Raw genomic sequence first — 288,358 nt, 5'->3', positions numbered from 1 at the left:
CTGAGATCCAAGACAGGCTCGAAGTTAGAGGAAGAACCTGCCTTCCATTTGTGTCTCAGACCAAATTTTCTTCTGGAAGATGGGAGAGGCGCCTGGCCAGGGGAGGAGATGAGCCTCCTCGACACTGCTGTTGGAAACATTTTCAGAGTGAAGATGAATTAGCCAAAAAAGGCTTTGGTCATCCTCCAACCCCCCTTTTAATTTTAGCAGAAATCTGCACTTCCCGTGGCCTTTGATTCCAGAACATCTCCATCCTGGTGACTACAGCACAGAATGGTTTTGCCTCTGGAACATAAGTCTAATCTTTTTTGTCTCTGCTTCAAACAGGGACCCATAGTTTTTTTTTTTTTTTCACCTATAGAAAAATGCCCAACTATCACTAAAAAATAAGAGCCGAAAGTCAGACCAATGTGTTTTAAAGATGGGGAAACTGAGGCACAGAGAGAGAAAGTGATCACTGGGGAGTGACAGGGACAGGTCCGGAACATGGGTGTTGGGTCACCTGCCTCCCATGCAAGCCTGCTTCTCTGGACCTCTGACTCTCAGAACCTGTACTTTGCTTTTGCCCGGGGAGGTCATGGACACTGTGGAAAATCCTGCTTCATTAGTAATGGGGTGAAGCCTCTCAAGGTGCACTGCCACCGGGAAACTGTGGCCATCTCTGACCCAGACTGCCTAGGTCAAGGCCCCCAAATGGAAATGTTTTCCTACCCCTCTACCATTTGCCAAGTTTCTGCTAAAAAACCGTCGATCTATTTTATGACCAAATGAAGTTTCTGGTGCTCTGCTGACTATCTCCTCCACAGGTGTTTTCTCCAACCCTTTGCTTCAGGTGGTTGACTCCTCCTCCATCTTCTCCTTCTCACAAGTGCATGCTAGACAGATGAGCGATGGGGAGATCAGTCACTCACTCCTTAGTGTGCAGATGTGTGTCTGAGTCCTGCTTCCCCTCTGGGGTATATGGGTATTCTGGGGGTGCCCTCTATGTTAGTAGGGTTTTCTGGAGAAACAGAGCCAAGGGGATGAACATATAGGTAGTTTACATGTATACATCATAAGGAATTGGCTCGCATGATTAGGGAGGCTGAGAATGCTAAGATCTGCAGGGTGTCTCGTGAAGCTGGAGACACAGGAGAGCCCATGGTGTAGTTTGAAGGCAGGGAAAAAGAGACCATATCCCAGCTTGAAGGCAGTGAGGCAGGAAGAATTCCCTCACTCAGGGGAGGGTCAGCCTTTTGTTTTGTTCAGGCCTTTAACTTATTGGATGAGGCCCACCTACATTGGGGTGTGCGGTGGGGACAACCTGCTTTACTTGGTCTACCAATTCAAATGATACTTGCATCCAAAAACACTCCCATAGAAACACCCAGAATAATGTTTGACCAAATATCTGGGCACCCGATGGCCTGGTCAAGACACATAAAATTAACCATTACACCTTCCTAAAGAAATTCAAGCTATTGGTGAGCCAGAAGAGTGGAACTTCTTTGGATGTGTGGGTCTTCCCTTGAGCCTGCCAAAATTATACTATACAGATATTAGTAAGAAAGGTCCTTCTTACCCTAATGGTTGGACAGCCCATTCCCTGAGACATTTTGCTAATTGAGACTTAACAGATTATTATTCTCATTTTCCCTATTTTACTGTGTTTGAACTTTTAAAGAATAGCCAGTTGCTCTGTAAGATGAATTATAGACACAAGTTCTATCTGATATTAATCCAAGAATGAGCCTTCCTTGAGTTTTTCAAATAGCCATTTATAATTCCTTTAATCAAGAAAACCACACAAAATGATTAATATTTCTCTATGATTCCAAGTCACCTCCCTCCAAAAAGAAAAGAAAAATGCCTGGTTGTAAGAATATAGAACCAAGCTGTGATTATACTAAGGAATATGATCATCTAAGAATCATTTCAAGGAAATAAATAGAAGACATATGCCTTCACTTGGCCCTGATACAAAGGAGGAGAATAAAAGTTCTACCCTAACATATACATCAATGACAGAAAGCTCCAAATGATTTTCTCATGGTTACATTAATACAACATGGATCATGATTATGCTGGTTCTTCCTCCATATGACTCCATCTGAATCACACTGGGCAGTGACCATGGTCTTTCCAGGCAAATAGCAGTAGGAAGTGAGCAGGTATTAAACTCCATATTATAAAATGAGGGGCCAGAAGCTTAGATGAGAGTCCTCAGGCTCTGTTTCCACTACTAAAGGGAAGAAAAGAAGTAAAGCATATATAGGGAGAAGCAAAATCAACCCATCTTGCTCCCCTGAACTTAACTGTCATGCCCCCTGGGGTGTGTGGACATGATGTAATAGTCAGGGATCACTTACAGAAAGAATTCCCCCTACACCTGGCTGTCATAGTACTAAATTTACAGAATCAATGGCAGAACTGAAGAAACTGACTCCATGTTGAGCTTCCAGGAATGACACCCAAAGCCACACTGTAGATCTGGGTCTCAAGCGGCCTTTGGCTCCCACCACTATCAGGTGGGAGTCATTTCTGCTAAAGTGGGAATCTTCATCTGCTGTCTCCAGGGCTATCACGCTCTTTCCAAGAGCTGCACCAGCAAAATGGATGCTTTGCACCTGCCAATCACCCCATGGAATTAATTCAGTTCAGTATAACCCAGCATCAGATAGAGGCCTACATCACACCCAGGACCCTAGCTATGAAAGAATGTGGCAAGCATGGTGTCGAGTTTTTCAGTCTCAGTAGGGCAGAATGGCACTCGGAAGGAGGGAGCCCACCACACGGTCCTGGCTTCAGTGGTGTGGTGATGAGCTCAGGCTCAAGGGCACACACTTCACCTCTTTCCCCATCAATTCCCTAATCTATAAAAATAGAGATAGGGCTTACCTGAGAGAATTAAATAAAAGTACACATTCAATGTTTCCATCATCATCATCTATCCCATTAAATGTTGAGCTCCCTTTAAACTTGAAAAACTAGAAATCCAGGTCTTGATTAATGCAAATCAATCAAATTGATTTCTTTTAGGTAAGTCTGATTAATAGTTGCCTTAAGGCATAAACATTCAGTGCAGCCAATACGGTGTGCACAGTGCTGCACAGAACTCCACCATGCTACACAGATGGGTAAGGCGTGCTTTGTCTGTGTGTCCCACTTACAGGAGGATGATGGCTCAAGGTGGGGGCAGGTGTCAGAAAAGACTTCAAAAACAGGGAAGGGTTGAGATGAGCCGGAAATAAGTAACTATATGGTTGACCATCTAAGCCAGGCCCTTATGAGCTGAAAGGGAGCACGGCTAATAATTCCTCCGGGGCAGCAAGCATAAACCAGGGCTGTCCGGAGCAAGCCAGGGTACATTCTAGCCTCAGAGGACGCCGCAATCCCGTAGTCCCAGCTGAAATCAAAACTGTTCATTTCAGAGTCACGTGCTGTCTTTGTCTTTGGCTGAGAACAAGAATGAGAAAAGATGGGATGTATGACACCAGACTTGGTTGCCAGTAACAGAAACATGACTCAGACTAGCTCGGGCAATAAGGGTACTTTTTTGGGTCACATAACCATGGGGTGATCCAAATTAGAGAACCAGGACATGGACTTCATTAATACTCCATTGCTCACTCAAGTGCTCTCAGTTTCTCTCTACGTGTTAGCCTCAGCCTCTCAAACAGGCTCTCTCTCCAAAGGTGGACCTATGGTCCCCAGAATTGCAGTCTCACATCTTCTCTGCCTTGCCATCTGAGGAAAATTTTCTCAGCTTCAATCAAAAAAAATTGCAGGGGACTGCTCTGATTGGTCTGGTTTGGGTCATGTGCCCATCCCCGGGACCAACTTCCATGGCCAAGGGGAGGATGGCAGTCTCCTCCAAAACCCTGTTGGCCTGATGGGCTTGAAGGTCTCCAAATGAAGGAGGGCTATTTCTAGAAGAAGGGAGGAAGGCTGGATGGACAGAGTAATACACACTCACAACAGGGGACTTTGGACATAACCTGTATTTCATAAGCATAAACCATCTATCCGGGTATCCTCAATTTGAAAGCAGACTCTGCAGCCTAAGTTTTCTTGTTTGGTTGTCTACACCGACCAAGGACTCAAATGATAACCATGGAGCCACTATGCTGTGGCCTGTGGAGGAAGCGTTCAGCAAGGATGATCAATCGTTCATGTCCAGAGCAGAGAATAACCTCCCTCAGTTTGCAGACAAGCAGTTACAGCACTCAAACAACCACCCAGGCATATATTGATAAATTCCACGAGAGTTTCAAGAATGTCACAGAGAGGGAGGCACGGGTGAAGAATAACCCACACAGACTCTAGATCAGAGAAAATAGAATTATTTACAGGCTGAAATTTGGGGAAAGTTTAAGTTCTCTGATATTCATCAGCCCCATCTCTCTCTCTTTTTTTTTTATTTGTCAGGAAGAGAGAGAGAGAGAGAGAAAGAGAGAGACAGCACAAGCAGGGAGAGTGGCCGGCAGAGGGAGAAGCAGCTCCCCACTAAGCAAGGATGTGGGACTCGATCCCAGGACCCTGGGATCATGACCTGAGCCGAAGCAGACACTCACCCGACTGAGCCACCCAGGCATCACCATCAGCCCCATTTCTTAAATAAAAAGATGAATACCTTCCTCACTGGTATCAAGAGGGTTGAATAACACAACACAGATAAAAGGACTGAAAGAATTTGCTTCCTCCTCCCCTGCCTCAAGCCAGTTGAGGAGTTTATATGAATAATTAAAGAAAGTTTCTGGAAGATATAGGTCTAGAGAAATGCTTTGAGAGAAGTAATGCCCTATTTCCCAATAACCTGGCATTAAGGGGCGACACTTGAGGATGACTGATACTTTTTCATTTATTACAAAGCTGGTTTGGCACCTCTGCCTCTTCTGTTTACACCCCTGTGGCAATTATCATTTGCACCACTCCCCTGGCCCAGACCGCAGAGGGCATTGTTCAATTAGCTATTGTTTGATGTGTGTGAATTCCGCCCGAACCAATGACCTAGGGCACTTTTGATTTAACCTCTCTGAGCCTCATTCTCTGAGTCTGAAAAATGAGGCTAATAATGCTTTCTTCAGAGTTGTTGGGAAGGTGAAAGATTATGTATGAAAAGTGCCTCGTACTGTGCCCAGCGCGTATGAGTCCCAACACATAGCCCCCTGCCTGTTTTCTGCTCCCCGGGTCCAATCCTTACTAGAGCAGAGCCTAGCTGAAATCTCTGCTCCGCCAACGTGAGCAGCTTGAATTTTTGCTTTGCTCACAAGTCCAGCATGGGGGACCTCTGTGGAGAGTTAGGCACCTCTGGGTCCCTGAAGTCGCAAGATGCCCCTGGTCCTGGCCTTTATGTCTAGCTAGCACTAGACTTTATGTCTAGTTTTTGCCTTGGATGATGGCAACCAGCCACATGCTGGGATCCAGATCTAAACTCAATGAACCTTGATGCTATTTCCGAAGGACTCAGTATTTCCCTGGGAGGTAAATGACGGAGTCTGCATTTGACACCTGATTTGGATCCTCTAATTTGGACCGTTGATTACGTCCTCTTGGAGGGTCATCCCCACATTGCCGTTTTCTTGCCCCAGCTTCTTTTCCTTCTCCACAGGCAGATCCATCCACCTCTGAGGTCCCAGCATTGCCTAGTGACTCAGCCCCTCCAGGTTTTAACAGTGAACCCCGACTTGAGGTGGTCAGGACTGTGCATCATCTAGGTTTTTGATACTACACTTGATCTTAGCCAAAAGGCCAAGAAACAAATAATCATCTACGTTTTTGAAAGACAGCTACAGTGGAATTGCTTAATCAGTCTATTTCCATACTATTTGGACTGAATTGTCCTCCATCAGAATTGATCAGATCAATTCCTTCATCACCAAATGTCTTAGGTTAGGTTCTTTAGAAACAGACCCTGAGACAAGGATTCATGTCCAGGTGATATATTCAGGAAGCACTCCCGAGAGAGAGCAGTAAGAGAATGAATAGGAGGAGCAAGGAAGGGAAGGGAAAGAGGACAACCCAGGGCAAGACCTGAGACCAAGTCACAGCCTCAGCCTGATGCCACAGCGGTGGTGGGGGGGGGAGCGCCTGGGAGACAAATGACACCTCCGGGGTTATCTGAATGCGAACCAAGGGAACTGGGCTCCCAATAATGGTACTGCTGGCCCTTAGAAACAAAAGAACACAGAAGCTGGGAGCGAGACATAAGAAATGACAAAGGGGACCCAGGGAGATCCGGGCAGAGCCCCTACAGTGTCCCGCACTCCAAGTCCCCTGGTGGGGGAGCCTATGTCCTGCTTTTACACCTTCAAAAAAATGGGAACTTACTGTTTCTGATTCATCACTTTCCAGGTTTCAACAGGGCTAGTATTAAGAAAATTCTTCTTGGGGTGCCTGGGTGGCTCAGTTGGTTAAGCGTCTGCCTTTGGCTCAGGTCATGATCCCGGGGTCCTGGGATCGAGTGCCGCTTCTCCCTCCTCCCTGCTCCTGTTCTCTCTCACTATCTCTGTCTCTCTCTCTCCAATAAATAAATAAATAAAATATTTTCTTTAAAAAAAGAGAAACAAAATTATTCTTTATAGGGAATAAAATGTGTATCTCAGTAACTTCTAGTCATTGGCTCTAAACAATTAATCAAGAATCTATCAAACTCATCAGATGTTTGTTGAGCACCTATTAGGTGCCAGGAAATACACTAGCTGCTGGTTCCTGCGTGTGGAACCAGGATAGGTCAAATTTTTTAGCACAGCACATAAGTATTTTGCTATAAATATCAAATATACTTAAACTAAATTATAAATATTTATAAGGAGTTGTAAATTATAAAATACAAAATAAAGTAAATTATAAATATTTATAACAAGTTAATATAGCTTAAAAGAGGGCACATCTAAATAGCCCAAAACTGTAAGCCACTCAAATGTCAATCGACTATGGACTGAATAAATTATAGTATATTTATACAAACAAAGTACTATGCAGAAATGACAAATCACGAACTACCACTTCCCCCAATGATATGGATGAAGCTTTCAGAATAATGTGGGTCACAAAAGCCTAGACAAAAAGAATATATCTTATATGATTCCATTATAAATAAACTAATCTATAGTCAGAGGTCAGCTTAGTGGTTATTTCTGGAGCACAAGGGAACCTGTTCTAAAACTTGAGCTGGGCCGGGGTTACATAGGTTTACACATATGTCAAAACCCATCAAGCTGTGCTCATAATGTATGCACTTGACTGCAGGTATGTATCTCAGTAAAAGTGTTTAAAAAGAGGATACAAAGAAAAAGAGAAAAAGACGAGGCTGAGAAAGTGGATCCAGAAACGAGAGCAGTAATGCAGGCCACACTGACCCGCACACGGTGTGTGTGATCCCCGAGGGGCTCTAACCCTGCCAGCAGCCATGTGAGCAGAACTACCCTCCTCCCCCTCCCCAAATCTTTTTCTTTTCTTTTTTTTTTTTTTTTAAGATTTTATTTATTTATTTGACAGAGAGAGAGCACAAGTAGGCAGAGTGACAGGCAGATGGAGAGGGAGAAACAGGCTCTCCGCTGAGCAGGGAGCCGGATGTGGGGCTCGATCCCAAGACCCCAGGATCATGACCTGAGCCGAAAGCAGCCGCTTAACGGACTGAGCCACCCAGGCGCCCCTCCCCAAATCTTTTTCATCTCCACACTGAATAGTCCCAGGTCCTACAGCAGTTCCCAGTGTTCATGTCTCTAAAATTTTCACTTTCCATTTTCTGTATATTACAATATGTCACTATCCCTCTGGAAACACAGCAGTCAAAACCTCCAGATATAGCAGGGCTGTGTTGAAAATTCTCAACTATGTTTCTTCCGTTGATTCATCAGCACGGCCCAAGATGACTTATGTGAACCATATGATAAGGTGTATTGTCTCGAGCCCTGTAACTACTTACCTTCTTAACTCACTGAAAGGAACTTAAAAAAAAAACACTGACTGTAGCTATGATTAACTAAAATGCCCAAGTCATTATCTGAGCTAGAGACAAACCAGTTCTCTATTTTGTCTTTATGATACCGTGTGTAGATATTGCTTGTTGATCCATGTCTCTAATGTGATAAGCAGGTCATTAACCTCTGACAAAGCACTAATGAAACCCTTAGGAAGAACAGGATCAAGAGTGGAATCTTAAAACATGTTACTGGATCTGTATTTTCTTTTCTTTTCTTTTTTTTTTTTAAGATTTTATTGATTTATTTGGCAGGGAGAGACACAGTGAGAGAGGGAACACAAGCAGGGGGAGTGGGAGAGGGAAAAGCAGGCTTCCCGCTGAGCAGGGAGCCCAATGCGGGGCTCGATCCCAGGACCCTGGGACCATGACCTGAGCTGAAGGCAGACGCTGAACGACTGAGCCACCCAGGGACCCCTGGATCTGTATTTTCTTGGGCATAATTTTCAACCAGCTGTTTGAGGCCCCCTGTGTCCAGCGACTTTTTCTCCACCTACCTCCAATTTCTTGTGGAAATTAAGAGATACGACATTTATGGCACTTTTCTAATTTACACAACTGATAATTCTTCCCCCACACACTTTGGTTCTTAGTTAACCCACGCTGCCTCCTAGTGACCACCGCACTTTTTAGATGTCCTAAAATGTTAGCAAATGGTCAGCATTGGGAAATTCTGCTGCCAATATGGTCTATAATAAAGGAAAAAGTCAGCAATAACAGACTGAATAGAAATCTGACCTTCTCCTAGAGAAAGTCATTCCTACCATGCTCCCTGCTGAGAAGAAAGGATTTGGAAATCCTCAGATGACTGCTTTACATCTGACTCCAGCAAGCCTGTCTGGTCTGATGGGAGGGTAGGCCCGGTCATCACCAACAGATGCATCAGTGCAATATTAAAAAGTTTCCATTCACAGAACATTTTCTCTGAGCCAGGCCCTGTGCTCAGAGAAAAGACTTGACTTAACAGAGTCAAGTCCCACCTCTCCTACTTACAACAAGGACCTTATGTTTCTTTTCCTCCATTTCTAGATCTAAAACAGAGATACTGATATCACCCTTACAGACTCATTACAGGCATCCACAACAGGGCCCTGCATCTAGTGAGAGTTGGCTTTTTTCCTTGTTTATGTTTTCTAAAATTCTTTTCCAGCAGCCGATTCTGCCTGGAGAAATATCTGTTGTATAAGAAAAACCAAATGATCATTTCAATAGATGCTTAAAGGGCTTTTAATAAAGTCCAGCATCCTATTAAAAATAGGAGATGATGGGGCACCTGGGTGGCTCAGTCAGTTAAGCGTCTGCCTCTGGCTCAGGTCATGATCTCAGGGTCCTGGGATTGAGTCCTGCATCGGGCTCCCTCCTCAGCGAGGAGGCTGCTTCTCCCACTGCCTGCCACTCTTCTTGCTTGTGCTCACTCACTCTCTCTCTCTCTCTGTCAAATGAATAAATAAAATCTTAAAAAAAAAAAAATAAGAGATGAGAACCAGAGACAACTCAGCAGATCTGGGATGGAGGAGCATGGTACCAGAAATAGGATTTCTTCTGTGCAAGGCATTTAGCAATTGTAAAGGACTTTGCATATTTTATTTCATTTGAATCTCACAATAGCCTCAGAAAGGGGGGGGCAAAAAAACCACAAATTTAAAAATTTCCATTTTACACACAATGAACCGAAGGCACAAGGCTTTTAAGAGACCTGCCTAAGGTTATGTTGGAACTCTGACTTCAGCACAGCTCAGCGCTTGAAGAAACTGAGGTTACATCCTGTGGGTAATTGGTATCATCATCGGAGTACCCTGGGGATCCCTGCTGGAACCAGGGTTTCTAAAACATGTTCTAGGAGACTTAGGAAGCACCATGAATATTGAATCTCTAAGTCTTCAAATGAAACTAAGGTTAATTTTTAGTCTATGAGCCGTAAGTGCAATGGGTACAGTCCTGTCTGTCTGGACTGGTGACTCCCCAGTGCCCTGTGATGGCGCTGTAATAACGCAGCTGATGCATTTTCAGGGAAAACGATTCCATTTTTAATAGGATAGTAGATTGAGGCTCTTCAATTGTACAAACCACTCTGACTTGAAAGGCAGAGGATCTGGGTCCCAGTCCTATCCCTGTGAGTGCACTAGATGTGTGAATTTGGGCACACTGCTTACCTTCTCTCAGTTATAGCTTCCTCATCGTGAAATGATGAGCAACACACAGGGTTGGTTCTATTAAGCAAGAAAAATGTATGTAAAGGCTCCTGCCTAGGGCCTGACACATAGTAGGTATTCAATAATTAATTACTGGTATACTTCCCTGCTCCTCACTTTCTTCCATCTCTGTGAGACTCAACTTTATCATCTACAAAATCAGAATCAAAGGATAGATCAGTGGTTCTCAAAGTATATGTCCTAGATGAGTAGCATCAGCATGACCTGGGAACTTGCTAGAAAAGTCTTGGTTGGGCCCCACTCCAAACCTACTGAATCAAAAACTCTAGGGATGGGGCCCAGAAATCTGTTTCAACAAGCTGTGACATCCAAACTCCAAGATGGTCCCCAACGATCCCCACTTTCTGGAATTCACACCCTTGTGTAGTCTTGTCCTACCTTGAACTAGAATTGGTCTGTCTGATGACTAAAATACATCAGAAGTGATGGTATATCTCTTCCAAGATTATATTACACAATACATTGTGGCTTCCCTCTTGATTACACTCTTGATTTTTCTTGGATCACTGGCTTCAGGATAGCCAGATGCCAGGTTTTTAGGACATTCGGGCAGCTTTAGGAGAGGCTCACATGGTGGAGAAAAGAGACCTCACTGCCAGCCATGGGAGTAGCCCTAGTTAAGACTTCAGATGAATTGCAGTCTCTCCAAAAAAAACCTTGATTGTAGTCTCATCAGGGACCTTGAGCCAGAACTCTGCTGATAAGCCACTCCTGGATGCCTGACCCTCAGATGTTATGTGAGATAATAAATTTTTGTTGTTTTAAGCTGCTCCACAGCAATAGATAGATAATGTGCAATGGCAGCAGGGAATTCTGAGGCACACGTAAGTTTGAGGCCCCCTGGATAGATGCTTCCTAAGCCTCTTTCCAGCTCAGAAATGTTGGAATTTAATGGTCAATGTTGGGATTTAAAAACCAAGCAAGAAACATCTCCATGTCCCTGCACCAAACAAAAGGACATTGGCCTCTGAGGCACTGGTTTTAGGCCTCGCCATTGAAATTCAAGGAACACTTGGCAAAGCTGGAGAAATTCCAGAAAAGGGCAACTGAGAGAAGCTGCAGCCTAGAGCCACTGGCCTCCAGGACACACAGGACTCCGTTATTGGAAAAACTCAGAGATGCCAACCTACAAAAGCACAAGGCACACAATCGGGACTGTGGATTTATGAGCCAAATGCAGGGAAAGCGACATGAATGGCAGCAAGATGCGATGGAGAGGACCCAGACCCCAGGGTCAGGCAGGCCGGGTTCTGCGCCATAGAAGCCTCTCACCTGGGGAAAATGAAATAACCTCTCTGAAGCTCAGCTTCTTCCTCTTCTTCTGGAGAAAAGGGAACAAGACTATTTGCTTGGTAGCCCAAAGATAAGAATCCACGCTGATCTGTTTAAAGAACGTGCCACAAAGCAGAGTTTTAAGAAGCAATACTTATCCTTGGAAATGAAGGCAAGCAAAGGTAGCCTTTCTGTGAGTACCACTGAGTACATGTGGCCTGTGCTTTCTTGTTGTTAGGAGGAGCCTAAGCTGAACTTCCAACCAGAGTAAATGAATTGGGGAGTTGGTTTACCATAGGCTATAAGGCAAGTGACAGGTGTTTGAGCAACGCCACATGTTTTTGACATCACAGAGTCTGAACATTCCAGCCTTGGGCACACAGGTCCCTTGGTAGCCTCTCACCCCCGCTTCCCCCCACCCCCATGGAGCAGAATCCTGAAGGAATGGACCACCAACGTGCCCAAGGGAGCTGCAGGACATCTGATGACCCAGTGGGTGGGTGGCGGGGGGTGGGGAGGATGGAGTGATGATAAAACAAGGATGAATTTGCTACCTCGGGCTTGAATGTGTCCAGCAGTGCTTGTGGATGGTGCTTCCTCCCCACCCCATGCCCCCCCCTCCCCCCTGCGCCCCAAGCTTGGGTTGGAACTGAGAAATGACTCCTCTAACAATCTACACCCATTTTACCGGCAGTGTTGTCCCCGAGTGCATTACAAAGGCACCAGAAATCCTCTGCAGGGAGGTGCAAGCGGCCCCCTTCCCTTCAGAAAGAATTCAAGACTTAAATAGGTAATCATCTCAGAAAGTAGAGCGCTCGTCCATCCCACCTTCCATTTGCTCCCTGCCTCGCTCGCAGCTGTCCCCTGACACGCCCCGGCTGCTCTCTGCTACAATGCTATTGTTTGGGAAAATGGTCTCATCCGGTTCCGCGACTGTTGAAACTTGTCCGTAAACGATGAGCCATTTGCGGCAGTGCCACGGCCGACAGAATTAGTCGCTGTTAAAATCGTGTTCAAACCAGGGTGTTGCCAAGGCACGGACATCTGGGGAAGCCGCCGGGAGGGCGCAGGCTCGCCAACAGCAGCTCGAAGGCGGCAGGATCTCAGCGGGGTGGCCGAATCACGGACAGACCATCTGAGCCCAGAAGTGGCCCGGAGAGCGCTCCAAAACCCTCAGGGAGTGAAACCTCCAGGGTTTTAAAATCGGAATTCACAAGAGCCAGATGTGGTCTCAGGAGTACAGGTCAAGAAGGGAAACTGAGACGGGGACCAAGGCAAAGAAGGAAGGTGAAGCAAAGCATGCTGATGACCCATTTTTCACTTTCTCCATGACATGCAACTGTTCCTAAACTCCTCACTTACCCAAATAGCAATTAGTACACAAACTAGCGTGTTCCTGCTTGTAACTGAGAGTTATAAATGGCTGTAAAATCAGCCGTGTGTAAATGGTGGAGTGACATGTGTGTGACGCATCCCAGCAAGACGTGCCCACACTTTTAATTTTTGTCAAGTCTGGATTAGCCTGCCAGAGGGGACTGTAGGCATGAATAATGCAAACAGCCAAGGACCTGAATCTCTCCTGTTTTCGTCTGGGATGGATCTGAACACTGATCCTCAGCAGCAGGCTGATGCTTCCTTCTCCAGCCAGTGTTATTTTTTAAGATTTTTATTGACTTATTTGACACAGAGAGAGAGCACAAGCAGGGGAAGCGGCAAGCAGAGGGAGAGGGAGAAGCAGACTCCCTGCTGAGCAGAGACTCTGGGATCATGACGTGAGCTGAAGGCAGATGCTTAACCAACTGAGCCACCCAGGCCCTCCAGCCAGTGTTAAAGTTAATTGTGCTGTGATCCCACTCAGGCTCCACACTGCCCCGGGGGCGGGTGAGGTGGCCGGGGTGGAAGGAGGCGGGCGTGGAAGTTACGGAAAAACTCCGTGGACTTCTCCCTGGATAAGTGGCCCTCACACTTAATCTTTTACTGTCATACCCTCTAAAAGAATTTTGAAAAACTATGTACCTATGTGCATATTTTTAAGTTGACATCTGATATATTTCATCCTGAGTTAAATAGCTGGAAATAAAGTAACTTATGATACATCGTAAATACTCATTTTAAAAATCAAGCTGACACATAATTCTTTTTAATGTAGCCAGTGGAACCTAAGTGTCATAAATCTTAATTCCCACAGCCATCCATCTTAAAAAAACACATATGCAAATCTTTTCACTTGTCTAATGTTTAACATCGTGATTTTCTTTTTGAATTTTGACTTCCACTCCATTTCACATTCTGTATTTTATCCTAATACGTTGTTTTAATCTACAATTTTTTTACTAATGACTCAATACTCTTTCTGCAACAAAACTAAGCATGTAAATTGAGGATTTTCGTTTTTATTTCCTGTGACCATAGTGTTAAATGTATTATCCAATAATCTTTTTTGTTTTTTGTAAAAGGAAATAAAAAGGAGTCTAAGTGTTCAGAAAAATATGAAATTCTTACCTCTCACATGCCATTTTTACTTTTAAAGAAAAGTAATTTTGGTTTTTGGGGAGGTAAATGGGAAGCTTATCATTTCCTTTTCCCTGAAATCCAAAATATGCAAATAAGGCATGGATCAAAACTAAGTGAACGAGAGTTCTCACCAAGCTCTGTACCCTTACTGCAATGCAGAGAGGCACACCTCCTGGGGGATTAGTATTTCCCAGCATGCTTTTTAGAAACGTGGAGTCTTCTAATTCTATCGGACAGGGAGAGAAACAGACAAAGAGAGAGAGAGGAGAGCTTTGCCTTGAGTTTATTGGTATGAGAAAATGAGGTCCGGCTGCTTTCAGTACTTCTCACCCACCCACTCGGCTGTACCCTAACAGTCTTGCTGTCAGAAGTAAGCTATTCCTTGGGGCGCCTGGGTGGCTCAGTCTTTGAACGTCTGTCCTCAGTTCAGGTTATGATCCCAGCGTCCCGGGATCAAGCCCCATATCCAGTTCCCTGCTCAGCGGGAAGTCTGTTCTCCCTCTCTGGCTCCCCCTGCTGTGTTCCCTTCTCTCTCTGTCTCTCTCTCTGTCAAATAAATAAAAATAAAAATCTAAAAAAAAAAAAAAAAGTAAGCTATCCCTTGACAATATTTGGGAGATGATTGAGAGACTGCTCCACCACAGTCTACAATATATCTGAACTTACAACACCCCCACGTGTACCAACATCTATTTTTCTAAAGCCAGACTTTTCTCTTAGTGGAAATACGTGTTAGGCAAGGAAAGAGCCCCAAAACAAATCAACGGTGTCTCGATGAAAGGAGGCTTCATAAATACCAATATTTAAATTGTCTGTTTGTTTGCAGCCCAGGAGGATTTTTCACTCCAGGGCTTTGCCCTATAGTAAGATTTGGGAAGGAGGGGGTCCTAAGTGCCCCTTTCTTTTATAAATAAGAGGCAAGCAGTTGTGACCTGTGTTCAAATGCCAGAGAAAACCCCAAAGCCCGAATGCCCACATAAGTGTGCTTCCCAGTGGAACTCGAAGCAGCAAAACCGTGGCTTCCGCCTTACCGCATTTCCCCCTCCTCCACCTGTTGAGTCTCATGAGGAGACTTCAGATTGGCAGAGCCTCAATCTCCTGCAGAACCTGAGCTGTTTTGGAGTCTGGCATATATAGGATTCTTGCCCTTTCCAGCTCTGCATTATCAGAAAGCATCTAGAAGAAGATTGGAATGGATATTGAGCAATCTGATCCTCAGTATCCACCCAACTGGAAAAGCCTATAAAGCGATGGAAAACTTAGACAAGCACCTCAAACTCAGCAAGAGACAAACTGAACTTCCCACATCCACTCCTGCTTCCCAAATGCCTCAGCATGCACCAACCCTGTTTTATCTCCTGGGTTTCCTATCTCAGTGAAGCACCAGCAGTCACCCAGAAAATCAGAATACCCGATTTTGTTCTTTCCCCCTCATCCCACTCCAGCCCACCAATTCTCCCTTCCTGATAGCTTTCAGATCTGTTCCTTTTCCTCTGCCTCATGTTTAAGATCTTCATCCTCTTGGGGCTCCTGAGTAGCTCAGTCAGTTGAGTTTCTGACTCTTGATTTCGGCTCAGGTCATGATCTCAGGGTCCTGGGATCCAGCCCCGCATCAGGCTCCCCGCTCAGTGGGGAGTCTGCTTGTCTCCCTCTCCCTCTGCCCCTCCTCCTCTCCCTGCTCATGTGTGCTCTCGTGCTCTCCTTCTCTAAAATAAAAAAAAAGAACTTCATCCCCTCTTACCTGACGTTTATACGCAGTCTCTAATGTGCCTTTTTGCCACCTGTCTCTGTCCTCTGTATTGATGCCACAGTAATATTATGAAAAATACACTGATTAATTTTTCTAGGACTTTCCACCTCCTTGAGTAATGGTTCTCAAGCCTAGCTGCACATTAGAATCACCTGAGGAGCTTTTAAGGTCTCAATGCTCAAGCCACTCACACGACCAATGAAATCAGAATTTCTGGGTGGGGCTGACATCAATATTTTTTAAACTTCCCAAGCAATGCTCAACCAAGGCTGAGAACTGCTATTGTATGCAGGAGATCATTCCCAGTCTAGCTCCAGAGTCAGAGGCTGTCACTCCTCACACCTAAGCTTCAGCCACAATAACTCTTGGTCCCCCAAACATGCTCTGCTTCTCAGCCCTCCAACTTTGCCTGGCATGTTCCTGCCATCGCCTGAAATTCCCTTCCTACTCCCTTGACCCAGAAACTCCTGTGGGTCCATGAATATGCTATCCCATTAAGGGTGTGCTCTCTGCATTTTGCACATTCTATCATTACAACAGTTCTCACACCGTGTAATAACTGGGCTGTTTACATGGTCACCTTACCCATTAGACCCTGGGCTCATTGAAAAGAGAGAACTGATTCATCTCTGTGTCTCCAATGCCTTGTACATTTCAACTGATTCTCAGCACACACAGAATGAATGAGTCAGTAACTGAATGAATGAATGAATGAATGAGGCATGGATGAAGCCATTGACTCCATGTGTTTCGCCCACTCCTCAACTCACCATGCTGTACTAAGTATGTTAGTTATGGGAAAAGCCTACATCCGATTTTTTCTCTATCAAATATTTCCTTTCACATCTCTGGAGCCCTATAGGAACTTTAAAACAAGTAATGAAAAGCATACAACCCTGATGTGATATGAACATCCAATTCTTTCTTTCTAGGGTAAGGGAATATCTTCATTTTGGTCATATCTGGATGGTCAGAGGCTCATCTCTTTTTAAATTATTATTTGGCAATCCGGACCTTGATCCATTACAGCAGAATGCATACGTCTATCTGGAGGTCTATCAGGCCTTTGAAATAATTAACAGGGAATTCTCAGTCTCTTCATTTGCAATTATTCCAGCACCTCCTACCTGTCATTCAATAACTCTGGTTATTCTGTTCCAGGTGCCCTACTGGCATCTCTCTGCAATGCCAGATGTTAACTATATTTTTCGCCTCCAAACTCTGCTGCCTTCATGCTCTTTCTCTCTTTCTGCACTTTCTCGGTCTTGCTGCTGCTTTTCACCCCACCCACCCACCTTTTCCCCGAGCACTCCCTTCTCTCCCTCTGTCTCTCTTCCCCAGCACAGGTCAGAGGTTAGGTGGGCTGAGCCTCAATGGCAAAATTCTCCCCAACTTGCAGAAATCATTTACCCTAATTCCTGCCTTTAGTCCGTGCTCAGACACTCAGTAGTGGTCCTGAGGCTTTCCTGATGAACCATTTAGTGGCCATTGGGTAAGGGCTCCACTTAGAGACCTGGGTGAAGACCATCTCCTGAATTTATCTCAGGAAGTGCAACCTCACCTTTGAGAAGCCCAATGGCAACCTCCCCCATTGGGGAACACTTTGGCATAGCATTTTAGAATAAAGCTTTTTGCGATTTTTTTCTTCATTATAAAAAAGTAATATATCAACATTCTTTAAAACTGGAAGGTATACAGAACAAAACAGAAATTCCACATAATCCTATGGGTAAGACAGAAACCACTATAACTGCTAAAATGGGTGCATTTTCTTCTATGCTTTTCCTATAAATATATATACACAGAGTAGTAGGGTTTTCCTGATATTTCACTAACATTATAACATAAACATTTCCCCACGCTATTAAGATGGCTTCATAAGCACAAATGTAATTGACACATAATATTCCATTTTAAGCAAGCACCACAATTTCCCACTGTTCTGATACTATTGAAAATTTAGGTTGTTTCCATGATGACCATAAATGGCTTTGTACATTATTCTTTACACACATTTCTCATACATTTCTCATAGTTTCCTTTAGCTAGCTTCCTACCAGTAGAATTACTTGCTCAAAGGGTATGAATATTTTAAAACAACTGATAAATATTACCAACTTGCTTTCCAAAACCTTCCAGAAATTTACAATGTAAACAGTGTGTGAAAGTGTTCATCTCACCAAACTCTTGGCCTGGCTTAACCTTGCATTACCATCAGTAAAATAAATAGTGCATGAGCAAGTAAGTGGTAGAGATTTTTCTAATGGGCGGTATACAGATAATCCTTTCTAAACCCTAGGGCAATGGAAGTTTAGCCATTTCTCCGTGTTCTTTGTAAATGTATTGATCAACATAGGATAAGCTAACATAGCAAAGAAACCTCAAACATTCAGTGGTATGGCATACAAAATGTGTTTCTCTTCACAATTTGATGTGGGTTGGCTGACTCCTAAGGAGCTCCCATCCAAAGGATGATTCAGGAAGCCAGAAGGCTTCTGTCTTGTAACTTTGCCTTCCCAAAGCCCTTTGCTTCCAGCCCTATGGATGGGAAAGAAAGAGCATGGGAAGGCACCCCCACTTTTTGCTGCCCCAGACCAGAGTTTTACATCACCCTTCTCTTTCATATCCCTAAAAGCACTAAGTCAAGCACCCATCTGGCATGATAGCAAGATAAACCTTTCGGTTCCCTTTCCCAACCTTTTCTGAAAATCTGCCAAGAAACACTCACCAGTCCATAAGCCCACATTAGTTGTCAGTTGTTAACTCAGCTCCCTTGCCCCAACCATTACTGTACTCTGTGTGTGTGTGGTGACTGCTTGGGTTGAGCTTCAGGTCCCTCCAGGAGGTAGTCATTCACCCCGCTCGTGGGCACACATCCATGCCTCCCCCCTGGACGAGAGCTTCCAGCATTGCTAGATGTAGGGCTGCAAACTATGACTCCTGCTCAACTCTGCCTTCCTTCGCGTTCGTTATTGCTCTTTCCATAGGGAGACCCCTGTCAGCTAACAAGCTGCTTGAGCAGAGCAGTCCCAGTGGTTAAAGAAAGCCTCTTTTCCAATAGTTTCTGGGCAGGAAACAACTTCAGGAGTCTGCTTCTGTGCCCAGATTAGTGGCAGCTGTCCGAAGGTTCTAGAGTTTGAGCAGGGACAGGATCGAGCGAGGGTGGAATATAGGGGCTGGGAGCCACTGGACCAGAGACGGCAAAGACGGAACGAATGGCGGCCGACTCTCCCCTCGCTATGGCAGACATGCTCAGTAGTCCTGGCTCCCTGGACTGCGAGGCCCTAGAATACTTCCCACACAGGTTCTACCAGCGAGTAGTTGAAACCTCCTTGCCGTCTCTAAACTCCATTAAACTCTACACTCATGAGGGGCACTCAATAAATATTGACTTAACAAAATAAAACCAAAGCTGGAATTTGATCCGAAGAGTAAACTTAACCACGGTGGGTCCAATTTTAAGAAACTGAAGGTCAAAACACTTTCACGGAATTTGAGACAAGTTCAGTGCCAAAAGCCAGGAAATCACGGAGGGTCAAAGCCCAGAAGCTGTGGGGAGTCATTTGAACCACTGCAACATCCAGCTGATCTCCTCGCCTCTGATCTTGACCTTGCCCCGCCCCCTTGGCCCTGCCTTCTCCATGCCGCAGCCCTGAGTCTCCACCTTGTTTAAAACCTTCTTTGATTTCCCATTGTTTTCAGGATAAAGACAAGATACTTCCTATAGCTTCCAAGGCTGCCAGACTCAGTCCCGGCGTCTCTCTCCAGACTCACCTCCCCGCGTCCCTCACTGAGCTAGGGTATTTTACACATGCTATCTCGTCCGGTCTTCACCTTTGGCTAGGAACCTGGCTTGTTAGTCCAATTTTCAGGTGAAGAATTCTCACCTGATCCTCCAAGAGATTATGGGAATTAGCCAAAGTCATGGAGCTGCCAAGTCTCCTGAGTGGAATTTCCAAGCCTGTCTGGTTCTGAGATCTGTATTCAGGAATAGATAGGGATTCGTAATTAATTCAGGTTCATGTATCAGGCATTTTCTTTTCTTTTTACCAAAACAACAAAACAGAACTGGCTATTGGCCCACTGTAATTCGTTCACACACACACACACAGAGAAAGAGAGAGAGAGAGTTGTCTGGTTCACTTTCCGCCCGTTATGTGGGCACAGTGTAGACAGCTTTCTAGTGTGTGTTAACTAGAGCTAACTTCCCAAAAAGGAGGATGGACCAAAGTACTGTGTTTTTTTTATTTTCCTTTTTTTTTGCGTCCTTACTTTTTCTTTTTAGTTCAGAGTCATGCAAATCTTTGTGAGTGAGAAGAGGGAATTCCAGGAAAGTGTCCTATCGATGAGTCAGCCACTTGTGGGGGGGTGGGGGGAGAATGCACACAACGGTGACTTTCTTCTCTTTTCCGACCCTCATCCCAGCCCAGCCTGCCGGATTGGCTCCCAGTGACATTTGCTCCAACTGCAGAGGGAGGCCCTTCCTGTCAGACTAGAGGCGCACTCAGAATCTGAATGCCCCAGGCCTGAAAAGCGCCTTTCACCAGAAACTCCTGAGCGGGAGTCTCTTTGGCCTTGACTGACAAGAGCATCCATAAAGCAGAGGGCAGCGCCTTCCCGGGTGCTGCCACGGAGACTACAGAAGCAGGCCTCAAAGGCCGTACAGTGCTGCCCTGCTGGCCAGAAGCCCGCGCTGACCCCATGGAAAGTAGCATTTCTTTCTGTCCAGCGGCCCACTCTGGCTCTGCAGGCTGGGACCTGACTCGGGGGGAGGGAGGCGGAAGGGAAGGGCGTGGAGCCCTCGGTGAGCACTCACCACCGCGCTGGCTGGCGGGCTCCAAAGATAAACAGCGCACCCTTTCCCAGAAGGGGTTCGGGTCTGTTGCAACACCTCACAGCCATTCATCTCAGGAGAGAGGAGCAGCAGGTCTTCCAGTTTTCCTTGTCCCAGAGGCCAGGCCTGTTTGCTTTTAGAAACTCAAAGTGACTAACATGGAAACTTTTCACTTGTCCCTTGAGATGACTTTTCCTCTGCTCCTGGAGGGAGCTGAGATTTGATCTGTGCGGGGAGGGGTCTGACTGAAAGGGAAGGGCTTCAGCTACCCTTGCAGAAGGCAGTCTGGCTCTGAGAGTCTTTCTTAAAGGTCAATCAAGGCAGGGAGTGAGCAGCGTGGAGAAGGTGTGTCCAGATACCAGGGCTCCGGACCGCAGTGCCAAGGAATTACACCTGGGTTTTTGGGTCCTCCGTGGCTCACCATGCCCTGTGGCTGACAAAATGCCGGCTGTGGGCATCGTGAATGTTGCCAGAGCAAGAGAACTTTCATGGGCTTGAGTCTTGAGATGCTTCTGCAAAGAATGGGTCACCTGAACATCCACGCTCTCGTTCTCTGAAGAGAACCAGATAAGATGGTACCACCTGATCTTCTGGAAGGAACTGCTGAGAATCCACAAGTCCTTCATTCCCTTCGTGTTGAATTTATTTGTTTGCTACATCAAAAAGAGTTTTATTCTTATCCTATATAATCTCATTCGCTGTCATGCAGAATCAAAATCCATTGAGATATTTTTGAATCTTGATTCTTATCTCGATGGCATTTACCTGGCTTCTCAATTTTAAAATAGTTGCAAATTTATTGAGTCTTAATTTTTTTTTAAAGATTTTATTTATTTATTTGAGATAGAAAGAATGAGAGATAGAGAGCATGAGAGGGAGGAAGATCAGAGGGAGAAGCAGACTCCCTGCTGAGCAGGGAGCCTGATGGCGGGACTCGATCCTGGCACTCCAGGATCATGACCTGAGCTGAAGGCAGTCGCTTAACCAACTGAGCCACCCAGGCACCCCTGAGTCTTAATTTTTGACATAACTATCCAAGTCATTTCTAAAAATGTTGGGCAGGATGGGTTAACTCAGAGGTGTATGGAGGTCACTTGATAGCTTCCCATGTGTGATAGTAATTCGGATATCAGTCTCCCTTTTGTACAATAAGTCGACAGTAGTTAACTCTTCTAAGTGGATTATCTTATCATCCAACCCATATTTATTTCCAGATCTTTCCAAAATAATCTCAAAATATAAGGAGAATTCTCTCAAAATGCGTTGTTAAAATCAAGGTACACCATCTCTACAGTAACCACTGATTTGCCAACTTTTTAGCCCTGATGAGAAAAAAAAATGATTACTTCTCTAGCGTCTATGCTTCATTTATTTGACAAAGTTTATTGAATGCCTCCTTATGTGAAGCATTGGGTAGGCCCTGGGGTTGGAGGGGTGAAGCTTGTAGTCCCAAATGCAGAGTGGAGTAGGGTGTCAGCAAGAGATCTAGTTGGCAACTGGCTTCCTGAGAGCAAAGGGAACCAGGATGCGATCCCAGGCCCTGGGATTCTAAGCCTGGAGCTCCCTGACCAAAGGTAGCCATCTTTGTTCCAAAGGCTTTCACTGGCTGAAAACTTCCTATTGACCTGCCAATCCTTCTGGGTCCATAACAGTTCTTCCAGACAGGTGTGCTGAAGGACTCTCCCTTCTCCTCAGAATCCACAACTCTAGACCCCCATCCCCACCATTCACATCTAGATTGGCAGCTCCCTTGGCAGCCTGTCATGCACTTGGCCGCAATTAGCATATAATTAACATTGTTTATCTGAAGGGAGAAAGAAGGCTTAGTCTTCTATGAATGGCTTGAAATCTGCTTTCCCAAAGACCAGGGCATGAATCGCTCCCTTCCCAGCATTTACCTTCATAGGAGGCATAAAAATGAAGCCCTCTCTAAAGCCCACCCCCTTCCTGGTTAATTGGCTATCCATCCAGTTTATCAGGGAAAGAAAAACAACATGGAACCATCCTTGATTTTTCTTTCCCTTACCCGCCACTTCCAATTCTCCAGCAAGTCCTACCCATTCTCCCTTTAAATATCCCAACCCTGATAATTTCTCACCATTTCTACTGCTGCCTCGGGATCTAGGCCAGCATCCTTTTTCTCTTAGTCCCCACTTCCATTCCCTCCTCCCACCCCCCACACACCAAACTGGCCCTTTAGAAACATCAACCAGCTCAGGGCACTCTGCTGCTTGAACCTCCATTGCTTCCCTGGAACAGTTGGAATAAAACAACTCCTCCCAAAAGTATTGTTTCTTTTGGGGCCATTCCAGGAGGAAAGAGTAACACTTTCATTTTGATCAAGCAAATGCTAGTGAACTTAAAAAAGGTAGAAGATAATGTGCTCCATGATGGCTGGTGATAACCAGGAGATAGAGCTGTGTTCTTGTCACCTGAATCTGAGGAGAAGAAGGTGATACATCCCCGCACTTCGGCCCCTCATCTAGGTGGCACAGGCTCCAATCCCCTGCCTGCAAATCCCCATGGCTAAGGTCAAGTGTCTGTCAGATAGATGCTCAGGCTGGTGACGACCAAGATCTCACCGTGAGCTTGTGCGCTGATAGTGGGAACCGGGCCTCACAGCCCGGGACAGTCCCTTGCATCTATAATTAAATATAAATGATTCTTTAAAATAGAACTATAAATAGAAAACTAGAAAGAATTTGTAAATGGCCTGTATTAATATGAACACATATTAAAGGTTTCATTTAACTCACTAATTAATAAAGGTAAGAAGTGGCAAGTGGCTCAAAGGAGAAGTCAAAGAATCACACGTATGTAGGCAATAAGAAATATTACTACTCTATCCACACAATTCACTTGCATTTTAGAGATAAGAATAATTTGCATTTACTTTTCTATGACCTAAAGATTTATAAATTGGCTTAAATATAATGAAATTCGATATGCCCAAAGGACGCACTAGACAGGACAACCAGTAATCTTTTTTTTTTTTCCATTTTAAAGCATTTTGACAACTTTTCTTGAGAGAAGTAAATCTGGGACCAGTAAACCTTCTTGCTTCCTTCTGCTTTTCAAACAGGGAAATGGTCAGCAAAACTGACCTCATAAAGCTCTCATTTATGAAGCTGTTAAAAATAAGTGTTTTTAAAATCGGGCCAGCATCTCAATTTGAAGAAACAAAAATAGTCATTAGAAAGGTGGGGACATATTGGGGAGAAAAAAAACCTCTCTAGATACCTGCTAATGTCAGAGTCCCAGCTGGTAGTCATCCACCCCTAGAATGCGACTCTGAAAAACAGCAAGAGACAGACTTATTTCTCATCACCCTTGCAAACCTCTCCTGCTCTAAGGTTTCCTCTAGCCTAGCTCCTCCCACACTATAACTTGGAGTTTATTAGTTCCAGGAGGGCAGCACCGGTGTCATGTTCATTTTTGTATCCCTTGCACCTGGCACAAAATCTGGCAAATAGCAAATCTCAGTTCATTAAATCAAGTTGAATTAGATTGGGTTGGGTTGGGTTGGGTTGGGTTGGGTTGAGTTGAACTGAGTTGAAGTGAATTGCATCAAACTGAATTGGATTTCTGTTTTAGGTCCCAGCCTGTAAGAATCAGCCGCATTGCCCAAGTGGCCATCTTTTAGTCTCATTGCAAACTCAGCCTTCTTTCAATTGCTATCACTTGCAGGCAATTATATAACACCCTGGGACAAGAAAAAGGTAAATTGTTTCCCCTTCGACTACACTGAAGCATGTAAAGTTTGGAAAGCCACAGAGGTACCATTTAGTACAACAAAGGCTTGCTAAGTAATAATTCCCTTTTCTCCTTGGGTATCAGATCTTTAGTGCCTCTCTAAGTGCCACCCTTCCCACCACAGAGGCTGGAAACTTTGTGGGAAAGGAACTCATGAGAGTCCGTACAGCCTGATAATGCCAATAAGCACCAGCAGTTGCAAAGTACTTTATGGTTTGCAAAGTACCATTCATACACATCATCTTATTTAATTCCTACAATCATCCCATGAAGGGTGGATCATCTTTTTAAACACAAGGATATATAGGTCAATGAGGTGAAGCTAAATGGTGAAGCTAGATCTTCTAACTCTAGGACAAATTCTCTTTCCCCTACCTCATTCCTCTTTGCTAGAGATGAAAGCAGAGGGATGCTCACAGAATCATGGACACTCCAGGTGGCAATGAACTTGGTAAGCTCCTTATTTCTGTTACTGTTGAGGTGACCAGCTAAGTAATGAGCACAAACATTGATAATGGTTCCCCTTTCAGTCTTTTTTTATATATTTTTAAAGATTTTATTTATTTATTTGACAGAGAGAGACACAGCGAGAGAGGGAACACAAGCAGGGGGAGTGAGAGAGGGAGAAGCAGGCTTCCTGCGGAGCAGGGAGCCCAATGCAGGGTTCAATCCCAAGACCCTGGGACCATGACCTGAGTTGAAGGCAGACGTTTAACGACTGAGCCACCCAGGCACCCCTCCCTTTTAGTCTTTGAGCATACACTCATCATGATCTACACTTAACCCTCAGGTGTGCCATGTGAATGGAGTAGAGGGCTGGACGGGAAACAAGAGCTAAAGACCAACATCTTATAAACCTTAATATTTGCCGGACCTTGTTCTGAGCACTTTACAAATATTAACTAATTTAATTCTTATAACCACCTTCTTTTACATAGAAAGGCAGAAAGGGAATAAAATAAAAGCTAGATCAGGGGTCAGCAAGCTTCAATCAGTAGACTAAAAAGGCGCACTGCCTGTTTTATTCAATAAAGTTTTATCAGAACACAGACACACCCATAGCCTTATCTATTGTCTATGGCTGCTTTCACACTACAATGGCAGAAATGAATAGTTGTCACGGAGACCACTTGCCTTACAAAGCCTACAATGCTTACTACCTGTCCCTTTACAGATAAATTTTGCCCATCCTTGGTTTAAATGAATACCTCTATTTAGCATATACATAATAAGGATATTTTGTTTATGTGTCTGACTCTCCCAGGGGACTATATGCTTTCTACATGCAAAGAGTGTGCCCAATGCATCTTTGCCCCTCATTACCTAGCACAGGGGCTGCCATTGAGGGGGGCTAAAAAAAAAAAAAAGATTTGTTAAAATAAACTGTCAGGAAAATCTGTGAAAGACTTTGAAATGACAAAACCAATTATTGAATGTCCTTTCTAGCATACCCATAGGGGTCTGTGGCATTATAAATAAATCTAACATTTATGTTATTGGATAAGAAGAGATGAAGGAGGGTAGGAATGAAAGTTACTCCAAGAAATAATGGCTGAAAACGTCCAAAATTTGGCAAAAGACATAAACCCACAGATGCAAGAAGCTTAGTGAACCCCATTGGGATAAACTTCTGGGGGAAAAAAACAAACCCAAAGCAAGACACATAATAGTCAAACTGCTGAAAGCTAAAGACAAAGAAAAACTTTTGAAAGCAGGGAGAGAAAAACAAAATCATCTATAAGAGAAAAAGAATTCAAATAACAGTGACTTTCTCATCAGAAACTACGAAGGCTAAAATAAAAGAGCACAATATTTTTCAAGTGCTGACAGAAAAGACCTGTCAACCCATAACCTTATACCCAGCAAAAATACCCTTTAGGAATGAAGGGAAAATCAAGACATTCTTTGTTGAAGGAAAACTAACAAATGTGTCACCAGCACACTTAACCCAAAGAATGGCTAAAGGAAATTCTCTAAACAGAAAGGAAACAATAATAGAAGGAATCTTAGAACATCAAGAAGGAAAAAGAGAATGATTTTTCTCTGTATTTTGTGTAAATATGTAAGCAAAATATAGGTAAATACAATAAATTTTGCATTTTCTCTTTAGTTTGCCAAATTACCTTTGATGGTTGAAGCAAAATCATAACACTGTCTGATACAGTCCTATATATACAAGAGGAAATATTTAAAGCAATGATATTATAAACAGGGGAAAATAAAGGAAGGTAAAAGGAGGTAAGTTTTCTACATTTCACTCAAACTGGTAAAATAATGACACAGTAGACTCCCATAGGTTATATATGTAATGTTACACCTAGAACAACCACTAAAAAAGCTATCAAACAGGTGCACCCAAAAACAGTACAGATAAAATGGAATTTAAAGAAATGCCGAAGTAATACACAGGAAGGCAGGGAAAAGAAAACAAAAACTAGAAAAAAAACCCAGAACAAACAGAAAATAAAAAATAAAAAGGCAGACTTAAGCCCTAACATATTAATAATATAAATAGCCTAAACACAACAATTAAAAGATAAAGTTTAGCAGAGTAGATTTAAAAACATGGCTCAACTATACACTTCCTAAAAGTAACTCACTTCAAAGAATGATATAAACAGGTTGAAAGTAAAAAGATGGGAAAATGTTGTATTCATTTTCTTTTGCTGCTGTGACAAACCACTACAAATTGAGTGGCTTAAAACAACACAAATTTCCTATCTTAAAAAATCCAATTTCATTTAAATTAAGAACTTCTGTGCTAGGGGCGCCTGGGTGGCTCAGTCGTTAAGAGACTGCCTTTGGCTCAGGTCATGGTCTCAGGGTCCTGGGATCGAGGCCTGCATTGGGCTCCCTGGTCCGCGGGAAGCCTGCTTCTCCCTCTCCCACTCCCCCTGCTTGTGTTCCCTCTCTCGCTGTCTCTCTACCAAATAAATAAATAAAATCTTTAAAAAAAAAAAAAAAGAACTTCTGTGCTAGAAAAGCTCCTCTGAAGAGGATGAAAAGACAAGTTACAGACTGGGAGGGAATATTTGCAACCCGCATATCTGACAAGGGACTAGTCTAGAATATATAAAGAATCTCAAAACTCAACAGTTTTAAAAAAATCACCTGGGGGCACCTGGGTGGCTCAGTCGTTAAGCGTCTGCCTTCGACTCAGGTCGTGATCCCAGGGTCCTGGGATCGAGCCCCACATCGGGCTCCCTGCTAGGCGGGAAGCCTGCTTCTCCCTCTCCCTCTCCCCCTGCTTGTGTTCCCTCTCTCACTGTGTCTCTCTCTGTCAAATAAATAAATAAAATCTTAAAAAAAAAAAAATCACCTGGAAAATGCACAAAAGACACGAAGGGACATTTCACTGAAGATGAGAGACAGATGGAAAGTAAATACATGAAAAGATATTCAACATTATTAGCCATTAGGAAATTCAGATTAAAATCATGAGATATAGTCCAGAGAATTATGCTGAGTGAAAAAGGGAATCTCAAAAGGCTACGTATTGTAGTATTCCATTTATATAAAATTCTTGACGTGACAAAATTAGAGAAATAGAGAACAGATTCGTAGTTGCCAAGGAGGTGTGGGAGCAGAAGAGAAGTGGATGTGGCTTAAAAGGACAACATGAGGGATACTTGTAGGGATGGAATATTCTCTATCTTGACTGTATCAATGTTAATATCCTGGTGGTGATATCATACTATAGTTTTTGCAAGATGTTACCATTGAGGGAAACCATGGGATGGTTTCTGTTTTGTTTCTTATAATCGCATATGAATCTATAGTGACCGCAAAATAAAAAGTTTAATTATTTCATGAAAAAAATTTCATGCAGGACTTCATAAGCAAGTTAAGAACAAGCCCATACAATATGGTCTACAGTTTTTCAAGGTGTCTTCACATCCATCATTTCATATAATCACTGGCTCGCTCATTCATTCATTGATGTATGTGTGTAATCATTAAAAATATTCTGTTAACTACTGTGGTTGGGCTCAAATTACAGTTATAAATCCTACAACTCCTTCTCTCGAGGAGGCCATAGTCTTTTTTTTTTTTTAAAGATTTTATTTATTTATTTGAGAGAGAGAGAGAATGAGAGACAGAGAGCATGAGGGGGGGAGGATCAGAGGGAGAAGCAGACTCCCTGCTGAGCAGGGAGCCCGATGCGGGACTCGATCCTGGGACTCCAGGATCATGACCTGAGCTGAAAGCAGTCGCTTAACCAACTGAGCCACCCAGGCACCCGAGGCCATAGTCTTTTAATCCTCACCAACCACATGAGTTAAGCAGGGCAGGTATTATCATATGCCTTATCCAAAGTCACACATGAGTTCACCATGGAGCTGGCTGTAGACATGGGTCTTGTCTTATGTTCTTCCCATCTTACCTATAGTAAAGCAAAATGGGGAAGAATCAGACAGTTGGGTAGGCTCAGTAACACCATTTATTAGCGGTGTGCCCGTGGATGGGCCCCTTCATCACCCTCTGCTTTAGTGTTTTCCTCTATAATAGTTCCTATTTTGTAGGATTTTGCAACACTTCAATGAGTTAACTCATGCAGTGCACTTAAAATGGCTAACACATAGTAGCCCACTAAATGTCACTTGATGTTAGAATATTGCCTTATACCAAATAAGTAGCACAATAGAAATTATAATAATACAGTAATAATAGCTCATACAAATATATGATATTTCTTCCATAAATCTCCAAACCATCATCAAACATCAATTAACATGCATATATTGAAAAAAGGCAGGGGAGCTCTACTGGCTCAGTCGGTAGGCCATGTGACTCTTGATCTCAGGGTTGCAAGTTCGAGCCCTACATTGGGTATAGGAGATTACTTAAAAATAAAATATTTAAGAAAAAAAAAGAAAGGGGCGCCTGGGTGGCTCAGTCAGTTAAGCACCTGCTTTCAGCTCAGGTCATGATCCCAGGGTCCTGGGATCAAGCCCCGCATCAGGCTCCCTGCTCAGCGGAAAGCCTGCTTCTCTCTCCTCCTCTGCTGCTCTGCCTACTTGTGCTCGCTCTCTATCTCTCTGTCAAATAAATAAATAAATAAAATCTGAAAAAAGAAAAAAGGCAAATGGGTAGAAATATTTATGATTTTTGCTTGAGGGAATAAAACAGTGGCATGTTTGGCTAGAGCCTCAAATGTCCCAATGACAAAATTGGGACTAAAGGTAAAAGACCCTTTACACCATGAACATTTTTAAGAAAATTTAAAAATTAAGCTCCTCCCATACTGGCCACAAAGGGAAGCTGTGGAGTCCATTTATCATTTGTATCTTGTAATCCTCTTCCTTCTCTCAAGCTAGTAACCATATGTCGGGGCTTGCATGTGTTTTAATACAGCCAGATGGGCGAGGCGTAAGGACTGTAATCAGTTCCCTCCCTCAACAATGCCCCCATTTTTTCACCTGTCCACCAATCATGGATTAATTATGAGTCTTGTCTCCCCAACAGGTGGTACCTGTGACCACATGATCATATCAGATCCACCTGCAAAATAGGCAAATAAACAGTCTCCCCAGCACTTCTAGTATAAATGTGTATCACTTGCATATGCAAAGGGGTAGGACAGGTGTGTGTGGTCTTTACCAGACAGTTCTTTGACTTGGTATTTCTTGTGCCTGTTGACAAAGTTGATGAGGCAGTTCTAAGCAGCCCCTTTATGGAACGTCAGCTTAAATTAGACGATGCTAGATCTGACATTCAAGGAGTTGCATCAGCATTTTCAAATGGGACAGCCACATGGTCCCATCATTGGCCATTACCTTCCTGGAGGCACTTGGCACTGACCTGTGTCATTGGTGGTTTATGTCAGGGATATTTAAGAGTTCCAAGTTCAAATGTGTGGTCAATCACACAAACTATCAAAGCCATAGAAACACCTACTTTTGGCCTGCCTTTTGTACCTCAAATTGGCATAAAAATCCTTTTTCAAGGGGCGCCTGGGTGGCTCAGTCAGTTAAGCTTCTGTCTTCGCCTCAGATCCTGCTCCCAGGGTCCTGGGATGGAGCCCCGCATCAGGCTTCCTGCTCAGCGGGAAGCCTGCTTTTCCCTCTGCCTGCCACTCCCCCTGCTTCTGTTCTCTCTCTCTCTGACAAATAAAAAAATAAAATCTTTAAAATAAATAAAGAATCCTTATTCAAACCATGCATTCTGATTCGAGATTCAGAAAATAAAGTCACCAGAGTTTAAGGCCCAAAGACTAGGAATACTTGAGGCTAAAGGTAAAGACAAAGCAAGTTATTTTCAGCCATGACACTGCTAAAGAAGGCATGTAGGACGCGGCATGCCGGGAAAAGGACACATACAATGGCTTGACTTGACATAAGAGCTACATTAGCCGCTTGTCCCATGGAGAACCACTGAAGGCTTGATAAACTATCGTCACTCAGAGCTAGGTATTTGGCAGATATTTTCTTGAAAATTCATAAATATAGTAAGCCTATCACTTCAAGAAAACCAACTAACTTTTAAAAAATCATTATCAAAATTTGAGCTGTGAAACTTAAAATTAGAATTTTGGAAACCTTGTGTCTGCTGCTATGGGCCTTACATAAATGTGAGGGGTGGGCACTGGGACCTGTGAGTTTGAATGAGCTCCCGGATGGGGGATGGAGAAGAGGAGTGGGGGGAAAATCCCTTGCGAGAAGGTAGAGAGAAAAGAGGCAGAGGGTGAAGGAGATGAAAGATGAGGAGTCAGAAGTGGGAGGAGAACAGAAGGAGGGTCACCGAAGGCAAGAGAGGGCATCAGCGCTGGTCTGTGCGGAAGACTTGGGGTGCTAGAGGGGTGCTTGGGAGGGGGAGACTAGCGCCCAGTGGAGACCCGAAGGGGGCCAGGAGGGCAGGCAGTAAGCGTGGGAGATCGTTCTGGAGAAATGTGGAGACATTTGGCTGTTGCATCAGAAAGGGAATTGCGATGGTGGCCAGTAGAATAAGCAACATCAAGGGAGATGCTTGTTTGTCCTCACTGGTTACAGATCATGTGAGACCCAGAGCTAAGGCCGACTTCAGATCATTCTCTCCTTCAGGACCACATTCTTCCAGGGCTCAGAGCTGTGTCTCTTGCTTCTAATATTTTAAACGAATTTTGTAGCACCTATTATTTCCAACTTTGAAATTAGTTTATGTATTAGCCTTCCACTCTTGGATATATTCTGAGGAATTAATACTAACTGCAGTCTAAGGTGAGAACAGCAATATGTGTGATCCCACTAAACCTGGCTGCTTCAGCTTTACGTGGAAATAAAATATAACTGCCTTCCGGAAACCTTGATGGCTAATGTAGGCTCTCAGTGACACTCTCTACTGAGGTTTCTCATGAGGACCCTCGCGAGTGGTGTCATGGGGGCTTCTCAAGCCATTTGTACTGAAAGACCAGAGTTTTAAAATCTCCAACACATCATGGACTGATACTTTGGTAAAATGCAATAAAAATGGGCAATTAGAAAAATGAAACTTAAAAATCCATGTCCCACAAGTCCAATTTTAATTATTAGATTCAACAAACATTAAATTTCAATAAATATCATAACTAAAATAACACAGGAAATAAGGAAAAACTACAAGAATTAAGCGACATTGAAATTGCGCATGTAGGGATTAACGAAGAAAATCATCATTACACTTGGAAGTTTAGTCATTCCATAACTGTAACTAAATAAACGATTATAAGTAAAATAGCAAAAAATTTACTCATATTAAACTTCTATACTCACAGCTTAAATGAACAACAGTGTAAATACTTGCTTTTTTAATGTAAAAAATGAGCTTGCTTCTTCTTCATTAATTTAATTAATCTAGGTTAGGTTGACAACACATTTCTCAAGGGGATAATGTATACCTAAACTCTTTCTATATTTTGTTTTACTAGCACTCATAATAGAGAAATCATTCTGCCAGAGGTCTGTTGACAATATAGGAGAAGAGATGTAAGGCAATTTCAGGGAACACATGATATTCGTTTTTAACTTCATGTAAAATTAGGCAAGCAAAGATGTATTTTCAAAATTCATCTTCAGTCCTTCAACGGTTGCCAGTTCCAACGAAATATCCCTTAGAGTTGAGGTTAAATTTAAATTACCTTTTGATAAAAGAAGTGGATGATAAATCCGTGAATTGCCTTTGCATAGGCCTTCACTTGATAGAAAGTAACATTTGAAAACATACTTTCAAATTTGACAAATATTCAGTGATAACTTTTCACAGATGTGTGGTAACAGATCAGCACTTGGTGGATGATTGTTATGACATTATGGAACATGCCCTAACAATCTGTGGAAACTCCGTTCTTCCAAGCTTCGAACTTTTATTTAATGCCCCTTGATCTTATCTACCATTGAAAAAAATCTGCTGCATTATCTCCTTGCATGGGAGTATCATGATGACTGAAATTGTCAAAATATCAGATGAATACGCAAGTCTGGTTACCCAATTCACATCTTTTAAAAGTTGGCCCAAATGGCTTCTAGTAGTGCAGAAACACTAAGAGTTCGTTTCTACAATCTTACATTTTCTCCAATTTTTATATACTTTTGAGCTACAGTTGATAAAATAACCTTGGAATATCGCGCGCTGTAACATGGCCCCTCCGTGAGAGACTAGCGTGTGGCTTGCCCTGTTCTCTGCTCAACAAGGCATTGGGTATCACAGCAATTTCAAATTTCCATACAAGTTTCTAAATGCTTGCTCTCGATTTTTGCAATTAGTGTAGCCCAGACAGACAACAAATAGCTCACAACCAGTGTGTGTAGCCCTGGTTTAGACATCAAAACTTGCTTCAAATCCTCTGTCTTTCCAAAACTCAACTCTCTCATTTTCTTCTCTAAAACCCCCTTCCTGATATTTGTGCCCTTGGGGCAACTCCAACCACCTGCTGGGGAAACTGCTCCTGATACCTTCAGGTTCATAGGTCTACTTCCTCCCAGCTCAGCAAAGCAAAACTGCCTTCCTCTGCACCTGCTACTGGTTGGGGGGGGGGCGGGGGGGGCGCGCAGGGGAAGTGGGGAGGAGAGAGATGCGGGGTGTGCGGGGTTGGATTACATGGCTTGGGGGGATAGAACCATACATACAAATACAATTTGGCCTTTCTGTCCTTATAACTATGTTGTTTATCATAGAACAAAAGGAGAAACATTTGATTATATCTTGATCAATCTTTGGTCAATGACCATATCTTTGGCTCAGGCTTCTATTTGAGCACTGATGGTTTGTTTGTGTTTTTTTCCTTAACTTCTGCAAGGGGTTCTTTATAAATCATTGCTATCATCCTTGGAAAACATACGTGACCCAATTCTATCAACCTGTCATTTTCCTAGCATATCACATAGCACATGGTTAGCATTCAAAAATGTTCAAATCCGTGGGGGGGAGGGGAGGGGGGGCGGGGGGAACGTTCATCTTCGGGAACCAAAGAAATGCCAGATTGAGGCAACTCGAGGTGCCATTTTTCCAAATTATTAAAAATGTCAAGCGGCTGTATTGCTTCCGGCTGTGGAGGGTGAGCGAGGCTAGTTCCCCCAGAGACTGGGGGCAGCAGGGTAGACGGGAGCAAACATTCACACTTCAGAACCTCTTCCGATTTCCACAAATATTTTACTACATGCCCATTTATTCTCTTGTCATGGAATGGAGTTCATGCCCACCGCAATCCTAACTGTGAACTAAATGTAACCTGATCTCCAGTCAGCAGCCGAGTGGGCTTTCTGTATCCCATAATGCTTCTAGTCACAAACTTCACGCTATTTTGACATGCTGCAATTTGAAATGAGGTCAAAAGAGTTGGCATCTATTATTTCCTCAATTTATCATTAAATCTGTGGCAGGCAAAAAAGTGGTCGGAGTAACATGTCAAAACTGCTCCACCAGAATCTGGAGACCAGGCGTACATGTCCTGGTGATGAAACTTGTTGGCTAAATATTGCCCAATGTTCTCCTTGGAGATCCTTGCAAAACAAGAAAGCCCCAGTTTCTGTGAAGAAATTAGAAGTAACGATAGAGGCATCTTTCAGCCAAAGCATTTGAGAAAGTCATATCTGGAATTCTGGCTTTTGTCTTGGAAGAGGATTTGAAAGACAGCGTTTCACGAATAACTTTGTAAAGTCTGCCCTCTGCTGTTCTTCATAGTCCATGTGGCCAATAGCCACAGATTCATTTTATGTTTTAGAGGACATCCCGACTATATTGTCTGCCATTGACAAACAGCTTCAACTACGCCAGGCAATGAGTAGACGCTTTACGTGCTTGACCCATTCAATACTTCCTATAGCCTCATGAGGTTAGTAAAGTGTTGTCATTTCTACTTCACATTTGAGGAAACATGCTCAGAGAGGTTAAGTAACCTTGCCAAGGACACACAGCCGACCAGTTAAAGTTCCTAGATTGTGGGGCACCTGGGTGGCTCAGTCGTTGAGTGTCTGCCTTCAGCTCGGGTTATGATCTCGGGGTCCTGGGATCGAGCCCCGCATCAGGCTCCCTGCTCAGCGGGAGACCTGCTTCTCCCTCTCCCACTCCCCCTGCTTGTGTTCCCTCTCTCGCTGTGTCTCTCTCTGTCAAATAAATAAAATATTAAAAAAAAAAAAAAGTTCCTAGATTGTAACCCTGGTTGTCTAATGCGAAAACTAACAGTTTTTCCTCTATGTCACAGTGCCTCTAACTTCTTATAACCTGACAATTCATTAAGCAGATATTCACTGATACCCATTATCATTTCAGAGAGCCATTTCAGACACATTCAAACACAAAATTGATCACAACATAGACTAAAGACAAGACGGTCATTCAAATGCTGACTCAAAGCGGCTTTGGGACTTGGCAAACATGCGTTCTAGTCCTGTCTACCCCTCCCTGGTCCGCTGGGTGGGCAGGCCACAGCATCAGAGCGCTGCTAGTGAATTGCATCACAGGGCTGGGGCCGCTTCCGAGGCACGTCTGACTTCACAGGGCGTGAGTGTTTAAATACCTGGGACTGGTGTTGCTGGAGGAATTCAGCAGAACCGCAGAAGACAGAACAGGCAATGTGCTTCCAGCCGCTGCCAGAGGAGAACCAGTGCGCAGGTAATCATCTGCCCGAAGGAAACCAGTGGGGGCCCGAAATGGCTGTCAAAGAGCAGCTGGGAGGTCTCCTCGGAAGGGAGAGAGGGAGAGAGAGAAGGGTAGATGCAGGTTTATGTGATTTAGGAACATCAAGGATCCCGCTTTATGTCCGTGTAAATTACAGGGGTGTCAGTTCCGTGTGTTCCGCCCTCACCTGGTAAATGAGGACATTTTATTGTCTTTGGAACTTGGTTGGCATGTATTCGAAACACGTCACCCTAGAAACAATGTTAGGTCCCAGCCACCCAAAAATTCATTTACTATTGAATGTTGTTCTTGATTGAATGTATCTAAAATACACACACTGTTGTGACCAAAGTATATGCAAAAAGTTTCTGGAAAAAAAACCCAACCGAGGTTCCAACCCCAGACCTTAGGTCCTCCTGTGTCATCTGTTCCCTTCCCACATCTGCTGGGCAAGAACAGCAGGGACCCCCCCAGCTCTAGGCCAGTGCTAGAAGGGGCCGGGCAGGGGCTGCAGCCGTGTAAGGGCGGGAGGGTGCCCAGCGAGGACCAGGTGGGTGGGGCTCGAGACCCACTGAGTTGCTGGTCAGGCTTTTTGACAGTGTTGCTCCCAGCAGAGCAAATTCTATGCCCTGGTTGGAAATTTGGTTCCTCCCTTTCGTTTCTTCCTCTGGATTTCAATCTGGCCCAATCCCAGGGCTCAGCCAAGTTGAGTGAGCACGGAGGCTGTGGGTTGGATTGTTCAGGTCCCAGGAAAGAGCTGATGTTACCGTCCACCCTAGAGGTTAAATAAAGAGAGTTTAGGGAAGGGAATATTTAGGAGGGTTAAAGGAAACCACAAACATGGTGAAGCACCCTGGAGTAAGAGGGGAAGGGACCACTGCCACCGTAGGCTGAAGGGACAAGGGAAGGGAGAAGGTTGCAGACCCAGAGAGAATACTGTAGGAAAGGGACACTGGAGCCGAGCTGTAGCTGTCGGCCTAGACATACAGCCGATCCATGCCTGGAAGAAGGAGACTCAGGGGAATGAGTAACCCAGCCTCACTCCCCTCCTGCCCTTTGGCTTCTGGCATTGGCCAAACCCAGCTAGAAGCCAGAAAGCAAAGCAGCCCTTTGATGCAATCCACAAAGGTCAGCCTCAAAGAGCACACAGCAGTGTGGAGATGAGCTTAAAGTAGTACTGCACTGGGCCATGTGAAAAATTGAGAGTATAGGGCCCTTCCTCTCCCTATAGCACTAACTCGTCAAGTGGTGTGGTGGATGGCCTAAAGACAAAGGGTTGGTACTCAAAGCAACCGATCCAAATGCTAGCTCCATCACTTTCTAGCCTTGTGATTTTGATCTAATCCCTTAACCATGCTAAACGTCAGTTTTCTCATCTATATAATGGGAATGTGGTCCCCTGCCATCCCATCTCCCCCAAGTATGTGTGCTGGGTTTGGGGGGTTTTTTCAAGCTACACCCAGCCTTCAGCCTGTTAAGAAAACCATCTTTTATTTTAAAGGGCCTACAGGTACCATGGAGGGGTGTCCGCATGGGGCCATTAGGCTGGAGGTCGGCAAGGTTTTGTGTCATAGGCAGACATCCTTCTCTTGGATGCCATTCAAGAAGATCCTTGCTTGCCTGCATGGAGAGCCTGTGCTGTGGCTTCATAGCATGGTTGATGGAACAAGCTTATGTCAGTAGTGAGGGATAAGGGGAATACACCGGCTGCACTTCTACCCAACTGCCTGATGCTGGACGCAGACCCAGGTTTGGCCATTTTTCACTGAAGAAGCCACAGCTCCCTACATGGCTCCAAATCTAGTCTTCAAAGTGCCCCAACCCTACTTCTTCCAAGGATGCCCCCTCTCTCTGCAGATCCCTGGGGACAGGTATGAATGGGGTGGGGGAGGCGTTATTTTTTTTAAATCTATGTTGTTATAGAACAAACTGATTTTCAAGATCTTATCATCGACCTCTGTAAAATGTCCGCCAACTGATGAATGAATACAGTGTTTATATCCTTACCATGGAATATGATTCAGCAATAAAAAGGAAGGAAGTACGGAGGCACACTACAGCGTGGATGAGCCTAAGAATGTTCCGCCAAGTGAAAGAAGCCAGTCACAAAGGACCTAACAATATATAATTCTATTTATACGAAGTGTCCAGAATAGGAACATTTATACATCTATAGAGAAGGAAAGTAGGTTGGTTAGTGGTTGCCTAGGGCAGATATGTGGGTGGGAGGAGGGGCTGATGGGCAGAAATGGAGAGTGACTGCTTTGGAGAATGATAAAAATGTTCTAAAATTGATTGTGGGGATGATTCACAAGTCTGTGAATATACAAAAAAACCCACTGAAGTTTACACTTTAGGTTAATTGTATGGTATGTGAATTAATCTCAATAAAGTTGTTATAAAGAAAGAATGTTCTGGAAGTAGATAGTAGACAGTGAATGTAATTAATGCCACTGAATTATATGCTTAAAATGGTTACACTGGCAATTTTTATGGTATATATATTTTTCCACAATTTAAGCATTTTTTAGAAGTGCTCAAACAGCAATATGAAAAATAACCAACATTGGAAACAACACAGATGTGGACGAAAATATTGAGGAATATCCATACTATACATTCTTGCTATATTCATGCCATACATGAATATAAATGCTACTTCTATCAACATGGCTGAATCTCACAAAAATAATGTTGAAAAAGAGAAGTCCAACAAGAAAGTGTACATACTTTACTATTCCGTTTTTATGAAATTCAAAAGCAGGCAAAACTAAACTGGTGTTAGAGATTGGGATAGTGTCTATCTTGGAGGAGTAGGGTTGTGCCAGGAGGGGACAGGAAGGTGACTTCTGGATACTGGTAATATTTACGTTCTTTGTCTGAGGGATGATTACACAGGTATGCTCACTTTGTGAAAATCCATCAGGCTGTACACAAATATGATTTGTATAATTTTCTGTAAGTATGTTAGATTTCAAGTTTTTTATTTTTTAAAGTCTTAAAAGTCACGGTCCCCCAGGTAATTTTTAAAGCACAGCCAGGACCGAAACATTTATCTCCAGTAACTTCTTGAGGACCCACCAGAAGACAGCTCCAAATTCTCCTTAAACTCTTGTCTTTTCACAGAACACTCCTTTCTCCAAAATCCCCACCCAGTTTTTGTTTGTTGCTAAAGCTCTTCCTGTTTGATTCTGCTATGCGAAGCTTCTGCATTTATAGCCAAACAAATCCATTAAGTTGTGTCCCTAACAAAAAGAGTGTTTACCCCTTAATGGGTTTCTGCCACCTTTCTAGGTTGACAAGCTCAAACTACAGCAATATATTTTTCTTCCCATTACATTTATTAAGTTCTTAACACAATGACCAGCACATAATAAACATCCAATAAATAAGGAAAGAAGGTCTGAGATGAGGACAGTGGAAACATGGGACCAAAGACCTGGAGCCAGAATGAGGTGATGAAATTTAAGGGCTGAAGGAACCAGGCTGTAGAGAGGGAAGGAAAAGGAGTAGGAGGTTAGCGGTAATCTTACCAGTGTCTGCTTCCCCTGAAATCCAGGAAAGAGTAAAAGGTGACTCCTTTGTTCCTCTTCCTGTGTTGACTATGGGGGCAATAAAATCACAGGAACTGTGTGACCCTGTAGCCATGCTTAAAACTGCCAGCATCTGTGAACACAAAAGTCAAGAATATGCAATGGGGAAAAGTCTGTTCAACAAATGGTGCTGGGAAACTGGACAGCTACATGCAGAAGAATGAAACTGGACCACTTTCTTACACCATATGCAAACATAAACTCAAAATGGATTAAAGACCTAAAGGTGAGACCTGAAACCATAAAAACCCTGGAAGAGAACATAGGCAGTAATTTCTCTGACATGGGCTGTAGCAACATTTTCCTAGATATGTCTCCTGAGGCAAGGAAAACAGAAACAAAAATAAACTATTGGGACTTCATCAAAATAAAAGGCTTCTGCACAGTGAAGGAAACAACAAACAAAACTAAAAGACAACCTACTGAATGGGAGAGAATATTTGCAAATGACATATCTGACAAATGGTTAGTATCCAAAATTTATTAAAAAAAAACAAAACTTCTACAACTCAACAGCCAAAAAACAAATAATCCAATTTAAAAATGGGCAGAAGACATGAACAGACATTTCTCCAAAGACATGCAGATGGCCAACAGACACATGAGAAGATGCTCAACATCACTCAGCATCAGGGAAATGCAAATCCAAACTACAGTGAGAGATCACCTCACACCTGTCAGAATGGCTAAAATCAAAATCATAAGAAACAACAAGTGTTGGGGAGGATGTGGAGAAAGGGGAACACTCTTACACTGTTGGTGGGAATGCAAACTGGTGCAGCCACTGTGGAAACAGTATGTATGGTTTTTCCTTTAAAAGTTAAAAATAGGGGCACCTGGGTGGCTCAGTCATTAAGTGTCTGCCTTCGGCTCAGGTCATGATCCCAGGGTCCTGGGATCGAGTCCCGCATCGGGCTCCCTGCTTGGCGGGAAGCCTGCTTCTCCCTCTCCCTCTGCCTGCCACTCCCCCTTCTTGTGTTCCCTCTCTCGCTGTGTCTCTCTCTGTCAAATAAATAAATAAAATCCTTTTAAAAAAAAAGTTAAAAATAGAACTAACCTACAATCCAGTAATCACACTATTGGGTATTCACCCAAAAAACACAAAAACACTAATTCAAAAGGATTATATGCACCCTTATGTTTATCGCAGCATTATTTACAATAGCCAAAATATGGAAGCAACCTAAATGTCTGTCGATAGATGAATGGATAAAGAGGATATGGTATATATATATATATATATATATATATATATACACACACACATATATATGGAATATTACTCCATTATTCTATATATATATATGGAATATATATATAAAATGGAATATTACTCAGCCATAAAAAAGAATGAAATCTTGCCATTTGCAACAACACGGATGGAGCTAGAGAGTATAATGCTAAGTGAAATAAGTCAGAGAAAGACAAATACCATATTTCACTCATATGTGGAAACTAAGAAAACAAACAAGCATAGGAAAAAAAGAGAGAGGAAAAAAACCAAGAAATAGACTCTTAACTGTAGAGAACAAACTGACGGTCACCAGAGGGGAGGTGGGGGGGGGATGGGTGAAACAGGTGATGGGGATTAAAGAGTACACTTATCTTGATGAGCACAGGGTAATGTATAGAACTGTTAAATCATTGTATTGTACCTGAAACTAATATAAGAGGGTATGTTAACTACTCTGGAATTAAAAGACTTAATGAAATAAAATTTTTTTAGAATGAGGATAAAATTATTTTATTCATTAAAGAAAGCCCCACTGTGCCAGCCTCTAGGCCGGCACATTCTATTTGCATTACTCTGCCTGCACAGTGTGTGCAAGCAGCCCGGCCCTTCCTGTTCTCAGGCTTGCTTGGCTAAAGTTTGAAAAAGGCTCTAGCAGAGACTGCTTGCGCACACCGGTATCCACACTCCCCTCTTCCTCCTGGGCATACACCAAAACCACACTTCCCAGCCTGCCTTGCAGTTAAGTGAGGACTTGTGACTTGCACAGTGGAATGTGAGCGGAAGGGAGACCACTCACAGGTCCGACCCCTGAACACTCCCCTATGTGATACTCACTCTCTTGCTCCATCTGCTGGCTGCACGAAGAGGGTGCCAACAGCCCTGGCAGGTGCAGCCTCAGAATGAATATAGCCTGAATCACTCCGGAGGTCCCTCGCCCTGCCTATCGCTTGGTGAGAAATAAACATATTCATTATGTAAAATGTTTGGGGCTGTTTGTCGCTGCGTCTGTGTCTTTCCAGATCCTGGAGTCTCTTCCCAGTCTCCGCTTGGCTTTAGAACTCCAGGCTCCCCAACTCCTCCCATTTTCCTTCTGGCCCACTCAGGTAACTAATGGAGCATAAAATCTAGGGCGATGAGGTGAGATGAGAGTGGAAATCCGTTCCAGACGTGTAAATGAGGCTTCCTGGCCTAGAAATTCTACTCATGGGAATTTTTCCTGAGAAGATTAATCAGCAGAAGCAAAAAGATGTTCATTGAAGCAGTAAGCATACTAACAAAATAATTAGAACCTGCCTAAATATTCAGCCATGGAGGAAAAGGTTAGTAAATTATGATCAATTCACTCAACTAAAGGTAATGAAGTAATTCAACGTGACGATTAGGAAGTCTGTATAACAAGATAGAAATTTTATTAACGCACTGTTACACGCAAAACGCAGATCATAAATTGTGTTTTCACAATAGTTAACACAAGAGTTAGTAATACATAAAATTACCCATATGCCTGTGGATAAGACAAGCAGGAACAAGAAAATCAAAACAACTTGATTTGTCAGGATGCTTCAAATACGGGTGTGCTTTTTCTTTAATTTCTGTAACTGGTAACGCATTTATAATGGTTTTTATGCATAAAATTAAATTAAGCTTTTTCCCAAAAGGATATTAGTAATGGGTCGGATGAGGTGATTATCAAATCATAGTCATTCATGGAGCATTAGTTTCCTAGTAGGTATTTACAGAAAGCCTGAGGATCTATCTTTGGATGGAGCGAACTGTTGGTTTCTGTTTTTGCTTCCTGGAAATGAAGCACCATTTTAGGTCATTGGGGCAGAAATAAGGCTCAAGGATCATTCAATTGCCTGAACTACTCAATAATGCAGGAAAAACAAACAAACAAACAAACAAACCAAAAAACTAAGTCCTGAGTTCTCAGTTCAGCCAATAAGACTTCTCAAGCTAGCCACTTCCTACTAGTCAGGGAACCAGAAATACCTTTCTGGATATTTTAAGCGGAAGGGATTCAGTCCAGAAGTCGAAAGGGGCTGAAGGAGCAGAAGTTGGGGGAAGCCATGGCCGGCTCGGAGACCTCCTTCTGGGTCTCAGAAGCAGGAAATCACTGCAGACAAAGGAAACCAGCAATGATCCAGCTGGCTGCAGCCCCTGGGTCAGGGATCCCCAGAGGCAAGCCCGGACCTCTGAAATGCCTCACATCTGTCAAGCCACACGCCTGCTCGTTACTGCCAGAGGAACAACACAATGGCCTCCACCTACTGTCCACATTCCAAATCTTGCACAACTACCTCTGATGAGTGGAATCTGACACAGAACCCTGGCGAGGGATTCTGGAATATTCTAGTACCTAGGCTTCCAGCCCTCACACTACAGGGTAGAGTGGCTGAAATGGGGAACAGTGGTCGGCTGCCAATAGACAATCGAGCACAACTGTCCTGGCAGTAAGAACTCAACCTCCAACCCCTCCAACCCAAGAATGGTGCAAAGAAAGCTTTCTTAAACCTTCAGGATCTTAAAATAAAAGCCCTTTGCTTAGATCTCAGACAGGAAATAGGGTATACCCTCCCGTTTCCCTTCCCTCCTATTAGTGCAGGGCTAACCTTATGGTCAGAATTTCCATGGCTGTTGGGTCTTCCCATGAAGAAAAGAGTGGATGCAAAGACCGATGTTCTTCTGTGGACCCACCCTGGCTGGCCGGTCACCATGGGTTCACTGACCTCAGCTCAGGACTTGAATGGAAAAGCAAGGTTTGGTCTGACCCATTCTCTCTGAGATGGTTGAGAAATGCTGACCACAATGACTCTATTCCTGGCTTTATTTGAACAAGTGGTTATTCACGGGAATCTGCACTTTTTTTAAATCGGAGATGGGGATGGGGGTGTATCTGGTTAGTCAGCACATAGCCCAGACTGTGCTCAGTGATGATGGTCACTGCCCCAGATTATGCTTATGTTTGATTCCTTCTTAGAAATGCTCAGACAGGGCCGCCTGGGTGGCTCAGTCGTTAAGCGTCTGCTCAGGTCATGATCCTGGGGTCCTGGGATCAAGCCCCGCGTCGGGCTCCCTGCTCTGCAGGAAGCCTGCTTCTCCCTCTCCCACTCCCCCTGCTTGTGTTCCTGCTCTCGCTGTGTCTCTCTCTGTCAAATAAATAAATAAAATCTTTAAAAAAAAAATGCTCAGACACTTTGTCCATAAAAGTAAAGCAATACCATCATAGCTACTATCCCTGAGAGCTGACTTATGCAAGGTAAAGTGCTGAGTATTTTACGTGTGTTTTATCTCATTAATTTTGGAAACAACCTTAAGATAGGCACTATTGTTAGATCCGTTTGAGAATATGGACGCTTTCACCATTTGCCCATGATCCTACAGCAGGTGGAGTTCCACCGATCTCCTTTGAGTTTGTGCAACAGGACTTTTGGGCTTCTTTTCACTTCCCCCCATACATTTGCCTGACAGGGGGCTTTCCAAAGCCAATGGGAACTTAAGGTTCACTAACACTATCCACTGATACATTCAGGAAAACAATAATAGGTTACTAGCAGTAAGATGCATTTCTGTGCACAGTGAGGGAGGGGTAGGGTAGATCCTCAGTTCATCTCATCTTATTCTAGACTAGGAGCTCCAGGAGGGAGACAAGAGCTGAGCCTCGATCCAGCTGAGGTTAAATACAAGGATGATTGTGATAAACTTCATGCCATCCAGACTCAACAGAATTCGAAAGCAATTCCTAGTGGGCTGGAAATGCAGGTGTTAGAACATGAAGTCTGCTCAACCCAGTCCTTGATGTCCCGAAGCCCTCCACTGACCACACAGGCACCATTGGGGGCAGGGTGGGGGGTGCGTATGTGGTCCCGCTGTATTCCTTTGCTCCTTTCCCCACATGCACACGCATATGTACCACCCCAGCCCTGATGGGGGCGGGCCCCAGCCCTTGGGGTGGAGAGGCTGCATTGCACCCTAGTCCATGGGCATGGTGTTCCCGCGAGTCGTGTAGTCCACAGCCTGGGGCCGCCAGGGTGGCTTCATTCAGGGAGGCGTCCAGATTGGCTAGCCAGACCAGCAGCCACACACTGGCATCTGTCCTTCTCGTCTGTCTGGGATAGTTCATCGTGGATGCGTCCAGAATCCTTTCTGGAGCTACACCCACAGAGAAGACAGGCTCATTCCCAGGGAGAGCCTCACGCTAGCTGGCTGATTCGATGTCCCGGGAGAACTGATGAAAGGCAACTTGGGAGTCTCCTCCTAACCAGGGGTGGAAGAACCAAAAATGGCATCCTCGCCCTCAAGTACAGCCGGGACCCCGTGGAAGCCACATGTGCAGATGGCCGATGTCTTTTCCTCCCAGGTCAGCGACCTGATGTGCTATTCATCATGGAGACAACTCCTCCTGGCTGCCCCGCGGTGACATTCATATTCGGAACTGGAATTGGGTTCTGTGCTTATGGAGGGGTGGGCTGCACCAGCAGAGTTAGAACAGGGCGCTCAGGCCTAGAGCCATGAGCACTACAAGAAAGGGCGTGAGTTCTACGGTGCAGGGCCAAGCCTGGCCATGGCAGAGACATGGGGTGCAGACACTTGCCTCTTGCACCTCTGCCCCTAGCACACTCTGCATGCAGCCTGAACCCCAGTCTGAACACGCCACGCTCTCTCTTGCTTCCTCTTCGTGTTCTCCCGCCGAGTGCCTTTGCCTCCTGTCTGCCTGCTCAGCTGCTTCCAGCTCTGTGAAGGCTTTCCTGATACTCCCCCGCCCCACCCCAGCCCGGTAAGGGCTCCCTGCTCTGGGTCCCCACAGCACCAGCCACAGACCCCCTCACCAGCAGCTATCACATTGCTGTAATTATTTTAAATGTCTGTCTCCCCTGCTAATCTGCGAGCTCCCTGGGACAAGGGCCGTGTTCTATTCATCTTTCCACCCTTTGCATGGAGCCTGACATAATAGGCGTTCAAAAAGTCAAGTGAATGAATTCAAGAAAAAATTTCCTTGGATTCAGCTGAAAAGGCAATTGCAGTAATTTGAATTGTGCAATTTCCATTGTGTCGTCTTTGAAAAACAGTTTCACTTTTCCTCCTACTACAGATGACTCATTCCTAGGGCAGATAACGCGTTTCTGAGGCACAGAACTTCACTACATCAAATCTTTTGAAAACCTGTTTATGAGTGTTCCTAAAGACAAGAATATGACGAGCTTTTGTACTCCTTCACCTCAGTGTTGAGTGATGGAATACTAGAGATGTTTTGGAACTCCTTTGACTCCTGCAAAGCATCCAAAGAGGACTGGGTGGGTGGGTAATAAAAATAACAAACTCACATTAGTTACATATACTGAGTGCTGAGTTAATAAACGGTGGTGAATGTTGGACACTTGGCTAAGCGATTGGTGTCCCTGAGCTCATTCAATCCACACATAGAACCTGATGAGGTGGGCACGACGGGTCTCCCTCCAGATGAGGAAACCGAGAATCAGGAAATGTAGGTCACTCACAGGAAAGTGGCAGAGGCAGGATTTGAACTCAGGGCTGACTCCAGCATGGCGCTATTTACCAAGGACACCCCTATTCCTTCCAGACTGAGTAGAGAAGGCACACACTGGACTCGGGCCACATAGCACTCCTGCCCAGGCATTCCTGGTCGACAGAGGTGAAGACAAACATCTGCCCCACATGAAACTCACATGATAACCAGCCAGCTCCACCCAACCGCCCCTCTCTGGCCACACATAGGGATAAAGACCCTTTTCTGCTAGGAGCTAAGAGTCTAGCTCGCTGCTTAATGACAACGTTCTGCTCCTTGTCCCAGCAGCACCATGGCAACAAGTAACATTGGCTCAAGAATCGAATGGGAGAAGTGTTGCCTAGCAACAGAGTAGTAGAGAGAGCTTTAGGATTCTGGAGGCCTGAGTTCTAGTTCTGGTCCTCACTACCTGGGGCACTGTGGGCAAGACCCCAACTCCTCTGAGCTTTGGTTCATCATCATCTATAAAACGGGGGCAATACCAGCAGTGTTAGAGGGTGGTGGCTATGGCCATGTAAAAAACAGATCACTCTATGCCTGTACGATTATTGTCAGGATCATTCTTTTAGGGAACAAAACACGCATGTGGATTAAACCAGACAGGGAAAGATTTGAAAGACTCACTAGCTTACATGACTTACTTTAGCTACTCTAAAAGGAGTATACATTGGTAGAAACATTTTAAAAGGTCATTAAGTAATGTCAGATAAAAGTTTAAGTGTAGTTACCCTTTGACTCAGCAACTTCCCTCCTAGGAAATCCCTGCACATGTCTATAAAGACAGACATACAAGGTGAAAAACTGCAAACCACCTCAAATGTCCACTAAAGAGGGATAGGATGGATCAACACAAATGAACACTGTGCAGAAGATAAAAGATAAAAGGTAGGTCTTGATTCACCAACATGGAGAGATGTCTAAAATATAATGTTTAGAGAAATGAAAGGAAGTCCTAGACACACACGAATATCCATCCACAAATATACACATAAAAAGGCATTTCAAAAAGCCTTAAAGGGGACGCCTGGGTGGCTCAGTTGCTGAAGTGTCTGCCTTCGGCTCAGGTCATGATCCCAGGGTCCTGGGATCGAGCCCTGCATCGGGCTCCCTGCTCAGCGGGGAGCCTGCTTCTCCCTCTGCCTGCCGCTCCCCCTGCTTGCGCTGTCTCTCTCTCTCTCTGACAAATAAATAAAATCTTAAAAAAAAAAAAAAACCTAAAAGGATCTATAACAAGCTGCTAATAGTAGTTATCAACTTCTTGCTGCTCCCAGAACAGGCTACTGTAGATATTTGGCCTCCCCAGTTTTGCAACTTGCCAAGTTTTGTTTTGTTTTGAGATTTATTTATTTTAGAAAGAGAGCGAGAGAGCAGGCGCAGGAGGGGCGGAGGAAGAGAGAGAGAATCGCGATCAGACTCCATGCTGAGCGCAGTGCCCGACATGGGGCTCGGTCTCCAGACCCAAGCCGAAACCAAGAGTCAGGGGCTTCACCAGCTGCGCCACCCAGGGGCCCCTGCCGGTTTGGTCTGCCCCAATTAGTAATCTTTGGCACCTGCGAGCCCCCGCCCCTCGCTCAGAGCGCAGGTCCATCTCATCTCCTCCCTGAAAGCCCTCCGCGTGCCATGGATTCCCTGGGGCACTTTACCTTTCCCTGCGGTTTGTATTGTCTCTACCGTGACATTGGCATTTTAATTATTCGTTTGCCTGCCTGACACTCCCACTAGACTATGACATCCTTGGGAGGAAAATCGCATCTCATTCATCTTCGTAACCGCAGGGCCTGCTCAGAGCCTAACAGCGAGCTGAATTGAAACAATTACCTAAAATATTGTCAGAAATAAGAACAAGGGGTGGAAGCTCTGAGCCCGTTTTCCCAAAGGCAACCTCCCAAGCCATGCCTTTGTTCCATCCATATCTCAGAAGGTGTGCTGTTGGAGGAAAGAAGAAAGTCACGCACAGGGAGGGAACTGGGTAGAAATTGCTTGAAACAAAAATCCTCCGGAGGCAAGGACGTCGGCAAGCCATTCCCAAATCTGGACAGCAGGTGGCGCAAGTGACCAAGATTTCTTCGACCATCTCCAAAGGAAGACGCAAGGTAAGGTTTTGGAGAATCTGGGAAGGTGGGAGCATTATCCTGAGCCTCTCTTTTCCCTGCTCTACTGTGGCACAAGACATAAAGGCAGGTATCAGTGGCCTCCTCTAGGATCTCAGCTCTTAGATAATCTGGCTTTGCCGCCTCTGTGTTCCACCTTCTTCAAACTACCCCTCATTATGGCCACTTCTGTGCTTTGAAAACCCATTCTTTGTCGGGGGGAAATGAGCATTTCCATTTCCACCAGTGGCTGCGAATATTAGTAAAACCCTTTGGAAGGGCAGTTTGGTAGTGCCTATGAAAAGGAGAACACAGCCTGGAGGAGACAAGCAATAACTCAAGAGTTACTTAAAATATTACTCTGCAATTATGGATGGGATGTTTGTCATTATCTGAAGTTCCTTTTCTGGAGGCAATTATTTTAATGGTAGATAAGCAAATAAACAAGTTACTGCTGAATAAAGTACATTTTCAATTAATACCTTAATTAGGATAAGGTAGCTATTTTGGTAAATTTGGTAGTTATCACTATAATTTTATGTAGTGGATTTATTTATGGCAAATATAGGCATGCAAGTACATAATAGCTAGATGAGCTAATTGAACACCATACTGTTTCTGAGGAGGGTGGTTATTTTGTTATTGTGCAGAATACATTTATTCCTTCAACAAACATTTATTAAGCACTTAGTGTTTATGCAAAATACTGGTGGAGTGACTACCACATGCTAGGCACTGTGTCAGGTGCTAGTAATAAAATATGTAACAAATTCTCTGCCCTTGTGGAACTTTCAATCTAGTAAATGAGAAACAAACAAATACATGTGTGGCAAATGGTTATAACAGCTCTGTAAAAGAATAAGGCTATAAAAAATAGTGATTAAAGCTGTTATTTTAAATTGGGTGCTCATGTTCTACATTATGTGCTAGAGATTTAATGTTGATCAAAATCAGACATGATTCCTTCCCCCAATGAAACTTTAATGAGAGTGGGAGAGAGCCACTACTCAAATCATGTCACATATAACTGTCTATTGCTATTAGTGCTATGAAGAAATACATGCATGATGTTATGAACCTTAAAAGGGAAATTTGCCCTTGTTGGGAGGTCAGGGGAGATTTCCCCCCAGGAAGTAATGTCTGCACTAATGTGTGAAGTAGAAGTTAACTAAGCCAAGGGTATGGAGAATATTCCAGGCAAAGGGAACTGCTGTGAAAGGCCCTGGGGCAAAGCAGAACAAGGGAGAATGGTGAAGGGAAAGAAGGCTAGAAGGAGAGAAGGAGTGAGATGAGGGGAAAGATGAAAGGAAACCTGTAGGCCACATTAATGATTTTGTCATTGTCCTAAAAAGATGGAAAGTTATCATGGATTTTAAGCAGAGGATGATGTAGATGACTATTTCACAAAGATGCATATAGGTGCTCTGTGAAGATGATTGGAGAGACTCAGATTAATTTTAGGATAGCCCAAGCTATAGCAATGGGCCTTGCAAATGGTACTGTTGACTTGAACTAGGGTGTTGAGTTGGAAATCAAGAGCAGTAGATGGATTTGAGAAACTTTGACAAGGGAAAAGAAATACTCCTTGGTGATAAATTGCAGATAGGGTGTGTAAGATAAGGAGATACCAAGAATGACTCTTAGGTTTCTGGCTTGTACAACTATGTGGATGGTGTGTTGCCCTCTAAGACAGAGAACACCAAAAGGACCAGGCACTTTGGGGAGACGGGATTTGGCTTGGGGCCTGTTTAAGTTGCCCTGGAGACATCCACATAGAAATATCAGGTCAAGAGTTGGTTCTATGGGCCAGAGAAGAGGCTGGGGGTGGAGATAGAAATGTCCATGTTCTTCCCAGAGGGCTGGAGCTGTGGGCAAGGATGCGATCACCTAGGAAGAGATTGTAGATAGAGAAGGGGAGAGGGACATCAGCACCTGACGGTGAGAATGAGAGGGGTAGACCTGCAGAGGATACGGGGAAACCAGGGAAGAAACCAGGATAGTTCATCTTTAAAGCCAAGGGAAGGGTGTTTCCAGAAGGAGTGAATGGTCAACAGTGTCAGTTGCTGCTGAGAGGGCAAGTAAGATGAGGCTGGGCAGATGTCCCTTGGATTTGATGACATAGGGGTCACCAGTGACCTAAACTGGAGCTGCTTGGGTGGCAGGCAGGGCCAGCATCCTGCATGGAATGGCTGAGGGGAGAGAGAGGAATGAGGATAATGGAGACAGTAAGTAGAGACAACTCTTTGGAGGAGCTTAACTGGGAAGGAAAAGAAAGACACGGATGGGGCCTCAGTGTTGGATGAGCCATCCACCCAGATACTGAAGTCGACCAGGTCGAAAGCAGAGATGGGAGACTAAAAGGAGGCAATAAGGCAGGTGCCCATATCTTCAGTGGATGAAAGGAATGATGGAGGCTGGAAGATGGGGGCAACATGGCGGGGAATCCCGGGAGCAGTGTTGCTCAACGGCATGGCCCTCAAAGGGCAGAGAAACAGTATTGTGGGAACAGCATTTGGGAATAAGGACAGGGACAACACCTTCCAGCCCTAGGACTGGGTGTGGAGGATGAACAACCATGACTGGAGAGGGGTGCAAGGTATATGGTGTCCTCAGGGCAAGTCAGCCTGCGTTATGAGGGACTGGGGAGGAGCACTGGGAGAAAAAGTGGGAGATCTCCTGTGGTTTGGTGGTTGTAAAACCAGCAATTGCAGAGGGCTCAGTCGTAAGAGTCTGGGAGGTCAGGAGCTGAGTCAAAGGCAAGGAGGCTCAGGACATGGTAGAAAGAATGGAGCGTTAGCAAAAGGATGGCTGGATTACTGATACTTGGGTTACTGACTGAGTGAGAGAGGGATGACTAGCATGGAGGATTTTGTATCAACGACCTTTTTGAGGAGAGTGGGCACAAGGTCTACTGACTGCAGGTGGGGTGGTCTCTTACCCCCCGAAACTCTAGGAACATCAAGCCAGATGGGCTAACAACAGCCACAGCATTGCTGACCACACACTGTGGTCAGGAGATGGATCTACAAGATAAAGAGCCTGCTCAAACCGTTACAAGAAAAAACTTCACCTCAAACCTTTTCATCGCACAAATGACAGCTCATTGGTTTCTTAGCTTGCCTTCCTGCCAGATTTGCATTGACTTTTTGTGTGCCTGTAATGTACACATAGTTTGAGATTTTAGGTTTTTTTTTCCTTTTTACATTACATCAAGTATTTTCTGCGTTGTTCCATCTTGATCACAGTTAACCTTCAACCTGGTGGAAATAATTTTTGCTCTCACCTAGGGGTATTTTTTAGCATGAATATATAAAGCACCCTGCCCCCAACACATGCGTGTGCCCACACACATACACATCCATAAACAATAAATTCCATGTGCAGACACGCACCCCTCCCCATGCATCATGGATTAGCCGCAGCCCACTAATGTACCTCGAGATCGGTTGACCCTTTCTCAATTTTTTTTTCTTTAACACTTGGAACAATTATCAGCAAAGCTACGTGCAACCCCACCCCTTTCTCATCTACTCTGGAAAACATGCAAGTGAGTGAAAATGACATTGTTATAAGAATAACCTTGAATCCATTCCAATTTATAACAAAAGCAGCTCATTCGAAAACTTTGGTGCTTTTACTATTAATAGTGCAAATGACTTGCTACCCAGTTCGGCCCCAGTGCAACACACCAGCGAATCCTGCCCTGTGGTTGAGCGCTGCAGGCCTACTGGGGAAGACAGGCACTAATTCAGGGCGACGGGAGCATGGTCAGCACCCCACGGTGGGTTATGGAGAGTGCACGTCTCCTCGTAGGAAGTCGTGTTTGAACTAGCTCTTGAAGGAGGTTGCCATTCAGAGCAGGAGGGAAGGCCTTTCTCAGTAGAAGGAATAACACCAACAAAGGCTTAGAGGCCTGAATACTTGCTGCCTCATTAGGGACCGGGGCACATTCTGCAGTGGTTTTCATCTGGTGCCTGGAGGGAAACGCCATAGAAGGTTTATTGAGATATAATTGACAAAAATTGGATATATTTAATCTGTACAATGTGATGTTATGATACGCATTATGAAATGACCACCACAATCAAACTAGTTAACATACCCATCTCCTCACTTAGTTACCTTCTACTTTCCCTGTAGTGAGAACACTCAAGATCTAGCCTCTTAAGAAATTTCAAGTGTACAATATAGAATCGTTAACCGTGGTCACCACGGTGTACATTAGATCTCTAGGACTCACTCATCTTGTAACTGAAGGTTCGTCCTCTTTGACCCACATGGCCCCACACTGCCTCCACCTTCCTCCTTCCCCCGCTCCCACCAAACCCCTGGCCACAACCACTCTACTCTGTGAGTCCCAGTACTTCAGATTCCAGATACAAGTGAGATCACACAGTATTTGTCTTTCTCTGTCTGGCTTAGTTCACTTAGCATAATGCCCTCCAGGTTCACCCATGGGGTCACAAATACCAGAATTCCCGTCTTTCTTCAGGCCGAATGGTAGTCCGATATATGTACATACTGCATTTCCTTTATCCATTCACCCATTGATGGATATTTGGATTGTTTCCATGTCTCGGCTGTTGTGAATAATGAACATGGGAGTGCAGATATCTCTTCAAGATCCTGATGGCATTTCCTTTAGATGTCTACCCAGACTGAAATTGCTGGATTATATGGCAGTCTTTAAACAGAAGGTGATGCTATATGAGTCCACGTTGGTTTAGAAAGCTCCAGTAGGAAGATGGTGGGGGAGCGAGCACAGAGTGGAGAAGCTGAGGGCCAGGGTAGGAGAGCTAGGTGGGGAGGGTGGGGCAGGGGCTGAAGGAGCAGGTAGCCAGACAAACCTGGTAAGTGACTATTCTCTGCACTCAGAGCACTGAAAGGCAGGCAAGCGCCTGATCTCCAGCTTTCTGTAGGATCTCTGTATCATCCAGGCTGGTCAAGCGGGTGACCGCACCCTGTCTGCAATTTGCAGCACTGTGTCATCATCTTACCAAAAATCACCCCATGACTGGGAACAGGGTCATTCAGTCTCTGAGGTTTCCTAAAGTGAGGGTCTTGGGGAGGAATTCTTTTTTTTTTTTTTTTTTTTTTGAAATAATAAACAAAAACAATATGAGGAATAGAGATTCCTCCAAACAAGCCTCCTGCTTGGCTGGTTAATAGAATCAGACTTCAATTTGAATTTGTGCTCTACCCCTCACCAGCTTTGTGACCTTGAGCAAATTACAAAACTTGCTTGACCCTCAGTTTCTTCTTCTAGAAAGTGGATAATAATTCCTACCTTGGAGTACCATGGGGAAGATGCAGTGGGATAGAACATGAGGAGGCTTCTGCCACCGTGCCTTAGTAAGCCTCCATCATATCCCTCCCTGCCCCCACCTCCTCACCCAGTGTGGCCCTGCACGGGTTAACCGCACAGCCCAGTAGCCACCAACCAGGAGCGGAAAAACAAGAGGCTTGGAGGAAGAAGCCAGTGGGTGTACTTCTAGGCAGAAAGGGAAGTAGGATGAGATGCTACCCATTAAAGCTGACTAATTCCGCTGGAATTATGTGGCGGACAAAGGAGATTGATTCAGTAAAATCTCTGGAGTGCTTCAGAGACACCCTGTGTGTGCAGTGAGGCCCCTTCCAAGGCAGGGGCGGGATGGCTGTGGGTGTGACAAGGGGTTTCTCAACAATGCTCTGAATTCCAGTCAGCGGGAGCTGCTTCCCCAGGCACCGAGGGAAGGGCGGCCTGGGCTGAGCAGGCTTCCTGCCGCACTCCAGCTGCAGGCGGCAGCCCTGGGGGGCTCCCCTTGCCCGTGGCCCCTCTGGATCGAGTGACAGCGCAGGGCTGACTCACGGCCCCCACCGACAGGCTGGCAGCTAGCGAGGAGCAGACCGGCCGGCGGCCCCAGGCTGAGCTCACTGCCGCAGGAATCGTGAGCCATGCCGTGTCACCGAGGCCCGCTGTGTCTGTGGGGCAGGAGAGGCCCCATCCCTGCGGCTGCACCTTGCTCTCCTTAAAGACCATTGGCTCTGGGGGCAGGGGGCAAGGACCACTTGTCCCTGTATCCCTGGGTGGTCCTGGCATCCTGCCATTTTACCTTCCATAAAGACAATTCATAAAATGGCTAATGACAGATGTCATTTTTGTGCCATGGTGAGAAGTTCACATGACTATGTTCATAAAGCAAAACTCAGTGCTCCGTCCGACGCTGTGACCCTGTGTAGGGTTTGGAAAATATGGTTCCTATCAATATGCTAAACTGAGGAAGCTAGTCTGTGGTAGAAAAATCCACCAGGCAAGGCTTGATTAACCTAAGAACAGTACCTCCAGCCAGCCTGCCTACCCTGCAGAAATTCTGTCCCTTCCTTTTTTTTTTTTTTTTCCTTAAGAAAGGCAGACTGCCACACGCAGCGTCTCATTTGGATGTGTCTGCAGTCTTGGAAGCTTGACTATCTTACGTTCTCCTACAAATGAACCTTGAGAGCTTGTTTGGAGGTTCTAGCTGGGGAGCGCAGCTACTCATCTACCCTTGACCGAAGAACAGTCCTCCTCTATCGGGGAAGGCCGTCCTCTTCGACCGAGTGTCCAGCTTCTGGAGGGACTCACATGGAGCAGTGAGAGAGGAAGGGGGCACCCGCCTGGCCAGCCAGATCAGCCGAATCAACCGTGGCGATCGATGGGGTGACAGATGTTGCAGCCAGGTCACCCACACGTCCCCTTCCTGAGGCACACAGCAATAGAGAAACCCAGAACACACACACACACACACACACACACACACACACACACACACGTGCGTGCAATGTCTATAAAACCAAATACCATCCTTCTGCAAAAGAGAAATCTATTTGAGGTCTCATTCATCTTTTTGGTCCATTTGGGTCATGGAATAATAGAGGAGATTTTTGGTGTCCCTTACAAACCACCAAACACCAGGAAATATTTCAAAAGAGGTACCTCTTGGGTGTGGGTGATTTTGAGGAACCCACACTCATCACAGTTTGCTATTCCAAGGAAGTATGTCAGGACTTCGGGGAGGAAAGCCATCACTGGCTTATAAACCTGGGCTCCAGGAAGCCCTTTCTACTCTCAAGGATTTCCCCATCAGTTTGTGCTGTTTGGAGTTTCACATTCGTGAAGCTTCCTTTGATTTAGAGGTTTTACTCTCAGAGTCCTCTTTACATAATGTAATCTTTGCATTACCAGCGCCAGCCAAGCTCACGAGATCGCTGATTGCTACATCTTGTTGGGTTTATTTTCCTCTATTTCCCTCATGCCTTTCTTTCCTTTTTCCTCCCTTCATTTCTTCTTCCATTCCTCCCTCCCTTCTTCCCTCCTTCTTCTACTTCAGCTATTTATTTATTCCATAAATATCTGATGAGCATGCACCATGCGCTGGAAGGGAGTATGGAACCATATCTGAGAGTCTGGGGACATGGGTCCAGGCCCTTTGCTTGCTTCTCCCATGACTTAGACATGGCTTAAAATCCAGTTCCCCGGGAAACCCGGCTGGTTCAGTCAGAAGAGCATGCGACCCTTGATCTCGGGGTTGTGAGTTCAAGCTTCACATTGGATGCAGAGATTACTTAAAAATAAAAATAAAAACAATCTTAAAAAAACAAAAGCAATGGGTGGGGGGATGGGGTAACTGGGTGATGGGCGTTAAGGAGGGCACTTGTTGTAATGAGCACTGGGTGTTATATACAACTGATGAATCACTAAACTCTACCTCTGAAACTAATAATACACTGTATGTTAATTAAATTGAATTTAAATACAAAATTTAAAAAAATAAAAATAAACAAAAACAAAAACGCAGTTTTGTCATCAGCCAAAAGGGAACAGTAATGAGACCTACCTCAATGTTGAGGGATTATATGACCTATTACATATAAAATACTTTGTTCCATGTCTGGTTCTTCGCAAATGTCTCCTATATGTTATCATTGCTATGAAAATAATACAGAGTGTAGGTTGTGTGGTTCAACCACTCAGACTCAAATCTTGGCCCCATAACTACCAGCAACGTGATCCTGGGCAAGTAACGTCCCTGTGCCTTAGTCTCCTCATCTCTAAAACGGGGCTACTAGTAGATATCTACTTCATAGGGCTTTGAAAAGACTTCTTGAGATAACATTTGTAAGATACAAAAGAGAGTGTACTCAATAATATAATAATATATTAATTAATATTATTATTGCTGTTATTGGAGATTCCAGAAATACAAAAATGAGAAATAAGAAAGATACTCTAGCAGGAAAGCCAGGCATACAAATGAATGACAACATGGTGGGATTGGTAAAAAAGCAGAAGTTCATACACAGCACAGGACTAAGGTTTAACTTTTAGAGAGAAGGATGAAAAAACTTCACCAAGAGGTGCCCAAACAAGAAAGGAATAGGACACGTGTAAAACCTCTTTAGAAGCCCCTTCCTTTACTTGCCTCATCTTCTCAAATTTATTCAGCAGTCTCATCTCAAGTCCGAGTACCTTGGGACCATTTTCCAAGTTGTCTGTAATCGGGTCCAACTCTATTATTTTTGCATACTCTGATATGGCAACCCACCCCACAGTTGAACATCCCCCTTATTGTCCCTCAGTGGGACCTTCTGACCTTTGACCCTGCAGTTCCCATTTCTAGAATGCCCTCCCTCTCCTGTCCACCTATGGATAAACCCTACTTGACCTTCAAAACCCAGCAAAACTCCACATTGGTGTGCTCTTCCCTTGCCTCCTCTGCACTTTCCAGAACCCCAACTTCCCTCCACTGTATTTTCAGCCAGTCTTCTCATCTGCTTTCCACAGCTGACTCGCTATTCAGGGGATCCCCATTTCTGACACTTTGCACCCCACTCCTGCTCCTCAGTTCTAATCAACACCCAAGTCCTGCCCATTCTTCCTCCACAGTGACGTCACACCAGCTGCTTCTGTTCCTCCCTAAAAGCCAGCCCTCCCTCCTCACACCCTTCCAGGTGCTTCCACTGGCCTCTGAACTGAGTGCCTGACTCCTGGTTCCTATTCCCAATCTCTCCCGCACACTGTTGCCTCCACAGAGACTAACTGGGGCCCAGGAAAGGGGAGAAAGAGCTAATTTTCACTGTCTACTTTTTAAGGATCTTTCAAAGTTTGCATTATGAGCACAAATTATCTATTCATAAAAGAATGTAAGAAATTTAAAAATAAATGAATACATTGAAATTAAACCTATATTCTTCATCCATTTTGTCCCAGTTGAGTTGGCAACTCTTGGGAATCTCCCCAGCCTAGGATCCAGAGTCTCCTGGCTCTGCCATATAATGTTTTCCTTCTTGTAGGGCACAGACAGGCTCCTTGGCCATCTCAAGCAGGTCTATGTGCTCTCCCCAGAGAAGGGCTGCGGATAGGCTTTGAAAGAAGAGACCCAGTAATGACAGCAAATCCTCTGTTAGAAGTCCCTCTTTGTTTAGAAATCCTGTTTGCTTGACTTTTAAGTTTTTGAGAAACAGGAAGAACCATTTTCATCCCTAGCCAGATAAGGCAAGAGAAAGCTGGGTCACTATGAGTTGGTGATTTCCACTCTTTACCAAGGAAGCTCTGCCAGGGCTGGGGTCCAAGCTGAGGGCGGGAAGCCGTGGGTAAGGCTGGGTAGTTGTTGGCACGGATCTTCAAAGGAAATATAGAGTGAGTGAGACCCTTTGACCATCGGCTTCTTGATATTCACATTCCTGTTCCTTTGTGATCCAAAGGCTCCTGAGAGACAGCCACAGTTATGCAGATCCTAAACACACTGCCTAAAGCAGGGACATAATTGGTAGCCCTTTGTAAAACTGGCACGACATTAAGCTCACAGTGATGGGACAGTAGGGCCCCCCCACCCCGCCCCGGGCGGAGTGCTGAGATGCTTAATGGCACCCCACAGGCGTTGACATGGACGGTAAGGGGCCCCCTTCTGCCCCTAACTGAGGCCCGGCTCTTCCCAGACCCCACGTCCCACCTCCAGCCACAGCAGAGCCCCAGGCTCACCTCTAACCCTGGAGCCATGTTCAAAATCCTGAGGCACGCTCCTGCCACACTACGGGCAAGAGACGGAAGAGTGCAGGCGCGAGTCATTGGTGAGGACAGAAAGGTCAGAGGCGGGCTGCAGGTCCACGAAAAGATCAGAGGGTCCATAAGAGAGTAATCTGAGCTGCAACCAGTGGGGAAAATGTGCCTCTAGCAAGTGCCCCTCTGCCCCCAGTCGTTTGAGCTGGTGGCTTACCTCCATTCTTCTCCCTGGACTTGCCATCTCACATCTGTCAGTCCGATTCCAGGTCAGAGACGTCAGCCAGTTACAAGCCATTATCCCTGCATTGAGGGAAGCTTTGATTCAATTAATGGGTCATTCGAAAGGGCCCTTTGGCTTCTAAACCGGGTTTTCTTTTCCCATTGCTGTATGCTTGAAATAATTTTTTACAAGTCCAAGTAGCAGTTCCCGTGGAAATGGGACTGAGTTGAAGAGGGCGGAGGGAGGGATGCCCTCCATCCCGAGACCTCAGTGCTCACCACATATCCGGGAACGCAGAGGTCAAAAGGCTGGAGCCAGGCTCCTTCAACGTGTCTGCCCACATCTTCTTCCCGAAGGCAAAAAAATTTCAAATTAATGTTTGTTTTCTTTCTCAATCAAGGGCTTTGCTTTTTTAAGTGAAGTGCCTTCTACCAAGAGGAATTTTATAATCCAATTCAAGGGGATTTCAGTTCATGAAAAGAGGATTAGGAGCCATTGGGTAGATGACAAGTGCCAGCATATTTCCTATCAAGAGCCTCTTAAGATTTTTTCCCTGTCTGGGAGCTCTGCTCTCTTTGCTCTAAGAAGCTCAGAAGAGACACATTAGAGACTTAGGTAGTTTTCTCTTCAGAGTACCCCCTCCTCCTTCTCCTGCTCTTTGCCTCACATCATTTAGAAAGTCCATGCTGCCTTTTTACACTGAGAGGAAAAGCAAAAATGTCTGGGAAATGAAGACCAAAATTATAACCAATCTTTGAGCCCTGGGGCACAGGTAGTAAAATGAACAGGATCTGGATTTCTTCTGTTCAGATTGCTATGTCTCCGCTGGGCCAGACCCCTCATCCGAGGAAAGGGCACAGTGAGAGCATTCTTTGTCCCCAGACGGCAGCAGTGAGCTAGGCTGGCTCCTCAAGCAGGAGCTATGGAACAAGGTGAAAAGAGACCTCACCAGCAGGACCCAGGCAGCCAGAGCCAGCTCCCAGGGAGCCTCCCACCCCAGCCTGGCTCTCCCCCAGGGCTGAGGCTTCCATGGCATTCTTCTGTGAGATGTGTCAGCTGGGAGGAAGGGGGAGCAGACAGCCCTTTCCAACCTCCCTCTGACTCACAGGACAAAAGAGGGCTAATTGTTTTTCTCCTGGATGAGCATGCAGGCATTTCAGAAAGCCGCCTTTTGAATGGGAGAATTGGAACTTAGACTTGGCAACATCTGGGTCTTGCTTCTTGCTCCTCCACTTTGTAGTGTTCACACCCCCGCCCCCAAGCTTCCCATCTTCCACCTGTAATGGGGAAGAGGACTAATACCAATTTCACTGGCCATTATCAGAATTAAAGGAAAGATGGTACAGGATAGAGCCAGACCCAACACATGTCTGCTAAACGGGAATCATCAGTTATATTCAAATGGGCAGATTCAGGAATAACAAACCCAATTTGCACCATTCAGAGCCGCTTTTATTTCACTTTATTTTTATGGTTTCTAAATCCTTTGATATAGGATCGCATCAGGCCTTTCACTGTCAGCAACCCCCCCCCCCACCACCACCACCACCAACAGGCTCCGAGCTGAGGATGCTCAGGATAAAGTGCTCCTCCCTCCCGGTGCCCAGCCTGGAGCTCAGCTGCAAGCAGGATCTCTCTCTCCTTGTGCAGAAATTCTGAAGCAAGCCCCTCCCTCTGCCTGCAGCTGAGGTGGGAAATGTCCCAACGTTACCAGTGGAATGATTACATTTTTACTCACATGTTTTCCTCCCTGGTGTATATCCACCAACGCTTTTTGAAAAGAACATTTTTTAAAAAATGCTTTTCTGCTGTAATTCCTTTGCCTCGTCTTTCCTTCTCCCCTTGCCCCAGCTTTTTTGTTTGTTGGTTGGTTTGGTTTGGTTATTATTCTAGTACAATAATAGTCCTAGTTACTAGAAGGGGTGTGAATGGGACATGCTTCCTTATTACCAGGACAAATCGTTAAAGAAGAAACTGTTTTTCATGTGTTTATTCTGGCACATTTACTAAGCTATGACTGTCTTCAGGTTACTCTGCTCAGGAAAGGAAGGTGAATATGGCACGGCCAGCTCCGAGGAGCCCAAAGGTTAGGACAGGGGCTTTGACCCCTGGATTCAGGGGTAGTTGGGGTGGGGAGTGGATTCATAGTGTCTGTGACCGTCTGAAATTATAGACAAAATTGTTTATGTATATGCACATGGTAAATTTTTCAGGGGGAGAATCCATAGCCCTTACCAGATTCTCAAAGGTATCCAGAATTTAAGAGAAGTGGGGGCGGGGAGGGGCAGCTAAGGACCACTGATCTAGAAGGAGGTAGTGAGTGGCATGTGAGTGGATCATTAAGATTCAGTTTTGCAATTTCTTGCAGTCTCCTTTGACTGACTGATTCTCTCTCCCCATATCCAATCTGTCAGGAAATCCTACCGGCTCTACCTTGAAAACATGTCACAAATTCATCCTTTCCTCACCATCACACGGCTACTACCCTGGTCCCTGCCATCAAGTTCATCCACAGTGTTGCCTCAACCCCCATCCCTACAGTCTATTCTCACCCCAGAAGCCAGCCCGATGCTTTTAAAGAACAAAGTAGATTATGTCACTCGTCTGCACAAAATGCACCAAACACTTCTCTGCCCGTGCACAGTAATTCCAAAACCCTTATTCTGTTCCTGAAGAAGCAATATACTATGCCCTTCTCTCTGCTCCTTCTCTGACCTTGACCCTGACATGTTCCTTTTCATTCGGTCCTCGTCAGCCTGCTTCACTTCCTGCTACTCCTCATATATCCCTCATAAATGCCACAGGGCATTTGCATACCGCGTCCTCTGCCTACAACACTCCTCCCCCAGATGTCAGGCTGGCTTACTCCTGCACTTCATTCAAATCTCTGCTCAAAGGTCACTTGACCAAAAATGTCTTTCATGACCAACCTAGCTCAAACAGCAGCCTGCTTTGTCTCAACCTTTATTTTCTCTTTCCTCTGACATTAAATTGTATGTTTATTTATATATTGGGTACACACACACACACACACACTCACACAGAAAAGAATTTGAGCTCCTTGACAGCAGGGACTTTGTCAGGTTCATCACTCTATCCCAGCCCCTAGCACAATGGCTGGTGTATAGAAGCTGCTCAATAAGCATTTGCTGAACGAATAAATGAGTGAATTGTGCATAAGTGTAGAGACAGTGAAGTAGGACATAATGGCTTTATCCACAGAACGCTGCAGAAACACATGGAAGAAGAATCCACTAAATCCGATTTGAGCAGGTGGCTAGAGTCGGGGTGGGGCTCTAGATGGAGACCATCAGCCAGGTGGAAGCCGTGCAGAGGAGAGCTAAGCGGCGCCCGCACACATGTGGAACTCCACCGCCCCGCATCTCCTTCCTTATCTCTGTCGTCCTCCAATCTGAGGACCGACAGCACACTTGTCAGCCTCCAACAGTCCTCCAAGCCTCCAGCCTCCAGCCCACAGGCCACTGTTTGGGCCCCTTCTCTCCTCTCTAGCTTCATCATGTGTTCCTTACCACCTCACGGTTTAGATTCCAGCCCCTCTCTATCACGTTATTCTTCCACTTTGCTCCACTCCTCTAGCTTGGTCCAGTTAATGCTTATTCATCTTTCAACTGCCAGATTAGATGCTGCTTCCTCTGGGAAGCCTTCTCTGATGCCCTTCTATGGCCCTCTTGACTTCCACATCTTAGCATCACTGCAGCCCATGGTGTTGCAGTTGCCTGGTGATCTCTGTCTCCTCCAAAAGTCTCCAATAGCCTGTAAGCTCACAAAGGCAGGGGCCATGCATCTCATGCTTCTGCTTACAGAGTAGTCTTTTCTCCATACCTGTGGTTTCCTCCTCATTTCCCAGGCAAGTGCTAAGCCCAACCTTGAAGCCTAGTGTCACCTCCCACATGCATCTGTAGGCATGTCCCCATCTGCCTGCCTCCCCACCAGGCACCTTTTGTCCCTCGTGTCTCAGTCTGAGTTAAGGTGGAAGAAGATGAGCGTGGGAAGTGGGAGAGGGTTCCAAACCACCTCTGGGTCACCAAACTTAAGAGGGCTGACACTCCCTCTCCACCTCCCAGGGGGAATAAGAGCAGATTGGCAGCTGTTAGATCTCTCCAATTTTATTTCCATGAATTGGAAATTCATCTCTCACTCATTGGGAAAGCAGAATTCATAGGATCTAACGTATGAAGCAGAGTCTGGGTTCTGATTCATTCCTTGGGAGAGATTTGTTTCTTATGGTGGCTTTTCCAGATCTGAGATAACAGCATCTTCCATTTTATTCTTCCCGGGTAAGTCTCTAAGGGGTCCTACTGGGCAAATAGATAACCAAGAACACAGCTTCTGGACCCTGCAGAGAACACCTCTCTCTAATTTTTGCAGGGAGGCATTTCATTACAAGGGCTTGTTGGAGGAAAAGGTATGGGAGACCTAGGGATACGAGTACCTAGTGCATTTGGCACGCTTTACATTTTAGCAGAAAATAGCAGCAAGGAAGATGTTGCTTTGGGCTGGGGAGGATATTTGGGGAAGAATTGGGGGATGTAGGAGGGTACACAGAGACAATGACACAGAGGGCAAAGAAAAAGGAACTGGGTGGAGACTGCTGAGTCACTGAAATTAATGGGGGCCCTAAGAATCTAGCTGATCTTCACCTTTTGTATGCATGTCTTGGGTTAGACATTCATTCAACAAACACTACCCAAACACCTACATGGTGCTGTGGACCGTGCCGGGTGCTGACAAGAGGCAACAATGGCATCTGTGGCTGGAGATGCTTATGGTTCAGACTGAGCACAGCACTTACCACTGGGAGCTCTGCTTAAAGAGCACAGAGGTTGCAATCTGAGAGATCCATGGGTTCAAAACATGGCTCTGCGACGTCGTGGCTACATGGTCCCGAGCCAGCTGGCAATCCCAGGTTCCTAATTTGTAAAAAGGAAATGATAACCCTTATCTCAGCATGTTGCTGTGAAGCATAAACAAGGGGATAGCACTTAGGAGGCCTTCCACAAAAGCTTGCTTCTATTATGCATTCATTTTTCACTTAATAAATATTTGTCAAGGACTTCATAACTTTTTACTGTTACTCTGGTCCATACTCTTGCTTGCTCTCAAAATTCCATCATCATTTGTCTCCATTATCTCAATATCTCCTTGAAGACAGGAAAGGACAGGAGAACATTGGCAATTTGGAATAACAACATATACTGACGCATCTCAATAGGCATTCTACCTGCCAAATAGTTTGATTTTTTTTCCCCCAAAAGGAGAAAATTTATCTCTCACTAAATCACTGGGCAGGATGCCTTCTTCCTCAACCGACAGCTGATGTCGCTCGCAGTGGTTCTCTGTGAATGGCTGGCAGGTGACCACCAAGGGCGGCTGCAGCCCTGACGTGGTGGCCAGGCAGGCTTGGCCAGCACCACCCGGCAGAGGCCACCCAGCCGGGCAAAATCAAATGTCCAGACAAAACTCAGGTTTGTCCCATTGTCACCCAAGGCCCAAAGAGCTACAACACTGATCTGGCTTCACTGAAAAAGGATGCTCAGGGACAACCACACATACACCTCAGCTATGTACATGTGAGCATGGCTGCACACACACACTCACACACACACTCACACACACAATCAGACCCAATATGGTTTTTTCTAAGCACAGACACTCTGCAATGAACCTAGAGTGGATCCTGGTTTTTTTAAAAAAGATGCTAGGGGCACCTGGGTGGCTCAGTTGGTTAGGCGTCTGCCTTTGGCTCAGGTCATGATCCCAGGGTCCTGAGATCAATGGAGCCCCATGTCAGTCTCTCTGCTCAGCGGGGAGTCTGCTTCTCCCTCTCCCTCTGCCTGCCCCTCTCCCTGCTCATACAGTCTCTCTCTCTCTCTCTTTCTGTCAAATAAATAAAATAAAAAATCTTTTTAAAAAAGATGCTATAAAAGCATTCCTAATACAATTGACCATTGGAACATTTGAATATAGGTAATATGTTAGATGATATTAAACATTTAAGGTTAACCTGCTTACGTGTACAAAGGGTATTGTGGAAGGTTGGCCTCATTGGGAAGTGTAGACTGAAGTACGCAGAGATAAAGTGTCATGGAGTCTAGAAATTAATTTCAAAAAGTATAGCAAGATAGAAAAAATAGATGATAGATAGATTATAGATATAGATAGACAGGCAGACAGGTAAACCAACAGATAATGCAAATATGGCACAATGTTTATAATTATTGAATCCAAGTCCAGGGTTTATTGGTCTATTCTTTCAGCTTTTCCTTACATTTGAAAATTTTCATAATAAGAAAGCGGGGTAAACAGAATCATAAAGAATTAGCTGCAAAAATACTGAAAAGCTGGAGTTTCTCATCATCTTGGTTTGTGCACAGGTTATTAGCATGGATATGGATAAGAAGAGCATAGAGAAACATTTGGGGGGCACTTTGCAGACAATAGGGGAAGGAGAGGGGCCACATAAAACAATATGATGAACATCTTTAAGGAACTTTATCCTATTCAGCTTCTCCTCTTATATGTTCTCACTTAGGCTTTACAAATGGCCCAGTGAATGAAGTAGGTGTTATTATGCTCCAGTTTTTACAGTTAAGGGACCTATAACTCAGAGAAATGGAAGTCAGTTACCTAAAGTCATGTGACATGTGACAGAGCCAGGACAAAGCCCAGGACTCCTACTTTTAAATCTTGTGCTCTTTTCTCGACATCATGGATCTTACTGTAGGCTCTCCCAAAGCAGACCTTGAGACAGGGATGCGAGTAGAGTGGGTGTATTTGTGAGGTTCTGGGGCCAGTAGTGGGGGGGTGGGAAAGTGGCATAGCAAGGACAGGGGCAGCCCCTAGGGAGTGCAACTTCCACAGGCAACTGGAGCTTCATTCCACAGGAAAAAAATCCAGGAAACCATAGAAAACACATGCCTCATAAGTATCCCACCAAAGGAGGGAGGGAGCTGGGATATTTATGCCCCAGTTACCAAGAATCCTTGCTTGACAGTTGCTCCCAGGAGGGTTCATTTCCCGGCACTTCCAGCCTGCTGTTGTTCTGGGAAAGAAAAAAAAAAAAAAAGCCCCTCAGACACACAGACACAGAGCAGTTGGCCCATGCACCCTGCCTCGGACAGATTGGACGGATGTAAATCACAGACGGACACTGTCTGCTACTCCATGCTTTAAGGGAGCCCAGCCTCGGCTGATGCCTTCCTCTCCTTGCCAGCCAAGCCCAAGGCGTAGAGATCATCTGAGAGTCCAACACAGCCCTTCCCAGCCCCTGTTCAGGGTGAGGTAAGATTCGACAGCACCATTGGTTCAGATGGAGCCACATTCGGGAATCCCACCCGAGGAACAGTGGCAGCAGCTCCGGGCCCAGGGGGCATGGACATGCAGACACACGGCCCATGTACACAGCAGTGCCGGCTTTTAAGTCACTTCAAGCCATAGAAAACTAAGAATACACTACTCAGAGGGCGAAGTTCAGTGGCTGTTTACTGGAGTGTAAAAGCCAACGAATAGGGCTCATCATACATTCAGACCCCACATCAAGCCCCTCATTATGCTCGCTTAGTGTTTGAGGACAACCCAGAGATGGGTAATGGGCTGGAATGAATATGGGACCCAGTGGCATGAACCAGCATCCCTTTCACATTCATTATTCATGCTGCACGCAGTGCTCTGAGCAACTGAAAACCGCTTACAAATGGGAAAATACTGGGCAACGAGGACTTATTTAAAATCTGTGTTTAAGATTTTTACAGCCATGAGAGCTCCAGTTACAGAACTCAAATATTTCACCCACAGTTCTGCAACCAGGCTGCTGTCATTTTTCCATGTTTCCTTCCAAAGCAATAGAATTCTCTCAGGGAACTAAAGCATAAAGACAATACATGTTACATGAAGGCCAGAGGGAGGCAGGTCACCCAAAGGACACAGGGTGTCTGCCTGTTTTGGGGAGGAACTGGTCAGCCTGGGAAGGGCAGACAAAGGACAGTGGTATAAGAAAGCCCCAGCCGCTCTGACCAGCTGCCCTGTAGGAGACACAGAGCTTTAGTCAATGGATTTTGAGTGTTTCCAGTTCTGCCTGCAAAACAATGTCTGTGGTGAAATCAGAATATCTTAGCTGGATACTAATAGATACATAATTTCTCTGACTCTTTTCTTCTGGTTCTGTGTTTACAAACTAACCTTATGATTGACTGACTCCTTGTAGATCTGCCACACAAAGATAATGCTACAACTCCAGTATTTCTGATCTTCATGGTAACAATCTCTCAAAAGGAAGCAAGAAAGTCACTTTTTTTTTCTTTTTTTTTTTTGCTAGCTATTACGTAGGATTCACTATGTGCCCAGTTTTATTCTAAGGCTAGGAAATTTACCTAGGTCTACTCAATGTAATCTTCATGACAACTCTAGGAAGAAGTATTACCCATTTTGCAGGTGCGTAAGAGAGAGTATCAGTAATTTGCCCCCTGACACATGGCTAGCAGAGGCAGAAGCAGATGTGAGCCCAGACAGCTGAGCATCAGAGCCCCATGTTCTCAACCCCCATGCTATATTTCCTGTCTTGTTAGATTTGGGGGTTTTATTCATTTGTTTTCGGTGATATATTTAATTAAAATGCACCATCTTAGCCCTTTTCAGTGTCCAGCTCAGTGACATTAAGCACATTCACATTGTTGTGCAACCATCCCCACCATCCAGCTCCAGAACTTTCCCGTCCTCCCAAACTGACACTCTGGACCTGTTCAACAATAATGCCCTGTTCCCTCTCCCCCCCAGCCCTTGGTACCCTCTATTCTACTTTGTATTTCTATGAATTTGCCTATTCTAAGTACCTCTTGTAAATGGAATACTATGAGGTTTATCATTTTGGGTCTGCTTTATTTCACTTAGCATGTTTTCAAGGTTCATCCATGCTGTAGCATGAATCAGAATTCTACTCCTTCTTAAGGCTGAACAGTATTCCACTGCATGTATAGACCACATTCTGCTTGTTCATTCCTCTGTCGATGGACATTTGGGTTGTTTCTCTCATTAGGGTTTAAGGCTCCCTGTGATTTTGTCCATATCATGGCTCCTGATTCTGCTGTAGCTCCCTGTGCTCTTCACCTCTAGGAAAAGAAAGCATCACATGCTGGGACAGATATCTCTGTTCCACATGATATTTATATTTCTTTTAGTAAATTAGTACTTTGGCACTCTAGTGCCCACTTCAGGCTTTTGTTAATTTAGAGTAAGGACAGGTCCTCAGGGCCTGACACCCCTGAGCATTGACAGGACTGAGTCTCCAGGTCTTGAAACTGAAGAGCCACCAAGTCCACACCGAGACAAAAAGATATGCAGTTCCAGATCCAGGGGTTCCCCATGACAGACCGGTATCTGTCTGCTTTTGTGGGCACCTTTTTGTTTATATCACATTCATTTCCAAAAGTGCAACATATTCCTTATATATTTCACTGCAATGTATTCAACACCTATCGTGTGTCAAGTACCATTATAGGGGCTTTTGAAATTTATCTGGCTTAATCTTGGCAACAAGCATGCAATAATAAATATTGGTACCACCATTTAATAGATAAGAGAGGTTAAATAATTTGCCTGAGATCACACAGCTAGTACCAGATAACCATATGCTACTCTATCAGGTAGCTGAACAATAATTTAGTTAACTGTTGACTATTTTCATTGAATAAAAGTTTCTGTTTAAGTAACTCTGTACATAAAGATGTTTCTTCATCTTTGTACACATGGCTTTCACTTTCTTTGATGCTCGTTTCTTAGGAAGTATTTCCAGAAGTACGATTACCGAATCAAATAGTATGAATATTTTTGTGGGTCTCAATTGCTGAAATATTTTCCAAAAGACCAACAAAGATGGCTATCCCACAGTTTTATGCCAAGGATCCAGTGTTGGTGAAATTGCAGAGCAGGGAGGCAAATGTTGGAGTCTTTCCATCTCTGCTCTCTGGCAGTTTTGTTTTGTTTTTAATCCAACATCCTCAGTCTGACCTAACAGTTCTCTATTAGTCCCATGGCACCAAGTCCTACTTTCCTCTGGTAATATCTTAGGTCCCCAAGCCATTCTTTCTCCTGTCCCCCTCTTCTCCCTCACACCCCCCCCCACCCTCAACTCTAACAAACCTCCTTTTTTGTCAGGGCTCATAACTGTTATAAAGAAAGGAGCCTTTGGGTGAATTCACACCAAGCAATTAAGGAGTGATTACAACACCCAGCGGTAATGAGTAATTTGTTTTTAAGACACAGTGCCTAGGGAATTTGTTTTAAGGAATAATGGGACAGGTACTCGGGATGGGATGTATGAGGATGTGCCTGGAGGTGTCATCAACAGCAGCTGGCTAGGCAACCTAAACATCCAACAACACTGGATTGTTAAATAAATTATGATAAGCCTTACCAGAGAATACCATTGAACTACTACAAATGATGATGTACGCGTGCACTATTGATTTGAAACGTTGATATTACACGGGGGTGGGGGGCAAATTACAAAACATTGAATATAATCATAGTTTGGTAAAGGAAGTAAACACATACAGGTCAATACATATATGTACATGTGTATAAATGTGTATATACATACATATATTTATGTGTGTGTATATAATACCATACATATTATCAACAACCCCAAAAAACCCTGGAAGCATAGACACCAAAATGTTTTCTTTAGGAAAGTGGGAGTGAGGATAATTTTTTTTCCCTAAGCTTATTTTCTAATTAAGATGTATTATTTATGTCATCTTTAAAAAAAAAATGTTTTTGGGGAGTTTCTTAGAGTTGGCACTGCCTTGGTGAGAATGAGCATGTAAGGGCGTATTTCAAGTGGTGTGGGAGGGAGAGAGGGTGGGGAGTGGGAGGTTGTCACGGTGTGGGGGGGGGGTTGGGCTGAGGGGACCGGAGGCTTGGGACCCTCCAGTGCACAGCACTCGGTTTGGCATCTCTACCTGCTCTTCAGCCTGGCCTCTCCTTAGCGTGCACTGATGGAAGGAATGGCTTGCACTAATTTGCCCCTCTCTGAATGACTATAAAAAGCAAGTTGATTTAGGATTCCATGAATCTCTACCTACTCGAACATATGCTGAACATTTCTGTTGTGTGCTTTTGTTAAAAATGCTTTTTAAATGAGCTTGTGCCCATATGCCCCAGGAACCTAAAATGTGGCTAGGTAGGCTGGTACAAGTCATGTTTCTTTAATTCACTTCCGTGGGTTTCTAATGAGCTCAGTTAACTACACAGCAGAGTTGTGCAGTCCCAACCACTGTGCAAACCAGGGAATGACGATCTTCTTTTATCTCCCCTGGACCCCCACCCCCAGAGAAGGAAAGGGGAATGGTGGAGGAGACTTACGATGCTTATCAGGTTACTAAGCACTTGTTTTAAACATGGTTTCGGTTTTTGCATTTTTTGTTTTGATGGTCTGTTTTTGCATATTCCAGAACATGCCAGGCATTGGTGCCAAGGGCATTTAGTATAGTATTAAGAACATGGGCCCAAACTTAGACAGAGCTGAGTTTGAATCCCTGTCTTGTGACTCACCAGCTGGGTGATCTCGGACAATTTACTGAACTTATTCTGTCCTGTTTTCTCATCTGTAAAATGGGAATAATAACACCTATCTCACAGGGTCACTGTGGGGATTGAATAAGATAATGCCTGAGAGACACCTCGCATAGCCCCAGGCATATAGTAAAAGCTCAATAAATATGACTGGTCTTGCTGTAGTTATTGACATCTCAACAAAGAATTGCACCACAGTGAAATGAGTGTGTGGTGGGGGAAGGTAAGGTTTTGCAGTAAGATATGCCAGGCACCCTGCTACAGACATGGGGGACTCGGGGAACACCTGCAGGAAGAAGGGACATCAAAGCTAGGATCGGAGGAATTGGTGGGCGAAGTCAGGTGAAAAGGAGGCGAACGGGGAGGAGAAAGGGCAAAGGTCACAGAAGTGCAAATGTTCCCACAGCAGCAAGTACACGCTCCTGAACTTATATTCATTTGCATCCACGCAGCAACCCTATGAAGCAGACATTACTGTTATTGCCAGTTTATTGAGGAGAACAGAGGCACAGAGAAGTTAATTCATTTTCCCCTTATCACCCAGCTGGCCAGTGATGGAGCCATTCTGCCTTCGTATGAAGAGACCCTCTAGCGCCTCTTCATACTCAGTATATCCCTGTAGCATCTGTGGGTGTGGCCCTCGTTCACCAATCTCCTTCATTTAAGAAGCATACCCTGGATTAGCCTCTGAGGACACCACTGCCCTTAGGGAGCCCATAACCCAACAAAGGAGGAAAACATCTGGATAAGCCCGAATGCCCGACAGACTCCGACAAGTAATAAGTAGAAACTAAGAAAGTCTTCAAGGACTTGAAGGTTAACCTACTTGAGGGAGAGGGATGATTTTTGAGAGCTGGAGTGTGGGTTGGAAGGATGGTCTGAGTAGAATGATTGGACCGAGGCATTTGGGGGGGAGGGTGTACACACACGGGGTGGGGTCGACCTGGCGGGATAGCGTTCTCGCTGAAAACTGGGAAGAGACAAACGGAGGGAAACGACATGCTAGAAAGGCAGTGTGGGGCCACATCACAGAGGGTCATGGATGCTAGACTAAGGAGGCGGGACTTTCTTCTGAAGCCAATGGGAGCCATTAAAGGTTGTTGAGGAAGCAGGGGCCTGATTTGTTCTGGATGCTAGGAAGCCTACAAACAGAGGGCTGGGGCTCAGGAATGGAATGTGGAGGGCAGGTAGAGAAGATATTCCCAAGGTACAGCGGTTAGGACTTTGGGATCGGATACGGAAGTGAGAGAGAATGAGCTAAGGTGACCTGAGGCCCCTACTTCCTCTGCCTGGGTAGCATGGCGTCTGAACCCCGTTTGTTTTCCAGGGGTAGATGCTCAATAGGCTTTTGGAAATTCTGCTCGGGATGCCAGGCAAGGGGGTGAGGCTAAGGGTGAATGGGAAAATGGAAAGAGAACCTCTCCCTGCCACCCACCCAGTGCCCCATGCCCAGCACCTGTCATCTCGGCTTCTTACACTCATTACTGTGCTTAGTTCTTGTGGAACAGAGAGCAGGTGGAAAGTGATTCATAATTACTATTTTCTGTACCAGGAGCATTATTCCCTTTGTACTCTGAGACACATGGCAACTTCCCAATAAATAGTTTTTAATGGTTTGGTTGATTGGGTTATTGGTTGATGGAAGGGTCTAACAAATAATTTAGTTAACTCCTATGAATTTTTGAGGTCCCAGAATATTAACTCACCTGATATTCCTGCCTTAAAAACAAATTTCCCTAGTCATCATTATAATGGCATGAGAACACCCAGCTATTACTCTGAATACTCCCAGGCCAAGACCAGTAGATAAATAGAGAGGTTTTGATGATTTGCTTAAGATCATAAAGTGAGATAAAAGCTGCACCTTGTCCCATATCCAGGTTAGTGGGCTGCAACCCCCACATACCATTCATCCTCCAAACTGCTGTCTGTATGACCTGAATTCCCACTGGGAAAAAAAAGTTGTTAACGATGAGCATCTCTTCCCTAGAAAGGCTATGGAAACATTCTTGAAACAGAAATTCTCCTTCTAACTTCTTAGATCACTCAGCGGTTCTTCCATTCCAATTTTATTCAAGAGGCACCCAAACAGGTTTTAAAACTGTCACTTCTTGATTAAATTGAGGAGCAGCCATTTCAATTGTAGTAATAATGGTTTGGGGAGCCAGAGAGAAGTATCTCTCCACCACCTTTCGGAGGGTCTATGTCATATCTTTCAGCAAGAGGTCTAAAGGAGTTCTTCTTAAACTTGAATGTGCCCAGGAGTCTCACTAAAAAGCAAATTCAGATTCAGTAAGTCTGCATTGGGGCCTGAGCCTCTGCATTTCTAACAAGCTCCCGGGTGGTGGGCAAGGATAGAAAAGACGCAGAGCGAATCACAGATGAGTCCCACACTCTCCTCACAGCTTTGTGGGGAACCACAGAGGCAGCTGGGTGTCAGGGAACAGGACAAAAGCTTTAGAGCTGGACAAATTCAGCTTCAGATCTCAGTTTCTCCATCCACGAGCTTCTCTGAATCTCAATTTCTTTCCTTCTCTCTCTCTCTCTCTCTCTTTTTTTTTTTATTTTGAATTAAATTTAACAACACCCACAAAGAACGTAGTACGGTGCCTGAAACGGAGGAATTGTCGAATGAATGGTAGCTGACGATACTGCTTTTGAAAAGAAGATCATCAGGAGGAGAAATCATTATTTTCCCATTGATCCCCCCCTGGAATTTTGTGGAAAGGAGTCTGTGTGGTCACAGGGTGCCCACTATTGATTTTTTGAGCACCTGCTTCTCTAGCCTCCCCATCCCAACAACGCCCGCCCCGTGGCCCGCGGCTCAACAGCCCGCGTGAGCTCTGTCTGCTCTAGGGCAGTAACAGGTGCTGTCCAAACCCGAGCCCCAAAAGGGAGCAAGCTAAATATCGCAGGGGAGGGAACAGAGGCCTCTTGGAGCTGACACAGCTTCATGAGCCCCCCCTCCTCAGTCCTTCCCCAAAGGCCTGCCGCCCTGTACATGCGTCCCATGCCCGTGTGATCTGGGGAAGAACAGAAACCACCCCTCAGCCGTGGTTGCTTTCTGCCTTGTTCTTCCACCTCCGAGTCGTCCAATGAAGACGAACCCAAGTCACAGGACTGATCTGTGCTGTTCGCGCACTCGAATGTCAGCTCCCTGAAGGCAAGACTTTGTGCTTATTTTTCCCCACAGCTATCTCACCAGAGCCTCGCAAAGTGCCGCACAGTAGGTGCTCAGGAAATCATTTTTAAATGCCTGGGTGGGTGTTCTTCTGCAGAGGCAGCTGTGATAAAATGGCAGGAGCATGGAATATGGAACCGGACTGGTTGGCGCCCCCACCCCTACCATCCTCAGCGGGCGTGACTCGAGTCTGTGCCACTCTGAGCGAATAGCTCATCTTGTGGAGCCTCAGTTGCTTCCCCTGCAGACTGAAAATAATGCCTACCCACCCCACAGTTAAGTAAATATTGGATATAAAAGTGCCCGACGCGTGGCACATGATCAGTTGCTGGAAGCTGAGTAGCCAGCCCTCCTCTGTATCATTTGATATTACCATGCTTTTAAATCACACAAACATTTAAAAATAGATGAAATGCAAAGATCTTTTGGAAGGTCTCCAAGCTAGAAAAATAGCCTTTGTTCCCTGGAGGTTTAAATTATGCCTATATATGTATAGACACCTAAGAATGCATATGAATGTGACACTGACAAATGCAGAGCATGTGGAAATGCCAAGCACTCTGTAATAAATCTGCTCTGGAGGAGGAGAGCGACGTTGGCTGGAGATTTTTTATCCATTTGAAAATGTTACCATTCACCCAGGGAAAGCCAGCGAACGGCAGGGGGACGGTTGGATCCCAGTGCCCTGGCATTTCGTTGCCGGCTGACACCATCAATGAATTTAGAGGCCAGAAGAGATGACCACATTGATTCAGACGGTGCTGAATTAAGAAAATGGCATATTACAAAGAAGGAGAGAGCTGTCAAAGCCGAGGTTTCCGATATCTTTTCTTTTGTCACAGACTGTTCCAGAATTGAGGTTAAGCATGGAAATACCAGCGGCGTGGAGCTCTGGTTGTGAAGAATCCACTTCACGATAATAGCTTAATATCCACTTAGTGCTTTTCATGTGCCAAGCCCTGGGCTTGGAAAACCTTATCAGATCCCCATAAAATCCCTATGAGATAAAAGACCCTCTGCCTCGCAGATGAGCTAATGGAGTTGTAGAGGGGCGAAGTGACTTACCCAGGTCAGAGTCATCGAGAGGCAGAATGAGGGCTCCAGTCCAGGTCCATGTGACAGCGGAGCCCAACCTGACATCATTGGGAGGTTGAGGGGTGCAGCTGCACCCGGCAGGAGGAGGATGGAAGCCTCTGCTTGAGCTGTGAGCTCTACAGAGTTAAGAGTTTCAGAATCAGACTACAGATGATATCTGTCACTTAGTAGCCCCCTGGTTTGGGGTGTATTACCTACTTAGCCTTCCTCATCTGAAACAGGAGGGTTTTCATCTAATAGTAATAACTCACTTTATATTCTGTGTCAAGAACTCGCTGTTCAAATATGTGATACATAGTATTTCTTAAAGTGCTCACAACCACTCTTGTAAAGGAGGGACTATTATTACTCCCATTTTCTAGAAACAAACTAATAATGATGAGGCACAGGGCTTAGCATACAGTAAGTGCTCAATAAATGATGGTTATTACCAGGGTGCAGCACTGCCTTCCTGCTCACTTTGTGCAAGCTCTTCTTCATCAGGACTACACCTCCAAGCCCATCTGCACCCCTGATCTCCTCCCTCCCTTCCTTCCAAGGGTGCCTCTCCCACTGCAGAGCCGGCCTGCCCCAGAAAATCAGAGATAAAATTTTGCCAATACCCCCTCTAGTGGTGGTCTTCTACCCACCCCCTGCCCCTTCCCCAACCTATTTTATTTTCTAGAAACATCAAAATGTAATTCCTTAGCATTTACTCTGTGGAGGAAAGATTCCACCAACTGAGGAGTAAAATATACATGCTGATGATAAAATAAGGCTGATCATAAGAATCGGTTTGCAAACACTGAAAGCATTCGAAGAAAGTTTCAGGTAACACCGAGAGCTTGCAGCATGCCAGACACCTTACTGAGTTTGACTTTTTTTAATCACTATAATCAATCTTAAATTAGACACAATGATTGTCCTTACTTTACAGGGGTGGTGACTGAGACAGACAGAGTAAATGACTTGCTCAAGGTCATAGCGTCAGAAGCTGGTGGAGCTGACACTGTCATTCAGTGCTCTGATTTCAGAGCCTGGACCCTGGGCTTTGTGTTCAAAGAACCCTGACTCCAGCAAGGCTAACTGGCTGGGTTCCGAGCCTGTTTACACCACACTGCTAAAATAAGAGGTTGCAATTAATGATCTCTGAGAATCACAGATCTTCAGAGAGGTGGGTTCTTTCGTTTACCTCTTTACCTAGAGGGCTGAGATTACGACCTCTGATTTTACAGATTTGGAAACGAACACGCAGTTCTCCAAAGAAGTAGAAGGCAGAGCCAGAGCTCTTTTCTCTGACCCCAAACTCGTCCTCTCCCCGGAAGAGGCTGCCTCTCCAAGTTCAGGATCAGGGCCATCTGTGATTCCAGTCATCCTTCTTTATCCAACCCATCCATTTCTGGAATCTTTTTGAATTCGGGATGAATCTGGATTTCATCCTGGAATCATTTTGGTGATTCTAGTCATCCTTCTTCATCTAACTCACACATTTCTTTCCGGACTCTACTTCTGAGCTAGGCCTGTTCATGAAAACTGAAATCAAAATTTCTATATTTTTCTGCAGGAGCTGGGGTTTTATTTATTGGTTTCTAAGTCTAGAAATCCACAGAAAAATGGCCTGGCTTTGGGTCAGCTTTCAGGATAGCTCATAGGTCAAAGAGAAGAATGTGTTATTAAAAGATATATATTAGATGTGAACAATGGTCCTAGCATCACTTTGTCTCGATAATGTATTATTCAAAGGTTTGTGAATGACCTTTTTTTTTTTAAGTAACTCAGCTCTTTTATGAACATTAACATAAACAAACAAAAGAGACCAGCAATCTCAAAATCCAACTTCTATGTCAAAAAAATACTGGGGTTTATCAAGAATAAACCCATATGATTGCTTGTATGTGGAATTTATGAGGATATCTGGTTTATGAAAATATGAAAAATATCCAAATATTTGTATTTTTATATGAAAGATTCCTTCCCTGTCTTTTTTCTGTTTAGGAAAGTTTCTTACTAGAAATAAATGTTGAATGCCTATTTAAAGGAAAAGAAAATTTGATGAAGAAACCAACCTTAAATCCCAGCATGCTAACACAACTATTTTAATGTTTGCACATTCTCTTTCTTTTTTTTTTTTTTAAGATTTTATTTATTTATTTGACAGAGAGAGACAGAGCGATAGAGGGAACACAGCAGGGGGAGTGGGAGAGGGAGAAGCAGGCTTCCCTCAGAGCAGGGAGCCCGATGCGGGGCTCGATCCCAGGACCCTGGGATCATGACCTGAGCCGAAGGCAGGCGCTTAAGGACTGAGCCACCCAGGCACCACGGCACATTCTCTTTCATCTGTGGTCTGCATTTAGACACATTTTAAATATCTACTAACCTAATATTTTGTATTCTTAGATTTTTTTATACTTAACAAAGCACAAGCATTTTATATATTTCTATGTGGCTTTTATTATTACTGTTGGCAGTGACTTCATACAATTCCAGAGACTGATACACTATACTTTTCTAAACCATTCTCCTAACTAATGGATATTTTCTAAATTCTGCTATTCTAGATCTGTGCTATCCAATAGGTAACCCCTGGCCACATGTAACTATTAAGCACTTGAAATGTGTCTAGTCTGGGTTGAGATGTAATTTGAGTATCAAATATGCACCAGATTTCTAAGACTTAGGATAAGAAAAAGTAATGTAAATGTTTATATTGATTATTGATGCCAAAATTATATTATTGGATATATTGGGTTAAAGAAAGTAAATTATTAAAATTAATTTCGCGTTAAAAAAATATTTAATATGATTTCTAGAAAATCTTATTTTTATTTTTTTAGAGAGAGAGAGAGCAAGAGCATGTGCGAGTGGTGTGGGGGTGGGGGTTGGGGGGAGGGGCAGTGGGAGAGCGAGAGGCAGAAAGAATCCCAAGCAGGCCCCACCCCCAGAGTGCTGTCCGACATCGGGCTTGATCTCACGTCCCTGAGATCACGATTTGAGCTGAAATCAAGAGTCAGACGCTCAACCAACTGAGCCCCCCAGGCGCCCTGTTTCGTAGAAAATTTTAAATTACATATGTGGTTTGTATTACATTTATATTGGACAGCGCTGCGCTGGATTACAATTAGGTGAACAACTGCCTTCCTAGAGATTTCTGCTTCCATTGAATTATTTCCTCCAATCTACATGTCAGTGGGTGAGCTTATTAAACAGAAGTAGACTTTGTTCTGAGTTGAGCAAGTTATTAAACCTCTAGGGGCCTCAATTTCCTCACCTATGAAATGGAAATAGCACTATCTCCTGAGGTGGTTTTCAGGATTAAATGAAGTTATATATATTAAGTACTTAGTAAATATTAAGAACTGTAAAATTGTTACATGTTATTACGATGATAAAGATTATTTTAAACTGTAATTCTTTGATTACTACTCAGGAAAAATGTTTACCAGGGTAAGTGTTTAGTATTTGTTTTTTTGTATGTAAATTTTTTCTTTGTGTCCTTAGGTTACTGATCTATTGAGATCTTGGTCTCTTTCCTTTGAAATTTGACTACTTCTTCATATATATATATATCACATGCTTCAATATTTAATCATCTTTGGTACAAATATTTTTTCAGTTTGTTCTCTACCTTTTAATTTCATGTCACTATTTTTTTGTTTGTTTGTTTTGGGGGTTTTTTAAAAAGATTTTATTTATTTATTTGAGAGAGAGAGACAGAGATAGTGACAGACACAGCAAGAGAGAGCATGAACAGGGAGGAGAGGGAGAAGCAGACTCCGCGCTGAGCAGGGAGCCCGATGCAGGGCTCGATCCCAGGACCCTGAGACCATGATCTGAGCTGAAGGCAGACGCTTAACTGTCTGAGCCACCAAGGTGCCCCTCATGCCACTGTTTTAAATAAGTTTCACATTTAATATAGTCCTTCATTTTTATTATTTTTTTTAATTTTAATTTTTTAAGAGAGATCATTTTTTAAAGATTTAATTAATTAATTTATTTATTTGAGAGAGAAGGAGCGAGAGCACCAGTACAGAGGGAGAGGGAGAAGAAGACTCCCTGTTGAGCAGAGAGCCCAACGCAGGGCATGATCCCAGGACGCTGAGATCATGACGCTTAACCCACGGAGCCGCCCAGGCGCCTAATCCTTAATTTTTAAAACTTTAATTCCTCCTTCACTTCATGACTCGGAAAGTTATCCCTCTGCAAGTGATATACCTTATCTATCTCTATCATCTGTTGGCTCTTTATACATTTTGAGGTTGATTAATTTGTTTAGCTGAGGTTGGATTTTACTAAGGTTTTAGACTTGGACATGGCAGAGGAAGCTCTTCCATTTTGGGAGTGTTCCCAGGATGGTGACTTCATTGGGGGGGGGGTCCTATGAAGACAGAATTGTTTGCTTCTATATTCAAATGGATCTGTGCTAAGCCCTTGCTGTGTGGAAAAGTGCCTACAGGTAAAACCAGGCAGCACTGGGTTCGAATCCTCACTACTTACCAGCTGTGTGTTTGGAGGCCAATCACTTAACCATCTGGGAGCCTCATTCTGTATTACTGGAGATTAAATGCATATGAAAATGCTTAGCATAGAGCAGCCAAAAATCAAATTCAACTTTTAAATTCTTTATTTTAATGCAATATTCAAGATTATCTCATTTTTTTTAGTGAGTCAGAAAAGGGAGTGGTTCTATATTAAACTTTTCCTTGTTAATCACATTTGGCTAGATGTACCAGAAATTAGCAACCCCATAAAAGATGACTAGGATATGCCTGCTGTCTGTTTAGAAGGACAAAGTGGTGCTTTTCCTTCTGTTCCACTCCTTATATTAGGCTTTTACTTGCAGTAGTTCCTTAAAACAAATGAGGAAGACAGAGAAGTTTACTCTTTCCCCTCCCTCCCTTTCCCTCCCTCCCCTCCTCACCCTTCCCCTCCCTCCCCTCCTCACCCTTTCCCTCTCTCCCCTCCCCTCCTTACCCTCTCCTCCCCTCCCCTCCTCCCACCCCTCCTCCCCTCCCCTCCTCCCCTCCCCTCCCCTCCCCTCCCCTCCTATCCCCTCCCCTCCTCTCCTCCCCTCCCCTCCCCTCCCCTCCCCTCCCCTCCCATCCCCTTCCCTCCTCTCCTCCCCTCCCCTCCCCTCCTCCCCTCCCCTCCCTTTCCTTGGAAAAGAAAACTGGGGCCAGGAAGGTTTAGTAACTTGCCCAGTGTGGCACAGCAGTGGTGTCCCTGACAAGGGAAAAGCAGTCTCCTGGTCCCACACACTTCCCAATGCAACTTGCACCCTCTAGGTATACAACCGATTGAACTAGATACTTTCTGGTCCCTTCCCAGCCGATTAACATGGTTATTAAGATCTCAGGTTTTGGATTCCAAGAGACCTGGCTGGGTCCAAATCCCAACTCTGCCACTGATAAGCTGTGTGACCTTGTACTGGTCAATGAACCTCCCTCAACCTCAATTTTCTCATCTGTAGCGCGGAGCTGATCATTTCACTGAACTCACCAGGTTTCAGGGAGGATGAACAGACACGTGCCAGCAGAGCACGGAGCGCGGCACCTGGCGGGTAGTGAGTGCTCAAAGCTAATCAGCCGAAAAAGGGAAAACTGAACAATGTCTAGAAGTCGTTGGGTTTAGAGGTCTGAACTCAAATTGGAGTTAGGGCATCCAAATGCTTGGCCCATGAACTAGTGTATAATATCATGGAGGCTTCTGGACGTTTTCCAGTGCTGTGTTTTTGGCCCTTGCTGGCATTTCAGACACACGGAGACATGCATGCCAACTCGGTGGGCAGGTGCTGTGTTCCTTACCTGACCCCACTCGAAAGAGCATGATTGGATATAACATGGGAGGTGACAGGAACTTCCCAGAGACATGCAGTGTTTCGTGTTAGTTTATCTAGTGTAGGTATGCCTGAGGGGGGCTGCAAGGCACTAGAACTTGACTCTATCCTACTGTTGAACTATGCAGTCAGCAAATTGCAAGTTGCTGATCCTCTCCCGCTGCTCCCTAGGCTGCTTTTGCCTCTTTTGCCTCAGTGTACCCAAAGTGCCTTCCTCATGGAACTTCTCACATTGGGTTGCAGTTATCTGTACCGATGTACTTGGCCTCCTGGGGGCACCACTGCTCTCACCAACGACCTTGAGCCCAGACCCCACATTTTGGGGGGGGGTGGTAAAAGGGAAGCCAACTCCAGTAGCAGTGAGCACGAGGGGGACTCCAGGAGGACCTTGTGGGAAGGCCGAGGAAAGGATTGCATCACACACCACAAAGCTCAGCTTTGAAAACTCACTTGCCTTGCAAAGCTCTTTCCCCCGGCGGGGCTAACAGTCTGACCTCTTCTCTTCACAGACCACCGTTTCCTTGTTGGTGTTCCCAGCAAGGCATTGCCTTGAATAGCCCACAAAAACTCAAGAGCTGGCTAAAAAGCACTTCAACCACCACATCTGTTCTTCTCCAATCATGCGTCCGGCATCAAAGCCCCATCCTTGAGCATCTCATCAAAGCATCTACCAGCAGATCGTGGGCCCTTCTGCAGGCCAGCATGCAGATTCTATTAAGGAAATAGTGTTCGTTTGGTAATGACTCTCTTGATCTTCATGCTACTTCAAGCTTGCTTGACTGTGAGCTCTTTAATAGGAGCTGACATTTTTTTTTTAAAGATTTTATTTATTTATTTGAGAGAGAGAATGAGATAGAGAGAGCATGAGAGGGGGGAGGGTCAGAGGGAGAAGCAGACTCCCCACTGAGCAGGGAGCCTGATGCGGGACTCGATCCCGGGACTCCAGGATCACAACCTGAGCCAAAGGCAGTCGCTTAACCAACTGAGCCACCCAGGCGCCCAATAGGAGCTGACATTTATCCCATGCTCACGATGCTAGACACTGCTCTGAGTGCTAGACAACGAGTTTTCCATTTGTTCTCATGACAAAACTGGGTGATTAAAGTGCGTTGTTACCCTGGTCTTCAGATGAAAACCCAAGATGTGGTAAAGTTCAGTCACTTGTCTAAGGTCACACAGCAAGTGGCAGGCCTGGCTTTACAACCCAGGTGGGCTGGCTCCAAGGCCCACCTTCTTAAGCAATATTCTGTGAGGGACGAGGCTGGATTGTTCTCAGGACCCTGTCCCTAGCCCCTTGGACAAGGAAGCTCCTCACAATGAAGTGGTGTTAACTGTTTGCCCAGGAGACAGATTTGGGGCAACTTGCTTCCCTTCTTCTATTTCAGAATACCTGTTCCCCTCCATTCCATTCCATCACTTAATTTAACTGTAAAAATCACATATGCAATTATCTGTCACGTGCCGGGCACTGTGCACAGCAGGGTCCTGGCCCTTGTGTGTAAAGGTCCCTGCTGGGGAGCAGGACACAGAATCCCATCAAGTATGACACAACACGGAAAACGCATTGAGCGGCATTGGAATACAGAGGTGACCCCGTAGGTGAGGAAGCAGTCGGCTCTCCGGAGGGAGAGGCAAGAAGCAGCCCCTGGCGGGAACGAGAACTGGACTGGATTGTGAAGGAGATGGGGATGCAAAAGAAAACAACTCTAAGCTAGGAAGCTGCAGTGTTAGGGAAAGCCGAGTTCAGCTGCTCGCCAAGTGCTGGTTGGAAAGGAAGGTTGCTTTATTCAGGAGGCCAGCAACCTGGGGAGAGGGTGCACTGACGTGCAAAGACCATCTCTGAGATTTCAGGTTAAGGATGGGGGGAGGGGTTAAAGGGGAAATTCAGGGTAGGAGCCAACATGCATATTGATGAAAAGGGCGGGGGAACTTATGACTATTCATGAGAAAAGGTGGAGCATGCGCATTGAGCAAACATAATGTAACATACATCCCATGTTCACTTTGGGGTGGAGACAGCATCAGAAAGAGGCAAGATTCAGCCCCTGACGTCAGGAGGTTATCTCAGGACAAGGGGAAGGGGCTATGGGCAAGCTCTGAGAGCAGGTATAAACTAGATGTGGTTTTGGGCTCCTTATCTCAGATAAGGAATGCTGGGCTTTGCTTGTTCCTAGGCTGGAACGGTATCAGTTGACCCTGAGTCCAGGCTTCTGCAGAGACAGCCAGTGGGTTTGTTAGTGAGGTCGGAAAAAACACAATAGCTGATTGGAGGAAACAGTTCTCTGAAAAACAAGATTTACACTTTCTGCTTCGGGACATCTGGGTGGCTCAGTGGGTTAAGTGTCTGCCTTGGGCTCAGGTCATGATCTCAGGGTCCTGGGATGGAGTCCAGCGTCGGGCTCCCTGCTTGGATGGGAGTCTGCTTCTCTCTCTGCCTGCCACTCCCCCTGCTTGTGCACACACACTCTCTCTCTCTCTCTGACAAATAAATATATAACATCTAAAAACAAAAACAAAAACTTTCTGCTGGTTTCAACCTCATTAACCCTATTGGGCATGGTTTCAACACCATCAGTCCCCAGTCCTATCCTGATGAATAATAGATGTTGAGTGAAACAAGTAGACCCGCCAGTGGGTGGAACTCAGGAGGGGTTAGCTAAGAGCAGCCTTGATTCCCAGCTAACTGCCTGACACTCCCCCCAAGGGAGTCAGGGAGTCAGAGAGGAGCCGGGGTCCTTCTTTCCTTCTGGAGAGAGCAGACCAAGGACACCATGGAGAATGGATGGCTCAGCAGACCCATAGGTGGCAGACCCTTTGGGAGGCTCTTAGAATGGTCCATAAGAGGAAGAGACAGTGGTCTGGATTCAGGGAGGGGGAAAGCAAGTGTTTGAGGGTGTCTTAATGAGGTGTGGAAGTTTTGGCATCACAGATTCAACTCTTTTTTATTTTGGTGACAGCATTCTTGTTTAACCTTATTGATAGAGATTTTCTTGGTTAATTCTCTCAATTCTCTTGACTTGAGCCAATACTCCCTGATTTATCAAACTGAGGAATCCACTTCACTGTCTGGGTATATCACCTCCAGTCCAACCAGAAGTGAGAAGCCAGCGTGGTCCACTGGTTATTGCTTTTCATCTATCTTTTCCCAACCGCTTTCTCAGAAAGGCAGAATTCAGGAGCTCTGATCTCAGATTCACAATTCTGGGATAAGATCTTAGAAAATGAAGCTTGAGAAAGCGTGGCACAACACGGTGATTATCCGGCAGGGCTGTCTTCACTGGACCATGTTCTCTGACCAGCTAATTACCTTCCACAAACGACAGGGATGCATCCAAACTAACCATTGGGGAGCCCCGGCAACATGTGGGCATTGGGAGGGAATGGCATTGCTGTTTCCTTAAGTTCTGATCATATGTAACCACACAGATGGGAGGGGGGGTTGTATCCCCAACAGCCATGCAGCCCACTTATTGGTGGCCGCTCAATAAATACTTGCCAGATGAACGAATGAATAAATGAAATGAAGAACAGAAGCGGGACAGCTTGTTCATGGCCAAATAAAGTTGAGCTTGCTTGTGTCCCTTCAAACTGGTCTCACCACATTGGGGACATTGGGGCAGCTAAGCCAGTCCATTATCCGGTCTTCTTAAAGAGAGATTCAGGTATTGGAACCACAGGCTGTAGCCCCAGAATCTGGTACCTGATAATGAGGATGTAAACCCTTGAAACTGAAGCTGTTAAAACTCCAAGTTCAAAGCTGAGTCTTCTCTCTGCCTTCCGTTTCCCCCTAGAACAATCCATTGGAGTTACCACTCTAAAGTAGAGATCTGGTTGAAACTGTACCCTGCTGGAAACAACACCCCATCGCCTGTCCAGGGAAGGGGCAACTAACTCTCACCGAGAGCCTGCAGTGCGCTGTGACTGGGTCAGGAGTCTGCCCTTCACCTTGTTTCATCCTAACGACACCCCTGGGTGGTGAGCATTGTGTCCCCGTCTTGCAAACGTGGATGCTGGGACTCAGAGGTAGGGTAACTTGATCTCAGTCACGTAGCCAGTAAGTAATGGAACTTGGATTCAAAACCAGGTTTGACACTCTCCAAACGCCCAGGTTTTTTCTCCAACTACTGCACAGCCAGAAATCTTTTCCACTGCACCAAGCTGTCCAGAAGCCGTTGTAGAGCTGCAGGCCCTTTATGAGCTGACTCCAGCCACATTTCCAGCCTCATCTCCTCCACTGCATGCCCCTCTCTCCCTGAGCTCTTGCCACAATTAGCCACAAAGCATAGGAATGGCTGTGTTCTCCCAGGTCACAGAACTTTCACAGGGCTCTTGGTCTCTCTTGTCGATATACCTTTCCCCTTTCTCCACCTGGCAAACTCCTATTCATCCTTCAAGATCCAGCTTAAATATCCCCTCTCTGTGAAAGTTTCTCTGATCACTCTCCCCCAGCTAGGCAGGTGCTCCCATGGCCCTTTGTGCCCACATCTGTCACTCAAGCAATTCTCCCATCCCTTCCTATCTGACATCCCTGTGGCCAGGATTACATGTTTAAGAATCCACTGCAGGCAGATTCTGTGTGCTTCCAGCCCTCCAGCTAGGCAGATGCCACCCCCTCTCTGTGGAAAATGCTCACACAGCATTCCCTACAATGAAATCAGGCAATTGTTTTAAAATGAAACCCTTCCTGTTTGGAATTAACTGTCAGGTGAGCTGTGGTTCTATTTGCAGTGTGGAATGTGAGTGTGTGGTGGCTTTTCCGGTTTTGCACAAGGCACCACATTCATCTTTTATTATTATTATTATTATTATTATGACTAAGTGGAATCTATGAAATGTATGGGCTATGGAACCTTGACATTAAATTAACCTCACGCTGTCCCTGCCCCTCCCACTCCTGTTCTATGAATAGTAGACTGTGCAGAGAGCAGGACAAATGGATCAAAAGTGACACCACCTTACCAGAGAGACCGAAGCTCAGGCTTATAGAATAGCTGGCTGTGGGCTTGTGAACTGCACACAAACCACTGCATCATTCATATTCTGCTGATCTTGTTCTCTTGGCTAGAATACTCTGCTGCCATCTGCACACCTGAGTGAGCTGGTCACGAAGATCAAAGCTAGGATTGCCATGATAATAACAAATAGCTCTTGTTAATTGCTTTCTACGTTCCAGGAAATGTTCATATGCTTTGTCCTGCTGCCCTCACCCCGAGCTTGCAAGTATACAGCTTTGTGGCTAAAAACAGGTTCTGGAATCGGACAGATGTGGGTTTTAATCCTGACTCTCCACTTCCAAGCTGGGTGACCCTGGGCAAGTCACTCGACCTCTCTAAGCTACATAATCCTCGTGAATGTAAAACAAGGGTACTGAACACATCCCTCCTGGAGCTGTTGTGAGAACTCGCAGTTGGAAGAGCTAGTCGCCATTTATCATCTTACTGTTCCTATGATGCAGGGATAGACACTACGTGGTTCCACAGCTAGTAAGTGGTGACGCTGGGATTGGAGCTCGGATCTGTGTCTTTCAAATGCAGCTCTCTCCAAAGCAGCTACTGCAACACTGCAGAGTGGTTCAGAGCATAGCCGCCGGGGTTCAAATTCTGGCTCTGCTACTCACTAAGGTTTGTGATCTTAGGCTAGTGACTTACCCTCCTCTCTGTGTCTCAGTCTCCCCGCTTGAATACTGGCTGAGACAGGTTTGTTGGGACCATTCAATGCATTGGCATAGGTACAGCTCTTACCTTAGTATCTGAAATGCAGTAAATGCTATGTAAGCATTTGCTATTACAATGACTTTCTTCATCTTCCAAACATTGGGTCTGGTTGGACTCTGATTGCAATAGTCAGGGTGAGTGATGGTAGAAGTTGGGGTGGTTGCTCTGGACAACCTGCTTTTCTAAGATATTAGAAAGGTCCCTAAATCTAGGTTGAATCCAACCTGATAGGTCCCTAAGTCTCTTCCGGGATACACATTCCCAGGGACTTCAACTGCTCCTAAGGACACCGTTGTCAAAACCTCGATCCATGCTTTGGATGCTTCGTCCTTTGGAGCAGGGTTTCTCAAGCTTGGCGCTGTTGACATTTGGTCTGGGTAATTCTTTGTTGCAGAGAATGGGGGGCCATCCCGTGTAGTGTCGGATGTTTAGCAGCATCTCTGGATTCTACACTAGATGTCAGTAGCAGCCCCTCCCAGTGTGACAACCAAAAATGTCTCCAGACATTGCCAAATGTCTCCTGAAGGTCAACATCACCCCTGGCTGTGAATTGCTGCTCTAGCAGGTGGCCCCCAGAACTGACAAAATTCTCAGGCTAGAGTCTGGGAGCTGGTTGTGCAGCCCTGATCATCTTTTAAGGAAGCCACTGATGACATTAGCTCCTTTGACAGGAGAGCGGCCCCATTCTCTCACTGAACTTGCTCTCTGCTAAGACTCTTGAGTCTTTTTCATGGGTGCTGCTGCCCGTGCAGATGGATTTTTGGCCTTAAGTGCATCTCCCCCCTCAGAAATGTATTAGAGACATGTATTATGCCCCAGCCTGTGTACGATTATTGGGGAACCCTCTATAAAAACCGTCCTCCCCTCCTTCCCCTGGCCCAGAAGCAGTCACCATCACTGTTCTCCATCTTCACTTGTCTGCAAGGTCTGGTTCAAATGCCACAACCTTAGGAAGTTCTCCGGCTCCTTCATAAAAACCCTCTCTCCTAGCTCGGTCTCCACTGTGCTTCGTTTGCATCCTACGGGCTGTTTCTCCCAAAAGATGATCAGCTCTTTGAGAGCAAGAGTTTACTCAGTGAAGCGTACTTTTCCATTCATCATCTTAGTGCGAAATCTATCCCAATGAATGTTCTTTGAATGGAGTTCTATCCTGGCCTGCTCATAAACCCTCAACATCTTCTTGTGTCCTAAGTCATTAACATTCAACAATCCTCCTTGGCATTCAACACCTTCCACACATTAGTCTCCGACAAAACTCCAGATACATCCTCCAATGTAGTCAACACACTCTGCTTCCATCCAGGAACGAGTCTGCCTGATAGCCCACAAATAGCTACTTCCCTAACCCGAACCACCTACCTCATCTTCAAATCTTCGTCATCTTCTCTGGCATAGCTCAGCTCATATTTAACTGCTTCAAAGCCATTTGGGAATGAGGCAGGAGATAAAACGCAAACTATTTTCACTACAGAGACTTTCCAAAGGCAGAATACTAGAGGGATTGATACGGGCTAACCAACCAGATAGGCATGGGTTCAGATCCCACATCTGTAGATTTTGTAACAGTGTGACTTTGAGAAAATCACTTCACCTTGCTACCTTGGTCTCCTCATCTGGAGGGGGCTATCATATCAGTGCCTAGGTGTATCAGTAGCATAGGGTAATGGAGAGGAGTGAGATAATGCAGGAAAGTGTTCAGCCTAGAGAGCCCAGCACGTGGAAAGCACCCCAGAAACATCAGCTGTTACCAGCTCTTCCCTGACCAATCCATCTTCTACACATCACCCCTCTGAATCCCTGAGGTGTCCCTCCCATTTTATACAGTCTTATATTATTCATTTGGATGAACTTAGGACTTGGTTGTCTCTCCAAATAGATAGCTTAAATACTCTGGAGCCAGCAGTTCATTCATTTGACAAATGCCTGGCGTGTCTCCCCATGTGTATTGGACTGGGCAGTGTGGATGCAAAGTGCACTTGGACCCTGGCCCCCGGAAATCTATAATTTCGTGAGAAAGATAAGATGTGTATAATAAAGAGTTATAGCCACATAGAGAGTGATTAGTGTCATTGGAAAAGTGTAAAAGTCCAAAGGCAGGAAGAATCCCCTTTGCCTGGGCCATCAGGAAAGATTCAGGAAGGCTGGGTCTTACAGAGATGGGGGATGGTGAGAGAATGCTCTTTGGGAAGATGGAACCAGTTGGGCAAAAGGTTGGAGGTGGGAAGGCAAGAAGCTTCTATGGGGAACTGAGTAGTGCAGTGACTTGAGCTTGGGCTATGTGAAAGGCAACAGTGGGAGATAAGGTGGGAAGGCAGGAGGGTCCTTGAATCCAAGGCTAAAGAAGTTGTACTTCATTTGTATGGGGTGGGGAGCAACTGAAGGCTTGAGCAAAGGAAGGGCTTGCTCAGATGTGTGCAACTGGAAAAGAAATCCAGAAGGATGCAGGAAGATCATTAATGCAACCCCAGTGATCATTCAGGTATGAGAGGGAAGGGGTTAATTTAGGGCAGTAGCTGTGAGGATGGGGGAGGGGGATGGATGTGGGCAAAACCCTGTGAGTGTGGCAAGGACTTGGTTGACTATGTTGTCTTCCCTTTGCCCCCACAGTCTATTCTTCACATAGCACCAGGCGGATCCTCTGATCTTAATGTATAAGATCATGTCACCTCTCTGAACAAAACCCTCTGAAGGCTTCTCACCTCACTTAGAACTAAATTCCAATCCCCTTTTCATACCTTTTCAGCAGTCTGTAGTCTGTAAGTGCCACTTCTCTGGCTTCATCTCTTTACTTTCAACCTGTCACTTGATGCATTCCAGCTACTGATCTTTTTGCTGCATTGCAAGCATGCTCCCACCTCTGGGCCTTTGCATTTGCTATTTCCCCTGCTCAAATCTACCTTCTCAAAAAGACCTTCTCTGATGAAAATAAGCAGCGTTCCCACCCCATCACTTTCTATGTGCTTTACTTTTATTATAGCACTTATCATTTACTGACATTATAATATATATCGATGTGTTTACTGTTGGTCGTTGCCATGGAATGCAGATTTCACCAGTGTTCCCTGCTGTATCCTCAGAATAAATGAATGAGTAAATAAGGGGAGGGGTAGTCAAGGAGACACACATGTTTCCAATCTGGGAAAATGGGGGTCCAGGGGAACTGCTATTGACCAAGATGGGAAACATACGAGAAGGAAGGATTTTGGAAAGGAAAATGAGGTCAGTTTCCAAAATTTACATACGTGGAACCAGCAAGACACCCTAGTAATAACCCTAGGAGGTAGCTGGGAAAAGGACTAGAATTCAGGAGGCTATTAGGATTCAGGAATAAGCCCTAGAGAGCTATAAGACTGAATGAGCCAAGAGAAGGGCAGAGCACCAAAGACCCATCTACAAGGGGCATCCAAAGTGGGGAAACAAGCAGGGGAAGAGCGGTGGTCAATAGCTGCCCATTGCTCTTGGGAGTAAATCTCCAGCCCTCCCCACGTGTCCATAAGACCCTGCATGACCTGCTTCTTTGTCCATGGTTTTGACCTCATCTCCCACCTTGCTGCCTGCCTTCCAGCCTTCTTTTGATTTCTTGAATTTACTAAGCTCTTTCTAACCTCAAAGTCTTCCCAGTTTTCCTTCCTTTTCCTGGAAGCTACCCCTCCAAACTGTCCACTCCTCAGCCAGCTAGCACTTTTTCATCCTGCAGAGCTCAGCTTAAAAATCACTTCCTCAAGTTGTCTTTCCTTGACTTCCCCTCCCCACTCTTCCTCCCTGTTATTTGCTTTTGTAACACTCTGCAAATATGTAAATGCACACACACATGCACAACAGGTGGCTGATACAGAGAATATATATGACTGTCTCATGTCTGCCCTCTTAAACCATACACTTCAGGGGCCAGAGGTCCATGACGATGCCTGTGTTGTTCACCAGTGTGTCCCCAGCACCTAGCACAGTTGTGGTACATAGCAGATGCTCAATAAAAACATGTTGAATGAATAAGCTGAAAGAGTAGCAAAGATGTGGGAGGAAGAGCAAAAACATAGAGTGGCATGAGGTCAAGGTGGCGTTTTCAACCAGAAGCAGGGCATTGGCACCATGCAGGGCTGTGGCTGAGTGTGGTAGGCTGAGACCAAGGAGAGCCGAGAATCAAGGGCCTAGATTACCATGGCTTTAAGAATTCAATTTAAAGACAGCCATGAGGGAGGGTGAGACCTGACAGCAAAGGGTAAAGGAGGCTGTGACGGTGCTAATTTTATTACTACAAGAAATCAGGAAAATACTTGGTTATTTTAGGCTGAGGAGGTTCTGCAGCAGAACAAAACATAAAACTTACAAGCCATAAAGCAAAAGATGATCATATTTACAAACATAAAATGTGAACCTTAAAAAAAAGGAGCACCTTCCACGTGACAAGAGACGTTATAGTTAAAAGGCAAGCTAAAATTTTTGGAAAAAATATGTTGAACCTCTATAACAAACAGAAGTTTACATGCATGCTATTTATTTATTTATTAGAGAGAGAGAGTGAGAGCAGGGGGAGGGGCAGAGGGGAAGGGAAGATCTCAAGCAGACTCCCCGCTGAGCATGGAGCCTGACTCAGGACTTGATCTCATGACCCATGAGATCATGACTTGAGCTGAAACCAAGAATCAGAAGCTTAACCAACTGAGCCACCCAGGCACCCCTATATGCATGCTATTTTAAAAGCCAAGTAGTCATCAAATTCATAGAGACAGAAAAGAGAAGGGTGGTTGCCCGAGGCTGGGGGTTGGGGGAAAGGGAGAATTCAGTTTTGCAAGATGAAAAGAGCCCTGGAGCTAGATGGTGGGGATGGTTGCACAATGAAATGCATGCACTTAATACCATTGAGCTGGACCCTTAAAACTGGTTAAGATGGCAAATTTTACACTGTGTATTTTGCTATAATTAAAAAAAAACCCACTAGAAATGAGTAAAAAATGAAATTGAACAGTCTAATCGGCAAATGAGCAAAGGATATAAACAATAGTGTATAGGTGAACGACGTGGTGATTAAAATCTATTCTACTTCAACAGTTAAGGACAGGAAAAGTTTGACCAATAAGATAAAAAAGATAAAGCACAGAGACAATACCTAAGCATGGCCATGAGATTCAGACATTCTCATGCACCACGCACGGGGCACTGCTTCTTTGGCAGACAATCGGGCTCTAGCTATCAAAAGACAAAATGGGAGGCCATTCGATGTAACAATTCCACTCTTAGGAATATATTCCAAAGAAATAACCACTCAGATATGTAAGGGGATTTATCTCAGGACTGCTTGTAATTCACAAAAATAGGAAGCACCTAAATAGTTGTGAAGAAACTGATTTTTTAAATGATATTACAGGGGCACCTGGGTGGCTCAGTTGGTTGGGTGTCTGCCTTCGGCTCAGGTCATGATCCCGGGGTCCTGGGATCGAACCCCGTGTCAGGCTCCCTGCTCAGCAGGAGTCTGCTTCTCCCTCTCCCTCTGCCCCTTTCCCTGCTTGTGCTCTCTCTCAAATAAAATCTTAAAAAAAATAAAATAAAATAAACGATAGGACAAGCACACATGGGCCAACAATCAGCCAATGAAAAATCCAGGCAGCTCTCTCTATTCTCATGTGGAAAGAAAAATAAGACATGGTCATTGAAAACTCATGACACAGTATTATTATATGATCTGTTTTTTACTTCCTAAAAGTTTACAATGGTCCCTTTATTAAATTTATTTAAAAGAAAAGATTTAATGTATGCTTATAAATGCAGAGAAAAGAACTCCATGGTACCAAAGGTCAACTGGAAACATGAGAAGAGGAAGGGAGGGTTTCACTTTTGACTTTACACACCTCTATGATGTTTGCTCAAGGTTTTCTAAAAGTATCTTCAAGTTTTGGTAATAAAAAAGAAACCATTATGGGCAACTGTGGAAGAAAGTCCAAGTGTTTGGGGGACCCCAGAAGCAAGAGTCACTAACGGCCAAGGGAGAGTGTCACAATGGAGGGGCATATGAAAAGGTGTTGGGAAGTGAGCAGGAGTGTGTGAAGTGGAGAAGGTGATGAGGGAGGTGGGCTGCTGGGAAGCAAGTTGGGGGGAGGGCAGGAGGGGGGCAGGGAGCTGAGCGGGCAGGGAAAGGCACCCATTCAGGAAACCAACCAACTCCCTCTAGCTCCAAGTGGAACCTTGGCTTAGACTACCCTCACTCACCCAGAAGTATTTATTGAACCCCTACTCTGTGTTGTGGATACATTAAGAACGAAAACCACACAATTCCTCTTCCTTTCAGGTTGCTTTCAGTCTAATAGGAGAAGCAGACATAAAGTCATCCTCATCCTCCTCCTCATCATCATCATCGGCAGGGGCTTTGAGGAAAATACCAACAATGGGGAAAGGCAGAGTAGGAAGACATTGAATCTAGGCCCCTCTGAGGCAGTTCTGTTTAGGTTGACACCTGAAGGATGAAGGCACTTACTTAATGAAGGAGCTAGGGGTGAAGGGCAAAGCCTTTCTAGGCAGAGAGAGCATCATGTGCAAACACTGAGGAGAGAAAAAGCTTGTTTCACAATGAAAGACAAGCCAGTGAGACTTTTCCACAATACCGCCGTGCATTCGCCCACTTTGGTACCCCTTTATGGCACCTAGCCTTGCCCAGGGCCTGCTGTGTCTTCCTCTAAGCACCTATTAACTAATCAGCTTTCCATATTAAGTGGCATTGAAAACTTTTATTATACACTGAATTTTGTGCCATCAGCCTCCTTCACATACTGTTAGGAATTTCTATCTCTGTGGGCTGTGTATGTGTGTGTGAGAGGGGGAGACAGAGAGGGGGATTTGGAGTAGGATATAGGTTTGCCATCTGTCCCTATCTTAAACAATTAAACACAGAAATCAGTGCACCCTGAAGCCGTTACCCTCAAAAACTGAATACCGTACGTCTCAGAGTGCAAGCCAAATGTTACTGAAAGTCAAACTGAAATTGCAAAAAGCTATAAGGAAGAAAAGCATGGAGCCTCACCATTGTTGGGCACAACTTTTAAACTTCTGGCCATTCTCTGAAACAGCATAGGGTATAATAACTGATATGTAAAACTCATCTTGCTTCAATGAGACATGGTTGATTTTTCAAGAGCCCAAGATGGAGGGAGCAGGTACAGTGCCCGTCCTCAGGGAGCTCACAGTCTATCAGGGAAGAAGCACAGGGCACAATCCCCCACAGCTAATCCCCCTCAGAAGAGAGCCCGCCCTTAGTGTGATAGAAACACAGACTGGGAGCAATGAACTCGGGGAGGGGTGGGGATGGGAGCCTTCCTGCAAGCAGAGGGGATGCTGGGGGGCTGGGCAGGAAGTAGTCAGCAGGAGGATGGCATTCCAGGTGGAAGGAGAAAACCGAGCTGACAGCACACAGTAGGTTTAGGAACTAACTAATAGGTCAGTGTGGGAAGGCCCGGGAGGGACTGTCAATGAAGCCGGGTTAGGCAGGGAGTCAGGGAGTGAAGGGCCATGAATGGCCGTGAAGATTGTGGAATTTCTCCTGTAGCTGTGTGGGTGGGGAGGGTTATCTCAGAGGTTTCTAGGAAGTGAGGGAAGTGATCTGGGCAGTGTTTGGGAAGATCACTGACTGCTTGTGGAAGATGCATGCCTCCCCCGCCCCACAGCCCAGCCTGGCCTCTGTGGGTTTAACGAGGGATGAAGAAAAACACCTGTTAGTCCTTGCTCTTCCTCCAGCACACCCACCCTGCTGTTCTCTCTGCAGATGCCAGGACTCGGGCCCAGGGGCAGGGTCCTCAGGAGGCCGCACACATACCACTCCACCTCTGCTTTGGAGATGCTTCTAGGCCCTTCGCAGGCTCAGGCAGGGCCGAGACCTGGCTTCAGACCCTGTCCTCGAGGGAGCAGGGAGGGGGCTTATTTTTTCTGTTCCCAGGAGAGAATCCAGCTTGGTACTGGGTTATTTCCTAAGCCGATCTTTCTCAATTAATTTATATTTCGATTGGGGGAAGGCTCTGTTCATTTAGGAGCTATTTTTCTGGCTGCAGATCAACAATGGCAAACATGGACACTGGGAACAGACCCAGGGTCCCAAAATGATTAATATCCTGTGTTGTGAAATGTCAAAACGCATGGCTAGCCAAAGCTTTTAGAGAGCCAGGAGGTGCCGTGAGATAGCAGTCGGCCCTTAGAGTCATTTGAGGGGAAGATGCTATAATTCCATACACTAAGTCAATGAAATCGAATGAAGGATCTGAAGACAAATCTCCCGGTGAACATTCACTTTCAGGAAACGCTCTGAGCTGGTTTGCAGAGCTCCGGTCCTCTAACACGTCTCTGGGGCAGCTCGGCCATCCCAGGTTTGCTGGCTGTCCTCTTGCTCTAGAACCCCTCACTTGCTTCGGCCAATTGCAACCCTGCTTCTCCACACTGTCACATATCAATTGCTTTGTTTATCTTATTGTCGGCCTGTTTTGGAAACACTCTCCTAGACTCCTGTCTGACTCATAGGTTAAGGAGCATGAGTAATTCTTCTGGAACTCATTTGGAACAGGAGGGAACCCTTCCCATTTGATTTCCGGTCCTAAAAAAAAAAAAAAAGAAAGAGAGAGAGAGAGACAAGATAATTCACACAGGATGCTAATTAGTTTTCCTATTCAACAGTTAGCATGGCCTATCCCTGCTTGGAAAACTGCCTTCTGTCCAGTGGGGTTTCGAAATTTGAACACCTCCAGCTTTTATTCAGAATTATAAAAATGACACCAGACTATTATTCTGTGGTGATTAGTTTTCCTGCTGAAGTTGTGGTTTTTATGACAGAGGAAACCCACATGATCTCTGTTAATGAGACGTGAAAATTAGAAATGAAGAACCAGATTTGGCCTCTGAATTCTTCTTGTTTGGTTGTGGGTGTAGGTAAGCTCTCATTGTCCTCTTCCTGCTGTTTTGGGACTGTCCTTCAAAGCAGTGATAGAAACTGGCTAAAGTTCTTTTGACCCCCAGTGGGTGCGGCTCCTTTTGGAGCCAGAAGAGTTTGGCGTCCCGCTTCCTGTAGCAGAGAGGGTAAGAAAGCGTCTCCCGATCGCTTTGTCTCTACAGCAGCTTCCGGGAGGAGCAGCCCCTTCATAGCACGCGGTATTTGAGGGATTTTCAGCACTGCCCATACAAACCATGTCAGCATTTCTGGAGCAAAACCGCAAGGAAAGTTCAAAGTCACACCTTACGGGCAGGATTATGGGGAGCTTTAACTTCCTGCTTTGTACAGCTTTGTACAATTTGAGTTTTCCACAAGGAGTATGGAAAAACAGTAATGAGAAAACAATCAAAGCCTTACCCTGTTTGCTCAAAAGTGGTCTCTTTATTCTTTTTTTGCCGTAACAGCTATGTGACTTTGGGCAAGTTAATGAACCTCTCCGTCCTCACCTGTGAGTTGAAGGTAATGATATACCCCTTCCGGTACTGTTGAGCATTAAAACATATGATATATGTAAGTACTCCAGTTGAGTGCACAGAGTGACCGTCAATAAGCTCTACTAATATTGTTGTTGTTGTTGATGATGTTGCTCATTACCAATGCCCAAGACCCTCTCTCTCTGAAACACAGCGATTGAATGGTGCAGAATGTAACTCTCACCATTTTGATGGGAGGAAGAGTATCGGTCCTAATTAGAAGGACGTTCTATCAGGAAGACACTGGACGGTAGAAGTAAGTCTATAGGCTTCCCCACTCCTCCGGTCCTTTCTCCAGAGAGCAGCTGAAAAGATCCATGTCCACTCCATACCTCCGCTAAGTGTCCGTTAGTCTGGACCGCCCCTCCATGAATCTTCCTGAAGGCTTCCATGGCACTTTGAGTGAAGTCGAATTCCTTACTTGTCCTCCTGGCCCCTCGTGGCTGCTCCCCTCCCCGTCCAGTGCCTTGAGCTCCAGTCCCAACAGTTGCCTCACCCCAACCTCCCGTGCTCACTGCTCCTCACAGGTCTTGGCTTAAATGTTGCCTCCCCAAGAGGCCTTTCCTGGCCTCCCCTTCAACCATGCTCTGCATAGTGCCCTATTTATTTATTTTACTGTCCTTATCACAAGCTACAGTTCGTTTATTTGCTTGCTTGTCAGCCTTCTCTCTCTCCTAGAATGTAGGCACCAGGAAGGTAAAGACAAGGCCTGGGCCTGCACATAGCAAGTGCTCAATACCTACTTGTGGAAGGAGGAAGAGGAGAGAAAGGGAAGGAAGGGACGAAGGGAGTGAGGGAGGAAGAGAGAGGCTACAAAGGAAGGGAGAGGTTAAGTACTCAAGCAGATCGGTTGAAAAGACTGACGAGTGCTAGGATGTGGTACCAATGATAGAAAGAGTAGCAGTTTGGGCGGAAGCACAGAGTTAGAGACTAAATTGATGAGTTCAGTTCAAACACGCTGCATTTAAAATGAACACCCAAGCGAAACTTCCAGCAGATAGATAGATGCAGTAGTGGAGCTCAGGGCCAGGCCAGGGCTGGAGAGTCGTGAAAATGTCATTGAAGCTCTCCGAAAGGAAGAAATCTCTAACTGGTAAAGCAGGAAGGAAAAAGAGAAGCCTCTTGTAGGAACCAGAGTCTCTGGGTTCCGGCGGGGGAGGGGGGGTGGCAACCTGATTGCCAAGTTGCAGCTGAAAGGATTCACATAGGGCAACATCAGGAGTGGAGCCTATGCTGAATGGGACCCAGCCAGGGAGGCGTCCTCCAGCCCAGACACAGACAGGGTCGGGGAAGGTGGCCGAAAAGGCATATTCAGCCCAGAGAAGATGAGAGATGGTATGATGTCGTGGCCAGTGGAGGGGAAGAGGGTTCTGAAGATGACCAAGAATGGTACAGAATGCCTAAGAACCCATCCCTAACAGCTTAAAGCCTCTGCTTAGCTCAGCATCCTGAACAAACGTGTAGAGGTGGTGGTGATAATGCAGGGCAAAGTGGTTCATGGAGTTTGTCTTTCCCACTGGGGCTTTCTGCTTCCATTTGTCTGCTCCTTGGCTGCCGCTGCTGGTCCACAGAGGGGCCATGGAGAGGAGAAAGAGTCATGGCACTTGGTGCATGCCACCCACCACCAGCTCTGTGCCTCTGGGAACATCGCCTCTCTGAACATCAGTTTCTAGTCTTTCAGGTGAAGACAATAACAGACAATAACTCCTTCCTGGGGTCGCCGGGAGTTATTGGAAAGCCTCTGAAAAGCCCCCAGCACATAGGCAGTGCTGAGCAAATGTTAATTCTCTTTCCCCACCAAGACCTCCCACATTCTGCTCCCTCCCATTCTGACTAGACATTTAAAATTCCGTGGAATTACGTGAGCTCTTCTAAGGGTATCAGCACTGGAAGCTTTCTATACGCTTGTGGAATTTATTTTGTAATTATTCATTCATTCTTTCTTTCCACAAACAATTTCTTGAACACCTACTCTGTGTCCAATGCTGGCCTAAGTACTGAGTGTCCAAGGGTGAACAGAAGAGAGGCACCCCACTTCCCAGCTCATTAGGGAACTCAGCTCTACCTTTCTAAAGTAGAGAGAGGACAGTAAGGATACAGCCGTGGTTCCCAAACTCTAGCATGTGTCAGAATGACCTGGAGGGCTTGTGAAACCAGATTGCTGGGCCCACTCACAGAGTTTCTGAAGTGGTAAATCTGGAGTGGCATCTAGGAATGCGCATTTTTTAAGTTTTTATTTAAATTCCAGTTAGTCAACATACAGTGTAATATCAGTTTCAGGTATACAATATAGTGATTCATTACTTACATATAACACCTGGTGCTCATCACAATACTCTTTAATCCCCTTCACCCATTTCATCCACCCACCCACCACCCTCCTCTCTGGTAATCATCAGTTTGTTCCTTATAGTTAAGAATCTGTTTCTTGGTTTGTCTCTCTCTCCCTTTTTTTTTTTTTTTTTTTTTTTGTCCCTTTGCTCATTTTTTTTCTTAGGAATTTGCATTTCTAACAAATTCCCAGGTGCTACTGCTGGTCCAGGAACCCCACATTGAGAATAACTGGAATAGAGTATTAAGGAGGAACGGGGATAGAGCTTTGAAGGACTATTAAGTCAGAAGAATCTGATACCTCTTACCTCTACAACAAGCTGTTCTTGATGAGGACAAGCTGAGAGGTATTCCAGTTAAATGCACTAAGTCCAGAGATTTCAGAGGGACCGAGGAGCCTGAAGGCATAGGAATGTCACCTCCCAGATGCTGGAGCCCAGAGGCCCTTGAGCCTAGTCTGTCTCTTCTCTGCCTGCAAACTGCTCTGTGCCCTTCAGGTCTCTCTTAAAATCAAAGCCATTTTCCGACAACTTTCTTCACTTCCCCAGGCACATTTTGGCAATCCTACTCTTACGGCATTTCATACATCTCCATTACAATGACTCTCCCATTGCACTGTGCCATTGTTATTGCCCCATATTCCCCGCTACACCGTCAGTGTCTTGATAGATGGGACTGTGTCTTTATCTTGGAATCTTAACACTTAAATGTTTATTGAGTGCCAGGCCGACTGATTGGATACACGCGTATGTGCCATGAGTATTTAAATGTATGTGCTGCCAGAAAAAAATGATCACAATTGATAGCGTGTGTGGATATTGAGAACTGGGAGCAAGTACTTTCTTGTCTAACAAAGATGGGTTCAGATCTTTGTTCCACTGTTAGCCATGTAATCTTGGATAAGTTACTTAACCATTCTGGGCCTCTGTTTCATCACGGGTAAAATAAGGATGATAATCTTAGCACGTTTGTGAGGACTAAATGAAATAATATGTACCAAGTGTTTAACATCCTTTACCTTGGTGCCTGGACAATATTAAATAAAATAAAATTCAATAGTTGATCAAATAAAGCCAAAAGAACAACGGAAAATAAAAATGGATTGGGCTGGGAAAGGGTAACACTGTCAGTTAAAGCTCCTTACAGTGTTTGCTTAATATTTCTGTTTAATTACTAAGCAACAGAATATTATGTTGCCTATCACTTAATATATGTCAAATCAACTTTGATAGTTACTTTTCCAACATTAAACTTTGTTCATTTGTGTTGTTCTCAAGTCAAGGAGACTGAAGATAGGAAAAGCCATTTGACTTTAGGATATCATTCAGAAAAATGGGTCTGTGGGAAGATAAGGAAGGATTTTGAAGTGAAGAACAGGAGGCCACAAATATAGACAACTTCTTTTAAGAAGTGTGTCAACAAAATGAGGGAGGGAGAGAGAATAGCAATTTTCTGTTGGATAGTGTATCTATAGAAAGTAAATGTTTCCATTGACATCTGTGTGTGTATGTGTGTATATGTATATATATATGAAATGGTTTTAACACAAAGTACCAAGCATTCTTAAATCTGAAGTCCAACAATTTTTTTCTCTACATTCTGTGAAATAAATGTTCAACTACATGTATAGCTCATTTTAATGTTTCATTATAAGAGCGGTTCCTCTACCAAGAGATTCCCAAGCATCCTCTTTTTTTTTTTTTTTTTTTAAGATTTTATTTATTTGACAGAGAGAGACACAGCGAGAGAGGGAACACAAGCAGGAGCTGTGGGAGAGGGAGACTTCCTGCAGAGCAGGGAGCCCGATGTGGGGCCCGATCCCAGGACCCCGGGATCATGACCTGAGCCGAAGGCAGACACTTAATGACTGAGCCACCCAGGTGCCTCCCCAAGCATCCTCTTTTAACCAGCACTTCAAATGTTTCTATTTTAAAGTTTGTAGCTGTTTTAAAGGGTAGGCCATTTTACTGTGCAGCACCTGTGAGTGGAAGGCCACTGTTCAGTAAATCGGGTTCTAATGACCCGGGCAGGAGAGAGAGCAAACAGGACGGGCTTGTCGTTGGCTGAAATGGTCTCCAAACCAGTAATGCACAGGAAGTGGATGACAGCAAATTTCAAAGCACAGCAAAAGCCTCATTAATGCTGAACATGGAAATTGTACTTCAGCTTAAAATTTGCTGAAACAGAAATAAAAACATATACAAGGCCCTTTGGGTCTTCATGTGTACAAAAAATACCAGTGATGTGTTATTCTATGGGGTTCTATGATAATCAGGTTTGACTGCTTGTTTTTCAAGGAGCTTTTATCTTTAGATTCATTCTCGAGGCAAGCCCGTCTAGTGCAGTCTCCTCAGCATGTTCAAGTGTGCACCAAGGATTTTCCTGCAAACAAAAACTTGGAGAGGGAATCTTAAAAAAAAAAAAAAAAGCTTTCTGCTTTGCAGTTAATGGGCTCTTAGTGCCTGCTTTGCAGAGGAGAAGCACAGTTTAGAAGCATGGTTAGTAACTGATCAAGAAAAAAATTAAAGGATTATTTATGTGTTTTGTTTTTATAGTCTTTGTTTCATTTTCGAGAAAATGGATTTTGCTAGTTCAACCAATGCGGTAGGCCCTTCGCAGAATGAGAAGCCAGGTGGAATATTTACTCACCTCCCAAAAAGACTGTGGTGCCTGACGTTTTAGAGTCGGATCTTATCTTCTAATCTTGATTAATCCCTAACTTGCAGATGTAATGAATGGCAGCTAGACATTTTTAAGATGATCCTTTGGAAGTTTGAAAATATTTCACATGGGGAAAAAAAAATTCTTTGTGATGACTGGATTTTCACACCAGCCCACACAAGTCTAGTTAGGCCATGATATACTTGAAAGGACAATAGGAATAAAAAGTATCAGGGCAGCGTTATTTTGGGGATGGAAAGAACACAGACATTAGAGCCAAAGAGACCGGAAGCCTGGGTTGAAATCTAGGTTAGCTGCTCACCAGTTTTGCAATGTTGGGCAAATAACTTTACCTCTCCAAGCCTCAGTGGCCTCACCCATCAAGTGGGGGTAAGTCTCAGATGACAGGGACGCTGCTGTGAGGACAGCACGTAGACTGAGGTCAGAGACTGGAGCTGGACATCTGGCTCTGCCATTTGCTCGCTAAGAACCTTGGACAAGTTACTTAACCTCCCTATGCATCAATTCCCTCACCCATAAAATGAAGATAAAAAAGGAACTTACCTCTCGAGTTGTGTCAATTGTGTTGGCTTAAGTCAATATGTAGAAACTCTAGAAAGCCCTGCAAAAGTGTTAGTTATTGTTATTATTAGGTATGCTTCCTGTCTATTCTTTAAAAAAATGTATAGTAGAATTACTTTCCTAAGAAATTGATTTGGTTCATGGTAATTTACCACTATATGTGGAAAAGAAATTTCATTCCCCAGAAAGAGCAAATGAATAAATAGAGAAAAAGGAGGATTGTGTCTGGCCAAAACCACAATTTCAGACACACCATTCACTTTGTTTTAGAAAAATGTCAAGAGTTACCTATTCTTCACCAGAAGGAAAACAAGCAACAAGTCTCTGCAACCAGACATAGCAAGTATTGTTTTGAGAAAATGGAAGGGAGATCTCAGACATGCTTGGGCAAGATTATCATACCACTGCCTTTTAATTATAATTACCATGCTAAAAATAGTTTCATTGTACTTCATTCATTCATCATTGTCAAAGAGCCCCATTTGTGGAATATGAAAATATTTAATGCCTTGCAAATGAACACAGCTGGATGCTTAAAACCTGGGTTGAAGTATTAAATAGACTGAGAGTGTTAATGTATTCTTTTCCCCTGGTTACAATGAAATTGTTGTTTATCAGATATATCATTAAGTTCTAGGATTAGGCAGGGGTGGGGAAGGAAATGTGATTTTAACAGGGAGGTTGCCAACTCTTTCAGCTTCAACTACCTGGAAAGGTTAACTCCTAAATATTGTAATAAGCCAGGAGTTATGGCCAATCCTCCAAGATGCCAATATGGCACCCGTGATAGGGGAAGAGAGTGGAGGAGTAAATGAGGTATGGTTTACGTGAGTAGAGCTAGTCGCCTTCCTTTTCTAAAACTTGCTGTCCCTAGGAAGCATGAAGTCTCTGAGACCACAGCCTCTGGGGAAAAAATATAACTTCTTCTTTAGGGCCTAGACTGGGACCCTTGGATAAGGTAATGACTTAGTGTGTGGGATGTGGGGTTGTGGTCTTATAGTGTGGAGGTCCCTTAGCTCTTTAGCAGGTCCCTTAGTTCCTGCACAGCAGAGTGTATTCCCCAGAAGCAGGGCTTCAGGCTGGAGAATAGGTGCAAATAAAAATAATGCTAAGCACCACGAATATGCTGTAAGTTATTTTCAATTTCATCTTGGCACTGGAAATTCAAATGTGACTCTTGGTTTTCCCAGCTCGTCTATTGAGACAAAAGGGGGGCTCCAAGACCTAAGAGCAGATCGTGTTGGAATTTTCCAGGGATCCCAGCTCAGCCAGGGCAAGTTATCTCAAAGGCTGTACAATTTGGATAACTGGTGAGTTTAAGGAGAGAAAACCAGAATAACATGAAATGGTGCCAGAGAACACATGAAGTGTTCTGGAACACTTGGCTCTCCTGGTTTCCTTTTAAAATCATTTTTATTATTATAAACAACTTTGCAGAAAGTTTGTCCCATAAACTCTTCAATAAAATTAGTGACCTATCTCTATGAACATTTGCAAATTTGTCATATGTATACATCTTCCTCACAACATTTTAGTTGCTCTGTATGTGATGGGGGGCATCTTACTTTTCACGTGGCATTATTTATAACATTATTTTCTTGGGCTTTTTCACTGTATTTATTTTCTAACTTTGTACTTCATGTTTTAAAGGAGGGCGTGATAGCTTATCCATGCGATAAAACAACATATTTTCTCAAAGGTGAATCAATTTCTTACCCCTTCTTGCTCGACTGACAAAAAAAATAACACGACACAACACAAAAAACATTCCCCCTATAACTTTCAGAAAAGTTTATTGTTGTTTCTTTTTTTAAAAAAAAAGACTTACTTATCCATTTTAGAGAAAGTGAGAGAGAGAGAGAGTGGGGAGGGTGGGGAAGGCAGAGGGAGAGGGAGAGAGAGAATCCCAAGCAGTCTCCCCACTGAGTGTGGAGCCCGATGCAGGGCTCGATCCCACGACCCTGAGACCATGACCTGAGCTGAAATCAAGTCCGACTCTCAACCTACTGAACCACCCAGGAGTCCCATGCTGTTGTTTCTTTTTATATTCCATGAAATACTTTATTTGAACGTATTGTCAATTCACTATTAGGTGATAGAACAAAAATTTTGGTAGCCACAACTGTAAAAATGGATAATACATGGCAGGAACAGTGAACTGATTAAATGGAAAAAAATGTGTTTATTCTTCTGTCCCTGCATTATAATGTAATGAATTTTACTGAAGTCCATGGCCACTCAGAGGCCACAGTGGCCCAGTAGGGCTACACTGTGGAATCTCACCCACTCATTTATTCATTCCAGCATTCCTCCAACATTTATTAGAGACTCTTCTAGGTGTGGAAGAGAGAGCAGCAAAAATGCCCCTTCACTCACAGACCTCACTGCAGAGAACATACCATAATTAAGTACATAACAAAATGCCAGGTAGTGGTAAGTATTATTTTTTTTTTTAAAAAGGGGGGGTCAAGAAGGTAAGGGGGAAGAGAAGGACAGGGCTGGGGTAAAATGGGACAGCAGCTATTTTTTATGTATTTTTGTATTGAAGGCCAGCTGACACACACAGTTACATTCATTTCAGGTGTACGACAGAGCGATTGGACACGTTTATACCTTATGCTAGGCTCACCACAAGGGCAGGTGCCATCTGTCACCATACAACACTATTCCAATACCATTGAGTCTGTTCCCTGCCCTGTGCCTTTCCTCCCTGTGACTTCTTCATGCCAGAACTGGAAGGAGCCTGCTGTTTCAGAAAGGGTGGTCTGGGAAGTTTTCTTTGACGTGGACGTGGTCACTGGAGGGAGTGATTCCTACGTCTACATTTGTCTGTGAAAGGACGCGTGCATGTGCATGGAAAAAATACGGCTCACTTTTACATCTCTTCATTATTGTTTACTCATTCATCCAAACAGTATTCATTTTTGCGAATGTGCTGTTACTTTGATAGCTGTGGGAGAGATGAGTGAACCATAGAGGCATGGCATCTGGCTCACAGAGTCTATGGGAAGACAAGAAATTATCACAAGTGTGATAGTGCTTTGAGAGAGGAAATACAGGGTGCTTTTTATGGCTGGGAGGTCAGGGAAGGCTTCCTGGAGGAAGTGACCTTTAAGCAGAGAAGCAGGTGTGAGCCAGATTAATGTGGACAAAGGCATTGAGAGTGAGAGAGATTTACAAGCATGGGGTCACTGTATAACTTTGTTTTGCTGATGACTTTCAACTTTGCCACCTATCTGATCTCCCAAGGGCTAAGAAGAAACAGCACTTGATTATATTTCCTTGCCTCTCTCTGGCAGATGTACAAATGCACAGGGAAATTATTTAGCAGTAGAGGATTAAAGGGAAAGACACAGCACAAGGGAAAAAATAATCATACAATCAAAACTCAATGACTCTATTTGTACCCAAGATTTGGATATCTTTATTTACAGTAAGTTTTATTGCAAATCAATCCTTTCGATAGCTGGAATGCCCTGTGAAACACAGAATTGGGGTAATAAATTTCACAAGGCCACTTATCAAGCTATAGTCATTTCCTGTTTTGTTTTTAATTAGACTGCACATAAATTTTCTTGTGTCTTTAACATAAGATTTATGGCAGAGAGAGGAAGAAACAACAGCAGGAGGAGAAAACATGAAAACCATCAAGAAAAAATATGTAAGTTTTTTTCCTTGTCTATACTGTTTGATTCTTTGAAACCTAGTGTGATAATGATGTAGGGTAGGAAATCTGTGGGCCCATCTCATAAGCCTATAACCTACCCAAAACTGTTTATAATGAAGAACAATTAGAAATGAAGGTTTTGCATAATGGTGTATGATACCTCCATTCAATGGAATACACCATAGCCATTAGGACATCATGTCATAGAAGGCTAATCGGCATGGGGGAATGTTCACCATAGATCAATTTTAGAAAGCAGGATGACAACAAAAATTACAGTGTGATAAAAATTAGGACACAATATAATTACAAAGAACACATGGCAAAGAAAATACATCAATATTTTAATAGGAGTTATATCTGCTTAATGAGATTATAGATTATTTTCTTCATGTTTTTTCTTCATGTGTTTTCCAAATTTTTTGTCACAAACATGTATTAGTTTTATAATCTGAAAACAAAAAATGTATGTTTTGTCTTTTTTTTTTAATTGCAAAGAGAGAGGAGGGATTTAAGCAGCAATCATTCTTATAAGGCCCACATATCCTTGTACAAATGGGAGTTTTCCTCAGGTAGGTTTTGAATCAGTAGCTTTTACATGAGTGAAGTAAAGGACCCAGAAACAGGCTTTGTTGCTTGGGATAGTGCTGGGGGGTTATGTCTTTTATTTAAAAAACAACAACCAAAAAACCAAAGAGAGGGCCAAGGAAATAAAACTTCACAAGGAATAATGCTTTAAAAAGAGTAATTCTTGGGGTGCCTGGGTGGCTCAGTCAGTTAAACGACCAACTCTTGATTTTCGGCTCAGGTCATGATCTCAGGGTTGTGAGATTGAGCCCTGAGAAGGGCTCCACACTGGGTGTGGAGTCTGCTTAAGATTCTCTCTCTCCCTCTCTCCCTGCCCCTCCACAACCCCCCCTCCCTCTCAAAAAAAAAAAAAAGAAAAGGGAGAGAGAGTAATTCTTACAAATGACAGGTTTAAATAATGCCCCAAGAAGCATTGCTTACATCTCATTACTCAACTTCTCACCTTTTAACTGGAATATGTATGATGCATTCTTTAATAGTGTGTTGTGGACCTGTTTGCTGGTTGTCCCTTTCTTTTGTTCATGGTGTGTGTGTGTGTGCATTTGTGTAATTCACCTTTATTTTTGTGGTCTCTGGATTTTGTGCTTTGCTTAGAAAGATCTTTCAAGTTTGTAAAAAATTTACCCCTATTTTCTTCCAGTGTTTTTATAGATTTCACTCTTTACATTTAAATCCTAAATAATGGTGGGTTACATTTTAGTGCAAGGATTAGGGTAGAGAGCAAACTTTATGTGTTTCCATATGGCTAGCTGGTTGTTTTAACAGCATTTATTGAAAACTCCACATTTTTTCTCAACAGTTTAAGTCACCTTTATATCATACTCGATTTTCGTGACTTTTGCGTCTGTTTCTAGATGCTATGCTTTTTCATTCACCTCTTGATCTGTTTCTTCTTCTTTTTTTAAGATTTTGTTTATTTATTTGAGAAAGGGAGAGAGAGAGAGAGCACACACCCGTGCGCATAAGCGGGGGCGGGGGGGGGCCCGCGGGAGAGGGAAAGGCAGACTCACCACTGAGCAGGGAGCCCCGACACCCTGGGATTCTGACCTGAGCCTAAGGCAGCCGCTTAACTGACTGAGCCACCCAGGCGCCCCTCTTGATCTGTTTCTAAACCAATACCAGACTATTTTAATTACCACAGTCTTTGATAATATGCTTTGATAATATGTTAGGTCAAATCCCCCAATCCATCTCATTTTCTTTTTCAAAAGCATATTGTAATTTTTTTAGTTAAGGCATTTCTTAAATGACTTAACACTTCACTTTGCTTTACTAATGCAAATGGAGATATATATATACACACACAGATACATTCATATATACACACATATATATACCATAAAATAATAAGAATAATATATATAATATACATGTATATATATTACCAGAGATTGAATTTTAGTGCTGTTCATTCCAGCAAAGTAGGGCAAAAATTATGCCAGTTTTGGGGCACCTGGGTGGCTCAGTTGGTTGAGCGGCGGCCTTCGGCTCAGGTCATGATCCCAGGGTCCTGGGATCGAGCCCGCATCGGGCTCCCTGCTCAGCGGGGGGCCTGCTTCTCCCTCTCCCACTCCCCCTGCTTGTGTTCCCTCTCTAGCTGTCTCTCTCTCTCTCTCTGTCAAATAAATAAAAATCTTTAAATTAAAAAAAAATTATGCCAGTTTTTTGAAGACAGTGTCTATTTATTCTTCAGGGTTTCTGTTGAGAAGTGATGTGGTCACTGGTGTTTTGTCTCCCTCTAGCAAATACCCCTCAGCCAAATGGAAAAGCCCCTTTGACATTTGAGCACCAAGATCTCTGGAATCTTGGCCATGTCTGCAAGCAAGATCTAGCCTAAATTCTAATTACATGGTCTAGGACACATTCCAAATGAGGTATTACTGCTCTCCCGTTCTGGGCTGCTATGACCATCCCATTCAAAAAAAGAGTCAAAGGAGGTCTTTTCAAAAGCAACTGAAAGAGTTATAAACACCGGTCAGCCCACTGATGCCTGATTTTTAGAAGTTCCATTTTTGTTTGCCCAGATAGTCAACCTTGGTTAAAAAAATAAAACCATCCATATACACATATAAACATAAACCACTTTTAGTTGGGTCAGCTGCTAAGAGATAGTTATGATTTTTTTCCCTAACTTCTCCTTAAATAACAAATGTCTTCAAAATGTGATCTGAACTCTCTAGCACCATGTCGTCTTCACTCATTTCTGTCCATGATTTCCCTAATTTCCTATGGCAGATCTTCTGGCTCTAGAAGCAGTTTTAGTAAAACAGCTTTCTTATAGTCAACCTCTTTGGTGTTCTAACCAAAACTTTTGTCTCAAGTGTAAGTTTCCCTGATCTTCTAAACTTGTGTGCTGAGACTTTCTTCTGAAGTCTCCCAAACCCAGCTGTTCACTTCTCACTTCTTTTGCTCTTCTTACTCTATTTTCTCCTGTTCTGATTCTTCGTTCACTGCAGTAGGCACCTTTGGGGAATCTTGCTCAGCCCATGCCCCAGACTTCAAGAATGACCTGTCTGAGCTTCTCTTGTTCTCTCTTTCTCACCCTTGGTTGAAAGCAATCATGAAGGGCCATGTACAAATGGGGTGGAGGGTGAAGAGCTACAGAGAAAAAGAATCATAAAGCACATGGGCAGAGGGATGACAAGTCCAGAGGATACATGACCCTGGAGAGAGGAGATTCATGCCCATGGCACCTCAGTTCTGGTCCTTTCGGAGGGCTAGTTGTGCTTCTTACCACGAAATATTCTTGTTTCCTCCCAATAAACCTCCTCCTTTGGGCTTAAGTTTGTTGAAGAGGCTTCTATTTCTTGCATTCCCTTAATGTGAGGTGACACCCCTGAGCCTAAATCCTTGTCTCTAAAATATGAAGTTTCTTTGTTTTCCAAAGGAATTGCCTAAAGGAAGAGGCAATTTAATGAAGGTAAGAGTGTGAGCACTGGGTTCAGATTGCCTAATTAACTTGAGATCTCAGGACCTCTCTGCCTCAGTTTTCCCATCTGTAAAATAGGAATAATAAAAGTATCTACCTTATAGGGGTTTGTGAGAATTGAAGAGTTGATGCATATAAAGCTCTTAGAATAGCACTTGACACATTGTAAGCCTGTAGTAAATATTGTTGTTATTACTGTTATTTATAGCAACACATTCCTACCTGGCTTTCTGCAAGAACTTTAACATGTCCATTCCAGGACTTCCCAGCTTCCTCCCAAAGAGAACACAACTACCTAACTTCCAGGTCCTGTCATTGGCTCCTCCATTCAGTCCAGCAGTCCTGAAATTTGACTTCATGTCTGTTTGACTTTGGGGCCTGGGTTTATTCCATTAGACTAGCAGTTCCCAAATTGGACTGCCTCGCAGATACCAAAGATTTTGAATCAGAATCTTCCAAATTAGGACTTGGACATCTGTATTAAAACAAAATAAAACAAAAAACTCCTCAGTGAATTCTGATGGACCTGACCATTGGATCAGAGTTTGGGGAACCACTGTGGATTATACTACTTTATCCTCACTGACTGTAAAGTCTGTGTGGTAAATACCTCTTCCATAGAATTGCTAACCTAGAATGTATTGAATCCTTACTGTGTGCAGGTACTATGCCAAGGGCTTTCTATCTCTTGTCTCATTTAACTCTCACCACAATCTTGTGAAGTACATACTAGATTAACCCCGTATTACAGATGAGCAAACTGTAGTTTTGCTTGATAAAAGTCATTCAGCTAGCAAGTGTGGAGAGTGAGCTTATCAACTGCTGGAGTGAATGAGAATAGTATATTAGATAATGTATTTAAAGTATCTGATACACAGTAGGTGCTCAATAAATGTTCCCTTTCCCTTCCTTTTATCTATGTGATTTTATTCATTCTCAGTGAATTTTAGATTGAGGACAATACTTTGACCTTAACAGTGCCCAGAGAATTAAGAACCAGGATTCTAGAAGGTAGAAAATAAAAGGGAAGTGAGTACCAGTGGAAAATGGAGGTTGCTTGGGATCTCCAACAGGGAGAAACACAAGTATAATTACATGTGGAAGAACAGGCTCACATGAGGAGAAACAGTAGCTTGGTCACTGAGGGTAGGAAAAGTCAGGGTGATGAACTTTATTTAAAAGAGGAGAACCAAGGTATGAAGGTAAACCACATCATCTCAGAGAGACAGAGTCTTAAAAGAACACCTATTCCAGGCCCCTTCCCACCACATGGTCATCCAATTCTTTTTTTTTTTAAGATTTTACTTACTTACTTATTTATTTATTTTATTTATTTATTTATTTATTTAAGAGAAAGAGAGTGAGAGAGCACACAAGCAGGGGGCGGGGAAAGGGAGAAGCAGGCTCCTTGCTAAGCAGGGAGCCCAATGTGGGGCCTGATCCCAGGACCCCGGGACCATGACCTGAGCTGAAGGCAGACCCTTAACCGACTGAGCCACCCAGGCACCCCTGGTCATCCAATTCTTATGTAGACACTTTCCGTGACAGGAAATTCAACTTATCAAGGCAGAGGAGGTTCTAGTTGTTAGAAAACTCTTCATATTGTTTCATTCTAGAGGTTCTACCCGCAGGTTCCCCTTCCACCCTTTAGGGCCCTGAAGAACGAGTCTAATTTCTCTTCTATTTGACAGCCCTTCAAATATATGAAGACAGTTACCTTGTACCTCCTGGGGCAAAACCTTCTGCTTCCTTTAATCTTTCCTCATATGACGTAGTTCCCAGGCTCTTGACATCCTGGTCCCTCTCCTTGTGCATGTGTTTACTTTTCCTTTGCCAAGCCTTAACTGGAGACAATACTCTTATGTGTGTAATGACCAACACTGGGTGGTACTGTAACATCCAACTTGCTTTATATCTCAGACTTTTATCGATGCAGCCTAAGACAGCATTCATTTATTTGGGCAGCCATACTGAGGACTCAGATCAAGTTGTCTGTCACCTGAGACCCTTTAGGTTTGCTCTCATATGCATCTGTTAAGATACCTCTGTGTTTCAGCAGTTAGTTTCCCAGGGTGGGACCCCCATATTTATCCCTGTAAGAGCTAGCCCACTGCTCCCACATTGCATTTGGCTTATGTTATGTAATGGTATCTCTTCCCCTCCTGGTTTTGTGTCATCCTGAAATGTGATGCAAATCCTCTGGGTTTTCATTCAGAGCACTGATAAAAGTCCTAAAGTCTAAGCCCCAGAGAGAGCCTTCTATCATTCCGATGGTAACTGGTATGGTATGAAGGTTTTGAAGTCAAATAAACCTGGTTTGAATTATGGCTCTGCCACCTATTGGGTGACATTGGACTAGCTGGTTGAAGTTTTGAGTTTCAGTTTCTTCATCTGTAACATGGTGTTGTGAGGATTAAGGGAGGAGATGCAGGGAAAGCATTTAGCTCATAATTGATGAAGCACAAATATTGATTCCCCTCTACCCTTTCTTCAGACCCACAGAGATTCATTAATCAGGCATCTATAGGTTATGGTTACTTAACCAGTTATTGGTCCAATTAATTATACTAGAACCCAGGCCTAGATTTCTTCATCTTGTGCACAATATCTCGTGAAGTGCATTGCTATAATGCCACTTACATAGAGTGGTTTCCTTATGAAATCAGGGCAGGGACAAAGTAAACAGCAATGATTCCACGGGCATATAAATTTAGGAAAAATAGTAAGCTACCAGTGAACTTGGTCGACCTTGAGAACAGTCAATATTCAGGCCACAAGCGCATATTCGGCAACCACGCTGTGCCTGGCAATGAGCTGTGGACAGCAAGGGATTTACCACGATTAAAATGCAGTGTCTGTGTCCAAGGAAAGAGACGAGAATTCTAGAATCTTAGGGGCTAGTCTGGGTCACAGAATTGAGTGAAGTGATTTCATTCCGTTTGTTCATGTATCCAGTCAACAAACACTTACCAAGCACTTGTTAGGTATCAGGCTCCTGCCCCCACCCCTCCATCTCACCCCCATCAGGCGCTTAAGGGGAGCGGGGTGAGTATGAGAAAAGAGAAGACACCGCCCTCGCCCTCCTCTTCAGCGAGGTTGACATCTAGAAGGTTAAGAGATCTTTGTGCTAAAGGCCCTCTGCTAAGTGCTTGAGACACAAAAATAAGACAGATTCACTGTCTTCTCAGTACCTAAGATGTGTTCTGTCATGAAATATTTATTTTTTGTAACTCTTTGTTTCCTTCCGTCTCGCTCCCTGGGCAGCTTTTCGCGGCAGAGACCGCGGCCGCCGGGACGGTGTCTGCCACACAGTAGGTGGTCAAAACCCGGGCACTGGAAGGAAATGCAATGGAATCGCCGCAGGCTTGAGTTTTGTCTTTTCAACAGCGAGAATGACAGCTGCAACGGGACGCTTGGAGGTCAAGACGAACGAAAGGAACGTAAGAAGCTTGGATGGGGAAGCCTTCTAGAAATACTAAGTATTCGTTCTCCCGTTTGGACTTTGGCAAGCCAGGCTGTTTTAGGAAGGGTCTGGCACTCTGTGTTCCTAAAATTGGTTTCCTAGATGGAGTTGGAGGGAGGCGAGCAAGGAAACGCTGCTTTTTGTCAGGGTGCCCGAGGGAAGAAGGGGAAGGAGGAGGGGTGAGACCGGTGAGCCAGAAGCAAGCCAGGGACCCGGAGAAGAGGGACATCCCAGGCGACTGCAAGGAGTGCGGCGTCTGCACCCGCAGTGGCCACCGCGAGCGGGAGACCTGAGGGGAAGGGAGAGGGCAGGGGCGAGGAAATCCAGGGAAAGCGCGCCGATTGGCCCTCTCCTCGGGGCGTGCGCTTCTGTGCGCCCAGCGATTGGTGGCGAGAAAGTAGCAGGTAAACCGGCCCCCGCCGCCCCGCCATTGGTCAGCAGCTTCTCTAGCTGCTACACCACTGGCCAACGGGCCGCCGAGCCGCGCGCGGATTGGCCGGGGACGACCGCCGAGACCGGCTCCCTTCGGGTGCTCGGATTGGCTGGTGGAAAGAGGCAGGTATCCGGGCTCTGGGGCTCCTCCATTGGTGGGCGGGGAAGGGGGGTTGGGCACAGCGATTGGTGGGCGGGGGGCCGGGCCTGGGCCGGCGGGGAGCGGATTGGTCGGAAAGTAGGTTAGTGGTGCGACATTTAGGGAAGGCAGAAAGTAGGTCAGGGACGGAGGTGCCTGTTTACCCGCGCCGGACTCACCGCCGCCGCCGCCGCGGGATCCGAGTGGGGGCGCGGACGCGGGCGCTCCCGCGAGCCACGGTGAGTGTCGGGCTGGCAGCGGCCGGCGGCGCGGCCCGGGGCACCCCGTCGGGGGCCGTTAGCACCCTGGCAGGCACGGCGCCCTCGCCGCCGCCCGGGGCGCAGCCCGGCCGCCGGGGAACCCTGCCCGACGTGCCCGCTGCCGGCCTTAAAGGGCCCGTGCCCGCTCCCTGCCCCCACCCGAGCCGCGGGGAGGCTGCGCCCCTTAAAGGCGCCGCGCCCGGCCGCCCCCATCCTCTCTCGCGGGGGCTGGCGCTGCAGGGTAGGGCGGGCAGAGGTGCCGTAGGCGCCCTTAAAGGGACCGGGAAAGTGTCCCCGGGAGTACCCACCTCCCCTCCTCGGGCATCGCTACCTGACGGGGGGGTGGGGGGGGGGGGAGGAAGCAGCCAGCTGCCTCTTAAAGGGACAGCTCCGCCCTTTGGGAGCAGTGATCCGGCTCAGGGCGAGTCCTAGGATGTATCCCTGGGAGCTGGGGGGACCTCAAGAGGACCATTCTTGACGGCGGCACCCCAAGGGCGTTGGGCAGGCAATGCCTCTTCTGCCCTTCCTCCCCATCTCCTCCACTTCCCTTTCGGGAGCCTGCGGGGCTGGGAGGTGGCGGGAGGGCGTCTCCGTCCGGCTTGGGGAGTACGAGTCTGCCAGCCCCTTCGGCCCTGTTGCGGGGCCTTGGCGCTGCACCCGCGAATCTGGGGCCCATAATGGGGCAGACCCCAGCTTGCAAACTTTCGTCCGGCCTGCGCCGTCTGGGTCCTCAGCCGCCCCAGGAGCATCCCCTGTGGGTCTTTGAGCAGGTGCCCGACGGCACGGGGATGTCGCCCGGCGTCCAGGTGTGGGCCCGCCGCCCGCCCTAGAAGCCCCGGAGCCCCGCGGAGGGCGCAGCAAGGCTGGCTCTAGCACCGGGTTTGACAGATGTCAGAAAAGAAAGGTTCCCGCTCGCGATTGCCGGGCGTTGACAGCCAAGAGAGCTCTCTTTTGCTCGGAGATAGAAGTGGAAGAGCAGAAATTAATGCCGACCTTTTGGGGCTTGAGTCAACGACCCCCGAGGGGTCTCGAGAAGCCGGCTGCGGAGCGCAGGCAGGTGTCGGAGGGTAGTCTCAGGGGAAGGAAGGGTTGCACTGGACATTGGCGTCGGTTGTCACCGTCGGTGCTGGCCGATGAGGGACCAGGCTGACACCCCTCACCCCACATTCCCTATCCCCTTTTCCCTCCTCCGCTTCAGCCCCTTGGCCCCTTCCCGGTCCAATAGCGTTGTCTGGGCACTTTGGCGCTTGCTAGTCTCTTCTCCTTGCTTACAGAGCTACTCCTCGGCATGGAATTATTAGCCAAGTTTTCTCACCTAGCTTCCAGAAATAAGATTCGGTATTTGTGAGGAAGCATTTCTTGAGTGTACCTGTATTTCCTGGGTCTTCGTTTTTAAAAAAATCCATAAAAGCTGCCCATTAGATGCATCTCATTTCCCACAACGCTTGCTTGTCCTTCTGACATCTGCTGCTGTTCCCCGCTTTAATCTATTTTTATATGACAACTATTATTTTAATTCTTCTGGTCCCATTGATATCAGGATCTGTCAATTTGGGTTGGTGGAGTTTTTAATTAATGTACTGGTTGAATCATGAGCTTAAAATAGTCATTGCTGCTCCTGAGCAGTTTTGAATAATCTCATGCTCTTTGTGCTTGCAAGGGAAAGAAAAAAAAGTCACTGCTGTTAAATTAAATTTCCATATCAATGAAACTCCAAAATATTTTTTAAAACACAAAATTGAATCTTTTGCTCCATGATCTGTTACTGAGTTCACTTTACTGATAAATCTTTAAAACAGCTTCTTGAACCTATTTAGAAGGCTTTGAAATTGCCTGTATCATCTGATGCTGGAATCTGTGGAGGTATTTTGGTTTTGATGGTGGATGTAGCCAGTGAGTAATAATAATAACTCAAACTATAGTTAAATTTGTGCCTTATTCCAACCTCTAAAGTTTAAAAAGAGGGAGAGAGAAAGGAACAGGTGGTAAAAGAGCGTTAGCCTGAGAGTTAGAACATGCTGGTTCTGGCCCAGACTTGGGTGTTCATAGCTGTGCCACCTGGGGCGAATCACTGAGCCTCTCTGGGTTCTGTTTGCCTCCAGTGGAAAGTAAGGCAGTTGAACTAGGTGATCTCAAAGGTTCTTTCTGCTCTAGAGTTCTCTGCATCTCTAAATATTTAATACATTTGAGTTCAGGTTGGTATTTACCTCCAGAACATCTGAGCCGAAGTCCTATTTTCATAGGAAACTTAAACAGAACAACAGATGGGGTTTTAAAGACTCCATTTCAAATGATTTATAAAACGATGACGACTCAGGAGTTTGCCTTCTGCAGAAGAGGTTTGCCTACCACACGAAGAAAAGGAAGTGGCCGTGTTTTCAGATTTTTCCTTCCACGCCAACCATCTTTGTGCAATTTATGTCCTAAACAGTGAACAAGCACTGTGGAAAGACTTGGCTATGTTAACAAAACTGCCTGAGAATCTATGGAAACTAAATACTTTATATCTCTCTTTGGTGTAAGAGTTGCTTTCTTTCTGTGAGCTTTCTTCCGGTGGGGACCGCAGGCAGCGTCAGCTCTGAGGGTAGTGGTAAGAGAAAGTCAGTATCAGAGGAACAATTTCTGCCCCTTACCATGTTACAGTTACAGAGTGATTTTAGTTAGCATCATGGGAGATACTTGCAGGGAAGTAAAAAATCCTCTCTAGACCTTGAGGTTTAGTGAGGAGCCCAGAAACACAGGCATGTCACCCTTCTGCAGTCTTTTCTCACGTCATTGCCACTTCGCCACTTTGTCACAACACCCGGACTTACCCCAAACACTCACCCTGGCTTTTCTTCTCTTTCTCTCTCAAAATAAGACCTGTTCGGACTTGAGCCCCCTCAGCATCTCTTCCTTCCTGCTCAGAATGGCCTGTCTTCTCCACCCTCCCACCCCCATGTCTCATCCTCTCTTTCCAGTTCAGAAAAAGCAACTGGATCTGTCCTCTGTTTCTTTTCCTTGGACCTTCACCTTGGGCTGGAGCCTGGGACTCTGGTGGCAGGACCTGGGACTTGGGTTCTGATTAGACAAGTGCTTGATCCCTCTGACCGCAGGCTCCTCGTCTGTGGTGTCATGGCAGTCCCTGCCTCCCAGAGTCTGTGTGAGGATCCAGGGAGACGGTGCATGTGAAATGCCTGGCACACAGGAAGCCCTCCCTCAGTGCCTGCTACCACTCCCTCCCAGCGCTGCCAGGGTCCTGCCCCCTGAATATCCTCACCAACCCCAGAAAAGCCTTCATCTCAGTTTAGTAGAGGAAGGATGGAAGGGGAAAGACATAGCCCTTCTGCGGGCCTGTGATGGAGCAGGCAGCTTTCACCTGTCTGTACGTGGTACCCCTGAATCTGTATGTCTCTCTCTCCCCTCCCTGCCCCGCAGCCTCTCACAGGGCTGCGAACATTCACCTCTTCTACTCTCTCATTTGCTCTGTCCCTAGCTCCCACCCTCTAGCTGTTCTCTCTACCACCCTTCTCTATAGTTCGCAAAGATCTCCAAAAACTTTCAGTCTTGAATTCCAGGGGCCTGTCCTTAGTCCAGAATGGTTGTTCTTGGCCCCTGTGTTGCTGTTCCCCTACCTTTCTTTCCATCCTTCTTGAAATTGCCTCCTTCTTCAGCCTTTGGGTCACGATGCTTTCTTGGTTCTCTTCCTGCACACTCTAAAGGCAGGTTTTTGTCCTGGCCCATTTTTCAGTCCTGATCTGTCTCTCCTGCTTCAACTGCCAGTGGGTTCATCGTAGACGTTAATGGCAGCCTGGAGCCAGCATTCGTGACCTTGGAGTTATAGGTTGCACACTGCTTGCAAGCACTGTCTCATTTCATCCTCGTAACACACTGGTGCCTGTGCCCCTTCACCGCCAAGCTGTCCTGAGAGGCAGTTTGTCTGAGTGGTGAAAAGCGCAGACTCTGGAGCAGATTGCACATCCTAACTGTTCCTTATCAGCTTTATGATGTGTGGTCAAGTTGCTTTGCTCACTATGTCTTGGTATCCTCAATTATAAGACTGGGATCTCTGGAGTCCTTACCTCAAAGAGTTGTGGTATAGATTAAATGAGTTAAAACTATTAAAAAATACATGAAGCTATTCATGCACATAATGAGCATTCAGTGAACGTTAGCTCTTGGTACCTCTGCTCCTTCTTGCCTCTCCATATCCAGCCTGCCTGTCCATGTGCACGGGACTGTCTAGTCAAACTGAAAGGCTGTCTGTTGCCCGGACCAGCCCTTGACCCATTCCATGTTCCAACTTTCTCATGTCAAAGTCTTACTCTTCTCTAAGACCCAGCTCAAATGCGTGGTCCTCCAGGAGCTATTTCTTCGTTGTGTTTTTCTTCCTCCCCACACCTGGCAGCAGTGTCCCCCAGCCCTTGGTTTAGCTTGAATTCGTAGCTACTGTTCCATCTATATTGTGTTGGGCTGTCTCTGGGAATATCTCCCCTGCTTGCTCAGGCCAGGCACTTTGCGGGGAGTTCATCTTGGTTTCCCCAAATCACAGCCATAGGGAGCCTTTAAGATGTGCTTGTCCAATCTAATTGATTAGTGATCTTTGAGGGGAAGGAGATGGAATGGGGTGCATCAGGGACGCACGTTGGGCATGGCTGGGAATAGTTAGGTCTACAGGGAAGAGAGGTTTGAGTTTGGGACTTAATGTGGTAGGGGGGGTGAGATTGGGTAAGTTTTAGTCATCTTTGCTTTAGGGGAACGTTGAGTGCCGGCATATGATGAGAAATGATTTTTACGTTAGTACATGCTGTCCTTTTAAATAGTATAAACTCATGTTCATCCAGCCCAGTTAAAGAAGGGGATGGAGGTCTGCCTGATTTCCTATTCTGGTTAATACTGTACCCATTGGATTTTGGATGTATACCGAGTAAAACATTTACATATATTTATGCCTTCAACTGCTGTTTGAAATGTGTGACCTGGGCCAATTAGCTTCTTTGAGTCTGACTTACCTCATTTGCAAAACAGAAATAATGGTCCTGATGGCATTAGTGGCTAATATTTATTGAACGCTCTCTCTGTGCCAGCAAAGATGCGAGTCACCTTATGTTTATTAATACGTTTAACCTTCATCACAACCCCATGAGGTAGGTACTGTGATTATCCTTTGTTTTCCCAAGTGAAGCGGTTTTGGAAACTGCCCAAGGTCACTCACCTGGTGTGGGGCAGGGCAGGATTTATGCCCAGAGGACTCCAGAGTCTGCTCTCTAAGCACTGTCGTCGGGGCCTGCTGTGGGTGTGTGTGCGATTAGCTACAATTATCACATTGTAGCTAATCGGGATGGGTGGGGGGTGGGGCGGCGGCCACCACCGGAAACGCTATGTGTGCAGTGCCCAGCACCGTGCTGGGAGGCAGGCAGGCCTGTGGCGATAGCTCACCCATCTTACTGTTGACAGATGTGGTCATGCACCTTCTCTTCAGCAGGACTGAAGTCCTTTGCGGCAGGACAGGATGCCCATTTAGATCTCACCCAAGTAGCAGTTCCAAGGGCTCGTGAGCATCCTTCTCACACCCTGTTGTGCACTTCTGTCTCTCTTGCTTCCTCATGCCTTTCTGGGCATCGCTCTGACATGGGCCTCGTGAGGCTCAGCCAGCCCCTCCCCGGGCAGCTCTGGGCATCGGATGAACCTTCAAACAGAGCTCAGTATCCCTTGCCCCCCTGTAGCCATCTGCAGAGCTCCTCACTGGGGAGGAGACCTTTTCAAGAGTCTCTCACCTTCTTCCTCCTCTCCCCAGCTTCTTAACCCAAAGGCAGGCATCAACAGCCTTGGTGTATATATATATATATATTTTAATGCCAGTTGTTTCCCCGAATACATTTAGATAGTAAGAGAAACATTGTCTTATGTCAAGAACCTGTTACATAAAAATGTGTTATATAATGTTCAAATATATACTGCACAGTGGAATTAGATACCACTTTTTTTTTCCCCCAAAGAATAGAAAGATAATAAACACAGGCTATACTGAATGTAATTAATCTTGGATTTGGAAGGCATAGAAAGACATGCTCTGCCCTCAGAGCTATTGTTTGGAACCTCTGTTATCCTCCTTGAGTGCTCCAAGTGTAGGATGTATGGGAAGTTGACCTGAATCTGCCATGGAATGCTGTTGTGAAATACTCTGGAAATTGTCTTTTTCGGAGTGGGGGGAAATTCCTTGACATCTTGCTTACTTACATTTTTCTCATATCCAAGCAGAGGGAAGAAGCTCTTTTTGCCCCTCATACTTAGACCAGTGAGGTCATCTTCTAACCAGTTTTCTGTTCTACCCTCTACCTCCTTCACTTCTTCCCATACAATGGGGCCAACTTTGCCTTCCAGAAACAGCCCTGTTGCGAGCGGCCTGTGGTTCACACCCCCGTGTTCGGTGTTCCAGACTCTCCAGAGTCGGATCCTTTTCCCCTTCAGTGGCCCTGCCCCTCCACCCCAACCCCCATTCCCATTCTGAGCTGGGCACCGGAGGTTCAGTGCTGCCCCGCTCTGCCCTCCCCTGCCTAGGCCGCCCCCATGCCATGCTCCTCCCCGCTTGCTCCCGTCTCCCCCTTGACCTGAGGGGCCTGTCCTCTTTGTCCTGGCTTGCTTCGAATCACACTTCTGGGTGAAGCCTCCTCTGGTGTCATTTGCTCCCTTTACATACACACTGTGTCTCTCTTTGTCACTTTTGATTGCCAGCCGTTCATTCAGAAGCAGTGGTACTTCATAATTAGCAAATTATCACATTGTAGCTAATCGGGATGGCCAGTTCTCTCATTTTTTAATCGTTTCATGAGTAAATATCTTGTCCTCACTTCCCGTTCTCCACCTCTACTCATTGACCCCTTCAGTGTAGCGGGGGGATGCCTACTGTGTGCACAGCACTGTTACAGGCCCTGGAGATACTGCAGGGAACCAAACAGGCGTCCCAGCCAGAGACAGATCGTGAATAGTTGAAGACGTTCGCTTCTGGTAGTGATAGATAGGCAATCGCATAAAGTAAAGCAATAGTGACGATGAATGGTGGGACGGAGGTTGCTTTAATTGGGTTCCTTGGGGAAGCCTTTCTGAAGAGGTGACATTTAAGCTCAGCTGCAGGAAGATCTGGGGGAAAGTGTCCCAGGAAGTGGGAACAAGTGCAAAGGCCCTGAGGTTGGAAGTAGCTTGTTTTTGAGGAAGGTAAAGGCCTGGTAACTGGATTATGCATTCCTTGTGTGCAGGTATTTTATCTTCCCTGTAACCTTAGCCCAGTGCCAGAAAGTCCCTTAAATACATACAGAACTGGAGCATTTGCCCTTAGTTATATATGGTACAAATAGCAGTTAACTAGACTCTGCACAGAAGGCTTTTAATAAAACTTTATATTGCACATAAATTGATGGTTCAAAGGGTTTTCTCATAAATGTACACCTAGCATGAATTGCTGTTTTCATTGTGTTTAGTGCAGAGCTTCAGCCCTCAGAATTCTGTTTTATATATGCAGCCATCTTATAAGCAGGTCTGTTCCAAAAGTTCATTTGTAAGGCACTTGAAACCAGGGATGGATTTTTCTATAGAAAAAGATGAACCAACTGGTGGTTTAGTTCCCAGGTGAGCCTACAAACATCATTTCATGCTGACTCTGGTTGAAGCCATACTGTTTAGTGCTAAAGTATCCTCAGCATTAATTAAGCCTGCTGCAGCTGGACCCCCCTCATCTAGATGGCATTCTAGGTCATTTACTATTAGCATCAGAGGGACCCATCTCCTACTATTTTTCCAGCCTGCCAAAAAAGTTTTATGAAAGGAATTCTTGCCCTTGTGCCTTTAAGATTTAGCTCCCCATGTTATAAACGAGCCCATGATGTGCAGAGTAAGGAGAGCCCTGCACTGAGAGCTGGGAGAGCCTAGGGCCCAGTGTCGGCCCTGCCACTGGCTTGCTGAATAACTTCGAGTAAGCTGCCCTCACTGAGCTTTGATTTCTCAGGTCCTTCTTAGATATAACACCCTGTTTTCTCACCACAATGGGAAAACATACATATATTTCATTGTTCCAACCTACCCTCAAATGGCTGCCTCCGGTTTCTGCTTGAAGAAGTAGATGTACTCAAATAATGAGGAGCTCAAGAAATTCCCGTGTATGGTGCTCAGCAGTTACGCACTCCGTCTGCACCCTCATTTTGATCTGCTATCTTTCTTAATGAGTGGAAAGAGATTTCGTCCTAGAACTTTTGGTCCAGATAAGATTCCTGTGTTCTTGGCCAACTTATCTTCCATATAATTATGTAAACTGGTTTTTCTTTTTAACTCTTAGGGATAAAAATGGTGACTATGGTTTGTTACTTATGAATTATACTTCTAAGTGCCCTTAGGGAATGGAATGAATTTGCAGGAGAGAGCAGAGCTGAAAGAGTGTGGGATCAAAAACAATTTTAAATGTTAAATGCAAAGCTATTTTCAGTATCCTGCTGGAGGAAAAAAAAATTTTTTTTAAGGCTTTCAATGATAGAAGAGGTTTCTGCTCCAAAGGAGAAAGGAGCCTCAGGTTTTGCAGTGGTGAAAACTAGCTAACGACCACCCCTCCCTTCCTCCTTTCCCCTCTCTGTGTTTCACTTTGGCGATATGAGCCACATTTGCCCTTTGACAAGTTTGCCGTTTAAAGGACTCTGGGACGCAGGGTGTTAGGGAGTTAGAGCTCACATGGCCCAGGGCGCAGGGTGCTTTGCTGCAGACTTCCCCACCAGATTCGAGCAAGGGAAGCCTCCTTGGGATTTAAACAGCACTTTCAGCATGGCCTCTGTGTGGTCAGTTGTGAATGAGATGTTTGGTTTTTTTTTGTTTTTTTCTTTTTTCCTTACGAGAAGGCACAGCAAGGAGTTGGGGCAAGAAGTTTCTGCTGGATTTCACCTTGGAGCTGGAAGGTGGCATGATACCTAGCCTTCCTCCTTAGATGCTAGACTATGAGCAGAATTGTATCTGTTTTGTTCTCGGCTGTATCCCCAGCAACTAAGACAGTGTCTGCACAGAGCAGTCACTTAATAAATACTTATCAAATGAATGAATTCAGCCTGGGAAAACCTTAACTTTCCTTCCCTATCTAACCCTCGTGAGCTTGGTCTTGCAATGTACTTTGGAGTTTAGGTTACAACTTCCTTTTGACATCTGTGTTTTTCTTATTCTTCAGGCTGGTCAGATATCAGTATCTTTTATTGATGATCAGGGCTTAACTGGCTGTGGTTGTCCCTGCCTGGCTGATGTTCATCTTTATGTTATCTTTAATTGGCCTCAAAGTACAACAAATCAATAGCTGAGCTGCATGAACTAAAAGAAAACTTACTGTGTATTTCTTTGGGTGTAAGTACTACACATTTATTTATTCAGTCAACACATATCTGAGGGGCCAGATGCCAGGCACTCAGTCTAGACCCAGAGGGAGAGCAGAAGGAGTTGTTGTAGGGGCACCTGGCTGGCTCAGTTGGTGGAGCATGTGACTCTTGATCTCGCGGTGGCAGGTTAGAGCCCCATGTTAGGTGTAGAGATTACTTAAAAAATAAAATCTTTAAAAAAAATTAAAAAAGGAAAGAGTTGTTGTAGCCAAGGAGCCTGAAGTTTCATCTGTTGATGGACGATAATCCAAGGCCATGTGTAATGCCAACTAAGTGGTCTAGACTATTTTAAGTACTGCAGGAATTCAGAGACCAGAGAGATCTTTGTGAGTTGTCATGGGAGGGAGGAGGCCTCATGGAAATGATCAGGTTTAATCCAGACCTTTAAGAATGGGTAGGATTTAGATTCACAGACAAGGGGTAGCACAGCTCTTTCCAGGGAGTAGATGGGCGGGAACATAGCACAATTAAAAGCACAGAGGTAGGAATGACCAACCTGTATTCAGGAACAGAGACTTGCCTAGAATGGAGGGTTCTCAAATAGTGGTGCAAATTTAAGTTTGGAAGATCAGTCAATGCCTAAACATGATGCACATCATTTCAGATGATAGTAATTACTAGTCTATAGAGAGTTCTTATGATGTCCTTCGCATTTCACGTGTATTATCTGATTTAATGCCTATAAAACCCCATGAAGGGGTATTATTATTAGCATCATTTTTAGAGATGAGGATCTTGAAGCACACAGTGATCCGTGACCTCCCTAAGGTCAATATAGCTAAGAAGCAGAGGATCCAAGCTTTAAAACCAGGCCATGGAAGCTCTTGACCATTGGACTCTGCTGTCTCCCAGTGTCCTCCACATGCAGAATTTGGATTTGGTTGGGGTGTTAGAGTCATGAGCTGGAAGTAGACAAGGCTCTATTTAGTGTACTCCTTCATTTTGTAGATTAGGAAACTCTGTGAGGTTAAGTGGCAGGTCAAAGTTTACCTGGTGAGGTAGAGACTGGTCAGCAGTGGAGGGAGAACCACTACAGTTGGTTTTACTGTGGTTGTGATTACTATTTCAGTGATGTGAAATAATTATCCCTAAAGCATCAGTCCGGTGTGAGTGTTTCAGTTGTACTGGAGCAGAGAGGGACTAGCTGCAGCAGGACCTGATAGGAGGCTGCTAGCTGAAGCCAGACAGAGAGTTAGAGGGAGCCAGAGCTGGGAATTGTCAATTATGTTAATTGGCATGGCTGTTTTCTGTCACCCTTTAGATTTCTAGAGTGCAGGGAACATCTGCCTGTGTGAGTGTCTTTCAAGTATGTGAATCTGCACTGTATTGTGACCGAGCTGCCTTGGTTAATGAATTCTCTAGAAGCAAAGCACCATTATGAAAGTTGAATGTTTAAAAACAAATACCCACATTTTCTGGAAAGAGAACCAGATGAGGAACCAGATAACTTGCATTCTGGGCTGCTTCTGCTACTTAAGCACCAGATAGCCTGAGCCAAATTACTTAAATGTCTCAAACTGTGGCTGATTCCTTATCTGTGGAACAGGTGTAACAATTCTTGCCCAGCCCCTCACAGTGTGGTTCTGATGCTGGAATGAGATAAGGAACGAGTAAGGGTTTTGAAAGCTGTAGCGTTGCTCCCGGGTTGAAGGGAGCCACTGTTGTAGTTTTCATAGTGAAGATGTACTGGCCTTTCAGGGATAGCCTGGAGGGCAATGCAGGAAGTTCTCCCGCCTCCGCCTCCAGGGCATGTTTAGGGATGCGGCGCTGTCCACCTAGTGGGTGCTGACGGGCCTCACTTTGCTGGGTAGGGCCATATTTTAAAGGTGATGATATATTTCACCCTTAGAGATGAGGAGCCACAGCCTGGGCATGGCTGGAAAGGTTAGGCATAGATACTCAAGTTAATCTGTTCTTCTCTGCACACACCTCTCAGGATAGTGATGGGCAGCTGTGAACCAGAAAAACAAGTGTCAGGATCTAGCCAGCCGGCCAGTTGGGTATGCTTGGATGTTTCACCTATCCTGGGGCATGAGGCAGAAATCCAGAAGAACCTTGATTAGCCTAGGGGCTAATGGGTGAGCCAGCACGCTGTCTAGGTAATACCTGATTCTAAAGCCTGTAGCAAAGGCTTGATTGGAGATGTGCCAAATCTTAATTTTTGTTAGTTTTGCATGGTTTATTTATTATTATTATTATTATTACCTAACCTTTGAGCATTTGCCATCTGTCAAGAACCGTGCAAAGTGCTTGCCTTTTCCCATTTAATACAGTAGCCCTGTGGGGTGGACACTGTCAGTCTCACTTTCTAATTAAGGAGACTGAGACCCAGAGATGCTTCAGATAACAGACAGGGTCCCGGGATCGAGCCACACATCGGGCTCCCTGCTCAGTGGGGAGTCTGCTTCTCCCTCTCCCTCTGCCCACCACCCCTTGCCCATATGCTGTCTCTCTCTCAAATAAATAGATAAAAATTAAAAAAAAAAAGAAGTCCAAAGGCTTTACTAGATGACCAAACATGGAATTTATGTAATGTCTTTTAAAAGTTGACCATCAAGTTCTCGGTTAGGAACACAAGCTCCTGTTATCACATTGTTTCCATGGAGAAATTAGCCTTGGCTCACATCATTTCAGCTCTTGGTGCCTTTTCCAGGAATGGAGTGAGCCACTGTAGGAGAGAGGACTGGTCATGCTTATCACTTAGAGCTCTTTCCCCTCCTGTTATTGAAGGGGGCTGATTTGCTTCTTTGAGCTCTCTCAATTTTTCCTGTGATCCGAACATAAATCATCTTTGAGGTCCTGGTAATTGTATTTTTTAGAAGTTTTCCCTGAAATAAATCTGAATGGAACACTTTCTTATATAGTTTTGAACCTCCTCTTTAAAGTATTTAATTGGTGGCAAGGGCTTTACTCAGAGAATGTAGAACTGTTGTCACTCAAACCTTTTTGGTTGGGACACCAAGCAAGTTCCTGTATTAAAGAGATCCACAGTCACAATGGCTAAAACTAGTCCATAGTAGGTAGTGGTCCAGGCCTTCTGCCTTCATCATGTGGTTTCCACTTCGTGGTTGAAGGGGGCAGCTTCTAATTTCACCATCTCCTGGGGGAAAGGGTCCGGGGAGGGGGTCACATGTAGTCATTTTAAGGTCAAGACCTGGCAGTAGCACATTCTTTTATCCTAGGGGCCAGAACTTAGTTATATGGTTACATCGAACTGCAAAAGAAGGCTGAGAAATATCTTTAGGTGGGACATCATGAGTCCAGCAAAATCCATTTTTAAGAGTGGAGAGGAAACTGAACATTAGGAGAAGCTTGCACGGTGCTGCCTTGCGGTACCAATGGGAAGGATTCAATAGAGTTTTGAAGCTCTCCTGAGAGCTGGGAAGATGCCTGAGCCCAGGGTCAGAACCTAGGCAGGCACACAGAAATCAGGGCATATGCAGCCTTCTGGAAGTCAGGGCGACTCATGGCTCAGAAACTAGATAGCCAGGTAGAACCAAGGTGCTAGAGGGAATAGAATAATCTGAAAGACTTCAGTTGTCTATTAGAGGAAATTAATCAGTGTAAGTGGTACAGTAGAAAGAGCACTGAGCTAGGAGTCAGAAGACCTAGGTTTGAGTCTAACCCCTTCTGCTTCATAACATGGGGCAAAAAAATACTTAGAAGAACGTTTGCTTTATCATCTACAATATGGGAAAAACAGTGATGGCCTTTCCTGTCTCCCAGGCTTAGTGTGAGAGTAATGGAAGGGCACATGCTCTGCAAACTGCAGCTCCATGGAAACTGGCATAGCGTCTTTTACTCACCTGTGTCCCCAGCACCAGCTGTAAGGGCTGGCATGAACATACTCGTGGAATGAAGTGTCAAATGTGAGAGGTAGGAAAGAAAATGCATTGTGCAGAGATCTTGATCCAGGATGGTCTTCTCTGCTGGGCAGAGCGGTTCTGCTCTCTACTGGCCAAGGTCTTGGGCCTACATGTATAACCAGGTACCCCACCGGGGCGCAGGCAGACATCAGGGCAGCTCCCAGCCAGGTAGCATAGGACACATAATACGTCTTTGGCAAGACCATTTGCTTACTTCACTGAGTAGGTGACAGAATCCAACAAAACAGGAGCTAGGACTTCCAGTTGGATGTCATGGTCCATGAATGTGAACTGATCATTTTTAAGTAGTCTGGTCTACCTGCAGATTGGAAGACGAAGCCTTCCCAAGGCTGTCAGAACTTAACTTCTTGCTTCAAAGTAATAAGATGTGGTTATAAAATTCCCCTGTCGATTTGAAAAAAAAATTATGTGGCTTGTTCAAAACAATAAATGTTTACTGAAAATATGATAGAGGTAAGAGATTACAAAGATAAGGTTATGGTTTCTATCCTATGGGTGTGTTTCTATCCTGGCCAGAGTGTTTTTTTTTTTCTCTTGCTGGAGAAATGGGGGCTCAGTGGATAATCAAAAAATTTTTTTAACTTTGATTCATTTTGTTATTTAATTTGTTTATTCACTAAGGGTGACCTTCTTTCTTGGAACACAGTGGAGTATTTTTAAATGGACTTTATTGGAAAAAAGCAGGAATTGAACTTACATTCACAGTATGCTCCTGACTCTGTTAAAGGCTCATGCATAGAAGGAGGGAAAAGCACCAAAACGTTAACAGTGGTTCTCATCTTGTAGAATTCGAGGTGATTTTTATTCTCATCTCCTTCTCTGTGGTTTTCTATTTTTCAACAGTGAGCATGTGTTACTCTTATAATCATAAATGGCTAGTTAAAAATGAGTCTCACAAATTAATACCCTCCAGCCAAATGAAGAATTTTTATTTTTGGCAACCTGGCCTGAGCTATAAGCTCTCATGTTAACTCAGACCTAGCCAAGTTATTTTCTGACAAGTTAAGGGGTTTGTTAGAAGGAGGATGTTTTCCTTGTGGAAATCAACACAGAAAGCAATTGTTTTGTGATATGTCAGGAAAGAGGTCCTGAGGAACTCTGCTCCTGGAATTTGACCAGCCTGTATTAACAGTCACTTACGGAAATGAACTTCGCAGCTTTCCCACTCACCATGGCACTGTTTCCCTTCCTCTTACACTCATGTGTTCCTCAGGGACCCCCAGACTCCATCTTCCTGGGACTGGGGGACCCTGCCCCTTGTTTTCTCAGGCCCTGCCACTTCCAATGTCCTCTGTGCATGTTCCCCTCCATCTGTTTGTGACTGTAGATTTGGTTGTGGCTTCTTCCCACCGCCATGTTTGTAGACTGAAGAGAACTAGTTGTTGTTCTCTTCTCTATCATAGCTGTTCCTTGCCCTTTTCATTGCTCAGGTGAGAGGCCTGAGCTGTGCTCCTGGGACAGAATGAAGAGGAGGGGTCAGGATTGTAGGGAAAGGGTGGGGATACTGAGCTGGCTGCGGAACCTTGGAGAAGCCACTGGGCCATCCACCGAGCCCTTGACCTGTCCCTGGCAGGGCCCGCTCTGGCACAGCTCCTGCAGACGGCTGCTTGGTGCTTGAAGCCATGCGTTGATCTCTTGTCTTGTTATGTGGCAGTCACTATTCTAGATGCTGTCAGGGGGCATAGTGATGAGCAAGGCAGACCTGCCCTCTGCTGTCATGGAGCTTTCATTCTCATGGGAGAGAGAAATGGTTCGCAGGGAAATTAACGAAGCTCATTACGGATTGTAAGAATGGCATCAGAGATGGTTACATGTGCCCTTTTGTAAGGAGCAGGAGGGCTGGGGTTGGGATGATCCCGAGGCCGGGCTCCTTCTATGCCCCTGGTGCTTTCTGGTGGGGAGGGAGAAGATCAGGGAGGTCTCTCGGGAAAGCTGAGCTGCTTCTCCCGTTCAGGCTGCCTGGGGCCAGGTCTGCACCTGCAGACCTGCAGAGAGAGCAAAAGCTGATGCATGAGCCCGGGACTGGCCCTCTTGGTCATTCCACTTGCCCATTTCTGGGCTGCAGGTGCACATCCTCCTTTTCTGAAGAGCGATAAGCCAGTCCGCACAAAGAAGTCCCAATCTGTGCAGGCTGCAGGCCTGTCCGAGGCCAAGCTTGTGTTTTCTCCCTTATTTGCAACTTCTAATGAGGACCAGCCTCTCCGTGTCCCTCCAGCAGGATACTGGACTACTGTTCTTTCAGGGACAGGGTTTTCTATTTTGTTGTTGGTGGTGTTGTTTTAGTTTTAATGAGCTCCTCCCTGCTGCCCCATCCTCCACCCACCCCCAGTCCTGGCCTTGTGTGGATTTAGGCCGTCTTGCTGTGCCATTCCCCTTTCTGCAGCTCTTGATCACCCACGCTTACAGGACCTTTGGGCCCCACTGTCTGCTTGGCTTTCGACTGCCCAGAAAAGGTGCAAGTTGGGTAGTTGTGAGTGATTTTCCTGAGCTTCCTTACTGAGTCTTCTTTTCTATTATACTTCTCTGTCAGATGGGCCATTTGTCCTGCTCTTTGTGCCCCGTCTTTCTGAAAAACCAGGACAAACAGGACCCTCACTCCTGTGGAAACTCAGCACCCTTCCTCCTACAGACCTTAGTAACTGTGTTTTCTGACCCTTCTCCTCCCATCTTTCTCTTCAAAGAACAAAGCCTTTGAAGCTTTCCTCTCACTGGTTTGATGCAGTATGGGGAACTTCCAGTTACCTGCCTCCCAAAGGGGTCTGGGACTCACTTGGCTTCCAGAGCTCCTCTCACTGCTCTCCCACCCATGAGCTGTGATGTTTAACCAGAGAAGTCATTCACGCTTTGATCATTTAACACTCCTACCAGGGCCGACAGGAAGGCTCTTGTTACTAAATTAATTTTCTTGGGGAGTGGGGGAGCTTGTTACTATTCTCATCCTTTTGGTGTTGTTACCATTCCTTTAAAACTATATCTGCGTAAATGCATGTGTGTGTATATATGTTTATATAGTTCTACATATAGCAAAGGGCTTGGGAATGAAGGGGGCCCTCATAGGGCCTTGATTTAAACCCCAGGAGTGGTCGTGATTCTTTGGGCAATATATCCTTTTGTCCCAAATATCTACTGGCTGAAATTTGTAAAGTTTTGTTTCAACCTTCATTTCATAGTTTCCCCCAGTTTCTGGGACAGCTTTGGGGTTCACTGGTTGTAGCATCCAGAGTCATTGGCTCTACCCCTTAAAGACGCAGACTCAGTGAAGAGAGCCTTCTGTCACCTGCCTAGTGCCTGTCGCTCTGAGGCCTCCGGCATCTCTTACCCATTGTCCTCACCGAGGAGCTTTGAGGCCCCAGGGCCAAGGCTCCTGTTCGGAGTGCGCCTGTTACAGTCAGGATGGCCGGGGCCGTCTGCAGACCTCCTTGGCCCTAGCGTGGTGGAGTGCGTCCAGGTTGCTTTGGAATAAGCAGTTTTATTTAAAAACAAGTTTAATCCAAAAGTTGCCTCTGAGGTGGTCTGAATGGCTACCCTGTCTGCTGGTTAGTACAGCGGCCTGGCTTCATCTGCCTGGCCACTTCTGGCTGGCAGGCCCCCCGACCCCTCAGCATGGCTTTGCCTCCCTCCGCTAAGGAGGGCACGGAGAAGGCATGCTTTCCCTTGTTCTGAAACAAGACCAGCCTGCGCAAGGCTGCAGGGATGAGGGAGCCGTCTCTTCATTCACCGTTAACCGAGGGTCCTGTGTGTCTGATACGATGGGAAGCCATTGGAGCATTGAGAGCAAGAAAGTAATACATGATTTATGTGTTTTAAAGGTTCTCCTGCTGCCTGTGGCCTCAAGTGGGAAGGATAAGCATGGAGCAGAGGGATGGGTTAGGAGCTGGTGCTTCCGGTTCCGGCAGCCGGGCTGGCTCGGACGCTGCTGGGAGCAGACAGGGACAGACAGGCCTGCACTGGCTGCCATTGCCACTTGCCCTCGGGCTCTAGATTCCCTGCACCATGAGCCTGCCCTAGGTATGCCAGGCCCCGCCGAGCTCCTGCTTCATGGCTGGTGGTCTTCACTCCACCTGGAATGTTCTCTTCCCCTGCTTCCCAATCCTGGTGCTTCTGCCAAAGCTTCACCCAGTGACCTTAGGCAAGTTACCAGATCTCTCTTGAGCCTCAATTTCTTCATCTATGAAAGAGTGATCATAGAACCACCTCATGGGATTGGGAGGGAAACATGATACGCACTGCAGGCCTCTGCCCTGGTCTCCTGCTTCCAACCTTGCCCTGCTCTGTGTGCTCTCTGCCCAGTGACCCAGTGAGGAGGGGTCCACTCAAGTCATACTCTGGCTCAGAACCCTCTTGACAGTAGCTTTCTGTCTCACTCAAAGCAAAAACCAAATCCTCAGCATGGCCTGCAAGGCTGCCTGGTTTTCCTCTGGCCTCATCTCCCACCCCAGGGCCTGGTGGGTAACCAGGCAGGCTGAGTCGTGCTGAGCTCACTGTGGTGCATGTGGCTGGTGCCCCCCTGAGTTGTGCAGTGCACAACGCACGTGGCCGGACGCATGGATCCCGGCTGCCCCTCTCTTGTTCCACTCTGGCCACATGTTCTGCAAACATCCCAGGCCTGTTTCGGGCTCAGGCTCTTTCCTTTGATGGCTCCCTCTGCTTTGAATGCACTTCCTCCAGATTATCAGTGTGGTGTGATCACTCTCTTCAGGTCTTTTCTCAAATGTCACCCTATTTAACATTGTACCATTTGGCCCACTGCCTCCCAGATGTTTCCCTGTTTCCCCTTTGATTTATTCTTCCTCTTGGCTCTTATCGTCAGCTAACATAGTCTACATTTTACTTACTTAATTGGTTCATTGTCTCTTTTCTCAATAGAAAGTAAGCTGTGAGAGCAGAGACTAGTGTTTAGTTCATTCATTCTCCCCAGTGCCTCAGACAGTGCCTGGCAGGTAGCAGGGGCTCGCTAATGAATGCATGACTGAGTTTGCACTAAAGCAAGTGAAGGGTTTCGTATGTTTGCTGAGCAGGTAGGAAGCACCCAGCGAGTGCCGGCCGCCATTGTTTCCATGGTTGGTGTTGATTATCCTTTGGGACCAGCCCCGTCCGCAGGTTGAATTGCATCGTGGCCACCTCTGCTCCTCGCTGCCCTTCCCTCTGTGCCCTCTGCCTCTGTGGCATTTATCACACTGCATGTGTGGGACTTGTCTCACTCTTTTCCCTATATGCGCCCAAAGTCCTGTGGGGCAAAGACTGGCTTGTTGGGATTTGTATCCTAAGGACCCTGTACCCGTGGGGGGTGGCGTGGAGTAGGCGCTCAGGAAGTGTCTACTGGTGGCAGCCATGACAGGTGGAAGGGGCTCTGCAGTCCCTTCCTGGTGGGCCTGGCTCCAGCATTGCTGCCTCATGTGTGCGCCCCCCTCCCAAGGGGCGCCAAGAGAGAGTTTGACAACCACTTAAGTGATGAAATCTCTAATAGTATGTTTAGAACAAATTTGGGGGAGCAGAGGGCCTCCTGTGCCTAGTCCTTTGGATGACGGTGTCTGGGTGACTTGCCAGTTCCACACGTGAGAGTCTGGCCCTTCGGCTGTTCCGGCCCCAAGAAGACAGTGTGATTCGGTTTACACTCATTCAGTGGGGAGCATGTGAGCAACACCGGTGTGTTTGGAGGAGGCCGGGGAGAAGCAGAGAGAGCTTGAGCTGGCCCCTAGGGAATTTGGGGTAGGAGAGGAGAGCATGGCTTCTGGAGAGTAGCCCCTGCCCAGTTCAGGGACGAGCGTGGGTCCCTTGGGAGGCATGAGCAGGTAGGTGATTTGGGCCATATGAGGGAGGACCGTAAATGCCAGGGCAATGAGTTTGGCCTCTGGTACTTGGCAGAAGAGTCCAGATTAGGGATTCTGATGGGATAGGTGTAAGAATCAAGGGGTTCAGGGGAGGTGGGGAAGAGCTTTGGAGTCATTTGTCTCCTGTCTAGAGACAGTTGTCTTGTGAAACCCACAGACGGCATACCAGTGCCAGAGGCCCTGCCACTAGGGACCAGCACCGGCACCCATAGGACAGTAGAGCTTTAGCTGAAACAACAGAGTGCGGGGGACTGAGGAGTTAGAAGTGGGGGTTCAGCATAGACTGGGTTCAGGAGTGGGCTTTTTCTCCTCAAGGGGAACTGTTGGTGTCCCTGGGTCACTGGGAGTTTCCTGCCCTGCTCTGGGTGGACTCACCGATTCATAAGCCACTGTTTCTCTGGAATCAGCCAGGTGTCTACACTTTGTGCTGGGCCAGTCAGCCTGACTCATCAATCAGTTTTGTACCAGAGTGCTCTTCAGAAGAGCTTTAAACCCAGAGACTGGCAAACTCAGGTTCAAGTGTCAGCACAGCCCATAACTCTCTGTGGGGCCTTGGTCAAGATGCTCATTCTCTTGGGGGTTCGCCTTCTTTATCTGCCAGGTTAGCACCACGCTAAATCCATGGGTGGTAAGCTAGAGCCTCTTAAATCCCTCCTGCCTTGGGTCAGAATTAGCCCTGGAGGCCTGGGTGGGGCTGAACCTTCAGGTGGGAGTCGTGGTGGCCACACTGTGGAGAGGACTAGGCTTGACATTGTCTTAGGGGTTTGAACATTGTTCTCTCACCCAGGGATTGATTTCTTCTGCAAAACTAAGGAGGGTTCTCTTCCCATTCCCCTTGCCTGCTTTTGGATGGAATTCCTGAAATGACCTTGGCTTCGTGGGTCCTTTCCCATTTCTCGTTGGGCTCTCCTAAACATGGTCCCTGCCCTATGGCCAGGGGCCTCATTCTCGTATGGCTACCACCTTTCTCTCTGGCCTCATTGCTTGAGATTTCCTCTTACCTCTCTCCTATCTTCCTTTGCATCTGACTTCGAACTCCAGGCCTGATCTGCCCTGCTGGGGCAACCTTGATGGCATCAACATGTGCCTACATGTTTGCACTCCCTTTACTCTTTTTTTTTTTTTTTAATTTTTTTATTATTATGTTAATCCCCATACATTACATCATTAGTTTTAGATATAGTGTTCCATGATTCATTGTTTGTGCATAACACCCAGTGCTCCATGCAGAACGTGCCCTCCTCAATACCCATCACCAGGCTAACCCATCCTCCCACCCCCCTCCCCTCTAGAAACCTCAGTTTGTTTTTCAGAGTCCATTGTCTCTCATGGTTCTTGCACTCCCTTTACTCTTAAGATCATATCCTCAACCTGCTCCATGTGGCTCCCTCGTTTTTATCATGCTCATTTAAGATGGCTGCATAATATTCTATCAAGGGAGTGCCTTCAATAAACCATGAGTTTGTTATGGGGTGTTGAGATTGCTTTTAATTTTTGTTCTTTCAGCTAATGCTACATTAACCATCTTTGTGTATTCCAGAATCATTTTATTAGGTTGGCATTTATCTAGCTAATGGCAATGGCCCAAGATCAGATAGAGAATCAGAATTTCTTTTTTCAGGAGAAATGTTGTGAAGATATATTTAAATTTTACTTTAAATGCTAGGAATGTTTTTGTTGTATTTTCCATGAACAAAGAAGCAGGGTAACAGCAACACAAAATGAGACACAAGTGAAAGGCTGCATATTTACAAGTAACACATGACTTGTTTGTTGCTAAGTGTGGAGGTGAGCCAGTACATTCTCTTAAGGAGTAATTTATCTGCTCAAATTGAGGAATTCTGTGTCCCTATAGCTTCGATGCTAGAGTAAAATAAACAGTGATCCCTTCTTAACACTGTTTTTAAGAAATGCCCTAAAACAAGAAAAAGTAAATGGGATTTTTTAGAAACAAACAAACATACAAACATGTCTCCTTGAGCCAGAGTGAGCCTGTCAGGAAGTGCTCTTAGCAGTGGGAGCAGGTTGCAAACTTGCTGAAGGGGTTTGGCTTTTTGTTGGTCATAAGGAAACAACCAGAATGAAACCGACAAATGAGCGTCACTGACATGGTTCCCAGTGCTCTTTTTAGGCTGGAATCCGTGTGGCTTTGGGGTGGTGGGGAAGGCTTCCTGTGCCCTGCTGATCTGTTGTTGCCATTTCAAGTCTCTGGTTGATGATTACGTGGACTGTTTCAACCTAATCCAGCAAATGTCAGCTGAGTCTTCACAGTGCGTAAGATTGCAGGGAATAAAACTTGGGGAAGAAAAACCCAATGCATCACCCTTGTTTCCAAGGAGCTCATGAACTAGGATTGGGAAGGATAAAAGAAGTCTAAACTGATGATCCTTCAAGGGCAACTAAGAAGAGGGCGCTGGGGCAGTCAGCCCCACCCTGTTAGAGAAGGGCGGAATTCCATCTCCTCGGGAGGCTAGCGTTGGAATGCAAGTGGGGGTCAAGGAAGGTGTGATGGAGGAGTTGCTTTTGTGGACTGGCTGAGATGGGGACTGGACGTTGCCAGCAACGCTAAAAGGCAGATAGAGGAGATGGAGGTGGAAGTACATGGGGATATGTCTAGGATTTGGCTAAAACATTGTGTATCAGATGCCAGGCACAGTTGTAAGCACTTCCTATATATTAGCTCATCTAATCTCTACTGAGACCCAAGGGAGGTACTGTCATTGCCTCCATTTTACAGATGAAGAAATAGACATAAAGGAATTCATTAGCCGCCCAAGACCATACTGCCGTAGAGCAAAGATCAGACCCAGTCGATTTGGCTCCAGAATCTCTGCTTCTAACCACAAAGCTGTCCCGCCTCTGATATAGGGGAAGAACAGACACTAGAACCAGAGGCTTGGCGTGCCAGTGATCAGGGGTACACAGGTGGAAGAGGGGTCAGGGTGGAGGTGAGAAGGATTGCAGGGGTGGGGGAGTTTGCTGAGAGCCGAGAGGGGCCACAGGAAGAAAGAGCTTCAAGGCGTGGGTTTGTCAACAGGGCCCAGCACAGGGGCCAGCAGAGTTCTAGGAGGTGAGATTTAAGAGCAGGTCCGAGCCAAGGAGAGAGCTGGGCGGGCCTCCGGAGAGGGCAGCCAGGCTGCAGACGGTGAGGTGCTGTTCCTTCTGGATGATTCTGTGTTTTGAAGGTAGGGAAGCGGGCACAGGCATTGGGTATCATTGTCTGTGTCCTCCTGTCAGTAGAAATAGGTGAGCATGACAGAGGGGCCGGTGAGAGCCGGCACTGCTAATTTGGCAAACCCAGGGGCTTTTCTGCAGCCTAATGATTTTTGAAAGCTGTTGGCAATGCTGAGGCCCAAGTGTGACTCCCTTATCTGAATGCTGTAGCAATCGCTGTTTTTCCTGGAAAATTGGCCCTGTGTGTGGTTTATTTGAGTTCCATTTTTATAACTTTATTACCTTGTCCCCATGATGCGAGAGGCCTCTCTTTTCTCGAGCTTTGCTGTGAAAATTGTTTCTTAAAAGGCACAAAGTGATCTCTCATCATTTGGGTGGTGTTCTTCCCATAGTAGCTCTTTTCTGCAGACTCTGCACACACTTTTCATCACCCCTGACACCAGTTGTCATGTTTTTCTGATCGTTGGCAATTTACTGGGAACTTTTAGGCAGCTCTTAAATCTCACTGCCTAGGTGTTTGTCACGATTTCTCCCAGAGGAGTTTGTGCATGTACATATCCATCCAACTCCTACCAATGACCTTGCTGCAGCCTGACACCCAGTCCTGTCCTCTTGAGTTGATAACAATGGCGATTAGCATTTATGGAGACTGAGCTGTTACCAGGCCCTGGAGTAAGGTATTTATGTTCATGATCTCAATTATTCCCAGTCTCTATAAAGAAAGTACTATTACTTCCCCAATTTTACAGATGAAGAAAATGAGTATTGAAGAGGTAGAATAGCTTGCCCCAGGTCACACAGCTAATAAATGGCAGAGCTGGGCTTCACCCGAGGCCTTTCTGACCTTGGAGCCCAGGTACTTCATTCATACATTCATATATTCATTCATTCAACATCAAGTGATTGTCTACAACATGGCAAGCACTGTTCTAGACCCAGGGGATACAGCAAAGGGGAAAAAAAAAAAAGCACAAAAATTTCCTGCCTTCGGCTCACATTCAAAATGGGGGAGATGGAGAAAAAAAATAATAAATAAAATGTACATTACCCAATATGATAATAAGGACTATGGTGAGAAATAAAGCGAGGAGGTTGCCTAAGAAGCGTTGGGAGAATTTTAGAGTAGTCAAAGAAGATCTCATTGAGAAGGAGACCAAACTGTTGGGTCAAGTAGCAAACAAAGCCCCAAATCTCAGCGTATCAACTCAAGAAAATTTTATTTGTTAATTTACAGTAAAACTTTATTTCTTAGTACAGAAAGATTCCAGTGTGGCTGCTCCTTTCCCTTGTGCTTATTGAGGGACCGCCCTCTTATATCTTACGGCTCTGCCTTCTTCAAGGCCCTCAGATTGCTTCCCATTCAGCTGGAGGATGAGTAAAAAGAGAGGGTCTTGTGGGGGAGTTTTTACAGCCCGTCTGGAAGAAACCTGCGTCTCTCCCACCCGTTCGTCAGAACTCAGGCACGTGTTTGCTCCTTCCTGCGAGGGAGGCTGTTGGGAACTAGGGTCTAGCCATGTGCCCCCAAGAGAAAGGAAATGGGTTTTTGTGAACTTGTAGCGGAATGTATGCCATAGCGAATGAAGGAAAGAAATGAGTCGTGTGTGTCACTGGGGAAAGAGCATCAGGGAGTGGGAACCGCAGCGTCAGGGTGGCCAGCGTGGCAGGAGTACGGGGAGGAGAGTGGCAGAAAGTGAGGGCAGGGGCGTCATGGGGGCTGGGCCATTGGGATCACTGTAAAGACTTGGTTGCACTGGGAATGACCAGGGGGGCCGGGAACATGGCAGGGTTTTTGAAAGAGGACTGACGTGGTTTGAGTTACATCTTGAAAAGATCACTCTGGCTACTGTGTTGAAAATCAACTGAGGGAAGAGAAGTTAGCGTCTGTTGGAGTTGCCCCGCTGAGTGATGAGAGTAGCCAGCTCCGGGTGGGGGGGGGCGGGGGGGGCAGGATTTGAGGTCTGTCCTGAAGGTGGAGCCGCTGGGCTTGCTGTGGGCTTGGGGGAAGGTGTGAGACAGAGAGCGGTGTCAGGCTTGTTCTGAGGTTTTGGCTTTCGCCTAATGACTGTTAGTCTCACTTTCTCCCCGCAGAAGTAAAGGGAAAAGTTTTGGGGAGAAGATATATGAATGCCTTCTGGGCCCTGACCTATCTCACAGTCGGCTTTCCTCCTGCACAGTACTTTCTTTAGCACAGCCAAGCAATTCATAGTCTTTTTTTTTTTTTTAAGATTTATTTATTTATTTTAGAGAGAGAGAGTGCATACAAGCACGGGGGAGGGGCAGAAGGAGAGGGATGTATGTAAAGAGGAGGAATGGGATAAAGAAAGTGCACACAAGCACGGGGGAGGGGCAGAAGGAGAGGGAGCGAGAGAATCGCCAGCAGACTCCTCGCTGAGCACGGAGCCCAGTGGTGATCTCAGTGGGAGCATAAAAGGGGAGAAAGTCTGTCTTAAACAGAGCAGGGCGTGAGTCATGGCAACAAATGTTCCATGCCTACTAGGTGCTGGGCACTGGCTAGGTATTTTGTTTTCACCGGAGAGCAAAACAGTACTGTTCCTGCCCTTGTGGCAGAGGTAAACCCATGTGGATAGACTGTAGAATGATTCGTTGGAAGACATTATATTTACGCCTAATTATTTCTTTTTAGCAATTGTGAATGGCATTGTATTTTTAATTTTGATGTCCATGTGTTCATTGCTAGTATATAGAAATAAAACTGATTTTTAAAAATTTTTTTATCTTGTATCCTGCATCCTTGCTAAACTCACTAATTAGTTCTAGGAATGTCTTTTGTGTTTTCCTCAGGATTTTCTACATCGGCAGTCATATCGTCTGCAAGATACGGAGATTTGTTTTATTTCTTCTTTGCTTTTTTTATTTCTCTTTGTTGTCTTTTGTGCTGACTAGGACCTCTAGTACCATGCTGAATAAGATTGGTAAGAGTGGACATCATTGTCTGTTCCTAGTCTTGGGGGGAAGGCAGTCTTCCACCATCAAGTCGATTGTTAACAATAGGGATTTTTGCAGATGTCATTTGCATTTTGCTGGTATGGGTGGGGATGGAATAGGGTTTTCTGTAGTGCTTGGTTGCAATAGAGTGGTTACTATCTAAAAGTTTTCTGTCTTACTAGAGGGCACAAGCTTTGTGTGTGTGTACGCGCACACACACATGCGCCTTCTGCATTTCTAGATTGCTGGCTTCTTCAATTCCAAGTCTGGGATATGTGAGGCATACACACACACACACAAAAGTAAAAAGAAAGAAAGAAAATGCAGGGAACTCACCATGGTGTCATTCATTCCTGAGGTCCTGAGATCGCTAACTGGTCTGCCTTCTTCGCTCTGCCTTTCAGACATTTCTTATGTTTGCAGTACATATACTGTCCAGGAGTTTTTGTTGTACTCCATCTTCCTGGAAGTGGCAATGGTTGGGAGCAGCTAGAGAGTATAGCCCCCCGCCCCCCAGTTTTGGGGGGAGCTTAAGATCCCAGGGGTTTGATCCTGTAGCTGGTTGGAGGGCTGTATCGCGGTGTGGAGGGTTGGGTGGGTGGGGGAGTGGCAGAGAAAATGGGAGGCTGTTGCCTGGGTCCAGGTAGTAGATAAAGGGGTCCCGTGCTGTGACAACAGACATGGTGCAGAAAGGAAGGAGAGGAAAGTCCCCATGGCAACAAGGAAGTGCGAGGAGACTAGGCTGAGGATGAGGTTTCTAGCTTGGGCCACCAGCTAAAATTGGGAAGGCCATGAGGTGTCTGATGCAGCAGAGTGGGCATATTCCAGGCATTGAGAGCACATCTGGGAAACCAGACTAATGGTGCTGCCCTTCAGGGAAGCCATAGAGCTATAAGTCTGGCTGCTGTAAAGATCCAAGGAGCATGCGCTCTGGGCAGAGGACACAATGTGGGAAAGGACACAGGTACGGGTAACGGCATGATGGGCCTGTCGGGACCCCCACTGGCTGACACGTAAGTGGGTCGCTATTGGTTCCATAACTGGGCAGGATGCTGTAGGAGTTCACTAAAGGAAGATGTTCTAGAAAGGGAGTTGGTGCCACCAGGAGTCCGTATGGCCGCTTGTCTTCTGTTCTTTGTATGTTGGTATCAGTCTTTCCTCCCGCAGACAGACCACCCTCCTCGTGGGGGCACCTCTGCTGACAGCCCCACTTTAGCGACTGCAGTGAAGTGGCTGCATCTGTGTATCAAGTCCAGACAAAGTCTCTGACTGGCTTAGGTTGGGTGGTGTGCTTATCCTCTGGGGCTAATCACTGTTACCAGGGTGTGGAGGACTCTAATCTGGGCTGGATCATTTGCCCACCCTTATTGGGGCATTCATGGTCTTTTTAAGAAGGTGGAAGAAAAGTGTCTATGGAAGATAAAAAAAGATTTACCCTGGCTTACTATAATATGTTTTGAAGAATTTATAGTACAGCAATGTAGGAACTCTTTGGAGAATTTTAAGCAGGGGACTTGATCAAATTTAGGTTTTATTAAAATCATTCCACTGTGTCTGGGATTGCGGTTGGAAATAAATAAGTGACTAGAGGTGGGGAGACTGGTTAGGAGGTTGTCGCTGGAGCTCCAGGGAGAGCTGACGAGACTCGAACTAATTCAAGTCCTTGGTTGTTTCATTTGGACTTTACCTCCAGCCACAGCACGGTAAAGAGGAGGAGTGGGATAAAGTCTAGAGACAATCAGGCAACCAGGGCTTGGTGACCAGCTGGAGGATGCAGTAAGAAGAGGGGCTTAAGGAGGATCACCCCCCCAACACCGCCACCAAGGGGGTAATAACTATTCTCTGGAAGGCTAGATTTATCTTTGGAAACTAGTTATTAAGTGGTGGCAGACTTGACATATCTTATTTGCTTCTTGAGAAATATGAGTGTTGTTGGCTTTTTGTGGTGCCTTAACTGGAAAAGAAAGCTGATTGATTGTATTTTTCTCCCTTTAAAAAGTTTCCTTTCTTTATGAACTCAGATAATAGGAGCTGCAGCTGGGACTGCCAGTTGAGATGGATGGGAGGAGGACCCTGGCCTGAAGACCCTTCCTCCCCCCAAGCCTGCCCCTGGGCCTGCAGGTCTACTTTAGAAACGTTCATCCCTTCGCCATTGTCCTTGCTAGGAAGGCTTTTCAGGATTTTAAGCAAAGAAATGACCCGATCTGACTGTTGTTGTGACCAATTCCCTCCTGAACTGGGAATTGACCATGGATGGAGGGAGGAGTGACACCAAGAGCCAAAGCGGGGAAGTAGGCACACCCGTTGAGAGGCTCTTGCAATCATCTACATTGGTAATGGTGGAAGGAGTGAGAAATGGTCATATTCTGAATGTATTTTGAAATAAAAACCGATGTTGGTGAGGACTGGACTATGGCGTAAAAGAAAAGAGATGAGAATGGCTCTAACCTTTTGGCCTGGGCAACTGGAAGAACGTTGTCTTAAACTGAGATGGGGAGGGCTTGGAGGAACAAGCCCAGGGGAAGGCGAAAGGCATTGGTTAAGTTTGACACATTGAACATGACTTACACAGATCTCCTGTCTACGTGACATCTTACTGGAAGCAGGCAGTTGGATATATCCTACTAGCCAGGAGTTGAGAGGAGAGGCCCAGGCTTGGAGAGAAATCTGGGCATCATCCTCAGCATACAGATGATATCTGAATCCCAGACACTAGGTGAGACCACCGGGAAGTGACTGGAGGTATACAGAGAAGAGATGAGAACAAGGCCTGAGCCCTGGGGCACTCTGACATTAAGAGGTAGGGAGATAAGGAAGAACCAGCAAAGGGAAAGAGTAGCTAGTGAGGTGGGTAGAAAACCAAGAGTGCTATCCTGGAAGCCAAGTGAAAAGGGTCATCAAACAAGAGGGAATGGTTTACTGGTACCAAAAGCCGTAAGACAAGGTCTGAGACTTGCTTATTGGATCCAGCAACATGAGGACAGGCCAAATGCAGGCGAAATGCCTGCTTTGGGACCCCAGCTTAACCTTTCAAATAAGTCACAGTTTCCCCACTAAAGAAGAGTACAGTTGTGCAAAACAGATCATTTAAGACTGATTGAAATAAATCCAAGAAAGGTGAAGACAGTGCCATGGGAGTCTAGTAGAAAGGGACAGTACTTCTGGCTTTTGTGGGGAGGGTTGAGGTCAGATTCATTCATGTCTTCATTCATCATTTATTCATTCCACAAAAACTTATTGGGTTTCAGAGACTTGTGGCAGGGAAGGGAGAAAGTGGAGTTAATTGTTTAATGGGTATAGAGTTTCAGTTTTGTGGAAAAGTGTTCTGGAGCTGGATGGTGGTGATGGTTACACAACAACATGAATGTACGTAATACCACTGAGCTGTGCACCCGAAAATGGTTATGATTATAAAGTTTATGTCATGTGTATTTTACCACACACACACACACACACATCAAAGGAGGAAAAAAAGTATTGGCCCCATGATGAACTTGGTCTGGGATATAATGTTGGAAATAGATGGCATTTCAATAGGAGATAATACGGAGAGAAGGGGAGAGACACATCCAACTGGAGGGAATGCAGAGAGGGAAGGGACCCGCTATCAGCTGTGTTTGTCTGGATAGTGGGGTCAGTAGGGGAGGCCGTGCAAGCTGAGGCTGTGGACTCAGGCTGGGCCGGTTGGTACAGGCCTGGCAGGCTGCTTACAGAGTTGCGCTTGCCTTCTTAGATTCTGGGAGCCCCTGAAGGCTCTCTGCCCAGGGGAGTGCCATTCCAAAGGTGTGCATTTAGAAGATTAATGTCATTAATCCTTCCTGTTAAACCATTGCTTATTAAAATCAGTGGGATTGAGGCATGTATTTCTCTAGGGAAAAATGTGGCCTAGCAGAATTTTCAACACCCAGCTACATGTTAATGTACTGAGTGCGTTATTTTTCCACCCATTTTACAAGTATTTCTTGACGACTACCTAAATGCCCACTGTGTTCTAGGCGGTGGGGTAAGAGAAGGGGTAAATTTAATAGGTCTCTTCTCTTAAAAAGCCTATACTCTAGAGACCCCCATTCCTAAAGAAGAAATTGTGCTCCCATATGTCATGTGTTGCCATAAATGTCTCACCAGAGTTCCATGGGAACTGAGAGGAGGAGGTGCCTGGCTTGCTGGGGAAAAGACTGTCCAGTGGATTGGAAAGATGAGCAGGATTTTCTAGGCAAAGTAACAGAAATGGGCATCCTGAGAGGATGGTAAATCAAAACTTATTGGGGGTTATAAATTTAAAGACAACGTATAAATATTCTCTCTTAAGGCTAAACTCTTATCTCATTGGCTTTTAGGTGGTGCTGGCTAGAGGGCACACTTTTGGACCCAAACTTAAGTTTTCAAATGTGGAATCCTAGGCCTTCACTGGTAAGTTTGTTTGATGCCTCCTTACGGAATGATGCTCTTGAGGATCGGTATTTGGAATAAAGGGCAAGGAAGTTATCACTGGCACAGGTCTGTGGAGCTTACCAAGCCTGGACTCGAGAGAAGCCTGTAATACAGGCAGAAAGGACTCACAGGAAGAGTGACATTTCACTGTCTCTGCGATAGATGCAGAGAGGGGGGCCAGAGGAGGGGCATCCGGGGGTGTAGGGAAGTCCCACCTCATGGAGGGGTGGGGCTTTGGCTGTGTTTGGAAGGAAAAGTCCAAAAAGGAGTGAAATAAGCTTTTTGGGTTCAAGAAGTTGGGTGTGAGATATAAAGAAAGTGGGCTCACAGCAGCAAACCCACAGGAGTAAGAGCTTTATCCAGAAGAGTCACGGGCAAGACATTTGGCAGGATAGGATTACTCTAGACCAAGGTCAGCAAACATCTTCTGCAAAAGGTCAGCTGGTAAATATTTTTGGCTTCACAGGCCATGTGGTCTCTGTCACAGCGACTCAGCCCTGCTGTTGGAGCATGAAAGCTGCCACAGCTGATCTGTGAATGAATGGGCGTGGCTGGGTCCCCGGAAAGCTTTACTTACAGGAACAAGTGGTAGGTGGCATTTGGCCTGTGGGCTCCAGTTTGCAGACTCCATCTCTAGACCCTGAATGTCAGGCTGAGACACTTGGACTTTATCCTGGAGGCAGTGGGAAGCCATTGAGGTTATTTTGGGCAAAGAATTGAAATGGCAGAAGTGACATGCTAAGACCTTTCATCTGATAGCTAGACTAGAGGCAAGGGGCCTGTTCAAATGAGCAGCAGCAATCCACGTGTGACATCATATGGCTAACAGTGGTTCAGATGGGAGCGAAGGACCAATAGAAGAGAGATTGCAAAGGGAGAACCATAAGATTTTTAGTCTTCTTGGACTTTAAAGACAGGAGCCAAAGAAAATGAAAGTTTGGTAGTTCACGGTGGTACCATTGACAAATGTACAGACTGGAGATGGAGAGGGGTGCCTGATGCATCTGGTCTTAGATACACCGAATTTAGGATGACAGTGGTTCATCCGCAGGAAATGTCCAATAGACAATTGGAGATGCAGGGCGGAAGCCTGGACTGAGGTTTGGTCCGGACATGTAGAAGGGAAGCCATAGGATTAAATGAGTTCTCCCCATGATGAGCAGAGAGCCGAGCCTTGGGGAGTGTGCGTAACTCTGGATGGAAGAAGAAGGTGGAAGAGAACCGGAGGCCAAGGAGGAGAGAGTCCCACAAAGGGAAGAGGAGGGAGCAGCAGAGACTCTGGAGAAGGGCTTGAAGGAAGGCTGCTGAATTGGTGACCAGTTGGTTACAGATGGCCTTGAGGAACGTGATGCCACAGAGGGGAATGGGGGCTGAGGGCTCCAGGCTGCACAGGGTCACACATAAATGAGGGATAAAGCATCAGAGACATCAGTGAAAGAAAGAGGCCACTCAGAGAGAGTGTGGTAGAAGAAGGGAGGTACACATACGATTTGGACATTTGCATGTCACAGTTACCTTTTCTTTAGCTTTGAGGCAGGCCCAGCATGCCATGACCAGTTCTCATTTCCTTCTCTGGAGCCAAGCTTTTGTGGGGGTTTGTGTATACATTGGGCTTGTGATTGTGTTCTTCTGCTCCCTTTGAGGTGTGGTGCTCATAGCTCTGCCACAACTTGCAGCATGGAATCCAGCCCATGTCTGGACTCTTGCCATAAGACAAGATGTGATCTGTTGGGGAGATAGTTGCATTTGCCTAAATTGAGGGAGAAAAGAGGGTAGACCAAGGAACTGAAATGAGACTTCTTACTGCCGAGTCTGCCCCCATAGGGGACTTTGAGATAATTCTTCAAGCCATCCAACCAGATGTCAGTTTGTGCTCTGAGTATTTCAAGTGTCCATTCTTTGGTCTGAATTCTACGGTCTTTTTGGCTTGGTTGGTGTGAATATAGCAGTTTGAGATCTGGTCATAAAAGCAACAGGTGTAACTGGTTTCGAGCCACCATTTATCAAACTCTCACTATGTACCAGGCTTGGAGCTGGGTGCTCGGTACGCGTCATTTTATGTCATCTCTGCAACAATCCCCAACACGGGGTTTTAGTATTACCACTTCAGCAGTGAGGAAATCAAATCATAAAGAGGTTGAGAAACCTACCCGAGGTCACAAGAGATTTGAACCCAGATCTGAACCCTGGTTACACTGCTCCCTGTTTTCTCTCGCTTTGAGTCTGGAATTTCTCCTCCTACTTCCGTAGAAGGACTAGAGAAAGATTGAGCTGTACGGGTTAAATATTCAGAGCCTGTAGTGGGTGTTTCCACCTCTTAGGAGTCTTTTGAAAGGGTGGACTTTTCAGAAAGTCTCTGAAAAAAAACAAGACCAAATCTCAAATACTTTAACTGTTTCCCCAGGTAAAATTTTCCTTAGTTGGAGAAGGCGACAGTCTTGGGTTTGGAAAGGAAATAGCACTAGGAGGCATGACAGTCAGATCCCAGGCCTCGCATGATGGTAGTTGTCATCTACTTTTTGTTTAAATATTTGGCATTTCTCTCTGCTCACCTCCAACTTTCAGCTCTGAGGGCAGGGTCCTGTTTTGTCTTATTTACCAGCACTCCCTGCAGCATCTAGCATGGTTTTGCCATGTAGGATGTACTCAGTATATATTTGTTGTTTCTAAAGAGCCGGGAGGCTTGGGACAAGCCTCCTCTGTGTGCCAGGCACTGCTCTGGGCACTGTGGTTCTGGGGGTGACAAAGGACAAGTTCTCTGTCCTCATGAGGCTACTCATGAGAATCTTTCTAGTAGGGGAGACAGAACAAATGTGTGAGATGTATAATGGCATGATAATGCTCTGAAGTAAAATGAAGTGAGAGAAGGGGGTAGAGGGTGATGGGCCCAGTAGTTTAGTTAGGGTCATCGAGAAGGGCCCAACCAAGAAATGAAGTGAGACGGAGTGGTTTTTGGGGACAAAGTCATAATAATTCCCTTTGAGGGTTCTACAGACGTCAGCTGAACTGTCAACACTTCTTCTTAATTCTTTTGCTGGGCCCCGGTGGCTAACAGCTAGCTGACTGCTCCCAGCCATGCGGAGCCCCTGTTCGGGCCCGCTGAGTGCTCCCTTCCCCTCCCTGGTAGGTGTGCAATCTCCTTACCTGGCCTGCCTCTCCTGGTTCTCCTCCAGCCTCAGAGGCCTCGCCTCCGCAGCCTGCTTTGCCACTTCTCTTTCCTTGGTCCTTACCCTTCATAAGGCTTTACTCAGTCCCTTCCTCATCGCTGCAAAGATCATCCCCGGGTGAGCCCCTGCACTGCTCACCTCCACCCTGCAGTCCCCCAGAACTGCAGAGCCAGCCCCGAACCTCCTCCCAGGCCGCACCGCTAGCTGCTGCCCGCAGGCACCTGGCGCTCACCCCTGCCCTTGCCGCGAGTGCGTCTGTCTCCCCGTGCAGCCTGCCTTGCCCGCGACTGCAGCCCCAAGTTGTGTCTCCTGCACGAGCCACCCCTAGCTTTGTCCTTTCCCCCGACTGTCCTGTTCTGTTGGTTACTGCGTCCTCCTGAAGAGGACATCTTCTGATTTGTCCACTCGCTTCTCCTCCTTCCCTGCTCCTTCACTTAGGACTCATCCTTTGGATTCCTTTCAACAGCCTCCTAATTGGTCTTCCTGTGTCCATTTTTGTCCTTCCTCAGTCCACCCCCACACTCCTTATCAGCATGATGTTTATAACTCACTCATCTGATCATGGCTCGCTCCTGCTGCAGACTCTCCGAGGGCTCCTCATTGCTTGTGGGATAAGACCGAAGCCCCTGGGGCGCCTGGGTGGCTCAGTTGGTTAAGTGACTGCCTTCGGCTCAGGTCATGATCCTGGAGTGCCTGGATCGAGTCCCGCATCGGGCTCCCTGCTCGGCATGGAGTCTGCTTCTCCCTCTGACCCTCCCCACTCTCATGTGCTCTCTCTCATTCTCTCTCTCTCAAATAAATAAATAAAATCTTTTAAAAAAATAAAAAAAATAAAAAAAGACCGAAGCCCCTTCAGCGGGCCTGCGGTCTTTCATGATTGGGCCTTGGGCCACATTCCTCATGCCCTACCCCGGATTTCTAACCTCAGCCCAGCCTCCGCCAGCCATCCCCGCTGGACCCTCCTGGGAATGACCCGCCCCCTGCTCCCCATTTCAGCAGCTCAGGACAGGTTTCCAATCTTCCGGACACCTTCCTTCCCACGCTGCTCCTCTCTGTGACCTGGACATGACCTTCCTGCCGGCTCCCAGAACACCCTGCCTTTCTCTCTCCCAAAGCACTTATCAGCATAACTGTTGATTTACTACTTGTCATGCTCAGTAAACTGCGCTCCTTAAGGGTGGGGATGACACATGCGTGTGCATGCGTGCACACACACACACAAGCGCACGTGTGCACGCATACACACTATCTCTGGGTTCTCGGAGCCAGCACAGTACACCTGGCTCAGGAAGTGTTTGTTGAAGGAGGAGGGATAGCAGAGTCTGTGCAGCCAGACAACAGATCCATAATGTGATCAAATGTATTTGGAATGGGAGGTTCGTTGGCCATTGCGTTCGGCAGGGCCACCCCTCCCCTCAGCTTTGAGTGCAAGATACATTGCTGGGGGTTTGGGTTGGGCGCTACCCGCTGTGGGTCTCCCGGCAAACTGAAGCCTGAGGAATGTCACTTCTCTAGAGTCTTTGCCCCGCACTTTAAAAAAAATTCCTGTTGTTGATGGAATAGTAATAGCAATTCAGAATGGAAAATAATCCGTCAAGGAGTGCTCAGGAATGAGGTCTACCCAGCTTCATCCTGGGTGAGTCCCACACTTCCTAAATTAGCCAAAATAATGATTCTTGCTCACCGCTGACAGCTTCCCTCCCCCATCGTCCCGCTGAGAATGCTTTTCTGGCTGGGAGAGCAGGACAGCTAGTGGTCCTTTGTGGAGATGCCCCCAGGGCTTCTTTATCTGCATTTGGAACCTTGTCCAGTCCTGGGTGAGCACTGAGGAGTGGCAAACAGGAAGGGGCTCTGACCCGAGATGCCAGGGCAGTGTCTGTACCCCCCATAGGAGCTGGCACCGTGCACCTGGCCAGCCGCCAGTCTATGTGCTCCTGCTTCCCTGTGGGGCCGTCAGCTCGATGCTTGTTGCACCTTCTCCGTTTCCTAGTTCTGCCACAGGAAACTGGGAAATTGTACCGAGAATGCAGCCTTTGCGTGGGGGCTCACAGTAATCTGGGAGGGCTTCCTAGAGGAAGGAGCCATTCTTACCGCGGAGGTGCCCTGCTGACCAGGGTGCTCCAGCAGGCACTTGGAGCTGCTGTCCTCTCCCGGTAAGACGTAGAATGCTGCTTTCCCTTTCGGGGACTTTCCAGCAGCCTCTCCCGCTGCATGGAGGCATTTTCCTTCTGGTTTGCCTCGTCCGCGACCCTTCTCTCCGATTTGCCTCCTCCTAGGAAGCCTCCCCCGACCTCCCAGATAAGAGACCTGGTCCTGTCGTCACTGTTACCATTATCATTATATACGGCCTATTGATTGCTAGCCAGGGGGCATGTGCTGGGACAGTGCTTGCTGGGCAGGCACTTGGTACCAGGGCCTTGGTGGGTGTCGGCTGTGCTAAGTGTCATCGTTAGTACCCCACAGACCCCCTTTAGGGGACGGAGGCCCAGGTAACGCAGGACCGGCGAGCACGGGTTTGCCGCAGGTGCCTGGGTTGTGGAGCACCGGGCTGCGCTCTGACCCGTTCTTCCTGTGCCACCGTCCCTCTGCCACGCGTGCGCGCAGCCCGCCCTCCCGCTCGTTCGTGGCGCTCGCCACAGGGGCCGGTCTCTGTTTATTTGTGTGGTTGTAGATAAGCGCATGTTTGCCCTGCCCCCCTCTCCCCGCCCTGCCCCGGGCAGCCGGGTGAGCCCAGGACTGCAGGGACCTGCCTGCTAGGTAGTGCTCCACACCATGGCCTGCCTGACCGCCCGCTCTTTCTCTGTGCCCCTGCACCACGGGCGTCTGGGCTTCCTGGGGGGCCCCGCACGTGTTAGCCTCTGTCCTCCCGTTTCCCCTTCCGAGCCGCGGTGCTGAGGAAGCATCTGTACCTCAGCAGAGGCCCTTCCTCTCAGACCCTCAGGCCCACTCCCTGTGTCCTCTTCTGCAGCTTCCTAAGGAAGTGGAGCCCATTCTCCCCCAAGGATGGAGCCAGCACCTTCCTCTGCTCCTCGGGCCCTGCACACACTCTGGGGATGGCTGTGACCCCTGAAGGCCATCATGACCCGTGTGCCTGCCCTCCCCGTCCTTCCGGAGCCCCTGGGGGCCAGCCGGGGCGTGGTGTCTGTGGCAGGGCGGCACCGTGTAGAGTCAGGGCTGAGGGGTCTGCGGAAGCAGGTAAGGGAGGACAGAAGTCACTACCTTAAGAGCAGCTGCTGATGCAGCCTGTGTCGGTGAGCGTATGTGGGCGAAGGGGTGTGTGTACCTCTCGCTCCCTGTTTTTACTTGCATAATTTATCCTGGGGCATGTTAGAGACTGTGTCTCCCTCTCTCAGGGCTCTGATGCGGGGACCTTGAATAATAGATATTTCATAGCCACGGGCTAAATAAATATTTTCTCCTCTCCCAAGCTGCAGGCACCTCCCCTCCCCCCCCCCCTTTGGTACCTCAGTGACCACTTCACAGGGCTGTTGTGACTGTCAGCACCCGCTTCCCAGACCCCCTTCAGAGAGCAGTGCCGCGAAAGCCCCATCTAGACCCCAGCAGGCTGGGCTACCCTGCTGAGGCTGGAGGCAGGCAGGCCGTTCCCCGGGGGGCACCTCACCGGGCCTCAAGGGCCCTCTGTGGCCAGGCTGGCTGAGCTCCGAGTGACTCACCCTGGCTTTGAGTGGGAAAAATAAAAATAAAATAAATGGCTTCTGACCAAATGGGGAAAGTGGGCATGGGGGAGGAGCCGCAGGAGGACGCTGGCCACGCCTTGGGTACATTTGCCCGCAGCAAACTGAGGTTGGCTTAAAGCCCAGACTCCACCTTTAAAGGGGACTCGCATGCTGGTCTCACGCCCTGGCCCTGGAATGTCAGACTCTGTGCCTGCGAGTGACGTGACTCGGACGACCCACCCAAGTTCTGTAGGCCTCAGTTTCCTCACCTGTAAAATGGGATGGTGATAATAGTAATCATCTCGATGAGGTTCTTGTGCGGGTGAGATGACAATGTGCTGAGCCCCGGCATGTCGAAAATGCCAAGGATCTGTTATTGTTGTTCTTTAAAAGTCGTATCGTTAATAACAACTGTGAGACGACTTTAGACAAGATACAAAGTCTAAAATGCAGTTAAAGGCCCTGAGGAGTGAGATAAGGTCTAGGAAAGGCACTTCGTGAATTGTGAATTACGTGCAGATATTGTTATTAGCACAAATATATCTTGTTGTCTGGGCTTTGGAAAAAATGACTGAGCACAGTTTGATGATGTTAAGGCTAAATTCTTCGTTGTTTTGGCTTTTCATTTTGGAGGGAGATTTGTTAGGCCTTCCCTGGAATCTTGCCCAGAGGCTGTGTGACCCACACTGGTGCTCCTGGGTGCCAAACGCCTAAGTCGCACCTGGCGCCAGGAACCTTTCTGTGCTTGCTGTTGTTATTTGAAATGTCTTAGGATAAACAGCTAACGCATAGTAGTAGGCTAAGTTCTTAGAGATTCACTGACAGCAAATTGTGGAAATTTGCTCTGGACCTGGGAAATTCTCACTCTCAAGTGTTTTTATGCCTAGGATAGCCAAGTAATTTTAAACAATGTCTTCACAATTTGGTATGGACAACTACCCTTGTTTTCTCAAGTACGTTAGAAATATATTCCTAGTATCAACTGCTTGACTCTCATTCTATATTATTTCCCTGCCTCCTCCCATCCTTCTGAAAATAAAATTGAACGAAAATTACCCATTAAAAAATGTAGATACTTTCGGGCAGAGGTTGGAAACTCGACTCATGGGCCATATCTGACCTGCAGGTGTATTTGGTTCAGTGTTCACGCTATTTTAAAACTTTACAGTTAGCGGCAATTGAAACTTGGTAGGTGTTGTCTAGAAATCTGGATTTCTAGCTCTGCATGAAAACCTGCAGGTCTGACAGCATGGGGTCCATCTTTCTTCATGGCAATGCTCAAAAGAGAGTGGTGGTCCCTCCTCCAGGCACTGGTCTCTCCAGTTGGCCCCACCCTGCATCTTTACCCAGCCTGCAGATCACTGAGCTGGCAGTCTCTGCTGAACGGAACCCACACCTCTTAGACACTGCAACAATTTAGAGTTATTTTCATGAGCAACTATGCCCATAGATAGGAAGGTTATTTCACCCCGTAAGTTGACATTTTTATGAGAACCCAAGCTTCATTGAGGCCCTTTTGGATTTAGGAGAGTCACCTTCTCTCCTCCCCGTGGGATTTCCTCATTAGCAGTTTTTAAGAACTCTTCAGCCTGACCTAATAAGTCAACATAAAAGATTGGATAATGCAGGATATAAATTTTGATTGCCCCTATTTAAGAGAGGTTGAAAACAAGTGAACTTTAGTTCCGTAATTTATGATGTTGTAAATTTGAACAAGACACTTAATCCTTTTTATTAGCCGTCTTATTGACATAGTTGTAATTTGGCAGAATTCCTATTGAAATAGGGGAGGGGTTTGAGATTCTCAGTCCTGGAGGCCATCCCCACCTTTGGTCCTTTCTTGGGCAAGCCCAGGAGTGCACAGGGGACCGGTGGCCGCACGCAGAGACGGGAGAGGAGGTGGTTACTTTAGGGGATTCCTTGCAAACACTGAAATTTTAAAAATCATTATTATTCTATGACCTTTTAGATCTAGTTTTTGTTTCTGTCATCAGGAAAGAGTATACACTTGTAACAAATGCAGACAACACTGAAGTGCATTCACATGAAGGAAGAAAGTCTTCATGACTTCCCCACCCCCGACTTTCTCCAAAAATAGGTACTTCTGAGACTTTGTTGGGTATAGTCCTGGACTTTATTTGCTCGGTGTTCCCCCTCCCTCGTTTGCCCTTATCCCCAATATACGCATTTTTACTTCTTTTTTTTTTTTTAATTTTTTTTATTTATTTAATTGACAGAGAGAGACACAGTGAGAGAGGTAACACAAGCACGGGGAGTGGGATTGGGAGAAGCAGGCTTCCTGCCGAGCAGGGAGCCCGATGCCGGGCTCGATCCCAGGACCCTGGGATCGTGACCTGAGCCGAAGGCAGTCGCTTAACCAACTGAGCCACCCAGGCGCCCCTGCATTTTTACTTCTGTTTTGTAAAAATGGAATTTCTCTCTTCGTACGGTTCTGTGACTTTCAGTGGCCACCTCCCAATTATTGTGGTCATCTTTTCAAGTTGATATGTACAGGGAAATGTGCCATATTATTTTTGACAGCTGTACCCCATGGTGTGGATACATTTCAGGTTTATTGCATCATTCCCGTACTAGCAGACACCCAGGTTCCGATCTTTGGCCATTGCACCAACTGCTACTGCAGCCGTGGCCGTGCCCACTTGTGAACTTCTGCGTGAGATTTTCTGTGGTGTAGATACCAAGAAGTGGGACTTCTGGCTTAAATAGCTTGCATTTAAAATTTGAATCAGTATTGCCTAATTGCCCTTCCAAAAGCCTGGACCAATTCATGCTCCTCCCAAGAGTATCCAATTATGGCGTTAATAATCTAGCTTTTTTTGCTTGAGCACATAGAAGAAAAGTAAACTTCAAAAAAGTCACACATGTGCCGTCTAAATGACACATTTGTCTTAGTCTATAGGTTTAATTAAATGAGTTTCATGTTTTGATTTTGGTGATGGTTATCGTCTTACACGATGACAAAAATGCTCCTCAACCGTTGTAGCCAATTTAATTATTAAATACTTAAGGGGGACCTGGATGGCTCAGTTGGTTAAGCATCCGCCTTCGGCTTGGGTCATGATTTCCGGGTCCTGGGATCGAACCCCGTGTCAGGCTCCCTGCTCAGTGGGGAGTCTGCTTCTCCCTCTCCCTCTGCTCCTCCCCCCTGCTTGTGCTCTCTCTCTCTCTCTCTCAAATAAATAAATAAATAATCTTAAAAAAAAAAATGTATTTAAGGATCGTAGTTGTGCCAAGTAGCCTCTGGAAGAGTAACAGCCAAATCACAGCTTCCTTTTCCAGGGCTCTCCCAGGGCTGCTTGGGTTTACCCCAGAGCCCTCAGTACAGAGGCTGGGTCAGCATTTACACGGGCTGCAGGTGAGGTAGTGAGGTACCTGAGGTTCCCAGCACCCCTTCTTTACATCTGAACACCCTTTTACATGGACAGATTCTTCCCACATGTATTATCTCATAGCGTCCCTCCCTACAACCTCTCTGTGAAGCCAGCATTCCCCTCTTCCCCCTCTTTATACCTGGGGACACTCAGGCCCAAAGAAGATCTGCCGTACGAAGTGTGGCACGGCTGGTAAGGAACAGTGCCTTGAACACAGGTCTTCTGACTCCAAGTGTGGTGGAGTCAAACCCCTGCGAGGCTGAGATGTAGCTTTTTGCCTACAGCACATCATGGAAGTTTCCTTTACTGAGCTGGAGGTGGAGAAAGGAAAAGGAAGGGACATTCCCAGACTTCTGTGGTCACTTATGCCCACAGCTTTCTCCTAGCAGTGCTGACACTCATGATCATGTTCTTGAATGTTTCCCCAGCAATTGGGAAAGATCTGTGAATTCTCGACCAGGGGACTTAGCTGATCACACGTGGCTGAGAACCGCTGACCCAGAATGTATCTCCTTCTCAGACAGGATGGGTCTGGGGAGGTGGTCGACTTACCACGTGCTAACTGCCTGCGAAAATTTTGAATTCTGTCTTCTCCAGAGGCATCCTCTCTGCCTCTCTGACCTGGTGTTTGGCTTTTGCTACCAGATTACCGTGTGTTGGCCAAAGCTCCTTAGCACTCACCTTACTGATGAGCCTGCGGGGAGATTTGATGCCCAGACCATTCATCCTTCCAGGATGCCCTCAACTTCATTAGACCCATGCAGGGGGGCTGGTCTAGTGAAAGCAGGGATCTGGAGTCTGATAGACCTGGGATCAAATCCTTGACTCATCACTTTTACTAGCAGTATGAAACTTTGGCTGTTGACCTCACCTCCCTGAGCCTCAGTGTCCCCTTCTACAAAATAGGGATAATAATTCTCTCATGGGGCATTTTGAGGAATACATGAATTAAGATTTAAAAGGTGCCTATGTTCAGCACAGAATGGATACTTATAAATGTCAGTCCTGGCTCTTTTTCCTGCAATAGAGAGAAGGTTCTCCTCTGGGCATGCTCCAAACTGCAGGCTGCTGGCTGGGGATCCTGGGGCCAGAGGAGGGCCACCAAGATGACTCATACATGCACGATGTGTACTCTCAGGAACTCACTATTAGGTAGGGGAACCCAATACGCAGACACGATGTGATGTGTCCGTTGGTAAGAATCAATTAACAGAGCAGAGATTAATTAACCTGGGGTGAGGGGGAAGAAGTCATCAAACAAGTAGGGTATTGAAGATTGAATAGGAGTTTGATGGAGATGATAAGGCGATAGATAATGAACAGCCAACTCTGTTCATTAGCCATCAAGTTACAATATATGTTAACTTCATTGACTCTTACCAATACACTGATATATTCATTCATCCTCTCTCTTTTCCTTTTTCCTCTCCTCTGCCTTCTCACCTTCTCCCCTCCCAGCCCTAAGATACTCAGCCACTCAAAATTTCTCAAAGAATTCCTTTATGCTTTGGTAAATCCTCAGAGGACTGATGCTCCTTTACTCTGCAAAGTTTTTACAAGAGCGCTGGTATAGCTCCCTTCTTTCCATCCCCTTTTTTCCTACAGTATGAGTAAGCTCTTTTGCTTTCTCAGCAGTGAACCAACTACCAGCCATTTGATGCTCGCTGCGTCACTCCCGTATACCAGGGGCATGTGTCATCCCGTTTAGCAGCCAGAACAACTTTGGGAAACAGGGACTCTTTACAGATAAAGAAATGGAGGCTTAGAGAGGCTGATATGCTGATTCTTACACAAGTCGGGGAGCGACGGTTCCGCTGCGGGCTTCTTTCCCCTGGCCTCCACTGCTTTGTTCAGTGCCTGGCACACAGTAGGTGGGCAGCGAACATTTGTCCCAAAGAATGAGAGAACTGCTACCCACGCATCTGGTCTTGTAACCCTCCTGGGGCAGTGACAGCGCTCCTCACTTAGTGTCCCATTTATTAGTGGGGGTCCCAGAATCACATAGCAGTCATCATTGACACAAAAGACAGTTTCCCATTCCCCTTGCTCTTATTTCTAGGGTACATGTAAGCAGATAGGTTAGACTGTTAAAGCTTTGTGTTTGGCTTTATCTCTGCCCTGTAAGAAATATCTGGCAGAGTGCAGGTGCAGTGCTCCCAGAGCCCGGCCCGGGGTTCGGGGGCTTGGATTCCAGCTTCCGTTCCACTGGTGACTCCCCAATAACAGCGGGCACATCACACCCCTCTCCACAGTTCCATTTCCTCGGCACGCTCTGGGGCTTCCTGGGTCCCTAAGGCTCCTGGCTGCTCTCCGAGCTGGTGTGATAGGGGGAGGCTGTGGAATGTGCTGGAAGGAACATAGGCAGTGGTTTCGGGAAGACGTGACTGAATCCTGGCTCCGGTACTTCCCAGCCCTGTGACCTTGGGCAGATCACCTAACCGCTCTGATACTCGTGGTTTATATCTGTAAAAGAGCGCCAGGGGGACCTGCTTCCAGGCTCACTCTCGCGAGAACAGGAGGCCATGTGAACGAGGGCGGTTTCCTTCCCTCTGTGTCTGACGCCTGAGTGCTTTGGGTTTGGACTCGCTGGGTGTTTCTGCAGTGAGACCCAAGACACGTTTCTCCGGTGCGGTGGTGTTCGTGACACCTCGTAACACCCCGAGATACTCAGCCCTTAGATCTCTTGAAGCTCTTTTGTATTGTTAGGAAACTCCTGGAGGGCAGGCACCATTCTACCCCATGGAGCTGGGCTACTGCCGCAGGGGCAACACCTGGCTGTTCCCCGTTTCCCTCGCAGACCGCGGCCGCGGTGTGCGTCACTGCGCACGCGTGTACTTTCTTGTGTGCCTCGTTACAGAGAGGAGAACTGCGTTCGTTTAGCAGTTTGCCACGCGCAGGCCTTATGTTAGGAGGGGATTGCAGAGAGGAATAGTCTCACAGTCACTGCCCTCAAGGAGCTCACAAGGAGGAAAGGTGCAAATAGGGGTGACCCAAGGCCATCGGGGCATGCGCCGGGGCACCGCAGGAGAAGGGAGGGCTGAGGGCAGTCAGGAGGGCCTTTAGACAAGAGGTGCCTTTTGAGCAAGTCTTAAGAGACGAGTAGGAGTCTACCCTAGAGAAGTGCAGACAGAGCATTCCAGGCAGGGGGAGCCACAGAGCGGAGGCCAGAGCCTAGACGAGGTGACGCCTGGGGGCGGGTCTGGAGCTGGGGCCAAGAGGTGGAGGACCTGGTGGTCATCCGTGCGGTGATGAGCTCAGACCTTTCTCCCGAGCCCCAACCCACATACCCGCTGCCCACTCCAGCATCCACACTTTGATGTTTCATGGGCATCCCAGACCCAACATAACTCAACACAGGTCTTGATATTTTTTCTTAAAAAGAAAAAAAAAAGGCAAAGATATGACTCCTCCCCCATCTTCCCCATCTTACATGGCAGGCCCATTTCCCTGGTTACACAGGCCCAACATGCAGGCGTCGTCTTGGATCCTGCTCCTTCCCTGGCACCTCACTGCTTGGGTTGTTGATAGCTGTTCCATCAGAGTGTATCTTGAAAGCCACCACATCTCCCTACCCTCATCCAGATGTCGCCCATCTCGCAGCTAGTCTCCCTGTTTCTGTTCTGGCCCCACTGCTATCAGTCTTCCACAGAATCAGGCAGAGTGACCTTTGAAAAAGTAAATCAGATTGTGTCATGTCCCTGCCAAAACTCTCCGATGGCTTCCTAGCATCCTTGGAATAGAAGCCGAACTCCTTGCCATGGCCTGCCAGCCCATCCTGCTTCTCTGGTCTCATCACTTAGCACTCTGTGCTCTGCTCACTCCATCCCAGCTGCTGTGTCTTTCTTGCTGTTCCTCTTTCTTGCCTCAGGGCCTTTGCATTTACTGTTCTCGGCCTGAATCAGTCTTCCCCAACATCCCTGCCTGGCTGACCTTCATTCCATTTTGGTCTCTGTTCAAATGAGGGTGGGGGGGACAGAGAGGAATGGACTTACGGTCACTGTGTTCAAGGACTAAAAATGCACTGTCCTACTCTACCCCTGGCCCCATCACTCGGCCCGCTTACCTTGCTTTATTTCTCTTCATTAGCACTCATCACTACCTGCCTTTATATGATAGATTTATTTGTCTCCCTTACTGTTTGTCTTACCCTACTAGAATGTAAGTCCCTGAGGCTGGGTGCTTGTCTTACCTGTCTCATTCACCACTCCATCTCCAGGACATAAAACAGAGCCTGGCACCCAGGAGGTGATCATCACACATTAGATTGGTGAGGGAAAAAAAAAAAAATGAATGAATTAATGCAAGTGAAGACTCTGGCGTTTATTCTGTAGGCAGTGCAAATCTAGTAGACATCTTTCAGGAGGTGAGTGACGTGGTCAGCACTTTTATTTTAGAAAGCCAGCTGGTGGCAGTGTGGGGGCTGGACTGTAGGAGGAGGCAGCAGAACTAGTTAGAGGCAGTTAAAATGGTCCAGGAAATTGATGCTGAGTCCTGGGTAGGGCTGTGGGCATGGCGGAGAGGGGACCGATGACAGGGTGTGAAGGCCTTTGAGGATCTTTGGTTCCTGTTGGGGTAACTTGGTACAGCAATTCCTCTATCAGAAATGCAGGAGGTAAGCTGGTCTGGGAAGAGGCTAGCAATCCTCTGTGGAGTTTTTTCTCCTCAAGCAAATGTCAGCTCTGGGAGGCACGTTCTCTGCGGTGCCGTTGGCTCTCTGAGGAGCGACTCTGCTGCTCTACAGAGTCCCCTGTTCAGACGTTCGGTCAGAGTGTAGTCAAGATGGCGGTATCAGTGAGACCGATTCTTCTTCCTGCAGACGTGCCCTTTGCTCTTATACACTATAACCCCACTAGGTCTTTGGTTCCTTCTTGCAACGAGTACTTTTCCTCATATTTAACTCCCAAGGAGACTTGCTCTGACAAATTCTCTTCTCTTTGAGAACGCCTCTGCTCCACCCATGTCCCGGACAGGGTTTACCAGTAACGTGGGGGTTCGGCATCTCCCTTACCACAAACACACACGGGGACTCCTCTCCCTGGGGTGTTAGAGAGTCAGGTTGTCGGTGGGCATATATTCATAGCCCAGGAAGAGCCATGCTGTTTGGTACTGCAGCCTCTTGAAAACTTTCTTTTGGAGCTTGAATTATTCCTTCTTCCAGAAGTCCCCAGTCCTCTCCAACTCGCAATGAAAAGCCTTTCATCTCTGAGTAAATACATTCCTAGCCATCCTGCTGAGGTGTCCCCTCTCTGTTCCTCACTGAGAATATGCCAGCCCAGGCTCTGAAGCCTTGGTCCAAAGTTCCTAATCCTGTTTGTCGAGCCCTGTGCAGTGAAATGCACCATGTGTACTGCCAGATGCCCACCTCCCACCGTCCTTCTCTCTCCCAAAGGTCCAGATGCCATTACATTACATTACATTACATTACATTACATTACATTACATTACACTACATTACATTACATTAATAGCTACGCCGTCGAGCTCCTGAGTGCCAGGTACTGTGTTAAACACTTCACATGCATTCTGTCTCACCCTTCCCACCCTGCCAGGGTGAGTATTATTAATCTTTTTACAGATGAGGAAACTGAGACTTGGCAGTGCAGTGGAGTTAAGAGCAGGGGCTTAGAGTCCCGACAGACCCAGGTTTGAATCCCCACTAACTGTGGACCTTGGGCATGCTACTGAATCTTTTTAACCTTCTTTTTCCACATCTAGAAGACAGAATCGAGAGAGGGGTCATGTGTCACTGTGAAAAGTAAACAACATGTGTTATCTCATAAGCATAGAAGCGTTTGTCTGCTATACTCTAGACTTTGTGCTGCCAGTAAGTAATAGCTCATCGTAGATATTATTGTCTCATTGTCGTGGTCCTCGCCATTGTCGTCATCTTCACCGTCATCGTCATCATCCCTCAAGGCTCACGTCTCAAGGCTACATGACTAGTACGTGGGTGGGGTCGGGATTGAACCTAGCCCTGCCTGGCTGCCAAGCCCTTGTTCCGTCTCCTGTCCCAGGCTGTTGCTCCCAAGTTCATGCTGCCTAAGACTTTCTGTCCCTGAGGTTGCTCTCTTGGTCTTTTCTGGTTCTGCCTGGGCACTGGGCTCAAGCTGGAGCTCAGAAGTTCCTCAGTGCCTTCTGGCCAGTGACCTCATTTCAGTCATTGACCTGAGCAGTCCCAGTGGCCAGGCTGTTCGGGCAAGAGCTTGGACAATTTTCCCTGATTGTCCATGTCATCTTGTCTACTCTGCAAGCCAGGGGGGCTCCCCATGTCGTTGTTTATGCCACAGGATTGTCCAAGGAAAACAGGAGTGGCAGCAGAAAGGGCTGGTGGGTGTCCCTGCCTTTCGGGGTCACAGATCATTTTGTGAATCTAGTGACATTTATGGAGCCTCCCTCCAAAAAATGCGCATGACAGAGTCTCACAAGACCAACATTGTTCATGAGACATTTGCTCTGAAGCCCCCCCAGAAATTCTAGCTCAGAAATTCAGAATCAGAAGGTTAGCTTATGGGCTTGTCTATCATCTTACCCCCACTCATTCACAATCACGAAGGGCTTCCAGTGTCTGTAGGGTGTTTGTATTCACACGTTGCTAGGCCATCCTGGTAGCATTTGGAAAAACCTGTTTTATCGATACCATTTGCCATTTTCATTTCTTTCCCGTATTTGAGAAGTGTATCTACACACTAGAATTGGCTGGCCGTTTTGATGAGACTGACCTGCTGACTTAATTCAAGCCCTAGCCTGCATCTAGCAGACAGCCTGGGGAGGCGTTTTGGCCCCCAGTATCAGACTAATAGGAATTGTACTGTGATACACAGCTTATAAAGGTGCATACGCTTAGCTTCAGCAGGGTTCAGTGTTCCAAATTCAGGTAAATGTAAATCTCTACTTTTCAATTTTAAGATTTTTGAAATTTCAATCTTAAAAAGTGTGCTTCCTTTCTTTTTTTTTTTTTATTCCAGTTTTCAAGGTGTGGGTATGGGGGAAGGCACATGCCAAGCCCACTTTATAGTCTTCTAACTTGCTCACAGGCCTCTCTCTCCTTGGAAACTTTCCAGCAAATTATGGAGTAAGCCTGCTGATTCTCACAGCAATAGGAGTCACGGGTGTCCCTGCCAATGGCGTCTCCCCTCCCTGCCTGCCTCCCGAGCTCCACAGAAGGGAAGGAAGGAACCTTCCATAATGGGGGCTCAGGAACCCTTCCTCCACCCTGGCTGTGCGTCTGTGGTGCTGATGCCCTCTGCAGACAGCGGGGGCGCTGAGGTCTGGGGACACAGGAACCGAATCTGTCATATATTAGATCATTTGATGTAAAGCTTTTTCTGATACATAGTTTTTCCTCTAAAGTTTTTCCCCTTTGCTTTTTCTAAATTATAAAAGCAACAGATGCTCACTTCAAAGCCAGGATTAGAACTTTTCGCGCCTGGCTTGGAATTCCAGCTCCATGAACTCATTAGATGTGCAGCCCTGGGAAAAACACACACCCTCTCTGAGCCTTGATTTTCTCATTGTTACAGAAGAGGTAATGATTTCACCTCATCACACTGCCATGAGCACCGAGGGAGATTGGTCCATAGAATGCTCTTCCGGAGGTTTGGCGTGGATTCATTTTGTTTCCTCAGTGAATATTTGTTGAGTACCTGTGAACCAGTCACCATTCTAGTTGCTCTGGAAATATTCGAGAACAAGACAGAGGGGGTCTCTGCTCTCATGATGCTCACATTCTAATCCGAGGAGATGCAAAGAAATGAGACCATTTCAGAAATTAAGAAACGAGAACCCACAGGTGGTGGGTGAGTCACAGGAAGGGCCACTTTATTTTTATTTATTTTTATTTTTTATTTTTTATTTTTTTTAAAGATTTTATTTATTTATTTGACAGAGAGAGACGCAGCGAGAGAGGGAACACAAGCAGGGGGAGTAGGAGAGAGAGAGAAGCAGGCTTTCCGCGGAGCAGGGAGCCCGATGCGGGGCTCGATCCCAGGACCCTAGGATCATGACCTGAGCCGAAGGCAGACGCTTAACGACTGAGCCACCCAGGCGCCCCATATTTTTATTTTTTAAAGATTGATTTATTTTGGAGTGTGGGGAGAGACAGAGAGAGAGAATCTTCGGCAGATTCCCCGCTGAGCGCAGGACCCCTCCCCCCGCCCCCGCACTGTGAGGGCTCAATCTCACAACCCTGAGATCGTGACCTGAGCCGAAGTCAAGTCGCACGCTTAACTGACTGAGCCACCCAGGTGCCCCAGGAAGGGCCACTTGAGACTGGACAGCCAGAGGAGACCTCTCTGACGAGGCTCCATGCTTTGTGACCTCCAAGTCCCAAGCTTTCCAGCTTTGAACAGCTCTCCCCCCTTAAAGTATAGGTCCCAGTTTTGAATTTGGAAAATCTGACCACAGAGCACATATCCGTTCTCTTTGGGGGCGGCCTTTCTTTACCCATTGGCTCCGCATTCAGAGCATGAGCTTCTGGGGCTGGAGCTGTGGCGCAGGGCCTTTTGCTCCAAGAGGAGCGCTCACCTAGTGGAGCTGACACTGAAGGGAGGAGGGAGGGTGATGAGTTTCTAGCCGGAGCCCATTTTGCTCCAGTGCTGCTTTGAGCATTCTGGTTTCTAAGGAACTGGAAGTAATTTCTTTCTCAGTGAGACTGTGGCACTCTGCAATCTCCGGATTCTCTGCCTGCAGTGTTTTAAGGGCTGGTTGGGGCCACGGAAGCCGGCCAGCCGGGGCCGCCCCAGCTCGTGCATTGGCATTTGAACCACAGAGCGTCAGCCTGACACCCAGTATCATCCCTCCCAGGGTAGAATATGGGTTTTTAAGTGACCGGCTCAGTCTGCTGCACTGAACAAGAGGGACCCAAACTGATTAGTGAGGAAAGGTGCCGAGCAGAAGGGCGGGCTGCCTGTGACTCACCTGTCATGTTCCCAGCTGACCTACTTTAATTTGACCTTGATTTGCTCGGTGCAGTTGGTGCAGTTAAGAGACACTGTCGTGAAGGCCCTTCTGCCGCCTGACTTGAGCCCAGCATGTGACGGCCCAGGATCGCCTACGTACACATGACCCAGGCAGATGGACGGATGGACAGGTGGTTAGTTTTTCATTTACCTCTGAACTGTAATTCGATCACAAGGAAAGGGCTTAATTTCAAGAAAATGGAACAATTATTTCAGACTAGATATGGTGCCAGAGCAGCAGGCCTTCCTCCTTGCTGCCGGGCGGCTTAATCAGGAGGTGGCCTAGATGGCGGCCTTTCAAGTGGGTCCTTGCAGTAGCTTGGCAACTGGTACAGGGTCATAATTGGAAGAATTTGGCTCTGAGTGTCTGTGGGTGTTTACAGTGCACTATAGGGCAGGGCTTCTTTTATTTATAGAATATTGTGAGCAACAAGCAGCAGAAGGCTGAAAAGCCACTAAATCTCGATTTATTTTTAACAAATTCCATTTTTCCCCTCATCCCAGAAGGAGAACTGAGTTATTAAAAAACAGTAAAAAATACATCATCACAGAGCATGCCATATCTAATTATGGGGTTGCCAGCGTCGGCCTGCAGCCACATTTTAAGGGCTTTGTAAATCAGCCATCCATTCAATCTGTGAACTTATATGACTCCTATTCTTCATTTAGATGTAGAGCGAAATTATTGGCAAGTGAGTGCTGATCAGAAAAAGTTCTACACTGTCTAAATTAAGAGATGGAATGTATAAATATAGAAGAGTGTACTTATGTTCTCAAAGGGAGATAAAATCACTCCTCCTTGTCCATTATGCTTAGCCATACAAGCACACATCCCATAGCACTGGATACCCGAGAGAGGTCCTCGATACCCGCAATGGCGGATCTGCGCCGCTCAAAGGAGCTGTCCTGTGATATCTTGCTGAGTGATTATTACCCACACAAGCATGAAAGACACGAATCCAGTGCTTTGTGGCCTGCGTTCTCATAGTGTCTGAGAGCTGGACAAGACTTCAGGGGCCCCTAGCTCAAGTACATCCTAGTCTAGGTGGGGAAGCTGAGGCCCAGAGAGGAGAGTGGCTTTCCTGGGGCCCCACAGCGGGTCAGGGCAGAGCGGGGCTGGGGCTGTGGTCCCTAGGCTCTCCCCTAACAGAGCCCTCCTGTGCCAAGCTCGGAGCAAGTGAACTAGACAGATCAGATTTCTATCCTGCAGGGTTCACAGTCTCAGACAGACATCAAGACAGTCCAATAGTCACCATCTGCTTAAGTAGACAGGGTTGTGTGAGTACAACAGCCGGCCAGACGAGTGGGGGAGATGGTGAGAGGGGGTCCTGGGAATCTGTGTCTTTGGACACTAAGGCAGAGGTCAAATCAGCCACTCTCTGGCCCATTTGGAAAAGCTTTATGGATGCTGTAAAGTTTCTAAAGGAAGAAGGTGCAGCGCGTTTGCTGAGTATTGGGGGAGGAAGAGTATGGCGGCATGGTGGTGCCAGGGAAGGTGGTTATGGTGGTCTGGGAGGAGCCCTGAAAGTGGATCATTGAGGAGATCTCATGGGAATACCAAAGGGAGTGCAAGCCTGGAGCACGGGCCAGGGACAGATGGGTCTGAGTGCTGCAGAGTGCTCTGGCCCAGACTGGGATGGCATGCGGGTGGCGTGGGCACAGCCATTCCCAGTCCTCGGGCTCCCAGTTACTGCTCATGGTGGCTTCTTTCCGACACTCAGAATCCTTTGTACAGCTCTCCAGGCAGCCAGTATCCACGGGCTAGAGCTGGCCCGGGAGCTGTACCCTGTCTCTGCCTTGCCCTAGGCTAATGGCCCTGCACGGTGCCTGGCCAGAGTGCGGCGCTCTTGGGGGTTAGGTCTCTTTTTGTGGCTGGGAGGAGGCAGAGGGAGTGAGAGAAACCTTTATGAGGAAGGATGGACTGTGGAAGCTTCTGGAAAAGTCACCTCTTGGCAGTACTGGAAGCCAGTGGTTTTAGAGGATGTGAGTAGGCCCGGAGGGGGGTGCCCGGGACCTAAATTAAGGCTGTAGCAGTCAGCATGGAGAGGGGCAAGTGGGGAGGAGAGCTTACAGGGAGGAAGCCTCAGTGGGGGTTAGCTGCAGACAGCCAGCCAACCAGAGGGTGAAGGACAGCCACGGGCTGGGACAGGAACCCACTAGGCAGAGGAGGTTCGTGGTGGGGAGAGAGCAATGAAGGCCTTCCCGGCAGATCCAGCGAATTGGGGGCCTGAGTTACTCAGGCTGGGGCCTGTGGAGTATTGAGAACCTTCTCTCTGAAAGGAGATGTTCTCTGTCTTCCTGCCCTATAAGTTCCTAACCGCTCCAGACAGCGGTTCTCAAAAATATTTGCAGGCGGGCACCTGGGTGGCTCAGTTGGTTAAGCAACTGCCTTCAGCTCAGGTCATGATCCTGGAGTCCCGGGATCGAGTCCCACAGTGGGCTCCCCACTGAGTGGAGAGTCTGCTTCTCCCTTTGACCCTCTCCCCTCTCATGCTCTCTCTCACTCTCTCTCTCTCAAATAAATAAATAAAATCTTAAAAAAAAAAAAAAAATATTTGCAGGCCTTTCCAGGAGGTGCAAAGAGTTGGAAGTCAGTACATAGGATGTCTCTGGTGTCATCTCCATGAATTGTTTTTCCTTAATCTTTTGATACCTCCAGCTGCTGATCTGCTTTTGAGCCCTCGGAGCCGGGCACCTGTGAATGAGCAGTTAGCAGTTGTACAGGAAATACCTGAGAAGGAGCTCATGAGCTTGAGTCTCAGAATCTTGTATTTTTTCTTGCATTTGTGTCGTAGTTTTTATACAGTCTGATAATTTTTCAATGACAAAATGTTTTCTACTTTTTAAAATTTTTCCATTTTTGTAGTTTATAAAGGTGATAACATTCATGATGGAGGATACTTCCCGAATCAGTTTTCAGGGAGCAGATTAGCCCCTTCCTCCCTCTAGTTGCCTGCTCCTGGCCGTCTCCCCGTGTCCCAGCATCTCCTCCTGTGTGCAGCTCAGCCCAGGAGACCAAGGACACCCAGGCCAAGGGCTTGTGTCAGTAAAAGTTTCGGTGGTAAAGAACATTGAAACCTTGCCAGAGAGATGGCTGGGAAGCTGCCTGTGGAGCTGGCCAATCTGATGACTTCGTACTGTGTGCCCCAAATAACAGTGGCTTTAGTAATTGATGCTGTCTTTAAATTCTCCAAAGTAAGAAAATGTTGATAGTTTGTTGCCACAGCTCTGTCATCTCACCCTTTCCGGGAATCACTTTGCTAGGCACCCAGCAGGTGTTCAGGAAACACTGTTGAGTTTCATGGAGCCATTGCTGGTCATGGCCACCAAGCCTCCCCACTCCATGGTGTTCTGAGACAATGAAGTGAAAGTCCTGAAGGTTGTGTGCACGAAGACAGTCCAAAGTCCCTCCTCCTTCCTTCGGGCTGATGGGCCACACCCTGACTATCAGCACTTACTTGCTCGTTATCGGAGTGATAGAATGGTCCTGTGGGAAGGGGCGTCAGGGGTCACTGCCCCTGGCCACTCTCCTGGGCAGGAAAACCACATGTGTACTGTTCAGGACAGGAAGGCAGGCCCCTGACCCCCTCAGGAACCCGCACACCAGGCATCCTGCTCCCCCTTTGTGGACATGTCTGCCTGTTCGAAAATCCTTCTTTATTCTAATCCAAAGCTGCCTCTTGGCTCTGTTTCCCCATTGACCTAGGTCAGCCCTTTGTAGCAATATGGAACAAAGGCCCGCGGGTGTGGCATGGTTCCACTTTTGAAGTTTGGAAGTAGTGCTCATGGACCCCTTCCCCTCACTCCCCTCCCCCCCTTTATCTCCCTTGCAGGGTGTATGTTCTGCAGGGCTCTCAGCTGTTCTTTCTGTGACAGGACAGTCAGTATTCATTTCAGCCATAGGCAACCCTGAGTGCTCACCTTGGGTCAGGCACGGTTCTAAGCTCTTACATGAATGTCTCTATTACTGCCTACAACCACTCTGTGAGGTGGCTACTGTCAATATCCTCATTTTACTCATGGGGAAACTGAGGAACAGAGGTCCGATCCTGTCCAGAGCCGCACCAGTAAACAGCAGGGCAGAGGTGGGGACCCAGGCGGTCTGGCGCTTGCGCTCCTGGCTGAGGGGCTATTCTGTCTCGCACCCCGAGCGCTCACAGTGAGCTCGTGGCACACGAGACTGGGGCTGGCCCTACTTTGACTTTTTTGCAAGAAATCGTTTGACCGGAGCCCCAGTCGGACCCTTTTCTGTGAAACCTCCTCAGAGATTGTGTGCACACAGCGGACGACCAGGCAGAGGCCTGTGCACTGTCATCAACAGATGGGTTCATCCGAGCTCTGCCAGGCCCCATGGGGTGCATTCGGATCAGGGTGACAAATAGGGGCTGTGTACATTTGCTTTTCCTGAACATGAAGTCTGATGCAATGGGTTCCTTGTTCAAAGTGCTTAGTCACGGTTTTGTGGCCAGAAAGCAGAGGGAGAAAGGTGCCTAAGGACTATCAGACGGGACCCCCTCTTCAAGCACCTGATCCAGTGTTCAGTCCCACAGGACAGCCCCGGCAGTTATGGGGCGGAGGGACATGATGCCCACCTGCCCGCCAAAGCTGGATGGTAGGTGCCAAATACACATTTTTCTGAAATGCATAAGTCAGGAGGGGTTTTTAAATGTGCAGGAGAGAGGGAGGGGGTCAGGGCCGGTCTGGCCTGGGCTGGAGGGCTGGCCCTGCCCCTGACCAGCTGTGTAACAAGCTGCCGGCCACTTGTGGTCTTGGTTTCCTCTTCTGGAAGGTGGAAATAACACTATCTTCTCAGAGGGATGATCTGGAGGGTAATTAAGCAGGGGCAGACATGCCATGAAGCTGTAGTGACTGTTCTGGAGCGTTCCCTACACCTGACACCTCACAGTTTGGTGACCAAGCCCTCGCTCACTGTCTGGCCTTTCCTGCATTTGCGGTGTGGGCTCCAGCCCCATGGCTGCCTGCCACCTTGTGGAGTGTGAAACGGACTGTGGAGGCATGGGCCTTCCGGGGCAGGAAAAGTCCCTGCGGTCACACTGGTTGTCCTGGCCTGACCCCTGGCAGGTCAGGCCGGGCTCCCACAGGAGTCTATGACTTCATCAAGAGTCTGCTTCCTGTGCTCAGGAACCGCTGGGTCCAGGCCACACACTGGCGGAACCCGAAGGGCCGAGAAGCTGGGATTGAACCATCTTTCTTTTTGCTCATTGCTTTTCAGACAGCCTGCACCCCAGTTACAATTTCCTAAAGATTGAAGTAGCAAAGTGAGGGACCTGGTCCCCAAGGTGTGGGCCCAGACACCTGGAGGGAGAGCAGCTTAAAGTAATAGAAAAAGGACTGGACAAAATCGAATTCTGTTGTTACTAAAAATGGGGCCCTGAGCAAGGACCTAACCTCCCTGAAATGTGGTGTCTGTATCTGAAAATTGGGGATGGTAATAGACCTAACCCCTGAGGTTAGGAGGATTAGACGAGATACCATGGGAGCCTAACAAAAGGCACCTAGCACAATGTCTCCAATTAATAAATATGAATATTAGAATAATTTCCTTTCTCCTCCCCTGTCTGCCCCTTCTCCTTACCTAGTCCTGACTGCTATTGGTTTCCTATATGGCTTTGGGTAAATATCTTAACCTCTCTTTGCCCCTTCTCTTTGTAGAAAAGATAGAGTTGAACCAGCTACTGGTTCTGAATAGGTACGTAGCGCCCCCTATAGGACATCTTGGGAATGTGTAGGGCGATTTGGCTGTCCCGGTAATGCGGGACAGGGCTATCTGGGGAAAAGCAGATTTGCTAGATGCAACCCATGGAGAACAAAAGATTGTCCAACTTCCTACACAACCTCCTAAAGTTCAGTGGGCATTCATGTAGGTGGAACTCTGTTTACAAGTATCTGAGCCTGGAATCTGACTCCACTTTAAGCATAAACACACATAATTTTTGCATGTTTTTAATATATACTGAATTTTCCAGGAACACAACTACCAAGCATCTGAAGTTTACCTGTTCGTTATAAATAGGACCTCATTACATCTTTCATCATGTCTTCTAGAGTAGCTGTACCCAACATTTGCATATTGACTCTGGATGTAGTATCTTATTTTAACGAACTTTCCTTTCTTCTTTGTATTTTAGTTAGGGTATTGTGTTGATTGTTTTTGAAATTATAAGTGCTGGTAGGTTATATTATTTACAGATTTCAAGAGGGTGAAAAGAATGTTAAAAATATTTGTATTGAATCTTTGAAAGTATGAGAGAGGGTGTGTGCACGCGCACATGCACGTGTATGTATTAGCTTATAAATTAGCTGGAGAAACCTTAGAATGAACCTGAAATGAAAGGAAACGGGTTCTTTGAACAAGTTGAAGGGGGACTTAGACAAATATAGGGAGACAAAGGGAGACTGAGACAAACTTAGACAAATGGGTTAAATATATATACATACATATTTTTTTTAATTTTAGAAAGGACAAGTAACACTAAAGGAAACCAGAGAGGTATGCAACAAAGGAATGGGGTCAGAATATCCAACATGGCTCCTCTGAGCCTAGGATTTATGTGATCATAGTAAATATAAAAGCCAAATATTCATCTACCCCAAATAATTATGTAACTTTGTTGGCTGAATGGGAGGGTAGGTTCCTATGTGCGCCTATAATGACAGATATAATGGAAGAGAGGTGCCTTTTCCTCTCCCGTGGTGAGAAGTGGGTAGATCCTGGTTGAGACTGGAACATCACTGAGTGGTACCATAAGCTGTTGTTCAGAGATGTGGAGGTGCTTTCCATAACTGGTTGCCTCTGGAAATGGGTGGGGGAACGGGCAGGAGAACCTGGGGACAGATATTTTTCCAGTAGCCTTGTAGAACTTTATGAGTCTTTAAACTAGCCCCTGGGGGAAAAAAAAACTTTAATAAAAAATAAAAATTGAATTTAAAAAAGTGGTTTCATTTCTCTTAAAATGTCCTTTTACATAAGAATATGTAATGGAAGTCAGAATTTTTAATAGCATCCTTTGTCAGAGAAATAAGGTATTTTGGTGTTTCCCCTGTCCCTTTTAGAAAATATGTAATCTTAAAGAGTCTGAAACATGATTTTCATCATCTTTCTTCATCTTTGCCGTTTCTGTTTTTTTTTTTCACCACTCCCACCTGCACATACGTTTTTTTTTTTTTAACATCCATGTGCAGATTTTTAGAGAAAGGAGAACCAGCCAGCCTCCCTGCCCTTTACCATGTTGTTTTATGGCCTCTGCCTGCACGAATTAATTGTGTGAATTTTGTGAATTACCTCTTCTATTCTTTAGTTTTCCACTAGGGTGTTTGTCTTTTTATTGGTTCATAGGAGGTTTTATTTTTGTTTTGTTTAATTAAGAAAGGATAATAGTCCTTCCCCGTCACAGAGCTTTCGAGTCACACTGACCTGGGTGTGAATCCTGGCTTTCTCACTCATGAGCTCAGAATTTCAGGCAATTTATTTAAGTCTCTGAGAATGAGTTACTTCTTTGAAAACTACATGAAACAACACTGACTGGCACAAAATCCAAGCCCAGTGTGTGGTTTCTGCTGCCACAGCTTTTGCATTATTACTTTTCTTGTGATCCTTGCACTGAATATTTTCTCAAAAAACGCACCTCAAGAACTCATGCTTTTTCAGATCCTTGGACAATTACCACTCCCTTGCTGTAACCAAAGCTCAGAAAAATGAAACTGAAATCACTGAAATAATTGTTTTATTCCTCGCGTAGGAATGAAAGAAAACAAGTTGATTCCGTTTGAGCTAAAAGAGGAACTTGCAGGGTCATTCCTGGGGTCAGGAAACGCTCAGAACAACATCTGAGATCTGGGGCACTGGAGGAAGGCCTTGAGCTTCATCGCAAGATTAAATCGTCTTCCTCAAACTGTGCTCGCCAGGACGGGCAAGTGCATTTCAGAAAGGTTTCCAGTTGCGAGTTGAAACAGAAAGGACCATCTGTTAGGCACACGGCCATTCCCCCAGCACTCCGGTCGATTCTGTCCTTGCTACACGTTTTGACATCCCGGCTTGTAGGAGGGAGTTGGGAGGGGCACACGCCGGCCCCGCCCTGCTTCTCCTACTTGGCACAGAGCTTTTGCTTTCCTCTGCGGAGTTCCTGAAGACACCAAAGCATGTGTGGGGGCCCAGCTCTCGAGTTGGGCACATCGGGGTTGGGTCCCTGTTCCCCCTCCTGGCTGTGTGATCTCAGACAAGTGGCTATACCTCTCTGAGCCTCAGTGCCGTCTTACACACGATGTTGATGATAATGCCTTTCCCGAAAGGTCATGAGCTAGCACCATCCTCAGCATGACTGACACTCAGTAGCTGGGAGGTAGTCTCTGCCCCAGATGGGTGGGCAGCGGGGACACAGTGCTCAGCCCTGCAGTCTGTGCTGTAACTTAGACGTCTTGTGTGCCTCTCACTTAGCTCCCTGACCAACGGCTCCTGGCTGCTAGGTGGACAGCAAGAGGGCCCTCTTTCTCCAGCTATCCCACAGGGCATGCAGCCTGGCGAGTGGAGCTCAGGTTGGACGTCTACCCCCAGTGGCCCCCATGGCTGGGGGCCTTTGTGCAGTTGATGGACTGGCTGTTGCCCCTCGTGCCAAAAAAAATCAGGAAGTCTGGTTAGCTGTTCCTCCAGAATCTGCCAGGAATTGACAGCAACTCACATGCATATATGTGCAGGTCCTCTCACACATGCACACGCACACACGCTCTCTCACATGCACGTGCAAGCTCACACGCAGGCAGGTGTGCACACTCAACACGTGCTTTTGCACACACACGCTGCCCCACTGCCCCCACATGCACCTGCACACACAGGTCCCCCTCCCCACAATCTCTTCTCAACCTGCAGCCAGGCTGAGCCCCAGCTGGGAGCCTGTCACCCCCCATTCCTCTCAGAGTCAAAGCCAAGGCCCTTACAGGGGCCTGCCAGGCACCATGTGGTCTGTGCCCACCCTGGTCCAGGGCTGGTCCTCTGACACCCCCTCAGCTCCCTGTCCTCCTTTGTGCCAGCTCTTCCTGGCCTGGAGTGCTCCTCCCTCCACACCTCACCTCCTCAGATCCTGACCACCTCCATCTCCAGAGCTCCTCCTGCCGCGACTCTGACCTCTCTCCCCAGCACTCACTACCTCCCAGCGTCGTTTACTTATTTGGCTCCTTTGCTTTCCTTCCTCACCAGAATGTATACCAGATGAGGACAAGGACCTTTGTGTCTTCACCGCAGTCCTGTTGTGGAGAACGGTGCCTGGCACTTGGATGCCCTCAGCAAATATTTGTTGAAAGAGTAATGAATGATTGTGGACCCACACACTAACAGTGTCTTCATTATTACAACATTGTCCTCGATTGAAATTTGACTGCCACATGCAATCTGTGGTGGAAATTTACTCAAATTCTCAACTCTTTCCCGGTACAAACGACTTGGCATATATGGGTGCTCAGGAAATTGCCTTGGATGGGTTGCTTTAGGGCCTTGGGCCCGTGGTAACCATCTGGGGCCTCCGTACCTGTCAGCAAGACCTATGGTAGGTGGGTCGTAAGGGGGACATTGACCTCCCTGTCCCCCAACACTTCTGGGGTGTCGCTATTTCACCCCAGAGCCCCCGGGCAGCCCAGCCCTGGGCAGTAGCTGTCGGCTGTGGTGTCCATCTCTGTAGGGAAAGCACTGTCCTGTGCTTTCTCCATCTCACCTTCCTGGGCAGCTTCAAAGTTTTGTTATTATCACCCATTGACTTCAGTTTCTCGTGATCCTATTCCCAGCTTTCTGTAGGAGGAGCTATTTCTCTGTATTTTGGTTTCATTCAAGTAAAACGAAGGGGTTGGACTCCTGAAATAATGCTCAGCTTTCCAACTGTCATGAGTCCTCAGTGCTTCCTGCTCAAAATGCTGGCCTCTGGGCTGTTCTGTGGCCCCCCTCCCCACCCCAGCCCCAGGACCCTCTCTCCAGCCTTTCCCCAGCCCCCCTCACGGGCTCCCTCACGGTCCCCAGAGCCCACTGTTCTGGATCTCCTCAACGTTAAGCTCCTTTATGTCCACTGCTAGCACTCCACCACCAAGCCCACATCCTCTGTCTGCTCTTAGCATTTCTGAGCTCCTTCATTTCAAAATTTCTCTTCTGAGTTTGCTTTCTTTGACATCAGAGCGTACCTTTCCACAGCCTTCTACCCCTCCTTTTCTCACCAGCGCGAGGTCATCCATCTCAATAAGCACAGTTAACCTGACGAGCATTCTAAGTGTTTTTCAGATACGGAGCTCATTCAGTCTGTGAGGAGGCATCCTCCTCCTCTTACAGGTGAGAAACTGCAGCTCCCAGAGGTCAGGGAACTGGCCCAGGACACACACCCTGTAGGTGGCAGAACTGGGATTTGAACCCGGGTTGTCTGGCTCCAGAGGCCCTGCCCTCCCTTTTCATGTGCCCATCATTTTCCCCTTTTGTCCACAGCCCGCCTGCCCCCTGCGGGGGGAGAGCCACAGCCCTGCTCCTGCTTGCAGAGGTGCTGGGGGCCTCACAGGCCTGGCCCGCCGGCTCTGGATAAACGCCCCTCGATCTTCTTCCCATTGTCTCTCAACCTTGCCCTCATTCTCGAAGAAGGCATGGATCCCTTTTCTCCTCTGAGTCTCAGCCCTCCTTGGGCCCACTCCTGCCGCCTGTCCTAGCCTGCCTCCATCCGCAGCCCGAACCTGAGACTCAAAGCGCCTTCTAGGCCATCCCAACCTTGACTCTGCTCTGCCTCACCCCAGTATCTTGCAGTTGACTATGAAATAACAGCAGCGCATCCTTTTGTTTCCTTTAGAACAAGATGCAGATGTTTTCCAGAACTTTCTTCAACTATAGGCAGTAAGTCTTTTGGTGGACTGTGTTCTTCCCCTGAGTCTTTAGGGCCAGGCTCTCTTATTCTGTACATTAAAAAAAAGAATAAAGGTTCTCCTTCCGATACCTCAGTAATAGACTTGGCAAAGGTGTAAGACAGTGTCTCTTTTACATTCATGCAACCAACATTTACTAAGCGCTGTGCTAGGGTTAGGTGCATGCTCTGGGCCGTGACTCTTGATGACATCTCTGAGTCCCTCTAACAGCCCTCAGTAGCCCCCGGAGACTGGAATTCTGTAGACTCTCCTCCATCGATGGTTTTGGAGACCTCTTCCACAAGAACCAGCCTTGTTTTCATTCACGAAGTACCGCAGGATTTACAGATCCTGCCCCGTGAGACCCTCTGAGCTGGCCCTCCAAGCCGTGTGCTTCCAAATGCAGCCTCCTTGCTTTGTGTTTGATTTCGGGATTTCCAAGCCTCTAGAGCTGCCAGGAGGACCGGGTACACAAGGACCACGAACAGGGGTCCCCGGGGCCCCTGCCAGCCACTGAAATGCTGCTCTCCTGGCTCCGAACGGACTCCCCACCACCCGGGCCACCAGGCAGACATCCACTTCAAGCCTCACCGCCTCCCTCGCTCTTTCTCCTCCCCTTACCCCCACCACGCACACACCAGCTTATCAATAAGCTCATGATTTTCTCCTCCACGCTGCTCCTGTACCTTACCTATGCTTCACAGCCAAGAAAGGCCCTCCTTCCTCGAGACACTTGACTGCCACCTGCTGGGAATTTGTCAGAATGGCTCCGCAAATCTCTGCCATTTAGCAAAAGCCGAGGCGCATCCTGTGCAAGGCGCTGCTCTCGCCACTGTAAGCACGGCCCTGCCTATGGCAGTGAGCATGCTGTCATGCCTGGATTTAGACCCTGTCCCTCCAGCTAGGTTGAGGGAATCTTGAACATTAGGACTGCGGATTCCTCCCTGTGTCCCCAGTGCCCCAGGGGTCAGAGAAACGCTTGCTGAATGATCCCGATGCAAACACCCTGTTACCCTAGGCACAGGGCATCTGGTTTCCCTGGGTGAACATTCTCTAAATGCATCTGTTGCAAAGCAAGGCAGCTGAACTCCCCGCAGGCAGTCAGAGTAACCATGGTGGGCCAAGGTGGACTTGCCGAGGAGACAGAGCCCCTCTAGCCTCTTGCCTCTGCTCAAAGACCACCACCACCTGAACAGACCAGAGCAACTCCTCATCCATTCCCTCAGTAAACCTGGAGCCGGGCACCAGGAGAATATGGAGGGGGGGCCAAGGGCCACCTGCCATGGCTCTCGGGGCCGGGGAGGGAGAGTACTTCCGGAACACATCTGTGCCCAGGGCCAGCCCGTGAAGGTTGTGGGATGCAGCGATGGCCACACAGGAGCCCTTACTGGGGAGTTTGGGGCTGGGGGGAAGCAGATCAGTAAGCAGACAGCTAGTAGACAGGGTAATCAAGGATGCCCACTCACGAGCCTCCATATTTTCCAAGCCGTGCCCTTTTATTAAGCTACATCATCAAAAGCCACTGCCCCAGTGACATCCTGGGGCTTCAAAAGCTGGCACACCTGAGGGGAGGGGCAAGAGGGGGGCAGCTTTTCACTGAGGTCCCATTTTGAAAGGGGAAGCACTCTATTCTTTCACAGGGCTGGTTTCCCCAGAGCCATTCGGCAGCACATCGCTCAGGTCCCATTGAGAGAGCCTCCCGGCTCGGTCTGTCCCCATGAAGTGATAGGATACGCTTCCCAGCGTGTGTGAGGGCTGAACATTTCCTTCTCCGCCCTGCGTGCCAGGAAGCCCAGAGACAACGTGTTGGTTCAGGTTCTGTGGCTCTCCTGAACTAGGATTGCTTTTTTCTTCTTTCCCCTCATGCCTTCCCCAGGAAGGCTTGTTTTGGGGGGGCATTATATTTTACTTTGTGGGGGTGGTCTTGGAGGCAGGACTGGCAGTGGTGTGGTAGTCAGAAGAACCAGCATGGGGCCAGACACACTTGGGTTGCAGTCCCCACTTGCTAGCTGGGTCATCTTGAGCAAGATAGCTTTGCCTCCTCAATCCTTACGTGGAAAACTGGGATGATGAGCACAATTAAGGGATGGGTTATCGTGAAGCTAAAACGAGTCCGGCGGGAACACCTCTGTCCCCTTTCCCTCCTCCCAGATCAGGGGCTCCATCTGTGGCTCCTTCATCCCGTCTGTGCATCCTTCATCCTGCCTGTGTCGGTCAGCTTAGGATGAGGGATAGATTCGGCCAGAGCCACTAGGTGACCGACTGTCCTGGTTTGTCTGGGACAAAGGGGTTTTCTGGGAGGCAGGACTTCCAGTGCTAAAGTGGGAAGTTTTGCGGCAGACAGAAGAGTCGGTCACCCTAGAACACACACCATCACCATCTCAGTAGCTGACAGGAGCAAAGGTTTATTTCTTCCTTGTGCTGCTATCCATCCGGGACCTCGGCCAAAGGAGGAGCATCTATCCAGGAAATTGCCCGTCTCGGCAAAGACAAAGGAACTCGTGGTAAAGTTCTGTTCAAGAGTCGGGGCTGTCCCTTCCACTCACATTCATCAGTCCAAGCCAGTCACGTGGCCGGGCCTGAGCCTGGGGCGTTCTGCAGGCTGTCCTTGCGGGGAGGAGCAGCTAAGAGTGTGAACCGCAATGCAATCTACACGCCCCCTCCCCTTCTTGTAGCACTTTGGGGTGCTCGGGCAGGGAGGAGGGAAAGCAGAGAGAGCTGCCCGTCTGCGATCGGTGGTCTTCTGTGTGGTCATTCTGTAGATGACACGTGTGGGTTTCTCAGGGGCTGCTCAGCCTCACCCCGCTCTGCTCAGAGGAGCAGCTGTGTCTGCTCTTGGTGCCTAATAGTGGTTGACACCCTCACCCGCCAAGGTGTCTCTGCAGGGAGCCGGGGCTGGGACGTCTCTTCTAGCCCCTGTGCTCCTCCGTGTGGAGCCCCTGAGATTCTTCTCCCTGAGCTCCAAGGAGAATGAGGAGACTGAGGGGGGACCAGGGGAACCACCAAGTTCTCCCCAAGCACACTGCACAAGTCCCTTCGTGCCTCTCTTCCTCTGACATCCGGGGAGCCTCCCCCCGCCCCCGCTTTGCAAGTCTTTAGCTCAGAAGTGGGCACACGTGTGGCCCCTGATTCCAGAACCACAGGCCAGGCTCTCCCCAGAGTGTCTGCACTCTGTGTCACTTGGATGGCAGCACCAAGGCTGGCCCTGAGCTCCCCTGGGCAAGGACCCCTCTCCCAGTTACCTGTGGTCTCTTGGAGCCCCCTCCCTGGGCTCAGTTCTCTTTTGGAAATAGCACAGAAAGAGAGTTGGTTTTTTTTCTTTTGTTGTTTCATTCATTGTCTTACATCTAAGAACACCTTCTTGGAGAGAAAACAGTTTTCCAGAAATACTTGTCACAGCTGATTCAACTTCCTTACTTGGTCTAAGCATATAAGAAAGGCCTTCTGATTTTTTTTGAAGATTTTATTTATTTATTTGAGAGTGAGCAAGAGGGAGAGCACAAGTGGGGGGAGGGGAAGAGGGAGAGCAGACTGCCCAAGAGCAGGGAGCCCAAAGCCAGTCAAGGCCTTCTGAATTTTATTTTGCAAAATATAATGCCAAAGTTTATGCTAGCATTCATTATTTCTATAAAGTAAATTTGAGTACTGGAACAATTAGTCCAGATAAGAAATTTCATATGGAGTTTGGTACTGAGAAGGTTCATCTAAGTTTCAGAGAAGTGGGGGAAAGTGAGTGAGGTGTGGTACTGGGAGCCCCCCAATAGTGAGATCACGGGGCGGAGGGGCCACAGGTGAGAGGAGAAGGGCCAGAGCAGCACGGGCAGAGCCAGGAGGCTTCTCTGAGCAGGTGCTCCCTGAGAGCACTTGAAAGGAAAGCAGGAGTTCACCAGGTGGGTCAAGGGAGCCGCGCCTGCAAAACAGCGTGGGCCCAATTGAGGCCACGTGCTCTTGAGAACTTAAGTATTCCGGTGGCCTAGAGCTTTGGGCATCAGATGGGCAGAGCAGGGCAAGACAGGACAAGAAGCGAGCGAGTAAGCCCATTGTGGAGGTTTGCTGTTTCCTGGCAGGGCGTTTCTGGAAGGCTCGGAGCAGAGCAGTGGCTTTACACTGAAGTGTTTTAAACAAGGGGGTGTCTTGTCTGTGACCGGGGCATGGAGGGGCGAGTGTAGGGAGGAGAGCAGCCTGGATGGAGGCAGTGGCCAGGGGACAGAGGGGAGCAGCTAGGGCCACCCATCAGAGGGCTAGTGGGGTGAGGGGAGGAGAGGGTGCCCACGTGGGTCCCGGATTGCTCATCTGGGGGCTGGAGAAGAGCATGGGACCTGGGTGGGGAATCAGACCGAGGCGAAAGGGCATATGGTAAACGCTCGGGCAGCACTGCCCTGGGGACCTGGTGTCCGGGGGCTGCTCCACGGAGGCTTAGGGACTGGAAGCCCAAGATCCCGTCGTGCTGTTTGCACGCGTCCAGACTGGCTCCCAGAGTCAGACGGCGAGGGTGTCTGACTCGGACAGCAAAGAGGAGTAAGTTGGGAGGACAAGAGCAGCCCTATTCCTGGACGTTCATTTGAAGACCTCTGCCACGATCAAGCCCCAGGTAATCGGAGGGCTGCAAGAAGTAGCCAGCGGAAGGTGCAAGCGCAGGAGTTTCACTTCAGAAAGGTCAGGAAAGGCCCATTCACAGCCTGAGTCTTGCCATCTCAAGGCGGAGCCAGGAGGGGGTAGGAGGGCGGGCGCAGCCGCCTGTGGAGCCAGTTCCTCGGAGAGACGCAGGGACCACAGGGAGAGACGCAGGGACCACAGGGCGGAGCGGAGACCCCCCCCCCCAGCCCCACCAGCAGGAGAAGGCAGGGCCACAGGCCGTTTGCTAACTCGGCGCCTTCTCACCACTGACTCCCCTTCGCTTTGGGTGCCCGCACTGCTTGAGCTTCCCGGACACGTCTTGAAGCGTCTTGCCTGGCTTCCAGCGGTCTTAGAGATGGGCCTGTGCACGTGTGTCCGGCCTACTGCTTCCTGGACGCCCGCTTGCCCTGGTCGCTGGTTGTCTGCCGTCGGGCGGGCGCGCGGCTGTCCTTGGCCGTGATGCGGCTTCCGGAGCCCCTGCGCCCTCCCGCTGTGTGACCTTGGCGAGTGTCCTCCTTGAGTCTCTCTCTGCCTCCGTCTTCTCATCCAGACAGTGAAAAAAACCAGAGTATCTACCTCAGAGAATTATTTTCAGGCCTCAATAAGTGAGTCTACATAACACCGTCAGAACGGTGCCTGACGCCAAGCACACAAGAAATGTTCGCTAGTAATTGTATTGCCTGACCCAGGAGGAGAAATGAAAAGTCCCATTATCTTTCTCGTAAGGCCGCATCCAAGAATCCATGTTTAATCATTTCAAAAGCATTGTTTGTCCTAGGAGAGCTCTCCTGCCAGATCGCTTCATGTGTTCGCAGTTGGGCTGAGCAGGCGGCTGGAGGCTGCCCGCTGGGCCTCTCCCCTCGCTGCCGGGAGTTTGTTCCATGTACCCCCTCCGCAAGTGACCTGTGTGGGTTTTCTTTTCTTGTGGGCCCCACTGTAGGTTTCTGGAAGAAGTTGACTGCCTGAAAGGAAACGACAAAACATGAAAATCGCTTTGAGGTGACCCATAAGTCCAGTGGCCCCTTGCTCCTCCCAAGGTGGATCTGAGCTTTAAGAACTATAATTTCAGGTAATAAAATCGCACCCCCAGCCCCCACCTGCTATCATTGGCAGCTTCCATGGTATTTCTTTCAGGAAATGTGGTTTCTCCCTGCAGCCCAAAACTTGGGGGAGAGTCCACCTCATGCAACAGTCTAGCTGTTCATAAAGAGGGAGTGGGGGCCAGAGGTGGCCCCCCCCCATGTCTGCCAGGTGGCCCAGAGGCTCGCCAAGACCCTGAAGGGAGGACTCTGTACTCCTCCCTCATCTACTTCTCCTCATGTCCGTGATAATGATAACTTCTAGCAACTGCCCATCAGGGCCTTTGATGTGATTAAATGAGTATAAAATGCTTCTCAAAGAGTAATTGGAATAACTAGGAAATTTCTGAAAATGAAAAGTCCTAAGAGGAAAAGGTTTTGCTCTACCTAATAGTAGAATGTATTATGAGGCCACTATAACAAATAGTATGGTACTGGATTGGAAGTCACTAGATCAAAGGAACAGAATAGGAAGTCCAGAAATAGACAATAAATCAATAAAGGTGGCCTTCCAAATGATTGGTGAAGGCATGTCTGGTCTAATAAATGGTGTTGGCACAGTTATCTATCCACTGGAGGGAAAGAAGTCTCCAACCTTAGGTAGTATACCAAAAGTAATTTCCAAATGGATTAAGTGCCAAATAAATAAAATTATAAAAATATTAGTAAAGAGGATATTTCTATTTTGGGGTGAAAAAAGGCTTTTTTTTTTAAACACGTCACTTTTAGTATCACATACAAATACTGTAAGCCAAGTTAAAAGGTAAAAAGGGGGTGGGTATTTATGACATCTGTGACAAACAAGGAATGAATATTCCTAATGTTCAAACTTATTTATTCATTCAGCATCTATTTATTGAGTACTTACTATATGCTAGAAAGTGTTGTAGGCTACTAGGGTGCAAGTAGTAAAACAAAATCCCTGCTCTTCTGATGCTTATAGTCTAATGGAGAGGAAGCTGGTAAATAAAGAAGTTGATTATTGGTAGGGGCCATGGAAAAAAATGAAGCAGGGTGGGGGGGTGGTTAGGGAGGATTGGTGGGGGGGGGTTGCAGTGTATGGATATTCAGGGAAGCTTCACTGCAGAAATGACCTTTGAGAAGAAATATGAAGGAGAAGGGAGAGAAGTGGTTAAATTTGGATGTCTTTGCAAATGTTGAGCTGATGGGATTTTCTGACAGATTGGGTGCAGGCTGTAAAAGGAAGCAAGAAGTCAGGATGACTTCTAGGTTTGGGACCTGAGCATTCAGAAGTACCACTTACTGATGTGAGCATCACTAAGGGGCTTGGCTTGGGGAGAACCAGGGGTTTGGTTTGATGTTTCAGTTAGGTCTCTATTGTATATTCAAAGGGAGACCTCAGGGAAATGGTCCTCTAAGTTTGGAATTCAGGAGCGGTCCAGGCTGGAGGTATAAGTTTGGGAGTTCTCAGAGCCTAGATCATATTGGAAGCAGTGAAGCTAGACCGATCTCTTAGGGAGTGGCTGTAGACAGAGGAAGTCTGAGGACATCTGCAGGACTCTCATGTGGAGGTGAGGGAGGGGGAGGAACCCACAGAAGAGACCAGCATGGAAAGAGTGGCCACCGAGATAGAAGGGGACAGTGAGAAGATGGCCTCTCCAAAGCCAAGAGACAGGAGGGACAGATCAGATCTAGCAGATGTCGGAATGGGGCAAGTAGGGAGGGAATGGAGAACCAGCCACTGGATTTAGCAATGAGGAGCTCACCGGGGAATCTAATAGGGGCTGTTCTGTTGGAATGATGGGGACAAAAGCCCGATTTGAGTTGGCTTATACTGAGTAAGAGGAAAAGAATTGGAAACAGAGAAATGGGGTACTGACTAGAAGGGAATGGAGTTCAAAAAAATATGTGGTTTTTCCCCAAAATGAGAGTTGTTTGTTTGTATCCAAACGAGAGTGATCCAGTAGGGTGGGGAGAGTGGATGGTGCAGGATGAGCGGCAGGGAGAGAATTACGGAGTGATGGTCTTCAGAAGTGAGAGACGATGGAGTGCCCACCCACTGGGGGTGGCAGCGGCCGGGGGGGGGGGGTCCTAACCAGCAGCGTCTGGGTGGGCCAGTGGATGTGCTTCCTTTACTTGGTGGGGTAGAGAGCCAAGTATCTGCTGAGAGTGAGGATGGGAGCTGTCGGAGGCTTGCGGAGAAGAGAGAGGGTGTGATGTTCTTGGTCGCAGAGGAGGGGAACAAACGGAGCAGGGGGTTGAGAATCCCTGGGCAGAGCTGGTGTTGGAGGTGTGCGAGGTCGTGGATGGAAAGTGAGAGCAGCCAGTTCATTGTATGCTTTTCTGCCCCCAGCCTCAGGTGCACAGGTGAACATGAGTTAGGAGTCCCATCCATACTGAAGAAAATATGGTAGGAAGGACATGAGTGGGCACAAAGGAAACCAGAGAAATGCCTATAAACATAGGGACAGCATCCGTAATCATTTAAAAATGCAAGTAAAAACCAATGGAGTTTTGTGCTTTCCTTCAGATTGACAGGAGCTCTTGTTGGGAATATAAATTATTGGAGCTTTTTGGCAGCACAGTGTTCCAGAACGTACCAAGACATACCATGTGTGTTCCCTTTTGTCCTGCTTTTAGACATTATAGACTGAACGATAATAGCTCCAGGGCCTGGAGTTAGAGCACAAAGATGCTCCCTCCGGCAGTGGTTGTGAAAGTGAAAAGTTAGCCCACACCCAACCCTGGTGCACTCATCTGTGGGCGGAACCGTAATCAGGAAACTGAGCTCACGGTCCCCTCTTGCTTTGCAGATGAAGAAACTTGAGCCCAGAGAGAGGGAGTGACAGCCCCAGCCACGTGGTGTGGAGCTGGGACCCCGTCTGTGGGCATTGCGTGGCCCTCTTCAACTTGGTTTGGAGTCGGAGTCCCTTGCAAGGTACTTGGCAGCCTCTTTTTTTGGGCCGGCTGACTCCACGCTTATAAAACATAAATTCTCAAAATGTGTTGCAAATTGGTCTACAATGTCTTTATGTCCTGATGCGGGTTTTCCTGGCAGGGGATGCTGGGCGCAAAGGCTAGTCAGGGAAGGCAGGACAGACTTTGCCTGGCCCACTGATAGACAGGGACCATATTTTTTCCTGGCTCCCGGGAGGGACCCACAGTCTGAGAAAGGATATTTTCTGCTTTCCTATGACTTTTACAAAAGTCGTAACAAAAACACAAAGATAACCAGTAAATCATACTTATTTTATGGACTGGAAGTAAATAAAATTAGAACTGTCAGAGAATATCTGGTCCCCTCCGTGGGAGGAGCACTGGGCTCTAAGTCTTAGAGCCTTGGGTTCTGGAATTGTTCTTGCATGCCCTGGTACGGGGACCCAGGAGAAGCTATCCACTTGCTCTGAACTTTGGATCTTCATCAGAAATATGAGCAGGGGGTGCCTGGGTGGCTCGGTCGGTTAAGCATCTGCCTTCGGCTCAGGTCATGTGGGATCGAGCCCCGCATCGGGCTCCCTGCTCAGCGGGGTGTCTGCTTCTCCTTCTCCCTCTGCTGCTCCCCTTGCTTGTGCTCTCTCTCTCTCTCTCTCTGTCAAATAAAATCTTAATGCAGGTTAACCTCATATTTTTTTTTTATCTATGCTAACTCCTAAAGCATGTCTCTCCGTCCCGCCGCGTCCCTGTTCCAGTTGGCCCTGGGGGAGCTGTGTTAGTGCAGTAGACCAGTGCCCCGACCCTCCGCGGGACCACCCTGGCCCTCCACCGCGGTAGAAAGAGCATGTAGAAATCACCTTTGTGCCTCCTTGTACCAGTTCCAGACCTCCAATGGCTGACCAGAGAATGGACATTTCTTCGACAATCAGTGACTTCATGTCCCCGGGCCCCACCGACCTGCTCTCCAGCCCCCTCGGCACAGGCGGCATGGATTGCAACCGCAAGCGGAAAGGCAGCTCTACCGACTACCAGTAAGGCCTTCCGGGCTACTCTTGGTGTCCGTTCCCTGCACATCGAGGGGCCAACTGCTGTTCCTCCTGGAAGAAGGGGTCCTCTTGGTGGAAAGGGATGGAAATGAAAGATCCAAGTCTAGGTGGCCCCACAGTGGGGTTTGTTTTTGTTTTTGTTTTGTTTTGCTTTTATCTTCCCCCTAGATTGCAAGCAGGAGGGAGCCTCCAGCCCTGCTGAGGCACCCCATCCCCCCTCCCCGCCCCAAACTGTTCCATATCAAGGGAAAAGGAAGAGCCTTAAAGCCAAGGTCTGCCTTTCACCCTTTTCCTTTGACTTTCCTTGGCTCCCTTGAGCAAGATGGCTAAGCCCCTGGATGTAACCTCGGTGGTTTCAAAGAGGACTTTGCCTGAGGCTCTCTCTGAGGAAGACCTCAGCTGCTTAATTATGTTTGTGGAAGGAGTGAGTGCAGGTCATCTCTGAAAGTTCTATAGGAACATTGGTGTTGCCCTGAAACATTATTCAAATTAGTATGTACCTGTTTTATTAAATAGTATTTTTGTTTCTTTTTAGACTTGATGACTTTTCTTTTGAGTAAGTAAATTTGCACACTTACAGTCAACTCTTTATCTGTACAAACGCCCAGGGAATAGACTGCCGCATAGAACATTCAAAGGCACGTTTTGTTTTGTTGAGGCAACTGCGTGGAATCTTCTCTCCATGTCCACTTAAGAGGTTTTCTCTTGTTTAATGAGGGAAAAATCTCCAAGGAGGTATCTCCCCCACAGCAGATGTCCTTTCTGCTGAAGTTCACAGGTCGAATTTGGGGAGCACAGTGGCTGAAGGTCAGATGCCCACTAGGAGATGCTATGATTAATATGTAAGTGATCCCAGATAATTGAGCAAGCCAACGCCCAGGGGATGGAAAGTGGGTGTGAGGCCTGAGAGGGTTCTTCTGGAGCAGCCCCTCCCCAACAGGGAGGCCAGGAGATGTTTTCCACGGACCACTTGTCTTGGGCGGACGGAGTCACTGGTGCCTTCTAAGACCTCTGCTATCTAAACCTGTGGTTTCCAACCTTGTCCCCACCCAAGAGCTCCAGGTTTCCCTCATGGACCCCGTTTACAAATCTTCTATGATTCGTGGAGACCCTATTAAGCACCCCTCATCCCTTTCCCTGTCATTTCATTGTGCTAAATGTGTCTGATCGGTCAGGCGGAACTCTCTTCACCTGGGATGATTATCCTGGCCTCAGTGACCAGATACAAGCCAAGACAAAAGGGGAGGGAGAGTTTTGGTTTTCCCCTGTGGCCTGAATCCTGTCTTCTGTGCTTTAGGACTAGCTAGACAAGCTCTCTGCCTATGAGGCAGTCAAGGGCTCCTGGTTGGGAACCCCTGTTCTAGAATGCCCACACTGTGATTCAGTGCTCCTGAGAAAAGTTGTTTTTGCCCTTGAGACTACATTGTTTGAAGGGCCATATGCCTCTGTTCTTACAGGATAAAAGAGAAAGACAGGCCCAGGTGCCAGGGAGTGCTCTCCTGGTGATAAGCTTAGGGCCTGGAGAAGGGTGTGAGCTGACCCCAGGGGGATTTGGAACTCCTTCCTTGGAGGATTTTAGTTTGTTTTCTACTAAACCGTGAGGTGCCATGAAACTTGGATCTCTGGAGTCTGTAAAAGGGGGGTAGATCCCTGCTGTGACCCCAGGATCCTCTGCGGCCAACCAGGGCTCCATGCCCCTCAGCCCCACTCGTGCCCTGTCTCCCAGTTCCTCGGGCCTCGGGGGTTCCCACCTGGCTGAGAACCAGAACATTGTGTATCCGTGTCTTTGAAAAGCTGCCTCAGGGCTCTGCTCAGTGCTTCTTTGTGGGTTCTTTGGTCTCCCCTCCTCACTTCACCCCCCCCCCCACCAAATATATATGTATGCACACGTATATTTGAGGCTTGGTATGTTTTACAAATGAATAAACTCCATTTATCCAGAATGATGAGGGGAATGAGGTATTATAGTTATTTGGATACTCTGATTAAGAATTTCCATAAATGCTCTGTATTCCCGATTTCCAAAAAAATGGCATAAAATATGTTAACAGCATGCTCTGTTGATGACCGTACGTAACTTTTGTTTGATCATCTCGAAAACCGGTCCTAGCTGCATGGTAGGGGCAAGCTGTGTTTGTTTGACTAGTCTACGTCAATCATCAATACTGTGGATATTTGAACTTTCTGATTATTTGGTTTCTGGATAAATGAGAGCCTTCCATGTTGTAAGAAGCAGCTTTGTATGTCTTTATTGACAGATACTCATGTTCTCTCTTGTTTTTTTAGAGAAAGCATGGACACAGACAAAGACGACCCTCACGGAAGGTACCATGAACCTAGTCGTGACCTTCCTCCTGCTAGCTATTTTCCTTGCATAATTACATGTGCTGTTACTTGGTGCAGGTCCCACCTGTGTCCTTGATTGGGGATAAGCAAGGAGGCTGGGAGCCTGGGAGCTCTGGATGCTCTCCCCTGGCCCCAGCCCCCAGTGTGGCTAACAAGAGCCCTTGTGTGTTGAGAGAGATGACAGGGATTAAGCAGGGAAATGAATGAAGCTGGGAAGAAAAGAGAGATGTGTAACTTTGCCATTAGTCTCCCAGGGTTTGTGTCTGATCTTTTGCTTTTCTTTTCCCCTTCCCTTCCAGGTTAGAATACACAGAGCACCAAGGAAGGATCAAAAATGCAAGGTAAGCGTGGACCTGTCTATACACCGTCCTGGTTCTGGGCGCCCGGAGTGCAGCTGAGCCAGCTGTGCATGTCTGGTCCCTGTCGGTCTAAGCATCCCTTCGGGGATGGGGGTGGGGGCCTTGGCTGGATGTGGCCACCTGCCGCTTGTCCTCTCCACACTGAGTTGGCCTTCACTCTTGGTTTTCTAAGCACATTTAACCTGCAGGGGACTTTGGAAGTAGCAGAAAGCCCTGCAAGGCTGAAGCTCTTCCCCAGCAGGTTGCTCCTTCCTGACTCGAGGGCCCTCCAGAGTGGACCTGGCTCAGTGACCCCATTCTCGGGCCAACCCTTGCCTCTCAGAGTGGTCCTTCTTGTACAGCAAGGGAGGCCTGGGGCTGCCTGTGCCCTTGAGTAGATTCTCGAACTCGGTCCCTCCTGCCTCCAGCCACACTTGCTGACCCCATCCACGTGGGTCTGCCCTCCTGCCACTGACTCTAGGGCCATCTGAGGCTGTCGTGACACGGACCCAGTGCTGCAGCATCGGACTGGCCTGAGACTTCTAGCTTTGCCCGCACAGCCTGGCTGTGGTGGGAGGTCCCTCTTGGTGGCTCTGTTGCTATGGCAGCAAACGACCTTTCCACTGGTGATGCACTCCATAGGGGACAATCACAAATGGCAGGTGCAAACCAGTCAGGGAGAGCATGTGTGCCTCTGGATGCATCCTCCTGCCTTGATGGGCAGCCACTCCGGGGAGGGAAGAGCGTGACACTCTTCAGAGGAAGCTCTTGGGGACAGATGGAGCATCTGCTGTGTCCTGGTGGAGTCATGGTTGATCCAAAGATGGCAGCACTAGTTACCTAGGGACTCAGTCGGAGAGTCTCTGACAGGCCACACAGCGGGCTCCTCACAAACCTCAGAGATCTCCGCGGGACTACAGGATCCCCCCACCTCCCGCCATGGACACTCTGGATGCTTTGCTCTTTGCAGACTCCACCTCCCTTCTCCTTCCTTCCATGCCCATCTTAAATTCCAACTTTACAGAGGCTGAGAGGAAAAGAAAGGAGAAATTACCAATCCAGTTTACTCTGAGCAGACAGTTTTTGTAATATTTCTTCTTAATTCTAAGTATGAGGTAAGCATACAAACAATACTGACCCCGCACAGTGAGGCCACTTTTTTTGGTGCCTTTAGTAGAAAAGTCGAGTTCCAAGCCTTGTGCAGATTCTAAACGTGCCCTGTCGGGGGAATGTCAGAAGCCGTGATAACTTATTTTTGTCATTGTCTCCTTGAGGCTCGACTTCATTTTCTAGAAATCATTTTTCCTGTTGTTGTGCAGGGAAGCTCACAGTCAGATTGAAAAGAGGCGTCGGGATAAAATGAACAGCTTCATCGATGAATTGGCTTCTTTGGTGCCCACGTGCAACGCCATGTCCAGGAAATTAGATAAACTTACTGTGCTGAGGATGGCCGTTCAGCACATGAAAACACTACGAGGTAAGACCGGGCTTTAGTGTTCTTGATGCCCTTGCCCACAAACGTTCCCTCCCTTGCCCAGGGTGTACCTGAGTCCCCAGGACCGTGTGTATTATTTGCCAATGTGTAGCCTTGAGTAACTGTCCTTCCCAGCAGTAGACCTGATGCCAAATGAAGTGATTCCTGAGCTTATGTGGGTGTCCATTTGGGATTTTGCAGTCCTACATCCCCGGGCGGTAGAGGCTGTGGTCTGCGCGCGCATCTGCACGTGTATGTGGTAGGCAGGCTACGTGCATGTCAGAGAGGACCCACATCTTGCCTGTGTGTGCGCACTGGGCCCCACCCGCCCAGTGATCACCATCAGAAATGCAGGTGCCCTTGGTGACGCAGAGAAGTCCGTTGCTGTTTTTAAGGGGAAAATTCACCGTGGCTCCTTTAAAGAGTGAGTCACTGGTTGATGGTTCTTGCTGCGTTTTACTGTCAGGGATGAACACTGATGATATTTTCATGCTCCTGGAATTTTCCCAAACCAGATAGACTCTCTATGAGGGAGGCAGTATTTTCCTTCTTTTCTGAGCGTGGGGCAGGTGAGAACACAGAGGCAGAAATGTGGAAGCAACTTATCCAAACCACAGGAGAAAGCTGCAGTGTCGCAGGCACTTTAGTGAACGCTGGGCCTGGCATGTTCCATGGCCTGTCTTGGACCCTTTGAGGAAATTGGAAAGTGGGCGCTCAGTCAGACCTCTGACCTGCGTGGTAAAAGAATTGCGTCTTTATGTTTCCACAAAGCCGCCAGAAAGGAGTAGCCGGTTCCGTCTGCCTTTTGATCACTATTCAGACACGTCAGCATCGTGTCCTGTGCTGTGAGGGTGGCATCTAAACATTCCTATTAGGGAAGATTGTGGGGCTTAAATGATTATAAGCTAATTTTTATTAAATTGGAAGGAAACGAGGGACAAATCTCGAGTTACATAAAAAGCAGGGATCTGGCTCAGTGTGTGCCTTGTTAGCTGGTATGAAAGCCAGACACATTCTGTCAACCTCCCCCTTCACCATGGTACTGGGAATTGCTACAGATCTTTTCCATTTGATTTCTTCACCGTTCTAACCGTTTTTGCAGATTCCAAGGTCATTGCTGCTGGCATTTTTCTCTGTTACTATACGGTGTTCTCCCGTACGGTGTTCTCTCTGTGGTGCCAGATGGATGGCCTTTTAAGCATCTTGTCCCCTTTCAGCCCGAGGAGCCAGAGCTGTATTCACTGGAGTAATGCATTTCTCTGGGTTGCCAAGCTCCTTTACCTCACTCCGATGAAGAAGCACTCCCACTAAATGCCTTCTACAGTATATTTATTTACTCAGAGCCTGGCCGCCTGGGTGATTTCCCAGGAAGGCTCAGTGTGGCCATTTGAGGGACTGCTAGACAACGCACTTGATGTCGGCCCTGGGAGGAGGGGACCCTCCCAGGAGCCTCTGCCGGTTGACTTCCAAAGCTGCCTTCTCTCTTTGAAGCAGATTTTTACTTCCATCTATGACCTCTTGGCTCCCCTACAGTGACCAGAGCAAACCTGTTAGGTCCCCTGTGGGCAGCAGTGTTGTCTTTTCAATGGATTCTGTCCGAAGCCCGACCTAGCCCTGTGTCTGTTAAGGAAAAAGAAGAGAACATTGACGTCCCAGGTGGTAGAGACGAGGCCACATCTGGAAGGTCGGAGGCAGTGAAGTGGTATGAGCCATTCCCTGAATAGAAAGTGTACCAACTCTCTTTTTTTTCTCCCTCAGGTGCCACCAACCCATACACAGAAGCAAACTACAAACCTACTTTTCTGTCAGATGATGAATTGAAACACCTCATTCTCAGGGTATGTCACAATTATGAGCTTGTCTTATACATGCTTACAAATTTCAGAGTGTGGGAATTTGATGTCTAAACATTGGACCTTTTGAGGCTGACTTCGTCTTTTCGGGTCTCCACATCTGTCTGTCTGGACAGTCTCCACAGTCCTTCCACTCCTGCTTAGAAAAAAATCGAAGGCCCAGGCTACTGTGATTTTGAAATGGAAGGAGGCAGGATTTTGTACACGTAGGTAGTTAAGAGCCCCATTCCTGCATGAAGGTTTTAGAAAGGGACGGGCACTGATAACAACGGAGAATTTGTCTTCTCCTCACCTAACCGCTAGCACAAAAACATCCGCGTACATCTTGACACTAAAATCCCATCAAAGCAAGAAAGCTTCCAAAGACCCCTCTGCCCAAGGGAGAAAAGAAATGGGGGCGGTGAGGCTCTCCCCTCTGGACCGGCGCGCTCGCTTGTCTTGCTCGTCTCTGCGGAGAGGTGGCGCCGCAAGAACTTGGCTTCCACGTGGCATCAGGTCTGCCTCCGGGTGGAGCGAGACCAACTTGGAAATTGAAGGGAAAGAAATGGGATTCAGAAGCCTGTCCTCTGGCCAGTTGTAAACAGAAAAATGTCACCCGCCTCCATCCCCCCCACAGCCAGGGTGGACGTCGCTTGCTAAGCCCCTACGGCATCTGGGCACCTTGCTTTCAGCAGACATTTGCCAGGCCTCGAGCCCCAGGCCACTCTGTCGTCACCCTGACTTTCCGCTCTGCCTGGCTTCCGGTCCTCTAAGTCTGGCCTGTGTGCTCACTCCGGCATTCTCTGTCCATCCCCTCCTGACGTGTTCTCTCAATTGGAAAGCTTTCAGCTGCAAGGAACAGATGACCTGATGAACAGACAGGGTTTTGTTTCCCAAATACAGCCCGTCCTGCGGTAGGCCGGGAGGGGTTGGTGTGGTGGCTCCGTGAGGGTGGCCGGAACCAGGCCCTGTCTGTCTTCGCAAACAGTCGTGCCGAGCTCGTGTGCAGCCGGCTTCCTCGGTGTAGCCACACCAGCCAGAAGCAAGGGACAGGGGAGGGTCTGGGCCAGCTGTCCCTTTTCTCAAGAAAGGATATGCCTTCCTCAAAGCCCAGTAGTAGACGTCAGCTTCTCCGGAAGGTGTTAATTGATGACCACTAGCTTCAGGGCAAGGATTTAGATTTTTCCAGCCTCCACAGTAGAGGCAGGCAAGAGTCCCCCATCAGCACTGGCCACACACACTTTCCAGAGCCACATCCATTTGCTAGATTTTCCTTCAGAAGTGGCTCTCAGGACCCAGTGCAGGACTTCAGCTGTGGTCTGGTTGGCCTGGGGCTGGAAGGGCCTGGCTCCTTCCTTGCCGTAGAAGCCATCACGTTAGTGCCACGTTTTGGACCACTGTAATACCGTCCCTCCCACTCTCTCAGGGATTATTGTGAGGCCAAGTTTTTTCCATCCTGTGTAGGTGCGGTTCGTTTTTTTGAACTTCTGTTTCTGTCAAAATCTATTTATTGGATGGTCTTACATTCCAGTTTGTCGTTAGTGATCCTCCGAGGCTTCTTGTGACTGGTACGGCTGATAGGCATGCCTTCTAGGCCTTTCGTTCACTAATGCCACAGATATTTCCGAGACTTAGTTCTGTGTGCGTGGCACTGTTCTAGGTACATCCAAGTCAATAACAACACTGGTGCGTGTGCCGTGATTTTCCTCCGGCACGTTGTGGGGGGGCCGGGTGTCCCAGCAAGTTTGTGATGGTCCTTGGGCTACCCCCCTCAGGGCCCAGCTCCGCACTCCTCTCTCCATCCCCCTTCACAAGGCTGTCCCTGTCCTCAGGGAGGACTTGCTGAAGTTAAGATGCAGACTGTCTGCAGCATCTCTGGAGAAACCACCAGGGCTGGCTGCGTGGGTGGCGGCCTCCGCGGCCACACGGGGAGTTTAATGCTCTGCTCTTGCCGTCTGGAAGGGCAGCATGTTTGAACAAGGGTCTCTGCATTTTTTCCATTATGTCCTGGGCCCCACAAATCCTGTGGTTTGTCCTAATTGCAATACTGCTAATTTGATGGTATTTTTTGTTTTTTAAAAATTTTATTTGTCAGAGAGAGCGAGAGGGTGAGCACAAGCAGGGAGGGCAGCAGGGAGAGGGAGAAGCAGGCTTCCTGCAGAGCAGGGAGCCCGGTGCGGGGCTCGATCCCAGGATCTGGGATCATGACCTGAGCCGAAGGCAGATGCTTAACGATTGAGCCACCTAGGCGCTCTACAAATGTGTTTTATGAAGTTCCTATTATATATAACAGGTTTATATATTTATATATATTTACATATAATATATATAAACTTCTTTTGTAATGGCAAATGCTCAATAATTTTCTCCTTTTCTAAATTTCCTGTCCGATGCCCACACTTGTCAGGGTATGGCACAAGGATTTTCATGCCATTGAAGCTAAATACCTCATCTTGGGCTTGCCTTTCCTGCCCTTCCGTGTCCTCCAGCATCTGTAGGACACAGTGGTGATGTCTCTCTCCTGATGAAACTCTTCTGCCCTCCCTGGCGTGCGTCCGTGGTGACGAAGCACAGTCCAATCCCTCGCCACTTCCAGCTGCCCAGTTCCCAGGAATTTGCTTTGACAGAAGGCAGGGTCCACTCAAGACGGTGTTTGAGCGGTTCAGCCGCGGGAACTGGGCTTCTGCGTTCCCTTCCCAGTGCAAGTCTGACGGACCACTTTCTCTACTGAGAGCTTTCCAAATTGCTTCCATGATGGTGTGTCAGGGAGCAGTCAACCTGATCAGTGGATGATGGCTGGGTACTCCACCTCCCCATTTTCTGAAAGCTAGGCAGACCCCACCAGGGCTTCTGTGTCCCTTACTAAGCCTGTCCTCCCCCAAGAGGGAGCCTGTCCTGTCTCCATGTGGCCCCGTGGTGCTGGTGGCATTCTCTTAGTCTCTGCTCATCTGCTGTCCCCTGGGCCCAGCTCCTTCACCTGGTGGCGTTTATCTGCTCGAGGGAAACTGAGTCAGAACGTGTTGAGCCTCTCCTCACTGATGATTCACTGGCCTTTGGAGCCCTCTCGCTCTCCCTGGACGTGTTGAGACCCACTTTGTTGATGTCACGGGTTCAGGCCCAACTCTGCCCAGCATTCCCTCCGGGATGTCATGGGCAGCTTCTTCCAAGGCCCCTTCTGGGCCACTTCACTTCATCCGTGAAAAGCCTCAAAACACTTCTCCTGTGAGATGGGAGGTTGCCTGCAAGTTATTAATACCCTAGCTCTTGACTGGATGAGGCTTCCAGCAGATGGTGCTTGGAAAGTCTCTTCTTCTCCGCTGTCCTCCCCCGCCCCTGGGCTAGCTTAGGAAGAGCTCAGCCCCAGCTCCCTTCCGGCCGAGGGGCCAGGCGCAGTCCCAGCGGCGGTGGTTCGGTCCCTGCTGCCGCCGTCATGGCCACACTGGTGCGTGTGCCGTGATTTTCCTCCGGCACATTAACTCGTCTCCTACTTCTTTGAATTATATTACATCCCCCAAGGCCCTTTTGTGGAAAGGGGAATAGAGTTTCTCTAGATTTTTCCCCAGAAGAGACCGAGGACTGGTGAATAAAGCAAGATGTTGAATTAGAACTGTGGGAGCAGAGCATGAATGCAAGTACGTGACTGAGTGTGGAGCCCCCTCCCCGTCACTGGGAGCCCCCAGCAGGGGCCGAGGGGCTGGCCATCTGCAGAGCTGTGGGCAGCTTTCACACACACCCCGCGGAGCCTAGTGTCTCAGGCGCTACGGCTCCAGTGCTTACCCGCTTCAGCCTAACGGCGTCCGGCCTCGGTAGCCGCCTGTCCCGGGACTTTAGATTTTTACCTGTACTTAAGGTGAAGAAGAGGGACGAAGAATGCAGGGGAAATTTTTGCTTTGCTTTTCTTGTCTCCCTTAGGATATAAGCAGCCCAGCCCTGGATCAAGAAATGATAGTCAAGAACAGTAGTTCTCAATCCTTGTACATGAGAATCATTTGGAGTAGGGGTGAGAACAAGACTCCTGATCCAGCCCCACCCCAGACCATGAGCATAAAAACAACAACAAACAACACCCCACCCCCCAGGTTGAGAAGCACTGTTCGAGAGCGTGCTCTGTACGCGGAAGTGTTCACGTTGAGGACAGATGGTGGTCAGGATACAGGAGAGGGGGTTTTGATCTTAAAGGTTCCTTTCAATCTCAGATTCTATGATTCTACATAGTTATAATTAAAGCAATAAAATAGGACTTCTCCGGACCTTGATACCCTCAAAGGAAAAGTCTTAAAGTGAATTCACTGTTGTAACAGAAATTACTTCAGTTGGACCGTCCCCTATAATCATTAGATGATCCGTGTGTCCGGACCTGCCTTGGAGAGCATCTTCCTCCTCTCCTGATGCGTTAGTTGTGAGCAGCCTGTGACTGTCAATGAGGACAGTTCTCTGCTTTGGATACTTAGCAGACAAGTCCTTATTTGCTATCAGAGTGATTACAAATCGTGTTTCCTAAAGTGTGATAAATTGATTATCCATTTCTCCTGATTAGGCAGCAGATGGATTTTTGTTTGTCGTAGGATGTGACCGAGGGAAGATCCTCTTTGTCTCTGAGTCTGTCTTCAAGATCCTCAACTACAGTCAGGTATGACTCCTGTCGGGCTGGTGGTGGGCAGCCCCACAGCAGCCGGAAAGGTCACCCCATGTTTTAGAATGATTATGATATACAAGTCACGTGGAAGATGCTTGTATCGTCCGCCCACACACACCCAGTGCTTCTTCCAGAAAATTTGTCATTCTTAACAGAGAAATGAATTTAAACCTAGAAAAAAAAATCTTTTTTTTTTTTTTTTTAAAGATTCATTTATTTTTGAGAGAGAGAGAGAGAGAGAGAGAGCACGTGTGCATGTGTGCATGGTGGGGAGGGGCAGAGGGAAAGAGAATCTTAAGCAGACCCTGCACTCGGTGCGGAGCCCGATGGAGGGCTCGATCTCACGACCTGGAGATCATGACCTGAGCTAAAATCAAGTGTTGGACACTTAATCGACTGAGCCCCCCAGGGGCCCCTAGAAAAAAGACTTTCGCATATGTTCCACGTTTCCCTCACAGGAAGGTTTAACTGTGATCTCATCAGCAGCTTTATACTTTCTTATTGCCACCCAATGACTATGCCACAACTGAAGGGGGGTGGGAGGCGGGAGGCAAGGGGCTCTCTAACAAGGAAAGGCAGGTAATAGAATACTGGAGAATAAAGCAATTGGGAATCCACCGATACTTTGTGATGATGTATCCCTTTTTAATTCTGTTGAACCTTGGCTTCCTCTAAAAAAAAAAAAAAAGACCCTAATAACCCCTACCTTTTATGATTGTTCATAGGATCAAATAAGATAAACATTCCCAAAAGCTTCTAGAGTAGAGTTTTTCACTTACTCTGTCCCCAGCATTTTTACTCATCCATTCATTCACTTACTCCTTCACCTGCTGGTGTTTGCACGGGAAGTTGGTAAGGCAGCAGAATAGAAGAATCAAAAAAAACATGTGTATACATTTGAAGGGATGTAAGTTGAATGTGTCCACAGTGTCTTGCTCTTCTTGGTCTTCGAGCAAAGTTATGAAGGTGGTTGCGGCTGAAGAGCACGGAGACTCGGGCTAGAGTCTGCACCCATGTCCTGTGTCCCTAGAAAGGCTTTCGTGGGCATCAGAAATCAATCAAAGGGAACGTGTGCAGCTGAAAGATTCCTGCCTTCGAGGAGCATGAACTATTTATAGAAGTATCCATATAATTAAGCCCTTTTCCCCTCGTGTGTTATCAAAACCAAACTCCCAATGCCTCGTTCCCTGTGTCTCTATCTAGGCAGAGTGATTGGACAGGTGTACATGTTCACATGGGAAATCTTTGAAATTCTCCTGCTTAGAAAGACAAAGGCAAAGCACCTGTTGGGTAAGTTCTGTTCCATGTGCCGTTGACTCGTTTCCGTGCTTCATCCCCGCAGAATGATCTGATCGGTCAGAGTTTGTTTGACTACCTGCACCCTAAAGACATCGCCAAAGTGAAGGAACAGCTCTCGTCCTCAGACACGGCGCCCCGGGAGCGGCTCATAGATGCAAAAAGTGAGTCCAGGAGAAGGCTGCGGCTGCGTCCTCGGGGCTCCCTCTGACCGCGAGCGAAGACAGCCGCTTATGGCCCCCGCGCTCGGCCTCTGGCCCCCCTCCTCTCCCCTTTATCCGGGTCACAGGTGCTCTCTTTGGCTCAAGGCAGTCCTCCACCTTCCTTCCTATTTGTTTGTTTTGTTTCACATAAAGAAGCAACAACTCAATGTCCAAATCCACTGAGAGGAAAAACAGCTACTTTGATTCTTTCTGGTTTTCAGTCTTCCCCCCGTCCCCCCCCAGAATCTAGAACTTCCCACTTGTATGCTCCTGAGTTTCAAGGGCTCACACCAGTTTGATTGTTTCCCCCCGGAAAAAATTCCCTCAGTTTACCTGAGTTACACACATGCAGCCTCCTAAGATAAAAGTAAGAAAACGTGAAACATAAAAGTTTCTTTGGCCAAAGTGGTTCCTCGTTAGTCGGCTCCCGCTCCTGGCTTCCTTCGTTAGCAGCGGAACCACCGTTCACATCCCCCCCCCACCCCCAATGTCTCCTGAGTGAGGCCCTGTAGCCCTCCTCCCATCAGTCCTGTGGCTCCAGCAGTTAAGAATGTGGTGGAGTCTGGAGTCCGATTGCCAGGTTCCTGGCAACCACTTCCTGGTTCCCTGATTTTTCCAGCTGTGTGACCTTGAGCAAGTTACCTAACCTCTCTGTGCCTCCGTTGCCTTATCTGCAAAATAGTACCTGTCTCATTGGGTAGTTACGGGGATTAAATATATTAATATACATAGAGCCCGTGGGGCAGTTCCTGACACACAGTAGGCGCGATTGGCAGTGTTGGGATATTTTCATTAAGTTCCTAAAAGTTCACCACAACCCCTGGTACCTGTTGCCTTTTATAGTCTGGCCCTGGCAGTTTTTGGTGGTGACGTGAGGAGAAAAAGAAGGTGATGTTTGGTCCTTGCCTTTAAGGCTCTCACCATATAGTCAGGGAGACCAGGAGACAGCACCCCGCGTACTCGGTACTGCCACAGAGATAGTACCAGGCACAGAGAACAGACGACTCATTCTCGTGTGGGCACGAGGACAGGCGTCACCGAGTAGGTGACAGCTGAGGTGCGTTTGAAAGGATGATTACTGTGTGCCAGGCGGTGAAGAGACGCACAGAGCAGGGAAAGCGATTTCTGGATGGACACACCGGTGTCGCGCCCGCCCTGTGGCTGGAGCAAACCGAGCAGGGGCGGGGGAGGGCGGGCCCGCGCGCATTCCGATCCCCGGGGGGGCTGTGGGAGGTAGGCTGGAGGGGTGACAGCCAGCAGGAGCCCCGGGCAGCGGCCCCTCCTCTGATGGTCGCCCCCATGGTGGGCGCGTGTTATCCCCGGACACGGTGTGTAGACCAGTATCCAGTGTTCATAGGATCATGGTCCTGCTCCTCCTACCAGTAGCTGCATTCGAGGTGATCTGGAGACCTTTCCAGATTGACAGCCCACTTCCCCATGTTGCATCGTTTATGGCCTAAACTGAGGAGGAATGGTGTGGTCATTATAAAACAGTGAGGCAGGAAAGAAGAGGCTTTCTTCAAGGTCACACTCCCCCTCCTGACAGACAATACTACTCTCAGTTTATCACATTTTGTGTATTGATTTGCAGCTGGACTTCCAGTTAAAACAGATATAACCCCTGGGCCATCTCGATTATGTTCTGGAGCACGACGTTCTTTCTTCTGTAGGATGAAGTGTAACAGGCCTTCAGTAAAGGTGGAAGACAAGGATTTCCCCTCTACCTGCTCAAAGAAAAAAGGTAACCACTTCACTTCTTTAAAATCTTAATACAGTGAGGCAGGGGGGCTCCTGGGGGGCTCAGTCGGTGAAGCGTCCGACTCTCGGTTTCAGCTCAGGTCATGAGCTTGCGGTCGTGGGATCGAGCCCCGCGTGGGGCTCTGGCGCTCAGCATGGAGTCGGCTTCAGAGTCTCTCTCCCTGTCCCTCTGGCACTCTCAAATAAATAAATAAAATCTTTTCAAAAAATAATAAAATCCTAATACAGGGGAGGCTGGCTTTGTGCTCAGCAGGGCAGGGGTTCGGTGGTCCCTTGCAGACCCCAGGACTGCAGCCAGTGCCATTCTCCCTCTACAGGGGAGGGCCTTTGGGGAGCAGGAGAGATTGGGAAGCCCTGGTGGTTGTCACCCAGACAGTGATTTGTGGGAAAGCTTCCTCAAATCCGGTCTGTTTTAAAGTGGTTGAGAAAGAGTACCCTCAGCCACAGTGCCAACCACGCCGAGCATCCCGCCCGTCCACCGAAATGACCCCTGCTCAGTTCACCCAGGACTGTCCTGTTGCTAGACACAACGGACACTTCGTTTTTCTTCCATCTTGAAATATTTTTTCCCCTAGGATTCCACAAAACCTCATTCTTCTCGTCTCCCCCATCCTCTGCCACGGTAGGCCCTCTTCCGACTTCCTTTTGCTGGCTCCTCATGTGTCCTGAGCCACCTTTCTATCTACACTTGACCCCTAGGTAATGTCATCTACTCCCTTCGCTTGCCGTGTCACGTATACGCCAGGAACGCCCAATTTAGATTTCTAGCCCAGACTTCTCTTTTGAGAAGTCTCCGGATCCATAAACCCACTTCTTCTATCTGCCTGCTCCGCTATCCTCGGGCTCCTCAAACATGATCTGTGTAAGAGTGACCCCCCGAGCTTCTCCGTGCTGTAAATGGCACCGTCGCTGCCCAGTTCACATACTGGAAGCTGGGGAGGCACCCCCAGCCCGGTTCACTCTGTCTCCCACTACGGTGATGAAGTGTGTATCCGCCTCGGACCCCGGCCCCCCTGCGCGCTCGCCACGGCTCTTCACACTTGCCATCTCCCCACACAACAGCCACAATGATCTTTCGGAAGCACAGCTTTCTATCGGCTCCCTGTTTAAAACCCTGCAGCGTGCCCCGCTGCTCTTGGAGAGAAGCTGCGAGTCCGTGACCGTGCACCCTCCACCCCCCGCCACTCCGTGTGCTCAGCTGTGCCGACTTCCTGTCCGCGCCTCGCCCCCCTTTCTGCCCCAGGTCTCCGTCCGTCCGCGCTGGCCCCGGCCCCCGCCAGCTGCCTTCAGCCAGCTAGTCCTTTAGAGCTGGGCGTCCGGGGCCGCCACTCACCCCCTCAGGTTACTTGTTTGACGTCTGTCTCCCCCCAGGGGCTAGAAACTCCATGCTGGCACGTCTGATGGGTTTCCCGGTTTCCCAGTAACTAGCACAGACCCGCTGCTTCATAAACCCTCCGTAAGGATGTGTTTATTGTCGAAATCCACAGGTGGTTCCACACTGAGTGTGTCCCCAGGTGAAATCCTCCCTCTTCTCTGCAGCATACTCTCTATTCTCTCTTCCCTGAGTCTGTGAGCAGCAAGCATGCAATCCAAAAAAGTTGGGGTCCCCTTCATTTTCTTTCTCTCGTACCAAATGTTTTGATATCCCTAGCAAATCTCAGGAGTTCTCAGAAGCTTCTCCCGCGTGCTTCCCTGCCTGCCCGTCCTCGCTGCGGCACCAGAGCACAGCCCTCCCCATCTCTCGCCGTCTCCGCTCCTGCCTGTCTTCCTCCTGCTCCTTAGCCCTCCGGTTTCCCTAGCACTCTGCTCCTGCAGTGTCCAAAGCACCATTTGCTTTTGCTGTTTCCCCACTTACGTGCCTTTGGAAGCTCCCCATTCCCTGTCTGAGAAACACACGGTTGTTAGCAAATAGTCTAAGACCCCAGTAATCTGCGCCCACTTGCCTGTCCAGCTCTGTGTCCAGCCCCTCCCAGGCCCCCCTTTTCCACTTCAACCACGCCAAGCCCTCCGTTGTTTCTCGTACCGGACGCGCCTCCGCGCTTTGTACCTTCTCGACCTTCGCCCATTCTAGTCCCTTAGCCGGTGCTCATCCTTCTTGATCCACCTCCTACCTGGTTTTCCTGGGCAGCCCTCCTCTCCCCAGGTAGATGGAGCTACTCCTTCCTTGGTATACGTGACGCTCTTGGCATAACGGGCCCAGCCCCGCACGGATGACACCGGATGATAGCGGCCCACTTCCGTGCCTTCCTCTCTCCTTGGAGTCTCCCTTCCGGAGAGCGAAGCTTGTTTATTGTTTGACTCCCTTCCCGCATCCCAGCCCGCCCCAGGCTGCCGAGCCTGCTTGCCCCCAGCCTGACACTGACCGTGGACTTTGCTTTCTAGCAGATCGAAAGAGCTTCTGCACCATCCACAGCACAGGGTACCTGAAGAGCTGGCCGCCCACAAAGATGGGGCTGGACGAGGACAGCGAACCGGACAACGAGGGCTGTAACCTCAGCTGCCTTGTCGCCATCGGACGCCTGCATTCTCACGTGGTTCCGCAGCCGGTGAACGGGGAAATCAGGGTGAAGTCTATGGAGTACGTGTCTCGGCACGCGATAGACGGGAAGTTTGTTTTTGTAGACCAGAGGTGAGAGTCTGCGTGTTACCCGTGAACACTAATCGTGTAAGATTTTCACGTCTGAGTAAAGCAGAGCAGGCTGGGCCATCAGGGTAAAGAGAGAAGGAAGCGATGGGGATCTCTGCTAAAAAATGAGACCCTTCGGAATATCATCATAGATAGAGAGATTTTCTCGTTAACACTCTTTGGCACGTAGAGACAGCTAAGTAGGTGACATCGTGGTTCGATGTCCATGGCCAGGAGAGAAATGGTAGGCATAGGATGTTGTCTGAATGTGTGTGGAATGTTCAGAACCATGGCTGTGATTAAAATTCTGGAATGTAGGACTTGGAAAAGATGATCTAGTCCTGAGCTGTCCGATGCAATGGTCGTTGGCTATGGTAATCTCATACGGCCATTCAAGTCTTGGTTAAAACTAAGCTAAAAGTTCCTCAGGCTCACTAGCCATATTACGGGTACTCTTTCGCTATGTGAGGCTAATGGCACAAATCGAGAACATCACCATTGCAGAAAGCTCCGTTGGCAATACTGATCTAGTCCAGTCTCATTTTTCTGGGTGAGGACCTGGGGCCCCACCTGAAGACTGGCCGCCTCCCATTCACAGCAGAGTGGTAGTAGTAGACCTGAGCTGAGGACCCTGATGTGCCCAGTTTGCTCTCTGTGGCCTCCTTGAGAATATTCACAGGCTGATAAGTTTTCTGGCTATTAGAAATAGTCACTACATGCAGGAAAAGGATGCCGCCACTTTTCAAGGCCCTTGTGGCCCCCGCCACTGGAGCTTCTAATGTTTGGCCATTTGATTTAAAAAATAAAAAAAAAAAAAAAGTAATAAAATGGAGAAGCTTTGCCCTGAGGTTTGGGTTTCTATCACATTTTTATCTGACTACTATAGTTACCATTTTTAAGTCTCCTTTCTTGGGATAATGGCCCCTCTGAGAGGCTTCTTTTCTTTCTCTTCCCTCTGTTTTTAGAGTTTTGGTTAAGTTCAGTTGCACAAAAAAAATACATCCACCCAGCTTGGACCTTGTTCTCATCAGCGCAGTGGGGTTCATCCACTGCAGAGATGCTGTTAATTGTCTGAATAACTTTCTTTTTTAAAAAAATTCTAGGGCAACAGCTATTTTGGCATATTTACCACAAGAACTTCTAGGCACATCATGTTATGAATATTTTCACCAAGATGACATAGGACATCTCGCAGAATGTCATAGGCAAGGTAAGCTGGGCGGGTACAAAAGGTCTTAACTTTAAGGTGCCCCCCTGCTTTGAAACTAGTCCACATGAAGGTTCCAGAGAAATCTGCCCCAGTGATGTAGGAGTCAGCCAGGCCAGGAGTCTTCAGGCCAAAACATGTCTGAGAAGAGGCTGATGTTCCCGGGCCCCGTTTATCCCCTCACAGTGAACCCACCTTGGACTGCCTAGCAGTTTCCTGTACATAGGACAGCGCGCTTTCTGGAAAGCATCCCTTGTTCTTGTTACACGGACCCTGTAAAGATTTGGTATGGCTCAAACAGATCTGATTCTCTTTTCTGTAAAATCCTGCCATGCTTCCTGTATTTCCCTCTTGATTTATGGCGCGGGCACATACCAGCCTCCCGAGAGAGGAGCCGGTACTGAGCCCTTCCCTCGTTCATTCATCTCAGACGTGCGTTTCCAAAGAGGCCCCTTCTTGCACCTCTGCTGCTGCAACCCTAGGTCAGGCCCTCGTGCCAGCCGGTAACTGTGACAGACTCCTAGCAGGCTCCCTTCTGCCCCACCTTCCACCTTCCACCTTCCGTAGCTGTCCTGTTTACGCCCCAATGATTAAGCTTGATAACGTCCCATCCTTTCTTAAACTTCCTGCCTTTAAAACCTGTGACCAGCATTCAAGACCTTCCACCTCCTGATCCTGACCCCCCTCCACCCCCCCACCCCCCCGCCCGCAGAGGCATCAGGGACATCTCATTTCCTGCCCCCACCAGGCCGTGCCACTCGCCGGGCACTGCTGGGTTCTTCCCTCCCTCCTGTCCACACACCTGTACTCCTGCCTCGAGGCTCTGATCTCTTCCTCTGCGTGGCTGCCTCTCACGTTCCTCTCCTGAGGGCAGGGCCGCGTGCTGTCTCCCTTCTCTCTCCAGTGCCCGGCCCGTGAAAGGTGCCGGCACCATGTTTGTGACATGGAAGAATGAAGTTTGACTAGGTGGGTGACCCCCCTGCAGTCAGAGGTCCTAAAAATGCTGTTCCGCCATCAGGCTTTGTTGCTCCCTTCAAGGCTCATCTCAGTCCGATGTCGATAGCCTTCGTTTCAGACACTGAACAACAGCAAGGGACTCACACATGAACCGAAAGGCTCTGGATGAAGCCCTCGGAAACAACCCGTTCTCCGAGGGCCTGCGCCCCGGGCTGATGACACGGTGATGGCTCTGGAACCTGGCACACTTAGGATTTGGCTGGTTTCGTATGTTGGCCTGCGGGAACCATATTCATGGCTTCTTTCCATTTTCAGTTTTACAGACGAGAGAAAAGATTACGACTAACTGCTATAAGTTTAAAATCAAAGATGGTTCTTTCATCACGCTGCGGAGTCGATGGTTCAGTTTCATGAACCCTTGGACCAAGGAAGTCGAATACATTGTCTCAACCAACACTGTTGTTTTGTAAGTGTTCTCCCCGGATCAGAAGCTCCCTTGCTTCCGAGCTCTAGGTGCCTGGGGCTCTCTCCCTGGGAAGGCGGGCGCGGGAGCGGGCGGCAGCGAGTACCCCAGCCTTCCCCACTAGCTTGCTGATACCCTCTGAAGCCTCAGGGCTGGCAGAAGCCCACAGGGCTGTTAACACAGACCACGCTTCCGTACGGAGACCGCGCAGGCCCCTGGCTTGGGGAACTGCGCCAGGAGACAGCAGCGTTTCCTGCCCAGTGCAGCAGTTAGCGTTCGAGTCCCGGCGGCCCTGCGCCCTGGGCGCCCCTGGTGCTGCCGTGGACGGAAGGGTTGACGGTCCGTTCAGAGCAGCCCGGGCTGCGGATGGCCGGGTGTCCGCGCCCGCCAGGCCGGCGGCCCCAGTGCTGGCAGCCGGAAGCCTGCCTCAGAGGCTCGGCCCCCAGCTAGGCGAGAAGGGGAGGACCTGCTCTTTGGCCAGAACTGCTCCGCACATCTCCTTCCCCGTGGTGTCCGGACCCAGCCCCCGTGGCTGGAGCCGAGTGGCGGGGGGGGGGGCCGGGGCGAGGTGCCCCTGCAGACTGGCGGGGGAGGAGGCCTCGGAGCGAGGGCCGCGGGCGGCCACAGTCCCCTTCCCTGCTGGACCGTGTGTCCCGTACGGACCAGGAAGGCCCAGGCAGGCAGTGCGGCCCAAGGCCGGAATGCTGCCCGTCCTGTCCTCAAACAGCGAGGAGCCCCGCTGACACTCAGACAGACACTTCCTTTTCTGGCCTGTCCAGGTCCAGAGTGGACACCGGACACCTTGGCCAAGGTGAAAGGTGCACAGTTCTGAGCAGGCCTGACTCATGTTTCCTTATTGCTGGGATGTTCACAGAGCCAACGTCCTGGAAGGCGGGGACCCAGCCTTCCCGCAGCTCACAGCGTCCCCCCACAGCATGGACAGCATGCTGCCCTCTGGAGAAGGTAACTATGGGCTGCAGGGGCATCGGGGCTTGCCCGTGAGAAGCCGCTTTGGCCAGCGTACCCTGTCCCCAAGTAGCTGGTGTCCCCAGCCCGCATGTAAGAAAGGAGGCTCCAGGGGATGAGCACTAAGGACGTTGTCCTCTCATATTCTCTGTTGAGCCTGAAATACAGGGAGCTTAATTTTTGCTTTTCCTGAGGCTGCCTGGACCCTGGAAGCCCTTGAAACAGCAAACTCCCTGCTCCTCTTGGGCTTTCCCCCATGTTGCCCAGTGACTGGGACGTGGTGCCTTCTGGTGACTGTCACTGGCTCCAGTGGTGGGCGGAGGGTGTCTGTCAGCACCGGGCTATGCGCCATACAGAGCGGGGCTCCCTCCCGGCCCTGGCCCCTGCTCTCTGCACTTGACTCATCCTTCCACGGGACCACCTCTGCTTGCATGGCTTCCTTCAGTCCCGTCTCCACCAGGGACTCCTACATCCGGTCTGTCTCCAGAGCTCTAGGTCTGTCTCTCCAGCTGCCTCCTGGACAGAGCCACCTGGAGTCTCAAAAGCACCTGAAATTCAGCATCTCCAAACCCAGTCTCTGCACTCCTCTGGTTGCTCAAGCCAGAAATCTTGACTCCTCCTTCTCGCCCGTTCTCTCTGAACACGAAATCCTGTCCCTTCTACCTGTTAGACTTCATCTCCCTCCCATCTGTCGCCTGGATCATTGCAGAGAATTTTCTAACCCTAGTCTCACTCCCCCACCCAATCCCCTTTCTCCACTGTCATTCATTCTCCGTGAAGTGGACTTTCCAGTAACCGAGTCCAAGTGCCTTTTCCGTGGGAAGTGCTTTGGCACCCCTTATCCTCAGGAGCCCGTCCAAATCCATTAGTACAGTACCCAAGACCTTTCAGGATCAGATGGGTAGCTCCTGTGGTGTCATCTGTCACCCCTGCATCCTCATTCATGAGGGATCTCCTGGAGTAGTCTCCCAAGTTTCGTCCCCCCTCCGTGCTCTTGTGTATATTGGTGGCTGTGGGTGGAATGCCTTCCCGTCCTCACCTCTCTGCCAAGCTAATTTCTCGTCCTCTCTCAAGACTCAGCTCAGAGTTAAACTTTCCCAGGAAGCTGCCCCTGGCCCTGGAGGAGTTGGGTGCCTTGGGCTTACCGGTCAAGCTTACCGCACTTGGTTCCAGCCATTGTTCATCTTGTCTGTCTCCCTGTTAGACTGTGAGCTCCTTGAGGGCAGAGCTGCTGACTTACCTCTGTGACCCTGGCTTGCATACGGTGGTGGTCAGGAAACAGATGTTGAGTGCGGGAGGGGAAGTAGATGCTTTGCTTTGGAGTCTGATCCTGGATGCAGACTTGAGCCTTCTGCTGGAATGCCTTTTCCTGACAAGCTGTGCTCTGTTGCCCCTTGGGGCATAACCTGAAGGTTGAACTTCAAGTGGATCACAAGATGAACTGGTTTTAACTCATAATAGCATTTCTTCCTTGGTTGCCCTTTCCCACTCTCAGATTCCTTTGTTGTAGGTGGCCCAAAGAGGACCCACCCCACTGTTCCAGGGATTCCAGGGGGAACCAGGGCTGGGGCAGGCAAAATAGGTCGAATGATTGCTGAAGAAATCATGGAGATCCACAGGCAAGTAACACCTTCTAGTTGCACCCTTAAACCAGTGGTTCTCTACCCAAAGCATTTTACCCCTCAAGGGATATTTTGCAGTATCTGGAGACATTTGTGGTTGTCATATCGGGTAGGATGTTGCTGTTAAACATTCCAGTGGATAGAGACCGGGGATGCTGCTTGCTAAACATCTTTTAGTACACAGGGCAGCCTCCCTCCCATTTCCCCCACCCCCAACAAAGAACTTTCCAGTCCAAAATGCCAGTAGTGCCGAGATTGAGAAACCTTGCCTTAAAGAGTGAAACCCAAACAGGCCAGAGTTAAAGGGAATTCTTTGGGAGACTCAATTTTCTTATTACTTTGTATTATGACTCAAGGGGCTAATGAGGATGGATGAACACTAACAATACAGGACTGCAGGAGCGGTGACAGTCCGTGATCTGGGCCTTAACAAAACATTAGCTGCTTCTAGTCAAAAAGCTGCCTAGCTTTAGTAATAGAGACCAAGCAGAAGCTCTCTTGAGAGGGCTTCTTTTCCATATGAAAGAGAGGGGAAGTAGTTTACTTGGGTTTGAGTTCTGGACCTCTACTTGGCTGTGCTTAAGAGATTCACTTAACTTCTGGTCTCTGTTGAGTTAAGCCATAAAAGGCGGGTAATAACTATCTCTCAAGGATTGCTTTAGGAGTGTGAGAGGTCTCAGGAACGTTTCTAGAACAGAAACTGACATATGGTGAGTGCCCAAAAATTGTTGTTTAAATCTGAGTCTTTAAGAGTAGTGATTAAGAGGGAAGCAGTTACATGTTCATCTGAATTTGGGGGATGGAGAGGGTAGTAACCAGGCCCTTAGGAATGCACGCTTAATGGAACATAGTAAGAGAAGGGAAAAGTTATTCCCTGCTGCCACTGAATTGATTCTCTCAGGAGAACTGAAAGCCGGTCTTGTTTTCTAGTTGGCCATAGAGGGGCTCTTATCCCAGTGGGCAGGACAGTTCTGTTCCAGCCCTGTGGGAATGGTGGCTATGACCTCTTGGGTCTACTTCAGGAAGATGTCAGGGCAGAGTGCAGTGACAATCAGATTCTTACTGGCCACTATGGACATACTCTGTGCCTTGCTTGAAACCATCCAAGAACAGTGTAAAACAGTCCTTGACCTCAAGGATCTTACAATGGTTGAGAAGTCTACTTTCTTTATGAAAATAGAAAAAAGGGAGAGTGTGTGAGCTGAAGCAAGGAAGGGAGATTGCTAAGAATCCTAATAAAAAATGCTGAGAAGTTTAGACAGGAAAAAAATTGTAAGACCCCATTCATTGTAGGATGCTGAACAGATGTCCAAAATGTTGTTAATAATAACTTATGTTAATGCCATAAGCATATGGAAGTTGGATTGGAATAGGAAGAGATGAAGGTGAACATGCTTAATAACCCAGGAATGAGGCCCATCCCTCAGTGATGGTACTGTCCCAAAGAAAAATCAGTAATTTAAGGACTAGAAGATGAAATAACAATGAAAAGGCAATGCCAAGATGGGGAACCCAGGAAAATAGTGGTTTCCTAGACATAAGTAAAGGAAGATGGGAGACATTCGGCAATTTAGTAAGCCATTAGTACCCATCTGTGTGTGCTGAGAGTGCATGGCATATAGTTGTATCCTGCCTTTGAGGAGCTTATGATCCTGGAGAAAGCTTATTCACTCCCAAGTCTACAGAACAGGCGGCACAGGCCAATGGCCAGAGGACTGCTGAGCACTTGGGAGCGGGCTGCCTGGGTAACCCGGAAGCTGCATTCGTCCCTGTAGCCACTAAGGGCCTGGTGGTCACACAGCTGCCCCCGTACGCAGGCTTCCCCGCCAGGCCGTTCCTGCCTTTCCTGAGCTCCCTCGGCCTGACAAGCGTGTGTGTGGGTTTACAATCCTAAGACTTTCTCTCTGTTAATCTCCTATGCGGAGAAACCTACCAGCTGAGGGGGCCTGGACCCACTGCTCATCACCTGTTGCTTTCGAAGGCGGTGGGAACAGTTGCCCTACTCCTACCCCTCCTCCTTGTCCTTCTACTCCTCCTACTGCAAGGCTACTTTCTAGGTGTAGCTGAGCCACCCCAGCACCTTCCATTTCCTAAGAGTATTCACTAGCTGAAAAGTGTTTGTAGGGAAGAGGATAAAGCACTTGCTGTGGTTTCTAGTTTATGGTATCAAAGATAGAGGTTGAACTCCTCAAGTCCCCTCCAACTCTGAGATCTGGATTCTGTAAGAAATGAAACTGGCCACTTACTTGAAACTCAACAACCTGAAATCCAAACTCTAAACTAAGGCTTTGTCAGTGAGATGCTGGACTCCAGGGACTGCAGTCTAGATCAGGTGCCTGTGGGATAAGTAACAGCTTCTTGCCTGTTTTTGTAAACATAATTTTATTGGAACACGGCTACACCCATTCATTTCCATATTGTCTATGGCCGCTTTCAAGCTACAGTGGCAGAGTTGAGTAGTTGGGATCAAGACCTTCTGGCCTACAGAGCCTAGGCAGTTACTATTTGGCCCTTTACAGGAAAAGTTTGCCAATCCCTATTCTAGTTCTTCATCCTCCTTCGTTCCCACCCCCCACCCCTGACACCCCACTGAAGAAAAGGAAAGGCAATATAACTAACTCCTCTTTTCTCTGACAGAATAAGAGGGTCCTCACCTTCCAGTTGTGGCTCCAGCCCATTAAACATCACAAGTACACCTCCCCCTGATGCCTCTTCTCCAGGAGGCAAGAAGGTAAGGCTGATGACTCTTCGAGTAAGGTCCTTCTTAATCCGGAGAGCCTCTTGCCCAAGTTCTGAAATGTTGGGGGTGGGAGTATGTGATTACCATTGTGGTTGCTGAAACAAGTTGGACCCTCTTTTAAATAAAGGCATCTGTGTGAGTTTAGGTATAAAGCATTTGGGTGGAGCTAGAGAGGTTGCTGATATCCTTAGTGGATTTATTCCATGTGAATAGGGGAAGGCAGAAGGAATGTTCTAAGGAATGGGGAGGCCACTGCATTGAGGGAACAATTCAAGAGCTCCCATGAAGGAAGGATTAGTGAGTACCTCACAGAAAAAATTTATCTAGTTCACTGCCAAGAATTTTCAAGGGAGAAAATATCACTAGTCTCTAGTGCAGGCACGGGAAACGGTAATACTGAGCAGGAGCACTTTGGTGCTTTGGAAGGCAAGCCATGCCTTCGCAGCTGCAGACTACGTGGGGGCTCTGCTGCCTGGGTTTCCTGTGATAGGACAGCACTGGGTACAAGTACTGTATCAGTCGCCAGCGCTCATGAAGAGTTGGCTAGAAGATTACACTATCAATAAGCTTAGAAACCACTCATCTGTTTTCATCTTTGCCAGAGAATTTACAAGTGTAGAGCCATGTTAATTGCAAATCATAAATCTGTAGTGCCTGATGGTAATACAGGTTAGGATGATCCAGAAATCTTTGGACATAGTCTTCCTTCCCCTACCTCCCAAAACATACAGAGAGAAAGAATATTGTAATTTACATAGACAGGACTCCTACAACACAAACTGTATCAAAAGCAGGATATGGGTTTTCCGAACTGCATTCCTCTGAGGCTCAGGTTACCAGGAGCTGTGGTGCTACCAGGTAGGATGGGGCAAGGGTGGTTAGTGAGTAGAGAGGGCAAGGACTCCTGCTTCTACCAGGGTGGCTTTATTTTATACAGGAACCTGCTGTAAAAATTTCTATTTGAAAATAAGTTTTGATTCTACCCCCACCAAAGGTTTCAAAGTCACTAAATTAATGGGTAAGAGTGATCAGTGAAAGACAGACCTGGGCTTGAAGCCTGGCCTTGCCATGTGCTAGCTGTGTGGCCCTGTATAATTATTTAGCCCTACTTTTGTTTTATAACAGGGCTCCTATAGGTTAGGACACTCAGCATCTTTGTATATGAAGTCCCGTTATGAGGTAATATATGTGAAAGTGCCTGGCTTTGGTAATGACTCAGAAGACAGCACCAACAGATAAAGCCTAGGCTTGGTACATCCCCAATCCCTGTTTACAGGTTTTTCTCTTAGGCCTGTTCTCCTGTTACATCCCTAGGTCCTTCCTCCATACTGGATCCACCATCTCCTTGGGGTGGTATCCCTTTCTCTGCTTCTCAGTTCAACTTTTAGGCACTTGACTTCCTGGTATTACCAAGAATCCCACTACTCTGTTTTGAAAGGTTATCACGCCAATATAGTGCTTAAATATTACTCAGGGAACTTCTATGTACATTTTCTCATCTTAGCCTCACAACTTTATAGGTGGCAAAATCTAAGCTCCCAAATATTAAATGCTGGGCTAATCATTTAACAAGTATAGCCCCAAACTTAAAGTCAGGTCTCTTGACTTTTGATTCTTTCCACACCAATAACTTCAGAGATCTAATACTGTACTCTACGTCACAAAACCCCAAGTATTTTTGAGGCATTAATGGAAAAATTTTTTTCTTTGGGCTTACAAAAATGGATCTGGCAGAAAAAATTTCTGAATACATTCTGACCCTCAGTAACAGGACTTGTAAGAGCAGCTTAAACAAGACGAGAGTTAGAAAGGACAGCAGCATTGTACCAAAGCCAGGAGAGTAAAGGTGGCACCATGCTTCCAGCCCTTCCCAGTCACTTTTAAATTGAGCAGGTCCAAAAATGAGCCATTTAGCTTGACCGTTATTTCATTCAGGGTCAAGCTAAAAAAGTGAGGCTCTGAGTGCACCTCCTAGGTTCCAGGAGTCTGGACATCCAGAGGCACTAAGGCAGGTTCAGTTAAAGCAGCAGCTCCCTGGTGCTGCGGGAGGCAAGATCCTTTCAGGGATCTGCAAGGTCAAAATTATTTTCATAATCTAAAACATTTTTTTTCCTCTGTGTTGATACATGAACTAATAGCGCAAAAAGCAGCGTTGGGTAAAACTGCTGGTGCTTTGGCAAAAATCATGGCAGTGGCAGCACCCAGTACTAGTAGTCTGTGTAGTCTTCACCACCATATACTCACAATAAAAAAAAAAAAAAATTCAAGCCAGTTTCATTTAAGGATATCCTTAATAAGCAGTAAAAATAGTTTATAAAATCCTTGAGTAAATCTTTTTAACACTGTTACAAAATGGGAAGTATGCGTAAAGCACTTGTGCTGCATACTGAAGTACAATGGTCGGTCGTCTCAGGGAAAAGTACCCGCGTGCTAAGTTATGAGCTAAAGGAACTGCTTTCGTCAAGGGACACCATTTTTACTATTGCAAACTATGGTTGTTCAGACTTGGGTATTTAGCATACATTTAAATGAATGAACTGGTGAGTTCAAGGAAGACAGCTGACAGTATTTGTTGCCCATGATAAAACTTAGCTTTCAAGCAAAAATTAGAGTTTTTGGAAAACTTGTATCTGCTACTTTGAACTCAACAGCTTCCCAAAACTTACTATTACCTCATCATCAGAAATACCTTTTAACAATGGGGATGTTTTGAGTTATAATGAAATGTGTCAACATCAGCAAGTGTTTTCCAAATGACCAGTGCAGCAAGATACTTCAAAATCATGCAAATGTATACCAATGGATTTTTATATAATAGAGTACAAGAATTTCATTGATATGGTTTCCGATTCCACACTGCACCTAATCTTTAAGAAACTTCCACTTGTTGAGTTTTGATGTAGTATCAAAGACTACCAAAGTTATTGGAAAAAGCTATTAAATAGGACCTCCCTTTCCCAACTACATACCTGATTTCCTTCATATACTTCAATCAGACATCTAAATAGACTGAAGAAAATGAGAATCCTGTTAAATCCTATTAAGGCAGACATTTGATTTGCAAAAAAATTTTTTAAAAAGGACATTTCTTTTTGCTATTTTAGAAAAGCTATTTTTCATTAAAATGCTATTCATGTTAACATCTAATAAGTTTATTAGATTTTAAAAATTTATTAGTTTTAACTTCAAATATAGTAAATATTGATAAATACATGTAAGCAAAAGTTCTTGGAGTTCTCAATTCTTAAAGGTTTCCCTACCAAAAAGCTGGATTGGGAAAATAAATTTGTAATGCCACCTACTGGCAAGATCTGAAATCACTGCCTCTCCTGAAATCTAATCAGCTCACCAAGGTAATTTGGTCCTTGGCCTTAATCATGTGAATAAGGTGATCCAAGATAATCGAACGCTCTAGGGATTTCATTCAGCCTTTAAAGTGCCTGTGTGGGTTGAATTATACAGAGAAAATACTTTGGGAAGAGGTTTTTCTTACTGTGACCATTACTAACAGTTTCTTGTTTGAAATCCTCCAATAGGAAACTGAACACTTTCCCCCTACCTTTCCAACATGCTTCATTTTCTTGATGATCTTGAGTACATTACTGGTTGAAACTGTTGATATGAAATCTTCACTTTTGTTTGTAGATTTTAAATGGAGGGACTCCAGACATTCCTTCCAGTGGCCTACTACCGGGGCAGGCTCAGGAAAACCCAGGTTATCCATATTCTGATAGTTCCTCTATTCTTGGTAAGTAGCATTATTACTCCTTTCCACTACAATGAGCTTGCACAACATCTGGCATAAAGTTAGTTTTAAGAACTGAATGAGTAAAACAAGCTAGTTCTAGATAAATTTGATAAAAACTAAGTTTAAAGGTTTAAAATGGGTTTAAATCTTCAAAGTTGAGTTTAATGGTTGAGTTAGGGGGGAGGAGGGAGCCTCCAGGTTTGTCCCTGGAGCTCAAAAGGAGACTCCAGCAGCCTATATACATACAGGCTCGTCCCCCCACCTGTGCCGTCAGCTCTTCATTGGGAGAGCTGATGAAGGTTCAGAGATGAAGCCTGGAAGGATGATCAGTAAGTATTTCAGCGGGTATTAAAAGTGGTAGAGTGTGCTTCTCCCATCCCACCCATCTTTTTTGCTATTTGTCTTTCTGGATTTTTTTTCCCCCCCCTAATCCCTACCTTCCTGTTTCTTTCCTTTCGTATCTCCCTCCTTGTAACTGGTTATGTCAGAATATCAAAATGAGGTCAACTCAAATGCTTTTAATCTTTATTGCATTTTCAGCGCTTTGTTTCTAAAGAAAATATATTATGGCAATGCAGCCCCAAAAGCATTCTCTTCTGCCATTCCCACCTTCCTGTTAAGAACATTGTACTTATTAAAAGTGTGCTTAGGAACTTACTAAAGTTAAACATGCTCTGGTATTATGACCGACCGGTCTTTATCTCCCCCTACAGGTGAGAATCCTCACATAGGCATAGACATGATAGAAAACGACCAAGGCTCAAGCAGTCCCAGTAATGACGAAGCAGCGATGGCTGTCATAATGAGTCTCTTGGAAGCAGATGCTGGGCTGGGTGGTCCTGTTGACTTCAGCGACTTGCCGTGGCCGCTGTAAACACTACATGTTGCTTTGGCAACAGCTACAGTATCAAAGTGCATTACTGGTGGGGTTTTACAGTCTGTGAAGCTTACTGGATAAAGAGAGCAGCTTTTATGTGCTGTCCTCATAAGAGCCGTCTCAGAGCCATTGATACAAGTCAATCTTACTATGTGTAACTTCAGACAAAGTGGAACTAAGCCTGCTCCAGTGTTTCCTCATCATTGATTATTGGGCTAGCTGTGGATAGCTTGCATTAATTGTATATTTTGGATTCTGTTTGTGTTGAATTTTTTAATCATCGTGCACAGAAGCATCATTGGTAGCTTTTATATGCAAATGGTCATTTCAGATGTATGGTGTTTTTACACTACAAAGAAGTCCCCCATGTGGATATTTCTTATACTAACTGTATCATAAAGCCGTTTATTCTTCCTTGTAAGAATCCTTTACTATAAATATGGGTTAAAGTATAATGTATTAGACAGTTAAATATTTTTAATAAATGTTTCCCTTGTTCTATAAATACTGTTCACATTTCAAATAGAAAAAAATCCCTGTGCTGCAGGGCTGGATCAGTTTTCTACCGTGGCTATTTCAGGACAATCCATGCCAGTAACATTTACAGTGCCTTTCTGGCCTTTGATAATCGTTCCAGGACTTAACATAATTTCCCTGTTAGCTTAGCTGTACTGTTAAAATAGTTATCCAAATTATTGCAATTTTATGTGAGTACAGTGATGTTACTGCTTAAACACAAATTTCAAATCCTATGAAATTACAAATTCAAGATTAGTTGTAACAAACGGGCTTCTTTCCTACAACTCCTCTACGCTCACGGTTGTGTGGCTTCACACATTAAGTGACCCTGGACCCAAAGCACCTAAGTACTTCCATCCACTTCCTTCTTGAGTTGGGCCACAGAGTATTTTTTTAAAAAGCATTTGCACTAATAGTTTGCTTAGAAAAGCAGCACAGTATAATGGACAAAACACCAAACCAGTGTCAGAAATTGGTTCCGACACTTAAGGTTATCCTATAACCTAGTAAAGTTATTTCACCCTTCTTCTTAGGTTTGACTAGAAAATGTTCTTTTTTCAGTCAGACACTGCTGTGGATTTCTAGGGAATTTAAGTGCTTCACCACACACAAACCAAATCGGGAGTTCCATGAGCTACTCGGTGGTTTCTACTTATACGGATGCCAGCAAGACAGGAAATCTAATTATGAGACTAAGGATCTGGTCAAGGTGTCTATAAAGGTGATCAGAAACATTAAAACAGTGGAATTTTATTTTGATGAAAAACTCAAGTTTACAATCATTTAGTAAATGAAGAGCAAACACTTCATTTTCCTATCCCATAACTCTTAAGGAAAAAAATTAGTAAATAAATATCTGAACAGATTAAGGGTAAGGCAGACTGGATAATAAACCACCTCTGATGTTCACACTTCCTGCATGTGACTCACTCTAAAAGGGCAAAAACAGCATTGGAGAGAAATAAGATACGGGCATTGGGTCTCCTCCAAATCATTCAAATCAGCCCAATGATAAATACTCCCTTTTTGCCCATCATAGGCAGCAAACTATACACATTTTACTGAAGGAATACTTTGATAGAAGCACTTATTTCAGTTATATTGTGCATCACAACTATAAAAATGGCTTGAACAGTTCCATTTAACCACCATTTATAAAGTGCAACTATATAATATTCTACATTTTATCTGGGGTGTGATGAATATCAATCTAAGCTGAAAATACCCCAGGTGCCAATTTTCACCACTTCTGAAAATATCGAGATGTGTGAAAGAGGACTGTTCCCCCATACAAAGAACCAATTTCACAAACCTACTGGTAAACAAATACATTTATATAACTGGAACCTCAGGATGCTAGAGTTGTACTCATTTAAAAAAACCATTCAGCTACCTTTGGTCTTTAAAAAAGCCTACACTGCAATATCCTAAACATTGGCATGTGCATCTCACGATGAAGAGAGCGGCCTTGCAGTGCAGAATGTGGAGAGTGCAGCGTCACCGTGAAGAGTAGCATGCTATGGTTTCAAGGAACATCAGCATCACAGCATCGGATTCTGTGCATCAGGATCGAGGTCATTGTTGCCAGAAGGGGGATGGATAGGGAGAATATCCAGCTCATCCACTTGTGGAGTCGGGTGCATGACTACCAACTGGTCCTGGGGAATGTCTGCGGCAGCTGCTGCAAGATTGGTGATAGATTTACTCTTTACACACTGAAAGTCTACGTGCCGACTCTTTCCTTCTTCCTTCTCCCAAGACATTCGAATAAAGGGTCTTTGGACGTAGTTGTAAATCACTTCTGGGCGGCCCCCAGGCCTTTTCTTTACTTTTTCTTTGTAGGTAGGATAACCTGGAGAAGAGAAAAGTTTTAAAAACTGAGGATATACACATACACAAGCGTGCACACAGTCCTGCACACTTCTCACCCAAGTTAGCCTAAAGAGGGTTTTTCGGCTGTAGTTCCTGAACAAACAAAACAAAGAAAGGAAACCAATATTCCATCTGCTTGGTCATCAGTTCAAGAGCCAGACACAGAAATCCTACTGATGCAATTCACACAAGCTTCCACCATCCTCTCAGCCACTCAATACACCAACCACCAGGAAAATATTCTTGAAGTAAAAACCTGGAGGGGATAGGTCCTAAATACAATGGTATGTAGTCTGGTGCATCTTGGGCTCTACCTGTGTATCCCCAATATCCCTGAACCCTTCCCTTCACAGGATTATCTGGCCTCGAGGCCTGCAATTTATTGCCACATTAGCCTTCTAATTTCCTTAAACCTAAATCTCATCTTTATATTGCCTTCGGTTTTTTCTTTCCTTTTTTTGTTAAAAGATAAAGAGCTATAGAGTTCTCCAGCTTCACTGGTTCTAGGTATACTTCTGCACCTAGGTCAGCAAAGCCAATATTTTAACACTACTCCCAACAACCAAGCAGTTCATTCAGATTGGCAATTCCAAAGCTGATTAATTATACCTTCCTCTTCTTGGATAATTACTGAAAAGTAACAATTAGTGAAGACAATTCTAGTTTGGGAAAAGTTTCAGTCATTTACCAGTAAGGCAATTTTTCCAAAGATATATACTACTTAGAAACTATTGTAAGTCTCATCCCTCCCTCCTACTAGCAAGAATTGCTAGTTTAGACCAGGGATTAGCAAACATTTTCTGTAAAGAGCCAGACAGTAAATATTCAGGTTCATTTTCAGCTTCTCTTGCAACTACTAAACTATGCCACTGTAAAGTGAAATCAGCCACAGAAATACATAAATGAATATGTCTATGTTCCAATAAAACTTTATAAAAAACAGGCAATGGTGGGGGAGGACAGGCAATGGGCTCATGGGCTACAGACTGTATTAGAATCAGAAAAAACTGTATGTATGTGGCTCCGGGGCAAGCAGGGCTAAAAATGTATTAAAGACCCTCTGTAGAATGTATTCTTTGTTTCACACTTCCAGTCAATACCATCTGAAGGGCAGCACTAGAGTTCAGAAAGGTCTCCAGCTCTATTCCCTTGTCCTTGATTCCTCTTAGACTATTAGTCTTTTTTTTTTGAAGATTTTATTTATTTGACAGACACAGCGAGAGAGGGAACACAAGCAGGGGGAGTGGGAGAGGGAGAAGCAGGCTTCCTGCAGAGCAGGGAGCCCGATGCGGGGCTCGATCCCAGGACGCTGGGATCATGACCTGAACTGAAGGCAGACGCGCCCCGACTACTAGTCTTTAAAATTCCCACCTCATCATAGTCCAATTTGTCCTCCACACAGAATCACCACTCTGATACAAGTGTAATCAATCATATTACATCCTTGCTTAACAACTACCAATGGTTTCCTCATGCTTCAAGGGAAAGTCCAAAGTCCTTCACATAATATATAAGGCTTTTTTACAACCTGGTTCCAACCTTCTTGTCATCAAGCTTCAGCTCAAATATCTCTGCCTGAGAGAGGCCTTCCTCATCCTCCTAATCTGCAGTAGCTTCCAGGCGCCTTCTCTCCAGCTCTGAAATCAAACAGCTAAATACCACTATTTACAAAATGACAGAAGACAACACACACTGGTGAAGCTAATGTGTCAACAATTCCACTATGTTTTTAACCCAAAGTCTCTTCCCCTTCCTGCCAAGATCCTATTTCTGGTCAATCCTTTCTCCTATGTCTCAGCAGCCTGTTACTGTGATCTCCAACAGCTCAACTGGTCACTGATCAACACCATTATCTTCATTATCAGCATCACAAACATTTGCTGATAAATCACTATGTGACAGGCCCTGTTTTAAGTGTTTTTCATGTATTAGTTCATTCTGTCATTATAATAACCCTATAAAGTACTTATTAATGCTCCCATTTTAGATGAGGAAACTAAGGCACAGAGAAGTTAAGTGCCCTGGCCAAGGTCATACAATTATTCAGTCATAGGATTTGAACACACGTAATGTGGCTCCAGAACCTTTAATCTTTACACTATGCCACGTTATGCCAAGGGAAACACTTTGTTCTTAGTAAGGACACTTTAAAATAAAAAGTATCTGACGCGGCATCTGGAAAAATCCATTTAAATCACAAAGTAAAAGCAATCTAAAAATGTATGCATTCAAAAAGCTGAAATTAAATTTGAAATCTGTATTTAATTTGAAAATAAGTTAATTTGAAAATAAGTATCTTAAGAACCAGTAAGCTACTAACATGCTTCTACATGCATTTTCAGATAGTAGTTTTTAGTTCTCTTGGGCTTTGAGGAACACCAACGATCACTAATGGGCAAAGAGCCCTGCCAATCTTACGGGAACGTGTACACATGTGCCCAAACACACTACATGGGTTCAGGCAAAAATGCATCAGGTGATGACCTATGGCAGAAAAGACAAATTCACTTCCCCCTATTGTTAGGGGATCTTATGGAATAAATAATAATTTCTAATGGCTTTCTAACTTTTCAGATAAAGGAAGTTAAGTTTTGTTATTTATAGGTCTACTGCATGAGCATTCATTCAGTCATCACATTTGAGTTTTCACAAAGTATGCATTTCTCAAACTATATTCTAAATGGGATTTGATTTTTAACCTTGCTTTTTTCCAAAAGAAAATTAATAGAAAATAATGAAAATGTCTTACCTTCTATTCCCAATCTAATCTTCTTAAGACCCCTCTCCTTCAAAACTGATTTGGCCACATCTCTGTTTTCAATGTACTTGAAAAATCTATATAATTTTGTGCTATAAATAACTGGAAACAAAAAAACAAAAATATTTTATTAAAATCAAAGTACTTGGGAGATGAACTTAAAATTATCTTGATCATCAAAGGGGCCTGACAACCCTAAAAGCCCAAATGGATGCAGTGATGCGAAAGGATGACTAGCCAACATGACAGGATAATTCAGTACAGTTAATGTATAAGCAAATGTCTACTTAAGTTGAAACAAAAAAGCTTTAATAATCAATCAGGTAACCCAATCCATAGGAAGAATCTCCTTCTGAAAGATATATCATATACAAACTTATTGCAATAGGATCTGCCCCACATTCTTCAAATAAGAACCAAAAGAAGACGGCAATATCACATCATCATCAAGCGGGCAAAGTAAAGGACTTTGCTGTGATGCCTACAAGGCCTTGTCTGGAAGGGGAAAAACTGCATTGTCAGAGAGGACAAAACGGATACATCTTATATTTCATGGATTGAGCAACTATTAATAATTCCCCCAAAAGGCAAAAACCCTCCCCACAAACTGTTTTCAATTCAGGCGAACAGCCCCATTTAATACTGATGTTAAAAATGGCAGATTCGAGCATGTTCTGCCTCGGTTAGTCTGTTTAGAGCAAACTGGCTTTGCAAAGGACATTCCACTGACAACATGTTGAGTCTTCCAAATGTGCTGGGAACTTCAAGGACTTAGACTGATGGACCTTCCTCGCCTTCTCTCTTTCAGGTGGAGTTATCTCCCTTAAAAGGTGAACTGCAAAGGTTTTTTCAAAAAAAGAAAAACACACTCACAAACCAAACATGCTGGTTTAAGAGCCAATAAAAGGAAAATACGTGTACAGATGCTACTCATGGGGTAAATTTGTGATTTACATCCTTAAGATTACTGATATTTTAAGATAAAGATTTGCTGACATCTCAGAATGGATGGTGTCATAATGTCACAGTTAGGAAAATCAGGCTGAAGAGGCTGTCTCCTCAAATGAATCTTCTTTAGGTTGAAACATGTTGGCACGAAATGAAATATTTTTAGACAAATTAAGTAAAAATGTTTCTAGTCCTTTTTAAGCTTCAAAGCTTAAGATGAAAAACAAGAAAACAAACCAAAAACACAGACATGGAAAGTGCAACAACTGACAAGGACAAGCCAGGTTTACTATAATTCCTCTATCACTAGAATGTCATTTCTATGTTCCATAGCTGGGACCACTGTCCCGGAGTCAAACTTCTTGAAAACTAAAATGCAATTTATTTTGGTTTGTTCATTCCTCTTTCTTAGTGGAAAATAATTTAGTATATTTCTTTTAATTTTGGTTAGCCTTTCATTTTTCCTGTGTTTTGTTCAACTTTTTATTCCACATATTATTACAGAAAACTATTGTCAGCAAAGAAGCTAGGAATGAAGAAATACAACAAAAATGTCTGCTACTGCAAGTTCAGAGAAGAATCACAACACTCATTAAGTATATCATGCAAAGGAAACATCTCGATGTAAATTCTGAAAAATGCTACCATAACTTATGTTAAAATAATCTTTTGAAAATTTTTAGAAGTCAAAAAGAAAATCCCTCGGAGTCTGCTTTGTTTTGATTTTAGACAAGGATAAGTAAAATGAAAAAATGAGATATTGAGCATTCTGGGAACTTCCTATATTTCTGTATTTTTTACTTAAACCATATTCTTTACCAAGTCAACACAGACCGGAGTACAGAACAAGATGCTGGCCTATTTTTACCTAGTTCCTCAAATCATTCTTTTAACTCTATCTTCTCAAATCTATAAAACAGCTCAAAAATACTATACTGGGTTCATCAAGAAAAATAATATAAATTTTCTGACAACCAAAAATTCAAAAGCTCTAATCAGAAAAGGTTTGCAAGTATAGTAAGGAAAAATCATTGTTGCTCAAGATAAGCTGTTTTGGTCAGAAATACCTAACTATAGTTCCACAAAGCTTTCAAGAATACCTAACTATAGTTCCACAAAGCCTTCTGAAGGGTCTCTATATCCTCCAGGAACACATAGGATACTAAAAAGGAAACATGTTAGAACTTAAAGTCACCCTAGAAATCAATGTGTTGAAGCTTCTCATTGTATATACAAATAACAATTCATCTAAAAAACCAGCTGATTGTTTATAATCTATTTACTCCAGAATCTACTTCCTAGACGACTTCTTTCTAAATGCAAAGAAAAAAATCCATCAAGATCCAGATACTCAACAAAGAGCACACCGTTTCTGTGCATGACAGAGATGGGCAAACTTTTTCTGTAAAGGGCCAGAGAGTAAATATTTCGGGCTTTGCGAGCCATGCGGTCTCTGTTGCAACTACTCAACTCTGCCATTGTAGCGCAAAAGCAGCCATAGACAATACATAAAAGTTTATTTCTAAAAACAGGCAAGAGGCTGGATTTTGACCCACAGGCCAGAGTTTGCTGACTCTTGGCGTAGGTCAGAGTTCAATGTACTTTCTTTATAAAAACTGTCCTATGATCAGTATTCTAAAAGATAAAGACAGAATCTGTGATGATTCAAGAGAGAGAAAACATGTCACAGTACTTACTTTGTGAATACTCTTCTCCCATCTGTGGTGGATACTCTTCATCCCAATCAACCACATCATCATCTGTAAGGACTACTATGTGGCATTCTCTTTCCCCACTCTGGGCACTAGCTACCATGAGAGGCAGGATCATTTCTTCCAGGTAAAATTCAAACTGTCTACGAGCACCATCATTTGATAACTCATGCATTAGGGCACCTGAAATGAAACCCACAAAAATATCTTGATTTTTTTTTGATGACTGATGAGTAAAAGAGCAGAAGCAACACACACACAAAACATTAGATTATTTCAGCATCTACTGTGCAACCCTAGAGACAAAATACAGTGGTTATTCTTTAGTCAATAAAACTTTCCCTAGGAAGAGATTTTACAAACTGTAGAATCTTACAGCAAGAAGGGCCAATTAAAAGCATCTAACACAAGCTCCTTCATTTTATACTTCAGGAAGTGATCTACCTAATGTTATAAAACGAATCTGCGAAATCAGAATTTAATTCCCCACCCTCACCCTAGCCCAGGGTAGTTTACTATATCATGTTGTCTTCCATCAACATATGCAATTATATTTTAAAAGTATATCTTAAGGATGTTTTCAGATTGTCCATATGAACTAAAATAGCTCCCATAATTCCATATCCCATGTTTTCTTTTTCAGAAAATTATTCACAAACAACATTAATATTTCAGCATAGGAAAAGAAGTGAACTGGCTTTGGGATAAGGAAGGCAAAGGCCAAGCAAAATACAGCATAGTACAGGACTTATATAGCAGACCTGACCCTAGAAGTCAGAGGGGTATAAGATAATTTTGCTTTACCCTCAAGTATAGACATAACGAGTAACTTCAATTTCCCAAATACACGACCACAAAATCACCTGCATTGACCTAATTTTTTTTTTCCTATGACAATGGCAGTGTCTTATCTCCTATTTAAGGCACTACTAGTTCAGGAACTACTGGGAAGGTTAGAACGGGAACTAGAATTCAATCTAATCAATAGTCTCCCAAGGGAGAGCATTTTCCCCCTAAAACAGGCTGCTAATTACATATTATTAATAATATATAGTGATATTATAAGTGATTAAGTAATTCATGTCATTTTTAGCCATGCCTCTCTCTAGGCTGGCTACTTTCCATTATGACTTCTTTTTCATTCCCTTGATTGCCAAACTCCTAGATATATCTAACACATTCTTTTTCCTTTAACTTTTGAACCAATTCCACACTCAGTACTACTCAAAACTGCTCTCAATATATATTGTCTCCAAATGACCTTTAGATTGTTACAAATAATGATCACCTTTTGATCCTGTTCTTATCTGACTTCAGGGTTGAATCTCTTACAGGGACCACCACCCTCTTCCCAAAACACTCTCTTCCCTAAGAATCTCTGATGCCATTATCCCTGGTTTTCTTTCTCCTCTGGATGTTCTTCTTTGATCATCTTTGCCAATCCTTTCTCCTCTAGCTGTTCATTAAATACTGATGTTTCTCAAAACAATTTTCTTTTCCTCTCTTACCTTATGCTGGTAATTCCCAAATTTATTCCACTAATTCTTGTCTTCTATATTCTAGATATATTATATTCAACTACCTTCTGGAAATCTCCACTGGGATGCTACTTCACAGGCACCTCAAACTCAATATATTCAGAAGTGAATTTAATCCTCTCTGCCTCTCCCTGCAGTGTTTTCCAAACCAGTAAATGCCATCATCATCCATCCATTTCTCAGAATCATCTCAGAAGAGTGCAGGCACATAGTAGAAACTTAAATACTTGTGGAATTAATATATGAATCCTTGATTCCTCTTTCATCTCTTAATTCAACCATTCCCCAAGCCCTATCAAGTCCACCTCTTAAATGCACCTTGAATTGTGTCATTTCCTTTTCTGGAAGACGCTAACCAAAGATAACTGCAGAATCTCTTATGCCACATGCTTTTCTGCAATGGGACATCTCCTCCCTGGAGGTGGAGTCTAATTCCCCTCCCCTTTAACCTAGGCTGGTCATACTGACTTGCTTGTAACCAGGGGAGCATGGCAGAGGTGACAGTGCATGACTGCGGTCTAGCTTTGGTCCTGGGTAATGCTCACTCTCCAAGTGCTTCCCTGCTGAACCCAGTCTCCAGACTTGGAGATGCCCAAGATGCATGCAGAGGCCACATGCAGTCCTAGCTGAACCCAGCCTTTGAGTCGTCCCAGTGCAAGCAGCAGACTTGTGAGTGAAGAAGCCTGCAGTCTGCGTCACCTCAGCCCTTCAATTATCCATAAGATGAGACCTCAGACATCGTGAAGCAGACACAAACCACCTCTGCTGTACCTTGTCTGAATTCTTGACACACAGAATAAAAATTATACTTTATGCTAAATTGGAATGGTTTGTTACATAGCAATACTTAACCAGAACACACTCCATCCCCAATGCCCCCACTAAATAGTGAACTAGAAACACATAGCTGATACTTAAGAATTAGAGATAAAGTATTAGGGGATAGGGCTTGGGGAATAAAACCTAATTACATTCCCCCAACATTTACTTTTGCCCCTGTGTAATTCATCTTCCCCACAGCACCCAAATTATGCATCTCCTCTAGTTTAAATCTTTCATGGCTTATACTATCCTTAAAATAAAAGTCCCAAATCCTCAACTTGGTACACACACACACACACACATATATATACATATACATATATATATATATATATATCCTGCACATAAATTTAGTCTGGCCCGTATTTCTCTCCTGAACTTTAAACATGTATACCCAGTGCCTCACTAACCATTTCCACTTGAATGTCTAATTAAGTATTTCAAATTTAACATGTCCCAAATTAAGCTTCTAAATTTCTGCTCCCCACGAAGTCTCCCGCATCTCACTTAATGGCAACTCCACATTTCCAGTTAATTAAAGTCCTCTCTCTCTTCCCCATCTCATAACTCAATCACCAAGCAAATCCTGACAACTCTGCCATCCAATATATCCAGAATTTGACACCTTCCACTGCTTCCACCCTGATTTAAGCCACCACTATCTCTTACTTGAATTATGGCAATAGCTTCCTAAATATCCCTTTACTTTTACCTTAATTCCCCTCGCAATCCATTTCCAACACAACAGCCAAGAGTAATTCTTTTAAACCACAGTCAGATCAGGACTACAGCACTGCACAACTCTATACTGAATTCTGTGTAAACAGTGCTCCCATGAAATGGTACAACCTTGGAGATCATATCACTCCTCTGCTCAAAACACTCCAATGGCTTCCCACATCACTCAGAGTAAAAACCGAAAGATTAGGGTCCTACATGACCTAGGTCCCCTCCTACCCTCCATCTCCTACTGCGGACACTCTTAACTTACTTCACTCCAAGTCTTTGCTACTCTCAAACGTGCCAGGCAAGCTGCCTCAACCCTTGCACTCACTGTTACCCTCTGCTTGAAATTAAGCTTTCCTCTCCAGTTAAGGTTTCTCTGGCTGCTCTATGCCCCTTCCTTACTTTCCCCCCTCCTCAGCACTGATCACTAATATACCACATGTTATTTGTTCACCTGGTTTGTCTGTCTTCCCCAAAAGAGTGTAAGTTCCATCAGAACAGGAAGTTTTGCTACATCCCCGAACTTAGAACAGACTGGTAGAGAATGAACAGTCATCAGATATTTATTCAGTTAACAAATTTTGTTTTCTCCCTACTTCTCTGGCCTTACTTCTTACCACTCACACTCCATCCCTCCACTCTAGCCATACTTCCCCCTTCTTTCAGTGCCTTCAGCATGTCCTATTCCTTCCAACCTGACGGCCTCTGCAAATACCTTTTCTGCTGCCTGGTACAGTCAGCATCTTATCCACTTGCCATTCCTTTAGGTCTCAGCTTTAATGTCACTTGATAATGACTTTGCACAGCCCCTTTACCATACATTTCTCATAGCATCTCATTTCTTCACCACATTTTTCACGCTTTTCATTACTTGTCGAATGCCTCTCTTCTCTACTAGACTGTAAACTCCACAAAGGCAGGGACAAGGTCTGTCTTGTTCATCACTCTATTTTACTGTATTCATGGAACTCACAAAAAGCCTGAGTAAGAGGCAGGGGGGATTACAAGTTAAATAGTAAACTAGAAACACATAGCTGATACTTAAGAATTAGAGATAAAGTATTAGAAATCCACAGTGTATAGGGAGTGTTTGAAGACATAATGATGAATAAATGTAGATTAGAATAAATGTATAGATTCTGAGCGAGAAGGGAGTCTAAGACAGAACACTTGGGAATGAGCACATTCAAGAGATCAAGGATCAAGGATCAAGTGAGAGAAGGATAAACAGAAGGCCTAAAAGAAGGATGTCAAGGAGCCAAAGGAAGAAAGAGTCAAGAAGAAAGGAGTGACTTAACAGTGACATCTAAAGAAAATGCCTTCAAAGACAGGGATGCCAGAATTACCACTAAATTTTTAAACATTGTTCAAAATATTCCAGCCAATTCACTAAGACAAAAATATATATATAAAGTGTTATTTACAACAGAACCAATTATCCACCAAGAATATATGAGAACCAATTGAAAAACTATTAGAAATAAAGAGAGTTCTGTTAGGTAACTAAATACAAATATACAAAATTCAATAATTTTCTTATATGTTAGCAGTTAGAAAATTTAAACATACTCTACATACAACAAAAATACAAAGTATCAAAAAATAAGATCAGAGCAGAAATAAAAGACATAAAAGAAAACTTTGTAAACAGAAAGACAGCAGTTGGAGGAGACAGTAAATATGTTAATTTTCTAAAACATTAACTTCAAAGAATTCCAATGAAAACCTTAAAATATTTTAAATAATTTTTTTAATTTCTACAACAGACATAGGTCAGATCTGAGTCTGTTTGAGGCTGAGGATTACTCTATATAGAGGAAAAGACTAATTATACTAGAGAAGATGACAACAATTAGAATGGGGTCCTAAAAAATGAGTGAGGGGATAAAATAATTTATTCATTCAGCAAATGTTTATTGAGTCCTTACTATGTGGCAGGCAGGCACTATGGACGCAAAGTCGAAAAGGTATAGAGAGTTCCTTGTATAATTTTAAGACACAAACAGACATCTTAGTGTAATATGCCATTCCAATAGTCAGTAAAGGCACATATTAACAGGAAACAATTCAGTTTTGGACTCACGTCTACACCTACAGTATCCTTTTATGTTTTTACAAGGCCATTCTGTCTCTTCAAATTCTACATAGTTTTGTTTTAATAAAGTCTATGAGAATTTCTGTATTTTTAAAAATATGTATTACAAGTATTCTAGAAACAGTTACAATTATTTAAAAGCCAAAAGTCTAGAAAAACCATTATTATACGTATTTTACATAAAGACTTACCTTTAATTTCACAACAAATAAATGAGACTTAACAGTGATGACAGGGTCTATGTCCAAACGATTACAAAACCAAATCCACATCATTTTTTTTTTCTCTGACAGTCCCCAAAATTCAACATCTAATTATATGAAATGAAATTAAAATGGTCCCAGGGCACCTGGGTGGCTCAGTCGTTAAACGTCTGCCTTCGGCTCAGGTCATGATCCCAGGGTCCTGGGATCGGGCCCCACATCAGGCTCCCCGCTCCACGGGAAGCCTGCTTCTCCCTCCCACTCCCCCTGCTTGTGTTCCCTCTCTCGCTGTGTCTCTCTCTGTCAAATAAATAAATAAAACCTTAAAAAAAAAAAAAAGAAATTAAAATGGTCCCATGAATTAAAAAAAACCACAACACTTGAACTCAAGGATCTACAATTAGAGTAATTAATGTTCATGGTTCAGTAAAAATATTTTTTAAGATGTGGAAAAACAGAAACTTTGTTCGAGTTTACACATGTATCCTCTACTTATTTGACTTTAAACTTTTAAATATCATTTATAGAGAAATGGACTCAGAGGCAGACCAGCCACTTTATCCTACCTACTGATATTTTTATGAAGACTTTAAAGAATGTTTGGCAATAATAAAGTAGTACTTAGGGGAAGACTTAATAAGACCACACATTTTCAATGAGTTAGCTCTTAAATAAGCATGAAGAAAACAGCTATATTTAAGTATACAGTAGGTGCCTTAAAATTTTAAATAAAATTTCCCATTCACGGTGCACCTGAGTGGCTCAGCGGTTAAGCGTCTGCCTTCGGCTCAGGTCATGATCCCAGGGTCCTGGGATCGAGCCCCACATCGGGCTCCCTGCTCAGCGGGAAGCCTGCTTCTCCCTCTCCCTCTGCCACTCCTCCTGCTTGTGCTCTCTCTCTCAAATAAATAAATAAAATCTTTTAAAAAATCATTTAAAATTTCCCCTTCACAGTTTCTAACACACCAATCTTTGAGAAGGTATGCCAAGCTACAGGTGAGTTTAGGTTAATAAAGATAACCATAAGTCCGGGATTAACATAAGGCTATAACCACGTGTAAGAAGCTTTTTTTTTTTTTTTTAAGATTTTTATTTATTTAACAGAGATAGAGAGCACAAGTAGGCAGAGCGGCAGACAGAGGGAGAGGGAGAAGCAGGCTCTCCGCCGAGCAGGAAGCCCGATGCGGGGCTCGATCCCAGGACCCTGGGATCATGACCTGAGCCGAAGGCAGCTGCTTAACCGACTGAGCCACCCAGGCGCCCCGTGTAAGAAGCTTTTAAAATGACTTCCCACCATATACAGGATAAAATGTAAGAACATTAGTTTGGATCAAAGACCTTCCACAATGTGGCCCACCTATTTATTCTCATCTCCTTCTGGTCCTGATATAAAGTCTCTGCCCCAACTAGGTTCCTTCCAAAGTACATCTTTTGCATTTTTATTCCAAAAATCTCAGCTTTTAGAATTGCCTCCTTATCTACTCTTTCTAATCATTCCTATTTATTCTTTACTACCTGTCTCTTCTGAACTCTTCCCCAATCCCTCTAGCACACAATGATCTCTCCTTCTGAACTTCTCCAACCACTCAGCATCCAAGTCAACATCTAAAAATTCTCCTATTCTGACTTTTCTGTGTATAATCACCTTTTTTTTTCCTCAGGCATGGCAAAATGGTGAGAGGGAGCGGTGCTGGGGAGGTGGTGAGGGGAAAATATTGATCAAAAAGTTCGGATTTCCAAAGTTCTAGACTGCTCTGAGGCTGTTTGCTGTTCTTAAGACAAAGTCACTTAACCCTTCGTATAAATGAGGGTTTGGTATTCAATCTAAGATCTTTAATGACAAATACTGCTTTTGAGAATTATTTGTATCTTCCACAGTGGCTTAGGATATTATCTTACATGGAAAGTACAAAAAAATTATAAATTTTTGGTTGATGTGATCTCAGGAGTGAAGCCAAATACCATACGTGACCAAAGCCAGGGCTCCCAAGCTGGGAGATAAAGACTGGCAACAAATGACAGAGATGGAGTCAAGGAAGAAATTTCTGCGAGAGTCCATCAAAAATAAATACATACATACATACATATATACATACAAACATACATACATATAAAATTTTTTTGAAGTTTTGGAAAACTGCACAAGGAGCTTATAAAAATCTCTATAGACTTCCATAAATCATCCTCATGGTATCACAATGCTTTATAATCCAATTAAACAAATATTTGATGTCCACATAAATAGCACTCTTTCAGGCTTTTCATTCCAATATATTGTAACTCACAAACCACTCACACACAAAACACCATACTTACTGAGATCTCTACATTTAATAGTACTATATTCAAAAGAAATACAAAGGTAGTCGCATGCTTCTCTCAGTTCAGGAATAGATATGCCATCAGGACAACGGATTATTCCTGTTTTGTAGTAATCCTAAAAAAAAAAAAAAAAGAAAAAAGAATGTATAAAACATCTAGAGCACAAGGTGGCCAAAACCTTACTATTAAGGCTAAGCTGGGAGCATTTTCAGAAACAGTGGAGCTCTGAGATTTCTGAACTGTGGAATTTTACAGTTAGATGGGATCTCAGTTCACCTAACCACTTTTGCATTTTACCAATAAGAAAACGTTGGCCCTAATGGGTTCATTTACTCACCCAGTCGAACAATTATTTATTAGCAGAGGAAAGATTAGAATCCAGGTCTCCCCGTTACTGATGTGTTTCTTCTCTCTACTGTATCATGCCAATTCATATGTATTTTCCCCTCTACAAGTTATTTTTCTATGTAACTACTATCAAATTTTAAAACTTTAAAAAAAAAAGTTAAGTGATATATTTTAAGGTACCTTAAATATTACCTAGAGAACTGAGCCAGATTTATGGTTCTTAGTAAAGAACTTCAAAGTCATATCCAAGTATTAATATATGTAAACAGAATGCACAATTAGATATTCTTCTTCCAAATACTATTCTTTGGTGTGTCCCATATTACGAACAATAAATAGTGTTTATTTCCAAAATCTACTTTAAAAATTGTTAAGGGCTAGCCCCCAAATTACAGCTGAGTCATAAATTTTTTTTTTTACTTGTCAACTCCATTGGGGGTTAAATGAAGTATGGCTAGCTGAAAAAGCACTCCCCCCCTACACCCCTAAAATGAAGATCTGCCTCAAGCTTGGTTCCGAGCCACAATAACATAAAAAACTTGCTATAACAGTGCAAGCAAGATGTCTTCTGGTATTTGCCCAAGTACTTCTATTCCTGTCTTGTACCCCAGGATCCTCCCTGCCCACTTTCCCCAAAATTATTTGAGGAAACCATATTTTCAGACTGTGGCATAAATTGTCACACACTATAAATCAAAGCTTTATCACTGATTTGAAATTACAAGTAGGGACTCTGTAATACTAATTCAAATAGTCCTCAAAATAAAAGGTTAAAACCTCAAAAAAAAAAAGGTTTAAAACAAAAATGCTAACAAATAACATTTTATTTTTTTTATTTTTATTTTTTAAGATTTTATTTATTTATCTTGACAGAGAGAGACACAGCGAGAGAGGGAACACAAGCAGGGGGAGTGGGAGACAGAGAAGCAGGCTCCCTGTGGAGCAGGGAGCCCGATGCGGGGCCTGATCCCAGGACCCTGGAATCATGACCTGAGCCAAAGGCAGACGCTTAACAACTGAGCCACCCAGGCACCCCTACAACAAATAACATTTTAGATGACTTTTAAGTGTTAACTGTCCACATTGCCAATTATATGCAATAAAATATTAGAATTCAAGTAATCACATTTATTCTCAGGTAGCAAAAATGATCAACTTATTGTATTTAAGAGAATTAGGGAGGGAGGAGTAACATGACTCCAGAAGTATTACCACTAAACCCTTTGAAAGAACCGCCTACTTATACTTAAGAGATGAATCATCCCCTGACCTATATTTGTATATTATCTTTATGTACTAAAATAAAAAAAGAATGAAATGGTGTTTTTTTAAAAAAACAATATTCTGCATAGAGACATCCAAATAGAACTCTGCTTCCAATACAAGTACCTACCAAAAAGGAGTTCTATGATTAAGTCAATACACAGAAGAAATAAGCACTCACCAGAATAGCTCGAAACACGGTGGAGCCAATTCCCTCTGCCACTTCATACTCTCCCTTCTCATTGGGACGTGTAAAGTTATGTTCTCTGCCAGATCCAAACATCCTATGATATTAGTAAATAATTGAGAAATATAACAATAGGATACTTCCTTCAAAGGGAAAATTTATTTCATGTACAAAAGTAAAAAGGAATTATAATTTATTCGTAAATTAAAAAATTCTTATCAGCAATTTATTCTGACAAATGTAATAAATGAAGGATTATTAAAAATACTTCCTTCCTGATGGGAGGGAATAGTAGTATAGATTCCCTATAAGCAAACAAAATCAGCTGATAAAGCTCGGAAGCTAAAGAACTTTTCAGCTCCTTCTTCTCAGGGGGAAAAAAAAAAAATCAATCAATCTAGGGGAAAAGGTGATTTTTATACTAATCTTACCAGAAAGGGAAAAAAAAGGAAAAGGGAAACCATGTTATCGGTACATTTTCCTTAAAACCGCTGCCTTCACTGCAAAGTTAATGCTATAGTGCAACACATACAGTAAAGCAGGAAAAAGATAGGCAGATTAGTTTCACTTTTCACAACTGTAACTATACATATAAGAAATACACTCAAAATTCTTACACTTGCATCCTAGAACTGAAAAATTAGCAATCAAATGCTCGGGTAAAGAGGAATGAGGAAGTTAAGCGGTAAATCAGAAGTTTAAACAAATGAGTAAAAAGCTCTTAATATTAATTTCTACATAAGAAAATACAGATTTCTATTTTTTCCAGTAATGTTCTTGGCCCTTTAATAGTAAGTATTTTGAAAAGAGGAAACTTGCAGAGTATGTTCTTCAAAATCAAAAGTTTAATGCATTACTCCCAAGAAAATTTAAAAACTGTTATTAAAGGAAGTTGAACCTCCGAATTAAATGATACCATCATTCTTAAGTATTCTACTCAACAATTTTCCAATTTAAATAGTTTCTTCTTTTGTTAGAACACAGAAATCTATAAAGAACAAAGCTTTTTTATTTCAAAGTTTCCAAAAGAATGCCAACTGCTTTTTACAGTTCCCATGAATATTAATTTTCATCCCCAAAGATATGCTTTACTAAACTGGCATTAAAAGATGACTTCGGATTAAAAAAAAAAAAAGGCAAGAACTGTCTTTCAGGAATCAAATGTCATGCAATTTTCTCAAATACTTGAAATTTTTTTTACAAAAGGAGAATACTCTGCTTTTCAGATCAATATGGATACACACACACAAATATTTTGGGCTTTTTTTTTTTTTTTTTTAAAGAAAAGGTAGCCTAACAAATGAAGCAAAATTTCAAATATCTACTTTTTAAGTGTGTTTCTTTAAAATTTACGTAAAAATTAAAAGTATTCATAGTGTCAAGTCATCCTCCTGACACCTTCCATCAGTAATCTTCCTCTGTGCTTCTAAAAATACACAAAAGCCATACTTGGTTTTTTTGCCTCAGAGGTGTAAAGTCTAACTGCAATGTTAAAAGGAATATTTAACTATTCAAAATGTGTAATGTCATATGTTAGCTTTTATTCTGTATGCAGAGAAATCACATGTACACACACAAAGGCATCCTAAATAGTTACTCATATGCAACCTAGGAAAAAACCGTAAGTTTTTTACATCATATAAACTTCTATTTCATTTCTATGCTCCTCCATTTTATATTAGAGTGAACAGGAAAAGATACTAATTTTACAATTAAAAGGTATTTGATCCTAGTTTTGGACACACTGAAAAATCAAGTCTATAAGGCCTGTATCATTCTTAAGACTGCAGTTCCCACAACTATAAACTTTACATTAACCTTTACTCTAGACCAGCACAGATAAGACGACTACAAGTATCTCTCCTTCATTCTACTAACTACTTGTTAATAACATTCCTTTTTTTAAGTATCTATATCAAACTGACAATTCATGCTGACTTTTCAGCTAACCAAACTGTTTTTTTTTTCTTTAAACAATGTTGATACCTGCTGTATTTGGGGGTTGAATTTGGGATCCCCAAGTGAAAAAAGCATATAACTGTTAAATTCACCTTGTTAGATACAATTAAGGTTTCAACCTGTGGAGATCGTGTAGGACCCTGTCTTCATTAACTAGTATGTTTGTTTTTCCTGCTAATACAGCAAAGATTGTTAGAAATAAAACCAAGTTCAAGATCTGGCTCTACCATTTTCTGGCTGTATTAACTTGAGCAAGTTACATTTAACCTCCAAAGCTCAGTTCATCTGTAAAACAGGAATACTACATTCCAACAGAGAATTTACTGTAAAGCTTAAGTAAAATAATGTGAAAGTGCTTTATAGTAATACAAAGAACTGCAATAATACAAACCTGCCCAACATTGTATTTGGCTGTGCAGTAAAAATGGATGGGTCTACAACAAATCTAGTGTTATCCACTATTAGTGTTACTCGTTCCGACGTTCTTACATTCCGAGCTCCTTCTTTTGCATTTTCATATACAAACACCATCTCCCCAGATGTCTTGCAGCTACCATCTGAACTTGACTGACTACTGTTTCTGCTGCTGTTCCCAGCACTGCTACTGGAACCATTTGGAGATGGCTTTTGAGGACGAGGACTGCTTGGACGAGAGGAACTGTGATCTTTTTCTCGTTCTGAAATAAAGATGTTAAAATTATGCAAATCGTCCTTTAAAAAATTCAAGATCCACATATATCTTTTAAAAATTCTGATGTAGAAAAGTTGTTTTAAATCACAGCATTTCTGGGTGCCTGGGCAGCTCAGTTGGTGTCTGCCTTCGGCTCAGGTCATGATCTCAGGGTCTTGGGATCAAGCCCCACGTTGGGCTCTCTGCTCAGCAGAGGCTGCCTCTCCCTCTCCCTCTGCCCTTCCCCCCACCACCCCACTTGTGAATGCGCATGCACATGCTCTCTCTTTAAAAAAAAAAAAATCAAATCAAATCAAAATCAAACAAAGGATTTCTGCTTTTTGATTTCAAGTAACATTTTCACAGAACACCATAAATATTATTTCCCAGGAATAAAACCTAAAACATCAAAATGTTTTCTAAATTAATTTTTCTAGATTTTTAAAAAGATGTATAGCTGACTAATGCTCACCCAGACTAAGATCAAAATTAAGGTAAATTTTATGCTATTACGCTATTTAAAAATATATGAACCCCAAGGAACAGAATAGTCTTACAAGTTAAATAAGCACTTAAAGTAAGTAAAAGATTAATAAAAATACCAACTTTAACTGTCCTAAATACTGAAAGTATTAGTAGTACTCTGAGAACACAAAGTACAAACTCTGGACTCTCACTATGTTAATTAGGCCATCCCCAAACTAGTAATTTATCTTACAAAAGCAAGGTCCCAAAGGAAGGAAAAAAGGTCACTAAGGACACAAAAGAGTATTTATTCTTTCAAATGACTTTTAATGTTTACGTTCAACAGCTGATGATACATTGGGTTTTTTTTTCAATCTCACTTTTGTTGGAATAAAAGCACTGCCACAAATTCTAGAGGATCATATAATTACTATCCATAATTTTATTTTATTTTATTTTTTTTTAAAGATTTTATTTATTTATTTGAGAGAGAGAGAGCACATGAGAGGGGGGAGGGTCAGAGGGAGAAGCAGACTCCCCGCCGAGCAGGGAGCCCGATGCGGGACTCGATCCCGGGACTCCAGGATCATGACCTGAGCCGAAGGCAGTCGCTTAACCAACTGAGCCACCCAGGCGCCCTACTATCCATAATTTTAATTAGGTAGGAAATACTGTTAAAATTCAGAAGATTTTCTTTGGGGTGCCTGGGTGGCTCTGTCGCTAAGCATCTGCCTTCGGCTCAGGTCATGATCCCAGGGTCCTGGGATCGAGCCCCGCATCGGGCTCCCTGCTCCGCGGGAAGCCTGCTTCTCCCTCTCCCACTCCCCCTGCTTGTGTTCCCTCTCTCGCTGTGTCTCTGTCAAATAAATAAATAAAATCTTAAAAAAAAAAAAAAGATTTTCTTTGGCTGTTCTAATATTCTATAAAGGGAAAATTAAAACTAAGATTCTGTGATAAGTTCCCTTTAGAGGCTAGATAACTACACTTTAAAGGTGACCTAAAAATGTACCTCCATCTCATCAGATTCATCAGCTTCTGCCAAATTCCTTCATGACTCAGGCTACTCAGAACACTCTGTACAGCTTTACTGATTATATAATTAGGTTTGCTATATCTCCAGAGATATTCTGACACCTCCATTTTATTGCCTGTTTCCAGAATGCTGGTAGCATCCCAAAAGCAAAATTTGCTGAATTAATAAAATCATTTATTGTACCTTCCTATTCTCTTCCCAGGGACTGAACTTAGCATATTAACAAACTGTCAACTCCTATTTATACTTGCATGGATTTCTGGCTTATCAGTACTAGTTTGACTTTGAGGATCTACTTAGATACTGACAACCTCTCTGTATAATTAAGCCCTAAGATAAATGATTTTGATTTATAACAATCAAAAACAACGTCAAATGGTAAATCAAGGTATTAAATTTGCGCCTTCTCCAAGGGAAAATGAAAATCGGCAAGCTCACGTTGCTAATGTACCTCTTAGTCACACAATTCATTTATCTGAAATATAATAATGTTCATTTATACAAATGAGTAGGAAGTAAGAAAAAGACCTAACCTACTTGCCAAGAAAACGAAACACTTCACACCTTCCTTTTCATCTACTATTTTTTAAATTAAATTTAAAATATTGTCAAAACTCAAAATAAATTACTACATGGTTATTCTAGCTTTCACTTCCTTTTCTACCATGATTAACCAAGAATTCCTATCAATAGTTTACTACAAATTTTAAAAAATAAACCACTGCTTATGTATCACATAAGATAAAAATCAATTTGAAAGATTTAGGGGCACCTGGGTGGCTCAGTCGTTTAAGTGTCTGCCTTCGGCTCAGGTCATGATCCCTGGCTCCTAGGATCGAGCCCTGCATTGGGCCTCTGCTCATCGGGGAGCCTGCTTCTCCCTATCCCTCTGCCTCTCCCTCCCCCCCGGCCCCTGACACTTGCCACTCCACTTGCCACTCGTGCATGCGCTCTCGCTCTCTCAAGTATTTTTAAAAATTAAAAAATAAAAGAAGATTTAAAAATCTCATATCACAGTTCTAAAGGCTTTTCAAATTACTTCTTTTATGAAACTGTCCTAGAGTCAAAAAAAATTCTTTTAAGTTTCATTTAATAAGTTGATTTTTTATAGCAAGAATGAAGCTAAGCTAAAATAGAAGCAACTGAATAGAACTAAAGTTCATTTTACTCTGAAGTACTAGGCACAATTCACTGTCATTACTGTTTTAAAAAGGTAACTGCACGCTTTTAAAAACCGTCAGGAAGATTAGTTGATTTTACATACCAACATGGTGCTGTCGTGTTGGAGAAGTAACATTTCTAATACAAGGAGTGAGTTGAGATTCTGTTCTTTCATGAGATGAATCTCGTGATCTGTCACTTGATCTTCGTCTATCTCTTGATCGTTCATGTCCCCCGCTAGCACCATGTAGACTCATTTTGGTGTGGTCAACTCCTTTAGCAACACGTGAGGGAGTACTGGTAAGTCAGAAAAGAAAATTAACCGTAATAGTGGAACATGAGATCACAAATGCTTTTAAAGAAAAAAGCAATTAACATAAAACTACTACTATTTTGAAGTTTAAGAATCAAATGCTACCTTACAATTCTGAAATGTAATTACCTTAAACTTACAGGTTTTATACATGTTGGAACACAGTATCTTTAAAGATCACATAATCCAACTCAGTTTTTTTTAAGAATGAGAAAACTAAAGCCCAGAAATGTTAATTAACTTCTGAGTTAGTAGTAATAGTAGTAGTACTAGAGACCACCCAGATCTCCTAAATATTGCTCAAATATTTTGCTCTCTTTGATGGGGGGTAGGTGGGGCGGAGAGAACACCAGCTTCCAGAACTCTTAAAAAATGAGCTATGGGGCAAAGTAACTGGTCTCCTTGCCAAATAAAATAAGTCTACATGCTTACTTTAATCAACTCATCTTGATTTTGATTGAACTCCTTTCAAAATTTTTGAAAAAAAAAAAAATTTTTTTGAAAGCATTTCTCTTTTTTAAAAAGCTTAACTGTGCTGTGTAAAGTTACAGAATTTAAAATTTTAAAACATCTTATGTAAATTTGCTTGTGAGAAGTAAATAACTGAGAATGATGATTAACTAATCTAGTTGATAGAATTAAGTCACGCAATTATTTATAAAGTTATATGTACTATGTGTACAATGCTGTAGAGAAGCTCCCTCAAGGAACTTATGTGTATCAGTATCAGTAATAGATGTGTATCAGTAATACATAAACATGTAGAAATTTAAACAATTCAAGAGTTATCCCAAATTTCAAATATAAAACTGCTAAATATATTTCAAATATATAACTAATAAGTGAGAGATAATAAATGCTTTAATATCTCAGAGGAAGAAGACATCACTGTAGACTTGAGTTTATCACTGGTGAACCAGGTGCTGGCAACCAAATAAGATTTTAATAATCAAAATACATTGCAGGTAGGAAAACTGACAGGAACAAAAATGAGAGAGCCAGACCTAATACGTCTGGAAATTTACCATCTTATCATATACCATGGTGCATGGCTTAAAAATATTAGTGTTTTTTATAAGTAGAAACAGAAGAAAGTTCACGGCTTTAGAGAAATACAGAAGTACAATACAAATTGTACTTTAATACTTAGTTGCTCAACATGTTGAGTATTACTTAATATTTTGGAACCTCAGTTCCTCATCTGTAAAATATAGTTCTATTTACTTTGTAAGGTTAATATGAGGATTAAACAAAGAAATATAAGTACGCTAACCAACAATGTACCTAGCACAACAGAATCACCCATTAAATACTAGTTTATTTAGTTATGACAGATGAAGATATTAAAGTTCAATTACAAGACTGCTCAGAGTCACACAGTATTTAGTGGATATGCTAACAATACTGTAACCCAAGCCTTTTGATTCATTCCAGTGCCCCTCCATAATATTAGTCTGCACTCCATCACTGAAACCACACTAGTTAAAGTTTAAATCTTGATTCAATTTTAAATCCCATAGTGCTTCTGGGACATCTCCTCTGTTGGCTTATTATCTACAATTCTTTGTTATTTTAGTGTTTTCTTTCATTATGAAAATCAGTCTTAAATCTTAAATCTCAATCTCAAATCTTAAATCTTTCTTTCATTATGAAAATTATAACAGACTACAAAGATAAAAGATAAGGCTAACTTTGTATTTACCCTAAGAGTTACTTCTAGGGAAATAAAGGCAACCTGTTAACCTTTATCAATTGTCTTTCATAAACCTACAGAGAAAAAAAAAAAGTTCTACTCCCACCTTCTTTCTAGTAAAAAAGATCAGAAGAGGATTGCATCCTTGGAACAAAATTTTTTCCTTCTTATAGAAAAGATCCTATTGCATTTATGTTAAAAACCTCAGAGTAGAAACAATGGAATTTCTGGTTTGTGTCTTAAAGTAGGGAAAAGAAAACAATCTACACAAACAGAAAAAGGCCTATATATTAAAAAAAAATAACTCCTCAAATTATTCTAGCTGTTAAGTTTTAAATGTGCTTAAGTAGGAATCTAACTGTTAATCTAATGGACAAGGTATAAACACAACTACAACTAAGGCAAATGCAGGCAAATGTTCAGTTTGAGTAAGGGCCAAGGAGACTGACTAATTAAAAAAGCGTTTCTACCAGACACTTCTATAACTGAAACATTAAATGCTACTAAGCATTCATTCTGCTAAAATAATGGCTTCATCTCTAAACTGTTTAGATTTTAAATAAATGCAAAAGGTGTCATACTTCCATTCTTTCTTTTCATTCCCAAATGGAATGTACTCTGAATCAGACCTTCAAAATCAGATGTCATGGAAGACTAATTATGTCCTACTCTATTTAATTAAATAATTTTAGATCAGAAAAGCACTCTAAGGGCAAAAATAATTAATATGTGTAAAAGAAAATGAGGACAAGCAAGTTCAGAGGGGATAAGTCTGCATGAGTTGCATTTATTTTTTTTTTAAGATTTTATTTATTTGACAGAGAGAGACAACCCGAGAGAAGAAACACAAGCAGGGGAGTGGGAGAGGGAAAAGCAGGCTTTCAGCTGAGCTGGGAGCCCAATGCAGGGCTCGATCCCAGGACCCTGGGATCATGACCTGAGCCAAAGCGCAGCTTAACGACTGAGCCACCCAGGCGCCCCTCATGTTGCATTTAAAAGAGAGAGAGCGATCCATGAACTGAGGACAGGTAAGGAGATGAAGATTACATCAGCCCCAATATCTACTTCTAGTCAAGACAGAATAACAAGGACTGAATTGACTTTCCTAACTGAAAAAAAAACAAAAACAAAAAACCCAAAATGGACAAAATATGTAAAACAATGGTTTGCAAGACAGTACGTCAGCAAAGAAAGTGATCCCTGAAAGATGAAAAACAAATGAGATAAGCCCAACAACTGCTCCAAATTACGGTTTTTCCCCCTCAAATTACTATCTTAATAGAGTTTCCAGAGTAAACAGAGAGGTGAAACCCAGGTAGAACCTGGTAGATTCAGGTAAGCATACAGAGCTGGAGAGCTTGGGAATAGTAGGTGCCTAGAGTTCTCAGGGAAGAGTACCAGAGAAGGGAGAGCAGCACAGAGAAAACTTCAGAGATCTGCAGAGTCTTCTTGGAATACTGACCTGAGTACTAATCAGCAAATACATCTGAGGAAACTACATAAGGCTGGGGAAAGAACCAACTCAAAGGACTAGAAGATGCAGTGACCAGGACTCATATAGGACCTACTTCTCCCGGGCAGGCTGGAAAACCTCATAATTCATAGGGCATTGGAGAAAGAATCTAAAGGGTCTTGGTTCTGAAATGGGAATTAAACCTAGACTGGGCACCGTGCTAGTCACATCTAACAAATCTTAACAGCAAGACCTGAAAAGAATCAAACTGTTTCCAAGTAACTAAACTGAATCCTAAAACAAAGCTCAAGAATATTTATAGAAAAACAAAAATATCCAGCATCCAAACAAGGCAAAACTCACAATGTATGGCATCCAATAAAAGATTACCAAGCAGGCAAATAAGTAGGAAAACATAACCTGTAAGAGAAAAAACTCAATCAAAATTAACGTGGAACTGACATGTCTCAGGATTGGAAACAAAGACATTAAAACAGTCATTATAATCATATTCCTCCAAAAGGTTATGTAGAAATATAGAAAATAAAGATGCAGATCAAACTTTCAGAGATAAAAATGGTATCTGAGATGAAAAATAGACTGAATGGAATTAATGGAAGATTACACATTATAGAAGAAAAGATTTGTGAGGGCGCCTGGGTAGTTCAGTCGTTAAGCATCTGCCTTTGGCTGAGGTCATGATGCCAGGGTCCTGGGATAGAGTCTCACATCAGGCTCCCTCCTCGGCGGGAAGCCTGCTTCTCCCTCTCCCACTCCCCCTGCTTGTGTTCCTGCTCTCGCTCTCTCTCTTTCTCTGTCAAATAAATAAATAAAATCTTAAAAAAAAAAAAAAAAGATTTGTGAATTTGAAGACACAGCCAGAGGAAATATCCAAAATAAATATAGTATTCCTTATAAAAAATAAAATAAATGGAGCATGAGTGAGCTGCAGGTCAATTTCAAATGCCCTAATATAAGTATAATGGAGTCCATAAAGGAAGAAAGGTAGAAAAAAGAAAAAAATATTTAAATCATGTCTTGAAATGTAAACTACATGTAACACAACAAATCCCACATTTTAAGAAAAAATAAAACACAAAACAAAAAACCCTGTGAACCTATGTTTGTTTTATCTAGTAGAAACCCTCCAAAAAGAAAGAGGGAAATGCATTTTCAGACACACATACAAAAAGATGGATGAATGAATTCATCATGAGCAGACTGGCATTATAAGAGGAGTTATAGGAAGCCCTTTAGTCAGAAGAAAAAGTAATGCCAGATGAAAATATGAATCTACACAAAGGGATGAAGAACACTGGAAATAGTAACTACATGGGAAGATACATGTTTGTTTTTTTTTATTGTTTAAATCCCCTTAAAAGATTTAAACAATAATTATAACAATACAGTATGGGGCTTATAACATATACATATAACTACAATAGCATAGTTTGGGACGAGAGACATAAAAGTACACTATTGTGGCTCTTAAACCATTTCTTGTGTCAAGTAATATCACTTGAAGGTAGATTGATAAATTAAAGATGTGTATTACAAGCCCTAAAACAACCACTAAAGGAAACAAAGCCAACAATTAAATAAGCCAACAAAGAAGAGAAAATGAAATCATTTTTTAAAAAGATACAATTAATCCAAGAGGGCAAATGAAAAAGGGAGAGGATGAGAAAATAACATATGGGACAAACAAAATAAACAGCAAGATGATAGACTTAACCTTAACCATTATCTATAATCACATTAAATATAAGTGGCCTGACCCATAAAAGGTAGAGATTATCAGACTAGAGATAAAAGTCAGACCTAACTATATACCACTGCCTAGTGAAACACACTTCAGACGTAAAGGTACAAAGAGATTCAATATAAAAGGATAATGAAGGATCAACTATCCTAACACTAGTCAAGGGAAAGCAAAAGTAGCAATATTAATATTAGACAAAGTAGACCATAGAGCAAAGAATATTACCAAGGCATTTCACAAGGAAAAAAGGGATATATTCATTAAAAGCAGGTCCCAAAAGTTCTTCTGCTTCATAACAGAGCTTCAAGAAACATGAAGCAAAAACTGATAAAATTACAAGAACTCCATAACTATACTCAGAGATTTTAATACCTCCTTGTAATACTTAATAGAGCAAATAGACAGAAAATCAGGAAAGATGAATAAAATTTGAACACTGTCAACTGCCTTGACCTAACTGACATTTATAGAACATTTAACCCAGTAAGAGCAAAAAACTCATTTGTTTCACATCCACACAAAACATTTACCAAGACAGATGATATTCTTAGCAACAAAACAAGTCTCCAGGGACGCCTGGGTGGCTCAGATAGTTAAGCATCTGCCTTCAGCTCAGGTCATGATCCCAGGGTCCTGGGATCGAGTCCCACATCAGGCTCTTGGCTCAGCAGGGAGCCTGCTTCTCCCTCTCCCTCTGCCTCTCCCCCTGCTCATGCTCTCTTTCTCTATCTCTGTGTCTCAAATGAATAAATAAAATCTTTAAAAAAAGAAAAAAGTCTCGGGCGCCTGGGTGGCTCAGTTGGTTAAGCGACTGCCTTCGGCTCAGGTCATGATCCTGGAGTCCCTGGATCGAGTCCCGCATCAGGCTCCCTGCTCGGCAGGGAGTATGCTTCTCCCTGACCCTCCCCCCTCTCATGTGCTCTCTCTTTCATTCTCTTCTCTCTCAAATAAATAAATAAAATCTTAAAAAAAAAAAAAAAAAGTCTCCATAAATTCAAAAGAATTCAAACATATAAAATTTGTCCTCTGATTACAATGGAATTAGATAAGATTCAGTAACAAAAAGATATATGGAAATTTCCCAAATATTTGGAAATTAAATAACACCTTTTATTTTTTTTTAAAGATTTTATTTATTTGAGAGAGAGAGAGAGCATGAGAGGGGGGAGGGTCAGAGGGAGCAGACTCCCCGCCGAGCAGGGAGCCTGATGTGGGACTTGATCCTGGGACTCCAGGATCATGACCTAAGCCGAAGGCAGTCACTTAACCCACTGAGCCACCCAGGCGCCCTAAATAACACCTTTTAAATAACTCATGGAGCAAAGAAAAAAGCAAAAGGGAAAATGGAAAATTTTCAAGTAAAAAAACCCAACATAATCAAAATGTGTAGAATGGCATGACATTATAGCAGTAGTTAGGGAGCAAATTATAGCATTAAATGCCTATGTTAGAAAAAAAGAAAGTTCTAAAGAATAACTTCAGTTTCCACCTTAAGAAACTAAGCAAAGACTAAATTAAACCCAAAGTGGAAAAATTAGTAACAAAGATCAGAGTGGAAATCAAAATAATAGAAAACAGGGGTGCCTGGGTGGCTCAGTCGTTAAGCGTCTGCCTTCAGCTCAGGTCATGATCCCGGGATCCTGGGACTGAGCCCCACATCAGGCTCCCTGCTCTGCGAGAAACCTGCTTCTCCTTCTCCCACTTCCCCTGCTTGTGTGTTCCCTCTCTTGCTGTCTCTCTCTCTGTCAAATAAATAAATAAAATCTTTAAAAAAATAATAAAAATAAAAATAAATAATAGAAAACAGAAAAAAATAGGGGAAAAAATCAATGAAAACAAAACCTAGTTTCTTTGAAAAAACCAATTATATTTATAAACCTCTAGCCAGACTGGGGAAAAAAAATTGAGAAGATACAAATTCCAATATTAGAAATGAGAAAACTGACATCACTACAATTAAAAGAGTAATAGAAGAGTATTATTAACAACCTCATGCAAATAAGTTCATCAACTTAGAAAAATTGGACAAATTCCAAGCTACCAAAACGCACTCAAGAAGAAACAGATAAGGTTAATAGTTTTATTTTTTTAAGATTTTATTTATTTGAGAGAAAGAGAACACATGCAGGGGGAGGAGCAGAGGGAGAGGGAAAGGGACAAGCAGACTCCCTGCTGAGCTCGGAGTCCGACCTGGGGTTCCATCTCAGGACCGTGAGATCATGACCTGAGCTGAAGTCAGATGCTTAACCAACTAAGCCACCCAGGTGCCCCTGAATAGCTCTATTTCTATTAAAGAAATTGAATTTGTAGTTAAGAACTTTCCCTCTAAGAAAACTCCAGGCCCGGACAGCTTCACTGATGAACTCTACCAAGCACTTAAGAGGGATATAATATCAATTCTACATAAACTCCTTCAGAAAATTGAAGACAACATATTTCCTAACTCATTCTATGAGGCCAGCATTACCCAAGTACCAAAACCAATATAAGATAAATACAAACAGACATCCCTCAGAATATGCGTATTTTAAACAAAATTTTAATCAAATAGAGCAGTAGATAAAAATGTCAATACATCATGATCTAATGATATTTATCCTAAAAATGCGAGATTGGTTGAATATTCAAAAATCAATTACCACATGTCAATTATACTTCAATAAAAAAACTTTTAATCAATATAATTCACCATATTAACAAATAAATGAAAAAAAACCTATCTCAATATACATACGAAATACATTTGGCAAAATACAAAATCCATTCCTGATTTAAAAAAAAAAACCTTAGCACAGTAGGAATACAATGGAATTTCACTAACTGGATAAAAGATACCTATGGAAAACCTACAGCCAGCATCATACTTAGTGGTTAAAGACCAAACACTCTCCACCTAAGATCAAGAACAGTACAAGGATGTCCACTCACCACTTTTACTCACCAATGTACTAAAGATTCTAGCCAGAACAGTATGTCAAGAAAAAGATCTAGAAGGCATCCAGATTTGAAAAGAAGTAAAACCATCCTTATCTGAAGGCAATACAATCACTAATTGTAGACTCCAGCACAAAAAGGTACTAGAACTCATGACTTTAGGGGCGCCTGGGTGGCTCAGATGGTTAAGTGTCTGCCTTCGGCTCAGGTCATGATCTCAGGGTCCTGGGATCGAGCCCCACATCGGGCTCCCTGCTTGGCGGGGAGCCTACTTCTCCCTCTCCCTCTACTGTTCTCCCTGCTTGTGCTCTCTCGCTCTCTCTGTCAAATAAATAAACAAAATCTTTAAAAAAAAAAAAAAAAAAACTCATGACTTTAACAAGGTTACAGAATACAAGATTAATCAATATTCAAAGTCAACTGTATTTTCATACAGTTGATTCTTGAACAACGCAGGAGTTGAGGAACCAATCCCTGCACAGTCAAAAATCTGCACATAACTTTTGACTCCCCCAAAACTTAACTATAATAACCTGTTCACCAGAAGCCTTACCTATAAACAGTTAATACACATTTCATGTTATATGTATTATATACTGTATATCGGGCGCCTGGGTGGCTCAGTTGGTTAAGCGACTGCCTTCGGCTCAGGTCATGATCCTGGAGTCCCGGGATCGAGTCCCGCATCGGGCTCCCTGCTCGGCAGGGAGTCTGCTTCTCCCTCTGACCCTCCTCCCTCTCATGCTCTCTGTCTCTCATTCTCTCTCTCAAATAAATAAATAAAATCTTTAAAAAAAAAAAAAAAAACCACAATGTAACACCATTTCACATCTATCTGAATGGCTAAATAAAAAGAATGGTCGTATCAAGTATTGATGAATATGTGTATGAAATGAAACTGTCACATACTCCTGATTGTAATGTAAAATAGTACCACCACTTTAAAAACTGTTTTGGAAAACAGTTTGAAAGTTTCTTAGGAAGTTAAATATATACTACCCATATGATCCAGCCATTCCATGTTATCTATTTACCCAAAAGAAATAAAAGCATATGTCTATAAAAGCATACAAACATTGTTGGTTGCTTTATTTGTAACAGCTCCAAACTAGAAACAACCTAAATGTCTATGAACAGGTAATGTGATAAACAATTTGTGGTGTATACATACAGTGGAATACTACTCAACAAAAAAAGAGAAACGAACTATTAATACAAATTACAACATAGATCAAGTTCAAAATTATGCTGAGCGAAAGAAGCTAGATCCCTATACCACCCAAAAAAGAACACAGTAATATCAAGTTCTAGGAAACACAAAAACTAATGTACAGTGTCAGAAAATATACTGGTGCTTGTATGGGCATGGAATATGGAGGTTGAGAGAGGCAGAAGGAAAGAGTTACAAAGGACTCCAAGGAGAATTCTTTGAAAAGGCCACAACTAGAAGAAAATTATGAAAGGAGAAAAATTTCATAGGTAAAAGCAAACATACAACTAAGGTGGTGGATTAATCACTTATAAAAGCAGTATGGAGGTTGAAACACAGAAGTAGTAAAATCAATTATATCCACAAATATCAGTCAAGGGATACACAAAATAAAAAGATGTAAATATGACATCACATACCTAAAATGTGGAGAGAGGAATAAAAATTTAGTGCTTTTAGAATGTGTTCAAACTTAAGTGACCATCAACTTAATATAAACTGCTATACACATGTTATAATATGAACCTAATGGTAACCATAAGCCAAAAAACTATAATAGATGCACAAAAAATAAAGAGAAAGGAATCTAAGCATAACACTAAAGAAAACCACCAAATCATGAAGGAAGAGAACAAGAGAAGAAGAAAGGAACAGAGAAGAACTACAAAAACAACCAGAAAACAATGAACAAAATGGCAATAAGTACATACCTATCAATAATTATTAAATATAAATGGACTAACAGTTCCAATCCAATGACTGAATAGATAAAAAAACAAGACCCATTATATGCTGCCTACAAGAGACTCACTTCAAACCTAAACACATGTACAGATCAAAAGTGAAGGGCTGGAAAAACATATACCGTGCAAATGGAAGTAGGAAAAAAAAAAAGCCAGGGTGGCAATACTTATACCAAACAAAAGAGACTTTAAAACAGACTGTAGCAAAAAAATAATAATAAAATAAAGTAAAAAATAAACAGACTGTAGCAAGAGAAAAAGAAGGGCACTACAAAATAATAAAGAGATCAATACAACAGGAGGGTATAACAATTGTAAATACCTATGCACCCAACATAGTATCACCTAAATGCATAAAGCAATTATTAACAGATATAGAGGGAGAAACTGAAAGTAATACAATAATAGTAGGGAACTTTAACACCCCACTTACATCAATAATAGATCATCCAGACAGAAAATCAATAAGGAAACAGTGACTGAATGACATATTAGACCAGATGGACATAACAGATATATACAGAACATTCCATTCAAAAACAGCAACATACACATTCTTTTCAAGTACACATGGAACATTCTGTAAGACAGATCATGTTAGTCCACAAAACAAGTCACAATAAATTTAAGAAGACTGAAATCATATCAAGCATCTTTTCCAACCACAATGGTATAAAACTAGAAATCAATCACAAGAATGAATCTGGAAGGAACACAAATACATGGAGGCTAAACAACATACTACTAAAAGATGAATGGGTCAACCAAGAAAACAAAGAAGAAATAAAAAAAATACATGGAGACAAATGAAAATGAAAACACAGTGGGGCCCACAATTTTTGGGGTACAGGAAAAGCAGTTCTAAGGGAGAAGTTTATAGCAACACAGGCCTACTTCAAGAAACAAGAAAAATCTCAAATAAACAACTAAACCTTACACCTGAAGAGCTAGGAAAAGAACCACCAAAGTCCCAAGCTAGCAGAAGGAAGGAAATAATAAAGATTAGAACAGAAATAAATAGAGGATTAAAAAACAATAGGGAAGATCAATGAAACCAGGAGCTGATCCTTAAAAAGATAAACACTGATAATAAGCTCTTAGCCAGAATCATCAAGAAAAAAGGAGAAAGGCTGAAATAAAATCAGAAATGAAGGAAAAATAACAACCAACACCACAGAAATACAAAGAATTATAAAAGAATATTATGAAAAACCGTACGCCAACAAATTGGACAACCTAAGAGAAATGGATAAATTCCTAGAAACATACTATCTTTTAAAAGCTTAGCGAAAACTTAAGCAGATCAATTACTAGTAATGAAATTGAATCAGTAATCAAAAAAATCCCAACGAACAACAGTCTATGACGAGATGGCTTCAAGGTGAATTCTACCAAACATCAAGAGCTAATACCTATTTTTCTCAAACTATTCCAAAAAACAGAAGAGAAAAAAACACCTGCCAAATTCATTCTACAAGACCAAAACCAGGCAAAAACACTGCAGAAAAAGAAAACTACAGGCCAAGACCTCTGATAAACATAGATGCAAAAATCTTCAACAAAATATTAACAAACTGAATTCAACAAAAACATTAAAAAGGTAACTCACCACAATCAAGTAAAGTTTATTCCAGGGATGGAAGGGTGGTTCAATATTCGCAAATCAATCAGTGTGATACATTACATTAAAAAAAAGAAAGGATAAAAACCATAAGATCATCTCAGAAAAAGCATTTGACAAAATACAACATCCATTCAGGATACAAATTCTCAACAAAGCAGGTTTAGAGGGAACAAACCTCAACATAATAAAAGCCATATGTGAAAAACCTACAGCTAACATCATATTCAATGATTAAAAAACTGAGAGCCTGTCCTCTAAGATCAGGAACAAGGATATCCATTCTCACCACTTACATTCAACACAGTACTGGAAATCCTAGCTGCCAACAGTCAGACAAGAAAAAGATATAAAAGGCATTCAAATTGGTAAAGAAGAAGTATAATTCATTATTTGTAGATGACATGATACTATATATAATAAACCCTAAAGATGCCACCAAGAAACTATTAGAACTGAAAAATGAATTCAGTAAAGCTGCAGGACACAAATCAATATACTGAAATCTGTTCCATTTCTATACACTAATAACAAAGTAGCAGAAAGAGAAATGAAGAAAACAATCCCATTTACAATTGCACCAAAAAGAATAAAATACCTAGGAATAAACTTAACCAAGGAGGTGAAAGACCTGTACTCCGAGAACTATAAAACACTGATGGGAGAAACTGAAAGCAACACAAACAAATGGAAAGATATTCCATCCTCATGGATTGGAAGAATTAATATCGTTAAAATGTCCATACTATCAAAAACAATCTACAAATTCAATGTAATCTCTTTCAAAATACCAACACCATTTTTCATAGAACCAGAACAAATAATACTAAAATTGGTATGGAACCACAAAAGACCCTGAGTAGCCAAAGCAATTTGAAAAAGAGTAACAAAGCTGGAGGTATCACAATCCCAGATTTCAAGATATACTACAAAGCCTTATAGTGATCAAAACTATACGGTACTGACATAAAGACCAATGGAACAGAAGTGAGAGTCCAGAAATAAATTCATGCTTATATGGTCAATTAATCTATAACAAAGAATATACAAGGGGGAAAAGACAGTCTCTTCAATAAATGGTGCTGGGAAAACTGGACAGCTACATGCAGAAGAATAAAACTGAACCATTTTCTTACATGATACACAAAAATAAACTCAACATGGATTAAAGACCTAAAGTGAGATGGATTAGAACTCCTAAAAGAAAACATATCTCTTAGACATTGACCTTATTAGCAACAGATTTATGGATATGTCTCCTCAGGCAAGGGAAAAAAAGCAGAATTAAACTACTGAAACTACATCAAAATAAAAAGCTTTTGTACAGCAAAGGCAACCATGGATAAAACAAAAGGCAACCTACTGAATGGGAGAAAATATCTGCAAATGCTATATCTGATAAGGCATTAATATCCAAAATATATGAAGACAACTGAATACCAAAAAGCCCTAAATAATCAGATTAAAAAATAGGCAGAAGATCTGAACATTTTTCCAAAGAAGACTACAGATGGTCAACAGACACATGAAAAGATACTCAAATCACTAATCATCAGGGAAATGCAAATCAAAACCATGATGAGATACCACCTTACACCAGTCAGAATTGCTAAAATCAAAAAGAAATAACAAGTGTTGGTGAAAATGTAGAGAAAAAGGAACCCTCCCACACAGCTGATGGGAATGTAATTTGGTGCAACCATTGTGGAAAACAGTGGTGAAAGTTACTCAAAAAATTAAAAATACAAAGACCATATGATCCAGTAATCTCACTACTCATATTTACCCAAAGAAAACAAAAACACTAATTCAAAAAGATATATGCATGCTTATGTTTATTGCAGCATTATTTACAACAGCCAAGATATGGAAGCACCCCACGTATCCACTGATAGATGAATGGATAAAAAAAATGTAGTATACATACTATAATTGAATATAGCTATAGGAAAGAATGAAATCTTGCCATTTGCAACAGCATGAATGAACCTGGGGGTATAATGCTAGGTGAAATAAGTCAGAAAGAAAAAGACAAATACCATATGATTCCACTTATATGCAGAATCTAAAAAACAAAACAAATGAACAAGGAAAAAAAAAAAAAAAAAAAACAAGGGCACCTGCGTGGCTCAGTCGTTAAGCGTCTGCCTTCAACTCAGGTCATGATCCCCAGGTCCTGGGATCGAGCCCCGCTTCAGGCTCTTTGCTCAGCAGGGAGCCTGCTTCTCCCTCTCCCACTCCCCCTGCTTGTGTTCCCTCTCTCGCTGTCTCTCTCTGTCAAATAAATAAATAAAATCTTTAAAACAAACAAAAAACAGATTCTGAAATACCGAGAAATGGTGGTTGCCAGAGGGAATGTTGTAGGGGGGAGGAGTGAAATAGATATTGGGGATTAAGAGGTACAAACTTCTAATTATAAAATAAGTCCTAGAGATGGAAAGTACATTATAAGGAATATAGTCAATAATATTGTAGTAATAATGTTTGTCTGATGACTACACTTTTCCTGGTGAGCACTGAGTAATGTATAGAATTGTTGAATCAATATGTTTACACCTGAAACTAACATAACATTATATGTTAATTATACTTCAATATTAAAAAAAAAAAAGGACTTCAAGGAAACTTTTGACTGTGAGGGGTATGTTCATCTCCTGATTGCAGTGAAGTTTCATTGAGTGCATACCTTTATCAAAACTTATCAAACTCTACACCAGAACTGGCCTCTTGGCTAAAACATGGCTTGCTTAAGGCTATCCTCCCAGGAAGTTTCTAGTCAGTCATTTCAATTACACTTAATAAAAGTCATGCCCTTCTTCTCCTAATAAATCCTAAATTCTCCTTCACTAACCAACATAGATTTTTGCATTCCCTCTTATAACATGGTTCATGTTCTCATGAAACCAAAAGCCTTTTTACAATAAGATTAAAAACAACTACCATCTCCATTTGATCACCACTTGAAAACTCACAGATCAATATTACCCAATAGTTACTACAGAAACCCAAATCAGAATCCTTAATCATGACTCCTCTAAAATCACAATTTTCATCAATAAGAAATATCACTCATAGCACCTCTAGTTATGTAAATAAACCAACCTTAAACACAAATCCTACCAAAAGAAAACATTTCCATTTTTAAATCTTGGAACTTCATAAGCTAATAAGGCTTCTGCTTTATCTTATACCAACTTTTCACTTAACTTCAAAATCATGCTTTGAAGCATGAGATCAACAGGCAGTTGACTGACCAATCAACTTGGACCAATCTCCTTGTTTGCTAATGTACTACACTTCAGTGAGATGTTATTATTAAGGGAAGCTGGGTGACAGTACCCACGAACTCACAATTTTTGCAATTTCTTATAAATCTAAAACTATTTCACAATAAGAAGTTTAATAAACATAGAAAAGGCAATAGACAGGGCGCGTGGGTGGCTCAGCCGTTAAGCGTCTGCCTTCGGCTCAGGTCATGATCCCAGGGTCCTGGGATCGAGTCCCACGTCAGGCTCCCCGCTCAGCGGGGAGTCTGCTTCTCCCTCTGCCTCTGCCTGCCACTCTGCCTACTTGTGCTCTCTCTCTGTCAAATAAATAAAATCTTAAAAAAAAAAAAGGCAATAGACAATGTAGAGACAAAAAAAGCAAAACTATAATTAATAAACCTAGTGATTTGAAAAGGTATTACTTCTATAACACAAGGAGAGGGATACTGTTTTAAAAAAAGAGAATGAGAGTTCTTAGAAATTCAAAACACAATAGCAGCTTTTAACGGTTACTAGAAGGGCTGAAAGATAAAGTTGGGAATAAAAGAAAGACAAAGAAAATAGAGAAAGGATGAGAAAATTAGAAAAATAATGAATGAGGTCAACATTCAAATAATGTATGTTCAGAGAGAACAGAGAAAATGGAGAGAAATTACACATGAAAAATTTCCAGAAGTAACTGATATTAATAAGCACTGCTGCTATCAAACAGACACTAGTTGTAACAAATACACAAAAGTAAAATATCTACAAAGTGAATCATATGCACTTATATATGGCACCCTTATGTAGAATACACATGGGACCACCTTATATGGTAGCACTTTCCTAGTTTGAGGAATTATATTACTTATCTTTAAACACTTCCAGCAACCAACATCATAACCTGGTGTACCTTATTAATATTTGTTGAATTTAGCTGAAATTACAGGGTATATATAATATCTAAGCATGTTCCCCTTCATCGGTTGTTTATTCCTTGTCAAACACTACTCTGTGTGTGTGTGTGTGTGTGTGTGTGTGTACAGAGAGATATGGAGATATGGATTTACGATTTACAAGTTATTTTGAACATTTAATCAAGGTTTTAAGACCTACTTTTTTAAAGATTTTATTATTTATTTAAGAGAGAACAAAAGCAAAAGAGCTCACAGAAGAAGAGGGAGAGGCAGACTCCTGAGCAGGGAGACTGACGCAGGGCTCGATCCCAGGACCCTGGGATCATGACCTGAGCCAAAGGCAGACACTTAACCAACTGAGCCACCCAGGTGCCCCAAGACCTACTTTTTCTTTAAAATGAGGTGAGCATCCTTGTAAATTTTGTGTTAGATGTTCCTATCCATTAGTCTGTCCTTAAAAAAGCAATATTTTAAATTCCTATTTTCATTTTGGGGAAAATTAAGCTGTTTTTATTAGTATAACAAGTATCACATCTATGTTTTAGCTTTTTTAACTAAGACTTTTAAATGATTTCATATTAATATATTGTTAAGCACTTAATTTGCATATGCTTTTTATAAGCATTTTTATGGTGTTAAGAGATGTAAAACCATGGCTCATGGACCAAATGCAACCCATTACTTGATTTTGTAAATAAAGCTTTATTAAAACATAACTATGCCCATTCATTTATACATTGTTAATGGCTGTTTTCACTCTATAATGGCAAAACTGAGTGGTTGCAACAAAGACTATAGAGTCCACAGAGCCAAAAATATTTACTATTCAACCCTTTACAGAAAATTTTTCCCATTCTTATGTTAAGTATCAGTTAACTGTGACGATATAAGAAATGCTATCAAACTTCTAAATCTATTTTCAACAGATTTAATACAAATTTCTCTCATCTTTTCCCTTTTTTGTCAATTAGCCTTTCTATAAGCTTTTTGTTCTGCTTAATACATGATCAGTTCCCCAAGGAACAAAGGCTAATTACCGAAAAGGGCAGTTGTCAACTGAGGACTGAGCTATGCTCTCAAAAGTCAACTGTAAGTATGTGGTTTGATCTGTTTTTTCCATAGAAATTTTTTAAATGATACTTAAATCCCAGATTTCCCCACTAAAGACAAGTATAGCAAGAAATATAGCCCAAGAATAGTCTTAATACTAGTCCTAAATCCTAACATCTTTCTCTTCTCCTTAAAAATTCCGTTGTCAGATAAGTCAACAACTGAAGTAAGGCAGAAGCAGTGGCAGCAGCAAGAAAGTTCCATAGAAAAAAGAACTCTTTACACTGTTGGCAGGAATGTAAATTGGTGCAGCCACTGTGTAAAACAGTATGAAGGTTCCTCAAAAAATTAAAAATAGAATTACCCTATGATCCAGTAATTCCACTGCTGGGTATTTACCCAAAGAAAATGAAAACACTAATTCAAAAAGATATATGCACCACTATGTTTATCGCAGTATTATTTACAATAGCCAAGATATGGAAGCAACCCAAGTGTCCACTGATAGGTGAATGGATAAAGATGTGGTGTATATATATGGTATACATACATATAAACAATGGAGTATTACTCGGCCATAAAAAAGAATGAAATCTTGCCATTTGCAACAACATGGATGAACCTAAAGGGTATAATGCTAAGTGAAATTATTCAGAGAAAGACAAATACCATATGATTTCACTCATGTGGAATTTAGAAACAAGACAAAAAAAAAAGAGACCCAAAAAAACCCCACTCTTTTTTTTTTTAATTTTTTTTAAAAGATTTTATTTATTCATTTGAGACACAGAGGTACAGAGAGAGAGAGAGAAAGCATGAGCAGGGAGAGAGGCAGAGGGAGAGGGAGAAGCAGGCTCCTTGCTCGACGTGGGGCTTGATCCCAGGACCCTGGGATCATGACCTGAGCCGAAGGCAGACGCTTAACCATCTGAGCCACCCAGGCGCCCAAAACCCCACTCTTAAATACAGAGAACAAAACTGGTGGTTGCCAGAGGGGAGATGGCTAGGGGGAATGGGAGAAATAGATAAAGGAAAGTATCTTGATGAGCAATGAGAAATATATAGAATTGTTCAACCATTAGATCATACTTGAATAAAAAGAAAGTTTCATATACTGTTGCATGACCACTCTAAGAGCATCTTTTCTGTGAAGTCAAATGAAGACCTAGATACTAAAAATTCTGACAGAAAAGTACCCCTTAAGGGCAAAGCTTTAATGTTTTACTACCAGGGTAAAGTTTTCCCAACTGATAAAAATTAATTTCATGTAAACAGCAAAGGAGCTGAAGATTTCTTTAACTTTCAAAATGTCTATTACTTTGCTTCTAGTTTTTGAACTTTTTTAATAAAGGAAGATGTTGCTAGGCAAGCACCTCTCCAAACTGAGGAGTCTCTGAATTGAAGTTATAATATCTAAATGTTATACTGCTAACTTTTTCAGTTCTAAAAAATAGCGCAGTTATAATTCATCAATAGGTATCAGGTGCTTACAACACACAATGACAACTAAATCCTATAATAACTGAAAGTACTCTTATCCTCCTATCCTTTATCTTAAAAATTTGTTTTAACACGCAATCTACCAAATATTCACTGAATACAAATCATATGCGATTTACTATTCTAGTCCTGATGGATATAACCAAGAAAGTCTGTGCCCTCAAAATTAATACAATCAAGGAAAGAAAAACAGAATATATACAAATAAATACATTAAATATTATATGGTGATAGGTGCTATGAGGAAAAACAAAGCAGGGTGAAGAGAAGAGATACTCATTTTGAGGTATGAGGTTCTATCTTACATAGAGTGGTCAAGGGGCACTGTCTGAGGAGAAGATGTCTGAGCAAAGATCTAAGGAAGAGAGAAACAGAACTATGAGAATATATGAGGGTACAAAGACCCTCTGGCAAGAGTAATCTTTGGCTTTTTTATGGCATTCAAGAAGGCCAAGATAGCTGAAGCACAGAAAGCAAGACAATGTTAAAAGATCAGCTCAGGGGCGCCTGGGTGGTGCAATCAGTTAAGCATCCAACTTAGTCTCTTAGGTTGTGATCTCAGGTCATGGGATCCAGCCCCACATCAGGCTCTGTGCTCAGTGTGGAGTCTGCCTGTCCCTCTCCCTCTGCCCCTCCCCCTCACTCGTGTGCACACTTGCTCTCTCAAATAAATAAATAAAATCTTTTTTAAAAACCTAAATAAATGGTTTTTGCTTTTGATCTGAGATATGGGTACCAGTGAAGTTTAAGTTACATAACCTAACTTGTTAGATCAAGTGGACAATGGAAGAAAGGATGCAAATGTAGAATCAAATGACCAATTCAGAGGCTACTGCAAATAGTTCAGGTGAGAGCTAAAAGTGACTTGGACGAGAGCTGTAGCAGTGCACATGGCAAAGAGTGGACTATACATTTTGAAGAATAAGACTCTGAAATTTCAGAGATTAAATGTAGGAGGTGAGAGAGAGGAGCCAAGGATGACTATTATTTTGGTCTGAGCAACTAAAAGAATGGAAGTTCATTTACTGCGTGAGAATGAGAGTGGGAAGATTAGGTTTGGAAAGTGTAGGTATATCTTAGATATTGTAAAGAATGAGAGGTTTATTCAACATCCAAATGAAGATATCAAATAAAGAGTCAGACACACAAGTCTAAAGTTCAGGGGAAAGGTCCAAGTTAGAGATAAAAATTTGGGAATTGGAAATCACTATATACTTAACAGTCTCAAGCAACTCCCTACCATAGAAAATTATAAAGTAGTTTTAAAATATAGCTAACCACCAGGGGTGCCTGGGTGGCTCAGTCGGTTGAGCGTCGGGACTCTTGATTCAGGCTCAGGTCATGATCTCGTGGTCGTGGGATCAAGCCCCACGTCAGGCTCTGCACTCAGCACAGAATATGCTTGGGATTCTCTCTCTCCCTCCCCCTCTACTGCCCACATGCGCGCTCTCTCTCTAAAATAATGAACAAATCTTTAATATATATATATAGCTAACCACTACTAATAACTGCACAGATCTAAATTAATGGTCAGATATATTTTGTATCTACTAATTAGTCATTTATTCAACAAATATTTACTGAGTATTTTGTGCAAGTTGCTGTTCACGACTGAGAATAATATTATAATGCATACATAATCACATACATTTAAAGGTGCTTCAAAAAACTGTAACTACTTTTAAAAACCTCTTAGAGCATCTATCCTACTTATTACTAAAGGGGGTAAAATCAACCAGTGGAAAAAAGATATGAGGTACAAATACAAGATTTAATTTTAGAAATATATATCATTTGTCAGTATTTTAACGAATTAGTCTCACAAAACATGTTTCTAGAGAAAAATAGCAATCCGACAGTCACTTGTATTTCCAAATGGCCTTTTGAAAACACAAACTGACTTATTCCATTAAATTCCCTCCTCTATTCTCATACTAAAGTTTTAAGCAATAAAACAATTAAAATTAAAAATCTAAACTACTCTGCTAAACTAAATTAGATTGATAAAATTAAAGAATGAAAGAATTTGCATCAGAAACCCTTTGATACTGGTCATTCGATATACCTAAGTATCCCGAGAAATACTCACAGAAACACAGAATCTAAGTTTAGGAAAACCCTTTTAGAACATGTAATCCAAACACCTATCCAATTTCTGAATCTCATCTATCAAGTCCCCATGAATTGGCAGACCTATTGCTGTTAATGACTGGTAAGGGTAACTTGGTTTTTTTCTTAACAGTTCTGTTCAATCTTTGGAAAGCTCTGACTCTTAAGACAATTTTCCTTAACATTAAAGCTTAATTAAACCTTGTCATCTCCAGGTCATGATCTCGTGGTCGTGGGATCAAGCCCCACGTCAGGCTCTGCACTCAGCACAGAATATGCTTGGGATTCTCTCTCTCCCTCCCCCTCTACTGCCCACATGCGCGCTCTCTAAAATAATGAACAAATCTTTAATATATATATATAGCTAACCACTACTAATAACTGCACAGATCTAAATTAGACAGGCAGACAGGTCTGCCTGTCATCTGACCCCAGTTCAGGGTCTTGGACCAGTTAATTATTTGTTATGGGAAGCTGTCCTGTGCATTGTAGGATGTTTAGTAGCACCTCTGGCCTCCACCCACTAGATACTAGTAGTACTCTCTCCTCCCAGCCATTAACCAAAAATGTCCTCAGACATTGCCAAAGCCCAATGAGGGGCAAAATCACACCTCTAGTTGAGAACCACTGCCTAGTTCTATCTGCTAGGGCCAAATAACAACAACAACACTAAGATCTGAGCATTTAATACATGCCAGGTACAATTCTGAGCACTTTACATATATCTTCATTTAATCCTCAAAACCATCCCCAGTTGAGAAAAACAGAAGCTTAGAGGCTAAGGAACTCGCCTAAAATCAGATAGCAAATTAAATGGCAGGTCTGAGACGTGAACTAAGCAGTTCAATTTCAGAGCTCATGCTTTCAACCTCAAACAAGTCTGACTCAAACCAAGTCTAGTGTCATTTCCAGAGGGTGACTCTTCACATATTTAATATCAATCAGAGCTGCCCCCAAGACCTCTAATCAGTTCCTTAAGCTTACAAGATTTCCAACTTCTTCACATCCTTCCTTTGAATATACACAGAATTAAAGACAATAATACTTTGGTGTACAGTAGAGTGGCTGTAGCCTTTTCCACTGTGATTTTTTTTTTTTTTTTTTAAAGCAGGGAGGGTGGGTGAGAAAATGGAATGATGGCAGCCATATTGTACTTTTGTTTTCTATCAAATTTACTGGCAAAAAACACCCCCAGGTCTTTTTCATGTGTGATGTTGTAAAGCCATGCTACCTTAATTTATATTAGTGTTTTTCAGGCCTTATATATCTCAAAAAAAGTATTCATTTAAATTTAGTCCAACAATACAAACTCAGAGGTCATTTTGGATCATTTATCATTTCCTATCCTTCTTTCTTCATTGTCCCCTATAAATTTAATAATTTGCCTTCTCCAGATGTGCAATGAGACAAAGCAAAGAACAAAGCCACCTTCCAAGATCAATAATCTTTGGGTAGGGTCATTCAAAATCAAAATTGTGTTGATTAACACAAACAACTTACAGTTAACTCATTTTTTCCTTCACCATACACCCAAAAATTTAAAAATAGACTTTACTAAAAACTAAGCTTAAGTCCAAATACATTATATTGCTACTAGTCTACCAACTGCATCAGAAAATGGCTCTGACAATCTATTTTTAGCAAACCCATTCTGGATCATTTTTAACCTATTTTTCTTCAAGTTAGGCATAAACTATCTTTTTCATTTTTTGTTCTAAAATCTATTTTTCTCAAAATCAGACCTAGAATCCTCCATCTTTAGTACTTCTGGTATTCTCCTAAAATCATTAGAAATCACAAATAATACCAGTAAGTTTAAAATTTTACAGGCAGTTCCTTTTATAAATGTAAGATGTTTCAACTGACCCAGAAGATAACTCATTTAACTAGATGCAGTCTTCATCACTATACCCCTGTTGATTTTTATGTCCTTCACAGCAATGTTTGCTTTATTGTTATTATTGGTGGTGGTTTGCTCTTCCTCTTTAACAAAGAAGCTTCTAAGTAAGAGCTGAGGGATTTTTTTTCTTCCTTCATTGTCAGGCATTATTATTATTACACTTTCCTTGATTACCTTTTTAAATGTAATATAAGATACCCTTTTGGTTGGTCTTAGCATTTTTTAAAAGTCTCAGCTCACTGTTTTCCTAATTGTTATAAAGATTTCTTTTCTATACTTTATTATGGCAATCTTAGCTATTTGCTTTGTTCTAAAAGTAGTGCATATCTTTAAAGAGTTTATTGTGTAGTCACACTAAGGATCTTTCTCTGTCCGAAAAAATATCAAAATTACATTTTTACTTAACTCTCTAAGACATTCTTCCTTTTTTAGAGAAATGTATCCTGTGAATCATGCTAATCTTTAATCAAAAATCAGGAAAACTCAAATTGGCAAATTACAAAATATATACACCTAAAACACTACACAATTCTTAAGAATTATGCTATAGAAGACTATTTCACGACACAGGGGATGTTCATGATTAAGTGTAAAAAATTGGTTATATAACAGTACATACAGTAATAATATTTCAAAACCACTTTTAAATATATGTGTGATTTTATATTTTTATACATACACAAAAAATAGGTTATCTGCAAAAATATTTAAGCTATGATCAAAAGAAAAATATTTTAACATTTTTGTTTTCTTCTATGTGCTTTCTGTATTTATCAAATTCATATAATGAATATGTATTACTTTTACAATAACACAGGCATTATTATTTTAAAAGAACCAGCAAAACCAGAGAAAAATATTCTATCAAGTATAAGACAAAAAGGTCTAGCTTGAGATTCCTGCTTTTATAACTCTATTACTAAAACAAGCTTAGAAAAACATTTCTGGACACCAAACCACAAAAGAAGCCAATACAAGACACCACCAGCTAGCCTAAACATATAAATAAGTTGTGACAACCATTAAGATGACCATTTGAACTTCTAGAAATTAAATGGGGGAAATCACAAGAACTTCCTGTCATTTCGAGGAAAGGCTCTTATGAACTATTTAAAAACATTAAAAATAAAATAATTTTAAGATGTATATCCCCCCAAACCCCTACAAAATGAAAGGTCAATAGGACAGGAATAATGAAGACAAAAGAAAAAAAATAGCCGAGGTGTTTAATATTCAGCTTAAATTTCCAAATAAAGTAAGCAATGCTACCTGTTAAGATTTAAAATCTCACAGCAAGAACAATTATCTTTATTTAGAAAGTCTCCCTGGTTGAAAATCATTTTGCAATAATCCAAAAACTTATCTGATTTACTCTCTAGTTCAATGGCAGCATCTAGATCATCTATTCAGAGTCTATGTTCTAAGAGACTAGAAAAAAAGTCATTTTAACCAGTTAAAATTTATCATTCAAATATAATCAATTCTGTAAAATACTACTGCATATAAGTGGTTCAGCTAATCATTAATTCATCCAAAAATAAAAATACATTTACCCTCTTCTTTAGAAAATTATTTCAACGATTTCATTTGTCTATCTTGAATTTAATTTTCAAATATATTAAAAATACTTTAAATTATTCTTTCCTTGAATTGTTTATGATATTCATAAAAAACAATACCAAACATAATGCATTCTCAAGTTACATGAAGATTCTAAGACTTTAAATGAAATAAAAAACAAAGCATCAAACCCATGAAAACAATAAAAACACACTCCATTTATTTTAAATAACTTGCCATTTAGCTGACAATCAAGATATATGATCTTTTTCATCCAGAAAAGTAAATGATCATAATGAAACAAAGGCCAAACATATCTTTCTCAATCTCTCTCATATTCATAGATGTATAGAATTATAAGCCAGTGATATCATGTAATAAATGAATACACACCTTACTTTAGCATATGCCAAGGTAGACACACAAAAACAAGAAAAAAATTCTGAGATCAGAGTATAAAGGGACTCTGCTTTTTCAAACAATGCAGCACTGAAAGCCAGATCAGCATCCTTGGGCATTACTAGGAAACTTTAGCACATCTGATATTTCCATCATCTTCAAGATTCCTCTGAACAATCAGAAAATTTCCCAGTCTCCCCCTACCTCCCCTGTCCATAGACTTCCTCTAGCTTTCCTCCCTCTACTGTGTAATAATGCTATTGCGGTTATTTAGGCTGTAAATGTTCAGAGATACAACCCCCTCTATATATTAATTCAGTTCATTTTCTCACAGACACTGACTCAGCCGTGGGTTGTGCAGCACTGACGTTTCTAACCAAACAGCATCGTGTGAGCTGTGATCATCCCATTTCTCCATCTCTGTGCAGCGATTGGATATTGTAATTGATAGACAGGCTGAAGAAAACTCAGGAGATGAGGGCTTAGTGATATGTAGCTATGTTGCCAAATGCCATCTGTAATGCTAATTCTAGCTGTGCCAGCCTGCCAGGTTTTAGAAAACTAGGATACAGCTAACTTTCTTTTTTTCCTTTCAATATTTTATTGTGTACCCATTCTAGGCAGTAAAGCTTCTCTTTAAAACCAAAGAAAATATTGTACTTTAAGAATCCATTCAAGAACTATTCTTTAAAGCAACCAAACTTTTCTATTTCTAAACTACTGCTGGGACTACGAAGTGACTTAAAAAGGAAACTGTAAAGCTCAGTCTTCACGCAGTCTCAGAAGAAAGGAGCATGCGTACTTGTATGTGGGAATGAAACCTTGCGGCAAAGTCTGATATTGAATGTATGATGCGTTTATCTTTAGTAACCTGAGCAGACTGCAGATCTGAGTTTTAAATAGTTGTATTCAACCCAATTCAAATATTCAGGAGCTTTTAAGCATATTGTCAATCTAGCCATTTTGATGTTAGTTGTACAGAAAAGGTGCTTTCTTTTTCCCTTTTTAAGTAGCAAAAACTCTTATAATTTATAATTTAAAGAAAGTTGTTGCAATTCAGGCCGAACACACTTCAACTGAAATGATATTTAACCTCTTAGCAAACTACAAACTCCTCTATACAAGTATTAACTATACAACTACTTAGAAAGAAACAAAGTTCAGTAAATTTTTAACTAATTTATTTGTATGCACTGGCTTATTAAGCCATAGGGAACACAGGCACCCTGAAGTCCATCCATGTTGAGATTAGCTTCCTTGTCTTGTCTTTTATATCACAGTGCTATACATACCAAATCTACATTCAAAAAAAAATTGACAAAAGAAAGTGCCTTAAAGTTTATTAGATGGAAATGAAACGTTAGCAATGCCCACCAAACCCTCAAACCTCAATGGTAAGTACATATATATAGTAACTATTATTATCATTTTTAGAAATCAAGAAGTTTAGTTTTATCCTTGCCAGTAAAGAAAAGTGGGAGGAAAAAAAAAAAAATCAAAGAAAAAAAATCTGAAAATGCAGGCAATTCCAAAATGTGAATAGAACAAAATATAAATTTATACAAGACAACTTTTTTAAATTATGCACAAAAACTGAACCAATAAAATATGCTTATCTCTTTACTGCTAAAGACTAAATGTCTGTGTCCTCCCAAAATTCATATATTGAAATGTATTCCCCCAATGTGATGGTAGTTGGAGGTGAGGAAGTAATTAGGTATTGAGGGCAAAGCCCTCATGAACTGGATTAGTACTTTATTAAAAAAGACCCCAGAGAGATCGCTAGCCCCTTCACCATGTGAAGACACAGCAAAAAGATAGTTGTCTGAACAAGGAAGCAAGCCCTTACCAGATATCAAATGTGCCAGCACCCTGAACTTGGACTCTCTAGCCTCCAGAACCATGTGAAATAAATTTGTTTATAAGCCACCCAATCTATGGTATTCTGTTATAGCAGCCTCAACAGATTGAGACATTTGCTTTTTATAAATTTAAATCCCCAACTCTGTTTGAGGTGGCAATGTGCCCACCTCATTTCTTAGCCTCTATGACCCAGAGAGGACCATATGACATAGTTCTAGCAATGATTTATAAGCAGATGCCTGCTGGAAATTTCTGAGAAAATTTAATTCCCTAATATAAACGAAACCCCTTTCCCACTGTCCCCTTCTCCCTTCTACCTCATTCTTGTCTGGAAGGTGGACATGATGGCTGGAGCTACAGTAAGCCATCCTGCGACCATGAGAAAAAGCCAAGAAAATCAGAAATTTTTGATCCTAACAACCTTAAGCCACTAAATCCACATCAGGCATTACCTATCTGTGAACTTACATACAAGAAAAATAAACCTCTAACTTAAGCCACTGTTTAGTCTGGCTTTCTTTTGCTCAAATATCCCTACATAAAATACACAAGATCCAAAAAAAGGATGAGTAGGGAGAAGCAGAGATGAAACACAACTAGCCGTGTGAGCTGATACAACTTAAAGCTGAAAGATGGGTACAGAGGTATTATAACCTCTGTATTATACCTGTTTTCTCTACTTTATTTGTATTTAAAATGTACCATAATAAGTTACTGCAAATGTTAAAAATAAAAAGAATGAGAAACTTGTTTATAAATTTTAGGTTTGCCATTGAGAAACTGCATGGTCTTGGGCAAGTTTATTAACCTCATTTTTTTTTTTTCATATGTCAATTGGGGAAAGTAATACTATTCATAGAGCTCCACCTTCAAATCTAGTCCAGGTTATCTCCAGAAAGTTCCTGGTAGGAATGTCCATCAATCTACCTAATCATTCAAGGATTAGCTCAAGTCTCATTATTACTCCGTTGATACTGATTCCTTCTTTGAACTCTAATTTTACTACAACTCACTACCACAGTTTGGTGCCCTTTGTCCTCTAATTGTTCCATAAGTGGATTTTAAGCATTCCATGATGGTACCCTGACAAAAATTTCTGAATCTCTCCTGAACTGAGTGCAGTATCTCAACAACACTTGTTGGTTGTTAGTTTTTAAAACTTCCCAATTATTTTAGTATCAACTCAAAGAATACCATTTTTTAAAAGTCAAATTGCATATATTTTTAAAGTATGCTCAGTGCATAAGAAAACAAAAGGTCTCTAAAAATAAGCTGTTTTCCCCTGGGCAGAATTTCCATGAATGAGGTTAAAATAAGCTCAAAGGGGGCGCCTGGGTGGCTCAGTCAGTTAACCGGTTAAGCGGTTAAACGTCTGCCTTCAGCTCAGGTCATGATCTCAGCGTCCTGGGATCAATACTCATGGGGGGGGCTCCCCTCTCTGCTCAGCAGGGAGTCGGCTTCTCCCACTCCCTCTGCCTTCCGCTCCCCCCTGCTTGTGCTCTCTTTCAAATAAATAAAATAAAATAAAATAAAAAACTCAAAGGATTTCATGGTCTTTCCATTAAAAACAAATAATGTACTGGTATTTATTTTCTATTTCTCTTTAATATTTTTCATTTAAACAACCAATAGTGCTACGGTCTACCTGAGAAGAGCACCAAAAAGTTACTGATGTTATAGATATTAGGAAGAGCTATGATGTTTGTTATTTTTGAAATGAAACAACAGGAATGAAAAAGTACTATTAGTTTTCCTCATTGATGCATTTACCTTTTATAAAGCAAACAACAGCTTATTTTGACCTTTCATCTCTTCATTTATAATACAGTACTGTACATTGGCAGAAAAATATTAAGAACTAAGAGGGATAACATAGAATTAGCCTGGAAAAATGTATACAACATAGCAGATAAAAATATCCCACACTTAATAAGATAAAACTAGTATCTCTTTAATCTCAAAGACAAAATAATTACCCATATAATAAGCAGGATGGAGAAAAAGTACTAGAGCACCAGCTAAAGCACACATACACACACACACACACACACACACACTCATATACACACACACCACAAAAATGAACAAATAAACCAAAAACACTCATATCATTGTTGTGCACTTATAAATTAATAAGTCAACTTAACTTTTTCACCCTAGACCTCACTACATTAAAAGTCCACAATAAAGATAGACATCTTGTCAGGAGACTTAAAAAGTACCAGTTACTCATACTTTCTAGCTGTAGTATATAGTTTAAGAGTACCTCAATTATTTCTTTAAAATTACAAAAAGGATTTCAGTATCACAGCATGTTTTAATTTTATTTTTTTTTAAGAAAACTGGTAACAGTTATCAGTGATTAGGAGAATTTTACACTCAAGTAAGTTAAATGTTTGATAATATCCCCTAAGTAAATATTTACAAAAGCACAATACTCTATGAAAACATGCTTACATACCTGTAATGTGTAAGGTTTATGAGCTGCTAATTAACACCTTAAAATATCAAATCATAAAGCATTCTAAATGAGGTATTCCTCATTAAGTCACGCAGTACAAAATGAAAGCTTTACATATAATATACAAATGGGCAGAAATTTTTGAGATGAATTTCATTTAATGCATCAAACTTTAAATGAACAAGTAGAATCATTGCAGAAAGACTGATACTACCATTAGTATTAGGATGACAAGACAATATGACATAGCCTGTAAATTATTATGTATAATCTACACACACAATGTGTTTAGAACACAAAATAAATTCTGATTAGAGAGTTTTAAATACAAAGAACTAACCTGTCTTGCAAGAGTTCACAGTCTAATTACAGCATTTATTCATGGGGTCAACTAAGGAGATTTTAACACTATTTAGAAACAGAAACAAAAATTCAAATAATTACAAATATAAAAAGATTAAAAAGAAATGTTTCTGTAAAAGTTTTTTAAGGAGAAATGCAAACATCCATTATTTTTTGTAAACCAGCCCCCATCCTCTGACAGGACTTGCCACAACCAAATGCAGTTTGATTCTTTATAAAAGTCAATTTTATCAGAGCTTTGATATGTGAAATACATATTTTCTACCTACCTTGAATGTTTATAAAGTTTACGAGGTCTACTATGCAATTTCCGATCCCAATTCTCTGGATCACTGGAGTTACTGTCATAAGGATGAGGCCGTCCTGCCATCCCACTTCAAGCTTCCTCACACTACTGCTCTGAAAGCACATATGTAGCACCCATAACCTACATAAAAGAGTAGTGTTGACCTTTAAATCTATTCCACGCAAAATGAAATAGTCAAGAATTTTACATACTTTGACATTACTGTGACATATTTTTAAAGTGATGAACAGGATTATAAAATACTAGAAATAAAAAATGCCACAAATGAGATTAAAATAAACACCAGAAGTCTTCTTAGGTACTTTTCATTTGATTCTTCTATTAAATCTGCTACTCTCTATGCAACAGTTTAATAGAGTGCCATTTATATTTAAATATCCTTAACTGCCATCTGGGTATCTCATGCTTCCAAACATTAATACTGAACCAAAAAAGGCAAAACAATTCCACAGAATTATTCTTTCAGACAAAATTTCACCTGGAATACATTTAATTACTAAAAGTTTTAGGATGCTTAACAAAGCATCTAGTAAAACCAAGTAACAAAGTTGTTATTTCTTTAATCAAGTTAAAAGACCCTGAATAGAAACTTAGTGTGGGCTTAAAAATAAAAGAATGTAACATCATGATGTTTCCTTACACTGTAATTACCACAAAAATAATTGTATTGATCTGATTCATATACTTCATGACTTTTCATATGTGAGACTTGTGACTGTTATTTCTATTATAGTCATAAAATTATAAGAAAACTAACAGCTTTACAGAATACCTGAACTAAGTATTTTGAAGTATATTTCACTATCCAATTTAATCTTCACAATCACCTTATAATCCCCACAAACAGAAAACAGTCTCAGTAGTTTAGTAACTTTGTCAATGGTCACAATGTTGGCAAATGGCACAATTATAAAGAACAATGAGAATTTATAATACAGAATGAAGTCTTGATCTTGAAAAATGCTCAGGCTGGAATATTTTGTTTGGAAACAGTAGATCAAATTTGATGTTCAGAGACTGCAAACACCAAAAGAAAAACCAAATGAGGTGAAACAATTAGAAAAAAGTTCTATAATTTGTACCAGAGCCCAGGTTTCCTGACACCCACTCTGTATGCTTTCTATACACTTTTCTAAGATGGATTTGATAGAGGGAAGGGTGGGGGAGTTATGCATAAAAGTCAAAAGGAATCCAGAACTGGGAAAATTCTATACTTACTGAGTTTCATAAAAAATTCCAGTACAATCTCACAAAAAATGCCAAAGGTAAACTTATTAAAATTGTGAGTTTATCTCAGAGCTCATAAAAAAGAAATACTTCCATAAAGAATAACATAAAAAATAAAAAAATATTTCCACTTTAGAGAAACTGTTTTGCTATTTGATAATTTTTTCTTCATAGTTAATTAGTACTTTCTTTCCCAAAACAACTGAAAATCTTACAATAGGGGTGCCTGGGTGGCTCATTCGTTAAGCATCTGCCTTCGGCTCAGGTCATGGTCCCAGGGTCCTGGGATCAGGCCCCACATCGGGCTCCTTGCTCGGCGGGGAGCCTGCTTCTCCCTCTCCCACTCCCCCTGCTTGTGTTCCCTCTCTCGCTGTCTCTCTCCCTCTCTCTGTCAAATAAATAAAATCTTTTAAAAAAAAAAAAAAGAAAATCTTACAATAAGTGAACACTTTAATATAATAAATATATAAATACATACGGTCAATGGTCTATCAAAATAATAGAAAAGGGGGGCACCTGGCTGGCTCAATTGGAAGAGCATGAGACTCTTGATCTCGGGGTCATGAGTTAGAGCCCCACATTGGGTGTAGAGATTACTTAAATAAATAAATAAATAAACTTAAAAGGAAAAAAATAACAGAAAAGGGGAAGGGGGAGAACGGTACAATGGCTAACTCAAATTGCCAGCAAATGCCACACGGTTTATTTGCCGAATGCTCCTGAAAAAGGAGACCTGTTTCTTTAGGGATCACTGAGTAATTAAAAATCAATCAGATATCAGATAAACATAAAAACTATAAAATTATCTTAAAAACAAAAAATCTCAATCTCACTTGTTTTTAATTATAAAAATTAAAATGTATTTACTAAAAAAAGAAACTCTTTAGACGTGCAAGTCGGGGCGCCTGGGTGGCTCAGTTGGTTTAAGCGTCTGCCTTCGGCTCAGGTCATGATCCCAGGGTCCTGGGAAGGAGCCCTGCATCAGGCTCCCTACTCCGTGGGAAGCCTGCTTCTCCCTCTCCACTGCCCCCACCCCCACCACACACCCTTGCTTGTGTTCCCTCTCTCACTGTCTCTCTCTGTTAAATAAATAAAAATCTTTAAAAAAAAAAAAAAAAGAAAGAAAAATTGATAAAAAGGAAAAAGAAAAATGTAGAGAGGCTTAGCAGGTGTAGAATGAGATTTAGAACATTTTTTCCTTACTTTATAGGTCTTCCAGTAAGCTATTTCAGGAATTAACATTTCTTTACAAAAGCATTTTATCTCCTCCTAACCCTTAACTATTGTAAGACACACCCTCTATGGATATCTAAAGATGTCCATTGAGAGAAGAATGATCCTAAACCATAGGAGGAAGTGACTAAAACATACAACCACAAAGAATGCATAAGGTAAATTCAGATCCACATTTTCCAGCATTTTACAGTGGGTAGCATGTATCTAGCAGAAAGGAAATACCAGTAAGTCTTACTAATCAATCCTATTAAAATTAATAAGCATGTATTTTACAGCTAGACACAAGAAAGTAAAGAATTTCAGATGAAAGCTATCAAAAAGGTCAACTGGAAAATCATATTTACATTTCATTTGTCATTAAAACTCGGATATCACCATGTGGAAGATTTCTCCCCAATCCTTACTCCCAATAGTCATGGCTACAAACATGCTAAAAAGAAGTGAAATTCAAGTTGAGATACCTGGAAAAAATATTCCTGTGTTTGCCTACATGTGCTCCTATATTTTCAAATGTTATCAACAAGCTACAGATAAAACTACAAATAGATAAAAGGCAAATGTCACACATTATATACTATTTTGAAATGTCTAATAATCTTTTTTTTTTTTTTTTTTTTTTTGGTGCAATATGGTGGTTTTATTAAAGCATGGGGACAGGACCCATGGGCAGAAAGAGCTGCTCCTGAAATGTCTACTAATCTATCTTAACCAATCTCTGCACCATAGTTGGTGACATTATATTTTATTTCATTCATTCATTCAAGAACTTATGGAACACCAAATACAGTTACTAATCTATTTTAAGATGCTAAAGTAAGTTGGACATTGTTCCTGTGCTCCAAAACTCACCCTAGTAAGGCAAAAAAGCTTCAGTTAAAGGCTCCATATACCACTTACTCCTGTGTCTCTCTCCTACCTGCATAGTTGTTGCACTATTACCCCAACTTTTCATGCCCATTAAAGTCTGGGTGTTCTTCAGGATTCCATCATCATTTGCTGGGTCCAGGGGGACAGCAGACAAAACCATGAGGACCAAACCCTTGGGAACACCAGGTTTTATACACTACCTACACTCTGTTTTCATGATCTCTACCTGAATTCTTCCATAAGCACCCCAAATTCAACAATGTCAGGCTCTATCTTGGCTTCCCACATCAGCTAGTGTCATCTCTATTCACTAAGAACCCTGAAGTCATCCTTGACTTACTTCCCAACATCAAGTCTACTTCAAAACTTTCTTTTGATTCCTTCTGTCCCTTTTTCTTTTTTTTTTTTTTTTTTTAAGATTTTATTTACCCATTTGACAGGGAGAGCATAAGCAGGGGGAGCGGGAGAGGCAGGCTCCCCGCCCAACAGGGAGCCGGATGTGGGGCTTGATCCCAGGACCCTGGGATCACCACCTGAGCCAAAGGCAGATGCTTACCCAACTGAGCCATCCAGGCGCCCCTCTCCCTTTTCATTCATAAGGCTGCTGCCTTCATTAAAACTTTAACATCTATCTGGGTGCCTGGGTGGCTCAGTTGTTAAGTGTCTGCCTTCGGCTCAGGTCACGATCCCAGGGTCCTGGGATCAAACCTCATGTCAGGCTCCCTCCTCAATGGGGAGTCTGCTTCTCCTTCTCCCTCTCCCCCCCCCCCACTTGTGTGTGCGCGTGCATGCTCGCTCTCACTCTCTCTCAAATAAATAAATAATCTTTAAAAAGAATAAGATAAAACATGACTCTTGGCTCCCCAATGTCTACTTCATACAAGGCAAACTAAAGTTTATTATTGTATGGATCTTGTAATCATCAAAAAAATAATTACTGGACTACTGGAAACAAAAGTTCTTAGAAAACATGTCACAGTTCATTGCTACTTTTAGGTATGACAGAAATAATCTAAATTCTAAATAATTTAGAAATAATCTGTACAGGGCGCCTGGGTGGCTCAGTTGGTTAAGCAACTGCTCAGGTCATGATCCTGGAGTCCCGGGATCGAGTCCCGCATCGGGCTCCCTGCTCAGCAGGGAGTCTGCTTCTCCCTCTGACCCTCCTCCCTCTCATGCTCTCTGTCTCCCATTCTCTCTCTCAGATAAATAAAATCTTAAAACAAACAAACAAAAAAGAATTTCTTTAAAAAAATAAAAAATAAGGGGCGCCTGGGTGGCTCAGTCTGTTAAGCGTCTGCCTTCGGCTCAGGTCATGATCCCAGGGTCCTGGGATCGAGCCCCGCATCAGGCTCCCCGCTCCGCGGGAAGCCTGCTTCTCTCTCTCCCACTCCCCCTGCTTGTGTTCCCTCTCTCGTTGTCCCTCTCTCGCTGTCTCTCTGTCTCTCTCTCTGTGTCAAATAAATAAAAATAAAAAGATTTAAAAATAAATAAATAAATAAATAAATAAATAAAAAATAAAAAAAAAGAAATAGAAATAATCTGTACAGAGGCTGGAACAACTTGGCCTATTGGCTAGGGACATGCATTCAAGAGACTGCCAAAAGCTAGGAAAAAGGCAATTGATAACTTCTCTTCTCTTGGATATTACCATCTAAAAAAGGGCGGATGGGGGAATAGAATCTTCAGGACTACAATAAATAAAAAAGCGGCCTTTGGGATATTATTTCCAGGTAGTATTAATTAATGGCAATGATCCATAGGAGGATTTTTTTTTTAAAGGGTAGCACATAGAAACTATTTATTCCGTCTTTACTATGTATCAATGAGCTAGGAAGTTTAATTTTCTCCTTTTTAAAGCTCACAACAACCTAATATTATAATCCTGTTTCACAGATGAGGAGATTTTAGAGCTAAGATTAGAATCGTCTAACAGAAAGCCCATGTTCTTTCCAATGTAGCAAGCTAGGTACACAGAAATTCATATGTTTGCTCCTATTGCCAGCAGATTTCATTCTTTTTTTTTTTTTTTTTTTAACTTCGGCCATCTTTGGCTTTGTCCATCCTATTGAGATCTCACTCTAACTAGTGTCATTATATGAGAACTTTCCTATAACATAAAATTGTTTTTCTCTCTCAAACTTTGCAAACAAAGTAATTCTTCAAGTGTGGTGGTTACTGGAGAGAAAGACCTGATAGGTAAGAGGGACAACAATGAAAAGAACAAAATCACAGAGGGATGCCAGGGCTAGGAGCCAAGGACTGCCTTCAGCTGCACAGAAAGCCAAATATGCAGAAGATATTTCAACTACATCAAGAAGTGAAGAGGCTGGAGAGAGTGAATACTGCTACAGATAATTGTGAAAGAAAAAGAAGAGGTGGAAGCAACTTTCAAAAGAAAAGTACACCAGAGGGGTGAAAAGAAACCTCCTGCAAAGGCAGCCAAGTGAGTGATCATGTGAGCCCCTTGCAGATAACAATGATTTATATCTGGATAAAATATTTTTAAAACTACAGGTTAAAAGCACTGGCAAATGTCCCAAAGCACAAAGTAGTGAAAGAAGAGCGTATTCTTTTTTTTTTTTTTTTAAAGATTTTATTTATTTATTTGACAGAGAGAGATACAGCAAGAGAGGGAACACAAGCAGGGGGAGTGGGAGAGGGAGAAGCAGGTTCCCCGCAGAGCAGGGAGCCTGATGTGGGACTCGATCCCAAGACCCTGGGATCATGACCTGAGCCGAAGGCAGACGCTTAACCAACTGAGCCACCCAGGCGCCCAAGAAGAGCGTATTCTGAAAGGGAACAGAATTGTGAGTTCAGAAGGAAGTTTTTATGCTGAGTGCCCTTCCCACGCCCTGCAAATATGGCGAAGGAAACCGGACAGCATACAGCTCATAGTAGTAGAGAAGACACTTCAGAGCTGGAAGTGCAGCTGGAAATTTAAGTCAGATATACTGGGAATGAAAGAACCACACAGAGGTACTGACCCAAAATCTGAGCATAAAGTCTCCTCAGCTAAATTACATGTGTATGAAAGGGAGACCCCAGGTAGCCTCTGCAGTAAAATAGAGGCATTTACCCTTGAAACTGCAAGGCATAAGATCTATGAGTTTGATGCTTTTTAAACTGAGTGCATTCCCCAACCATACACAGCCCAAGCAGCAGAAAGTTGAAGCCCTTACTAGCTTAGGGTGTCAGGCAGAGGAGCTAGAAATTAAGAGGGAATACCCAGAAGTAGAGGAACCACACAGAGGGTGAGCTCCAAAATCTGAATGTAATCTCAAGCCCAAATTTTTGGCTAACCACCAAATTACACAGGTGGAAGAGAACTTTCCTCCACCCACTCCCAAGAGACCAAACTGAAAAACAAGTAGCTGGAAGAAGTAAGAACTGAACACAGATAATCAGCTAGTATACACTGCTTGGGAAAGAATGTTTGCAGATTGAGTCCAGGCAAGTTAATGGACCACTAGAACAAAAAAAACCAATGCTCATGAGAACATTACAATGCCCTGGTTTCAGCCAAAAATTATGAGATGCAAAGAAATAATAAAGTAAAAAGGCAATCAATAGAAAATGACTCCAAGTAGGTCCAGGTTTAGGATTTAGCAAATGATGACTTCAAACCTTATATGTAAACAATTAAGGGAATATATTCAAAGAACTAAAATAAGAAGGGGGTCTTCGTGACCGGCAGACAGGGAATCTCAATAGAGAAGTGAAAAACTATCAAAAAATGAAAAATTCAGCTCTAGCTGAAAGAGCAAGAACTAAAACGAAAATTGCAATTAGATGGGCACAATAGCAGACAAGATGAGGAAAAAAAAATAAGGGAACTTGAAAATAGATTAGTAGAAATTATCCAATCCAAAGAATACAGAGAAAGACTGAGAAAAAAAAATGAACGTATCTGTAGACACAGGTAGGACAGCATCTAATGATACAACATTTTGGTAATTGGAGTTACTACTGATACACTCAACAAAATAGAATTTCAAAAGCGTTATGGTAAGCTAAAGAAGACAGTCTCAAAGGTTGCATACAGATGATTCCATTTCTATAACATTCTCAGAAAGATAGGGATATAGAACAGAACAGCCAAGGACAGCACAATTTAATTTTGGGGTGGGGGGGGCTGATGGAACTGTTCTGTATCTGGATTGTGGTGGTGGTAGTTATGTAACTGTATGCCTTTGTCAAAATTTTTAAAACCTGGGGGCACCTTGGGTGGCTCAGTCAGTTAAGCATCCAACTCTTGATACCAACTCAGGTCTTAATCTCAGGGTTGTGAGTTAAAGAAAAAAAAAAATTCATAAGACCTATACACCAGAGAATTTTACTGGATATAAATTTACAAAGAAATTTAGAAAGAAAAAAAACAAGTAGAGATGGTTAATACTTACAATTATCAAACATATTAGCATGACATATTTAAACCCATTTTTAATCAAAAAACGTAAATCATATTGCCCCCATTACCATCCCAAGGATACTTAATAGCTATCTTCCCACTGCCATAAGATACACATAAACTTTTGATAATGAAAACTGGTGGGAACTTTTCTACTTCTGCCACGATAGTAAGTGATTAAGACAAAAAGGTTTTGGAATCAGATACAACTAGTTGTATGACTTTGTATAAGCTTCTTAACCTCCAAGTCCTCAATTTCCTTAAATATGAAGAAAACAACACAGTTCTCATTACCATTATTTTATCTATTACCTATAACTGCCAATCAAATTGTTTTAAATAATAGATGGGTCAGGAAACCTTATATAACAACATAGTGCTGGGGACATTGCTGACTTTCTCTAGTAGACTACTGAATGCAGAATTTGCATAATATTTCATTAGCTCATTCATGACTTTCTATTTGCCTTTTAAGATCACAGAAGACAATGAGAATTCCTAGGTAGTTGCTCAACATTTATTGAGCACCTATAATGTGTTAGATGGTTGGAATAAAAAAGATGAATATGGTACCATCCATGTCCTGGTTCCAAACAAACAAACTCAAAATAATCACAACATATGAGTAGGGGATGAATGATTAGGTATCGTATTTCTACTCATTTTGAATTTTCTTAATTTCTCCAGGGAACTGACCCTCCCTGTTCTACTTAACATCAAAAATACCTTAGAAAGGGGTGCCTGGGTGGTGCAGTCAGTCCAACGCCCAACTCTTGGTTTCGGCTCAGGTCATGATCTCGGGGCATGAGATCGAGCCTCATGTAGGGCTCCAAGCTGGGCATGAAGCCTACTTTTTTTTTTTTTTTTTTTTTTTTTTAAAGATTTTATTTATTTATTTGACAGAGAGAGACACAGCGAGAGAGGGAACACAAGCAGGGGGAGTGGGAGAGGGAGAAGCAGGCTTCCCGCCGAGCAGGGAGCCCGATGTGGGGCTCGATCCCAGGACCCTGGGACCACGACCCGAGCCGAAGGCAGCCGCTTAACAACTGAGCCACCCAGGCGCCCCTCTCTCCCTCTCCCTCTGCCTCTCCCTCTCTCTCTCTAAAAAACAAAACAAAAGAAACAAAAAAAACCCTTAGACTATTCAGGGTCATCAAAGAGCTATGTATTGACACAATTGCTGATAACAGTTTTAAGAACTAAATCAAAAACCTTATGTCATTAAAGTACTTAAATGAAAACAATTATTTCATTGTTAGCTTAAAAGTAAATTTTAATGTATGGAAGAACCAATCATCCTAGTTTCTAACCTCTGCGAAAATTCCTTCAGTTATTTTTATCATAATATTCTTGCCGTAGCCAAGCTTAAAATTTTTATTTTTATTTATTTATTTTTTTTCAAGCTTAAAATTTTTTAAATTTTCTCTCTTTTGGAGAGAAAAGCCTCCCTGCTACATAACAAATTACCACAAACCCAATGGCTTAAAGCAACACACACATATTTTCTCCGTTTCTGTTGTCAGGAATCTGGCATAGTTTAGCTTGGTCCTCTGCAAGGCCACAATGAAGGTGTCAACCATGACTAGATCTTCATATGGAGGCTCAACTAGAGAAAGATGCACTTCCAAGCTTACTGAGATTGTAACAATTCATTTCCTCATGGTTGTAGGATTCAAAACTAATGATGGAGAGATAGCAAACAAGCTAGCAAAATGGAGTTTTATGCAATGTAATTAGGGAGCATCTCATTACCTTTAATATATTCTTTTGGTTAAAAGGAAATCATGGGACGCCTGGGTGGCTCAGTCAGTTAAGCATCTGCCTTCGGCTCATCGAGTCCCGCATTGGGCTCCTTGCTCAGCAGGGAGTCTGTTTCTCTCTCTCCCTCCCCCTGCTTGTGCACTCTCTCTCTCTCTCAATCTCTCGCTCTCTATCTCTCGCTCTCTCTCCCCCCGAAATAAACAAACAAATATATAAATAAATTCTTAAAAAAAGAAAATCACAAATTCTGCTCATGCTCTGCGGCAGGGGGTTACACAAAGGCATGAACACCAGCAGGCAGGGATGATAGGAACCACCTTAGAGTCTGTCTGCCATATTGTCCAATACATTCTATCTATGTATTACACTAATACCTTAAGATTCTGCTCAGCCCTTGTTCTAATTATACACACTACTATACTAACACACACATACACACAAGATGCATACATCTCTTTTCTCTCCTTGACTTCACAGATTTGTCACAGCAAAAACCTAGAATCAATCTAAATATTCATCAGAAACAATTGGTTAGGGGTGCCTGGGTGGCTCAGTCAGTTAAGTGTCCAACTCTTGGTTTTGGCTCAGGTCATGATCTCATGGGTGGGGAGATTGAGCCCCACACTCAGAGGGGAGTCTGCTTGAAGATTCTCTCCATCTGCCCCTCCTCACACTCTCTCTCTCAAAAAAAAAATAAATAAATAAATCTTAATAAAATTGGTTAAAAATCTGCACAATATCATGAAACCAGTAAAAATGAGATAAACAGATAGTACATACACTAATAAGGAAAATATTCCAAGATATATTGTTACACTAAAAAGCAAGGTACAAATGTGCATTATGTATTTCAATATTTTTTAAAAATATATACACAAACAGGACACCTGGCTGGCTCAGTCAGTAGAGCATACAACTCTTGATTTTGAGGCTGTGAGTTCAACCCCATGTTGGGCATAGAGCTTACTTTAAAAATAAATAATCACCCATGTGTGATCACCCATGTGTGCATGTTTTTAAAATGGCTATAAATACCACATAAAACTTAAGACCAGTTGCCTCTGCAGAAAGACTGGAATGAGAGACTTTTCATTGTATTCCTTACACTATTTGAATATAACACATGCTGTTTGCATAATGATAATATGGAGGGGGGAATCTACAATAAAGTATTTGGAGGAAGCACTGTTATAGAAATTTCTTCCCTGTTTAATTTTACTGCTTAAGTGTAGTTTTGTTTTTGGTTTCTTACTGCTTAAATATGGTCAATACATACTGTACAAGAGGAAAAATATGTTTTTCCTCTACCCTTCTACGTTTTCAACTGGGACCTTTGTAACAAAAGACAGATTAACAGAAGAAAGGCATACAACTTATTTAATATAAGTTTTATATGACATGGGAGCCTTCATAAGGAAAGGAAAACCTGAAGAAATGATTAAATCTGAGTGTTCTTTTTTGTTTTTATTTGATGAAGAGTAGAAAGCCATGGAAAGATGTAACAGGACAGAGTATGAGCTAAGTGTAGCAAACTGAGGGAAACTTACTAGCAAGGCCTGTTCCTCAGATTCCTGTCTCTTCATCTTCAGAACTAAGGATGCTCCTTTCCCCAGGGTAAAGGGAGGACACCTCTCATAAGGGTTTTCTGACCTGCTTCGGGGGCAGGTCAGAAAGTCCATCCTGTCCATGCTGTTTTCTCAAATTCCTTCAGCTTAAAGTATTCAATATGCCAAGGTGCCATATTTTCAGGTAGCATGTCCTAAACCCCATCATTATGTAGATGTTTCTGCTACATGTCTCCCATTAAACTGTAAGATCCTTGAGGACAAGAACAAATTCATATTTGTGTTCCCACAGCTTAGTACAACTTGTATATAAGCTTTTACAAAGTGTTTCAATTAAATGAAGATGAAAGAAACTGAAGGACATTTAACACAATCTACTAGTAGAGTGAAAATACAAATTATGAAGATTTTTGGACAGTCTTTAACTTAGTTGCTTGTCTTAAAAAAGAATAGTATATAATTATATCCATGTTTCAATTATGGTAAACAGCATCAATCATGTGAATCCCACCCTCAAATGTGCAAAAATTATAACAATTCAATTTCAAATGCCAATACTTGCTCTTAGGAAATATACACTAAGAAAGTTGGGTTAAAGGAGGGAAAGTGTAAGAAACATCCTTGAAAACATTTTAAATAATATTATCAAATGACCCGTAAGTTTCCCCAAGATATTCCTCAAAGCTGCCTATCAATTTCACAGAAGCCTTTCAAGTGTCAAGGCTTGTCCTTTTCTGATTGGCTGAGGTAAAAGTAAGGCAAGTAAATAAAGTTGAGAACTTTATTCAGGATATTTTTATACTAGATTATATGTGACTAAATTTTGTCTAACTAGTTCCATGATATCAAATTTAATTGATTTATGTTTTCATTCAAAATCTATTCATTAATGGGGCGCTTCTGTGGCTCAGTCCTTAAGCGTCTGCCTTCGGCTCAGGTCATGATCCCTGGGTCCTGGGATCGAACCCGCATTAGGCTCCCTGCTCCGCAGGAAGCCTGCTTCTCCCTCTCCCACTCCCCCTGCTTGTGTTCCCTCTCTCGCCGCCTCTCTCTCTCTGTCAAATAAACAAATAAAATCTTAAAAAAAAAAAAAAATCTATTCATTAAGTACTTAGCACCTCTTCAGGCATTTTGCTAACTGCTAGAGATACTCACAGATTTAATAAAATTGCATGGAACTCCCATTAAAAGTAGGGAACTTTGTCTTTCCTTAAAGGGCTTCCTTATCTAATCCCACCAAAATCTGACTTCCAAAGTCAACTCATATTCAGCCCTTGATCTTCCAGAGGTGACCCGGAGATAAAATCTCTGAGATAACTTTATAGAATTTCTATTCAAATTTTGCTGACTTCTTATTCAAGGCATTAACACTTCAAGAAATGTTTCATTTTTTTGTTTTATCCTATCTTAAACAGATCAATAAATGTTTGAAAATCTTTCCATATGTTACCCATTTTCTAATTACCTGCATTACATGGATAGCACTGTAAAGAATTAGATGCTGTTTACAGTATTAAATTCTTAAAACTCACTAAAAGACACGATTTTTTTATATTCTAAAAAAAATCTTAAGTTTTGTTTTCTGTGCGTACATTCCTTTTTCCTTTTCTTCTATGACCAAATTTTGCCTTCAAAACTGGAAGCATCTTAATTGAAACAAATCACCTTGAGATAAAATTTAATATAAGGCAAATGTCCAATAAGTTGATGAAGTGCCTAAAACAAAGGAGATTACATTCAACTCCTAAGAACCAGCATCCTTTAAACAAAGTCAGACTCTTAAACAATGTTTTCTTTTTTCCTCCATTACCCCTTAAACAGAATTTTATTTTATTTTATTTTTAAAGATTTTATTTATTTATTTGACAGAGAGAGACACAGAGAGAGAGGGAACACAAGCAGGGGGAGTGGGAGAGGGAGAAGCAGGCTTCCCGCTGAGCAGGGAGCCCAATGCGATGCGGGGCTTGATTCCAGGACCCTGGGATCATGACCTGAGCCGAAGGCAGACGCTTAACAGACTGAGCCACCCAGGCGCCCCTTAAACAGAATTTTAAACAGTGTTTTCTTCTTTTTTACTCTGTGAGGCTTTTAAAATAAGTTACATATTTTCTTTATATAACCTTTATTATGCTGTTCCATTTTGCCCTGTTCATTATTCCCATAACCTTCTATTCCTTTCAGATTTTTGCTTGCTTATCTGCCATCAATTCAATAGGCCAGAAAAGACCCTAAGTATGATTCAAGTTCTAGACTACAGTGCTATCCAACAGAACTTTGCGTTATAATGAAAATGTTTTATTTTTGCACTGTCTGAAAAGTAGCCATTAGCCATATGTGGTTACTAAGCACTTAGAATGTACAACTGAGGAAATTTTTAATTTTCCATTTTAATTAATCTAAATTTAAAGAGCAGTATGTAGCTAGTTAACTACCATATATGCCAGCACAGTTGGAAGCTGAATATCAGCGCCTCCCCCTGCCAAAAAAGTTATTTTCCTCTAAATGGAATCTTTTATTAGATTAAGGAATCTAAAATTTGCCTTGAGACAAAATACCTGCACACACATACACACACACTATTTATCTTTGTGTCTAATATTACAGGTAGTGTTCAACTTTAATAAAATAAAAATTATTTTCTTATATTCAGAGATCATTAAGGCTTATTTCAAAAACTAAAAGTTGGTTGTACTTGTATATGAATAGACAAACCAAGAGAAGAGAAGAGAAGGTTCATAAATAAATCCCTAAAACATAAGAAAATTTGATATATGATAAAGAAGTAGTTTCTCGAATCACCTGAGGAAAAGACAGACACTAATAAGTGGTATCGGGACAAATGGATAAACAAACATTTGTGAAAACATAAAACTGAATCCACACCTCACAAATACTAGGATAAACTCCAAAAAAATCAGCTATCTAAATGTAAAAGTTGAAATCATACAATATTGCAAAAAACAGCAGAAATAACAAAACTTACTTTTTACTATATAAAGAACTCTTTAAAAAGACAGAGAAAAAAAAAAAAAACATAAGCTCCCCTCTCCAAAATAGAGGATTCACAAAAGACGTGGGAAATTCTCAGAAAAATAAAGGCAAATGGCCTTAAATCTATGAATGTTCAACCTAACTCATAAAAGAAATGCAAGATAACGCTTCCAATTTTGACCATTGGGGAGAACCAGATATTCTCTGCATTCTCATACACTGCTAATGAAAAACAATGATATAACCCCCATGGGGAGTAATTTTGTAATATCTAAATTATACAAATGTTTACCAGCCCCACTTGTAAGAATCTATCCTGAAGATACAACTCCATAAATACTAATCAAAATATTCAAAATATATTCACTGTGGCCTTATTTGTAATGGCAAAAGACTAAAAACAGTCTGAATGTGCATCCGCAAAGGCTAAATGAATAAAATGTGGTACATCTACACAATGAAATACTAAACATATATAAAAAAGAATAAGGGGGGGGCGCCTGGGTGGCTCAGTCGTTAAGTGTCTGCCTTCAGCTCAGGTCATGATCCCAGGGTCCTGGGATCAAGCCCCGCATCGGGCTCCCTGCTTCTCCCTCTCCCACTCCCCCTGCTTGTGTTCCCTCTCTCGCTGTGTCTCTCTCTGTCAAATAAATAAATAAAATCTTTAAAAAATAAAAAAATTTAAAAAAATAAATAAAAATAAAAAAGAATAAGGGAGAGGCACCTGAGTGGCTCAGTCTGTTAAGCATCTGGCTCTTAATCTTGGCTCAGGTCATGGTCTCAGGGTCATGAAAGTGAGCCCTGCTTCAGGCTCCTAGCTGGGCGTGAAGCCTGCTTAAGATTCTTTCTCTCTCCCTCTCCCACTGCCGGGGCCCTCCCCCCTCACTGGTGCACGCTATCTCTAAAAAAACAAAACAAAACAAATACGGGAGATTCCCATGTGCTATTATGGATTAATATCCAAGATATATTGTTAAGTGGGGGAAAAAAAACGAGTGAAGAATAAGTAGTACACGGTTTGTTACCTTTTGTGAATAAATAAATATAAATATATATACACACATAAATACAAATATATTTGTTTATTTTTGCAAGAATAATTCTAGAAGGATAACCAAGACACTAATAGAAATGGTTATCTACAGGGAATGGGGTGAAACCAATACAGATGTAAGCAAAACTTTTGAGTATTCTTTTTATATAGTTTTGATATTTGAACCATGTATTTATATATTCTAAATAAATAATTAAAAGGCCTACTACTACCATGTTCTAAAATGCACCATTTAATGTTTCTTTGGCTTTATTTAAATAAATGGTAGATGTCCATTATAATTAGTAGCAATAAAAAGAATTGCCATGTCACTCAAATTCATTCACCTCTTATTAAATACCTCCATCTAGAATAGTAAGTAATAACCAAGACATATCAAAATGGGTTCTTGAAAGAAAAAGGCAAAGCCATCCTCCTTGGGGAAGTTTACCAGACCGGTGGTAGATTAAATATGTTTCAGCATTAAGTGAACTCTAGCAAAATATCTAGTGAGATTTTTCAAGTAGGATTGAGGCACAGGGTCTTCTAGATGCACCTAATTCAGGGAACCTTGGATAAAAAGTTGGATTTTCATATATATTATCTATGCTAATCCACATATCAATCCTCTAAGACACAAGAGATGTCTTTTTAAAAAATTGAGAAATTGGCTTAGACTTAAAGGGATTATGTTATTTACCTAACGTCATATAGCGAATAAATAAACCAAGACATAGATACACATCTCTGTAGTCAAAATCAGTGTTTTTTCCACCATACTATACAGTCTCTCAAATTTAATATATAACCCATCAAAATGCTATACCCAGAAAATAAAAGTTAGTGGTAGCATTTCAAATCACTAAGAGAAAGATAGCTGGGTTATAGACAGATTCAAGGTTAGATAGGTTCTAAAAAAATTATTTGAGAAGATCCTTTCCTTCTTCATGTTTTATCTCTCCCAAATTCCACATTAAAAACTTCACAGTACAACATAAAACCATAAAAAAAAAATCAGGGAGAAAATATAAGTGAATAATTATCTGACTCTCAGAATAAGGAAGGAATTTCTAAGCCTCAAATCAAAGAAAAACACCATCAAGATAGACTGCTAGTCTGAGAAACAGGAATGTGCTGCCAGCCAATTTATGCTAACATTCTCAACAAAAACTGGTGAAAACTTCATTAGAGATCAGAATTAGGACTGTACACAGGCTTCAAGAAGCATTAGGTTAGACCACATAAAAATTCAAATAAATAAAATAGAAATGAAAACCTATAAGAAGTTTTACAATACAAAATAAAGAATTAAAATCTTAAATATATAAGAATATTTATATATCCATATTAAAATACCTCAACACTATGGGCAAAGTTCATGAACTAGCAATTTATTAAAAAAAAAAATATGAGTGGCCAAAAAAGGTGAAAAGCAGAAATATTCAACCTCAGTAGTAATATAAGAAACCCAAGTTAAATCTGAGATGTTTAACCTATCAAAGTGTCAAAGGTTTGTTGATTGGTTGGTTTTAATGACAACCAGAGATGGCTAAAGTATAGAGAAAATGACTACTCAAGTTCGTGGGAATATAAATTGTAAAACTTGCAGGGTATCATACATTTTGGCACAAGAACCCCTATTTTTAACTTATCCTAAAAAATATGTTCATCAAAGCATTTCTGATGATAGAAGGGGAGTGAAAAGAGTAAAGAAATGTTAATTTTTAAATCTATGTATCTGTTCTATCATTCAAATTTTCTTTTACTTTCTCAAAATAAAAATTTGAAGTCACTACAATACAGAATGATCCCAATTTTGGGGGGGGGGGAATGGAAGCAATTATCATTGGGCCATAGGATTACAGTGTCATTTTTTTCTTCCTTGCTCTTTGCTTAATGTCCCAAATTGCATGCAATGCATTATACTTTTATAGTCAGAAAGAAATTACTCCAAAAAATATATTTTTAGAAGTAATTTTCAAAGTATTCTTACAATTTCAAAACCAACAAGTATTTAAGACTGCTGTTAAATAATATCATTCACTGATTGATGAATGATAAATGAAAGCAATGATCAAAGATGTCACAACACTTTTCTTCTAAAATATGACTTTCTCCCTTAATGTTTTGAGTTCAATTAACAGTTGCATATATATATATATACACATGAATATAAATAATGTATATATACTGTCTTACCAGTAAGATATATACTACATAAACAAAAAAATGGTAATGAAAAAGGTATTATTTTAAATATATATAAATGGAAGTTCTATTTATTCCTTCAAATGGCACAACAAATAAGTTTTCCATACACTCCCAGAAATACATACAGCCCATTAGGGAGATAACTGAAATAAACCACTCAGAATCAGGAGACCTGCAGATCTATATTCTATTTTCAGCTTCCCTACTACCAGCCAGTAACTTCTATCAAAATCAGGTAAGAGGGTTTAATCTGCTCTTCCAAAAATTAGAGTATTAATGATTTAAAGTACTTTGTGTATTATGGTTTTATAATTCCACTACTTTCTAATAACTTGACATTCTTTTTCAAAAAAGAAACTCAGGCAATTTGGAATACTCAGTAAGAAGGAAACAATAGTGCCCCACAGTTACCATCTTACAGGAACTTTTTAAAAAATTTTTTTATTGTTATGTTAATCACCATACATTACATCATTAGTTTTTGATGTAGTGTTCCATGATTGATTGTTTGTGCACAACACCCAGTGCTCCATGCAGAACATGCCCTCTTTAATACCCATCACCAGGCTAACCCATCCTCCCACCCCCCTCCCCTCTAGAACCCTCAGTTTGTTTTTCAGAGTCCATCGTCTCTCATGGTTCGTCTCCCCCTCCGATTTCCCCCTTCATTCTTCCCCTCCTGCTATCTTCTTCTTCTTTTTTTTTTTCTTAACATATATTGCATTATTTTTATAGGAACTTCTTTAAGAAAACTCTAACAAATGAGGAACCAAAAGGACAGAGCAGATTGTGTTTGCTCTCTAGATGTGAGAAAAATCAAATTCAATCTTGCATTCCATAAAGCACACTGCCCTGAATGAAATAATTACCTTTAAAATAATACAGCACTATTTGTATGACCACTCAAGAATAAGAAAATTATAAAAATATTTTGTTGCATAATTTTGCACCTGAAATCTCAGATTCACATTCTGAGGTATGTGAACTTTAAAACTTATTTTTAAGGTGAGATTTAATGTAATCTACAAATAGTAAACATAGGATAATTTCCTACGCACCTGCTATAACAGTAACAGTCAAAGAAACAAAAGGGAAACAATCCAAATAAAAATAATTTTATATTTAGAAGTAAATAACAGTATCCCAATAACGATTTTTAAAATGCGAAACCATCTCTCCAATGTATTCTCCCTTCCCTTTTTGCTACTATTCTACCTGGCATTCAAATTACATAGAATACCAGCTATCAGTCAATGGATGCCAACATGAAAAGCAAGAAAAAGAGCTTTCTATTGTTCAATGTTGACTAGAATAAAGAAAAAGAAAAAAACATTTCTAATTCCTAGTGGAAGTGTCATATGGCAAGGCTGTAAGTAGCCATTTGAACTTGTTTCCCTCCAAAAGAGATAGCGGGATGTAAAAGTAAATTTATCTGATGGGTGTGTTTCAAGATCATTGGCTATTTTCTGAGCATAAACACAGAACAAAGTGCTAATAAGTGATATTCACTTTACTATTTACATAGCACTTTTACATATTTTATTTTATTTCACTCTCAAACTCATGACAATTGTGCTCTCTCTCCATTTTTCATGTAAGAAAACAAAGGTTCATAGAGGTTAAGTAACCTCACAGAGCTAACATTTGGCTTTAAATCCAGATCTAAATGATCCCAAATAGGGTATTACAAGCAGAGAAGTACGTTTACAATTTAAAATGACCTCAGAAAAGTGTTATTTATACTTTCTAATCAAGTACTTCAGTGATTCACTATGAGACTCATCCCTATCCAAATACTAAATGTTAATTTCAATTTGTGACCAAAAATATTAATAAATAATTCATTTCAACTATAAAGACAAAAATAAGTGCCGATATTTTACATTTTCAAACAGAAAAATATAAACTAGTAATTAAGAGCACAGAAAGATGCTTTGACAGGCAAAGATATCTTTTAGCATCTTACTGATCTTTAGCAATCTACATAAGGTCACGTATTCCACATAAAATCTTTCTTCTTTTATGATCAAGTCCATGCTGTTTCTAGTACTCAGCTCATTGTATTGCCATCACCTACGACTAACATCTACTAACCTCTTAAACCTCTCCCAGGGAGGATCTCTGAATTCTGATTGCCTTCCATCTCTGTGCTCTAGATTGCTACCTGCTTAGCAAGACGTGTGTTTCAAGGATGCCAAAGTAAACCAGAGCAAGCCATAGGAGGAGAAATGTAACATCAGCTTGAACCCTAGCAAACATTCTATCCAAAAGAAGAAAAAAAAAATCTTAAATAATTCTTCCTCCATTAATGAACACCTATAAGTATCTCCTCCTTACTGTGGGTTCATAACCAAGCAAAGAAACAAAACACAGGAGTCAAACAAATAAAGATAAAAATACAGCTAAAACCAGTGGCCAAAAAAGCTTCCTATTACTTCAAACGTAAATTAAACTTACTTAGATTTGTAGATATTCCATTTCCTTTTCCCTCATAGGGCCCAGCCTGCTCAGATAAATCTACCATACAAATAGAAAATGTATATCCTAAGAACTTGGAGTTCCAAAAACAGAACCAGAAAGCACTGAGCAAAAACACACTCAATCCCTTCTCACTTCACCTAATGCTTTCTTGGGAAGGCACTTGGGGGTAAAAAAAGGGGGGGGGGAGGGGCTACTTCAAAGAGTAACTTTACAAGTCATGGTAGAAACATGGGGATGGAAAAATGATGTTTCCCCCTTCAACAAACATAATCTCCACAAGTATACAACAGATTCTTCAGAATCATTTTAAAACTCTCAAACAGCAACACCTCACAAACATAATTCATATCTCCTGTTTCACTTCCTATACTATAGAGAGGAGGAGGGATTGGATGAAGAGATAATAGACTAGTTTGACCGGAGAAGACTGGGTTAAAAGGAAGAAAATCAAGTCTGCAAACTACCCATGAGGTCCTCATGAAAAACCAATATTTTCTGTAGTCTTTGTATGAGTTATGGTAAATTTAGCTGTAAAAGGTAGAGCTCTTTGTAAAATTGCACAGTACATGAAAGGGTACTTCACCATTTTATCTTCCTTTTCAAAACTCTCTCCCTCACCTAGCCTCCTCTCTCACCCTCATCCCCTGCAAAGACTCCCCCACCTTGCCTTCAATATGCCTAAGGTCCACTTCTTTCTTGGTCTGACCTCTAAACTTCCATTCCCCTCAGTCCAACTAAATATGAATCAGATTATGTGATTAAAGTATTTCCCACTAATGGGTAAATGTGCTTTAATCCACGGGATTCAATTCTACAAATATCACTAAGCTCTATGTGTAATGCACTGTGTTTAGTCCAAATAACTATTCTTACAAGAAAAACTAGTTAACTCAAATCAATTTTTTAATGTACAATGTAAAGAAGAGGAACATGAGTCTTCACATCACACTCTCCCCATCCCATTTCTTTCTATCTCTATACACCTTCCCCTCACCCCATCTGCCAGGAACAGAACCCAAGAAACTAATATTGCTTCCAGTAAAAGTCAATGACTGGGAAGACAATGTGGGATGGCAGAGCAACCAATAAACATTCAAAACTACAGATGACTTATAGAGGATCTCCTGAATTTAATTTCACGTATGAATTGCAAGTACAGTAAGGGGCCTCTTGGTGAATCAATTTCCTTACAAGATACCTATAAATTAGCTTTGCTCAGAACCCTTAGTTATTAAACCATAAATACTGAGAAGTTTCTTCTTTGGTTGTTTCCATAGTTAAAACATTAAAAAAGTACCAATTCCATTTGCCATACTATACTTCAAGACTGTTAAATTTGGCTATTAAACTTATCTACTGTTTTCAATTTGACATTTTTCTCAAATCCTCCTAGGTTTGAAATTCCAAACTAATTGGCATATTTGCTTTAAATCTTTTTTTTTTTTAGTTGTAAAATTTATTCATTCTGACCTGTAACAGAGGTCCAAAACTGGAAAGCAAGATACAACTACTGATAGACTTGGGTTTGGTTGGGCCACATTAAGTTATTTTTAATTGTTTTAAGTAGTTGTCAATATTTTTAACAATCAAGGGCGCCTGGGTGGCTCAGTTGGTTAAGCGACTGCCTTCGGCTCAGGTCATGATCCTGGAGTCCCAGGATCGAGTCCCGCATCGGGCTCCCTGCTCGGCAGGGAGTCTGCTTCTCCCTCTCCCACTCCCCCCTCTTGTGCTCTCTCTCTCTCTCACTCTCTCTCTCAAATAAAAAAAAAAATAAAAATAAAAAAAAAATATTTTTAACAATCAAGAGACTACAAGTAAAAATCTAGATTTCCTGTGTTCTATTAAGAAGGCTGAAAATTTAGCCAAGGAACCATGACTTAAAAAAAAAAAAAAGGAAGAAGGCTGAAAACTAGGCCCACATTCATGTATGGCACTAATCAGGTGGACGTGATAACCGGATGTCCCTCTAAGATAAAGCATAAACTCTCTAGTGCAGTTCACTCATTTTCATCTGCCTAGTACCTGAAGGCATGTGAATTTGCTATTCATAACATATTCCTATGAAAGGTGCATATTTTCCAGCTCACTCTCACACTTCACCACGTCACCTAAACGTAAAAAACCACAAAGCAGATCTTGCTGGTTTGCAACTCAATAATAAAAATTTTTCACAAGGCTTAGAAGAAAGGGTAAGAAAGAAAAAAATTCAGACTGGTGAAGGGTGACATAAAGGTAAAAAGCCAATCTGAAAGCTTTTCTGGGAGTGAGGAAAAAAAAAGGTGAAAAAAACTGAAAAACACTGAGACACTAAAAACCTTCCTGACTGAGCACTATGTTAACTCCATGGTTCCTTACCACACTCCATGCTTCAGATTCTCCCCTCTTAACTTTCTCTTTATATATAACAGTAGTAGATAGGTCAAACTCTGAGAAATTTTGGGAAATTTATAAAACATATTTACACCTTCAAAAATAATTCTCATGCACTTTTTAGGTCTTAATCACCATCAAGTCCTTTCCCAAGTATTTTCTACCGCTTTCCACTTTACATTCAAATGACAACTGCAGTCCTAATTTTTCAAGGCTTGGACTTCAGTCCTGGACCGTGTCTCCAGTACAGAAACTTTTTTTTGGTCCTTATGGTTGCATTCTCCATTAGACCTCTTATTCCAATCTCTACAGTCTATTTCATTCAAAATTTATCTTTAATCCCCTTTCTAAAAATTCTTGGTTAAATTTGTGTGGGGGGAGTGGGGAATGCCTAATTGTCCAAATAAAATCAATATACTGGGTTGTTTCACTGAGATTAATTTAAACAAAAAGCATGAAGACTCTTAAAGATTAAGAAATTTTAAATTAATTTTTATATGCTAAGTGCACCAAGAGACAAGTAAGTGAGGCTCTAGCTTTAGCAAGTGTGGATTAGTGACTTTCATCATGGGCTCTAAATACTGACAACTACTGTACGAAACCTACGAGACCCAAGGATGGTCTCCTTGCCCCCACACTAACAAATTACCAAATGATGTCTCGTCTCCCCGCACCCCGTTAACGAAGAAAAAGGGTGTTAGGGGATTTGCATCTGAAGAAGAAAAAAACAGGCAGCTTTTCTGTGCAGGTTTTGGGAAAACAAAGCTTTACCATACGTGATACTGTTACAGCATAAAACCACGCAGCACATGACTGGAGTCTCACTCCTCTTCACCCAAAGGGAGACTACCTGCTACTCTATCCCCTATTGTGATGCGCCCTCCTGAGGATGTCGCTACGTTAGCCCAGCGGTGACAGAAAAAGGGGCGGGGCACGGGGTAGCTCAGCCCTGGGAAGGAGGGATGAGGAGGGTATCGCCTTCATCCCCGAGGAAAGGCCTCGGGACTCCCAACCCAAAAACAGCATCCAGAAAACCCAAGTCCCACCCCTGCCTCTCCGAATCGGGTGCCGGCTGCCGGAGCCCAGAACCCCACCCACCGTCTCCTAGCAGGGTCTGGGACGTCCGCCCAGACCACCACCACAGCAGCCCGGCGCTCAAGCCCAGATTCGCCCTCCGCCCCCTTCCTCCTTCGCCCAGCCAAGCCCAGCCTCCGGCGCCGCCCCCACCGAGTTCCCTAGCTGAGACCAGTCACCCTCGAACCTGCAGTCCCTCTTGAGTGTCCACGGAGGGCCTAGGCAAAGGCGGGGGCAAGGGACACCTCCGCTTCCTCCTCAATTGGATCCCTCCGGAGGTGTCTGCGGCGGCGCCCACTCAAGCGGCTGCGGCTGGCAGAGCCGCCCGGGCAGGTTACAGGCCGGCTCTTAAGCTTCTTCTCGCGAGAGCCCGGAGTCCGAAGAGGCGAGGCTAGCCGTATTCTCGCGAGAATGGCGGCTAGACGCCCGGGAGTGGGCGGGGCGCTAAGGGTGTGGGCAATTGAGGGAGCGGCAGCTTGGGGTGGGCTTTGTGCCTGGGGGTTCGAGTCTCAGAGTGCCGGGCGCCTACTCCCACAGACGTTAGCCTGGGGTTGAAGGCGATCCTGAAGTCTGAGTGGCTGCGAGCAGAGTTACCCTCAAACCTTTGAGTCCCACGTTTTTCCTTCGACTTCCTGTCACCGTTAGAAAAAAACGGACAGCGTCTCCAGCCCAGAGTTAGAGAAATAGCTCTGGGACCCTGAGTGCTCAGGGAAAAGGTTTCCCTCAATTGAGCAAACTCCGAAATCGCCACTGCGGGCTCAGCTGGCGGGTATTAACCCACCTGGATCCGTGAAAGGCAGTCGTCCGGAGGCCGGGTGTCCGCGGCTGTTTGTTTTTAAAAGCTGGCTTGGCGGGAACCGGGGTGCCAGCTGAAACTCCAGCAGTTGGGCCGCCTAGCCCACGTCGAGAGGAACCTGGGTCGCATGTTGCTCCTGTGGGCAGAAGGTCGCCAATTAACAGAGTTTCAGTCATCCAACTTCACTGAGCCTACCATGTGTCAAACGCTGGACGATCCACCCGGGGTGGGGGGGGGGGTGGGGGGGGGAATTAGAGGCGGTCTCCGCTCTCCAAGCTCACACCGTGGGGGCGAGACCAGCCCGAAAATGTAAACCCACTATACTCATAAAAACCGGGTGGCTCGCAGTGAACTGCAGGAGCAGAGAGGGAGCTCTGCCTGCCATGTTGAGGAAAGCCTCCACCAGCGGGTGACATTTGAGTTGAATCTAGGATGAGTAAGAGTTCCCCAGTTTTGGGAAGAGTAGGAGGGGCGTTGCAAGCAGAGGACGCAGAGAGGAAGAGGACCTGGTTTGAGTAATTTGGTATGAAAACAGATCTTGCGGAAAGAACTTTGTTGAAAAACTTGTAATCATTGTTTATTTCGGAAGAGAAAAAAACTCTCAGTCTCCCGCATGTGATAACCGAAGTGTTTTCCAAACCCAGGTTTATGCTAAGGAGATGAGTTTTGCTCTACAGTACAGGATAGTAACTATCTTCTTCCTCGTCTAAGTACACTCACGTATCAGAGACGTAAGGGAAACAGAGGTTATTACCATAGTATGCCAAATTATTATTGCCAACATTCTGCTAAATTGGAAATTCCCAATAATCTTTGCGGATTTCTAAGAAGAGTGATCTAACAGAATTTTTGTAATACAAGGACTCTCAGGGAGAAACTTCAGAAAAAGCCTCAGGCAACAAAACAACAAAAACTTCACCAATCTTGATTTATTGTCAAAATTTTCTTCTGTGAGCTAAAATCAAATGAGGTAATTCTATAGTCCAAGGTAGGTTTAGAGAGGTCTGTCAAACAGTAATCATTTCCCTATAGCAAAATAGAAGCTATAATTTCCTACAGAAAGTCTCTGGTATTCTATAGAGTTTCCACCAATTTCCCTTTAGACACATTATTTTCATATTTATTATATATATTTATATCTACAATAGTTTCATTTGGCTCACTCTATCCTCCCTACAAATAAGCCCAACACTTAATAGGAAAACAAACAGTAGTTTTAACCTTGCTGTGGGCCAATTAGGTGTTCGGCTTAGCATAATTCACAAGTTCTAGTCCAAGTTCCAGAAAATCTCCAGGAAACATTGGAAGAATTATGTCAGCAAGGATTTTAGATGAAATATGGAAACTCTGTTCCATACTGGAATCAAAACATTTTACCTTGATTTGAGAGGCCTATAGTTCATTTCATTCTGTTATTCGAAGGAAGGAAAGAAGGAAGGAGGGAGGGGAAGAAGCAAGGAAGTCTAAAAATCTAATAAAGCTAACACCATCATTTGCTTAAAAAAAGTTAACCTATCAAATATTACTATGGGAAGCATTGGTAGCATCTATATGTCTAAATAGGTAATGCCATTGATTCAGATCATCACAAACTGCACAATCATTTGTAAATGTTACCTGACTGAATGAGGTAAGATTCAGACCCCTAATGAAAATCTTCTACAATATCAATTGCAATATGCACCAAAAAGATTACAAATAAAGAGAAGTTTTATTTTTTTTATAGATTTTATTTGTTTGAGAGGAGAGACAGAGAGAACCTGAGCTGAGGTGGGGGTGTGGGGGAGGTGCTGCAGAGGGAGGAAAAGCAGACTCCTCATCAAGCAGGGAGCCTGATGCAGGGCTTGATCCCAGGACCCTGAGATCATGACCTGAGCCAGAGGCAGACACTTAACGGACTGTGCCACCCAGGTGCCCCTAAAGAGAAGTTTTATACAGACGCAATGAACA

The 288,358-nt window shown here is 44.1% G+C and overlaps 2 protein-coding genes across 15 annotated transcripts; one reads left to right on the top strand and one right to left on the bottom strand.

Moving 5' to 3' along the window:
- Positions 1 to 111,772: 111,772 nt before the first annotated feature.
- BMAL1 (basic helix-loop-helix ARNT like 1) lies at positions 111,773 to 210,883 on the top strand. Of its 12 annotated transcripts, XM_036087890.2 has the most exons (22): positions 111,780 to 111,911; positions 141,276 to 141,397; positions 141,488 to 141,560; positions 177,210 to 177,338; positions 180,123 to 180,247; positions 181,122 to 181,274; positions 181,825 to 181,845; positions 183,576 to 183,614; positions 183,935 to 183,976; positions 185,293 to 185,450; positions 187,206 to 187,285; positions 191,817 to 191,909; positions 193,258 to 193,375; positions 195,006 to 195,155; positions 197,555 to 197,801; positions 198,902 to 199,008; positions 200,278 to 200,428; positions 201,300 to 201,388; positions 202,902 to 203,010; positions 205,651 to 205,744; positions 209,399 to 209,501; positions 210,215 to 210,883. In XM_036087890.2, the coding sequence occupies exons 6-22, from the start codon at positions 181,135 to 181,137 to the stop codon at positions 210,373 to 210,375; spliced, it is 1,902 nt and encodes a 633-aa protein (XP_035943783.1). In that variant the 5' UTR covers positions 111,780 to 111,911; positions 141,276 to 141,397; positions 141,488 to 141,560; positions 177,210 to 177,338; positions 180,123 to 180,247; positions 181,122 to 181,134; the 3' UTR covers positions 210,376 to 210,883. The 12 variants fall into 12 exon arrangements, with proteins under 12 accessions (XP_035943786.1, XP_035943782.1, XP_035943785.1 ...); XM_036087893.2 differs by lacking the exon at positions 141,276 to 141,397 and having other exon boundaries at positions 111,773 to 111,911; positions 197,558 to 197,801; XM_036087889.2 differs by lacking the exon at positions 141,276 to 141,397 and having other exon boundaries at positions 111,773 to 111,911.
- Positions 210,884 to 211,627: 744 nt separating this feature from the next.
- BTBD10 (BTB domain containing 10) lies at positions 211,628 to 285,997 on the bottom strand. 3 transcript variants are annotated; one of them, XM_036087903.2, is made up of 9 exons: positions 285,800 to 285,997; positions 262,348 to 262,505; positions 233,083 to 233,276; positions 230,042 to 230,327; positions 227,686 to 227,788; positions 225,888 to 226,008; positions 218,173 to 218,370; positions 215,519 to 215,629; positions 211,628 to 212,749 (listed from the first exon to the last, which is right to left on the bottom strand). In XM_036087903.2, exons 2-9 carry the CDS (start codon positions 262,446 to 262,448, stop codon positions 212,439 to 212,441), a joined length of 1,425 nt encoding a protein of 474 aa, XP_035943796.1. In that variant the 5' UTR covers positions 262,449 to 262,505; positions 285,800 to 285,997; the 3' UTR covers positions 211,628 to 212,438. The 3 variants fall into 3 exon arrangements, with proteins under 3 accessions (XP_035943796.1, XP_035943797.1, XP_035943795.1); XM_036087904.2 differs by lacking the exon at positions 262,348 to 262,505 and having other exon boundaries at positions 285,800 to 285,996; XM_036087902.2 differs by lacking the exons at positions 262,348 to 262,505; positions 285,800 to 285,997 and adding an exon at positions 257,386 to 257,746.
- Between the last annotated feature and the right edge of the window lie 2,361 nt (positions 285,998 to 288,358).

The sequence above is a fragment of the Halichoerus grypus genome, chromosome 11 (assembly GCF_964656455.1).
Source record: "Halichoerus grypus chromosome 11, mHalGry1.hap1.1, whole genome shotgun sequence".
NCBI lineage: Eukaryota > Metazoa > Chordata > Mammalia > Carnivora > Phocidae > Halichoerus > Halichoerus grypus.
The sequence above is the reverse complement of the archived record's forward strand: the minus strand, read 5'-3'. Positions and strand labels throughout refer to the sequence as shown.

Bases quoted from the DNA above. Each gene is read 5' to 3' on its own strand.
- BMAL1 (XM_036087892.2), top strand. From the start codon at position 181,135: ATGGCTGACCAGAGAATGGACATTTCTTCGACAATCAGTGACTTCATG. The intron at 181,275-181,824 runs GTAAGGCCTTCC...GTTTCTTTTTAG, and splicing joins GGCAGCTCTACCGACTACCA to ACTTGATGACTTTTCTTTTG. The intron at 203,011-205,650 runs GCAAGTAACACC...TTTCTCTGACAG, and splicing joins GAAATCATGGAGATCCACAG to AATAAGAGGGTCCTCACCTT.
- BTBD10 (XM_036087902.2), bottom strand. From the start codon at position 257,510: ATGCCCAAGGATGCTGATCTGGCTTTCAGTGCTGCATTGTTTGAAAAA. The intron at 226,009-227,685 runs GTGAGTGCTTAT...TTTTTTTTTTAG, and splicing joins CCGTGTTTCGAGCTATTCTG to GATTACTACAAAACAGGAAT. The intron at 218,371-225,887 runs GTAAGTATGGTG...GTTTCATTTCAG, and splicing joins TATTAAATGTAGAGATCTCA to GTGCCCTAATGCATGAGTTA.